Source organism: Odocoileus virginianus, chromosome 5, assembly GCF_023699985.2.
Source record: "Odocoileus virginianus isolate 20LAN1187 ecotype Illinois chromosome 5, Ovbor_1.2, whole genome shotgun sequence".
NCBI classification, from domain to species: Eukaryota; Metazoa; Chordata; class Mammalia; order Artiodactyla; family Cervidae; genus Odocoileus; species Odocoileus virginianus.
The window spans coordinates 13,651,326-13,917,228 of record NC_069678.1 but is presented as its reverse complement, the minus strand read 5'-3'; the positions used below and the strand labels follow the sequence as shown (position 1 = coordinate 13,917,228).

The following is a 265,903-nucleotide window of genomic DNA, read 5'->3' as shown; positions in this document are numbered from 1 at the left end:
CAAAAAAAAATATTGCCCTTTAGATCATCAAGCAAGGAGAGACTTTTCATAGTTCTTTCTGTAGCAGTTGATTCCCCACTAGACCCTCATGTTCCAAATCAGCCTCATTTTTGGTGAGTAACAGAACAGGCCATTCCGGCCCTCAGAATAGGAAAATCACCATTAAACTTCAAAAAGCAAATGTTTGTCCTGCTCCACCCAGCTACTGCAGCTGCCATCTTAAGTTCTTGTTGTTTTTCAGTCTTAAGAGTGGTATCCTATCTTCCTGTTTCCTGTTTCTTGGGAGTAGCGTCCACAACCTGAGGCCCTTCTCTCCACCCAGTATTTACCCCTCAACCTCCTTCCTTCTTATACTTCCAGGCTGAGAAGAACATGAAGGGTGAGTGTGAGGCCAGGACAGCCCTCCATTGCCCCATCATTCAGGGACAGCTGAGCTCTAGCGCCATCTGCAGACACAGGAGAGAAGGCTCACTGGGATCCCTGCGGCCTGTGGCTGGTGACCTCTGTGGTTTCAAGCTGTTTACACACTCTCTATGGAGGGAGGCTGGTATACTGCAGATGCTGCCTCATGTGAAACAGGCTTCAACATGGTGACCCTGTCCTGCCCTTGTCCCCAGAATTTCCTTATGGTGTAAAGAAGGACTGAACTCTGCAGTCAGACACTGGATCTCAATTTCTGGTTCTCCCATTACTGGCTAGAAAATCCTGGGCAACTCGTATATACGCTAAACAAGTGGTTTTACCTCTCTGAGCTTCAGATTCCTCTCCTGATAAATGTTACTGATTTGTGAGGGAGAACTGACTTTTTAGAAGTTCCCACAATGTTCACTATTGTAGAGGAGGTGGAAGGGGTTAGACAACATAGGAAAGTGTGTAATCTGTGTGTTACTTGTCGGGACCAGCCCAACAATGAATCGTCCTGAGGGAGCAGTGCCACAGAAGAATAAGGAAAAAACAAGACTCAGAAATATGGTGAGATAAAATTGACAAACCATTAGCCACACTCATCAAGAAACAAAGGGAGAAAAATCAAATCAACAGAATTAGAAATGAAAATGGAGAGATCACAACAGACAACACAGAAGTACAAAGGATCGTAAGAGACTACTATCAACGACTATATTCCAATAAAATGGACAACTTGGAAGAAATGGACAAATTCCTAGAAAAGTATAACCTTCCAAAACTGAACCAGGAAGAAATGGAAAATCTTAACAGACCCATCACAAACACGGAAATCGAAACTGTAATCAGAAATCTTCCAGCAAACGAAAGCCCAGGACCAGATGGCTTCACAGCTGAATTCTACCAAAAATTTAGAGAAGAGCTAACACCTATCAAACTCTTTCAGAAAACTTCAGAGGAAGGTAAACTTCCAAACTCATTCTATGAGGCCACCATCACCCTAATTCCAAAACCAGACAAAGATGCCACAAAAAAAGAAAACTACAGGCCAATATCACTGATGAACATAGATGCAAAACTCCTTAACAAAATTCTAGCAAACAGAATCCAACAACATATTAAAAAAACATGCATCATGACCAAGTGGGCTTTATCCCAGGGATGCAAGGATTCTTCAATATCCACAAATCAATCAATGTAATATACCACATTAACAAATTGAAAAATAAAAATCATGATCATCTCAATAGACGCAGAGAAGGCCTTTGAAAAACTTCAACACCCATTTATGACAAAAAACCCTCCAGAAAGCAGGCATAGAAGGAACATACCTCAACATAATAAAAAGCTATATATGACAAACCCACAACAAACATTATACTCAATGATGAAAAATTAAAAGCATTTTCCCTAAGGTCAGGAACAAGACAAGTGTGCCCACTCTCACCACTATTATTCAACATAGTTTTGGAAGTTTTGGCCACAGCAACCAGAGCAGAAAAAGAAGTAAAAGAAATCCAGATTGGAAAAGAAGAAGTAGAAGTCTCACTGTTTGCAGATGACATGATCCTCTACATAGAAAACCCTATTTAAAGACTCCACCAGAAAATCACTAGAGCTAATTAATGAATATAGTAAAGTTGCAAGATATAAAGTCAACACACAGAAATCCCTTGCATTCCTATATAATGAGAAAACAGAAAGAGAAATTAAGGAAAGAGTTCCATTCACCATTGCACCAAAAAGAATAAAATACTTAGGAATAAATCTACCCAAAGAAACAAAAGACCTATATATAGAAAACTATAAAACACCAGTGAAAGAACTCAAAGAGGACACAAATAAATGGAGAAATATACTGTGTTCATGAATCAGAAGAATCCATATAGTGAAAATGAGTATACTACCCAAAGCAATCTATAGATTCAATGCAATCCCTATCAGGCTACCAATGGTATTTTTCACAGAACTAGAACAAATACTTTCACAATTTGTATGGAAATACAAAAAAAAACTCGAATAGTCAAAGCAATCTTGAGAAAGAAGAATGGAACTGGAGGAATCAACCTGCCTGACTTCAGGCTCTACTACAAAGCCACAGTCATCAAGACAGTATGGTACTGGCACAAAGACAGAAATATAGATCAATGGAATAAAACAGAAAGCCCAGAGACAAATCCATGCACATGTGGACACCTTATCTTCGACAAAGGAGGCAAGGATATACAGTGCAGAAAAGACAATCTCTTTAACAAGTGGTGCTAGGAAAACTGGTCAACCACTTGTAAAGGAATGAAACTAGAACACTTTCTAACACCATACACAAAAATAAACTCAAAATGGATTAAAGATCTAAATGTAAGACCAGAAACTATAAAACTCCTAGAGGAAAACATAGGCAAAACATTCTCTGACATAAATCATAGCAGGATCCTCTATGATCCTGAGTATTGGTACTGAGTACTGAGTATTGGTACTGAGTATCTGGTATCTGAGTACCACCCAGAGTATTGGAAATAAAAGCAAAAATAAACAAATGGGACCTAATGAAACTTAAAAGATTTTGCACAACAAAGGAAGCTCTAAGAAAGGTGAAAAGACAGCCTTCAGAATGGGAGAAAATAATAGCAAATGAAGCAACTCACAAAGAATTAATCTCAAAAATATACAAGCAATTCCTGCAGTTCATTTCCAGAAAAATAAATGACCCAATCAAAAAATGGGCCAAGGAACTAAACAGACATTTCTCCAAAGAAGACGAACAGATGGCTAACAAATACATGAAAAGATGCTCAACATCACTCACTATCAGAGAAATACAAATCAAAACCACAGTGAGGTACCATCTCATGCCAGTCAGAATGACTGCTATCCAAAAGTCTACAAGCAATAAATGCTGGAGAGGGTGTGGAGAAAAGGGAACACTCTTCCACTGTTGGTGGGAATGCAAACTAGGACAGCCACTATGGAGAACAGTGTAGAGATTCCTTTAAAAACTGGAAATAGAACTGCCATATGGCCCAGCAATCCCACTGCTGGGCATACACACCAAGGAAACCAGAATTGAAAGAGACATGTGTACCCCAATGTTCATCGCAGCACTGTTTATAACAACCAGGACATGGACGCAACCTAGATGTCCATCAGCAGACAAATGGATAAGAAAGCCGTGGTACTATTACACAATGGAATATTACTCAACCGTTCAAAACAATACATTTCAATCAGTTCTAATGAGGTGGATGAAACTGGAGCCTCTTATACAGAGTGAAGTAAGCCAGAAAGAAAAACACCAATACAGTATACTAACGCATATATATATATATGGAATTTAGAAAGACGGTAACGATAACCCTGTATGCGAGACAGCAAAAGAGACACAGATATATAGAACTGTCTTTTGGACTCTGTTGGAGAGGGCAAGGGCAGGATGATATGGGAGAATGGCATTGAAGCATATGTATTATCATATATGAAACGGATCACCAGTCCATGTTCGATGCATGAGACAGGGTGCTCGGGGCTGATGCACTGGGATGACCCAGAGGGATGGGATGGGGAGAGAGGTGGGAGGGGGGTTCAGGATGGGAAAGACATGTGCACCTGTAGCAGATTCATGTCAATGTATGGCAAAACCAATACAATATTGTAAAATAATTAGCCTCCAAAAATAAAAATTAATTAATTTTTTTTTTAAGAAATATGGTGAGGATCAGGGCTGATGCCATTTGAAGGCAAAAGCCCAGATTCTAATCCTTGCCTTTTATTATTAACTTCTACTTCCTTGTTCATGCTCTAGAGATATCTGTTTTTTACAATCTCAGATCGAGGATAAAGACATACAATGTACAGTCCTCAATGTTAAACCTTCAGGCCTTTCATGACTTCGTTTAGCCCTTCCACTAGTGACACCCTTTCTCAACAACTCCCTCAAGCCTCTAGATACGGGAACAGTCACTAATGGTTTTCTATCAGTCACATCAGTACTTCAACATCTTGTTTTCCACTATGTACTATTTACTGTTCCCAGCCCTTCGCCTGGAAGCATTGAGCAAGTCATTCTTATTTTTCAAAGAAGCCCTGTTAATTATAGTACAGGCCTGTGCATAGCATATTACCTGTATATCCCCCTTTTTTATTTTTTGAAGCTTATTTTTGGTGATTATTGGCTATCATAGAAGCTAAAGTGGTAGTCGTTAATTGCTGCTGTTGTCCATCGACTTTCCTGGTGATTCACCACCAGACTATGTAGAAACAGGAAAAAAGACATATAACAATTAACATAAAACCAGCCATTGATCCTCCGATAGCTTTCAAGTGAGGGATGGGATTTAATTGAGAAATTCCATCTGCTGCTGCATCCAGCAGATTAGATCCTTGCAAAACTGTTGTTTCCGAGAGAAAGTTTCCATAATCTCTTATTTTAAGTTATTTATATCCAGAGATAGATTACCTTGATAAGAGGTGTTGTTTAACTTTGTCCCAATGAAATGAAGATTCATTATATTTGTTAAAAAAAAAAAAGAAGCAATATTCCAATCACACTTGAATCTATTTTTGAAGACTATTTACTTGATCACCTAGTAACATAAAAACATGTTGTAAATCAGCCATTTGTACAGCTAATTTTTCACCTATTTTCTCTGGATAGACCAAAGAGCATCAGAATCTTTATGCCATTCTTGCACAAACTGCACAGTCTGTACACTCTGATGTAATGCCACTCCTGCTACAGCTGCAGTAGTAGCTACAGCAGTAATTCCTAAAATGCCAGCAATTAACAATCCAATAAACCATTTAGTGCATTTTAACACTTTCTTAAGGATTTCTTCTACAATATAGACTGTAGGGCTATCCTGCTGAAAGTTTGTTGCTGACACATGAAAAGACGCTGGAATTCTTGGCCTCTGGAAGAGAAGAATTCAATCCGGGGCCAGAGACGAGGCCTGATAGGTCAGAGCTTTTGTGCAATAGAGTTTCATTAAGTATAAAAGGGACAGAGAAAGCTTCTGACATAGACATCAGAAGAGGGCAGAAAGAGTACCCCCTTGCTAGTGTTAGCAATGGAGTTATATACCTTTTAATTAGTTATTACAATGAATCAAAAGAATGTCTCAAGTTTGTGAAAATTTTACCAGACCTACTCCCACAATTTACATTTTAAGACAACAAGATTTGAATTTAACAATAGAAAGATCCTCCACACCCACTCCCATAATATACATTCTAAGATATCAGGATTAGTCAGAAGGTTTTCAGGAAGGAAAATCTGTCCTCCAGCCAGACACATTGTTGTTGTATAATCCCTAGTACAGCGTTTAAACTGAGTTGTGTAATTGACTGAGACTTAGGAATGCAGAGGGGGAAAAAAAAGTTTGCCCTTTTCGCCTCCTTGAGAATTCCAGACCCCCAATCTCCACTTCGAGAGCCCCAGACCCCTTTCTCCTCCTTGGGGACCCTGAACTTCTTATCAATCTGCCTAGGAGTTGACTCTCTCACTGCCTTGGTCTATTTATTTTTACAGGAAGCCATACTCCGGATCTGGTTTTTAGAGTATATAGAGAATAGTCATTCTGAAATTGGACAGAAGAATTGATACAAGTGTAAAAAGAACAATTTTGACAAGTAGCCCAGAAGAGGCATTATAAAAAGTAGGTCCTATCAAAAATACAAAAGGTAAATGAACACATGCTTTAATCCAGTGGGTTGAATTTTTATCAAAATGTAAGGAATGACCGGATACTGTAGAATTAAATTGCCTCTTTCATGCTATTATGGGTTGGAAAGCAGCTGATATTTTCCACAATTCTGAATGTAAAGGCATGTAAGGTAACTGAGGTAAGGGAGGGGAGAAATTCCTTCCATGTCAATATATAGAGCTATTAACAATGTTATTCATGGAATCTATAGTATCGTTTAACAATATGGGCAAATCCAAATTATTATTTTTATCCAGAGGATCTCCTCTGGGGACTCCAATAAATAATTTCTCCATCAGAAGTATTGGCTATAATATGTTCAGTATTGGCTTTACATAATGTCCATTGTACCCAATGTTCTATTTCAGATTTAATAGAAACAATACAATTAGGTATGTGGGGTAGAAACATAGTAGTGTTTTCTCCTGTGATATTAAAGGAAAATGCTTCTAATAAGAAAAAATGAATTTTGTTCCCTTGAGGTTCTTTAACTATAGATAGCCAACTTTGTAATCCTCTTTTAAGACAAAGAGTTTCTGCTCCCATACATATAGGGGTAAGATCTGTTCCCACAGTGTAACACTAACATTTGAAAGTTGTTGGCTCTCTTCTTCTGGTTTTAAAGGAAGACTCGGGCCAAAAGGTCCGGGTAACCAAGAAGAGTCATTTATGAAAACTAGAACAGAAGAATCCTCCCACGTAATTGGTTTTAATAGGAGAGGATTGGGCACATGTGCCCGATAAGTATGATTGGCACCTACGGTGGTAGTTACCACAGATAACATAGCCAAGAACAGGGTAGCCAAGGTCAAAGACAGTCCCTGTTCTTTGACTATTTTTTTCCTTTTCAATGGTCAATTTCTTAAATTGACTCCAAGTGGACGGTTTGGCTTTGTTGGTCCTTGGAGCCAGTTTGGGGTGATTGCTGATTGTCACTCTTGTTATCCCCATCACTGGGACTCTCTGGGAAGATCGATGTCGAACCATGTCCTCTTATTTCTTTTCTTTGACATGCCTTCCTGGTATCCAATGGTGTTATCCATCATCTGAAATGACAAGAGCATAACCTCATCCTTTCCTAAGTCTAAGGCCCTTACACCAATTGTTCATAGCATTTTTCCACCATACAGGAGTACTATCTGCAATCACTGGACCAGGAGCATAATTTTCACGAAGAATGCTGTTCTGAAAATGCAATGTTACAGCTGACTTTGTATGATCCAATCTTAAATTCAAAAAAATTAAAGTAAATAAAGCTTGGGCTAATTTCTCTTTTGGTGTCATCAATATGCCATACTTTTCTCCCCCTTTCCGTTTAAATAACATATTTTATAGAGTACAATGAGTGCATTCAATGATAGCCCGACCTTGAGAATTATGTGGAATACCTGTAGCATGAAAAATATTCCAATCAAATAAAAATTCTGCAAAACCACGACCCACATATGCAAGGCCATTATCAGTTTTAACATGTTTTGGTAGGCCCGTGTGAGAAAAGGCTTGCAAAAAAATGTGAGATGACATAAGTAGATGTTTCTACAGAATAAGCAGAAGCATAAATCATGCCCAAATAGGTATCCACAAAAACATGAACAGCTCCCAAATGTCCAAAAAAAGGGACATGAGTAACATTACTCTGCCAAATATCGTTGGGATAAAGGCCTCTGGGATTAACCCCCATAGTTGTACGAACATGGTGACTGAGTACGTGTGGGGCAGGCAGAAACAATATCTCGGGCTTCTTGTCTGGATAATTGAAATTTATTCATCAGTTCAATTCTACCACTCAGTCGTGTAGGACTCTTTGAGACCCCATGGATTGCACCACACCAGGTCTCCTTGTCCGTCACCAACTCGCGGAATTTACCCAAACTCATATCCATTGAATCAGTGATGCCATCCAACCATCTCATCCTCTGTCTTCCCCTTCTCCTCCTGCCCCCAATCCCTCCCAGCATCAGGGTCTTTTCAAACGAGTCAACTCTTCGCATCAGGTGGCCAAAGTATTGCACTTTCAGTTTCAACATCAGTCCCTCCAATGAACATCCAGGACTAATCACCTTTAGGATGGACTGGTTGGATCTCCTTGCAATCCAAGGGACTCTCAAGAATCTTCTCCAACACCACAGTTCAAAAGCATCAATTCTTCGGCACTCAGCTTTCTTTAGAGTCCAACTCTCACATCCATACATGGCTACTGGAAAAAGCATAGCCTTGACTAGACAGATCTTTGTTGGCAAAGTAATGTCCCTGTTTTTAATATGTTGTCTGGGTTGGTCATAGCTTTCCTTCCAAGGAGTAAGAGTCTTTTAATTTCATGGCTGCAGTCACCATCTGCAGTGATTTTGGAGCCCAAAAAAATAAAGTCAGCCACTGTTTCCACTGTTTCCCCAACTATTTACCATGAAGTGATAGGACAGCTGCCATGATCTTAGTTTTCGGAATGTTGAGCTTTAAGCCAACTTTTTCATTCTCCTCCTTCACTTTCACCAAGAGGCTCTTTAGTTCTTCTTCACTTCTGCCATAAGGGTGGTGTCATCTGCATATCTGAGGTTATTGATATTTCTCCCAGCAATCTTGATTCCAGCTTGTGCTTCATCCAGCCCAGCGTTTCTCATGATGTACTCTCCATATAAGTTAAAAAAGCATGATAACAATATACAGCCTTGACGTACTCCTTTTCCTATTTGGAACCAGTCTGTTGTTCCATGTCCAGTTCTAACTGCTGCTTCCTGACCTGCATACAGATTTTTCCAGAGGCAGATCAGGTGGTCGGGTATTCCCATCTCTTTCAGAATTTTCCACGGTTTGTTGTGATCCACACAGTCAAAGGCTTTGGCATAGTCAATAAAGCAGAAATGGACATTTTTCTGGAACTCTCTTGCTTTTTTGATGATCCAATGGATGTTGCCAATTTGATCTCTGGTTCCTCTGCCTTTTCTAAAACCAGCTTGAACACCTGGAAGTTCACGGTTCACATGTTACTGAAGCCACATGTATTTATATGTGTGAGTTGAGGAAATTTATAAGGAGTAAGAAAAGCAATTAACAAAGAGTCAATGGAGTCATTGCCCTTTGCCAATAGTCCAGGATAATTAGAATGAGATCTAATATGTGTAATGTAAAAAGGAGCAGAACAAAGCTTTATTATATTTTGTAATTGAGATGATATTATAATAATAGGTGATTTAGAAGGAGCCTTTTGTACAAATGTGGCTTCAATTATTTGTGTTATCTGTACGGCATATTGAGAATCCAATATAATATTTAATGCTGTAGAAACATCCTGTAATAATGTAGCAATAGCTTCTAATTCGGCTTGTTGAATAGAGGCTAGGGTAGATTGCCAAATCTTTGTTGTGGGTCCAGTACAATTGGCTTTGAGAGTTTTATTTGCATCAGTAAAATAAACGGGGACGTTAGCAAGAGGAATTGTTTTAGTAATAATAGGAATTATCCATTTGTATTTAGCAACAATAGCAATCAAAGGTGACTTTGGAAAATGGTAATGAACCTCACCTATGAAATTAGCAATGGCAATTTGCCAATCCCTACTGGTAACATAATCTATGGATCTGGTCATTAGTGAAAGGAAGAACAATTTCATATGGATCATAACCAGAAAGTTGTATACATCATGATCTCATTTTTGAAACAAGAAAGGAAATAAGCATAATGTAAGTAGTCATTATTTTCTTAGGAGTGTGGGATAAAAATCCCAATTCAAAGATACCTTGAGGTTGCCATAATATTCCTGTAGGGGAATCTAAAGTAGGAAGATTAAGTAAAGAAACTGGTACAGTCAAATCTACTTGTTTAAGTTGTCTTTGCTGGATAGCTTGATTTACAACATCCAATTCCTGTTTAGCTTATTCTGTTAGTACCCACAGGCTATTTAAATCAGAGTCTCCTTGTAGGATTTGAAATAGGTGTGTTAAGGAATGATTGGGAATTCCTAAAGATGGTCACAACCAATTTATATCTCCTAATAATTTCTGAAAATCATTTAAAGTTTTCAAGAAATCAGTTTGAATTTGTATTTTTTGTGGTTTAATAATATTTCTTTGCAATATATATCCTAAATAGGTATATGGTTCCTGCTCTTGTAATTTATCAGCAGCGATATGTAACCCATATTCTTTTTTTTATTATTAGTTGGAGACTAATTACTTCACAACATTTCAGTGGGTTTTGTCATACATTGACATGAATTAGCCATGGATTTACATGTATTACCCATTCCAATCCCCCTCCCACCTCCCTCTCCACCCGATACCTCTGGGTCTTCCCAGTGCACCAGGCCTGAGCACTTTTCTCATGCATCCCACCATTCTTTTAATTTAATCTCCGTATTTAAGAAAATACGTTGAAGTTCCTCGGCAGAAGGAGAAGCCAAAAGAATGTCATCCATATAATGGATAATATAAGCATGAGAGAATTGTTTTCTAATAAATTCAAGTGGTTGGGAGACATATAATTGACATAATGTAGGACTATTAACCATTCCTTGTGGCAATGCCTTCCAGTAATATCGAGACACTGGGTTTTTATTATTTAATTGATGGTACAGTAAAAGCTAAATGGATAGCATCAGATTCTTGTAGAGGAATAGTATAAAAACAATCTTTAAGATCAATGATTTTTATTTTCCAATTTTATGGTATCATAGAGGGTGATGGAATACCTGGTTGTAAAGCACCCTTAGGTTTGATTATAGCATTAATTTTTCTTAAATCAGTTAAAATTCTCCATTTTCCAGATTTCTTCTTAATAACAAAGACAGGAGAATTCAAAGGACAAGTAGTTGAGGCAATATGATTAAGAGATAATTGTTCCTCCACTAACTGTTCAAGAGCCTGCAACTTTTCATGTGATAGGGGCCACTGCTCTGTACAAATAGGCTCATCAGATTTCCATGTCAATTTAAGTGCTATTTTTTGTCATTCGGCAGTGCTCCCCACTAAAAAGCCTGTGTATTTTGAACAGGATTATATCCCATATTTGCCATAATTTGTTTAGCTTGAGAAGATATAGTAGGAATTGTTACATAAGCTCCCCATTGCATCAATAGATCTCATCCCCATAAATTAACAGGGATATCTGTAACTAAAGGTTGTAAAGTTGCAGGCCTGAGCAGGTCAAAATATTGTACTTTTTTAATATTCTGCATAGTTCCAATTCCAGTTAACATAATAGGAACATCTGTTAAAGGTCAAGAAACTTGCCAGTGCTTTTTAGATATTATAGAAACACCAGCTCCAGTATCTACAAGTTCTGAAAATTGCTCATTATTAATATATACAGATAATGTGGTTCTAGAATCAGATACAGAAGTTTACCATTATACCTGGTTTCCTGTACTTACAAATCCTCCAGTTCTTTTAATATGAGATTTACTAGTAGTGATATAAAGTAATAACAACAATAGAGCTATATGATCTCCTTTTATTGTTTGATAAGGATACTCTGTTTTCATCATAATAGAAATTTCGCTCTCATAATCGTCATCTATAATTCCCATTAGGACATGAACTCCCTTACTTGTTAAACTACTGCATCCTAATAATAATCCCACACTTCCTTTAGATATTGGAACTTTAACTCCAATAGAGACTTTATAAATTCCCATAGCTGGCATTAAAAGTAAATTATCAATGGTGGGGATATCTAATGCTGCACTCCCAGATGTTGCAGGAAGGAGGTAGGCAACCCGGGTGTATGGTTTGGAAGGGCTGGATGAGGTTGCTGTTCGCTGGCTAGGTACACAAAAGGAACAGTGTTCCAAGTTTGTTGAGAGCTCATATTGTTTGATGGGCACTGAGCGTGGTCCTTCTTCCACTTTCCCAACAAAAGGGATTCATTTTTATGTAATTTAGATCTACACTGATTAGCCCAATTATTGCCTTTATTACAGAGAGGGTATAATCCAGGTGTCTTTTCATTTGTGGGAGTAGGCTTATTAGGTGTATTTTTATTAGTCTTGCAATTTTTCTGCACATGTCCTCTCTTACCACAACTAAAACATTTAACCTGTTGATTTTTTGTTGTTTCACATCAGTAGTGGCTTGAGACAATAATTGCATCTTATAGGGTTCTGATCCACTATCATGACAAGCCTTAATATAATCATCTAGAGGATTTTCTTGTGCTTTGAGAGGCTACAAAACCTTTTGGTATTCTGAATTTGCATTATCATAGGCAAGCATTGGTAATAACATATCCCTTAATTCAGTTTGAGCAACAGTTCTCACCAGGTTTTGTTTTAATCGGATGATAAAATCAGTATAAGTTTCTCCATTAGATTGTTTTACATTAACAAAAGAAGGATGAGACTGTCCCAGAGGATAATCTTTTCCCATGCTCTAAGATAAATAAATCTAATTTCACTTATAATTTGGTCATCGAATTGTAGTTGTCTCTGAACCCCTTGGTACATCCCTGACCCCATTAGTTGTTCCACAGCAATATTAAGAGGAGGATTAGCACTGCATTTCTTTGAGCCTGTTGAGAGGCTTCATCTTGCCACGATGGTCAGAATTGTAAAAATTCCAAGTGGATAAGCAAGTTCTAGCAATCATTTCCCAATCGTATGGAATGAGTCGTTCAGACTGAGCCAACCCCTGAATAAGACCTGTGGTGTAAAGAGATTTATTTCCATACTGTGTGCATGCCTGTTTAATCTCCTTAATTGTTTTAAAAGGTAGAGAAATATGTTCAAATTGTACCCCGCCTTGTGGAAGTCGGGCACCTCAGTCACGATAACAGGCAAAACCAAAGCATCAAGGTCAACTTCTCACCGCGCTGCTCATACAGCTTGTTGAAAAGATGAGAGAGCAGGTGCAGACGTCTTTGGTATTGTGACTGTGGCTCTAAATACCCCATCATCCCATGGTGTATCAGGATCCTGAACTATAGTGGGCTCCGGCCAAGGAGCCAAAGACTGTGAGACTGGTGATAAAGGAAAAGCTTCAGGATGTTGTCCAGTACCATAGTTAACATGGGATTTAGGGCTCAAAAATTGAGCCTCTCTCTCCCCTTCCAAAGGTTTATATTTCCCCTTACCCAGATTTTCATAAATATGAGGTGGCAAGATAGGCAACTCCTGAGATGCAGGAGGAGCGGGAGTATCAGATTCTGAATCAGAAGAGTCAGACTATTCAGATTGTAAAGGAGCCAAAGTAGTATAAATAAGATATGGAATTTAGAAAGATGGCAACGATAACCCTATATGCAAAACAGAAAAAGAGACACAGATGTATAAAACAGACATTTGGACTCTGTGGGAGAAGGCGAGGGTTGGATGTTTCAAGAGAACAGCATCGAAACATGTATATTATCTAGGGTGAAACAGATCACCAGCCCAGGTTGGATGCATGAGACAAGTGCTCGGACCTGGTGCACTGGGAAGAGCCAAAGGGATTGGGTTGAGAGGGAGGTGGGAGGGGGGATCGGGATGGGGAATACATGTAAATCCATGGCTAATTCATGTCAATGTATGACAAAAATCACTACAATATTGTAAAGTAATTAGCCTCCAACTAATAAAAATAAATGAAAAAACAAAAAAAGATTACAAAGAGACCACACACTTATAGGAATGGGTTCCCCAGACTGATAGACTCTAAACAAACAACACATCACTTCTTTCCACTCATTAAGATGCAAAGTCCCTTTTTCTGGGTCTTACCAGTAACAATACTTATGAATTGCCTGAAATAATTCCCCAAAAGTCTCTTCTTTCACTTTCACTCCAGAGCTACGTAGTAAGGTTTTTAGAAGCACAATATACTCAGCATGCTTAGAAGGAGATTGCCCCATTGTGTCCCTGATTGACAAATCCATGCGGCTATACTCACCGAGTACTTTCACTGTCCTCCAATCCCTCGCTGGAATTCCCCGCATCTTCTGGCACTGTCAAAAAAGCCTCAAAAACTACTTGTGCCCTCCGGTCCCTGTTCAGGCGCCAAGTGTCGGGACCAGCCAAACAACAAACCAGCCTGAGGGAGCGGTGCTGCAGAAGGATAAGGAAAAATAAGACTCAGAAATAAAGTGGGGATCAGGGGGGCTGATGCCATTCGGAGGCAAAAGCCCAGATCCTAATCCATGCATGCTTTTTATTGCTAACATCTATGTCCTTGTACATGCTCTAGAGATGTGTTTTTTACAATCTCAGATAGGGATGAAGATATAGAATGTACAGTCCTCAATGTCAAGCCACCAGGCCTTTCATGACTTTGTTTAGCCCATTAGCTAGTGACGACCTTTCTTAGCAACTCCCTCAAGGCTCTGGTTACAAGAACAGTCACTAATGGTTTTCCATCAGTCACATCAGTACTTCAACATCTTGTTTTCAAGATGTTTTTCCATGATGTACTTTTTACTGCTCCCAGCCCTTTGCCCGGGGGTGATAAGAAAGTCATTCTTATTTTTCAAAGCCCTGTTAATTATAGTACATGCCTGTGCATAGCATATTCCCTACAGGAGAGGGCACGTTTTAAAATTTTACTTAGAATGACTCCATGACTCACATCATTGTTTTCCATAAACACATAATACCTTTATAATTAAAAAGCAACCCACCAGAGAAATAGAGAAGAAGCAACTTAACTATCCATGATAAGTAGGCTAGAAGTAGGGTCACATTTGGAACAGTATACAGGCATTAAATGAGTCACTTCTATATCTACAGACCTAGGGTGGGCTCCTGTGCGTTGTTAATAGAATAGGCAAGAGCAGAACAGCCCATGAGGAACATGGTCACATATGTGAGGATACAGGTATCTGTATGGTTTGAGTGCTTTTAGATACATAATTGTCTCTGTATAGATGCACAGGAAACTGGTGAGAGTGTCTGCTCATGGGAAGGGAAACAGACAGTGGGAGTTAGAAGAAGGGAGATACTCCATTTTCAGTCTCTATTTCCTTTTTTTAATCATATGAAAGCATAATCCACTTAAATTTTTAAATTAAAAAGCCACATGTTGTAATTAAAATACCATCTCCTCATCCTTGAAGTGAAGTGAAGTGTAAATTGTGTCCAACTCTTTGTGACCCCGTGGACTATACAGTGTCTGGAATTCTCCAACCAGAATACTGGAATGGGTAGCCTTTCCCTTCTCCAGCAGATCTTCCAGACCCAGGAGTCAACTCGGGGTCTCCTGCATTGCAGGCAGATTCTTCACCAACTGAGATACCAGGGAAGACACCTCATCCTTGAGTGGGGTTATAATCTGAAACTGCCACCTTTGATGGGTTGTCCTGAGGATTATGAGACACTCAGTGTTTGATGGAGCTGCTAAAATGACCAAAATCATGTTCAGGGGCTGGGCTACCTCTTTCCCTGGTGGTACAAACATCAAGTGAAATCCAGCTGACTTTGGAAATTCCTAATAACAGTAATACAGTAATGGGAACTGAACACATATTGCTGAGTTCTTTTATGTATCTTTGTACTTAATCCTCACTGGAGCCCCATGAATGCTTGCAATTATTGTCCTGTTGTTCCTATGCAGGAACTCAAGGATTACACAGTGTGGGAACTTGTTAAATATTACACCAGCAGGAAAAAGTGGATTTAGGACATGGTGCAAATATGTTTCAGTCCAGAGCTTACACCTCAGGGGTTAGCAGGACTCAAAGGGACAAAGTGTTGAAAGGTTGCTGCTGGGAGCTGTGTGCTATGCTGGGATTCCTGGCCTGCAGAGGAGAGATGAGGCTTGACCACTTGGAGCATTCATACAGCAAAGTTTTATTAAAGTATGATAGAGATAGGGAAAGCTTCTGACGTAGACATCAGAAGGAAACAGAAAGAGTTCCCTGCTTACTAGTTTTTAGCAAGTTGTTTTATGTCTGTTAGTGAGCTGTTAATCAGATAAGAGAGACACCTCAAGGCTGAGGGAGTTTCACCAGGCTCCTTTCCCACAATATGCATTTTTGAGACAGGATGGCACAAGGTGCATTAGCCCTCTGGCCATAAAACAATTGACATGAACACTGGTTGGTTAAACCATTCTCAGCCCAAGGTTTGAGAAAAGGAAAAAATGTTAGTATTAGGCAGAACCATTTTGAAAAAAGGCAGATTCCAAAGCAAATGCATAGCTTAATTAACATAACTTAAATTTTTTTTCCATAAGAAAAACACATTGGTTAGCTCAAGGCAGAATCAGATGTCCTCAACACAGAATTAAAAGAAGCCTCTTTTAATTTTGTGTAGAGAAGGGAAAAAAATTTCTGCCACCTGCTGTTTATTTCCACCTGTCCCTTGGGGACCTCTGGCCTTTATGCCTGTTACTGTCTCAGCATGGACCCTGGGTTCCACACTTCTTAGGGTCCTGTATAACTTCATGGGGTTGCCATACCAAAATATCAAACTCTGGGTGACCTAAAAACAACAAAACTTTACAGTTTTATAATTGTATTGACTAGGAGTCAAAAATCAAGGGTTTGTCAGAGTCAGGCTCTCTCTGATACCTCTAATGGCGTATTAGTCAGCTCATATGGCTTCTGCCATAGCAAGATAGCATAGACTGGGTAGGTGTTAATCAACAGACATTTATTTTCTCACACTTCTGGTGGCCAAGAAGTCCCAAGTGAAGGTGCCAGTTGAATCAATTTCTGGTAGGACTCTCTTCCTGGATGGCAGACTGCCACCTTCTAGGTTGATTCTCACATGGCCTTTCTCAGAGTGAACCTGTGGAAGGGGAGGGGAGAGAAAGCAAGAAGGGAGAGAGGAGGCTCTCTGGTATGGCATAAGGATATTAATCCTATCAGATCAGGCCTAAGACCTCATTTAACCTTAATTATTTTCTAAGAGACCCCATCTCCAAACACAGCTACACTGCTGGTTAAGACTTCAACATATGAATGCGGGGGCGGGGGGTGGGGGGTGTCACTCATTTAATCCATAACAAAAGGAATCCACCTTTGGACTTGCCTCTAGTGTTTGCTCTGACCTTTGGTATTCCTTGACTTAAAACACATCACTTCAGTATCCTCATATGGAATTCTCTCTCTCTCTCTGTCTCTTCACATCATCTTCCCTCTTTGCATGTCTGTGTCTGTGCCCAGATTTCCTCTTTTTGTAAGGACACCAATCCTATCACATTTGGGCCCAAGCTAATTACCACGTGTTAACTACATAAGCACAAACTCTCTTTCCACATAAAATGACATCCTTAGGTACTAAGGATTATGGTGTCAGCTCTGTGGGACATGACCAGAAAAGTTCTCCCTTACCTCATCCTCAAGAGCACACCTTCCTACTGGAGGACCCTGGCAATTACATCTACAACCTCAGATACCACATCATAGGGAATCCTACTGAAGACTACATCATATTTTTTCTTCTTTATTAATAAATGTTATCAGATATATATTTAAACAAAGAAACACAAATATCACCTTGAAAGCCATCACCAAACAAAATAGCCAAATTTCACCACCAGTGGATGTCCCTTGGCTATGAAAATGTAAAATGGAAAGGTCTCATAGGTGGAGGATGTAGGAACCAAATCTTAGGGTTTTGAAACATTTGAAAGTGCCTTCCTGTGGAGAATGTTGAGTGTGCACTGCGGAGGCATATTAGGTATCAGTGTTTGTGGAAGGTTCACTGCTGTGGAAGACAAGGTGACCCCAGGATCTAGGTCTATGGGGCAGGTGCCCATTGAAGAGGCCAAATGTGACCTGAAAGGGGGATCTCACCCACAGTCACTGAGGCCTCAGCCTACTTGGGGCTTAGTCTGCCATTTGGATGAGACCCTAGAGGATGGGTGGCTTTTTCTCCATAGCCTCCTGCAACATGTCAAGGACCCTCATTTCAGGGATACTTACTGTGACCTTTGTGTGGTCTTTGAGTCTCCCTTGTGGCCTCCACAAGAGAGACTTAAAGAAGGTCCTGAGCAGGCTCAGCTCACCTGTGATGCCTTCCCTCCCTCTGCCTGCACCCTGACACCAAGGCACCTCTGCCCCATAAACAGGATTTCAGAGCTCTGCAACAATGTCACCCAGTGACAATGGCCACCTTAAGTGTTGCTGCCTCACACGAACCTCTGTCCCATCACCTCTACTGTGGGAAAGCCCCAAGACCCTTGCATGACATTCATTTGGGGATCCCAGGTCATTGTTTTGGGGAGGTCCCTTCATGTAGGGTGAATTTGGGGAACAGGAAGTAGCTCCAGTGTGTGGCAGTTATCAAAGAGTGCTGTGTCTTCTTCCCTATCACAACTACAGAAACAGCGGAATTCATGTGCCTTCTGTTCTAGGGAGAAGATCCTGCAAAAGCAGCATCTACTTAGCAGTGGGTGCCACCTTCCCCTCCTCCCAGCTAGTATATTGCACTAGGACAGGATGAACTAATTCAGACACTGCTATCCCAAAATGTCCATGATCCTGTGTGTATAAAAGGAGGTGGGATTTTGGAGCTTGGGAGGAAGCAGAGTACCCCTCTGCTCCCTCCTTAAAATTGAGCACGTTTCCAATGGATGTGCTGGCCATGGAATTTGTGTTGTGATTTGTTTAGAGAGACCTGGCAGCACAGCCTCACCCAGCTCTTCTCAGTCAACCTTCTGTGGGCTTTGTTGGGGAGTCCATCCTGTCAGTAGGGTGTGTGCTCTGGAGGACAGTATGGTGTCTGCACCAAACCTCTTCCTGGGAATCAAAGAGGTGTGAGGTGTGGAAGACAGGCACAGAAGAGCTGTTAAGAAGCAGAGAGGAGGAGGATGAGCAAATATCTGTTTCTCTCCTGGACATTCCCAACTGATATAGGTTCTGAAGGTTGTGGCCTTGAACCCAAGGTGGTGTTAAGCTCAATGTGAGGGCTGTAGTCTTGTGAGGGGAACTGAAGGGACTGGGCAAAAGCCTGAGTCTGTGAATATGTCTGATTGAGTTAATGTTAACTGAATACAAATATCTGAAATACTTGTATATATGAATACTAGCACAAGCTATTATCTGCTTCTAGTGAGGCCAGGAATGGGTATAAGTACATCAGGAAGGAGGCAGGCTGGATATGAGCTCACTGATTTGGAGAGAGGACTGGGTCCCTAGCAGGCAGAGGATCCTGACCTATTGGAAAAGAGGTTTTTATGATTCTCTCCTCTTTCCTTTATTCTCGATGAAAAACCACACTTTCTGTGTCCAACCCTTTTAGGCATCTGCAGCACTAGGGTCAAGAGTTCTAGAGCACATGTTCCTGAAGGTCAGTATTCTAAAGCCCACATTACTCTGCATATAGTCTGGAGAGGTTCTGTGTTGTTTTATGTGGTAAACAAGACAGGAACTGAGCTGGAGGAGATTTCACGGGGCTTTGACCCTGATTCAAACTAGAGTCCTACTGAAAGTCCATCCTGGGGCAGATGCTCCAACCTGGGTCAGGCTCCAGGACAAGTACCACCAGAGGGTCCGTGTGCACAACATGAGGTCTCTGAAGATTGAGAACCTGACCTCTGAGGACAATGTATTATGCCAGGCTTAAACCAGCTCCACAGAAAGAATAGAATTGAACCATGTTTTCCATCTCACTGTCTATGGTAAGTGACACCCTTTTCACACCATCCCATGGCTCATCACCTTTATTTGTCCTAGGAGTGCCACATAGGCTCCATTTTGCAGAATTCCACTTACACTCTAATGTTCAGTCTCTCTTTTCTCCTCTGATGGAAAAGTAATTATGTTAGTGGCAAGGAGAGCAGAATTGAGATTAACAATAGGGGGAAATCACTTCAGTATTTGGGGAAAGAAAAATGGAAATTTAGGCAAAATGTGAGTTTTTATAATAACATTAATTGTTCCTTCCAGAACTAAGGTTACTTTTATTTTTGCATTAATTTTTTTATCATTATTGTAACTAGTTATCACAAACATAGTGCCTTAAAACAACTCAAATTTGTTTTTCTACCAATCTGCTTGTCTAAGATAGACACAATTCACACAGGGCCAAATCAAGGTGTTGGCAGGGCTACATTCCTTTCTAGTGACTCCAGGGAAGAATCTACTTCTTGCCTTTTCTCCATTGAAATGACTGCCATGTTCTTCACTGTGGTCTTCCTTCCACCATCTTCAAAACAGTGACAGTACATCAAGTCCTTCTCATATTACATCGTGGGCTGTTCTTCTGTCTCCCTCTACCACTTTTTTTAAGGTGAGATCATTTTGAGTATGCCTTTTACTATAGGTCTATGTTAAATAATCATACTCAGTATTATAGTTAACAATGACAGCAACAACATAATAACAATAACAACGACCAATAGAAAATTAAGAAAGCCCTTGACTATTTGGAGCTGCCAAAGCACATATGTATAAAATAAAGGATTTAGCAAGGAAAACAAGACACCACATGTTCATGCCATTAAGCAGTGGTGATGGAAGTAAACAATTGAGATGCTGAAAGTGATGAAGTTATTATTTTTTAAAAAATCACTTCATTGCAGTATGATTGGCTTAAAAAGAACTGTACATATTTACTGTATGCAATTTAATGAGATTTCAGTATTTATTCAGTCGCTCAGTCATGTCCGAATCTTTGCAACCCCATGGACTGCAGCATGCCAAGCTTCCCTGTCCTTCACTATTTCCCCGGAATTTACTCAAACTTATGTTCCATTGAGTCGATGATGCCATCCAATCTTCTCATCCTATGTTGCCCCCTTCTCTTCTGCCCTCAATATTTCCCAACATCAAGGTATTTCCAGTGAGTCAGCTCTTGCATCAGGTGGCCAAAGAATTGGAGCTTCATCTTTAGCATCAGTCCTTTCAATAAACATTCAGTCCTTCCAGTCCAAGAGGTTCATTTCCTTTAGGATTGACTGGTTTGAACTCTTTGCTGTCCCAGGGACTCTCAAAAATTTTCTCCAGCACCACAGTTAGAAAGCATCAATTCTTCAGTACTCAGCCTTCTTTACATCAAGCTCTCACATCCATACTTGACTACTGGAAAAACCATAGCTTTGACGAGAGGGACCTTTGTTGGTAAAGTGATGTCTCTGCTTTTTAATACTCTGCATAGGTTTGTCATGGCTTTTCTTCCAAGGAGCAAGTGTCTTTTAATTTCATGGCTGCAGTCACCATCCACAGTGATTTTGGAGCCCAAGAAAATAAAGTCTGTCACTGTTTCCATTGTTTCCCCATCTATTTGCCCTGAACTGATGGGACCAGATGCTATGATCTTCATTTTTTGAATGTTGTTTTAAGCCAGCTTTTTCACTCTTCTCTTTCACTTCCATCAAGAGGCTCTTTCTGCTTTCTGGTGTCAACTGCATATCTGAGGTTATTGATATTTCTCTTGGAAGTCTTGATTCCAGCTTGTGATTCATTCAGTCTGGCATTTCACATAATGTTCTCTGCATACAAATTAAATAAACAGGGTGACAATATACAGCCTTGAAATACTCTCTTCCCAATTTGCAATCAGTCTGTTTTTCATGTCTGGTTCTAACAGTTGCTTCTTGATCTGCATATAGGTTTCTCAGGAGGCAGGTAAGGTGGTGTAGCATTCCATTTCTTTAAGAATTTTCCAGTTTGTTGTGATCTGCACAGTAGAAGGCTTTAGTGTAGTCAATGAAACAGAAGTAGATGTTTTCCTGGAATTCTCTAGCTTTTTCTATGATCCAACAGATGTTGGCAATTTGATCTCTGGTTCCTCTGCCTTTTATAAATCCAACTTGTACATCTGGAAGTTCTTGGTTCACATATGGCTGAAGCCCAGCTTGAAAGATTTTGAGCATTACCTTCCTAATATGTGAAATGAGTGCAATTGTGCAGTAGTTTGACCTTTTTTTGACATTGCCCTTCTTTGGGATTGGAAAGAAAATTTTACCTTTCTATTCCTATGGCCACTGTTAAATTTTCCAGCTTTCTTGGCACATTAAGTGCAGCACTTTAACAGCATCATCTTTTAGGATTTGAAATCGTTCAGCTGGAATTCTATCACCTCCACTTGCTTTGTTCATAGTAATGTTTCCTAAGGCCCACTTGACTTCACATTCCAGGGATATTGGCCCACAACTCTGTTTGTATGTGTGAATGCATATGTGTTAGTGCACCTGCTCTAACTTTGTCTAGCTTTGGTATCAGAGTATTACAATGTCATTAAATGAATTTGGTGGTGTTCCCTCTCCTATTTTGTGGGAGAGTTCAACAAAAATTAGTATTAATTCTTCTTTAACTGTTAGACTTCACCTCTGACAGCATCTGGTTTTAGGCTTTTCTTTGCTGGGAGGTCTTTGATTGCTGATTCAGTCTCATTATTGGTTATTATCTGCTCAAGCTTTCTATAGTATTTCTTTTTGACTCGGCCATGAAAGTTTGTATGTTTCTAGGAAGTTATGCTTTTTTTTCAGACTGCCCAATGATTGTGTATAATTGTTCATAATAGTCCCTTATGATCTCTGGCATTCTATGGCATAAATTGTAATATCTCCATTTTCTTTTGTGAATTTAAATCTTCTTTTTTCTTCTTAGTCTTGCTAAGATTTCATCATTTTTTATATTTTCAAAAAACCTCAGTTTCATTACATTTTCCTTTTTTATCTTTTTACTTTCTATTTTATATAAAACTTTATATCTATTAAACTATTTAATTTAATAAATTAATAAATATATTAAACTATATAAAACTATTTTATATAAAACTTTTCCTAGTTTCTGTTTCATATAATTCAGCCCTAATTCTCATTGCTTCTTTCTTTCTGCTAACTTTTGATTTGTTCTTTGTTTCCTAACTTCTTTGACATATAAAGTCAGGTTGTTTATTTGAGATCTTTCTTATTTTTGATGTGTTTATTGCTGTTAGTTTCCTCTTAGTACTGTTTTTGCTACCTTCCATAAGTTTAATGGATTTTTTCCCATTTCTTTTGATTCAAGATAATTTTTTATTCTCATTTTGATTTCTTCTTTGACCCAATGATTGTTCAAGAGTCTGTTAGTTAATTTTCATGTATTTGATAATTGTTCTATTTTCTTTCATTTATTTTTCTAGTTTCATTCCATTGAGGTTGAAAAAAGACACGATATAATTTCAGTCTTGTCAGCCCTTAAGACTTGTTTTGTGGCCTAACATATGATATAGCCTGGAAAACATTCTGTGCATGCTTGAGAAGACTATGTATTCTATTCTACTCTGTTGTGTGTATGTTCTGAATACATTTGTTAGGTTCACATGATCTATAGTGTTGTTCAAGTCTGCTGTTTCTTTCTTGGTATTCTGTCTGCATGTTCTATCCATTATTGAAAATAAGATAGTCAAGTTTACTATGATATAACTGCTATTCCTTCCTTCTGTTTTCAATGTTTGCTGTATATATTTTGGTGCTCTAATGTTGGGTTGTTGTTGGTATTTAGTCGTGTCTGACTCTTTTACCACCCATGGACTGTAGCCCACCAGGCTCCTGTGTCCATGGGATTTCCTAGGCAAGCAGGCTGGAGTGGGTTGCCATCCCCTTTTCTAGATCTTCCCACCAAGAGATCAAACCCACATCTCATGTGTTGCAGATGACAGGTTTTTTTACCACTGAGTCACCTGGGAAGCCCTGATAATGTTGGGTGCATAAATTGTTATGTCATCCTGTTGAATAAACTATTCAACTTTGTCTTTTGCAACAGTTTTTGCTTTAAAGTCTATTTTCTCTGATATAAGTATAGCTACCTCTTCTCTCTTTTTGTTCTCTTTTGCATGGACTGTCCTTTCTTATCCCTCACTTTCAAGCTCTATGTATACCCTTACATCTACAATGAGTCTCTTTTAGACTCTATATAGTTCCCTCTTGCCCTTTTATCTATTGGCCACTCTGTGCTTTGATTGGGGAGTTTAATCATTTAAATTTAAAGTAATTACTTATAGGTGAAGGCTTTCAGTTATCTTTTTTTTTCCATTTTATTGGTTTCCTTATGCTGTTGTTACATCTTTTGCCCTTACTTTCATTGTAATATGATTTTTTTTTTTGCATTGATATGCTTTGTTTCCTTTCTCTTTCCTTTTGTCTTTTTGAGGTGTGTACATTTTTATTACAATGACACACATAAAACATCTTATAACAGCTCATTTGAAGCAAAGAACTTAAATTCAATTACATGCAAAATCTCTACATTTCTATAATTTACCCCAAACATAATTGATGTCACAATTTACATCTTTCATAGTGTGCACCCATTAACAATCTTGTCTTAAGCTATTCTTAATGCTTTTGTCTTTTAACTTTAATATCAGAATTAAAAGTGATTTATGTAGCACAATTATAATAATATCATTACAGTATTAGATTTTGTATTTGTCTCCTATTGATTTCAAAATTCTTTCTTTGAATAAGTAATCTGTCTTGATTTAGATTTCTTTAGATTCTACCTATTTGGGATCCTTTGGGATTCATGAATCTGGGTGTGTATTTACTTCCACAGACAGGAAATTTTCAGGCATTGTTTCTTTAAATAAGTTTTCGTCTTGTTTCTCTTCATCTTCTATTTCTTGAATCTCCATAATGTGGATATCGATTTCCTATGGTGTCCCATAAGCTTTCTTCACTCTTTTTCCTTTTCTGCTTTTCTGACTATATAATTTTAAATGAGTATCTTTGAGTTGGCCAATTTGTTTCTCCTGTTTGATCAGCACTGCTGTTGAGGCCCTCTATTGAATTGTTCAATGCAGTCTTTGTTTTCTTCAGCTCCAGAATTTTCTGTTTCTTTTTTATGCTTTCTGTCTCTGTATTGAACATCTCATTTGTTCAGGTACTGTTTTTCAAATTTCATTGCTTTGTCTGTGTTATCTTGCACCTCACTGAGCTTCTTTAAGATAATTATACTAATAGTTTTGCTAAGTAATTTAAAGATCTCTGTTTCTTTGAGGTTGGTGATTAGAGATTTATTTTGTTCCTTTGGTAGTCTCACATTTTCATGATCTTTCATGACCCTTATAGCCTTGAACTAATTTATGTACATTTATATAAGCAATATCTCTTCCATTCTTTAAGAACTGACTTTGGTAGCAAAGATCTTGATTAGAAAATCCAAAAAGACCTTCAAGGTCATCAACTTTATGAGCATTTGGGACACTGGCTTCAGGAGCATGTAGGGAGTTTACTATAGGGTAGCACTGACCAACATCAGTGGGGATGTGCAAGACATGGTCTGCAGGGGCATGTGGGCCAGTTGCTGTGAACTGCTGCCATATATGCTTGTTCCTAACTAGCCACACATCATCCATCCCAGCTGATTTACTCACTGTTCTGAGTGCAGACGCAGCTCTCCTGTGCAGTGACCCAAAAGCATGGGGAAGTTGGGCTCTCACTTCATTCTTTCTTTCACCTGTGGGAGAAGTCACAGGCCAAGGTATTTTTTGCAGCCCTGAACCATGCTGTCATGTGGTTAAGGTGTCAACATAAAGAAAAACTACTCTTACCCTTTCATTGCCACTAATTTAGGGTTTTGCACTTAACTATCATTCCAGAATGCTACATCTGGACTTTAGAGTTCTCATAAAGATATTATTGACTGTGTATAGTTTTCAAATGTCATATCCTGCCATCTTGCTGGCATAATTGCCTTTTTTCAGTTTTAAAGACCCTTGTAACTACATCACATCCATCCAGATAATCAGAAATATCTCCCTGTTTTAAGGTCAACAGGTCAGCAACCTTAATTCTATCCACCATCATAATTTCCACTTTCATACAACCTAACAAATTCACAGCTTCCAAGGATTAAACCATGGACATCTTTGAGGGCCCATTATTTTGCCTACCACAATTTGGAAATCCAAGCATAGTTAGCTTTCTCTGTTTCTGTGCTATCACTCAGAACTAACCTAGTACCAGCCTCACCCAGAAAAGACACCATAAATCCAGCTGCTAAAACCTGTACAGATATAGGAGAAAATTTACACTGCAACATTAAATAAATAAATCCATTTACCAAACTCTTTCTTTCCATAAGTTTCCTCCCTACAAAGGGAAACGTACTCTTATGGGTAAAGCAGCTTTGCAGTTGCCTCATGATTGCATGATTGCATGATTGCAAAGGCTAGATTGTACTTCTCTTCCTGTACGTACCACAAAATCACTGATATGTTCTAACTACACTGGGAGTTGTAATTCCTAGCTGCTACCACTGCACCTCACATAAATATCTCTACTTTTGGAAGCATAGAGCCTTTCTCTGGCCTCACAGAGTTATCCAGACCATTCCCCTGAGGGTTATGCTGCCTCAGACATCATCTCAACTGGAGATACTAAGAAAGGGCTTGGACCAAGACAAGACCTTCTGCCCTAGGTTCTATCACTTCTGGGACAAACTCCAGGTTTTTAGAAATAGTAGGCTTTAAGAAAATGGTATCTAGCTATTTTTTCTTCTGAATGATTTCTAAGGCTTGTTCAATACATAAAGTGCTTTACAGTTTAACTCAGTGGGTCCTTTATTTACTGTCTCTTGATGAATATTTATCTTTAGGAAATTTGTGTTTTACATATAAAATGCACCCTCTTCTCTTACAGGCTCTGTTATGAGCCTGGGCGTCAGTGAGGTAATAGATGTTTAGCTGTGACATGCTATGTTTTCCACATAAGTGAAGCTCAATAGCTTTTGTTGCCTCCAATCCCAGAGACTATGCTTTTTCCCCAGATCCTGATGAAGTCACCATCCATCACACAAGACTGGTGCAATATTACCCTGGAGTGCAGAGCCTCTGTAGCCACAGAGGACCTGAATGTGACTTGGGAAAGCAAGGGACTCCCCAGGGAGTGAGAGCAGGGAAGGACACTGAGACTAGCCTCCAACTCCTGCACCCTGACTGTGAGCCTGCCCCTAAGCCACCCCATGCCAGCTTCATTTGTGTGGTCAGCAGCCAGGTGGACTAGAAAACTGCCTCCTTAGACCTTGGGAAAATCTGTGCCACTGGTGAGTGCAACTTGCCAGAGGGGAGGAGCACTTTCAGAGCTCAGATAGCACTGAGGTCTGGGGGTTCAGAGCTTTCCTCCCCACCATGTTATTAGCACTACCTTCCATCTAGTCACTTTACACAGGAATCTAGAACACACATCCAGTGTATTTTTTGCCTTTAAATGTCTTCATACAGAAGCTTACCTCTAAATCCCTTGCCCCTGAAGTCAAGAGAGTAACTTTCTAGTAACTCTCCCCACTCTCACCCCCCTTGTTGCTTATTCATGACCTTCAGGAAAATAAATCATATTGGATCATTTCTCTGTGCTCTTTCTCTCAGTTTGACTTCTGTGATTCTCTATATGATTTGGGGCTCAGATTGTTCTCTGCACATATTTCTTGTCTCACTTACTAACTTCTTACTCACCTAAATTCCTTGCTTGTAGTTTGAGAATGTGTCCTGCTACCACAAGCTATTGTACCTCTGAAAATGCTGCTTCCCCATTGCTAGCCCTTCTTCATCATGTATCCTTGACTTCCTGTCTTATTCTCTATGAAGAATACTTCTCAATCACTGCTAGATTCATGGGGATATGAACATCCATACACATATATGACTCTGCCCTTAGAAGAGGCCAATGATTGGTTTAAAATCTGTGCTGTTGTTTTAACAAGCAGCCTATTTTTAATTTCTGTACAGAGCCCTACACTGATATATTCACCCTCCCATCCAGCATCACCTTCTTTAAGAAACGGTCATTAGCCACCCCCACAATGAGTGGTAATGTTCTGTTGTAGATTTGTCTCTTCCATAGACAAGAATACCTTGATGACAAGAGCCATGTTTTGTCCTCCTTGGAATCCATGGACCAAGTACAACTTCCGGCCAAATTTTGCTTGTAATCAGCATTTTACTGAATTAATGAATGACCTTGTAATCCTGTGTGCAGCCTCATCCTCTAAACAATCCTCAATAATCTAGTGTCCAGAGATATCTGATGTGTCAGTCTTGCTTAAAATGTCTGTTACTTAGCTTCACTTCTAAATAAAGGCAGAAGTGTCAGATAAATTTCAACAGTCCCTTGACCAGCACTAGCCCTCTCACCCACCTTGACCACATCTCCTCCCTGCCCTATAATCCTACCTGCCTCAGTTGGGTACTGGCAACTCCCAGGGGAACTGACCTTTCGACACATTTTCTAAATGTGGTACTCCTCCTATCTGGAATGCAAAGGCCTACCAGGATGGTAAACACCTACTTCTCCCTCAAGTCTCATGTTACACATTACTTTGTCTGAGAAGATTGCCAGAAAGTCCCGTGTACAAAGTATAAAGCCCTTTGCACTGCAGTTTCTCACGGACAGACTTTGGCTTGTGCCTTCTCAGTCTTCCCCATGGGTGACCACATCTTGTTCATTTCAGTATCTCTGGCATCAAGCAGCAGTTCAGGACCTGCTTGAGTGAATACCTCCCACTCAGCTTCTGAACCAGGTCCTTTGACCTCTCCACCTAACATTCTTCATTCTCTCTGTGTGAGAGAAGCAGGTTCGCATCAAGAGACCAGTGCTGTGCCCCTGTGAGGCATCCTAAGTGCTGTCGTGGTTATGCTGTTGATCCTCGGAGGTGGACTGTACCTTTGGAAGACATGAGGTAATTCAGTTCAGTTCAGTCATTCAGTCATGTCCGACGCTTTGTGACCCCACGGACTGCAGCACGCCAGGCCTCCCTGTCCATCACCAACACCGGGAGTTTACCCAAACTCATGTCCATTGCAATAGTCGGTGATGCCATCCAGCCATCCCTAACTCTGTCGTCCCCTTCTCCTCCTGCCCTCAATCTTTCCCAGCAACAGGGTCTTTTCAAATGAGTCAGCTCTTCGCATCAGGTGGTCAAAGTATTGGAGTTTCAGGTCCAGCATCAGTCCTTCCAATGAACACCCAGGACTAATCTCCTTTAGGAGGGACTGGTTGGATCTCATTGCAGCCCAAGTCACTCTCAAGAGTCTTCTCCAATACCACAGTTCAAAAGCATCAATTCTTCAGCTCTCAGCTTTCTTTACAGTCCAACTCTCACATCCATACATGACCACTGGAAAAACCATAGCCTTGACTAGATGGACCTTGTTGGCAAACCAATGTCTCTGCTTTTTAATATGCTATCCAGGTTGGTCGTAACTTTCCTTCCAAGGAGTAAGAGTCTTTTAATTTCATGGCTGCAGTCACCACCTGCAGTGATTTTGGAGCCCAAAAAAATGAAGTCTGACACTGTTTCCACTGTCTCCCCATCTATTTCCCATGAGGTGATGGGGCCAGATGCCATGATCTTAGTTTTCTGAATGTTAAGCTTTAAGCCAACTTTTTCACTCTCCTCTTTCACTTTCACTAAGAGGCTTTTCAGTTCCTCTTCACTCTCTGCCATAAGGGTGGTGTCATCTGCATATCTGAGGTTATTTATATTTCTCCCAGCAATCCTGATTCCAGCTTGTGCTTCTTCCAGCCCAGTGTTTCTCATCATGTACTCTGCATATAAGTTAAATAAGCAGGGTGACAATATACAGCCTTAATGTACTCCTTTTGCTATTTGGAACCAGTCTGTTGTTCCATGTGCAGTTCTAACTGTTGCTTCCTGACCTGCATACAGGTTTCTCAAGAGGCAGGTCAGGTGGTCTGGTATTCCCGTCTCTTTCAGAATTTTCCACAGTTTATTGTGAATCACACTGTTGAAGGCTTTGGCATAGTCAATAAAGTAGAAATAGATGTTTTTCTGGAACTCTCTTTCTTTTTCGATGATCCAGCGGATATTTTCAATTTGATCTCTGGTTCCTCTGCCTTTTCTAAAACCAGCTTGAACATCTAGAAGTTCTCGGTTCACGTATTGCTGAACTTAGGTAAGTTTATTCCTAGATACTTGATTCTTTTTGTTGCAATGGTGAAAGGGATTGATTCCTTAATTTCTCTTTCTGATTTTTCAGTTAGTATATAGAAATGCAAATGGTTTCTGTGAACTGATTTTGTATCCTGCAACTTTGCTAAATTCATTGATTATCTCTAGTAATTTTCTGATACTATCTTTAGGGATTTCTATGTATAGTATCATGTCATCTGCAAACAGTGAGAGCTTTCCTTCTTTTCCAATCTAGATTCCTTTTATTTCTTTTTTCTTCTCTGATTGCTGTAGCTAGGCCTTTCAGAACTATGTTGAATAACAGTGGTGACAGTGGACACCCTTCTCTTATTCCTGACCTTAGGGGTAATGCTTTCAATTTTTTACCATTGAGAATAATGTTTGTTGTAGGCTTATCATATATGGCCTTTACTATGTTGAGGTAGGTTCCTTCTATGCCCATGTTTTGAAGACTTTTAATCATAAATAGGTGTTGAATTTTATCAAAGGCTTTTTCTACATCTATTGAGATGATCTTATGGTTTTTATCTTTCAATTATTTAATATGGTGTATCACATTGATATATTTGTGTATATTGAAGAATCCTTGTATTCTGAGAATAAACCAAACTTGATCAAGGTGTATGAGCTTTTTGATGTGTTGCTGAATTCTGTTTGCTAAACTTCTGTTGAGGAGTTTTGCATCTATGATCATCAGTGATACTGGCCTGTCATTTTCTTTTTTTGTGTTGTCTTTGTCTGGTTTTGGTATCAGGGTGATGGTGGCCTCATAGAATGAGTTTGGAAGAGTTCCCTCTTCTGCAATTCTTTGAAAGAGTTTTAGAAGGATCGGCATTAGTTCTTCTCTAAATGTTTGATAGAATTCTCCTGTGAAGTCATCTGGTCCTGGGCTTTTGTTTTTTGGCAGATTTTTTTATCACAGCTTCAATTTCAGTGCTTGTAATTGTGTTGTTCATAATTTCTATTTCTCCTGGTTCAATCTGAATACAACTGAACCAGGAGTTTTTCTAAGAATCTGTCCACTTCTCCCAGGTTATCTGTTTTACTGCCATATTGTTGTTCATAATAGTCTCTTGTAATCCTTTGTACTTCTGCTTTCTCTATTGTAACCTCTCCTTTTTCATTTCTAAATTTGCTGATTTCATTCTTCTTTTTTCTTGAATAGTCTGGCTAAAGGTTTGTCAATTTTGTTTATCTTCTCAAAGAACCAGCTTTTATTTTTATTCATCTTTACTATTGTTTCTTTCATTTCTTTTTCATTTATGACTTCTTTCCTTCTACTAATTGTGGTGGTGTTTCTGTTCTTCTTTTTCCAGTTGTTTTATGTGTAAAGTTAGGTTGTCTAGTCGATGTTTTTCTTGTTTCTTGAGGTAGGATTACATTGTTATAAACTTCCATCTTAGAACGGCTTTGGCTGTATCCCCTAGGGTTTGAGTGTCATGTTTTCAGTGTCATTTGTTTCTAGGAAATTTTATTTCCCTTTTGATTTCTTCAGTAACCTGTTGGTTATTTAGAAATCTGCTGTATAGTCTCCATGTGTTTGTGTTTCTTACACTTTTTTCTTATAATTGATATCTAGTCTCATAGCATTGTGGTCAGAGAAGATGCTTGACACAATTTCAATTTTCTTAAATTTACTGAGATTTGATTTGTGAACCAAGATGTGGTCTATCCTGGAGAATATTACTTGTACAGTTGAGAAAGTGTATTCTTCTGCATTTTGATGGAATGTCCTGAAGATATCATGAGATCCATCTCATCTAATGTAACATTTAAGACTTGTGCTTCCTTATTAATTTTCTGTTTTGATGATCTCTCCATTGGTGTGAGTGGGAGTGTTAACATCTCCTGCTATTGTGTTACTGTCAGTTTCTCCTTTTATGTCTGTTAGTGTTTGTCTTATGTATTGAGGTGCTCCTATGTTGGGTGCATAGATATTTAAAATTGTTACATCTTCCTCTTGGGCTGATCCCTTGATCATTATGTAGTGTCCTTTTTTATCTCTTGTAAACTTCTTTATTTTAAGGTCTATTTTATCTGATATGAGGATTGCTACTCCAACTTTCTTTTGCTTCCCATTTGCATGGAGTATATTTTTCCATCCTCTCACTTTCAGCCTATATGTGTCTTTAGGTATGAAGTGGGTTTCTTGTAAACAGCATATATATGGGTCTTGTTTTTGTATCCATTCAGCCAGTCTGTGTCTTTTGGTGGGAGCATTTAATCCATTTACATTTAAAGCAATTATTGATATATATGTTCATATTGCCATTTTCTTAATTGTTTGGGGTTGATTTTGTAGATCTTTTTTCTGAACCAGGAGTTGTATTCAGTTGTATTCAGTTCAGTATTTCTTCTGTTGTATTTCTTGACCATATAAGTCCCTTTAACTTTTGTTGTAAAGCTGGTTTGGTGGTACTGAAAGCTGTTAACTTTTGCTTGTCTGAAAAGCTTTTTATTTCTCCATCAATTTTGAATGAGATCCTTGCCAGGTACAGTAATCTTGGTTGTAGATTTTTCCCTTTCAGCACTTTAAATATATCCTGCCATTCCCTTCTGGCCTGCAGAGTTTCTGCTGAAAGATAAGCTGTTAAACGTATGGGGTTTCCCTTGTATGCTACTTGTTGCTTCTCCCTTGCTGCTTTTAATATTCTTTCTTTGTGTTTAGTCTTTGTTAGTTTGATTAGTATATATCTTGGCATGTTTCTCCTTGGGTTTATCCTATATGGGACTCTTTGTGCCTCTTGGATTTGATTGACTATTTCCTTTTCCATGTTGGGGATTTTTCAACTATAATCTCTTCAAAATTTTTCTCATACCCTTTGTTTTTCTCTTCTTCCAGGACCCCTATAATTTGAATGTTGGTGTCTTTGATATGGTCCCAGAGGTCCCTGAGACTGTCCTCAGCTCTTTTCATTCTTTTTCCTTTGTTCTTCAGAAGTTATTTCCACCATTTCGTCTTCCAGCTCACTGATTCTTCTGCTTCAGATATTCTGCTACTGATTCCTTCCAGAGTATTTTTAATTTCAGTAATCATGCTGTTTGTCTCTGTATGTTTATTCTTTAATTATTCTAGCTCTTTGTTAATTGATTCTTGCATTTTCTCCATTTTGTTTTCAAGGTTTTGATCATCTTTACTAACATTATTCTGAATTCTTTTTCTGATAGTTTGCCTATTTCCTCTTCATTTATTTGGACTTCCATGTTTGTAGTTTGTTCCTTCATTTGTGCAGTATCTCTTTGCCTTTTCATTATTTTTTTTAACTTACTGTCTTTGAGGTCTCCTTTTCCCAGGCTTCAAAGAAAGTGGAATTCTTTCCTTAAAGAAGGTTTAATTCTTTCTCCCTTTTGCTTTCTGCCTTCCTAAGGTTGGTACAGTGGCTTGTGTGAGCTTCTTATAGGGTGAGATTTGTGCTGAGTTTTTGTTTGTTTGCTTTTCCTCTGATGAGCTTGGCTGAGAGAAGTAGTAATCCTGTCTGTTGATGATTGGGTTTGTATTTTTGTTTTGCGTATTTAGATGAGGCATCCTGCACAGTGTGCTACTGGTCGTTGGGTGATGCTGGGTCTTGTATTCGAGTGGCTTCCTTTGTGTGAGTTCTCAATCTGCTACTCCCTAGGGTTAGTTCTCTGGTGGTCTGGGGTGCTGGAGTCAGTGCTCCCACTCCAAAGGCTCGGGGCTCAATCTCTGCTCAGGAACGAAGATGCCGCAAGTGGTTTTCTATGCCATTAAGTGAGATTAAAACAAATATCCAAAATCAAGAAACCAAAGATGAACCCCAGAAAAATGGCAGTTACAAAATCAGGCAAATAATAATTAAAATAATGAAATATACACATATACACATACACCCATGAGCAAAGTGAACAGTCCAACAAAAATACAGTAGATTGACCTGCAAACAAAGGAAATCAAAAATTATATTTACCAGTTAAGAACAAAACTAGCTTAAGCACAAAGTGGAAAATAATACTAAAGCAAGGTGCCAAGTGGGGAATAAAGCAGTGAAAGCAAATCTAACAAATATGCTGAGAGGAAAGGAAAGAAAGAAAAGAAAGAAAGAATGGATATACAAAGTTAAATAGAGGTAGATGAAGAAGATTTATATATGTTAAAGATTAACTGAAAGGGAAAAAACAATAGGAATGGCAAACAAAGAAATAAATGTATAAAAAATAATAATAGATTTTTTTTAAAAAAATTTTTAAGAGAAAAGAAAAAAAAAGAGGAAAGCACCACAAAACGGCAAAAGCCCAACATACAGGCAGAGGTTTATGACAATATAAAATGTGACTGAGGGGGAATAAAAAACCTCAAAAGCTTAATTGGATTTCTTAGTGCCAATAAAATCGACAATAACAGTGCCGGGGGTGGGAGGGGGGGTGGAGGGAAAAAAAGAAAAAAATTAAAAATCCAAAAGAATGTACAGAATAAGTCAAAAAATAAGAATAATAAATGTTTTCTTAAGTCACTGCTGTCAGGGTACTTTCCCTCGCTGGGAGTCACAGTCCACCTCACCTCCCTAGGATGCCTTCCATCACAGTGCTGAACTCTGGACCTGTTGTGGGAGCAGCTCAGATTCTAATCTGGCCCTACTCCTGTGTGTTCTTGCCTCCAATGTCCACATCCATCAGAGTTAGTACATTTTCTTTTGTGGAAGCTCTCAGTGGACTTTCATAGCTTCCATAGACAGAGTCTGCCTAATTGATCATGTGGATTTAATCTGCAGCTTGTACAGCTGGTGGGAAGGTTTTGGGTCTTCTTCCTTAGCCACACTGCCCCTGGGTTTCAATTGTGGTTTTATTTCCACCTCTACATGTGGGTTGTCCACTGGGGTTTAGCTCCTGAGGCTGCCCTGGAGGGCTTGGGTTTGCCCTTGTGAGGGCCAGGTGTGGAAGTGGTGCAGTTGCTTGGGTTGCAGGGGTTCTGGAAGCACCAGGTACTCGGGGAGCTGGCAGCTAAGGAAGCAGAAAATATAGTGGTCTAGAAGGGTATTGCAACCAGTATTGGCCAATATGCTCCAGTATTCTTGCTTGGAGAACCCCCTCTCTGAAAGAGAAGCCTGGCAGGCCACAGTCTACAGGGTCGCAAAGATTCTGACATGACCGAAGTGACCCTGCACACATAGATGCAAGACTTTTTTTCCCTGTAGAGCTCTGCCCCAGTGAGAGTTGAGCGTGAAGGTGGCTCTGCTGCTTGACTTGCAGAGACCCTGGCAGCGCCAAGTTGCAGGGACACAGACTGCTTCTGCCGCAGGAGTTATGGCCCTATCAGAGTCGTTTTTCAAGCCTCTTGTACCTGGCAATCAGGAGACCTCTTTGGTCAGTCTTTCTCCAACGCTCCACACATTCAGGCACTTAGAGGGCTCCCTTGCCTGGGTTCTTCTCTATTGTTCGGTGCATCAGGCACATAGAGGGACCCCCTGGCTGGGGTCCTGTTCTGTAGTTTGGGTGCATCAATCACTGAAAGGAGCACCCTGGGTGGGGTCCTACAGTTCAGTGTATCATGCATTTGATGGGCCAGCTTCTCTCTCTATTGTTCAGCTGCCAGCCCTGGCAAGTGGGGAGAGAGAGGCTATGGTGACGGCTCCATCCCCTAGAGATGACTCAGCAGTATCACCTTTTTCCGTGGCTGCTTGGCTTTCCTCCACTGGTATTTCCCACCATGATCTCCTCCCTCACATCCCCTCAATCTGTCTCTCCACAGTCAACAGCAGCCCTCGCCCTGGGATTGCTCCACAATCTCTTAACTCCAGCTCCCAGCTACTGCGCCTTTCAGGAGACCAGTATCCCTGTCCAGGGTTATGTGCGGCTGTGGCAAGGACTGCCTGATTCTCATTCCATTTAGGCTGCCATAGATCAGCTGTTCCACTCTCAACCTTAAATGGTTTTCCTCTGACTCAGACAGTTGCCTCGATGTGGGAATCAGACCGTTGCTTCAGTTTCCCCACCCACTGGGGGCAGGTCCGTCCTACTAACACTCCTGCTTTTCCCCTAGTTCTTTCATCCTACAGAGTTTTGCATGGTTCTGTATATTCTTTTGCACTGGTCAGGTACTCCTGTCCACTCTCAGCTGGCGTTGTGCATGCACTTCTGTGTCTGAAGGTGTATTCTTGATGTATCCGTGGAGAGAGATGTACTCCACATCCACTACTCCACCGCCATCTTGTTCTCCCGACCAGGAGCCTTTTATAGTGTCTACTGAGAGGTCCATACACAAGCCATGCCATAAAGGAGGAAGCAGGAGAATCAAAATTCCTGGTACACTTGTAATGTAACCTGATCACTTAGACACCTGCCACTTCCAGCTCTGCTTCAGCTTCACATGCCCATGGTCTGTTCTACCTTGACCCTCATGGCCACAGCTCCCTGGGCAGTCACCGTCCTCTCACTTCCTCCCCAAACTGCCCTACCCCTCAGAACTCTCATCCTTGTAAGACAATAATTCTTCCTGTCATTGACTCGACTCCTGACCCCTCTTCTCCTGGAGCTTTTGAAGAGGACATTCCTGACTGTGCACATGTTAATCCCCACAGTCTCTGCTGCATGGCTGGAATGTTCTTTCTGAGAACATGAGACCAAGCAGTGGACTGTATATAAGTACTAACCAGGACACAGAGAAGAGAGTCAGAAATAATCTTGGATGCTGAGTTGAGAGTCCATGGAGGCGACATAAATGGATGGGAGCTCACAAGCCCAAGGTTTCCTTTGCATCTCATATAGGGCCAAGAATGTGCATCAGGCTCTGTGTGTGCATGTATCTGTGTATTGGGAAGACTGTCTAGTTCATAATGTGCACCTCCTTTCTGGCTACCTTGTTAACTTGGACCCTACTGCTTATGTGAAATCTTCATTTGGATGTCTAACATGTCTAAATTTGAACTCCCTTAACATGCTTCCCATATGCGCAGTTGCCTCTATCCTTCTTCTTCTGATTACCAAACCTTGGTGTAATTCTTGGTTTTATTCTCTGTTTTTCATATAAATATATAATATATGTGTGTGTGTGTGTGTGTGTGTGTATATATATATAATGTTGGAGAAGACTCTTGAGATTCCCCGGACTGCAAGGAGATCAAATCAGTCAATCCTAAAGGTAATTAACCCTGAATATTTATTGGAAGGACTGGTGCTGAAGCTGAAGCTCCGATACTTTGGCTACCTGATGTGAAGAGCTGACTCATTGGAAAGGACCCTAATGCTGGGAAAGATTGAGGGCAGGAGGAAAAGGGGGCAACAGAGGACGAGATAGTTGGACGTCATCACCAACTCAATGGGCATGAGTTTGGGCAAACTCCAGGAGAAGGTGAAAGACAGGAAAGCCTGGTGTGCTGTAGTCCTTAGGACTACAAGTCATACATGAATTAGCAACCTAAAAATTATAAATGCATGTATATGTATATATACACAGACATACACACAATATAACCATCTGTCACCACCTACCTGATTCAAAATGACCATCATCCCCCACATGACTATTATAATAGCCTCATAGTCTCTCTGTTTCTGTTCTTGACTCTGTAGAGTCTGTTTCCAAACATGTGTCCAGAGCAATCATTTCAAATACAGGTTGTATTTAATCACTCTTTCTCAGTGCTCCTCCCTGACTTCCACCTTCTCGGCGAGGCCCTGCACCATCTGACCTCATCTCTCATGCTCCCTTCTTGCCTTCATCCATTTAGGATACTGGGCTTTTTGCTATGCCTTTAACACAACAGACATGCTCATGCCTCAGAGCCTTTGCTTCTCCCTGTAATTCTCTTCTTCCCTGTATCTGTATGTGTCATTCCCTCACCTTCTTCAGGTGTTTGCAAATATTTTATCTTTTTCTTTCTTTTACTTAATACTGTACCCTCCTTCTGGAAACCTCCTCACTCCTCCCTGCTCTAGTTTATCCATAAAACTCAACACAAGGATGTGAAGTAAAGTGCACTTACTCTAGGCTGTTCTTTAAAGACAAACATGCAAATCAGGTCTGAAAAAATAAGTTGCAAATGCTAGTATTCAGATGTTTTTATTATTTCCAGGAAATTGTAACACTGAGAAGCCAATGAACTTTCCCAAGATCAGGTAACCAATACATGGGCAGAGTTGTAATCCAAAAGTTAAAGCCAGATTCAAAATTCACTGATCTTGACCACTACATTATACTGATTCACAATGTATAGTCTATCTACAGGGTGGGATACTATTTAGATAATTTTTTTAAAAATAATAAAGCCATTTTATATATTTAATTTGAAGATGTACATGAAATACTGAATATACTTTAGAACAATGTGTAGTATTACCCTACATTGTAAATATAAAAATAAATACATATGTTTATATGTATTTTGTGTTATAAAGAACATCTAAATGTTGATGTGTCACAAAGTTAGCAGTAGTTGTCTTCTGGGGTGTGTCTCTTTCTTTATAAGATTTTTATAACATGTATCAGATAAAACATCAGCTATCAAAAGTTTTGAGCAGAGCAGTAATATTGTTAGAGCTGTGTTTCAAATAAATAAATCTACATATATGTCCACAGGATGCTTATCATCTTGGAATCTAGTTAAAGTGCTTTTCTCAGACTCCACCTTTCACTTCCTATTGTGTTCAATACTGGTATCTTCATTAAAAGATTGTTCAAAGTAATCTCCAGTGTCTTTATTGAAATTAACCTAAATATCTCTAGACCTGTCTAGACAATACAGGAAAGGTGAACATTTGACTTAATCACTGCAAATAGAAAATTCCTTTGAATTGTTCACAATCACCAATAGAGCTTGCAAAACCCAAAGATGCCAGGACCCTTTGAGCACACTTGGCCTCATGTATCCACCATTACATAGTTTCCTGGATTACATGTAAATGTTATTGTCTCTGAGTCTTCCCACAACCAATATTGGCATCATATTTCCTGGGGTGGAGATCACTAACACACCACACCCCCAGTCTCCTAAGGGAGAAAGTATCTCATGAGCTGAACACATTCACCTCACTGAGCTCTCTCTGCATCCCAACAGACTTCTCCAAGATCTCAGGTGGCAATTTTCTATTCCATCTGGTTGCTGACTAAACAGGTGAGGTTAGAGTTGGGACAGTTTGAAGGCCAGCTCACAAGGAGATTCCAGGAGGGAGCTGGTCCCAGTGTCACTTAAGATTTACTCTCACAGCAGCTTTCAAGTATCTTGCAACTAAAAGTTTGTACCTTTGCAGTCAGGTATTGATATTTTATGGAATGTCCCACAATTGTGATTTATCTGATGGTTCTCCCACAATTAGACTTCAGTTAAGAGATTTTTGTAGGAAGACCACAGAGGGAAAGTGTTGTTTTCATTACTTCAAGGGTACTATCAACATGACATGACTTGAATTTGACCTTGATCTTCTGTATGAAGTAGTGCCTTGTAGTAATTTTTTCTTATTTCTTTGAGTTCTTATCCCCATTTCTGAGATCTTTCTCAGTTTTCACATTATTTCTTTATTGTGCTGTTGGGCAAGTGTGTGTATTTTTCTTAAGAAGGTGTTCCTCTGCTTCCATCAAACCTCCAAAAGGAAGGAGCTTGAACTAAGTCCCAAGACTGAGAAATAGGTTGTAATCAAGTCTGCTGCTATTTGGGGATCAGAGGAGGGAAGGGATGGTTCTGCAAGTCAAGAACCCCACACACAGTGCTTTCTATACATAATATTTTTGAAATTTGGATGCAAATTTAAATCAATGTTACTTAGTAGTAAATAAAAATATTGATGTGTCTTAGTTCAGTTCAGTTCAGTTCTTTCCCTCAGTCATGTCCAACTCTGCGACCCCATGAACAACAGCACACCAAGCCCCCCTGTCCATCACCAACTCCCGGAGTTCACCAAACATGTTCATCCAGTCGGTGATGCCATCCAACCATCTCATCCTCTGTCATCCCCTTCTCCTCCTGCCTTCAATCTTTCCCAGCATCAGGGTCTTTTCAAATGAGTCTGCTCTTCGCATCAGGTGGCCAAAGTATTGGAGTTTCAGCTTCAACATCAGTCCTTCCAATGAACATTCAGGACTGATCTCCTTTAGGATGGACTGGTTGGATCTCCTTGCAGTCCAAGGGACTCTCAAGACTTCTCCAACACCACAGTTGAAAAGCATCAATTCTTCTGTGCTCAGCTTTCTTTATAGTCCAACTCTCACATCCATACATGACCACTGGAAAAACCATAGCCTTGACTAGATGGACCTTTGTTGACAAAGTAATGTCTCTGCTTTTTAATATATTGATGTGTCTTAATATAGACACAATTATAGACTTGATAAAAGATAGTAATTACTATTAATTGTAAGAAACAATAGAGGCTACACTTGAAAGAATGGCTGTGGGAAACAAAGGTGATACAGATACTCTCTTCTTCTGTAAACACTGGATTGACCTTTTAATCATATGTGTATTATCACATGATCTTTGTCATCACAAAATATCTTCCAGAGAGAACATGACACAATTTGTTTTCCTGTGTCACTTTTAAAATTAAAATAATAGGCATTAGATTGTTTTAAGTAAGTATTGTGTTAGTTGCCCAGTCATGTCTGACTCTTTGCAACCCCAGGGACTATAGTCTGCCAGGCTTCTCTGTCCATGGAATTCCCCAGGCAAGAATACTGGAGTGGGCTGCCATCTCCTTCTCCATAAGTAAGTATTATTTGTTGAGGATTTATGTTAGGCACTAACTAATACATTGTTTATTTAATCCTTACAGTGATTAGGTGAAGTCTGTCATGTTAATATCCTCACTGAAATCATGAGAAATCTGAGGTGCACAGAGGCAGAGTAAGGTGCTCAGGGTCACACTGTGGGGAAGAAGCTCAGACCTCCAGCCCCAGCAGGCAGGTGCTCAGTTGTGAGTGCTCAGGATGAGAATGAGGCAGTAAACATCCCACAGGTACCAAAGCCTGAGACATCTCAAGCTGTCTCCAAACTGATCTGCGAGGCAATGGTGACTAATCTCCACTCTACAGAAAAGAAAACCAGCTCTCAGAGAGGAAGAAGTGATCACAGAAGAGGTAACAGAGATCTGATATGGGAACTGGACTTGCTGTTGATGTGGGGTCTTCTCTTAGTCTTTCAAATCAGTCAACATTCCAGGGACCAAAATAGTTTCTCCAGGGTTGGGTATCTCCCCTTGAATGAATTGTACTTCGTGGAAAACCCTGTGAAGTCTTTTCCACTTGTGTCCTCAGGCTTCCGATAGGCCCTTCAGAGAGTGGGTGCTGAATGTTTGCTGGATGTTAGGATGACTCAACTTCCACCTGAAACAGAGAATTCCTATACTACATATCACTGAAGATCAGGGCCTTCCTTGGCCTCTGAGCTAATCTTTCCCCAGAAGATATTCCAGACTCCAGTCAGTGCTCAAAGCTGCAAGGGTGATTGAACTCTGCTCCTCAGTCTGCCAAACACCCAGTTCCCAGTGGCCCTTACACACAAGGCTGCCTCCTCCCACTACCCCTGACCTAACCCAGTGAGTACCAACTTCCCCCTGAACCAGTACTGCCAAGACACAGGACTTGTGCAGGTTCAGGATGGGGCATAGAGACTGTGGGTGACATGCCAGGAGTTTCTCTCAAACATTCCATGGACTTAGTGAGCATGGGTTGACTGTTGCTCACACCTTCTAGACAGTCAGGAACAGAACTGAACAAAAATGGCCCTGGAGCTCAGTCTAGATATTCTGGACACCATCCCAAATAACATTAGATGTTTCTCCTTCTCCCAGAAGAGTCTGTAGCCAAACTCAACTTCCCATGAGATCCTTAGCTCTATCCCTGGAAGAGAGGACTTACAAATGGCCCACTTCCTCAAGTCCCTGGCCCTGGGATGCCTACAACCAGAAAACCCTTAAAAATTGCTGACACCTAACCTGGACTCTTGGAGCCTGGTGGGCTGCCATCTATGGGGTCACACAGAGTCGGACACGACTGAAGCGACTTATCAGCAGCAGAAGCAGCAACCTGGACTCTTACTGCCTGTCCCCTCACTGTCAAGACTGCTCTCACTCCTTGTCCTGCAGAGAGAGAGAATACCCCAGGAGCAGGATCCTTCTTCTGAGCACAGCCCCACTCTGTGCATCCAGCAAATGATTGAGGTCTGACCGCTCCTTTCTATGGATATTGAGATAGCCAGGATCACTTTACACTTCTCTTCTTGCCAACCTCTCTCGCTAACTTTTCTCCATAAAGCCTGTTTCTTAACCATATGAATTTTCAGGAATTCTACTTTGACTGGTATACATCATGGTAATAACAAAAGATCCACCTTGAAAACCAGTACAAGACTCTGGAATTCAGCAGTGGGACATTAAAGTGATCTTTTTTTTAAGGAATCAAAGGCACCGGGGCTGTTTCTCCAGGCCCCACACTGCCCGCAGTGCCCCTACCCAGCCAGGGAGCATCCCTGCTTTCCAACAACGACTGCTGCCCATCACCATACATTCAACTTTCAGCTTTCTTTCTCCTGCCTCACTATCTTTGGGGCGGGGGGGAATGTCCAAAAAGCCTAAGTATTCTCTTCCTCTGAAATATAGATTAAATCATTCCCGTTTGTATTGTAAAGATCCACCTACTGAAAAGTGAAGCAGCACCCTCTTGTCAATGAAGGATATTAGCAAAGAGTGAGGAGTGGGAGACAGAGGGGTGGGTTTTGCCTGGGGCAGTTCTGTCCTGTTCCTGGAGGAAAATCCTAAGGGACTCTCAGGCCGGGAGCTGTGTGAAGCAGAGGATAAAATGCCGAGACTGCTCTGGTGGCCAGGAGGGCAAACTCAATTTCAGAACGTGAAGCAGATCAGTACTGAGAATGGGAGCAAGGAGAATCCTGCTTCAACATGCAGTTTGGCGCATGTCAAAGAGGGAGGGTAAGAATGAAACTGTAGTAAGTCTCCACTGTGTTCAGGGCACTGTGCCAGGCGCTTATATACCTTCTCCCATGTTATCTCTATAACTCTAATTCTGCTCCTAACTACCCGGTCTACACAAATGCATGCCCCTGGCTCAAAGGGGCATGAGGGGAAAAAAACTCCTATAATGTTGGGTGAAGCCAGAGGAGAAAACACAAACTCTGTGTCTTCAATTTTGTGAGCCCCGCACAGGCAATATAAGTCACCATGTTCATGAATGTCAACTGAGGTGATCAAACTCTGGAGAAAAGCTTATCTCTGGGGATGGGGACCTTGTCATTGGTAAGGGACACACAAAGATTCCTGAGATGCGAGAGTATTTCATCTAGTGACCTGTCATGCTCTTTTTGGCTGTTTCTTTATCATTCATTAAGCTATACATTAATTGTTATGTTTTACCTCTGTTGTTTTCCACAATTAAGAAGATCTTTAGCAAAGAATACTATGAACAACTTTGAAGCATAAAATGTTTCCAATATTTCCCTTAGAGCTTATTCCCAGATAGGTGTAATGAAGCAAATGGCATGAAAAATTTATAGTTTTTGATACACGTTACATTTGCATTTCTACCACTGCAAGTAAGTTCAAACATATGCCAAAATGTTTATTAACTGTCTGAACTCTCTATACAACCTTGCTTATTCATTTGGGAGGTCTAGTCATGTTTGGGATGCTGACTTACAGTGATTTGAGGGCAATGAGGTGTCCATGGAGAGGAAGATCCTAAAGACATCAAGACCGGTTGTATACCTGGAGGGAACATCTGTTGTCCCTTCCCCAGGATGCAGATGCACAGCAAGGAGAATCCTTTCTGTTTAGCTCCACCCATCCTATGTCCACTGAGGCCACTCATGGGACAGGCCCTGGAGATGCAGTGTGAGCTGATTGCATACCTGCCTGGGAGGAGCAGGTCCAGAGGGATAACAGACAAGTCAAAACAAGACAACTGAGACACAGGACTGGTAGGAACACACACAGTGATGGAGGGTAGACAAAATGAACTGGCAGAGTGGGAAAATGAGCCCTTGAAATGTCTGAGGAAAGATTTTAGATATGGGGCAGTAGGGGTGGGGGAATAAGAAACACAAGCAGATACAGAACTGCAAGGAACATTCAGTATGTTTGAAACTGGCCTGGGGAGACTGGAAGAGACCATAGAGGCCCTGAATGCCATGCTCAGAGTCAGAATTTATCTTGCAAGCTTGGATTTCCACAGTAATAGTTTAGTAAAATCTTAGACATTAATTTAGTAAAAGCTCGGGAGGGTTTTTGCTTGAAAAATCAGAAGGAACATGGAATCCCATGGTCACATATGTTGTGAAATACCAGATTAAAGAATTAAAATTGATGTTCTCACTGGAATAGGAGACTGTGAAATCTCTCAGAAGGGATCAGTCTGTATATTTTGCAAAATTATCTGACCTAGATGACACCACCCTTATGGCAGAAAGTGAAAGAACTAAAGAGCCTCTTGATGAAAGTGAAAGAGGAGAGTGAAAAAAATTGGCTTAAAGCTCAACATTCAGAAAACTAACAGGATGGCATCCAGTCCCATCACTTCATGGCAAATAGATGGGGAAACAGTGAAAACAGTGGCTGACTTTCTTTTGGGGGGCTCCAAAATCACTGCTGATGGTGATTGCAGCCATGAAATTAAAAGACACTTACTCCTTGGAAGGAAAGTTATGACCAACCTAGATAGCATATTAAAAAGCAGAGACATTACTTTGTCAACAAAGGTCCATCTAGTCAAGTGGTCATGTATGGATGTGAGAGTTGGACTATAAAGAAAGCTGAGTGCTGAAGAATTGATGCTCTTGAACTGTGGTGTTGGAGAAGATTCTTGAGAGTCCCTTGGACTGCAAGGAGATCCAACCCGTCCATCCTAAAGGACATCAGTTCTGAGTGTTCATTGGAAGGACTGATATTGAAGCTGAAACTCCAATACTTTGGCCACCTGATGCGAAGAGCTGACTCATTTGAAAAGACCCTGATGCTGGGAAAGATTGAAGGCAGGAGGAGAAGGGGATGACAGAGGATGAGATGGTTGGATGGCATCATCGACTGGATGAACGTGGGTTTGAGTGAACTCTGGGAGTTGGTGATGGACAGGGAGGCCTGGCATGCTGCGGTTCATGGGGCCACAAAGAGTTAGACATGACTGAGTGACTGGACTGGACTGAACTGAAGTGCCCCACCATCTTTTTGAGGAGTATTCTTAGAACTGATGGACCATGGAGCACCTTGAAATTTTCTGATGTAGTGCCAGCCTGTGGTACAGTGTGTGCGGGAGCCAAGCTATGCTATGCTCTCTTCACCCCCTCACCTTCCTCTCCATCTCCCCCACCTATGGTAGATCATCAGCAATGTGATCCTTTTAATGAACCCCCATTTTATTGTCAGTAGCACAGCCACATCTCTGCATTAAGCATGAGCTGTTTGAGGTAGACCTGTTTGCTCCAAGCCCAATCCTCTTCAATGGTATACTTGTTTCTTCCACAAATATTACTGAGAAACTACTATGTGCCCGTCTCTGCTCCACGTGCTTAGGATACATCCATTAATGAATCCAACAAACATTCTATCTTCATCATCCTATTAGGAGGAGAAAGACATTGTACAATAATCATAATATATAAGGAAATGGAATAGTATTAATATGTTAGAAGGAAAGGTTAGGGAAAGCAAGATTCAAACCTTAGAAAATGGGTTCAATTTTACATCAGGAGGTAAGAACAGGCTTCATTAAGGTGTAACCTTTGAGAAAAGAGTGGGAAGAGGTGATGGAGTGGACACCTTAAGGAACGTTTCCCCTGGTCGAAGTGACAATTCTTGCAAAGGCCTTCAGCTGGGAGTGTGCCTGGTATGTCCCAGGAACAGGAGGTCAATGTAATTGAGGCAAATTTGAGTGTAGGCAAGAGGGAAAGAAGATTCTGAGATCAAAGGAGAAATGGGGTCAGATCACATCCTACTTGACCTGGAATCTTGGGATGGCAGAGCCAGAGTAGTTCCCAAAGACTGTGTGATAACCCACTACTTGCTGGACAGATGAGAAAATGAGGTAGATAGCGTGGGGGCTCTCCCCAAGTGATGCTAGGGTAGAATCTGGTTCCTGGACAGTTTCTCAAATCCAATTCATTCTAGAGTAGACCTCACTTGGTCCAGGAAAGATCATCAGGCAGGGACACCCAGCTCTGGGTGGCTGTCACTGCAACACTCTCCACCGGGGTTGCTGGCTCAGAGCTCAGCTTCCCCCTCCATCCCTGGAAACTCCCTGACCTTGGCTCCTGCACTACCCCAGCCTGATTCTGATCATGACACTAGCCCATCCATTGCTGCCTTCCAACTAATGCTTGCTCCCTTTGCTTCAGTATCTCTCTTTCCTTGGTTATGAGGTTAAGTAAAAGTGTTCATCACTCAGTCATGTTCAGCTCTTTGTGACCCCGTAGACTGTAGCCTGCCATTCTCCTCTGTACATGGAATTCTTCAGACAAGAATATGGGAGTGGGCTGCCATGTCCTTCTCAGGGGATCTTTCCAACCCAGGGATCAAACCCAGGTCCCCTGCATTGCAGGAAGATGTTTCATCATCTGAGCCACCAAACCCCCAAGAAAAGCCCTGAAAAATGAACCTCAACTTGGGCCTCAAGGAACAGACAAGGGAGATGAGGAAACTGAGGAGGGGGATGAGGGGAGCAAGTGTGGAAATTACAGAGTCATGCTGCCAGTCCCCACATGGACATACTCTCCAGCCCAGGTCAGCCTGCAGGACAAAATAGAAGCAGAGAGTCCGTGGCTTCAACATGAGGTCCTGAGGATTGAAAACCTGACCTATGAAGACACAAAGCAGTACTAGACTAAAACAAGCTTAACAAGAAGAAGAAATATAACCCACACTTTTTATCCACTCCCAAACCTCCCTTCCCCAGTTCTAACATGACTAGACTTTCCAGGAGTGAGTGGACCCCGGGTGGGTTCCCACTCTCGCTACTGCCTCTTCCTTTCCTTTCTCATTGTATCATGATGAGTGTGGCCAACACAGTTTCTCTCTCTCTCTCTCTCTCTCTCTCTCTCTCTCTCTCTCTCTCTCTCTCTCTCTCTCTCCCTCCCTCCCTCTCTCTCTCTCTCTCTCTCTCTCTCTTCCCTCACTCCCACATTTAGGTTTGCTGCAATATTCTCTTTTGCTATTTTTGCCTCCCAGAAGCTGATTATCCCTTTTCTTCCTCTTTGCATTTCTTCTCAACCAAATCCAACCCTTTCAAGGTACATGTTTGGTTCCAGCCTGCTAGGTAAAGGCTATGTATTCAATATATTCAGACAACCAAAATAATAAAAAAAACTATCAGCAACCTTTAAAGCATTACTTCATTAATATTAAAAATAGAAAAATTGCTGATATGTCCAAATGTACATCAACCAACTTTTAATAATTGGTGTAGTCTCTTAAGAACATGATTATCAAAGAAACAATTACTCAGTGATAAACTAATCTAACAACCATTTTAAACTGCCCATTGTGAACACTCATAAGGTATGTTAGTCGTATCATTTTTATTTTCTTTAAAAATGTCTCTGCAATTCAAGCTATTTTTATAACTAAGGATATCATATACTCAAAATCAAGCAGTTTTTAAATGTAGAGTCAACAAACAGACTCAGATCTTTTTGACGCTAAATTTGAGCACTTTCCACTGCACCTTAAAAATGTCAAACATATTTTTTTTTCACTTTCTTTTTTTTTCTTTTTTTTTTTTGCTTTTTATTTATTTTTTTTAATTTTTATTAGTTTGAGGCTAATTACTTTACATCATTACAGTAGTTTTTGTCATACATTGAAATGAATTAGCCATGGATTTACATGTATTCCCCATCCCAATCCCCCCCCCACCTCCCTCTCCACCCGATCCCTCTGGGTCTTCCCAGTGCACCAGGCTCGAGCACTTGTCTCATGTACCCAACCTGGGCTGGTTATCTGTTTCACCCTAGATAATATACATGTGTCAATGCTGTTCTCTTGAAACATCCCACCCTCGCCTTCTCCCAGAGTCCACAAGTCTGTTCTATACATCTGAGTCTCTTTTTCTGTTCTGCATATAGGGCCATCGTTACCATCTTTCTAAAGTCCATATATATGTGTTAGTATACTGTAATGGTCTTTATCTTTCTGGCTTACTTCGCTCTGTATAATGGGCTCCAGTTTCATCCATCTCATTAGAACTGATTCAAATGAATTCTTTTAAATGGCTGAGTAATATTCCATGGTGTATATGTACCACAGCTTCCTCATCCATTCGTCTGCTGATGGGCATCTGGGTTGCTTCCATGTCCTGGCTATTATAAACAGTGCTGCGATGAACATTGGGGTGCATGTGTCTCTTTCAGATCTGGTTTCCTTGGTGTGTATGCCCAGAAGTGGGATTGCTGGGTCATATGGCAGTTCTATTTCCAGCTTTTTAAGAAATCTCCACACTGTTTTCCATAGTGGCTGTACTAATTTGCATTCCCACCAACAGTGTAAGAGGGTTCCCTTTTCTCCACACCCTCTCCAGCATTTATTGCTTGTAGACTTTTGGATAGCAGCCATCCTGACTGGCATATAATGGTACCTCATTGTGGTTTTGATTAAAAATGTCAAACATATTTTAAAAGAAGGGAGAAAATCACCCATTAACATCATCTCTTAAGGAGCTGTCTATGAAATTTGTATCCTTGGTAGAAATGAAGTATAAACTAGCCAGATGTACATTTGAAACTTTAATTTAAAATTAAATAGCCACTATTTGATTCTACTCACAGCATCACTGAATGTAAAGAAACTTTTATGGGAACCCATTCCTCTCCTTAAGGAAAAACCTGGAGCTCAGGATCTTCCTGAATGGGAGAAAGGATACAGAAGTCACAAGAATAAGAGTAAAACAATAGCCAATTCTATACATTTCTCCTTGAAATCACAGGTATATTTTAACAGTTAAAAAACATACTCTTCAACCCACCCAAACTAATAGCCTCTCCTTTGGGGTAGAAAGCTATGTGACAAGTGGAGCACAGAGCTTCAACTCTCAACATTTAGATAATTAAGATGCTGTCATAAATGTGGCAAATTTCTATACATTTTTTTCTTTTAAAAATTTCATAGCATTCTCTGCTAGTAAGGTATTAATATTTCTCAGTGCTCATTTCTATTGAATAAGAAGTCATGATCTCTGGCTTAGAAGACCTGCTTTAAAATATATTTTCTACTGTCATTAGAATACCTTGAAACTACCTTCCTGTAGCATCTGTATTCTTTTACATAAGTATATTCTTTTATTCTTTATACATCCTTGTTTGGTTCCTGATTTTAAAGAAAAAGCTTAGTGTTTTAGTAAAGCATTGAGCATGATATTAGCTATGGCTTTGTGTATATGGCCTGTGTTTTATTGAGCTATGTTACCTCTTTATCAACTTTGTTGAGAGTTTTTAACCATGAATCTGTCTTGAATACTGCCAAATGCTTCTTTTTCATCTATTAAGATGATCATGTGACTTTTACCTTTCATTTTACTAAAGTGTTGGGTTATATTGATTGATTTTGGGGTATTTAAGCATCCTTGAATTCCTCAAATAAATCCCACAGAATCATTGTGTTTGATCCTTTTTTTTTTTTTTTTTTGTATGATTAAATTCAGTTTTCTAATATTTTGTTGAGAATGTTTGTATCTATGTTCATCAGGGATATAATTTTATTTTGTGTCTGGTATTTTATCTGTGCCTTTATCTGGTTTAGGCATCATGATATGTCCAAGTGTGAGTTTATTGGGGTTCATTTGTTTGAATCTTTCTGTGATTCCTGTACCTAGATTTTTGTTCCCTGCTTCAGATTCAGGAAATTTTCAGCCATAATTTCATCAAATACATTTTTGCCTCCTACCTGTCTCTCTTCTCCTTATGAGACCTATGATGAGAATGTGAGTGTGTTGAATGCTGTCCCAGGGGTCCCTTAAACTATCCCCATTTTTTTTATTTTGTCATTTTGCTGTTCTGATTGAGTGATTTCTATTATTCTATCTTCCAGATTACTTATGCATTCTTCTGTGTAACCTAATCTTCTATTAATACACCCCAGTGTAGTTTTATTTCATTATTTTATTTTCCAGGCTGACTAGTTCTTTGTTATATTTTCTTGTTGTTGTTCAGTCACTCTGTCATGTAGGACTCTGCGACACCATCGACTGCAGCACGCCAGGCTTCTCTGTCCTTCATAATCTCCCAGGAATTCTCACTGTGTTCACCTGTTATTTTTCCCAGTCCCATTAGCATTCTCTTACTATTGCTTTGAACTCTTTATCGGATAAATTGTGTCTCCTTCATTACGGTTTTTTCAAGGTTCTTTTGTTGTTGTTGTTGTTGTTTTACTTGAAACATATTCCTCTGTGTTCTTATTTTGTTTAATTTCCTCTGTCTCTATGAAATTAGGTAAAACAATTGCCTATCCCAGTCTTGAAGGCACATCCTTGTGTGGGAGTGTCCCTATGCAATCTGCCTCTAGCCATTGGCTTTGGTGGGAGAGCTGGATCTTAAGTGAGAGCAGGCTGCGTCTTTCTCTGGGGTATGCTAGCAGCCACCACTTTAGTGGGAACTAGGCTGGAGGTGTAGGAGCTAGATACAGAGCCAGGTAAAGCTAGAGTTTCTCCTATGATCTAATGGCTGCCACCACCCTACTGGGGTCAGAGAGGGGCTCAAAGGGGTAGAGCAGGAGCCCAGAGGAAGTTGAGTTTCTCTCAGTGTGGTGGCACTCTCTTCTTTGGTTTGGGACATGGTCAGGAACCCTTGGGCTCCTGACAGCTTGGGGATGTACTTCTGTGTTGGTGCCATTTTTCCCTGATGTGTGTGCCTTGGAGAGAGGTTCAGTCAGGGCCAGAGGGGTAGATGCTACATCATTGAGCTGGCCCAGCCACCTCCTAAATGTGCACAGTGACACACACTCTGATGATGGTTATCTCTTCCCTAGAGATACCTTTCTCACTCTGGAGTCTATGCAGGGATACACAAGTAGACAATGGCTGTCTCTACCCTGGTAAAGGACAAGTTCAGGGTCCATGCTGGCTCCATTCTTTCCAAGTGTGCACACTTTCATTGGCAATAACACCCTCTGAATTGGTTGGGAGCAGAACTGGAACTAGAGGGACTGAATCAGGAACCCACTGTGTGCCCGGGGGGAAGTCTGGGTAGTCCTGTCAAACTATCAAGAGCCACGGGCAGTTTTTCCATCTGCTGCCTCCAAACAGTGACTGAGAGTGAGCGTATATATGTGTATGCTCTTCGAAAGTTCAGTCTTCATTACAGCACTCTAATAAGCACATGGTTATTCAAACCAGCTAAGGGGGTTTATCTCCCCAGTGTCAGAGCCAAGGCAGCATGTTTAATATATGTCTCCTACTCCTCACCGCCAAGGGGGACTCTTGAGCCTGTGCTACCCCTTCTCCTCTCTGTGTCCCTAATAGTGCTGTGAGACATGACCAAAACACTTCTCCTTCTTTCATATCAGATCCCATGTATCCTTTCTCTACAACCTTGGTTATAGAAGAGCTATATGGAAGCTGGAGCCATGTATGTTTCAGGATCTCTGGGGGTACAGATGGGAATTTCCTTGACATGGTCCCCGTCTAGCAAGTAGTCCATGGATGGCAGTTGAGAGAGGGATAATGGCTAATATGGAACCCTTTAAGTAGCCCCAGAGATGCAGATGCAGGGTATCTGTGTCATCAAGAATATTCTTGGTCTGCGACTGGGACAGAAAGGGTGCATTTACATGGCCCTTTCAGAATCTAGTCAGACCAAGTTTGGTAGGCTTACCACAAAGTTTCCCTACCACAGAGGGGCTGCACTGCATTCACAGGCAATTTCAGGGTCCACAGCCAGGACCAAGGTCTGTATATCTATTACCTGATGCACAGGTGGACATGATTTTTCCTGGGTCTTCTGCCTGTGTTGGTGCCAGGCCCACAGCCAAAAGGGTTCTAACTGACTTCTCAGAGGTAGAGAGCTGATTCTATTTCTGAGGCCAGGACAACAGTTAATCAGTCATCTTCTTCCTTGGAAGTTTATGCTTCATTTCTATTCATTTGGAGATTTTACTTAACATTATACCATGCATACCTAACCCAAACCCTACATCAATACCTCTGTCCACCTCCTGAAACTGAAGATAATCTTAGAGCACTCTCATTCTCCTCTCTCTAGTCCTAAATGCCTTTTTTATCCAAAGTTTGTGTTCTGTATTTTCACTACAACACTTTTTTTTTCCACTAAAACACTTATAAATTCTTCACTCTCAAGCTCATTCTATGGGCCACTGTCATCCTGATACCAGAATTAGACAAAGGCCAATATCACTAATGAATATAGATGTGAAATCCTCAGTAAAATACTAAGAAACTGAATCCTAACAGAAATGGGCAAAGCGTGTGGACCGAACTCTCCTTTCTCAGTCAAACTTTTCAGTCTCTTTGACCATTTCATAACTCCTTGGAATTAGAAGTACTAACCTAATCTGTCGGATCATAGACTTTCAAGGGACTTGTGATCTATGCTGTTACTGTGTACTATGACTTAGGTCCCAAACTTGGATTGGTAGTCAGGAAGCGCCTAGCCTCGCTAGGCATGGAAAGTTTGGAAGCTAGATGGAGCTCTAGCTCCAAGAGCATCTCTGAGGTTAAAGGTTACTCAGATTGGAACTACAAGGGGGTTTTTTGTTTGTTTCCTTTGGTAACGCTGGCTCTTAGTGGACCAGAGGAGACTCTTATACTGGTATGGTGATGCTTGGAGGAACATCTCAGTTTTATGTTCGTATCGGTCTTATTGTGGTCAGGAGTATACTCAGGGTCGCGCACAGGCACTCAGGTGACAAATGTTTCCCCCAGCAGTTTAGCCTGGGAGGCATTCCGGAAGGTTACTCTGATTGCACCACGGGTGGCATCAGAGGCAAGCAAGGTTTTAAGGTTGAGGAGCTGGATGTCAGTCAGGGATGCCATCAGGTCTACCCCTGGTGCATCTCCACCCAGTCTCGGTGGTAGAACCGGGAGGGACGAGTATGTCGCCTGCATCAGTAAGGGACAGACTAAGTCCGACCAGGAAAGAAAAGCTTTGGCGTAAAGTCTGTCTACACTCCCATCTAGAGTAGGGAGGGATGCCTCCAGTAAAAAGAGGGCGCTGGTTGCTTTTTTTTCTCTCTTACAGATGGGAGCTAACATTTCCAGCCTCACTCCTTTGAACTGTATCCTGAAAAACTAGGATAGATTTGATCCCCAGGGCTTAAAGAAGACACACCTGGTCTTCCTATGTGATAGTGCATGGCCACGGGATCCGTTTGATGATGGTGAATGGTGGCCGGTTGGAGGGTCTCTTAAGTATAATACTGTTTTACAAATAGACCGGTTCTGTAGAAAACAAGTAAAATGGGTAGAAGTAACATATGTGTTACCCTTTTTCTCTCTGTGAAATATGCCAGAGTTAAGTCCTAAGGGTATAGATTTGGGTGTGAAACCTTCAGCTCCCTCCTGTCCTCCTACTTTGCTAGATGGAGGACAGGAGACAAAGAGATAAAGAAAAGCAGGTTTCTCCAATCTACCCCTGGGATCATATGTGCAGAGCAGCCAGAGAGACTGAAGAAGAGACACACAGCTGTTGCCTCTTTATGAAATACCCACTGGGAGAAACAATCAGTCTATGAGAGTTAATAAGCCTTTTTCTTATCAAGAAACACAAAAAATCAAGAAGGATTTGAGAGACTATTTAGAGCACCCAGAAAAATATATTCGAGGTTTTAAAGGTGTTAATCCGCTTTATGACCTTATTTGGTAGGATGTAATGTAAATCTCGGGTCAAACGCTGACTCCTGACTCAAAAAGTCGAGTTTTGAGGAAAGCGGTTGCTTATGAAGATGAATGGTTTGGTAATGAATCAGTAGGGAAGAGGGAGGACGAGATAACTGCTCTCCCCACTGGGAGTCAGGCAGTCCCAACTACAGAACCAGACTGGGACTACCACACAGCTAAAGGAAGATGGGATCAGAGTCATTTTGTCAGATGTATTCTTGAAGGACTCAGGCAGGCACGTGCTAAGCCTTTAAACAATGGCGAATTGGCAGACATAGAACAGGAGGAGAAGGAAGCTCCTGGTAAATGCCTAGATAGACTGAGAGAAGCCCTTCACAGATGCACTGAGATTGATCCTGAAAGTGAAGAGGGAAAAGTGATCTTAAAGGATAGATTTCTCACTCAGTCGGCTCCAGATATTCGCTGTAAGTTATCAAAATGGGCGTATGGACCAAATCAGTCTTTAGATAATCTGTTACAACTGGCTCAGACAGTATATTATGGCAGGTAATATGAGGAAACGAAAGAAAGGCAGAAAAGGACAAAGGAACGGGCGGAAACCCTCGCAATGGCTATGAAAACCATTCTTAAACAGCCTGAGAAAAATGCCCAGAGGGACCCAGGAGAAAAGGGATGGGCTTGCTGTTACTGTGGAAAGGAGGCGCACCTCAAGCGGGATTGCCCTCAGACATCTAAGCCACCCCCAGCTTCATGTCCGGTCTGCAAAAGACCACACCAGAAGAGAGACTGCCCACAGAGGCATAGGTTTCAGGGGTCGGACTCTCAAGACAATCAGGACTGAAGGTGCCTGGGGGTGCCCACACAAGCTCCTGTCCTAATTACACCTGAGGAACCCTGGGTATTAATAGCTGTGGGGGGCCAATCCGTTGATTTCCTTTCAGATACCGGGGCAAATTTCTCTGTGCTTACTGAAGCCCCTGGCCCACTTTCTTCCGGATCCGCTTCCATAGTGGGACTGTCTGGATGAGCCAAAATGTATTACTTCAGTGTATCTGTCAGTTGTGACTGGGATTAGGTGCTATTTTCACACAAGTTTCTGATTGTGCCAGAGTCTCTCTCACCCCTTTTGGGGAGGGATATACTGGGCAAGATTCTTGCCTCTGTTTCCATGAATATGGAGACTTCCCTTTCTCTCCCTTTAATTGAACAAAATGTAAACCCTAGAGTATGGGCTGATGGGAAATCTGTGGGTCGAGCACAAAATGCTATTCCTGTAGTTGTCAAGCTCAAAGACCCACACTTATTTCCACATAAGAAGCAGTATCCACTGAAACATGAGGTTAAGGAAGGGTTAAAACCCATCATTGAGAATTTAAAGGAGCAGGAATTATTAATTCCCTATAACAGTCCTTGCAGCTCCCCTATTTTGGGTATAAAGAAATCAAATGGTAAAGGGAGACTAGTTCAAGATTTACGAATAACAAACGAGGCTGTATTTCCTTTACATCCCATGGTGCCTAATCCTTATACTCTATTGTCTGAAATTCCTGAATGAGCCAAATATTTCTCAGTAATTGATTTGAAAGATGCCTTCTATTCAGTGCCCTTGGTGGAGGAAAGTCAATTTCTATTTGCCTTTGAGGACCCATGCAGCCAGCTTCTCAGTTAACCTGGACAGTTTTGCCCCAGGGATTTCGTGACAGTCCTCACTTATCTGGACAAAGTTTGTCATGGGATCTACAAAACTTTAACAGCTCCAAAGCAGTGGTGTTACAATATGTAGATGACATTTTGCTCTGTACTGAGACAGAGGAAGCTTGTTCACAAGTCTCAGAAGACTTCTTAAACTTTCTGGCAGGCTGTGGTTACAAGACATCAACAGAAAAGGCTCAGCTTTGTCAACAATCTGTTAGATATCTGGGCCTAATCATATCAGAAGGGACTAGAGCCATAGGCCCTGAGAGAGTTGAACCCATACTAAATCATCCCCTACCTATGACTTTAAGACAATTGAGAGGATTTGGGGGAATCACGGGTTACTGTCGCATTTGGATTCCAGGTTATGGGGAACTTGCCCGGCCTTTATATAAACTTATAGCTGGAAGTCAGCAGGCCCAAACCGACAAACTGGTTTGGTCTCCAGATACTCAAAAGGCTTTTAAGGTTCTTCAGACTGCTCTCCTGCAAGCTCCAGCTTTGAGTTTGCCCACAGGGTCAGAATTTAACTTGTTTGTCACTGAAAGAAAAGGTATGGCCTTGGGAGTTTTGACACAACCCCGAGGGCCTCACCAGCAATCTATTGCTTATCTAAGCAGAGAATTAGATGTAATTTCACGTGGGTGGCCCCACTGCCTAAGAGTAATTGGGGCAGCAGCTTTACTAGCACCTAAAGCTTTAATTCCAATCCCTAAAAAGGCAATCCCAAAGAATGCTCAAACTACCACACAATTGCACTCATCTCACACGCTAGTAAGGTAATGTTCAAAATTCTCCAAGCCAGGCTTCAGCAACACGTGAACCGAGAACTTCCAGATGTTCAAGCTGGTTTTAGAAAAGGCAGAGGAACCAGAGATCGAATTGAAAATATCTGCTGGATCATCAAAAAAGCAAGAGAGTTCCAGCAAAACATCTATTTCTGCTTTATTGACTACGCCAAAGCCTTTGACTATGTGGATCACAATAAACTGGAAAATTGTGAAAGAGATGGGAATACCAGACCACCTGACCTGCCTCTTGAGAAACCTATATGCAGGTCAGGAAGCAACAGTTAGAACTGGACATGGAACAACAGACTGGTTCCAAATAGCAAAAGGAGTACATCAAGGCTGTATATTGTCACCCTGCTTATTTAACTTATATGCAGAGTACACCATGAGAAACTCTGGGCTGGATGAAGCACAAGCTGGAATCAAGATTGCCTGGAGAAATATCAATAACCTCAGATATGCAGATGACACCACCCTTATGGCAGAGAGTGAAGAGGAACTGAAAACCCTCTTGATGAAAGTGAAAGAGGAGAGTGAAAAAGTTGGCTTAAAGCTTAACATTCAGAAAACTAAGATCATGGCATCTGGTCCCATCACCTCATGGGAAATAGATGGGGAGACAGTAGACACAGTGTCAGACTTCATTTTTTTGGGCTCCAAAATCACTGCAGATGGTGACTGCAGCCATGAAATTAAAAGACGCTTACTCCTTGGAAGGAAAGTTTCCACCAACCTAGATAGCATATATAAAAGCAGAGACATTACTTTGTCAACAAAGGTCGGTCTAGTCAAGGCTATGGTTTTTCCAGTGGTCATGTATGGATGTGAGAGTTGGACTGTGCAGAAACCTGAGCGCTGATGAATTGATGCTTTTGAACTGTGGTGTTGGAGAAGACTCTTGAGAGTACCTTGGACTGCAAGGAGATCCAACCAGTCCATCCTAAAGGAGATCAGTCCTGGGTGTTCATTGGAAGGACTGATGCTGAAGCTGAAACTCCAGTACTTTGGCCACCTCATGCGAAGAGTTGACTCGGTGGAAAAGACCCTGATGCTGGGAGGGATTGGGGGCAGGAGGAGAAGAGGACGACAGAGGATGAGATGGCTGGATGGCATCACCGACTCGATGGGCATGAGTTTGAGTAAACTCCGGGTGTTTGTGATGGACAGAGAGGCCTGGCGTGCTGCGATTCGTGGGGTCACAAAGAGTCGGACACGACTGAGCGACTGAACTGAACTAAAGCTTTAAAAGTAATTAATGGAAGAAACTTTACTGTACTGACTTCTCACGATGTGACTAGAATCTTAAATTCTAAGGTTAATATTTGGATGACAGACAGTAGTCTTCTTAAATGTCAGTCATTGTTGTTAGAAGGACCAGTAACTAAGCTTAAAGTTTGTGGAAATGTAAATCCTGCCACTTTCCTTCAGGAAAGTGAAACACCTGATCACGATTGTTCCCAATTCCTAACTTTAAACTATGCAGCTCAGGAAGCTCTAATGGATACCCCGTTAGACAATCCTGACATGGGAATATTTACTGATGGTAGTTCTTTTGTTTGGGATGGAAAGTGTAAAGCAGGTGACGCTGTGGTGACTGCTGCACAGGTTTTAGAAGCAAAATCTCTCCCCCAGGGAGCCAGTGCTCAGATAGCAGAGTTTGTGGCTCTGACCCGAGCTCTAGAATTAAGCAAAGGGCAGCGGGTAAATATCTACCCTGATTCTAAGTATGCTTATTTGACTTTACATGCTCATGCTGCAATATGGAAAGAAAGACAGTTTAAAACAGCAACAGGAGAACCTATTAAACATTTCAGAGAGATTGAGAGACTTTTAACTGCTATATATTGTCCTAAAGAAGTAGCTGTTATGCATTGCAAAGGACACAACAGGGATGGGAATAGCTGAAGGTAATCAGCTGGCTGACTGTCAAGCCACAAAAGTGGCACTTTACGAAACCCCTTCACTACAGATGCCTTTGATCTGGACAGGTCCTGTTGAACAGGAAAAACCACAATATACTGAGAAAGAATTAGAAAGATATGAGAAAAGAGAAGCAAAGATTACTGATAAAGGATGGTTACAGTCTGAGGATGGACAATTAATAATTCCTGAAAGTGCTCAATGGAAAATTCTTAAGGGTTTACACAGAGTTTTCATTTGGGTGCAGAGAGTACTTACCAGATGGCTTCTCATTTGTTTGAAGGGAAAAATGTAATGAAAACTTTGAAGAACTTTATCAAAAAGTGTGAGGTTTGTCAGAAAAATAACCCAAAGACTGAAAAGCTAGCAAAATCTGGATTACAATGAAGTGGAAAGTATCCTGGAGAGGATTGGGAAATTGATTTTAATCATATGCCAAAAGCTAATGGATATTCTTGCTTACAGGTTTGGGTGGGATACTTTTACTGTATGGATTGAGGATTTTCTATGTCGTAGTGAACAAGCTAAGAAGGTTATAAAGATTTTTTTTTTGAGTACGCAAATATGTAAGAGCTTTATTTGCCCTATTAATACAATTTAAGGTTCTTCTATGTCTAAATATCCAGGAATAAGGATTCTCTTTAGTTCAAAAACTAAATGAAGTCTATGTTTTACTTTTTTTTTCCCCCATTTATTTCTATTAGTTGGAGGCTAATTACTTTACAATATTGTAGTGGGTTTTGCCATACATTGACATGAATCAGCCCATGGATTTATGTGTATTCCCCATCCCGATCCTCCCTCCCACCTCCCTCCCCACCCGATCCCTCTGGGCCTTCCCAGTGCACCAACCCCGAGCACTTGTCTCATGCATCCAACCTGGGCTGGTGATCTGTTTCACCCTTGATAACATACATGGTTTGATGCTGTGCTCTCAAAACATCCCAGCCTCGCCTTCTCCCACAGAGTCCAAAAGTCTGTTCTGTACATCTGTGTCTCTTTTTCTGTTTTGCATATAGGGTTATTGTTACCATCTTTCTAAATTCCATATATATGTATTAGTATACTGTATTGGTTTTTATCTTTCTGGTTTACTTCACTCTGTATAATGGGCTCCAGTTTCATCCATCTCATTAGAACTGATTCAAATGAATTCTTTTTAATGGCTGAATAATATTCCATTGTGTATATGTACCACAGATTCTTTATCCATTCATCTGCTGATGTGCATCTAGGTTGCTTCCATGTCCTGGCTATTATAAACAGTGTTGCAATGAACATAGGGGTGCACGAGTCTCTTTCAGATCTGGTTTCCTTGGTGTGTATGCCCAGAAGTGGGACTGCTGGGTCATATGGCAGTTCTATTTCCAGTTTTTAATCCATGAAATTACCCCCAGGTTTGGACTGCCACAGAGCCTTCAGAGTGACAATGACTCCACCTTTAAAGCTGCTGTAATTCAGGTGGTGTCTAAAGCTCTAGGAATAGAGTATCACTTACACTGTTCCTGGAGACCCCAATCCTCAGGGAAGGTTGACAAAGCTAATGACATTCTCAAAAGACATCTGCACAAATTAACTCAAGAGATGCAGGACAATTGGATTAAAGTCCTACCCATAGTTTTAATGAATGCTCTAACTGTCCCAGAAAGGAGGGACTGTCCTTTGACAGCCCCCCTTTGAATGTATTTATGGAAGGACTTTCTTATACACAAACATTGTTATAGACCCTGAAGCCTTGGAATTAACTAATTATGTAACTCAACTCTCAGCTTTTCAACAGGCATTAACAGAACTCCGGGAGACGACTCCTGACCCAGCCTCTGAGTCAAGCAAGCCTCTGAGCCCAAAACCGAGGTCCTCATAAAAACACTGAGGTCTGGGGGCCCATCCCTCAAGCCCCTCTGGGAAGGCCCTTACCAGGTTATTCTTTCTTCTCTCACAGCTGTCAAAGTGCCAGGAATTGATCCGTGGGTACATCACACTCGAGTTAAGAGGTGGCACCCTGACCAGAACTAAGTGACTTCATTTTATGTCTTTACTTTCTATGCTCTGACTTTGTACTTTTCAGATGGGCCTGATAATCTATGTAAGCCTACTTATGCTGACTCCAAAAATCCTGAGTCTGTCGTTTGAACCTCAAGACAATGCTTGGGTTCACTCCTACGCAGCATTTCACAATCAGTCTAACTTCTGGGTCTGTGGAGAGCTCCCCTCTTCATCAGTGGAAGGCTTCCCGTGGTGGACATCTCCACTTCAAGGAAAGGACTTTTTCCAAGTCTGCAAATACCTTCAACAACAATCATATGTGATGCCTCTTCTTCATCTGATGACATTTAACAACCCTAAAATGGACTGGTGCAAAACTTTGTATCTTACTATGGACATAATGTGACTTTTAATTTTCATTATATATTGTCTTGGTTTAATGACTATTTTGCTACACATAAGGCAAATAGGTCTAGATCTAATGGTTTTTTACCTGATGTTTATCAAATATGGGATGAGGTTATATGGTTAACTCCTGAAAAAGGACGTCTAATATCTACTGCCCCTATATGCTGGGAACAAATAGAGCCATCCCCAGAAGTTAGTCAACAACTTAATTATAGTGATTGGAAACACTTGGGATTTTTGCCTCAGGAAATATGCAATGTAATCATTCCCGTGTTTTCCAACCCCAATCCAGGTCCTCCCTGTGTCTGGCCAGGCACTGACTGGGACTGGATATCTCAGTCATGCTGGCTTGCTCCAAACAGGCCTTATTGGATATGTGGCCCTTACCTATGGGCATTGTTTCCCCCTGGTTGGATAGGGAGATGCACCCTAGGACTAGCCTTTACTCAAGGCTTTATATTCTCAGAGTTTCCAGAAAAGTCTGCTAATTTACCCCACCTTAAAACTTGGTGGGCAAGGTCTGTATCTCACTGGTATGATTATTTGGCTGCATTGTTTGTTCCCTCTTTGGGAACTACAGATGTTATGCTACGAGTGGATGCTTTGACTAATTCTACTCAACAGGCATTACAAGATTCTCAAAAAGCTATTTCAGCTCTTAATGCTGAACAAGGACAAATTAGAAAGGTGGTTTTACAAAATAGATTAGCTTTCGATATTCTGACAGCTGCGCAAGGAGGAACTTGTGCCATTATTCATACCCAATGCTGTACTTATATACCTGATATGAGTACTAATGTTACTCATTTTACTAAGCACATAACCAAGATAACTGGGGCTATGGATACTCCTGAGGCCTCAATTGCCTCACTTTGGGAGACGTTAACTAGTTCCCCATGGTGGAAAACTATCTTAATTACAATAATTCTGATTGTTCTATTTTTGCTGTTTGCTCCTATTATATAACTGTTATATAATCCTTAGGATTATATAACAGTTTGCATCTGTAACTGTGTAATTGAATTTGTTTCTAGTTGCATGAAGGCTTTTAAGTTACAAATGATTGTCCGAGTTCCTGTGAGTGCCACAGCCTCCTCCAACTATTACTTGGGGTGCCTGGATCAGAGACCCTCATTTTTAGGGTTAGGAGAATATGTTGCCTTAACAATTTAGGGACCATGCTCCTAGACATCAGGAAGTATTTATGAAATGAAAACAATGCCCCTTTCCCTTGGCAACATAATCCTCCTTAAACAAAAGGGGGGGATGAGAAAGTCAATTCCTCGGCAGATTGATAAAAAGTCCAGGGGTTCCCAAGGAGAGAGAGGTCTGGAATTCTCAAGGAGGAAGAAAGGACAAAGTTTTTTTGTCCCTCTACATTCCTTAGGATTATATAGCAATAATGTATCCTGCTTGAGGACATTCTCTGGAAAAAAACCTTTGGGCTAATCCTGTTATCTTAAGGTGTAAATTATGGGAGTAGGTCTAGTGAGGTCTTTACAACCTCCAGACATTCTTTTGATTCACTGTAATAACTAATTAAAGAGTATATAACTCCATGGCTAACACTAGCAAGGGGGTACTCTTTCTGCCCTCTTCATATGCCTATGTCAGAAGCTTTCTCTATCTCCTTTATACTTTAGTAAAACTTTATTACACAAAAGCTCTGAGTGATCAAGCCTCGACTCTGGCCCTGGATTGAATTCTTCTCCTCTGGAGGCCAAGAATCCCAGCGTCTTTGCGTGGTTCAGCAACAACCTTTCACATGCTAATCAATCAGTGTGATAGGCCATATTGCCAAATTAAAGAATAAAAACCAGCATAACAGCTTTGACAAAGTTCAACAAAAACCATACAATCATCTACATTAATGCAGAAAATGCTTTGACAAAGTTCAACACCCATGTATGATAACAACTCTCCAGAAAGTGGGCATAGAGGGTAACTACCTCAACATAATAAAGGCCATATACAACAAACTCACATCATTCTTGGGCTTCCCTGTGGCTCAGCTGGTAAAGAAGCCACCTGTAATGCAGGAGACCTGGGTTTGATCCCTGGGTTAGGAAGATCCCCTGGAGAAAGGAAAGGCTATCCACTCCAGTATTTTGGGCTAGAGAATGCCATGGATTATGTAGTCCATGGGGTCTAAGAGTCAGACACGACTGAACGACTTTCACTTTCACATCATCCTCAACACTGGAAATCTGAAAACATTTCCTCTAAGATTACAAACAAGAAAAGGATGTCCACTCTCACCACTATTAAACATAGTTTTGAAAGTTCTTGCCATAGCAATCAGAGAAGAAAAAGAAATAAAGAATACAAATTGGAAAAGAAGTAAGAGTGTCATTATTTGCAGATGGCCTACTATACATAGAACATCCTAAAGATGCTACTAAATAAAATTACTAGACCTAATCAATGAATTCAGTAAAGTTGCAGTATAAAAAAATTAACACACAGAAATCTCTTACATTCCTAGATACCAACAATGAAAGAGCAGAAAAAGAAACCAAAGAAGCAATCTCATTTATCATTGCATCAAAAAGAATCAGTCTTCTAGAAATAAACCTACCTATGGAGGAAAAAGGTCTGTACTCAGAAAACTGTAAGATACTGAAGAAAGATAACAAAGAAACAAGCAGATGGAAAGATATATCATGTTCTTGGATTGGAAGAGTCAATATTGTGAAAATGACTATATTACCCAAAGCAATCTGCAGACACGGTGTGATTTCTTTCAAATCACCCATGGCATTTTTCATAGAATCAGAACAGAAATTTTACAATTTGTATGGAAACACAAAAGGCCTCAAATAGCCAAAACAATCTTTAGGAAGAAAAATGGAGCTGGAGGAATTAGATTTCTTGACTTTAGACCATACTACAAAGCTACAGTCATCAAGACAGTATGGTACAGGCACAAAAACAAAAATATAGATCAATAGAACAGGACAGAAAGTCCAGAGATAAACCCACACACCTTTTGTCACCTAATCTATGACAAAGGAGGCAAGAATATACAAGAAAAGACAGTTTCTTCAACAAGTGGTACTGGGGAAATTGGACAGCTACATGTAAATAAATGAAATTAGAACACTCCCTAACACCATACACAAAAATAAACTCAAAATGGATTAAAGACCTAAATGTAAGGCCAGACACTATAAAACTCTTAGGGGAAAACATAGGCAGAATACTCTTTGACATAAATTGCAGCAAGATTTTTTTTTCAATCTAACTCTTAAAGTAATGAAAATATTAATAAAAACAAAATAAACAAACATAACCAAATTAAACTGAAAAAATTTTGCACAGAACAAAATGAAAAGACGACCTTCAGAATGGGGGAAAAATATTTGCAAATGAAGTGACCAACAAGGGATTAATCTCCAAAGTATACAACAGCTCATGCATCTCAATATTAAAAAGCAAATCAAAAAATGAGCTGAGGATATAAATGAATCTATTTTCAAAGAAGACACGTGTGCCAGAAATCACATGAAAAGTGGGTTTTTTTGTGGCAGAAACCAAGACAACATTATAGAGCAATTTTCCTCCAATTAAAATATAAATTCAAATTTTTTAATCTATAAACAATAAATGCTGTTGAGGGTGTGGAAAAAATTCAACCCTTCTAAATTATTAGTGAGAATGTAAATTTGTACAGCCACTATTGAGGACAGTATGAAGGTTCCTTAAGAAACTAAAAATACAGCTACTATAGGATCCAGCATCCCCAATTCTGGTCATATATCCAGAGAAAATCATAATTTGAAAGAATATATGCATCCCAATGTTCACTGTACCATTATTTACAATGACCAGGACATGGACACAACATAAATGTCCATCAACAGAAGAATAAATAAAGAAGATGTGGTACATATATACAGTAGAATATTACTCAGCCATAAAGAAGAATGAAATATTGCCATTTGCAGCAACACGGGTGGACCTAGTGATTATACACAATGAAGTAAGTTAGACAAAGACAAATATCATAATATCACTTAAATGTATAATCATAAAAGTGGTAAAAATGAACTAATTTAGAAAACAGAAACATATATCAAGGGAAAAGTGTTGTTGCTCAGTTGCTCGGTCGTGTACAACTCTTTGTTACCCCATGAACTGCAGTATGCCAAGTTTCCCTGTTCTTCACCATCTCACCTTCACCATCTTCACCTTCACCTCACCAGATGGTGAGGAAACACCATCTGGAGTTTCCTCAAACTCATGTCCATTGAGTTGGTGATCCCATCCAACTGCCTCATCCTTTGTCATCCCCTTTGCCTCCTGCTTTCACTCTTTCCCAGCGTCAGGTTCTTCTCCGATGAGTCAGCTGTTTGCATCAGGTGGCCAAAGTATTGGAACTTCAGTTTCAGCATCAGTCCTTCCAATGAATATTCAGGACTGATTTCCATTAGGATTGACTGGTTTGATCACCAAGGGACTCTCAAGATTCTCTTCTCCAACACCAAAGTTCAAAAGCATCAGTTCTTTGGCTCTCAGCCTTTTTTATTTTCTAGTTCTAATATCCATACATGACTACTGAAAAAACCATAGCTTTGACTATTCATACTATGTAAGCAAAGCAGCGTCTCTGTTTTTTAATATGCTGTCTAGGTTTGTCATTGCTTTTCTTCCAAGGAGGAAGCATCTTTTAATTTCATGGCTAAGGTCACCATCCACAGTGATATTGGGGCCCAAGAAAATAAAGTCTGTCACTGTTTCCATTGTTTCCCCATCTATTTGCCATGAAGTCGTGGGGCCGGATGCCATGATCTTCGTTTTTTGAATTTTGAGTTTCCAGCCAGTTTTTTAATTCTCATCTTTCACTTTTTATCAAGAGACACTTAAGTTCCTCTTTGCTTTCTGCCATCATAGTGGTGTCATCTGCATATCTGAGGTTATTGTTAATTCACCCCACAATCTTGATTCCAGCTTGTGCTTCATTCAGTCTGGCATTTTGCATGATATACTCTGCATATAAATTAAATAAACAGAGTGACAATATACAGCTTTGACAGACTCCTTTCCCAACTTGGAACCAGTCCATTGTTCCATGTCCAGTTTTAACTGCTGCTTCTTGACCTGACCACAGGTTTTCCAGCAGGTAGGTAAGGTGGTCTGGTATTCCTGTCTTTTTAAGAATTTTCCAGTTTGTTGTGATCTATACAGTCAAAGACTGTAATGTAGTCAATGAAGCAGAAGTAGATGTTTTTCTGGAAATCCCTATCATTTTCTATGAACCAATGGATATTGGCAATTTGATCTCTGGCTCCTCTGCCTTTTCTAAATTCAGGTTGTACGTCTGGAAGTTCTTGGTTCACATGCTGTTGAAGCCTAGCTTGAAGAATTTTGAGCATTACTCTGCTAGCATGTGGAATCAGTGCAATTGTGCACTGGTTTGACCGTTCTTTGGCATTATCCTTCTTTTGGATTGGAATGAAAACTGACTTTTCCAGTCCTGTGGCCACTGCTGTGTTTTCCAAACTTGCTAGAATATTGATTGCAACAATTTCACAGCATCATCTTTTAGGATTTGAAACAACTCAGCTGGAATTCCATCACCTCTACTAGCTTTGTTCGTAGTGTTGCTTTCTAAGGCTCACTTGACTTCACACTTCAGAATGTTTGGCTCTAGGTTAGTGGTCACACCATCGTGGTTATCTGGGTCACTAAGATCTTTTTTGTATAGTTTATCTGTGCATTGTTGCCACCTCTTCTTAATATCTTCTGCTTCTGTTAGGTTCATACAATCTTTGTCCTTTGTTGTGCCTATCTTTGCATGAAATGTTCCCTTGGTATCTCTAATTTTCTTGAGGAGATCTCTAGTCTTTCCCACTCCATTGTTTTCCTCTATTTTTTTTGCATTCTTCACTTAAAAAGGCTTTCTTATCTCTCCTTGCTAGTCTCTGGAACTCTGCATTCAGATGGATATATATGAATGGGAAAGGGGAGGAAGAGGTAAATTGGGAACTTGGGATTGATGTGTACATTCTACTATATATAAAAATAGATAACTAATAAGAACATACTGTATAGCACAGGGAACTAAATACTCTGTAATGACCTATATAGGAAAAGAATCTTAAAAAGAGTGGAATTATGGATATTTATAACTGATTCACTGCTGTACAACAGAAACTAGCACAACATTAACACAAGATTGTCAGGAGAAATATCAATAACCTCAGATATGCAGATGACACCACCCTCATGGCAGAAAGCAAAGAGGAACTAAAGAACCTCTTGATGAAAGTGAAAGAGGAGAGTGAAAAAGCTGGCTTAAAACTCAACACTAAAAAATGAAGATCATGGCATCCAGCCCCATGACTTCATGGCAAATAGATGGGGAAACAGTGGAGAAAGTGACAGATTTTATTTTCTTGGGCTCCAACATCACTGCAGATGGTGACTGCGGCCATGATATTAACAGACACTTGCTCCTTGGAAGAAAAGCCATGACCAACCTAGACAGCATATCAAAAAGCAGAGACATTACTTTCCCAACAAATATCCATCTAGTCAAAGCTATGATTTTTCCATGTATGGATGAGAGAGTTTGACCATAAACAAAGCTGGGTGCTGAAGAATTGATGCTTTTGAACTTTGGTGTTGAAGAGGACTCTTGAGAGTCCCTTGGACTGCAAGGAGATCAAGAGAGTCAATCCTAAAGAAATACAGTCCTAAATATTCATTGGAAGGACTGATGCTGAAGCTGAATCTCCAATACTTTTTCCATGTTATGCAAAGAACTGACTCATTTGAAAGACCCTGATGTTGGGAAAGATTGAAGGCAGGAGGAGAAGGGGACAACGGAGGAAGAGATGGTTGGATGACATCACCAACTCGATGGACATGAGTTTGAGCAAGCTCCAGGAGTTGGCTATGGACAGGGAAGCCTGGTGTGCTACAGTCCATTACATCACAAAGAGTTGGACATGACTTACAATGGAACTGAACTTAACACAACATTGTAAATAACTTTATTCCAACAAAAAATAATATTTTAAGATTGTAAATTTTTGTTATTTTTATACAGTCAGTGCTAAGTTCTACTCTTTGTTTAAGTTCTCCTCACTTTTTCCACTATTTCTTAATGTTTTCAAACTTCCCTACTGGGTGGTTTTCTAATGAAGTTATGTTTTGTGATTTACTATTGGTGGTAACATTCTGTTTTAATTTGACTAAAAATATCTTTATTTTAACTTTTCTTGAATGACAGGGGCAGATCTTGTTTAGAGTAAGATATCTGGCACCCTGCTTCCACCACTTGTCAAAGAAGCACCACTGGGCCACTGGTGGAGACAGGCATACTCTTTTCCCAGTGAACTAGGGGCCATATCCTCCTGCAGTGGTCCTTAGTGTAACACTCAGTCAAGAAGGTCACTCCAAACAAGCACAAGCTCCCAAGGTTGTGACTTGGGTTGGTTTTCTCTTCAGGTCACTCCCAACAGGCACAAAATTTGAAGGTCATGTCTTGGATTGGTTTTGTCTTGGACTCCAAGAGTAATGAACCTGGATTGACTCAGAAAGACACTTCCCTGGAAAGAAGTCTGCAGATAAATGAAATCTTATAATACCATTTGATTTTACATATGTGATATCAATCTTATCAATGCAAACTTAGATTCACCAATCTCTTTTACCTGTTATTTTGCTCTAATTTTCTCCTCCTTAATTCATTTCTCTCTGTTCTTGCTTCAAACATTTTTCATTTTGTACTATAGGCTTAATTCCTTTCTATATCTTTTGAAAAGTATTAACATAGTTCTCTGAAGTTCCCTTGCAGCTTTTTTCAGTTAACTATGGTTTTTAGACTGTGGTTTCCTGTTAGTGGCCTCTGCTGACTCTGTCTCAAAGGGATATGCATTTCCTAACAAGCTAGTAATGTTCTACTGTTATCATACATACAGTAGCAATTGTTCTCTACAAAAGTCCACACATATGATCTGATATGGAAATTTCCTTACTGGTCTGTGTACTGATTGCTACTACCAAAGCCCTATAGGATCTATTTTGAGGTATTTTTTGAGTTTTAGTCCACAGTGAGAAATCACACTCACAGTTATATATAGTGCAGGCTTGAGTGTCAGTTTCTCACAAATTTCTCACAGATTCCCCCCATACAGTGCAGGTGGCAGCCTTCAAGCCAGTTTCCTGTAAGGCAGATACTTTCTCACCCTATATTTACCCCAGCTCCTTATCTGGCTTTGTGCAATACCCCTAAATGTCAAAGTCACATGTAAGGCTCTATCCCTCCTTAGGCACATATAACATTGGCCTCTAAGGGACAGATAAGTTGCTGACAACTCCATGGGATAGGAGAAGTTTAAATCTCATACACCATTTTAACCCTTAGTTCTCTCTTGTTTCTGTAACTGGAGCATCCTGAACCTAACTTACACAATTAAAACACTTAGTTTAATAAAGCACTGTAGCTACCTAATTAAACCACTTTTATTAGATAGCTATCAAGTATTACTGTATAGTCAGATTTTGAGGAGGTTCTCCTGAGTCAGTTCGTGTCTTCTTCTCTGGAAAATTCTAAAGTATTTTTCCACTCTTGTAATCCTTGCTCCCCACAGCTTCCAACACTTCGGGCTGAAGCAGCCATGCTCAAGGCAGAAGATAGAACTCAACTGAGAACAAAGGAAACTATAAGCAAGGTGAAAAGACAGCCCTCAGATTGGGAGAAAATAATAGCAAATGAAGCAACAGACAAAGGATTAATCTCAAAAATATACAAGCAACTCCTCCAGCTCAATTCCAGAAAAATAAATGACCCAATCAAAAAATGGGCCAAAGAACTCAACAGACATTTCTCCAAGGAAGACATACAGATGGCTAACAAACACATGAAAAGATGCTCAACATCACTCATTATCAGAGAAATGCAAATCAAAACCACAATTAGGTACCATTACACGCCAGTCAGGATGGCTGCTATCCAAAAGTCTACAAGCAATAAATGCTGGAGAGGGTGTGGAGAAAAGGGAACCCTCTTACACTGTTGGTCAGAATACAAATTAGTACTGCCACTATGGAAAACAGTGTGGAGATTCCTTAAAAAGCTGGAAAATGGAAATTGCCATATGACCCAGCAATACCACTTCTAGGCATACACACTGAGGAAACCATATCTGAAAGAGACACGTGCACCCCAATGTTCATCACAGCACTGTTTATAATAGCCAGGACATGGAAGCAACCTAGATGCCCATCAGCAGATGAATGGATGAGGAAGCTGTGGTACATATACACCATGGAATATTACTCAGCCATTAAAAAGAATTCATTTGAATCAGTTCTAATGAGATGGATGAAACTGGAGCCCATTATACAGAGTGAAGTAAGCCAGAAAGATAAAGACCATTACAGTATACTAACATATATATGGAATTTAGAAAGATGGTAACAATAACCCTATATGCAAAAAAAGAAAAAGAGACTCAGATATATAGAACAGACTTGTGGACTCTGTGGGAGAAGGCGAGGGTGGGATGTTTCAAGAGAACAGCATTGAAACATGTATATCTAGGGTGAAACAGATCACCAGCCCAGGTTGGATGCATGAGACAAGTGCTCGGGCCTGGTGTACTGGGAAGACCCAGAGGGATGGGGTGGAGAGAGAGGTGGGAGGGGGCACCAGGATGGGGAATACATGTAAATCCATGGCTAATTCATTTCAATGTATGACAAAAACCACTGCAATGTTGTAAAGTAATTAGCCTCCAACTAATAAAAATAAATGGAAAAAAAAAGAAAAAAATAAATAAATAAAAGAGATGATGATTCTAAGTGAGGTTAAATGGATTCAGTCAACATTGATCTCTATGCCAGCACAAAATATAAATATCAAGTTTCTTGGGGGAAAAAAAAAGAACTCAACTGAGAAGGTGCAACTTTATATTCATCTTTTAACTTCAAAATATGCTGGCTATATTTTATTGATTTTAAAAAACAGATTCATGTTTTCCAAAACCAAGGACTGTAGATTCAGAGCAAAAAAAATATTTTTCAAAAAGTACTGATATCAAGCTTAAAATTTGCCAGGAGAGCTGTAGGGCTGAGATGTGGAACAGGCCAGGTGACAGAAACTCCAAACACATTAAGAAGAGCAGCAGAGGATTCCCAGGTGGTGCTAGTGGTAAAGAACCTGCCTGCCAATGCAGGAGGCGTATGAGACATGGGTTTGATCCCTGGGTCAGGAAGATCTCCTGGAGGAGGGCATAGCAACCCACTCCAGTATTCTTGCCTGGAGAAACAGAGGAGCCTGGAAGCCTACAGTCCATGGGGTTGCAAAGATTCAGACAGGACTGAAGCAACTCAGGAAGCACACACACACACTGCAGCCAAATGAGCTTTGGTGATTCTCATAATTCATCTGGGATGTTAGATCCATCTCCCAGGAAGTCTTCATGGATAGGAGTCAAAGCATGGTGCATCTAGGCAGAAGAAAACCTCAGAAGCGTTTCAAGTTCCCATCAACCTTTACACAATGATAGGGAGATTCAGAGGTTCTTGCGGATCCTTACAGGAGGAAAAGAGTCCTGGGAGGATCATGTGGCAGAATATGCCTGAGATGAAAAAGGAAAGATGAGAGGACACAGATCTCACTCCAGGAGGCAGTGTGGGCTGTCTCAGTGGCATTACTCCCTTTGGTTTTCTCAGGTGTGAGTCAGTCACCTGTCCAGTGCATCCTCAAAGGACGAGACACCTCAAACTCTCTGAGTAGCCTCATTAATGCTCAGTCTCACCAGCTCATACCCTTCAGATAAATTCTTTTTCCTTGTGTCTAATTCTACTTTTTTATGCCTTCAGTATATGTGATGGCTTAAGAATCTCAAACCACTTTTCATACACTCATGTAAATCCGGGGCTGATTCATGTCAATGTATGGCAAAAACCACTACAATATTGTAAAGTAATTAGCCTCCAACGAATAAAAAAAAAATGCAATGGGGGGGGGAACCTATTTTCCAGAACTAAAAAAAAAAAAAAGAAGAAAGAAAATTCTGAATGTGGAGGTATTTTCCCAAGAGATTTTACTTTACTTCCCAAAGGCCATGGGTCTTCTCAAGGATCTGGTGACATGTGTGGAGGTCAGCTGGTGAATTCACCTGTTTGTGTGATATTAAAAGGTTGTTGCTGAACCACGCAAAGACGCTGGGATTCTTGGCCTCCGGAGGAGAAGAATTCAATCCAGAAACAGAGATAAAGCTTGATCGCTCAGAGCTTTTGTGTAATAAAGTGTTATTAAAGTATAAAGGAGATAGAGAAAGCTTCTGACATAGGCATCAGAAGGGGGGCAGAAAGAGTACCCCCTTGCTAGTGTTAGCCATTGAGTTATATACTCTTTAATTAGTTAATACAGTGAATCAAAAGAATGTCTGGAGGTTGTAAAGACCTTGCTAGACCTACTCCCATAATATACACCTTAAGATAACAGGATTAGCCCAAAGGTTTTTTCCCAGAGAATGTCCTCAAGCAGGATACATTGCTATATAATCCTAAGGAATGTAGAGGGACAAAAAAGTTTGTCCTTTCTTCCTCCTTGAGAATTCCAGACCTCTCTCTCCTTGGGGACCCCTGGACTTCTTATCAATCTGCCGAGGAATTGACTTTCTCAGTATGGGCAAGGGATATACATGGTGGGGGAAACTGAGAGACTTTAGCCACCTTCCGTTTTCTAAAACTGACACTCTGAACCCCTTTCACACTATAAAACTTTGGGTAAAATGTTTTCTCTCTCCAAACTTGCATTGCTTCATCTGTGAAATGTCCTGCCTTCCTAGCAGGGTTTTCTGAAACTAAATAAGATAATAGAAGAGCAACATGCTCTTCAATGCAAAAAAGTAAGTGAGATGTTGCTGATCTAAAGAGGAAATTTGGTTGCTGCAGACATTTATAGAATTGCTGGGAAAGTAGAACCAAAAAATTCTGGGACAAGGGCAATATAGAATACAGCAGTGGGGCCCGTCATGTTTCCTATTCCTTGAAAGAGAAAAGATACTAAGAAGAGATGCAGCCTTATTCCCTATTACCAATAGGCTTAAAGGCTCACAGTGCTACAGCAACAAAATTAATTTTTTTTTAAACTCAGCACACATGAAGCCTTGTCTGATGTTTTCAATTTGTTTTATGATTGCTACTGTTGTTGTTAATGATAGCAAATAACTATTATCATTTATCCAAAAAACATTTTTGAAGTGCCCACTCTGTTCTGTTTTAGACACTGTATGAAACAGCTGAAATAAATTATCTAAATCCTCAGAATCACCCTGTGAAATAGTTGTTATGGTCAATTTTTTGCTAGTTTTCTGAAAAAAGTATGCATATATTTTCATATGTATATATATGTTTTCTAATAGTTTCTTATTTATATGGACTTTGTATTATTTATTTGGTAAACTTTATTTGGGGGCACTTTTAGGTTTTTAAGGTCACAGGAAAACCCAACAGAAGATACAAACTGTTCCCATATACCTCCTGCCTCCATATGTCCATAGCCTCTCCTACTACCAAAATCCCTAATCTGAGTTGTATGCTTGTTAGAGTTGACAAACCTACGTTCATTATCACCGAAAGTCCATAGCTGACACTGCTTTTCATTCTTGGTATATATATTCTATGGGTTTAGACAAATGTAAAATGGCATGAGCTTATCATCATGTTTTTGTTGTTGCTGTTGTTCAATCCCTAAGGCATATCCAACTCTTTGCAACTCCATGGACTGCAGCACGCCATGCTTCCCTGTCCTTCACCATCTCCTGGTGTTTGTGCAAATCCATGTCCACTGAGTCAGGGATGCTACCTAAACATCTCATCCTCTGCCACCCCCTTTTCCTCCTGCCCTCTATTTTCCCAGCACCAGGGTGTTTTCTGATGAGTTGGCTGTTTACATCAGATAGCCAAAATATTGGAGCTTCAGCTTCAGCATCAGTCCTTCCAATGAATAATATCTTATTTTCACAACAGATACACCCCCAAAAAAATGTGCTCTGCCCATTCATCCACTAATATTCACTTGCTTCCTGCTACCACAGAGCCCAAATCCATTCCACAGATTTTATGGTCACAGTTCATCAAAACAAGCTGATACAAACAATGCCACAGGCCTGAACCTCACCTGGGAAAGCAAAGGCCACCACAAGGAGCTAGAGAAGAGAAGGACCTGGGACCAGCCCCCACTTTTAGGTCCTAACTGTGAGCCAGCCTAGGGACAGCCCAACACCAGCACCACCTGTTTGGTGAGAACCCAAGGGACAAGAAAACTGCCCTGTTGAATCCTAGAAATCTGTTAGGATCAAGAAATGTCCAGGCAAGTGATGTCACCCATTTCAGAGCACACTCCTTTCCCAGGAGATTATGGGAGAGGTGATGCTTACTGTCCCCAGGAAATGTGAAATCCAATCTCCCCAGGCCATGGCACAACACCAAGTGGGATCCCAAAGACAGTAAAGATTGCTGTGTGCCCCAGAAAACCATGTGGTTAGGGGTAAGTAGGGATTTTTAAAAATAAGAAACAGCTGTACTGTGCACTGATGTTTCTCTCTGCTCAAAAACCCATTTGAAGGGCCACTGAATTGACAAGGAATCATATTTGTAATGAGAGACCTCAAGACCAAAATTATTGTCAGAGGAGGAAGATAGAGGGAGGCAGGTTTTACCTTAAATATTAGAGAAAATCATTCTATAGTCAGAGTCATGCAAAAATGAAATAGATGCTTTGGGACATAGTGAGCTCCCATCACTCATAGAACACAGTCATAGGCTCAGTCAACTGATGGGTAGTTATAAGGCACAGGATGGGATAGAGCTTCGTGGTGAGATTACTTCCAATGAAATGTTATTCACTCAGTTGTGTCTGACTCTTTGCAACCCATGGATTGCAGCCCATCAGGTTCCTCTGTCCATGGAACTCTCCAGGCAAGAATAATGGAGTGGGTTGCCATTCCCTTCTCAGGGGATCTTCCCAAACCAGGGATCGAACGCAGGTCTCCCACACTGCAGGAAGATTCTTTACCATCTGAGCCACTGGGGAAGTCCAGCTTCCAATGAGACATCCTTAGATTCTAAGAAATTCTCTTTACCAAAATAACAGGATAACTCAGATCCGGAAGACCCATTTTCCCTATAACCATCAAGTGAAGCAGAGTTCCCGGCATTAAGCCAGCCCACTGAAGGGAGAGTAGCCAGTCCAGTATCCATCATCCAGAAGCCTGTTTCACCCTCTTCTTGTTTCTACCCAATAAAGACCAGAACTCTATTCTTATTCCCATTTCTATAGAAGGTAAAAGGCTTTCTGCTCCTCAGTCTCCTTGGGAAGCTGAAAGTTTAGTGCACAAGGTTTTCGTCAAAAGAAGGAAAGTAGGAGGTGCCCAAACAATCTTGAAAAATGGGTTAGGGCTTACTTATTTTGTGCTTTGTCAAGTTTTCAGAATCATAAATGAATGATTTCTATCATCTGTCAAGTTTAAAGTTCTGTTTGTTGGCATAAAAGCTAACCCCTCTTCAAAGATTTGAAGGAATTCACTGTTGATAGAATTTGACCTTTATGCTTTTAAAGAGAAATATGTATTTATAAGTTTTACAATAATTTCTGTGTTGGTTTTCTGAGGTTGTTGTACACACATAAGTAAATTTTAGTGATTTATACTTCTCAAGAAATTTCCCATCATGAGACTTTTTCTTTTTTTATATATTTTTTTCATTTATTTTTATTAGCTGGAGGCTAATTACTTTACAATATTGTAGTGGGTTTTGCCATACATTGACACGAATCACCCATGGATTTACATGTGTTCCCCATCCCGATCCCCTCTCCCACCTCCCTCCCCATCCCATCCCTCTGGGTCTTCCCAGTGCACCAGCCCTGAGCACTTGTCTCATGCATCCAACCTGGGCTGGCGAGCTGTTTCACACTTGGTAGTATACTTGTTTCAATGCTATTGTCAGAACATCCCACCCTCACCTTCTCCCACAGAGTCTAAAAGTCTGTTCTGTACATCTGTGTCTCTTTTTCTGTTCTGCATATAGGGTTATCATTATCATCTTTCTAAAGTCCATATATATGTGTTAGTATACTGTATTGGTCTTTATCTTTCTGGCTTACTTCACTCTGTATAATGGGCTCCAGTTTCATCCATCTCATTAGAACTGATTCAAATGAATTCTTTTTAATGGCTGAGTAATATTTCATTGTGTATATGTACCATAGCTTCCTTATCCATTCGTCTGCTGATGGGCATCTAGGTTGCTTCCATGTCCTGGCTATTATAAACAGTGCTGCAATGAACATTGGGGTGCACGTGTCTCTTTCAGATCTGATTTCCTTGGTGTGTATGCCCAGAAGTGGGATTGCTGGGTCATATGGCAGTTCTATTTCCAGCTTTTTAAGGAATCTCCACACTGTTCTCCATAGTGGCTGTACTAGTTTGCATTCCCACCAACAGTGTAAGAGGGTTCCCTTTTTTCCACACCCTCTCCAGAACTTATTGCTTGTAGACTTTTGGATAGCAGCCATCCTGACTGGCATGTAATGGTACCTCATTGTGATTTTGATTTGCATTTCTCTGATAATGAGTGATGTTTAGCATCTTTTTCATGTGTTTGTTGAAACAACATATAACACACAAGGGGATTCCCATTAGGATAACAGCTGATCTTTCAGTAGAAAATCTTCAGGCCGGAAGGGAATGGCAGGACATACTTAAAGTAATGAAAGAGAATAACCTACAACCCAGATTACTGTACCCAGATATGAAGAAGAATTCAAAAGCTTTACAGACAAGCAAAAGCTGAGAGAATTCAGCACCACCAAACCAGCTCTTCAACAAATGCTAAAGGATCTTCTCTAGACAGGAAACACAGAAAGGCTGTATGAATGCGAACCCAAAACCACAAAGCAAATCCAACGGGACCATTCTTATCAATAATTACCTTAAATGTAAATGGGTTGAATGCCCCAACCAAAAGACAAAGACTGGCTGAATGGATACAAAAGCAAGAGCCCTATATATGCTGTCTACAAGAGACCCACCTCAAAACAAGGGACACATACAGACTGAAAGTGAAGGGCTCAAAAAAAAAAATTTTTTTTCATGCAAACAGAGACCAAAAGAAAGCAGGAGTACAATACTCACATCAGATAAAATAGACTTTAAAATAAAGGCTGTGAAAGGAGACAAAGAAGGACACTACATAATGATCAAAGGATCAATCCAAGAAGAAGATATAACAATTATAAATATATGTGCACCCAACATAGGAGCACTGCAATATGTAAGGCAAATGCTAACAAGAAGGAAAGGGGAAATTAACAATAACACAATAATAGTGGGAGATTTTAATACCCCACTCACACCTATGGATAGATCAACTAAACAGAAAATTAACAAGGAAACACAAACTTTAAATGACACAATGGTCCAGCTAGACCTAATTGATATCTATAGGACATTTCACCCCAAAACAATCAATTTCACCTTTTTCTCAAGTGCACATGTAACTTTCTCCAGAATAGAAACTTTTTCATTTAATTATTCATTACATTCTCTTAGGGTTTTGTTGCTGTTGTGTTCTATTTTGTGGTTTTAAATATGAGAAGAACTTACTGAAAGGCTAAGGGGTAAAGTAGGTGAAGATTCCGAACTTGAGAGTTGCAGAGTTCATTAACCAGATCACCACATATTTGTGAGGTCTCTGCATAAAATCAGATTGGTTGTTCACCTGGTGCTATGTGGTATACTAAGCAGGTGTCCTCTCTCTCCTTCCATACTCTCTACTAAAACCTTGGAAATAACTAAATAGAGCTAGTTAGAGTTTTTAGGGCTTTCCGTTTGTTTTTCATGTTGTTCTTGTTTAAAAGTTAAGTAAAATACCAAATACCAGATGACAGTATTTGAAATTCTGTCAAATGAGAGTTTTAGAGATTCCCTTTCAGACCAGAGCAAGAGTTAATTTCACGTATGCACATTATCAAAGAAATAGTATATTGATCAAAGAGATGATAAATAAGAAAAGTAGCATAAGCAGAAATAAGGGACAAAGACAAATGAAGCTCACAGTTGGGCTGGCAGGAGAATCTCATGTCCTGGGCAGTTAAGTCCTTCCACAGAGATGGAAAGCTAACATAAGAAGGCCATTGGGATCCATGCCAACAGCATCTGCTCACCTGTCCTCACTCAGGGCTCCCCAGGCAGCTCTGTGGTATGTTGGTATCCCATGTGGCCTTTTTTGGGAAGAGGATGCCCTAAGAGAAATATCCAACCCAGTTGACAAGTATAATTTTTACTGTTCCTTTATAAATAAGGAAAATGATTTTATGTAGCAGCGTCTGATGACATTTGTTATCAAGATTTTTCATCTCCAAGTTAATTCATTTTCTGGGCAAATGATGAGATGGAGTTTCTGGATTCAGCCTGAGCCTTGATGAACACATGCAAATAATGCCAAGTTGAAGAGCCTCTTCATTCACTCCTTCCTCCACTCAACCAATTTTATTGCACTTTGTGCTGAGCACACATTAAGCATCATCTTGGAAGGCAAACTCTAACCTCTCTTTGTCCTTCCATTTGAACTTTCTGAAAGCACCATCTAGACCAAATGTTTTCAGTTCTTAACACCCACTATGCTTCAGAATCATCTATTTAGATTTTTAATAATTACAAATGATTTGTAGTTTTGGTAAGGGTTTCAGGCAATTGTGTTTTTGAAAGCTCTGTAGGTGATCTGAAGAATAGCCAGAGTTGTGAGCAGTTAACAAAGATTTTGTGTTGGCAACAATTAGAACAAAATGTTCATCTATAGAACAAAATGTACCATCCGCTTGTTTTCTATTGCTGCCTTTAGACAAATATAAGTATGTTTATGGATGATTTCAAAGAAAACTTATATTAGTGTTCTCTGGCTGCTTTAGTAGAATATCACAGACTGCATGACTTACCCACCATAAGTTTATTTTCTCATATTTTTGAATATTCAAGGTCCAAGATTAAGGTGCAGTGAAAGTTGGTTTCTGGTAATGCCTTGCAGAAACAGCTTGCAGACAACAGCTTCTCACGGTGACCTCATATGGCCTTTTCTCTGTCGGGGCAGAGAGAGAGCTCTTTCCTTCTCATAAGTTCTATTAAATTAGTCTTCTCCCTATTGACTTCATTGAACCTTAATTACCTCCATAAAGGCTGTATCTCAAATTCCAGTCACATTAAGGTTAGGGCTTCAACATGTGGATTTTTGAAGGGACATAATTCAGTCCATAACAACTACTTTAACAAGATGAAAAACTTCCTCTTGGTATGTATGTGGCTTTACTAAGATCAGCTCTTAGTCATGACATTAGGTCATATCAATCCAATGCTCAAAAATTTAAATAGAAGATTTTTTCTTTCTGTTAAGTTATTTTGGAAAATATGATACAGAAGACACAGACCCCAGAAGACAACCACTACCAACACCTTCACATCAATTTTTATGTTCCTTGTGGCCCAGATAAACATATGTGAATATCTATTTATAATACTAAGATAACCCAATATCTGCTGTTAATCACATCCTGCCTATATGATGTAACTTATTAGAAAGACTACTCTGAATGCTATTTGAAAAAAACAAAGGGGTACAGAAACAGAGAGAGTGTGAGGCTACTAAGATAACAGTATTTGCTGATAGAATGTGGGTTATGAGAAAATCAGTAAAATCAAGGACAACAGCAAAATTATGTGACAAAAAAAATGGAAGTATGAAGGTAGCATTTATTGGGATTGGAAAACTGTATGAGAACATGGTTAGGAAGCTTAAACATAAACATGTAAAGTTTGAGATATCTATTATACATCGAAGTGGAGATGTCAAGTAAACAGTTGGATATTTACAATGTGGACTCCTTTGGAGAAATCCAGACCAGAATTTTTGGAGCAGTCAAGTATGTTTAAAATCATGAGATGGTACATATCCATATTGGTTTTCTATTGCTACATATCCATATTGGTTTTCTATTGCTGCCACAGAAATCACTACAAATATAGTTGCTTAACACAAAATTATTATCTCACAGTTCTGAAAATCAGAAATCTGGTGTGAATCTCACTGATATTAAATTGAGGTATTCATAAGCTATGATCCTTTCTAGAGTCTCAGTAGGAGAATCCATTTTCTGCTGGTTCTTTTTATGACCTGAATTCAGTTCTTGGCAATTGTAAGACTGAAGACTTCATGTTCCCCTAGTTGTAAGCTTTCCGAGCTTCTACAAACCCCAACATGTGCTGGACTTATGTTCCTCTTACTCCATCTTCAAAGACAACAATAATATGTCAAATTCTCACCTCATATCTCTCAGACCCACTTTTCTACCTCTTATTCTTCCACTTTTTTGAACTTCCATGATTAAAATAGGACCACCTAAATAATCCAGAGTTATCTCCCAATCTCAAGGACCTTAACTTTGATTACATCTGTAAGACATTTTTACCTCGTAAGTTTACATAGACACAGGTTTGGGGATTAGTGCATGGCCATAACACCAGAAAGTAATGAGTGTAGATAGTGAAGAAAGGTGATGTGGATGGTCTATGTCTGATCCCTAGGATATTCCAGAATTGTGAGATTGAAGAGATAAGAAAGAAACTAGTCAAAGCAACAAGGAAGCTACCACTGAGTGTGAGAGAAAGAATTGTGATTGTTGAATACAAAGTGATGCAGGGATTCAAGCAAGGACAGTGCCAGTGCTGCTGAGCTTCAAGGGAGATGGAACAGACCATCTATTAGATTTAATGACATGGAGTTTCCTAGTGACTTGAACAGCAGTTCTATTGGTATGGTGGAAACAAAGCATGATGAGAGAGACTTAGAGGGAGAGACGGATTAATTCAAATAAGGTATACAAATAGTTAATACACATGAAAAAATATTCAACCTTATGCATCATCATTGTTTTTGTTCAGTCATCAAGACGTGTCCAACTCTTTGCAGCCCCATGGACTGCAGCACACCGGGCTTCCTTGTCTCTCACCATCTCCCAGATTTGCCCAAGTTCATGTCCACTGAAGCAGTGATGCCATCCAACCATCTCATCCTCTGTTGCCCTCTTCTCCTTCTGCCTTCAACCTTTCCCAGCATCAGGATCTTTTCCAATGAGTCAGATGTCCACATCAGGTAGCCAAGCTATTGGAGCTTCAGTTTCAGCATCAAGCATTCCAATGAGTATCCCAGGTGTCCATTAAGATTGACTTGTTTGCTCTCCTTGCTTTCCAAGGGATTCTCAAGAGCCTTCTATACCACCACAGTTTAAAAGCATCATTTCTTTGGCACTCAGCCTTCTTTATTGCTCAGCTCTCACAACTGTACATGACTAGTTGAAAGACCATAGCCTTGATTATATGGACCTGTGTCACCATCATGACATCTTTGCTTTTTGACACACTGTCTAGGTTTTCATAGTTTTCCTGCCAAGAAGCAATCATCTTCTAATTTCACTAATTATTAGTGAAATGCAATTCAAAATGACAATGAAATATTATATCAGACACATACTAGGAAGGTTATAATCAAAAAATTATGAGTTATGTGCAGGAATCCTCCTATATTGCTGGTGGAAATGTAAAAATGGTGAAACTGCAGGTAGAATATTTCTATAGGTAGCTAATAAGAATAAAAGAATGAGAGGAGGGTGAACTACAAAAACCATTTTGAAGGATAACTCAATGGAAGATAATGATTGGTTGGGTGTCTGGAATAATGGAGGAAAAAAGAGTCAAAATTAGTGAAACTGCGATCCTCTGTAAACCCAAATCAGGCATGTTACTTTACTTGGGAAACGTAAATGTGGTGTTTAACATCTGTAAGTTTTATTTTTCCATCTATTCAGTGGAAATTTCTGCCTCACAGAATCACTGAATGTTTAAATGAAAAACTTATGTAAAACCTATTGAGTGAACTTTTGAATAACAATGTAAGTGGAGCTGATTTGAAGACTGTGCTGCTGAAATCCAAAACACACCTTGTAAAGAGAGGAAGAACTCTTACAAGACCCAAGATTGAGAAGCATGTCCTCTCAGAATGTTTCCTCTAAACTGAGGTCAAGATCCCTCTTCCCATGTCTCCCAAATACCAAGTCCCCATTGTCCACTTAAGGGGTAATACCTCTTTAGCCACCAGATGATTCAACAATGAACTCAGTCCATATTGCAGCACCAGCATCAGAGGCTAGGTCTTTGGGAGAGGAATAAATGAAGCATATTCCCATCCAATATTTCAGGATTCAGTGCCCATGTAGAGGAAGGGTAATACGTGAAATCTGGATTCACTCTGTTAAATTTAAGGTTTTTGTCTGCCACCAACAGCTTAGGAAAAATATTTACTGTTCTATAAAATACAGAACATGATACCTATCCTAGAGGTTCCTTGTGAGAACTAGAATAAATAATATTTGTAGAGTGCCCAAGATAAAACTTGGTCCATTATTGGCTCTGAAAATTCCAGGTCCATCTCTTGTTGAGCTGAGATCATAAAGGTCAAAGTAAAAGACCAGGAGCAAGCAGAGCTGAACCAGAATTGAAGCAGGTGTCTGAAGGATGTCAGCATCAGAGTGGAGGTGTCCCAAGATTCCTTTGCTTCCTCCAATTATATTATCTTCATACCCTCGCCTGTGTTCTGGATTGCAGAGTAGACAGTGTGGAGAGGCAACTCTTGTTCCAGACGTTGTGCACTGATACTCTAGGAGTGAAAGACAATGGATTCTCAGAGCAGATAAAGTATAAACTAGACCAAATTTGGAAAACTCAGCAGTGTCCACAGGACTGGAAAGGTCAGTTTTCATTTCAGTCCCAAAGAAAAGCAATGCTAAAGAATGTTCAAATCATCATACAATTGCACTCATTTCACATGCTAGCAAAGTAAATCTCCAAATCCTTCAAGCTAGGCTTCAGCAGTACATGAACCAAGAAATTCCAGATGTACAAGCTGGATTTAGAAAAGACAGAGGAATAAGAGATCAAGTTGTCAACATGCATTGGATCATAGAAAAAACAAGGGAATTCCAGAAAACTATTTACTTCTGCTTCATTAATTACACTAAAGCCTTTGACTGTGTGGGTCACAAAAAACTGTGGAAAAATTCTTAAAGAGTTGAGTATACCAGACCACCTTACATGTCCCCTGAGAAACCTATATGCTGGTCAAGAACCCGCTTATTTAATTTATATGCAGAGCACTTCACACAAAAAACAAGGCTGTATGAATCACAAGATGGGATCAAGATTGCTGAGAGAAATATCAACAATTTCAGATATGAAGATGACAACACCCTTATGGCAGAAAGTGAAGGACTAAAGTGTCTCTTGATGAAGGTGAAAGAAGAGCATGAAAAAGCTGGCTTAAAACTCAGTATTCAAAAAACAAAGATCGTGGCATTGGTCCCATCATTTCAAGGCGAAGAGATGAGGGGAAAGTGGAAACAGTGACAGATTTTATATTCTTGGGCTCCAAAATCAGTACGGTCTATGACTGCAGTCATGAAATTAAAAGATGATTGCTTCTTGAAATAAAAGCTATGACCAACCTAGACAGCATATTTAAAAGCAGAATTACTTTGCTGAAATGTATGTATAGTCAAAGCTATGGTTTTCCCAGTAGTCATGTACAGATATGGGAGTTGACTATAAAGAAGACTGAGTGAGCACTAAAGGATTGATGCTTTAGAACTGTGGTGCTGGAGAAGACTCTTGAGAGTCCCTTGGACTGCAAGGAGCTCCAACCAGTCAATCCTAAAGGAAATCAGTCCTGAATATTCATTGGAAGGACTGATGCTGAAGTTGAAGCTCCAACACTTTGACCACCCTATGTGAACAGCCAATTCATTGGAAAAGACCCTGATGCTAGAAAAGATTGAGGGAAGGAGGAGAAGGGAGTGAAAGAGGATGAGATGGTTGTATGGCCTCACCAACTGAATAAAGATGAATTTGAACAAGCTTCATGAGATAGGAAAGGTTAGGGAAACCTGGAGTGCTACAGTCCATGGGGTTGCAAAGAGTTGGATGTGACTTAGTGACTAAACAATGGACCACAAAGGAACCCACATGGAACCAATGCTGCTGACATCCACTGTTTATGGTTCCCCCTAAGTACCCAGTACCACACAGGCCTCAGATATAAATTTTCCTAGTTAGTGCTGTTGGTTGCTCAGAAAGAACAGTAGGACCAGAAATAGCAATGACTAGGTTTGATAAGCACAAGTGCAGCTGCAGAGGACCTAGTACAGCTTAGGATGAGCTCAGCTCCCGCCTCTCACCTGGTACATGCCTTCTTGAAACTCTTCCTGGCTCTGCTCTGCCCAGTCGCCATCACCTTGGTTCCTGTGGTCCTCCTGCAATGCTGCTTCTGAGTCACACACATACACAGAGTGGAGCTTGAATCTCAGTCTCAAAAACCTGTACCCAGCTCCATAGTTATTACCCCAATGCCATGATCACAGAAACCAGCCCCTTTTCAAGGGCAATCTCTGAGCAGCAAAATGAAGAAGAAGGGGGTTTCAATGGAAGAGAGGAGTTATCTGAGGATGAAAGAGAAGTGCAACCTGCCTCTTCCAGTCTCTGTGTTCCTTTCCTTCTTATATGTCTTCCAAAAGTACAGTCCAGTTCCCAGGAAGAATAGCACAACCACGACGGCCCATAGGATACCTTCCAGGAGACCAGCAATGGTCTGTTCTTGTGAACCTGTTTCCCTCACACAGAGAGAATGGAGAATGGTTAAGGGAAGACAGAATTTTAAATATCCATTGCCATAGGGAGATAGAGAGAGAACAGGGAGAAGTCTGAAGTCCTGGTCCAGAAGTTGAAGAGTACAGCAGGTTCATTCATAAACTGAACTGAGAAAAAATCAAAGTCTCCCAGTCAGAGACATTGCAGTTCAATGGAGGTTTACATCTTGTACACATGTCTTCAGGGAGGGCCTTCCAGGGGAGGTGATGCATGAATTGAGTCTTAAGGGAGGAGTAGGAGTTTCCCAGATATTCAGGGTAGGCACAGCATTTCAGGAAGGAGGAACATAATGTTCACAGCATGTCTGTGTCAGATCATCAGCCGTGGGGATTGTCATCACCCCACTGTGGCAGGCAGGAGGACAGGGCAGGAAAGAATTGGACAAGGAGGATAAGAAGGGATAAGAGTCTCTTTCCTAAGGGTTTGCTGAGTGTTTAATTTTATCTGAGAGTCCATGATGAGGCTGAGGCAAGGGTTATAGGGGATTTAAGTGATGCTGACATATCATATTCCCCCCCACCCCAAGCAGGTCAGGTCTCCCTTGGGGAGGATGGATTAGAAAGGTGAACTACACACCAGGTCATTCATAATTCAACGAAACTCTCAGTGTGAGGAAATGTTACCAGGATCTTTGCTTGGGACATGAATTCAAAGGAGACCAGACATGGCCTCTGCCCTCAAGGTGTTCTAATCTGCGCAGGAGACAAATCCACAAACAGCATTGCTACTCAGTGTGGAGTGGCCATCAATCACTCTTTTAAAAAGATAATGTCTCTACTGGCAGATTACGGCACCTGCAAGGCCCTCTGCCAAATGAGACTGAGGTTCCTTTCCTTCAAACATTATTAAAAGCTGAACCATAACCAGCACGGGGCCCTGTGTAACCATATTGATCACTCAGTTAAGATCACTGGCCTTAACTGAGAGACATCCTTCAACAGCAGTAAGTAACGAAGTGAAGGACTCTTGACTTGGGAGGGCTGGTGGTAAAGGAAATAGCATTTCCAGAGGGTCAGAAGGGGCTCCGGCAAACAATCCAGTGTGAAACACGTGAGAAGAGAGACATTGAGCCCTGAATCCTACAGGGAGACACTGTAAGCCAGTCCCTCAGATGACACAGTTGACACAATCCAATTCGCTTTTCCTAAAGATCACTCTAGACACACAATGAATGATGAATGATGTGGGGAGAGGTACTGGAAGGCTACTGCCTGGACCAATAGGGCAAGCGGTGGAGAGGAGAGCATGGATGTGCGAGAAATTTAAAAGCAGAAGCAAATTGGTTGTGCTTCCCAGGCTCCTGTGTTGGGTGACCCGGTGGAAGGTGGTGCTAATAACACAGTGGGGACTCTCACCCCAGTACACCAGAGATCCACAAGTGTCCCTCTCCTCTGTCAGGTTGCACTCACCAGGGAAACAGACTTTCCCAAGGTCTACAGAGGCAGTTTTCTTCTCCACATGGTTGCTGACCACACAGGTGAGGATGGCACTGGGCTGAATCAGGGACAAGTTCACAGCAGTTCCCAGGAACTGGGGGCTAGTTCCGGTGTCCCACTCCACTCCAGCTCCCTGGGAAGGCCCTTGCTTTCCCAGATCACTTCCAGATCCTCTCTGTTCCCTGGGTCCCTGCACTCCAGAGTGACATTGCACCAGTCTGGTGTGATGGATGACTTGACCAGGATCTCAGGAAGAAGCATGGGCTCTGGGGTAGGTGAGACAAAAGAATGGAGCATCACATGAGTGGAAAACATTACAGTTCACATTTTCTCATCCATTATCTCACTGAAGCTCTGGCAACCTCCCTCTCAGGATGGTGAGTGCATTTTCCAGAAGAAACACTATTTTCCCAAAACTCAAATATACAGCAATGACAATAAGAAAGGAAACAATTGAGTTAAGTCCTATGTGATCTTACTAGATTAGCAAGCCTTAAAATTCTTCCATAAAAAATCTATATGATGGACTTCACCTTCCAGGACTCATTGTATGTAAGAAATTGAGATGTTTCCTTCTTTCCAGGGGAAGAAGTTGGGGAAGGAAGAACTTGACTTGGACCAGGGCCATTGCCCTGCTTCTCCTGTTCAGATGATTCCTGCGACTGCACAGCCCTTGTGGAGTACTGACATATGGCCTGTGCTAGATGCCAAAAGTAAAGACATTTCTAAGAGATTCACTGGTAGTGGTCAGGAAATACAACCCAAGTGTGGTTAGAACATGCCACTAGGGTGGGATGTTTCAAGAGAACAGCATTGAAACATGTATATTATCTAGGGTGAAACGGATAACCAGCTCAGGTTGGGTACATGAGACAAGTGCTCGGGCCTGGTGCACTGGGAAGACCCAGAGGGATCGGGTGGAGAGGGAGGTGGGAGGGGGGACTGGGATGGGGAATACATGTAAAGCCATGGCTAATTCATATCAATGTATAACAAAAACTACTGTAATGATATAAAGTAATTAGCCTCCAACTAATAAAAATTAAAAAAAAAAATAAAATAAAAATACCATAGAGTCTAACAAAAAAATAATAAATAATAAAAATACAAAAAAAAAAAAAAAAAAAAAAAGAACATGCCACTAAACTTGAAGTCCCCATAGCAGAAAAGTTGCTGATTGACAAGTCTGTTATAGATATCACATGGGGTCCTAAAGGGTTCAAAGTCATTCTCATAGTAGATATTTCCATATGCAAAAGAAACTTTAGGGAAACAAAGAGTTGACTAAATAAGTCTCTTAAGATGCAGTGTAAATTTTCTCCTACATCTATTGAGGATTTGGGAGTGAGATTTCAGGGGTCTTTGTGAGCAACTATATCTCTGGCTGGTAAAAAGAGAGAGAACAGGGAGGGCTACCTACCTATAGATTTCTGAATTGTGGTAGATGCATAATGCACTAATCCCCAGAACCTCTGTTTATTTAGGCTATTTGGTAAAGAGGAATGAAGGTAACAGATGGATTAAGGATATTTATTAACTGACCTTTAAACAGGGATTTATTCCAGAATACCTGGTTGGAACCAAGGCAATACAAGGGTCCTTAAAAATAGAAGAAGGAAGAAGAGGAGGCCATCAGAGGGATCAGTGTGAGAGAAAATCACCCCTCCATTGCTGGCTCTGAAGATGGACAAGTGTGACCATGAGTCAAAGAATGCTGGCAGTCATTTGTTCCTCTGGAACCTAAAGGAAGGAAGGCAGTTCTGACAGCATTAAGAAATGGAGCATTTCCTGCCATATCAATAAACAAGGATGTCACAGCCACCAGTGATTCCAGCCCCCAAATATGAATTTCTGAGCTCAGAAGGGGCCCGGGAAGAACAATGCCTGTTATCTTACAGCCTTCAGTCATTTCCCATGGTGATCCCTGAGGAGCTGGGGTGATGGGGGGGAGGGGGGAGGGAAGCCCCAGAGAGCTGAGATGGATATGAAAGGAATGACTTCAGTAAACCCAGATTTTTGCACCTTCCCATACATGGGAAAGTGCTAAATTCCTTGAGATATCTGGTTTTGCTTAATTACCAATAATCCTTTAATGTTCAGACTACTTGCCCCTTGTTGCAAACTTCTATATAACCTGACTCCTCCCCCTGCCTCCTCAGAGCAGTTCTCTCAGGGTTATTTGAGATACTGTCTCTCAGGCTTGAAGTCCTGAAAATGTCTACCAAATAAAATGTAACTCTCAACTTCTAGATTGTTAATAATTTTTTTAAGTCAACTTGATTAGCCTAGTGAGACTTCTGTCTGACTTCTGACCTCCAGAAAGATAAAATAATATTTTTGTGTCTTAAGCCACTAGTTTAGTTCAGTCACCCAGTCACGTCCGACTCTTTGCAACCCTGTGGATTGCAGTACACCAGGCTTCCCTGTCCATCACCAACTCCCAGAGCTTACTCAAACTCATGTCCATCGAATCAGTGATGCCATCCAACCATCTCATCCTCTGTCACCTCTTCTCCTCCCACCTTCAATGTTTCCCAACATTGGGGTATTTTCCAATGAGTAAGGTCTTCCCATCAGGTGGCCAAAGACTTTGAGTTTCAGCTTCACCAAGAGTCCTTCCAATGAATGTTCAGGATTGATTTCCATTAGGATGGACTGGTCAGATCTCCTTGCAGTTCAAGGGACTCTCCAGAGTCTTATCCAACCACAGTTCAAAAGCATCAATTCTTCAGTGCTCAACTTTATTTATAGTCTAACTCTCACATCCATACATGACTACTGGAAAAACCACAGCTTTGACTAGATGGACCTTTGTTGGCAAAGTAATGTCTCTGCTTTTTAAAGTGCTGTCTAGGTTGGTCACAGCTTTTCTTCCAAGGAGCGAGTGTCTTTTAATTTCATGGCTGCAGTCACCATATGCAGTGATTTTGGAGCCCAAAAAAATAAAGTCTTTCACTGTTTCCCCATCTATTTCTCATAAAGTGATGGGACAAGATGCCATGATCTTAGTTTTCTGAATGCTGAGTTTTAAGCCAGCTTTTTCACTCTCCTCTTTCACTTTCATCAAGAGGCTCTTTAGTTCTATTTTGCTTTCTGTCATAAGGGTGGTGTCATCTGCATATCTGAGGTTATTGATATTTCTCTTGGCAATCTTGATTTCAGCTGTGCTTTATCCAGCCCAGCATTTCTCATGATGTACTCTGCATATAAGTTAACTGAGCAGGGTGACAACATACAGCCTTGACGTACTCCTTTCCTGATTTGGTACCAGTCTGTTGTTTCATGTCCAGTAATTTGTGATTTGTGATAGAAGCAATAGAAAATTAATACACAAATCAAATAAACTGAGTCCTATAAAGAATAATAATTATTATAACAAATACTAATGAAGATCTATGGATGGAGGATTGTAACATTGTACAGGAGGTGGTGATCAAAACCACCCCTAAGAAAAAGAAATAGAAAAAGGCAAAATGGCTGTCTGAAGAAACCTTACAAATAGCTGAGAAAAGAAGACAAGCAAATGGCAAAGGAGAAAAGCAAAGGTATATCTGAATGTGAAGTTCCAAAGAATAGCAAGGAGAGATAAGAAAGCCTTTCTAAATGATCAATGCAAAGAAATAGAGAAAAACAATACAATGGGAAAGACTAGAGGTCCCTTAGAGAAAATTAGAAATACCAAGGGAACATTTCATGCAAAGATGGGCACAATAAAGGACAGAAACAGAATGGACCTAACAGAAGCAGAACTTATTAGCAAGAAGTGGAGAACTTCTTCACAGAAGAACTATACAGAAAAGATCTTAATGACCCAGATCACCACGATGGTGTGATCACTCACCTAGAGCCAGACATCGTGAAGTGCAAAATCAAGTGGGATTTAGGAAACATCACCATGAACAAAGCTAGTGGAGGTGACAGAATTCCAACTGAGATATCTCAAGTCCTAAAACATGATCCTGTGAAAGTGCTGCACTCAATATGCCAGCAAATTTGGAAAACTCAGCAGTGGCCACAGGACTGGAAAAGTCAGTTTTCATTCCAATCCCAAGAAAAGGCAATGCCAAAGAATGTTCAAACTACCACACAATTGCGCTCATCTCACATACTAGCAAAGCAATGCTCAAAATTCTCCAAGCCAGACTTCAGCAGTACATGAACTGAGAACTTCCAGATGTTCAAACTGGATTTACAAAAGGCAGAGGAACCAGAGAAAATTGCCAACATCTGTTAGATCATAGAAAAATCTAGAGAATTCCAGAAAAATATCATCTTCTGCTTCATTGACTACACTGAAGACTTTGACTATGTGGATCACAACAAATTGTGGAAAATTCCTCAAGAGATGGAAATACCAGACCACGTTACCTGCCTCCTGAGAAATCTGTATGCAGGTCAAGAAGCAACAGCTAGTACTGGTCATGGAACAACAGACTGGTTCCAAATAGGGAAAGGAGAATGTCAAAGCTATATTTCACCATGGTAGTTATTTAACTTCTACACCAAGTGTATAATGTGAAGTGCTGTGCTGGATGAAGCACAAGCCAGAAACAAGATTGCCAGGAGAAATATCAATAACCTCAGATATGCAGATGACACCACACTTATGGGAAAAGAAAAAAGGAAGTAAAGAACCCTTGATGAAAATGAAAGAAGAGAGTAAAAAGCTAGCTTAAAACTTGACAACAAAAAACTAAGATCATGGCATCCAGTACCATCACTTCATGGCAAATATATGGGGAAACAATGGAAACAGTAACAGACTTAATTTTCTAGGGCTCCAAAATCACTGCAGATGGTGATCACAGCCATGAAATTAAAAGACACTTGCTCCTTGGAAGAAAATCAATGACCAACATAGACAGCATATTAAAAACCAGAGACATTACTTTACTGACAAAAGTCCTTCTAGTCAAAGCTATGTTTTTACAAGTAGTCATGTATGGATGTGAGAGTTGGACGATAAAGAAAGCTGAGAACCAAAGAACTGATGTTTTTGAACTGTGGTGTTGGAGAAAACTCTTGAGAGTCCATTGGACTGCAAGGAGATCAAACCAGTCAATAGTAAAGGAAATCAGTCCTGAATATTCATTGCAAGGACTGATGCTGAAGCTGAAGCCCCAATACTTTGGCCACCTGATGTGAAGAACTGACTCTTCCCAGCATCAGAAAAGTCTCTGATGCTGGGAAAGACTGAAAGCAGGAGGAGAAGGGGAAGACAGAGGATGAGATGGCTGGATGGCATCATCCATTCATTGGACATGAGTCTGAGCAAGCTCTGGGAGTTGGTGATGGACAATGAGCCTGGCATGCTGCAGTCCATAGGGTCGCAAAGAGTCAGAAATGACTGAGTGACTGAACTGAACTGATTATAAATACACTTACCCAAATTTTCTTTCTCCTTTTCCCAAAACACTGAAGTGATTTTATCTCTGGTATGAATATCAGCTCTGTACACCATTTGTGGCAAACCTATCTACCCTAATTCTGAAAGAGAAAACAGGATATGAAGGCTGGTGTCTTGAAGGGATCCTGAAAAATGGGGCCTGTGTGAAACTCCTAGCACAAAAGCAGGAGGGAAGCCATAGGGTGGGGTGAGGAGATGTCACTTACCATCAACAGTGAGGTGGAAAACCTCGGTAAATTCTATTCCTCCAGCGAAGCTGGCTCGAGCCCGGTACTGCCCACTGTCCTCTAGGGTCAGGTTCTCAATCCTCAGGGACATTAAACTGGGCACGTGGACCCTCTGCTGGTACTTGTCCTGGAGGCTGACCCAGGTTGGGGTGTCTGCCCCACGGCGGACTCGCAGCAGGACTCTGTAGAGTGACTGAGGACCAAAGCCCCATGAGACCTCCTCTGGGTCAGCTTCTTGCTTCTTGATCACATGAAACAACACAGAACCTCCTCGTATCCCATACATGGGAACAAATCCAGAATCCTGAGCTTCAGAACCACGTGATCCAGAATTCCTGGCCACTGTGCTGCAGATGCCTAGGACATTGGAGATAGAAAATGTGAGTAGTTTCTCAGTTAAGAAGAAAAGAGAAAACAACAGAACTTACCTTTTTCATGAAATCCATCCAATATACTCTCCTGATTCTTGGAATGCAAGTAAAGTGAATTTGAAGTAATTCTGGAATCTAATCCTGGTTCTGGTGGTGCCTAAGCTTGAACAAGTTACTTAAACTTGCTAACCCAGATTTTCCTTGCTTGGCTGTTAATGATGTGTGTGAATTATGAAAGATCATGGTCTGAATCACATTTTCAGGTGTATATAAGTGTGAAATTGTAGAAGGAGCTCCCAAAGTGTCTCTCAAAGACCCCCCTTCTTCCTGTTCACACCCTTTTGACACCTCTTCCCCTGGAATACAGGCTGCACCTAGTGATTTGCTTCCAAGGAATAGAATACAGACACAGATGGATGTCACTCCATGATACTAGGTTACACAAGACTGTGACATCCCTCTTCCTTACACACACACTCTCTTTCTCTCCTTCACTCTCTTTCTCACTCTGAGGAATACACCTGCCATGTTGTCAGCTGCCCTAAGGAGGGGCCCACATGGCAAGGAACTGAGGGAGCCTCTGGCCAACAGCCAGGGAGGAACTGAGGCCCTCAACCCAACAGGCACAGAAACTGCCTCCCATCAGCAATCACACAAGTGAGCTTAGAAACAGATCCTTCTCAGATGACCCTAGGGCTGATGAAGCCCCAGCCAAGACTTTGATTTCACTTGGGGAGACCCTGGGCCAGAGGACCAAGCTGAAATACTCCTAGGCCCTCACTCACAGAAACTGACTGGGTGGTATTCAAGGCACTAAGTTTGAGGGTGACAAGTTATACAATAGACACCTAATCACAATAGACACCTAATACAAATATGAAGGCTGGTCTCCTTCCTGCTCTTTACAGGCAGTATAGTAGTCAGGACAAAATAAACAGCTGTGTAAAAATGGTTAGAATACCTCATGGTCTTAGAAAAAGGGGTGTTTATATCCCCCACCACAGTTCCCATGAATGAGTAACAGAGAGAGGTCCTATCACACACGGAAGAGGCTCCACCTTCTTGTAGCTGCAGACATGGAGCTCACAGCATCCTCATGGGCTCCCAGCCCCACAGCAGGGAGGGGAGAGAGGAGAGTTACACAGGGTTTTCCCTGCTTCCATCCAGAAGTAGCGAGCTCTCAGTTCTTGATTGTGGCCAGCACTGGTCATAAGGCCCTGGCTAACTGCCAGAGGCTAGAATATGAGAGGGAGCAAGTGATCACTTAGTGAGCCCTGCTGTCCCTGCCACCAAATCAACACTTCCCAGCCAGTCCCTGAGAGGTCACAGTGGGCCTTCCTCAGACACTTTCCTGCAGAGCTGTGACCATTGGGTACATTCCCTTCAGGGCCACCTGATCCAGAGCCCATCTTCCCACTTGAGGCTTAAGTTCAAGAGACCTTATGCCATCCTTTAAGGGACCAGGTTAGGACAGTATAAGACCAGGAAAGTGCCACAGAATGACTTTATCCTGAAAGCAAAAACAATCTCCTTCCTCCCTCAGGTCAAGATTCACCTGGGTAGGGCTCCAATTGCCCAGTTTTCTCTTCAAATCATTAAGCTCTCATCTTAAACCTGCCTCCCTCCTGCTGTACTAACACCCATTCCTGGTCTCACTGGAAGCAGAGAATAGCTCATGCCAGCACTCATATGCACAGGTGTTTCAGATATTTTTGTATTCATTTAATCATCACCTCATGTAATAAGGCATTTCCTCAGGATCAGGCCTTCACCACAGTCCTTTCAGCTCCTTTTGCAGAACTATGGTCCTCACACTGAGCTGAACAACATTTTAGTCCCAGGTCAAAAGCCTTCATGATCTGTATCAGTGGGGACAGTGGTCCACGAGAGTAAACGGTATCCACTCATCCATACATCATATCTGGCTCCTCGCAACCCCTCTTCTGTCCATTCATTCTACACCTCACTCCCCTCTGAGACCCTAGTGCAAGACTAGGTCTGCTGCAAAGGACATATTACCCTGTAGAGCAGCAGTCCCCAACCTTTCAGCACTAGGGACCAGTGTCATGGAAGACAATTTTTCCACAGATGGGGGCAGGGGATGGTTTCGGGATGATTCAAGCACATTATATTTATTGTGCACTTTATTTCTATTATAATACATTGTGATATATATGAAATAATTGTACAGCTCACCATAATGCAGAATCAGCAGAAGCCCTGAGCTTGTTTTCCTGAGCTTTGGCAGTAATTTGAGTGATAGGGAGTGGCTGTAAATACAGATGAAGCTTCACTCACTCACCTGCCACTTAGCTCCTGCTTTGTGGCCAGGTTCCTAACAGGCCAGGGACCAGTCTTGTCCGTGGCCCAGGAATTGGGGGCCCCCACTGTAAAGCACACACCCTGGTGTGAGAATGGACTCCCCCACACAGTTCACAGAAGGTCAATTGAGAAGAGCTGGGCAAAACTTTGCTACCAGTCCCTCTAAACAAATCAGGACACAAACACCATGGCCAGAAGGCCCCCATGACACAGTGTCCTATCCCTCTCTCACCAGAAACAGAATTGGCACAAAACCTGAGTTTAGAACATAGCCTCCTGAACTAAGGGAAAACAAATTTCTGTTGTTAAGCCACCCAGTCTGTGGCATCTTGCTTTGGCAGCCCACATGAAGTAATACACCCTACAGGTTTTAGAGAGAATATAGTCCTGCTGACACCTTGATTTTGGACTTGTGAGCACCAGAACTGAAATCATACATTTCTGCTCTTTTATGCCATCCAGATTTGGGGTTCTCATGAAGAGGTTAGTGCCTATATATGAAGAAGAAGAAGAAGATAAAGATGTCTCTCTCTCTCATTCTCTCTCACTCTCTCCCTTTCTCTGTCTCTCTGCATGTCTATTTGTCTGCCCTTCTTATGTAATATTTGGGCCTCAGGAACTACAGGAGAAAAAAAAAAAAAACTCTAACATATCTCTCCAGTTAAATAAAATTGAGAGAGAGAAGAAAAAGCTTACATTTTACTGTTGTCACAAAGGTACCTAGTTAAATGTGATGTAATGTCATGCAAAGCTCACTGTTATTTCAAGACATCTGTTTACAAATGCTTTCCAGATGGCGCTGGTGGTAAAGAACTGGCCTGCTAATGCAGGAGACATAAGAGATGTGGGTTCAATCCCTGGGTCAAGAAGATCCCCTGGAGGAGGGCATGGCAATCCACTCCAATATTACTGCCTGGAGAATCCCATGGACAGAGAAGCCTGAAGGGCTACAGTCCATAGGGTCACAAAGAGTTGGATATGACTGAAACAACTTAGAATGAACTTTTACAAATGCTCTCTAACCCACTGAATTTTATATAACTCCAACGAGTTCATATAATGACTGGGATCTGTGTGTGTCAGTCAGTCAGTTGTGTCCGACTCTTTGCAACCCCAGGGACTGTAGCCTGCCAGGTTCCTCTGTCCATGGGCATTCTCCAGGCAAGAATACTGGTCACCATGCCCTCCTCCAGAGATTCTTCCCAGCCCAGGGATCAAACCTGCACCTCTTACATCTCCTACATTGACAGGCAGGTTCTTTACCCACTAAGCCACCTGGAAAGCCTCTAAAACCAAAAATTAAAACAATGAAACCTTTCCAAACTTTCTTCAGAATTGATACTTCACTATCATTATTTTCTCATCAGTTTTTTTTTTTAGACACAATACCTGTTAGTACTATTAATTTTATTTTTTGAATCAGTATGAATTATACAAAACCAAGCACCTAAACAATTTCTTATTTTTTTTTCTCATCAGTTTTTATTTAATTTTGCTACAAACACATAGTCTCTGAGGAAGTCATAAATGAGATATGCAACTTTCTCATGATAGTCTTTCTTTAAGTTCCCTTTTTGCTTAATTCCCAGTCCTCTCTGCTTCACCCTCCTTTCTTTGTTCTTCAAGTTCACCCCCTGCTGGAACCCACTTAGCAGTTTACTGTTCCTTCCATGGTTTCTTCATTCTTATACAGCATGTGGCTATACAGGCACCCTTAAATTTTGCAGGCTGCTCCTCACTTTACAAAATTAGAATTTTACTGTATTCAACATCCTGCATCGGCCCAAGAAAACTAGACCCCATTTGCTTCCTCCAGTTCAGATACATGGTTCTAGGTCTGCCCCTTCTCCATGGGACAATGGCAAAGGCTGTTATATCCCTCTGTCCGATCAGGGGAGCCTTGTTCCTTTGGGGAGCACTCCTTTGGTCCCCAGAAGCTGCTTCTGTATCTCTCTATTCTCCCCAAGTAGCTCCAGGCTGTCTTGGCTTCCCCGTTATTGAAGCAGTAGGTCCTCATCTCCCTAGCAAAGAATCCCTTACACTAGCCAAGGCTGCCTCCCCTCAGGGTTCCCAGCCTCAACACAACCTAAGACATCAGAGAGAGAAGGGGTCCCTGAATCTTGCCCCCCACCACAAAGAGCCCAGGCGACTCACTGAGGAGGAGGCTGGTGAGTCCCAGGAGCCGGGTGGCCCAGCAGAGGTGGGGGTCTTCTGAGAAGGGCTCCATCTCAGGCTGCCTGCCAGCCTCTGCAGCTGCAGAGGAAACACAGGAGGAGCAGCAGGCGAGCGGGAAAGGCTTCACTCCTACCAGTTCTTGGGCTCTTCCCCACCCCAAGGGTGGGGCTACCAAGTTAGTTCTGGATGCCAGCTCACAGGGCTAGAATAAGCCATTCAGATGTTTCATATCATCCCCAGAACCTACAATAGGACCTCAATAAACTATTGCAGAAAAATATATAAACAACTCCACTTTATGATATACCTGTACTGTAGGCAAGGTGCCCCATTTCTGTGGTCATGCTAGTTTGGTGACCACACACTCTTTACCCCTACCCCCATTATAATCCCTTTACTAGTTTCCCCTGGTTAACAGCTCAGCCCAGGCAGCCTTGGTCACTAATATCAACCTGTGATCCAGCACAGAACTATTACACTACAGCACCACACTATTACAGCCAGGATGGGCAAGACATCTTCTTCTTTATACCATTTAGTGAGATAAATTTCCTTTTTTATTTTCTGTGAACTTCAACTATCTGTTGCTTAAGTAAGAAGCCATTACTAAAAGAAAATAAAGATTGTTGTTAAAAGTGTCGCGTTCCCACATGCCCAGTACAAATATTGGCATTTATCTATTGCTTGCACTCTTCTGGTTTTCTTAGCTGTCACTAGTACCAGTTATCCTGCCGACACACAGGACAAAGCCAGACCCCACAGTCTCTGATAGGCTCTTGTCTGCATCATACCCATAACTTCCCTTTCATCCTCTGCCAGCCCTGCTCTTGCTATCATGGAGGGGCAGGCATGGATATCTATACTCCTTCTGGCCACAGCCTCAGCTGCCTCAGACTCACTGACACCTACTGAGCCTCCCGCTCTGGTGTCTTATCCCCAGACTGAATACCTCACACCTGAGAACTGTCACACCCCACACACCACAGGAGCAGCCTCATCTACCTAACTCCTGATCCATGCCTCCTTCTCCTGCCCACTGAGGCTTTCTCCTCAGCTGCCCAGGCCTCAATGCTGCATCCACAAGACTGGCCCCACAATCATGCACTCAAGGTATTCAGGGCACAGTGCACTAAACCCATTTTCTGGATGTGAAAACTAAGATCAAGAGTGGCTGCATGACCTGCAGAAAGTCACACAGTGAATCAAAGGTAAGGTCTGGATTCTTGACAACCAACTCTAGGAAAAAATTTCCCCACATCACAGTCACTGTCCCATCCCTCTCTATGGCCTCAAACAACTCACAGGCGTCCATTTTGTGCTTGCTCCCATAAACTGCTCTGCAACATCTCAGACAAGAGAATATCCAGCACTGGCTCATTTCCTCCAACCCAATCTACTAATGAGGAAATTACTTCAAAAGATGATCCATGAGTCCTGTGGTCAGAAATTTCTGAATGCAGTCAAAATCCAGGCAGTTCATCTACTGGTCATTCTCAGGGTGAAGAGGAACGAGTCTGGTATTTCCTCCTCCCCCAAGTCCCTACCCCTGTAGTGAGCAATCTTTGTGTGAGAAATGTCTGGTTTTGAAGATCATTTGCTTAAGTGGGTTGGCGGGGGAGGAGCCTAGAGAGAGAAAACCAGCAATGTGTTACAGGCCATGGACGCTGGGAGAGAGCCAGACAGTAGACTTTATATGCTGGAAAAACACCTAGAACTTTTTAAAAGTCGAGGTATCCTATCTCACATTCAACATACTAACCATCCTGTACTAGGGCATAACACATAAACAAGCACACATACCAACTGCAGAAACTTTGTGAAGAGCTTACTAAACACAAATACTTGGTACCAGGAATCTTTGGAGAATTAAAGGAAATAAGACCTGGATCTACATAATGCGTGTGTGTGTCAGGAAGGTCAGATAAGAGGTAAGTGTAGAGTTAAGTGATATGAAGAGTCCAGGAAGTAGAGATCTGAGAGATGACTAGGAGAAAGTAAGCATCTGAGAATGCACAGAAATTGTCAGGAAATCTGGATGTCCAAGGGACTTGATGGGAGGTCATATCTATTTTATCTGAATTCCAAAAAGCAAATTATTCCAATAGAGAGCTGAGTTATATGAAGAATACACTTACTGAATATCTATTCTTTTTTTTTCTCTTTTTTTCATTTATTTATATTAGTTGGAGGCTAATTACTTTACAATATTGTAGTGGTTTTTGCCATACATTGACATGAATCAGCCATGGATTTACATGTGTTCCCCATCCCAAACCCCGTTCCCACCTCCCTCCCCATCCCATCCCTCTGGGTCGTCCCAGTGCACCAGCTCCGAACACTTGTCTCATCCATCCAACCTGGACTGGCGATCTGTTTCACACTTGATAATATACATGTTTCGATGCTGTGTTTTAAGTAACTGACAAGATGCTCACAAACTTCAACATCAGCCCAGCTATGGACTTGCTCAGGAGAATGTAGTTTCTGAGGAACTGAAGTCATGACTGTGAAAGGCCTGAGGAGATAGAGGTTGACTCTTTCCTTATGTGGGAGGAACGTGCAGCTCTGGGAGAAATGTTAGGTAGCCTAGGTAAAGGGAAATTTGGGGGAAAGGATCTAATTAGTCTTTTCCACAGTCACCCTTCCTAGGTAAAAGACAAGAGTCACCAAGCCAGCCATGCATGGTTTACCACAGAGTAGCTGAGAAGCCCCAGAGCTGGGCTGGAGGGAGAAGCAGATAGCAGCAGGTGCAGACTAGCCATCACTATTCCTCCTCTTCTCTTCCTTTATAACAGAACTAATAATTTTCCAGTTAAAAAGTGTATTTAACATTTTCATAAAAAATAAACAGCACTAAAATTTTTTAAAGTATTAAGATGATGATGGATGGTTTCAATGAATCATTGAGGGAAAAGTAGGTAAACACTGAGCAACAATAGCCATAATTAGAAAACAATAAATAATTCAACATGTATGTTAAAATATGAAAGGTATAAAATCTCAGGGTAAGAAAATTCTCTCCTTTATAAAAGAAATGAGAAAAATGGCTTCCCTTGTAGATCACTTTTTCAGAACTCTGGAAAATAACTATGACACAGTAATCTGATGGGGTACTTATTCAAGAAAAACAACAGAATCCCAATAAGAACAGGAAGTGTTGTGGTGTGTTAACTTTCTTTATGCTCTCAAGTAGCACAATTCACCTGAAAAAGAATAGCCTGTATTCTTGGTGAACACCAGAGACCTTGCAACCACCAGAGAGAGCCAATTCAGAGTTTTATTCCCAATAAATTTGTCATGATTTGACATACCTGTTGGCACTCCTGAAGATCCCACCTCAAAAACATCTGTATTTGCCCTAACAAGGGGTATTCCTTTGAGCTTCCCAAAGTATTGATAACAGTTAATGCAACCTATAGACTAATTAAAGCCTTATAAGGGAAAACTGGGAAGGGGAGGAGGGTTTGAACAGAGCCAGAGATCAAATTGCCAACATATGTTGGATCATGTAGAAAGCAAAGGAATTCAGAAAAAAAATCTGCCTTTGATTCATTGACTACACTAAAGCCTTTGACTGTGTGGATCACAACAAACTGTGGGAAAATCTTAAATTAATGGGAGTACCAGATCACCTTATTTGTCTCCTTAGAAACCTGTGTGTGAGTCAAAAAGCAACAGTTAGAACCAGACATGGAACAACTGACTGGTTCAAAATTGGGAAAGGAGTATAACAAAATTCTATATTGTCACCCTGCTCCTTTAACTTCTGAGCAGAGTATACCGTGTGAAATCCCAGGCTGGATGAATCACAAGCTGGAATCAAGATTTCCAGGAGAAATATCAACAACCTCAAATATGCAGATGATACCACTCTAATGGCAGAAGTTGAAGAGGAGCTAAAGAGCTTCTTGATGGAGATGAAAGAGGAGAGTGAAAAGGCTGGCTTAAAACTCAACATTCAAAAAGCTAAGATCTTTGCATCCGCTCCCATCTTTTCATGGCAAATAGGTGAGGAAAAAGTGGAAACAGTGGCAGATTTTATTTTCTTGGGCTTCAAAATCACTGAGACGGTGTCTGCAGCCATGAAATTAAAAGACGCTCACTCCTTGGAAGAAAAACTGTAGCAAAAATAGACACCATATTAAAAGGCAGAGACATAATTTTGCCAAGAAGGTTCATATAATCAAAGCTATTGTTTTTCCAGTAGTCATGTACAGAAGTAAGAGTTGAACCAGAAAGAAGACTGAGTGCTAAAGAATTGATGCTTTTGAACTGTGGTGCTGGAGAAGACTCTTGAAAGTCAACTGGACCCCAAAGAGATCAAACCAGTCAATTGTAAAGGAAATCAACCATAAAGAAAGAAGAGAAAAAGAAAGGAGAGGAGGCAGGACAGGATTTGCACCCCTGGGGGGGCTGCAGTGTAGGAGAGGTTCCTGCACCCAGGGAAGCCCACTCACTGATGGGGAAATCAGTTGGGATGGAAGGGGAGCATCTGAAGCTATTGAAGGAGGATGAAACAGCTGATCTGCGGCAGACAGAAGAGAGTGAGACCCACAGATGATCTGTGCCATAGTCCTGTATACCCAAGAATTGGGGGTGTATTTGCCAGTTCACAATAGGGGCTGAAAGCTGGAACATGGGGATTGGAGACCAAACTCAGGAAGAAGATTGCTATTGACTGTGAGGAGACAGCCTGAGGGGATGGGAGGGAGGACATTTACAACCAGGAATGCTTGTGGAAGAAACCCAGAAGTGCCACAGAAGCCAGGCGCCACTGCTGAGTGACATCACATGCAGGTGATGGAGCCACCATTGCAGCCCCACTCTCCCTACATGATAGCGCCTGGCCCACCAAGTGCTCGGAAAAGCTCCCACCATGTCTGGCCTTCTGGTGCTGGCTGCCAGGATCTAGGAAAGTCTTCCACTAGGACCAGATCTCTTGCACCCATGGCCGCTGGTTTTCCTGCACACCTATTGCCACTGAGGCCCCCATGACTCAAGGAGTCATGCCACCTCTGCACCTTGTCCTTACCAAAGCAGACTGCTCCAGGGCCGTCTTGGGAGCAGACTCCTACGGTTGGGCCTCATACACAGGTGGGGTTAAAACCGGAGCTGAGCCCCAGGGGTGGAGTGACTAAGGAAGAGGAACAAAAATCTCTCCGTGAAGTGGGACAAGCCACAGCTTAAATTCCCGAGATCACCTTGGTAAAGCTTACAGCCTTGGAATATCTGAATAGACAATAAGTGCTCCCACAAAGGAAACCAATCTAGCTCTAGCAGCTGTGGATTTGGGGCACTAGTACATGTGGGAGTAGGGCCAGGTCCAAGCTCGCCTCACAGTGTACATAGGGAGTCCAGAGACCTATCTAGAGGTTTTGAATGTCCTCCTGGGAAGGCAAAGCTTGGCTGTGACTCACAGTGGGGACAGAATACTGACAGCTAAAACACTAGGGAAACATAATTATTGCTTTTTTGTGTTTTGTTTTGCTCTGTTGTTGTTTATAAATATTTGTTTTTAGTTTTAGTTTTTTTTTAATTTGTAATATATTTTTTAATTTTTTATATTTCTATTTCAATGTTACTTTTCAGCTGTTCTGTGTTTTTCCTTGTTTTTTTCTCTCTTTTGTTCTACTTTGTTTCTTTGTCCCAATTGTACCTGTTATTGTTGTTTAGTTACTAAGTGGTATCTGACTCTTTAAGACCCCATAGACTGTAGCCCATTAGGCTCATCTATCCATGGGATTTCCCAGGCAAGAATACCGGAGTGAGTTGCCATTTCCCTCTCCTGGGAATCTTCCTGACTCAGGGGTCTTCTGCATTGCAGGCAGATTCTTTACTGTTGTGCCACCAGGGAGCCCCTATCTCACTTTGTTTTTCTAAATTATTTTTATGTTTGTTTTGTTTTCTTTGCTTTTTCCTTCAGTTTGCATTCTGTTTGCATTTTGTTTTTTACCTTGATTTTGTTAGATTTGTTTTTAATTGTTTGATTTCATCTTGGGATTTTCATTTTTGTTTCTCATTTTGAATGTGCATCTGTTCCTTTGGGGGTTTTTTTTTGCTTTTGTTTTTATCATTTGTCTGGGGGTATTGTTTGTCTGTTTGTTTTTAATCATTGCTGTTTGCTTGTTTTTGTCTGCTATTTCCCTCGGGTTTTGTTTGTTTGTTTTCATCCCATCCTTTTTTAATTTTCTTTTTTCCCTTTTTTGCCAAGGTGTGAAGCTTGCAGATTCTTGGTTCCCAGGCCAGGGGTCGGGCCTAAGCCTCTGGGGTGGAAGCACTGAGTCCAAAACACTGAAACACTAGAGAATTTCAAGCCACAGAGAATTTTAACTTATGAGAGCTCTTCCAGAGGTCTCCATCTCAATTCCAAGACCTGGGTCCGCTCAACTACCTGCAGGCACAATGCTAAGTGTCCCATGTTATCAACAAGCAAGACAGGAACACAAATACACAAATCAGCAGACAGACTGCTTAAAGTTGTACTAAGTCCACAGACACCCCCAAAACACACCCCTTGATGTGGCCCTGCCCATGATAGGGGAAAGATCCTATTTCAACCACCAGAACACAAGCTCCTATCCCTCTCATCAGGACCTACACAAGCCACTGAACAAACCTCACCCACTGGAGACAGATACAAGAAGCAAAAAGAATTACTATCCTGTAGCCTGTGGAAAGGAGAACTCAAATACAGTAAGTTAAACAAAATGAGAAGACAGAGGAATATGTTGCAGATGAAGGAACAAGGTAAAAACCCACAAGACCAAATAAATGAAGAGGAGCTAGGCAACTCACCTGAAAAGGAATTCAAAGTACTGATAGTAAAGATGATCCAAAATCTTGGAAATGGAATGGAGAAAATATAAAAACATTTACCAAGGATTTAGACAAACTAAAGAACAAACAATCAGAGATGAAGAACACAGTAACTGAAATTGAAAATACACTAGAAGTAATCCATAGCAGAATAACTGAGGCAGAAGAATGAATGAGATTAATAAAATGGTGGATACATAGAATGGTGAAAATAACTGCCTCAGAGCAGAATAAGGAGCAAATAACGAAAAGAATTGAAGTCAACCTCAGAGACATCTGGGATAACATTACATGCACCAACATTCAAATTATAGAGGTCCTGGAAGACAAAGTGAAAATGTCTGAGAAAATATTTCAAGAGACTATAGTAGAAAACTTCCCCAACGTGAGAAAGAGACTAACCAATCAAGTCAAGGAAGAGCAGAGAGTTCCATATAAGGTAAACCCAAGGAGAAACATGCTGAGGCACATATTAATCAAACTGTCAAAAATTAAATACAAAGGAAAAAACGTTAAAAGCAGCAAGGGAAATTAACAAATAATATACAGGAGAATCCCCATAAGGTTATCAACTTATATTTCAGCAGAAACTCTACAGGCCAAAAATAAGTGGCAGAATATATTTAAAGTGATAAAGAGGAAAGCCTACAACCAAGATTACTCCACCCAACTGAGTTCTCATCCAAATTTGACAGAAAAATCAACAGCTTTACAGACAAGCAAAAGCAAAGAGGATTCAGCACCTTTACAACAATGCTAAAAGAACTTCTCTAGTTAGGAAACACAAGAGAAGAAAAACAACAACAATAAAAAAAAAAAACCCAAGGCAATTAAGGAACATACATATTGATAGTTATGTTACATGTAAATGGATTAAATGCTCCAATCAAAATGAATCTACCTAGAGAAACAAAAGACCTATATATAGAAAACTATAAAACACTGATGAAAGAAATCAAAAAGGACACAAATAAATGGAGAAATATACCATGTTCATGGATCAGAAGAATCAATATAGTGAAAATGAGTATACTACCCAAAGGAATCTATAGATTCAATGCAATCCCTATCAAGGTACCAACGGTATTTTTCACAGAACTAGAACAAACAATTTCACAATTTGTATGGAAATACAAAAAGCCTTGAATAGCCAAGGTAATTTTGAGAAAGAAGAATGGAACTGGAGGAATCAACCTGCCTGACTTCAGACTATACTACAAAGCCACAGTCATCAAGACAGTGTGGTACTGGCACAAAGACAGAAATATAGATCAATGGAACAAAATAGAAAGCCCAGAGATAAATCCATGCACCTATGGACACCTTATCTTTGACAAAGGAGGCAAGAATATACAGTGGAGAACAGATAACCTCTTTAACCAGTGGTGCTGGGAAAACAGGTCAATCACTTGTAAAAGAATGAAACTAGAACACTTTCAAACACCATACACAAAAATAAACTCAAAATCTATTAAGATCTAAGTGTAAGACCAGAAACTATAAAACTCCTAGAGGAAAACATAGGCAAAACACTCCCTGACATAAACCACAGCAGGATCCTCTATGACCCACTTCCCAGAATATTGGAAATAAAAGCAAAAATAAGTAAATGGGACCTAATTAAAATTAAAAGCTTCTGCACAACAAAGGAAACTATAAGCAAGGTGAAAAGACAGCCTTCAGATTGGGAGAAAATAAAAACAAATGAAGCAATGGACAAAGAATTAATCTCAAAAATTTACAAGCAACTCCTGCAACTCAATTCCAGAAAAATAAAGGACCCAATAAACAACTGGGCCAAAGAACTAAACAGACATTTCTCCAAAGAAGATATGTAAAAGAGTGAAATTTGAACACTCCCTAACACCATGCATGCATGCTAAGTTACTTCAGTCATGCCAACTCTTTGCAACCCTATGGGCTGGAGCCTGTCAGGCTCCTCTGTCCATGGGATTCTCTAGGAAAGAATACTGGAGTGAGCTGCCATGCCCTCCTCCAGGGGATCTTCCCCACCCAAGAATCAAACTCGCCTCTCTTATCCCCTGCATTGGCAGATAGGCTCTTTACCACCAGCACCACCTGGGAAGCACCACTAGCACCATATAAAAAAATAAACTCAAAATGGATTAAAGACATAAATGTAAGGCCAGACACTATAATAACTCTTATAGGAAAACATAGACAGAATACTCTTTGACATAAATTGCAGCAAGATCTTTTTTGACCCACCTCCTAGAGTAATAAACAAATGGAACCAAAATAAACTTAAAAGCTTTTGCACAGCAAAGGAAACCATAAATAAGATGAAAAGACAATCCTCGGCATGGGAGAAAATGTTTGCAAATGAAGCAACTGACAACAGATTAATCTCCAAAATATACAAACAGCTCATGCAGCTCAATATCAAAAACACAAACAATCCAATCAAAAAATGAGCAGAAGACCTAAACAGACATTTCTATACAGATGGCCAACAAACACATGAAAAGATGATCAACATCACTAATTATCAGAGAAATGCAAATCAAAACTACATGAGAGATCACATCATACCAGTCAGAAAAGAAAAGGAAACCTTCCTAAATATTAAAACCGAGTGTGTGTTGTCACTGATTATGTGCTCAAGTCCCCAACTGATTAAACTCCTTCTTCGAGTTATAAGACATGTTTGATTAAATCTCCACACCAGGTCACTTGAGTGAAGAGGCTATGCCAACATCTAAGAGAAAAGAATGGCACCATTTTCTTCCCTGACAGACACTGTATTCAACGGCGCGCATGAGTCTTCTTCCACTGCGCTTGCCAGCATGTATCAGGAGACTGATGACAGCTGATCCTCCCACCTTGCACCCAGCGCCAATAGGAGGTTCCAAGCAGTTTGTCGTTGTGTGTATACTGGACTTTCACTCTTTCAATCAGAAAAGTTGTGGTTACTTTAAAAAGGGGGTGGGGTGGAAAAATGAAAAACCAGGAGTCTAAAGGCACAAAGTTTGATAGCTGCTCTAGTTGGGAGCTTGGAAACAGAGAATAGGTTGAATTTAGGTAATCCCAACCTATGAGAGTAAAGAGGCAGCCACAGTAGGCTTTTAACCAGCCAACTTCTTTGAGACCCTCCAAGGGTTTTCAAGTCTACAAAGTAGGCACTGTACTTCAAAAAGCAATAAGACAAATAGTACAGTCATTATTCTCAAAGTTGCAAAAGTGGTGTAGGCATACATGGTGTAATTTAGTTACAATGTGTGGTAATGTTTCTATTATATAATCATATTAACTGCTTTTTTCCTACATAATTATCTATTCAGCCAAGTTTTAGTTGAACATGAAACCATCCTTGTACCAGTGCTGATAGCTGGTGATAGCTCTTTGATAGCAATGCTTAATCTACTGGAAGAGTCTTTTCCAACTTCTGTGTCACTTTTGGGAAAAATTTTATTTGTTGTTGTAAGGAATGCTGCCTCTGTGATTTAAAGTCTCTTACTCCAATTCCATGAAAGTGATGAATTTCAGCCAAAGTGGCAAAAAGAAACAGTGTTAACAGTGATCCTCAAGGCCATCAGCACCTCCATCTTTCTTTCCTCCACGTGTCACCAACTCTACTTTGGTAAGAGCTCCTTTCTGAACTTAGATGATGTCGGGAAAGTTGGCCAGGTGCCTCTGATACAGTGCTAACATGTCCATGATGGGTCCACATCCTACCTGGGCTGCTCAGTGAGAGCTCACGAATGGCTTCCTGGGCATATCCAGTGAAAGCAACGGTGGGCCTGGGCCGCCGTCGCCTGCCAGGCCAGGCTGAGGGGCACGGATCACATTCACGCATGAGGCCGAGAAGAGGCCTGGGTCCCTGGGTCTGTGGTCCCCTTAAGCCAGCCCTCAGTGTCCTGCTAGCTGCACAAGCTCAGCACCTGGTGTTTCCACAACATGACTGTGCACAGGTTCTTCCACCTGAAGTCAGTCAGCTCCTGGGTGTGCAGCTGCATGGCCCTGGCGCCTCCACATGCTGCCTCCAACTCCCGGTGCCCAGAGCCTGGCGACCGCCTGAGCGGCCCACTGTGGTGCCCGCCCTAGGGTGCTGGGAGAGGAGAACCCCAAAGGCGACGCACACTACTTGGCCCCTGCCTACCAGAGGTACTCTCCGCACAGCTCTGCTTGCATTTTTTGGTTTTTAGTGAGAATAGTTTTAGAATATGGATCAACACTATTTCAAGGGCCAAAATATAGTGATATCCAGGCAGAGTAATTAGTGGTAGTTATGTTTTACACGTGGGGGTGGAGATGTTAATCAATTGCCTAGATTCTGATAGCAAGTCATCTTACATCAACCCTACAGAGAATGTGGAGTGGACTTGACTTCTCTCCTCCATATATTCCCTAGGAAGAGGCTCAGGAAAAAGAAAGGGCAAACAGTGTGACAAAATAATACATTATTAGAATGGGACGAGGCCAGCTGGCAGTACCAGGCTTGATGAGAGTCAAAGGCAGATCTAAGTATGTGAATGGTTTCATCCCATAGAAGGAGCTATTTCTGGGAAGAACATATTCTTTTTTCTCTCTCTTTTTAATTTGCTTATTTTTAATTGAAGGATAATCTCTTTACAATATTGTGTTGGTTTCTGCCATACATCAGCATGAATTAGCCATAGGCATACATACGTCACCTCCCTCCTGAACTTCCCTCCCACCTCCCACCCCCTAGGTTGTTACAAAGCTGGAATTTGAGTTCCCAGCAAATTCCCATTGGCTATCAATTTTAAATACGGTAGTGTATCTATTTCCCTGCTACTATTCATTTGTCCCACTCTCTCCTTCCTCCCACCCATCCCCCCACACCCAGGTCTCTTCTCTATGTCTCCCTCTCCATTCAGTTCAGTTTAATCACTCAGTCGTGTCAGACTCTTTGCCACCCCATGGGCTGTGGCACTCCTGGTCTCCCTGTCCATCACCAACTCCCAGAGTTTACTCAAACTCATGTCCATCGAGTCAGTGATGCCATCCAACCATCTCATCTTCTGTTGTCCCCTTCTCCTCCTGCCTTCAACCTTTCCCAGCATCAGGGTCTTTTCAAATGAGTCAACTTTTCACATGAGGTGACCAAAGTATTGGAGTTTCAGCCTCAGCATCAGTCCTTCCAATGAACACCCAGTACTGGTCTCCTTTAGGATAGACTGGTTGGATCTCCTTGCAGTGCAAGGGACCCTCAAAAGTCCTCCAACACCACAGCTCAAAAGCATCAATTCCTCGGCGCTCAGCTTTCTTTATAGTCCAACTCTCACATCTGTACATGACTATTGGAAAAACCATTCTTGACTAGATGGACCTTTGTTGGCAAAGTACTGTCACTGCTTTTTAATATACTGTCTAGGTTGGTCATAACTTTTCTTCCAAGGAGCAAGCGTCTTTTTATTTCATGGCTGCAGTTACACTCTGCAGTGATTTTGGATCCCAAAAAAATAAAATCTGCCACTGTTTCCACTGTTTCCCCATCTACTTGCCATGAAGTGATGGGACCAGATGCCATGATCTTAGTTTTCTGAATGTTGAGCTTTAAGCCAACTTTTTCACTCTCCTCTCTCACTTTCATCAAGAGGCTTTTTAGTTCTTCTTCACTTTCTGCCAAAAGGGTGGTGTCATCTGCATATCTGAGGTTATTGATATTTCTCCCAGCAGTCTTGATTCCAGCTTGTGCTTCCTCCAGCCCAGCATTTCCCATGATGTACTCTGCATGTAAGTTAAATAAGCAGGGTGGCAATATACAGCCTTGATGTACTCCTTTTCCTATTTGGAACCAGTCTGTTGTTCCATGTCGTTCTAACTGTTGCTTCCTGACCTGCATACAGGTTTCTCAAGAGGCAGGTCAGGTAGTCTGGTATTCCCATCTCTTTCAGAATTTTCTAGTTTATTGTGATCCACACAGTCGAAGGCTTGGCATAGTCAATAAAGCGGAAATAGATGTTTTTCTGGATCTCTCATGCTTTTTTGATGATCCAGCGGATGTTAGCAATTTGATCTCTGGTTCCTCTGCCTTTTCTAAAACTAGCTTGAACATCCGGAAGCTCATGGTTCACTTATTGCTAAAGCCTGACTAGGAGAATTTTGAGCCTTACTTTACTGTGTGTGAGAAGAGTACAATTGTGCTGTAGTTTGAGCATTCTTTGGCATTGACTTTCTTAGGGATTGGAATGAAAACTGACCTCTTCCAGTCCCGTGTCCTGCAAATAGATTCTTCAGTACCATTTTTCTAGATTCCATATATATGCATTAATATACAGTATCGGTTTTTCTCTTTCTGACTTATTTCACTCTGTATAATGGGCTCTAGTTTCATCCATCTCATTAGAACTGACTCAAATGCATTAATTTTTTATGGCTGAGCAATAACTCATTGTATAAATGTACCACAGCTTCTTTATCCATTCATCTGTCGATGGACATCTAGGTTGCTTCCATGTCCTTGTAAATGGAAGCTATTACAAATAGTGCTGCAGTGAATATTGGGCTACATGTGTTTTTTTTTTCAATTTTGGTTTCTTCAGGATATATGCCTAGTAGTAGGATTGCTAGGTCATATGGGATTTCTTAGGTGGCACTAGTGGTAAAGAACCCACCTGCCAATGTAGGACATGTAAGAGATGCAAGTTTGATCCCTGAGTCAGGAAGATCCCCTGGGGCAGGGCATGGCAATCCACTCTGGTATTCTTGCTTGGACAATTTCCTGAACAGAGTAGCCTGGAGGGCTAGAGTACATAGGGTCACAAAGAGTCGGACACAACTGAAGCAACTTGGCAAATTCACACATGGTAGTTTTATTCCTAATTGTTTTTTGTTTGTTTGTTTGTTTGTTTTAAGGAATCTCCATACCGTCTTCCACAGGGGCTGTATCAATTTACATTCCCACCAACAGTGCAAAAGGGTTCCTTTTTCTCCACATCCTCTCCAGCGTTTATTGATTGTGGATTTTTTTGATGGTGGCCATTCTGACCAGTGAGAGGTGATTTTGTAGTTATAGTTTTGACTTGCATTTCTCTAATAATGAGCAATGTTAATCATCTTTTCATGTGTTTAATAGCCATCTGTATGTCTACTTGATGACCTTCTTGTTTCTTGAAGTAGAATTGTATTGCTATAAATTTCCCTCTTAGAACTGCTTTTGCTGCATCCCATAGGTTTTGAGTTGTTGTGTTTTATTATCATTTGTTTCTAGGAATTTTTTATTTCCCTTTTTACTTCTTTGGTAGGCCATTTATTACTTAGAAGTGTATTGTTTAATCTCTATGTGTTTGGTTTTTTTACAGTTTTTTTCCTGTAATTTATATCTAGTCTCCTAGCATTGTGATCAGAAGAGATGCTTGATATGATTTTGATTTTCTTAAATTTACTTATACTTGATTTGTGACCCAAGATGTGGTCTGCCCTGGAGAATGTTCTATGTGCACTTGAGAAGAAAGTGTATTCTGCATTTGGATGAAATGTCCTGAGGGTATCAATTATGTCCATCTGGTCTAGTGTGTCATTTAAGGCTTGTGTTTCCTTATTTTCTGTTTTGATAATCTGTCCACGGGTGTAAGTGGGGTGTTAAATTCCCTTACTATTATTGTGTTACTGTTAAGTTCCCCTTTTGTGTCTGTTAGTCTTTGCCTTATGTATTAGGTGTTCCCATGTTGGGTGAAATACTTAAAATTGCTATGTCTTCTTGGATTGATCCCTTGATCATTATGCAATGTACTTGGGAAGGACATATTCGCCCATTACTCATGTGGTAGGTTTTGAGTTTAGTGGTAGATGCCAGTATCATTTCCAGGGCACCATGGACTCTGAAGGTCAGAAGGGAAGAAAGTGTCAACTCCTTATTGGAGCTGCTATCTCAAATGATGGGGAAATTAACAAAACTGCCCTCTCTAAATAAACTTCCAAATGATATGGAGGGTTCTCTGCCCCCATCTTATCTTTTATCTCTCTCTTAGTTGTTGAGGTAATATAGGAGCATATCATGTACTCAAATCTTCACTATAGAGGCTAGAAACCTAGGGAAAAGTTATTCAGTTCCCCATACACTGCACATGTGAAGTAATTACATTTCTTGTTGTCTGACCTGACTTTCCTCATCCTTTATCCACAAGTATATAATCCAGTTTGCTTATCCATTTGCTTGGGTTTATGACATTTCTTTCTGGTAAGTGAAACATCTCCTATGTGTGAACAAATATGTTGCATAAACACATTCACATTTTTCCTTAACTATAAACACTATAAAGCTCAAATTTTAAAATAGAGAGCTGAGTTGGATGAAGGACTTGGTATGTGCCTATATTCCTGATTTACCTTCCCCAAAGACCTTTTTTTTTAATTTATTTTTTATTGAAGGATAATTGCTTTCCAGAATTTTGTTGTTTTCTCTCAAACCTCAACATGAATCAGCCATAGGTATACATATATCCTCTCCCTTTTGAACCTCCCTCCCATCACCCCTCCCCATTCCACCCCTCCAAGCTGATGAGGAGCCCCTGGCTGAGCTTCATGAGCCACAAAGCAAATTCCCATTGGCTATCTATTTTACATATGGTAATGTAAGTTTCCATGTTACATCTCACCCTCTCTCCCCCTCTCCCCATGTTCGTAAGTCTATTCTCTGTCTATTTCTCCACTGTTGCCCTGTAAATAAATTCTTCAGTACCAATTTTCTAGATTCCAAATATGTATGTTAGAATACAATATTTATCTTTCTCTTTCTGACTCACTTCACTCTGTATAAGTTCTAGGTTCATTGACCTCATCAGAACTGACTCAAATGCATTCCTTTTTATGGTTGGGTAATATTCCATTGTGTATATGTACCACATCTTCTTTATCCATTCATCTGATGATGGACATCTAGATTGCTTTCTTGTTCTAGCTATTGTAAATAGTACTGCAATGAGCAATGGGATGCAATGAACAATGTCTTTTTCAATTTTGGTCTTCTCAAGGTGTATGCCTAGAAGTGGGATTGCTGGGTCATATTTTGGTTTATTCCTAGTTTTTAAGGAATCTACATACCGTTTTCCATAGTGGCTATATCAATTTACATTCCCACCAACAGTGCAAGAGCATTCCCTATTCTCTACACCCTTTCTATCATTTATTGTTTGTAGACATTTTGATGATTGCCAATCTAACCAGTGTGATGTGACATCTCATTGTGGTTTTGATTTGCATTTCTCTTATAATGAGTGATGTTGGGCATCTTTTTATGTGTTTGTTAGCCATCTGTATGTATTCTTTGGGTAAATGTCTGTTTAGGTCTTTTTCCTACTTTTTGATTAGATTTTTTGTTTTTCTGGCATTGAGTTGTATGAGCTGCTTGTATATTTTGGAAATTAATCCTTTGTCCGTTGTTTCATTTGCTATTATTTTCTCCCATTCTGAGGGCTGTCTTTTCATCTTGCTTATAGTTTCCTTTGCTGTCAGATGCTTCTAAGTTTAATCAGGTCCCACTTGTTTACTTTTGTTTTTATTTCTGTTACTCTAGGAGGTGGGTCATAGAGGATCTTCCTTTGATTTATGTCTTACATTTAGGTCTTCAATCCATTTTAAGTTTCTTTGTGTATGGTGTTAGGAAGTGTTCTAATTTCATTCTTTTACATGTAGCTGTCCAGTTTTCCCAGAACCATTTGTTAAAGAGGCTGTCTTTGCCCCATTGTATATTCTTAAGTCCTTTGTCAAAAATAAGGTACCCATAGGTGCATGGGTTTATTTCTGGGCTTTCTATCTTGTTCCATTGGCCTGTATTTCCATTAGTACTGTTTTTGTGCCAGTACAATACTGTCTTGATGACTGTAGCTTTGTAGTATAATCTGAAGTCAGGAAGATTGATTTCTCCTGTCCATTCCTCTTTCTCAAGACTGCTTTGACTAGTCAGGGTCTTTTGTGTTCCCATATGAATTGTGAATTTTTTTGTTCTAGTTCTGTGAAAAATGCCATTGGTAATTTGATTGGGATTACATTAAATCTGTAAATTGCATTTGGCAGCACAGTAACTTTCACAATATTCATACTTCCTATCCAGGAACATGGAATATCTCTCTATCTGTTTATGTTGTCTTTGATTTGTTTCATTAGTGTCTTATAATTTTCTGTGCACAGTTCTTTTGTCTCCTTAGGTGAGTTTATTCCTAGATATTTAATTTTTTGTTGCAGTGGTGAATGGGACTGATTCATTAATTACTCTTTCTGATTTTTCATTGTTAATATATAGAAATACAAATGATTTCTGTGTATTGATTTTGTATCATGCAACTTTGCTAAATTCACTGATTAGGTCTTGGAATTTTCTGATACTATCTTTAGGATTTTCTATGTACAGTATCATGTCATCTGCAAACAGTGAGAGCTTTACTTCTTTTCTGATCTGGATTCCTTTATTTCTTTTTCTTCTCTGATTGCTCTAGCTAGGACTTCTAGAACTATGTTGAATAACAGTGGTGAAAGTAGATACCCTTGTCTTATTCCTGATCTTAGGGGGAATGCTTTCAGTTTTTCACCATTGAGAATAATGTTTGCTGTAGACTTATCATATATGGCCTTTACTATGCTGAGGTAGGTTCCTTCTATGCCCATTTTTTGATGACTTTTAATCATAAATGGGTGCTGAATTTTGTCAAAGGCTTTTTCTGCATCTACTGAGATTATCATATGGCTTTTACCTTTCAATTTGGTAATATGGTATATCACATTGATTGATTTGTGTATATTGAAGGATCTTTGCATCCCTAGAATAAACCCAAATTGATTGTTTGAGCTTTTTGATGTGTTGCTGAATTCTATTTGCTAAAATTTTGCTGAGGATTTTTGCATGTATGTTCATCAATGATATTTGCCTGTCATTTTCTTTTTTTGTGTTGTCTTTGTCTGGTTTTGGTATCAAGGTGATGGTGGCCTTGTAGAATAAGTTTGGAAGTGTTCCTTCCTCTGAAATTTTTTGAACATTTTAGGATAGGCATTACCTCTTCTCTAAATGTTTGATAGAGTTTTCCTGTGAAGCCATCTGGACCTAGGCTTTTGTTTTTGGGAGATTTTTGATCCCAGCTTCAATTTCAGTGCTTGTGTTTGTGTTATTCATAATTTCTATTTCTTCCTGGTTCGGTCTTGTAAGATTGAGTTTTTCTAAGAATCTGTCCATTTCTTCCAGGTTATCCATTTTATTGCCTAATAGTTGTTCATAATAGTCCCTCATAATCCTTCATATTTCTACATTCTCTGTTGTAATCTCTCCTTTTTCATTTCTAATTTTGCTGATTTGATTCTTCTTTCTTCTTTTCTTGATGAGCCTGGCTAAAAATTTGTCAATTTTGTTTATCTTCTCAAAGAACCAACTTTTAGTTTATTTATCTTTACTTTTGTTTCTTTCATTTCTTTTTCATTTATGACTTCTTTCCTTCTACTAATTTTGGGGGTATTTCTGTTCTTCTTTTTCCAGTTGTTTTAAGTGTAAAGTCTATTCGATGTTTTTCTTGTTTTTTGAGGTAGGAGCATTGCTATAAACTTCCATCTTAGAATGGCTTTTGCTGCATCCCATAGGTTTTGAGATGTCGTGTTTTCATTGTCATTTTTTTCTAGAAAATTTTTTATTTCCCTTTTGATTTCTTCAGTAACCTGTTGGTTATTTAGACATGTGCTGTTTAGTCACCATGTGTTTGTGTTTCTTACATTTTTTTTTCTTGTAATTGATATCTAGTCTCATAGCATTGTGGTCAGAGAAGATGCCTGATATAATTTCAATTTTCTTAAATTTACTGAGATTTGATTTGTGACCCAAGATGTGGTGTATCCTGGAGAATATTCCATGTTCACTTGAGAAGGTGTATTCTTCTGCATTTTGGTGGAATGTCCTGAAGATATCAATGAGATCCATCTCATCTAATGTAACATTTAAGACTGTGTTTCCTTATTAATTTTCTGTTTTGATTATCTGTCCATTGGTGTGAGTGGGGTCTTAAAAATTCTCCTAGTATTATTGTGTTACTATCAATTTCCCCTTTTATGTCTGTTAGTGTTTGTCTAATGTATTGATGAGCTTCTATGTTGGGTGAATAGATATTTACGATTGTTATGTATTCTTTAAGGATTGATCCCTTGATCGTTATGTAGTGTCTCTCCTTGTCTCTTCTAATCTTCTTTATTTTAAGGTCTATTTTTTCTGATATGAGATTGCTATTCCAGCTTTCTTTTGCTTCCCATTTGCATAGAATATATTTTCCCATCCTCTCACTTTCAGTCTATATGTGTCTTTAGGTCTAAAATGGGTTTCTTGTAGACAGCATATATGTGGGTCTTGTTTTTGTATCCATTCAGCCAGTCTATGTCTTTTGGTTGAAGCACTTAATCCATTTACATTTAAAGTAATTATTGATATATATGTTCCAATTGCCATTTTCTTAATTGTTTGGAGTTGATTTTGTAGATCTTTTCTCTTCTGTTATATTTCTTGACTATATAAGTAAGTCCCTTTAACTTTTGTTGTAAAGCTGGTTTGGTGGTACTGAAAGCTGTTAACTTTTGCTTGTCTGAAAAGTTTTTTATTTCTCCATCTGTTTTGAATGAGATCCTTGCCAGGTACAGTAGTCTTGGTTGTAGTTTTTTTCCCTTTCAGTGCTTTAAACATATCCTGCCAATACCTTCTGGCCTGCAGAGTTTCTGCTGAGAGATCAGCTGTTGAGCATATAGGGTTTCCTTTGTATTTTACTTGTTGCTTCTCCCTTGCTGCTTTTAAAATTCTTTCCTTGTGTTTAGTATTCATTAGTTTGATTAGTATGTGTCTTCGCATGTTTCCTCTTGGGTTTATCTTGTATGGGACTCTTTGTGCCTCTTGGACTTGATTATTTCCTTTTCTATGTTGGGGAAATTTTTCAACTATAATCTCTTCAAAAATTTTCTCATACACTTTCTTTTTCTCTTCTTCTTCTGGGACCCCTATGATTCGAATGTTGGGGCATTTGATATTGTCCCAGAGGTCTCTGAGACTATCCTCAGTTCTTTTCATTCTCTTTACTTTATTCCGCTCTTCAGAAGTTATGTCCAGCCTTTTGTCTTCCTGCTCACTGATTCATTCTTCTGCTTCAGATACTCAGTTATTGATTCCTTCTAGAGTATTTTTACTTCAGCATTGTGTTATTTGTCTCTGTATGTTTATTCTTTAATTCTTCTAGGTTTTTGTTATTGCTTTGTTTTTGATTCTTATATTTTCTCCATTTTGTTTTCAATATTTTTGATCATCTTTACTAACATTATTCTGAATTCTTTTTCAGGGAGTTTGCCTATTTCCTCTTCATTTATTTGGACTTCTGTGTTTCTAGTTTGTTCCTTCATTTGTGTAGTATTTTTCTGCCTTTTACTTATTTTTTTTAACTTACTGCATTTGAGGTCTCCTTTTCCCAGGTGGCAAAGTTGAATTCTTTCTTCCTTTTGGCTTCTCTCTTCCTAAGGTTGGTGCAGTGATTTGTGTAAACTTCGTATAAAATAAAATTTCTGCTGAGTTTTTGTTTGTTTGTTTGTTTTTTTTCCTCTGATGGGAAAGGCTGAGTGAGGTGGTGATCCTGTCTGCTGATGATTGGGTTCTTATTTCTGTTTTGTTTGTTGTTTAGATGAGGCATCTGCACAGAGTGCTACTGGTGGTCGGATGATGCTGGGTCTTGTATTCAAGTGGTTTCCTTTTGTGAGTTCTCACTGTTTGATACTCCCCAGGGTTAGCTCTCCGGTAGTCTAGGGTCTTGGAGTCAGTGCTCCCACTCCAAAGGCTCAGGGCTCAATCTCTGGTCAGGAACAAAGATTCCACAAGTGGTTTGTTATGACATTAAGTGAGATTAAAACAAATATCCAGAAATGAGAAACCAAAGACGAACCCCAGTTCAAATGACAGTTACAAAATCAGGCAAATAATAATTAAAATAATGGAATATACAGATATACATATACACCCATGAGCAAGGTCAAAGCAGCCCAACAAAAATAAAGTACAATAGATTGACCCAGCAAAGAAAATTAGAAATTATATTTACCAGTTAAGAACAAAACTAACTAAATCACAAAGTGGAAAACAAAACTAAAGCAAGGTGTCAAGTGGGGAATAAAGCAATGAAAACAAAACTAACAAATGTGTTGAGAGGAAAGATAAGAAAGAAAGAATAGATGCACAAAGTTAAATAGAGGTAGAAGATCTATATACATTAAAGACTAACTGCAAGGGGAAAAGAACAGTAGGAAAGGCAAACAAATAAATGTAGAAAAACTATAATATGTTTTTAAAAATTAAAAGTTAAAATTATAAAAATGAGAAAAGAAAAAAATTGAAGAAGAAAGAAGGAAAAAAAAAAAAACAGGAAAACTCCATAGTACAATAAAGCCCAACATAGATGCAGAGATTTACAATAACACTAAAAAAGTGTGACTAAATATACACATATACATATACACCCATAGTCAGAATCAAAACAGTCCAACGAAAATAAAGTACAATAGATTGACCCAGCGAACAAAGGAAACCAAAAATTATGTCTACCAGAACAAAACTAACTAAAGCACAAACTGGAAAACTAAACTAAAGCCAGGTGCCAGTTGGGGAATAAAGCAATGAAACTAAAACTAACAAATATGCTGAGAGGTAAGGAAAGAAAGAAAGAATATATATGCAAAGTTAAATAGAGGTAGATAAAGAAGATTTATATACATTAAAGATTAACTGCAAGGGGAAAAGAGCAGTGGAGAAAGCAAACAAAGGAATGTGTAGAAAAAAATAATAGGTTTAAAAAATTTAAAATAAATATGATTAAAAAAAAAAAAAGAAAACTCCCCAGAACTCCAAAAGCCCAACATAAAGGCAGAGGTTTATAATAACAATTTTTTTTTAATAAATAACTGTGAATAAAAAGAAGGAAAAAAGCTCAAAAGCTTAATTAGATTGCGTAGTGCCAATAAAATTGACACCTGAGGTTGGGGGGTGGGGGAGAAAAAGAAAAAATCCAAAAGAATCTACAGAACAAGTCAAAACATAAGAATAATAAATATTGTTCTTCAGTCAGTGCTGTCAGAGTCCTTTCCCTCGCTGGGAGTCACAGTCCACCTCACCTCCCTAGAATGCCCTCCAACACTGTGCCGATCTCTGGAAGAGATCTGCCCCCTATGGTGGGGGCAGCTCAGATTGTAATCTGGTCCTGCTACTCCGTGTTTTTGTCTCCAATGTCCATAGCTATCAGAACTAGTGCATTTTCTTTTGTGGGAGCTCTCAATACCCTTTTATACATTCCATAGACACAGAGTCTGCCTAGTTGATCATGTGGATTTAACCGGCAGCTTGTAAACAGCTGGTGGGAAGGTTTTGGGTCTTCTTCCTTAGTCACACTGCCCCCTGGGTTTCAATTGTTGTTTTATTTCCACCTCTGCATGTGGGTCGTCCACTGGGGTTTGCTCCTGAGGCTGCCCTGGAGGACTTGGGTTTGCCCACATGAGGGCCAGGTGTGGAGGTGGTGCAGCTGCTTGGGTCACAGGGGTTCTGGCAGCACCAGGGACTCAGGAGGGTTGGTGGCCAGGACAGCAGGAAATACAGTGCTCTAGAAGGATAGGGCAACCAATATTGGTCAGTATGCTCCAGTATTCTTACCTGGAGAACTCCCCTCCCTGATAGAGAAGCCTGGCAGGCCAGTCTACAGGGTTGCAGAGAGTCAGACACTACCGAAGCAAACCCGCACACACAGAAGAAAGACATTTCTGCCTGTGACAGCTTTGCCCCAGTGAGAGTTGAGCATGAAGGTGGCTCAGCTGCTTGGCTTGTGGGGACCCTGGCAGCGCCAAGTGTGCAGGGACACAGACTGCCTCCACCACATGAGTTATGGCCCTGTCAGAGCCTTTTATCGAGCCTCTTGTAGCTGGCAATCAAAAGGCCTCTTTGGCCAGTCTTTCTCTGTATCTCTGCCTATTCAGGCACTTAGAGGGCTCCCTAGCCTGGGGTCCTTCTCTGTTGTTCAGTGCATCAGGCACATACAGGGGCGCCCCTGGCTGGGGTCCTACTCTGCAGTTCAGCACATCAGTCACTTAAAGGAGCACCCTGGGTGGGGTTCTACTCTGTAGTTCGGGGTGTCAGGCATTTGATGGGCCAGCCTCTCTATTGTTCAGCTGCCAGTGCTGCTGTGTGCGGGGAGAGAGGCTGTGGTGATGGCTCCACCCACTATGAGTGACTCAGCAGTATCAACTTGCTTCCATGGCTGCCCAGCTTTCCTCCACAGGCATTTCCCACCACAATCTCCTCCCTCACAACCCCTCAATCTTTCTCTTTACAGTCAACAGCAGCCCTCACACTGGGATTGCTCAACAACCCCTAAACTCCAGCTCCCAGCTGCTGCACCTTCCAGGAGACCAGTTTTCCTGTCCAGGGTATGTATGGCTGTGGCAAGGATGGTCTGATTCTCATTCAATTTAGGCTGCCACAGATCAGCTGTTTCACTCTCAGCCCTAAATGTTTTTCTTCTGACTCAAACAATTGCCCCGATGTGGGGATCAAACCCTTGCTTCTGTTCCCCCACCCACTGAGGGCAGATCCAGTCCTACTAACACTCCTGTTTTTCCCCCTATTTCCTTTATCCTACCAAGTTTTGTGTGGGTCTATACTCATTTGAAAAGACCCTGATGCTAGGAAAGATTGAGGGCAGGAAGAGAAAAGGACGACAGAGGATGAGATGGTTGGGTGGCATCACCGACTTAATGGACATGAGTTTGGGTAGACTCTGGGAGTTGGTGATGGACAGGGAGGCCTGGCATGCTGCAGTTCATGGGGTCGCAAAGAGTCGGACATGACTGAGCAACTGAGCTGAATTATTATTTTCCACTGGTCAGGTACTCCTGTCCGCTCTCAGCTGGTGTTCTCCATGCACTTCTGTATCTGAAGGCATATTCCTGATGTATCCGTGGAGAGAGATGTACCCCATGTCCACCTACTCCTCCACTATCTTGTTCTCTGTCAACCATTTTATTTTTTAAGGAAAATATAGTGCCATGAAAGGGAATCCCTGGAATTCTGGTCTACTAGCACAACTGACACAATCATAATGAAAGAAATAGCTCATAGACAAGGGATTCAAATTGAAACAGGTATTTTACTGAACATCTACAAGTGATCTGACTGGTGGCGTGAAAAAGGGCCCTACTTATCTAATCCATAAACTGCTGAAATAGATAAATACCCACCCCTCCCCACCAGCTGTGAAAAGCTCACAGGCTCAAATAAGTTCAGCAATTTCCAGGGTTATTCAGATAATAAGTGAAGATGAGACTCAGACATAATTCTGTCAAGTACCAAAGCCCTGGATTTTCCAGGACAGCAGAACATGTAAGCAGCACAAGTAAGGACAGTTTATAATGTGAAGGGCACTGGTCAGGACAGAAGCAATGCAAGTCAGCATGTGTCCCCAGAAAAAGGTCACCAGCAACCTGTACCCCAGAGCAGTGTTTCCAGTCTGGTAGGAAATTCCCAAATGTGGAACACTGAGCCAGATCAGGGCTTAGTGACTGAAGCAGACAGTGACTGGACTGGAAAGGAGGGCCTAGCTGTGCAGAGACACAACTGTGATCAATAAGTACGTGCTGGTGAAACACAGCACAAGTTGCCACTTGCAGTGTAGCTGAAAGAGGCTTGCCTTACTCAGGAACATGTGTGACACCGCAGCATTCTCACAGGAGGCCTGGAACGAAAGTGAGATGACAAGACTCCCACTCTCAGGTGCTTACCCTGGGTTTGCACCAGCCTGAGAATGGGGTCTCCTTGCCTCCTCTGTGCACAGGGCCAAGGGTCTGTATCAGAAGGGGAGGGCAAGAGCCAGTGACCAGGTCACATCACAAATGACAGACAACTTGCTGAAGTGCTGTGGGAGCCCAGCACAGAGAGCACATAATTCCATCTGGGGCAGGATGGGGAAGGCTCCCAGGGGACCATTTGAGCTTTATTTGAAAGAGGAGGGAGGGAAGGGTCTTACTCCAGGGAGTGGGAGCAGGTATGCAGACTGGAGACTGATGGGGTTTCTTTACTTAGGCCCATAAGGGCTATTAACCCTTAATATGGGAAGGTTTTCCCCAGTTAACTGCATCTTCTGGGGCTCTCCTTCTCCCCCTGTCCCCACTGTGATTCTGAGAGATCTTGGGCAAGTTCTCAGGGGCTGTGAGTGGAGATCTGCAAAGCCTGCCCTCTTCCCTATGGGGTAGAGTAGTGTGACTTGAGCCCCTGTGGTGGGTAGAAAGTTGTGTTGGGTGTTGTGATCTGTTCTCCTCACACTGGAGAGAAAAGAGATGCTCAGAACCAGTCCAGCCAAGAGCTAAGAGGGAAGTTTTATGATAAAGGAAGCCTTGCAGAAAGAGGTCTGACCAATGTGCCTGGGGAGAGTGTCACCCACACACTATGGTTGGGCAGGAGCCATGCAAGGGGTATAAGCACAATGTGGGAGCAGTATCTCTACCATGGGGGGCTTCTCCAGGTTTAAAAGGTGATGTAGTTGGTGAGACTGATCAGATGGTGGTTAGACTAAGATGAAAAGGCCCTGTGAGAGCAGGACCATGAGACTCTCTAGGAGGACAGTTCACTGCCCCAGGAAGGACAGCAGGCCCCACTAGCCTTCAGCTCCCAGACAGTGAGGGTCCCTGGGCCCTGCTGGGAGACCAGCTGAGCTTCTTGTGCTAGTGGCTTTTGCAGGTGTGGGAGAGGCTGGAGATTCTGGCCTATCTGTGACACGGTAAGCATAAAGGGAAGTGGCTGTGGTTGGCCAAATGTTGCTTTATTTCTCAGAGGCTACTGAGACACACCACAGGCCTTTGTTCCTCTCCTGGGGTGGTGTGAGGGAGGTGAGAAGCTGTGCTGGGGCAGATCTGACCTCCTCCCCCTCGTGTGGCTTCTCAAGGTTTGAAACCATCTTAGTGTGGGAGATTCACTGCAATGAAAGAGACTTGGATTCAGAAAGACCTTGGGTTGGGGTAGTGGAGACCTGGTCCGAGTCTTGACTTTGTCATGTACTGACTTTCCAGACTCTGGGCTTATCTATTAATGTCTTTGGATCCTCCATTTCCTCACCTGGAAAATAGGAGATGATCACAATTGTACCTATCTGCATCTCATGGGTGAAAGTGTTTCACATACTGAAAGGTGCTAGACAAATAATGGGCACTGATGGTGATTTAGCTAACTGACTGGAGACCATAGGAAATGTCTGTTATGTTGATTTAGCAGTAGTAAATCAAGCAGTGACCTCATTTATCCTCATCAAGCTTCCTCACATCCTTAACCCTTTAGATCTTAGCACCAGCAGTACTCCCATTTCACTGCCATGGACACAGGGGCCCATTTCATTAACCTAAGCCCAGGACCTCTTATCATACACCTTTGGGAGCCCATGTCTAAAATAGTTTCTCTTGGACGCAGTCTTACAAAATGGAGATAATTTTCACTTGTCACATGGAACAATATAGCTGTTTTTATTTTATCTTTGATACTGCAGCAAATAAGTTAAACAAAATATTCAGATCCAAATAGCCTTCAAATCCACCTGGGTCAGATATAAATTTTATACTCTTTCTTTAGATTCTCTCACCATCAACTATCTTTTATATAATTTATTGCATTTTTAAGATTTTAGTTGAGTGAAGCATACCCTTAGCTAGTTCTAAGAAAAAACTTTACTAAAAGGCAAATTTTATATCAATGATTTTTTTTTGTAAAGTCAAAGAAACAAATTCAAGTCAGAGATCCCATAAATTACATCTGGAACCACACTGTAGAACTAGGCTGCTGACAGTTGCTTCCTCTGCTGTATACAGGAATCTGCAATATCAGGAAATCTACTCTGTAACCATCCTATCTCTTCTAGCATTCCATGCCAGTAAAACAGACGTCCAACTCCTTGCCTAGACCCCAATATATTGAGGTCTCAAAAGTCTTGTGTATATAAAACCATTTGTGGAAACTTAGCTATCAAAAACCTGGAAATGAGTTTAAAACTTTTCATAAAAATTAAAATATAGTATATCAAAATTCATGAGCTGAAACTAAAGTAGTACTTAGAAGGAAATTTGTAGAATCAAAGACTTATATTAGGAAAGAAAAAATAGCTGATTAATACTTTAAGCTGTAACTTTAGAATAAGCAGAGAAAAGGAAATAAATATCAGAACAGAAACAAATAAAACTGATAAATCTAAAAACAGATATATATTTTTTAACTATGGTAGTTTAGTCACTAAGTCATGTCCGCCTCTTGTGACCCCATGGACTGTAGGCTCCTCTGTCCGTGAGATTCTCTGGGCAAGAATACTGGAGTGGGTTGCCATTTCCTTCTCCAGGGGATCTTCCCGACCCAGGAATTGAATCCGGGTTTACTGCATTGCAGGCAGATTCTTTCCCAACTGAGTTATAAGGGAAGCCCATATTATATTTTTAAACTACAGTTAAAAATCATATGTAATTGTGAAAAACTGAAATTTTTTACATGATTTTAAAAAACAAAACAGACCAAAAAATAAATAAATAAATAAAGTCCATGTAAACCACTTCTATTCAATGTCATACTGACAATTCTAACTCCACTAAGGCTATAAAAGAAGTAAAAAAGTATACAGATTTTAAAGGATGGGAGGAACCAAACATTTTTGTAGACAAAATGCTTGTCTATGGAGAAAGCTTTCTAGAACTAAGACGTTTACAAAGATTACAAGGAAAAAAGGCCAATTGGAGGGAAAAACAGACTTTTGTGTACCAATGAAAGATACCAGGTTTAAAAATTTTAATTCCATGTTGTGGGGAATCCATTGAGGTTCTTGAAGAAATCTGTAGGGACAGAGATCATCTAGCAAGCTGTGCATAGTGATTAAAAGGGTTCAGCCGGTACTGGTGGAAAAGAGCCCCGACAGATTTTGAGGGTTTATCCTGGCCTTGGGTACTCACCTCTAGTCCCTGATCCATCCCCATTACCAGTCAATCTATATTGAAAATATGAATTTTTTTTAAATTCAAGTTGAGGCACTTCTCCCACAGATTGTTTGCAGAGTACTTAATGATAATATTGCTGTATACTGTTTCTAGTGCACCTTAGCAGCAGCAGCAGCAATACACCTTGTGTCCGGTCGAATTCTTCCTTCTTATTCCCTGCCACTAGCAGTGCTGAGCTTCTGAAAAACTTTAGGGGGAGGAGTCCAGTTCAATGCATTCACAGTACAATTCAGAGAAGCAACTTTGGTCCCTATCCATTGAGAAGATTACAACATTTTCAAGTACATAGAATCCTCCTTTATATTTGTAATCTTAGTTTCGGGGGTGGCTTTAGTAATAACTGACACAGTTGCATGCCTGGGGGCCTGGTGTGTCTGTGTACATATCTGTGTGTGTATGTGTGTTTATGTGTGTGTGTGTTTGCTTGAAGAGGCTTGGATTAGCATGATAGATTCCCATGGTTCTTTCTGATCTTTGGAACTCTAACTTAGGTGGAGCATCCTGGCTAAGCTGGGAAGATTGAAGGAAAGAGAAGAAACACCATTTTGACTTGCTTGCATTTTAAAATTGAGGAAACAGTGACCTTTTTATTTGTATTTAGGGGTAAGATTGGTGGTGAAAAAAAGACAGAATTTGCTGTGTGAGAGAAAATAACTTTTCAATGATTTTTTAGACTCAGGTTAACCAGCTTAGGCTATTAATACTTTAACATCCCTTACTAAATAGAGAATGCATGTATTGCCTGAATACACATGCAGTGACTGCTTCTGCATTTATTTCTTGAAAGAGAAGAATCCTTCTTCTTTCTCACCAAGTTCAATATAATACAAAAAAAGGAACCTGGAACATTGCAATACAGTGTGATGAGAAGTAATGGAGACATAAGAGGAGTATTAGGGGTCAGGGGTCAGGGAGAAGCATGGGGATGGGCAAGCCTATTCCAGGCAACCACAACATCTAGGGGTGTGGGGTAAGCTGAGAAAAAAATGTGATGACTTAATGTAACTGTGCTTAAGTGTCCTCACCAAGGTATCAAAAACAACTAAAGTTTCACTATTTCATTCTTCCCTAAGATTCACTATTCCTTTCTTCCCAACAATGATAAAAAAATAATTGCATGTGAGGTGCTTAGCACAGGACCTGATATGTTGTTTGCACTTGATCAACTGCTCTTCAAGGTGGAAGAGAGAAAAGAGCCAAGGATAAGCTCCAGGTTTCTGAAATGAGCCACTTACTGAGAATTTTTGTTGTTGTTCAGTCACCAAGTCATGTCTGACTCTTGTGCAACCCCTAGGACTGCAACACACCAGGCCTCCCTGCCCCTCACCTTCTCTTGGAGTTTGCCCAAATCCATGTCCATTGTATAGGTGATGCCATCCCACCATCTCATCTTCTGTTGCCCTCTTCCCCTTCTGCCCTCATCATCTCCTTTCCCAGCATCAGGGTCTTTTCCAATGAGTCAGAACTGAGAATAGGGCCCCAGAAATAGGTTGGAAGTTGAAGACAACAAATGCAGCATCAGACACATTGAGACTGAGCCCCAGTGGAGACGTCTAGTAAAGTTGAATGCAGGGTCTGATGCTTAGCAGAGAATGATTTGGGGAAGGAGTTTGGGGCATCAGCAGCATGTGAATGATAACAGGAGCCAATGGAGTAGGTGTCAGTGAGAGAATGAGAACTGAGATGAAAAGGCCACTGTCCCCAAACACTTGGAAGCAGCAGCGTTTGAGGGAAGGACAGAAGTAAAGGAGGAGGAGCCAGAAGAGGAGGCTGAGCAGGATGGCAGATAGGAAGAGGAGACCTAGGGGAGGGGGATATGAAGGAAGCTGATGGAAGAGAGACTTTACAAAGGAGGGAGGAGTCAACAGCGTCAGTGCTGGAGTGGCAGTGGGTCATCCTGTGATAGCCTGAGGAGTCCTGATGAAGAAAGGCCAAGAAGTGAGCGTCTTGAAGCAAGTGTGGAGGTGTGACTGTGATGTGGAAGCGACAGAATTGGGACAGTAGTTGTGGGTGTGGGGTAAAGGATGAAGTCAAAAAAGGGGTGTGCTAAGAGCACTCAAGGGCTCCAGGAAAGGAGTGAGCAAAGTGGGATCAATTGAAAATACCAGAGAAGAAAAATGTAAGACAACAGTTTTCCCAAACAGATGAGATCAGACTTGAAGCACAGGTGAAGGTATTGTTAACCATTGAGAAGATTACACACTCTCCTCAAATATAAATGGAATGTTCTCCAAAATAGGCCATATGTTAGGCCATAAACAGCCTTGATAAACTTAAAAGGTGGAAATCATACAAATTATATCCTCTAACTCCAACAAAGTGAAAGTGGAAATCAGTAACAACAGGAAATTTGACAAATATGTGGAAATTAAGCAATACATTCTTCATCAACCAAAGGGCAAAAGAAAAATTCACAAGGAAATTGGAGAGTTTACTGAGATGAAAAAAACTGAAAACACACAACATTCCAAACTTATGGGATGCAGCAAAAACAATACTTGAGGAAAACTGTAAGTATAAAAGCCCATGTTAAAGAAGAAAGTTCTCAAAACAATAACCCAAACTTCTACCACAAGAAACTATTTTTTTTAAAAAATCCCAAACCTAAAACAAATATAAATTAAGAAATAATAAAGGTTAAATATGCCTTTGTATGGATTGATATATCACATTTTATTTATTCACTCATCAATTGTTGAATATCTGTGTTATTTTGACTTTTTGACTACTAAGAATAATGCTGATTATTTCCTGTGATTATGTTTTCAATTTTCTTGGATGTTTACCTAGAAGTGGCATTGCTGGGTCATATGATAGCTCTATGGTTAACTTGCTGAGAAACTGCCAAAATATTGTTCAAAATGGCTGGACCATTTTATATTCTTAGCATCAGTGTATGAGGGTTCCAATTTATCTACATTCTTGCCAACAGTTGTTACTGTTAGATTTTTTTATTCTAGTCATCCCAGTAGGTATGAAATGGTATCTCAATATGGGTTTAATTTTCATTTCCTAATGACTAATGATGTGCATCTTCTTTCCATATGTTTGTTTATTGGACCTTTATATATCCACTTTGGAGAAATGTATATTCAACTCCTTCATCCATCTTAAAAAATATTTGTCTTTTATTACTGAAGTAGAAGAACTCTTCACATAATAATGACACTAGACTTATCAAATATGTAATTTGCAAATCTTTTGTCCCATTCTCTGGGATGTTGTCTCAGTCTGTTCATGCTACCACAACAAAGACTGGATGACTTTAAAAACAAACTTATTTCTCTCTGTTCTAGAAACTAGGATTTCCAAGATTGAGGTACCAGAAGATTCAGTGTCTAATAAACCAGGCCTGCTTCCTAATTTATAAATGGAAATCTTCTCTCTGTGTCCTGAATGATGGAACAGGTGAGAGAGCTTAATACTTGGGCCACCTGATGCAAAGAGCCAACTCATTGGAAAAGACCCTGATGCTGGCAAAGATTGAAGCGAAAGGAGAAGGGGGCAGCAGAGGATGAGATGGTTAGATAGCATCACTGACTCAGTGGACATAGATTTGATCAAACTCCAGGAGATAGTGAAAGGCAGGGGAACCTGGCATGCTGCAGTCCATGGGGTCACAAAGAGTCAGACATGACTTAACAACTGAACAACAACAAAAGGCAGAGAGAAAAGTAGCAAAGTTGACACTATATGATTAGTCTTATAGCTTCTGGTCAAAAGTGGTACTTGTCACTTCTGCTCACGTTCTGTTGATCAAAACAAATCACCTGGATAAGTCCAAGTGATAAGATAAGTAGTGCAGAGAGATACCATCTTCACACAGGAAGGGCAGTTATTATTTGGGAATAATAATAAATTTCATTCTTTATATTACCTGTCTTGGCTAGAATCTACAACATAATGCTGAATACAAGTGGAGAGAAAAGACTCTCTTTTCTCTGATCTTAGATGGAAAACTTTCCAGTTTTTCACTACTAAGTATGAGGTTAACTGTGAATTTTCATAGATATTCTTTATCAGGTAAGGAATTTCTCCTCAATTCCTACATTAAGTTTTCTTAATGAAAGAATGTTGTATTTTGTCAAATACTTTCTGTTGTTTACCAGGTTTTATCTATGGTGTTCCCTTTAACCTACTAGCAGAATAGTCTACATTGATTGGTTTTCACATGTTCAATCACCCTTGAATTCCTAAGAAAAAATCCCACTTGGTCATGCTGTATAATCCTTTTTAAGTAATGGCGGATTTTGTTTACTTAGTTTGTGGGGACTTTACTAGGGCTTTACTAATCTTTACTAGGGCTTCCTTGGTGGCTCAGATGGTAAAGAATCTGCCTATAAGGTGGGAGACCTGGGTTCGATCCCTGAGTTAGGAAGATCCTCTGGAGAAAATCCACTCCAGTACTCTTGCCTGGAAAATCCCATGGATGGAGGAGCCTGGTAGGCTACAGTTCATATGGTCACAAGCAGTCGGACACGACTGAGCGACTTCACTCTCACTTTCACTTTCAATGAAGGATATTGGTCTGTAGTTTTCCTTTGATATTTTTGTCTGGTTTTGGATCAGAGTAATTCTGGCTTCGTAGAAAAAGTTGCAAGTGTCACAGATAAAGTTACCCTATGAATTGTTTTAGATTCTCAGTCGGTTCAGTCACTCAGTCGTGTCTGACTCTTAGCAACCCCATGGACTGCAGCATGCCAGGCTTCCCTGTCCATCACCAACTCCCAGAGCTTGCTCAAACTCACGTCCATCGAGCTGGTGATGCCATCCAACCATCTGATCCTCTGTCATCCCCTCTCCTCCTGCCTTCAATCGTTCCCAGCATCAGGGTCTTTTCCACTGAGTCATTTCTTCGCATCAGGTGGCCAAAGTATTGGAGTTTCCACTTCAGCATCAGTCCTTCCAATGAATATTCAGGACTGATTTCCTTTAGGATTTACTAGTTGGATCTCCTTGCTGTCCAAGGGACTCTCAAGAGTCTTCTCCTACACCACAGTTCAAAAGCATCAATTCTTCAGCACTCAGCTTTCTTTAGCATCCAACTCTCACATGACTACTGGAAAACTACTACATGACTACTATAACAAAATAGCAAAGCAGGGTGGCCCAAACAGCAGTCATTTATTTTCTCACAATTCTGGAAGCTGAAAGTCAAAGTTCAAGATGCTGGCAGTTTTGATTTCTCTTGAGGTCTTTCTCTCTGGCTTGCAGAAGGTCCCTTTCTTGCTGTGTCTTCACGGATTTTCTCTGTGTGTGCATATCACTCTTCATGAAAGGGCCCAGTGATACCGATGTAGTGCCCTACTTTAGGACCTTTTTAACCTAGCTGCCTTCTTAAAGACCCTATCTCCAAATACAGTCATATTGACAGTTAGGACTTCAACATTTGAAAGTGAGGGGTGAGAGGATGGGTTATAATTCAACTCAAAACTGAAGTGCTTTGAGTATTTATTCAATTTCATTTTTTGTTATAGATCTGTCTAGATTTTCTATTTCTTCTTGAGTTCATTTTGATAGTTTGTGTATTTCTGGAAATTTTTCTATTATATAGGTTATCAAATTCTGTCATACAATTATTCACATTATTTCCTCAAAACTTTTTTTTTATTTCTGGGCATTGTAATTAACATCCTAATTTATAAAGGTTTGGGAGTACGTCAAGGCTGTATATTGTCACCCTGCTTATTTAACTTATATGCAGAGTACATCATGAGAAATGCTGGGCTGGATGAAGCACAAGCTGGAATCCAGATTGCTGGGAGAAATATCAATAACCTCAGATATGTAGATGACACCACCATTATGGCAGAAAGTGAAGAAGAACTAGAGTCTCTTGATGAAAGTGAAACAGGAGAGTGAAAAAGTTGACTTAAAGCTCTACATTCAGAAAACTGAGATCATGGCATCCAGTCCCATCACCTCATGGCAAATAGATGGGGAAACAGTGGCTGACTTTATTTGGGGGGGGGCAAAATCACTGCAGATAGTGACTGCAGCCATGAAATTAAAAGACACTTACTCCTTGGAAGGAAAGTTATGACCAACCTAGATAGCATATTAAAAAGCAGAGACATTACTTTGCCAACAAAGAACAGTCTAGTCAAGGCTATGGTTTTTCCAATAGTCATGTATGGATGTGAGACTTGGACTCCAAAGAAAGCTGAGCACCAAAGAACTGATGCTTTTGAACTGTGGTGTTGGAGAAGACTCTTGAGAGTCCCTTAGGCTGCAAGGAGATCCAACCAGTCCATCCTAAAGGAGATTAGCCCGGGGTGTTCATTGGAAGGACTGATGCTGAAGCAGAAACTCCAATACTTTGGCCACCTGATGCGAAGAACTGACTCAGTGGAAAAGACCCTGATGCTGGGAAAGATTGAAGGCAGGAGGAGAAGGGGATGACAGAGGGTGAGATGGTTGGATGGTATCACCGACTCAATGGACATGAGTTTGGGTAAACTCCGTGAGTTGGTGATGGACAGCGAGGCCTGGCGTGCTGCGGTCCATGGGGTCGCAAAGAGTTGGACACGACTGAGCCACTGAACTGAACTGAACTGAACTGAACTGAACTGAACTGTTGTACTAAGTTCATCTTTTATCTAGTGTGCCCATTAACACATATTTATTTTAATTACTTTCTGCAAGTTGTCTTTTAAATAAGATTGAAGAAAAAACTGTAATAAATGACCCAAAAAAATCACATTCCTTTCTTAAAATTTTATTTATTTATTTTAATTGGAGGCTAATTGCTTTACAATATTGTGGTGGTTTTTACCGTACATAGACATGAATCAGCCATGGGTGTACCTATGTCCTCCCCTCCCACCTCTCTCCCCACCCCATCCCTCTGGATTGTCCCAGAGCACCAGCTTTGAGTGCCCTGCTTCATGCAATGAACTTCTTTTGTTTGTTTGTTTGTTTGTTTGGGGGTTTTTTTGTTCATCTGTTTTATGTATGGTAATATACATGTTTCAATGCTATTCTCTCAAGTCATCCCACCCTTGCCTTCTCCCACAGAATCCAGAAGTCTGTTCTTTACAGCTGTATCTCTTTTGCTATCTTGCATATAGGGTCGTCATTACCATCTTTCTAAATTCCATATACATGCATTAATATATTGTATTGATGTTTCTCTTTCTGACTTACTTCACATTCCTTTTGATATTTACCTTTTCTTATTTTCTCTACTGGTACTCTTCTTTAGTTTATATGATTTTATTTATTGTACAGTGTATTCTATTTTAGGCTGATAAAGCAGTTCTGAAAGTAAAAACTATTAGTTTTTGTTTATCTGAGTGTGTCTTAACTGATATTTAAAGAATAGTTTGCTGTTATCAAGATCTTTCTTGACTTTTTTCTCTCAACACCTGCATTTTTCATCCCTGGGTCTTCTCACCACATTGGTTTCTGAAATAAACTGTTAATCTTACTGGGTAATCCTTTTTAATATGATGAATCACTTCTTTATTTCTACTTTTTTTAAACCACTTGAAAGAATTTTTATTAAACCAGACACATTCTAAACGTATGACTTCTCAAAAACAAACACTACTCACACCAAAGGTCATATACCTCTAAACCAGTTTTTTTCTTGATTTTTTTACCGAATAGGACAAATAATAGTTTGAAATTCTTTTTTTTTTTCATTTATTTTTATTAGTTGGAGGCTAATTACTTTACAATATTGTAGTGGTTTTTGCCATATATTGACATGAATCAGCCATGGATTTACATGTGTTCCCCATCCCAATCCCCCCTCCCTCCCCCCTCCCCATCCTATCCCTCTGGGTCTTCCCAGTGCACCAGCCCTGAGCACTTGTCTCATGCATCTATTTCTACTTTCAAGGTTCTCTATCTTTTGGTAACTTGGTTGTGATATACATAGGCATAGAACTCTCTGAATTCATCCTGTTTTGACATGCTGAGTTTTTGACACTGCAGATTTTTTTTTAATGAACTTTGGGAAATTTACCACCATTTATTTCTTTGATCATTCTGTGTGATCCTTTTTCTATTGCCTCATTTTGTGAGAATCCATTATGTGTATGCTGATATTATCATGGTGTCCCTCGGATCTCTGATAATCTGTTTATTTTTCATTATTTTTTCTTTCCATTCTTCAGGCTGAATTATCCAAATTGACATATCTTTGATTTGTTGGGGTTTTTTTCTGCCTGTTCACAAATGTTATTGTGTTCCTCTAGAGATTTTTCTACAAGTTATCATATTTTTCAACTCCAGGATTTCTACTTGGTCCTTTATCTTAATTTCTATATCTTTGATGACACTTACTATTGATGATACTTTGATCTTATGTTTTCCTTTTGTTCTTCATATTTGATTTCCTTTAGTTCTTTGAACTTATTTAAACAGCTAATCTAGAGTCTTTACCAAGTAAGTTCCATATTTGGTTTTCCTCAGGGATATTTTCTACTGATTGTTTTTTTTTTTTCTTTGTGGATGGATCATATACACTTGCTTCCTTGTCTTGTATGTTTTATTGGAAATTATACATTTAAAATGATAAAATGCAGCAACTCTGGAGATCAGGATCTCCTCTCTAAAAGGACTTTTTAAAATTGAAATATAAAAAAATAAAAGAAAAGAAAATTGAGATATAATTGACATGTAATATTGTGTAAGTTTAAAGTGCACAATATGTCAAGTCAATATATATAGTGATTGCAATAAAATTACTATGAAAGCATTAACTAACACTTCTGTCATGATATGATTCTAATTTCTTTGTTGTTGCTGCTGCTTCTGTTCCTAAATTTTTGTCATTTTTATTTAAAAGTTGACTTTTCCTTTGACCTTTCTGGAAATATTCTGAATTTTGTTTTTTGTGTTCAGTGGAGTTTCTGATTGGTTGACTTAAAAGGCAACTAGTGTTGAAAGGAAATCTCCTTAAATGTCTGGAGCTAATACATCTTTTAGTCTTTGGTGAAGATCTCTGTGTGAATTTGGAGCTTGTCTTCAACACTCATTCATACAGTTCACAACTCTACCTTAGGCTTCAGTTTCTACTTGCGATGATGATCTCCAAGGTCAGCTGCAAGTTAGGGAATAGGACCATCTCAGGTATTTTCTGAAAATTCTACACGGTTGTATGCATTTTCTTGGGCTTATAGATTCCTGGGGTATGTCAGAACTTTTCAACGTGTCTATGAATGTATTGTTACCAAGATTTTCCTTTTAAGATATTAGTTAGTCTCTTGTTTGCATTACCAGTTATCCAATTCCTCAGGTATCCACAAAATGAAAAACTTGCTCATAATTGCTTTGATGAATGCCACTGGGTAAAGCCATTTCACAGTGGAAGGGCTCTGAGTTAGATCAAACACAGACTTCCTCGCAAACGAAGTCTTCCAATTTATCACCAAATACTTGATATCATGACAATTTATTGGCAATGCTTCTGTTTGTCTTCGTTAAAGCTCCTTGTTTGTCTTTGCCATCTTGAGATGCTATAACAAAATACAATTTAATGGTATTAAACATGACATTTATTTCTCACAGTTATGGGGCTGGTTCAAAATCAAGGTCCTCACTGAATCAGTTCCTGGTGAGGGTTCTCCTCTTGACTTGCAGATGGCCAGTTCTTGCTGTATCTCACAAGGAAGAGACAGAAAGACCTCTCTAGTATCCCTTCTTATAAAGACAATAATCCCATCATGAGGACCCCACTTTCTTGACCTCATCCACCTCATTACCTCCCAACTGCCCTGTCTCATAATAGCATTATATTGGAGGTATGTGATTCAACATAAAAATTTTGGGAAAAAACAAACATTTGGTTCATAGTACTGCTCTGAATGTGATTCAGCCATTTTTCTTGACTACATGCTCCTCAGGTTGCTGCAAACCATTGGATAATTCCAGAATTTTGAAAAAGATATCCAAAAGTGTAGTTGGTTTTCTCACTTCTTCTATGAAGGAGAGAATTTTGTATGATCCTAAATTTTCTACCCTCCACATTTTAATGCATATTAAAATATTCATTGTTTTCTAGAATCCCACTTCTGGGCATACACACCAAGGAAACCAGATCTGAAAGAGACACGTGCACCCCAATGTTCATCGCAGCACTGTTTATAATAGCCAGGACATGGAAGCAACCCAGATGCCCATCAGCAGACGAATGGATGAGGAAGCTGTGGTACATATACACCATGGAATATTACTCAGCCATTAAAAAGAATTCATTTGAATCAGTTCTAATGAGATGGATGAAACTGGAGCCCATTATACAGAGTGAAGTAAGCCAGAAAGATAAAGACCATTACAGTATACTAACACATATATATGGACTTTAGAAAGATGGTAATGATAACCCTATATGCAAAACAGAAAAAGAGACTCAGATGTATAGAACAGACTTGTGGACTCTGGGAGAAGGCGAGGGTGGGATGTTTCAAAAGAACAGCATTGAAACATGTATAATATCTAGGGTGAAACAGATCACCAGCCCAGGTTGGGTACATGAGACAACTGCTCGGGGCTGGTGCAATGGGAAGACCCAGAGGGATCGGGTGGAGAGGGAGGTGGGAGGGGGGACTGGGATGGGGAATACATGTAAATCCATGGCTAATTCATTTCAATGTATAACAAAAACTACTGTAATGATGTAAAGTAATTAGCCTCCAACTAATAAAAATAAATGGAAAAAAAAATAAAAAAATTTTAAAAAAAATTTATACACCATGACCAAGTGGGCTTTATCCCAGGAATGCAAGGATTCTTTAATATCTGCAAATCAATCAATGTAATACACCACATTAACAAATTGAAAGATAAAAACCATATGATTATCTCAATAGATGCAGAAAAAGCCTTTGACAAAATTCAACATCCATTTATGATTAAAACTCTCAAGAAAGCAGGAATAGAAGGAACATACCTCAACATAATAAAAGCTATATATGACAAAACCACAGCAAGCATTACCCTCAATGGTGAAAAATTGAAAGCATTTCCCCTGAAATCAGGAATAAGACAAGGGTGCCCACTCTCACCACTCCTATTCAACATAGTTTTGGAAGTGTTGTCCACAGCAATCAGGGCAGAAAAAGAAGTAAAAGGAATCCAGATAAGAAAAGAAGTGAAACTCTATTTGCAGATTATATGATCCTCTACATAGAAAACCCTAAAGACTCTACCAGAAAATTACTAGAGCTAATCAACGAATATAGCAAAGTTGCAGGATATAAAATTAACACACAGAAATCTCTTGCATTCCTATACACTAACAATGAGAAAACAGAAAGAGAAATTAAGGAAACAATACCATTCACCATTGCAACAAAAAGAATAAAATACTTAGGAGTATATCTACCTGAAGAAACAAAAGACTTATACATAGAAAACTATAAATCACTGATGAAAGAAATCGAAGAGGACACAAACAGATGGAGAAATACACCGTGTTCATGGATTGGAAGAATCAATATTGTCAAAATGGCCATATTACCCAAAGCAATCTATAGATTCAATGCAATCCCTATCAAGCTACCAATGGTATTTTTCACAGAACTAGAACAAATAATTTCACAATTTGTATGGAAATACAAAAAACCTCGAATAGCCAAAGCAATCTTGAGAAAGAAGAATGGAACTGGAGGAATCAACCTGCCTGACTTCAGACTATACTACAAAGCCACAGTCATCAAGACAGTATGGTACTGGCACAAAGACAGAAATATAGATCAATGGAACAGAATAGAAAGCCCAGAGATAAATCCATGAACCTATGGACACCTTATCTTTGACAAAGGAGGCAAGGATATACAATGGAAAAAAAGACAACCTCTTTAACAAGTGGTGCTGGGAAAACTGGTCAACCACTTGTAAAAGAATGAAACTAGAACACTTTCTAACACCATACACAAAAATAAACTCAAAATGGATTAAAGATCTAAATGTAAGACCAGAAACTATCAAACTCCTAGAGGAGAACATAGGCAAAACACTCTCCGACATAAATCACAGCAGGATCCTCTATGACCCACATCCCAGAATTTTAGAAACAAAAGCAAAAATAAACAAATGGGACCTAATGAAACTTAAAAGCTTGTGCACAACAAAGGAAACTATAAGCAAGGTGAAAAGACAGCCCTCAGATTGGGAGAAAATAATAGCAAACGAAGCAACAGACAAAGGATTAATCTCAAAAATATACAAGCAACTCCTCCAGCTCAACTCCAGAAAAATAAATGACCCAATCAAAAAATGGGCCAAAGAACTAAACAGACATTTCTCCAAGGAAGACATACAGATGGCACAAAAACACATGAAAAGATGCTCAACATCACTCATTATCAGAGAAATGCAAATCAAAACCACAATGAGGTACCATTACACGCCAGTCAGGATGGCTGCTATCCAAAAGTCTACAAGCAATAAATGCTGGAGAGGGTGTGGAGAAAAGGGAACCCTCTTACACTGTTGGTGGGAATGCAAATTAGTACAGCCACTATGGAGAACAGTGTGGAGATTCCTTTAGAAACTGGAAATAGAACTGCCATATGACCCAGCAATCCCACTTCTGGGCATACACACTGACGAAACCAGATCTGAAAGAGACACGTGCACCCCAATGTTCATCGCAGCACTGTTTATAATAGCCAGGACATGGAAGCAACCTAGATGCCCATCAGCAGACGAATGGATGAGGAAGCTGTGGTACATATACACTATGGAATATTACTCAGCCATTAAAAAGAATTCATTTGAATCAGTTCTAATGAGATGGATGAAACTGGAGACCATTATACAGAGTGAAGTAAGCCAGAAAGATAAAGACCATTACAATATACTAACACATATATATGGAATTTAGAAAGATGGTAACTATAACCCTATATGCAAAACAGAAAAAGAGACACAGATGTACAGAACAGACTTTTGGACTCTGTGGGAGAAGGCGAGGCTGGGATGTTTCAAGAGAACAGCATCGAAACATGTATATTATCTAGGGTGAAACAGATCACCAGCCCAGGTTGGATACATGAGACAAGTGCTCGGACCTGGTGCACTGGGAAGACCCAGAGGGATCGGGTGGAGAGGGAAGTGGGAGTGGGGACCGGGATGGGGAATACATGTAAATCCATGGCTGATTCATGTCAATGTATGACAAAACCCACTACAATATTGTAAAATAATTAGCCTCCAACTAATAAAAATAAATGAAAAAAAAGAAAAAAATATTCATTGTTTTCTAATCACATCTAAAGTTTTTCAGTGTGTGCTGTGTTTATTTGTGTTCAGTCGCTAAATCATGTCTGACTCTTTACAACTCCATGAAATGAAGCATACCAGTCTTTTCTGTCCGCCACCATCTCCTAGAGTTTGCTCAAATTCATGTGCATTGAGTTGGTGATGCTATCTAAGCATCTTATCTTCTTCATCCCCTTTTCCTTTTGTCTTCAGTCTTTCCTGACATCAGGGTTTTTCCTGAGTCAGCTCTTCACATCAGGTAGCCAGAGTATTAGAGCTTCAGCTTGAACATCAATCCTTCCAATGAATATTCAGGGTTGATTTCCCTTAGGATTGACTGATTTGATCTCCAAGCTGTCCAAGGGACTCTCAAGAGTCTTCTCAAGCACCACAGTCTGAAAGCATCAATTCATCAGTGCTCAGCCTTCTTTATGGTCCAACTTTCACACCCATACATGACTACTGAAAAAAAAAAACATAGTTTTGACTAGACGGGCTTTTGTCGGCAAAGTGATGTCTCTGCTTTTTAATATGCTGTCTAGGTCCTTCAAGAAGCAAGCACCTTCAAATTTCATGGCTGCAGTCACCATCTGCAGTGATTTTGGAGCCCAAGAAAATGAAGTCTGTCACTGCTTCCACTATTTCCCCATCTATTTGCTGTGAAGTGATGGGACCAGATGCCATGATCTCAGTTTTTTGAATGTTGAATTTTAAGCCAGATTTTTCACTGTCCTCTTTCACCCTCATCAAGAGACTCTTTTGATTCCTCTTCACTTACTCCCATCAGAGTGGTGTCACCAGCATATCTGAGGCTGTTGATATTTCTCCCAGCAATCTTGATTCCAGCTTGTAATTCATCCATCCAGCATTTCTCGTGATGTACTCTGCATATAAGTTAAATAAACAGGGATTTGACGATAGACAGCCTTATCATACTCATTTCCCAACTTTGAACCAGTCAGTTGTTCCAAGTCTGGTTCTAACTGTTGCTTCTTAACCTGCATACAAGTTTCTCAGGAGACAGGTAAGGCAGTCTAGTACTCCCATAAATGGAAGAATTTTCCAGTTTGTTGTGATCCACACAATCAAAGGCTTTAGTATAGTCAATGAAGCATAAGTATATGTTTTTCTGGAACTCCCTTGCTTTCTCCATGATCCAATGACTATTTGACCCATTGAAACCATCCTTCATCCTGTTTATGATTTTTATTATAATTTTTATTGATGTATAGTTGATATACAGTGTTATGTTGGTTTCAGGTGTACAGCATAGTGAGTCAATATATTGATAGCTTATACTCCTTTAAAAGTTATTACAGGACTTCCCTGTTAATCCAGTGGTTAGGAATCTGCCTGCCAGTGCAGGGGTCATGGGTTAGATTCCTGGCCAGGGAAGATTCCACATGCTGCAGGGCAACTAAGCTGATGTGCCACAAACTACTGAAGCCTGCACACTCTAGAGCCCAGGCTCTACAACAAGAGAATTGAGAAGCCTCCACACCGCAACTAAAGAGTAGGCCCCACTCACCACAACTAGAGAGAAAGCCCATGCACAGCCAAAACAAAAAAGTTATTGCAAAATAAAGGCTATAATTTCCTGTACTGTGCAATATATTCTTGCTGCTTACCTCTTTTATATAGTAGTTTGTGTCTGTTAGTCCCATTCCCCTAGTTTGCCCCCCTCTTCCCTCACCCCTCTGGTAACCACCAGTTTGTTTTCTATATCTGTGAGTCTGTTTCTGCTTTGCTATATATATTCATTTGCTTTATTTGATAAGTTTTAGCAGCAAATAGATACCTGGATTATAGAATAGGAGGTAAGGAGGAAAGAATGGACAATGAAGGCAAGCTGTCACCCTGCAACTGCTGCCATCTGCTCCCCTCCCCAGCCCAGCTCTGAAATGCCCTGGTGCTCTGCTGCAAACGCTGCAGGCTAGAGTGGTGGCTTTTCTCTCTCAAGTCAGGCAGAATGGTCAGTGAGAATATCGTAACTCAGATCCTCTCTACCAACATCTCTTATCTAAGCACCTAGCCCTTCTTACTCCTGGGGCTGAAGTTTCCTTCTACACCAGGAAGCAAACATCCTTTCTAATCTGAGGTCCTTTCTCTCTCAATTAAAACTTGAGTTTCTCAAAATCTACAGTCTTCTCTCCCTCCTGGTCATGTCCATGGCTCAGCTGATGTCGACTGTGTAAACACCTTGCTGCTTACTTAAAATATAACCTTGGACAAGTTATGTAATAGCTTTGGACATTCTGGATACTCTTCTATAAGATGCATGTAATGATCAGGTAATAGGGTTGTTTTGAGGATTTAATTCAGCAAATAATTTTGATTAGCCAAAATGACACATATAAATCTTCTAAATAGTAGATATTGGATCAACATTTTGGTCGCCTGATGTGAAGAGCCGACCCATTGGAAAAGACCCTGATGCTGGGAAAAACTGAGGAGAAGGGGACAACAGAGGACAAGATGGTTGGATGGCATCACAGACTCAATGGACAGGAGCTTGAGCAAACTCTGGGAGATAGTGAAGGTCAGGGAAGCCTGCTGTTGTCCATGAGATCACAAAGAGTTGGCCATGATTTAGAGACTGAACAACAAGTTCCTCATGCAATACAGTCCTTAGGTGGGGTGTCCTGTCCTGTGCAATTCAAATAAGATAGACATGACCACTGGTGGTGTTTTCTAGAAGTCCAGAGCCTTCCTATAATTTCTGGCATTTCCTAGGAATTTTCACTCTCATGGTCACTTCCCTGACTGGTTTTCCAGGGCTCCCCATCTCACTCAGTTCTACATTTCTTTATTATCCTCTACCCCATATTTACACATGTATATACTTAGCTGCAGCAGAGCCAAGTGTGCCTTCCTTTAATTCCCCAACTCATTACCAGTACCAAGTAGTTTCATGTAATAAACTCTTACCAAAGTTTCTGTTGGGGAATGTGTGCATGTGTACGTGCTATGCCTTAGCACAGGATGGCTGGGATGCTGAAAGTGAGATAAGACCTCTGGATAATTTTAAAGTCGCTGACATTTTACCAACATGGATTATCTGTTGGCTGACTCTCCTCCCAGTGTCCCTGGTCTCCAGTGACATTTCAGGTTTCCCCTCTCCAGGGTCCTCCTTCCCACTGCCCATCACCCACATAGTTTTCATAACTAAAATGTTCCCACACTAGGTTTCTCTCATGAGAATCATGAAGACCAGTGGAGGAGGGGATTGTGACTTGCTCTCCATTGCCCTAAAGGCAACCAGTGAATGAGCAGCCTATATTTTCAATCAATATAAAAAGTTTCTGACCACAGGATGCATGAACCACATTTTAAGCTGATTTGTCTGCTATTAGGTGGAGTAGGGGAAAAATAAAACTAGTTTTGAACATTCTCTTGTCTGGAATACTGCACAGCAAGTTTTAGAAAGGAGCACAGACTAGACTTCAGAAGATTTGCTTGGAATGGGAAAGGGGCTGTGATTGGGGGGATGTGTCTTCAGCTCATTGTCAAGAGTCCAGGTCTTGCCGTTTGATTAGCTCTGTGACCTTTTACAGGTAATAAGATCCCTCTTGGAGGAGGGGTTTACATACATAAAGGATTTAATATGCAGTACCTGACTACCTTAAGTGTATGGTCATAGGGCCAGTCCTGTGGACCCAACTTTGGGGCTTTCTGCCTGAGCAGCTGAGGGAGAAGCCTCAACAGGAAGGAGAAGGAGGTAAGTTAAGAGGATGGTGTTGCTCCTCCAGAACATGGGAGATGAGAGCCTCAGATAATGTAGGGTATCCAGCATGGGGAGAAGAAGCCAGGGCCTGACCCTCAGCCAGTTGTGTGGAGGCTGACGTAGCTGAGGCTGTGGCCAGGAGGAGGGTGTAGATGTCTATCTCTTCCCCTCTGTGAGAGCAGGAACGGAGCTGGCGGAGACTAAAGGGAAATGCTTGGCTGTGGCACAATTTCTATGAGGGGTCTGGCTTTGCCTTGTGTATATAGGGAGCCCTGGTGACAGCTGGGAAGGCCATACAGATGCAAGTAACAGGTAAATGCCAATATTTGTGTTGGGACTTGAGAAGTTTACGCTTCCCCCGAAGAACTTTGTTCCTTGCCACAGTTTCGTATATAGGAAACTGAGAGTTGAAGTTTCTTAAAAATTAGAAAGAAAATTTGACTCATTAAATGGAAAAGAGACAGAGCAGCCACCAAACCAAGATGGGGCTTTGTTGTTGTTTAGTCTCTAAATCATCTGTAACTCTTTTTCAACCCCATGGACTGTAAACTGCCAGCCTCCTCTGTCCATGGAATTCTCCAGGCAAGAATACTGGAGTGGCCTTCCATTTGCTTCTCCAGGAGATTTTCCCAACCCAAGAATTGAACCCATATCTCCTACATCTCCTGCATTGGTAGGCGGATTCTTTACACGTGAGCACCTAGGAAGCTTGAGATGCGGCTTAGCCTAGCCTTTTTGCAGAGCATGGCTTCTGTGCCTGACCATAGCCTGGCACTGGTGAGCTGGGCTGCCTGGGGCAGAGCTGTTACCCCAGGGAATCACGGAAAAGTATATGAGAACTCCAAGCTGGCTGTGACTTCACTGAGTGGGGTCTGTCAAACAGTATGCCAGGCACATCAAAGAGTGAAATTATTTATACATTCATTTTAAAATGTCTTATTGAGTGCATAGTGTATATGCTGGTGATAAGATTAAAGGAGTTTCTCTAGACTGACAGAGCTCGGGCTTCCCAGGTGGCGCTAGTGGTAAAGAACCCACCTGCCAATGCATGAGACAGAGACTGACAGAGAACTAATGCTGGCCAGTGGTCCACTAGAAACAAATTTGTTAGCTCCACCCTGAGGGTGGGAAGCTGGGGCCCAAGCTTTTCTCTTCTCTTGAAGCTACCTTCCTCAATATTTCCTCTGCAGCTGAACAGGGTGGCAGGCAACCTGCAATGAGGCTCTGCTCAGAAGACCCCCACCTCTGCCGGACCTCCTGGCTCCTGGGATTCATCAGTCTCCTTCCCAGTGAGTGACCGGGGCTCCTGGGGAGGGAGGGATATCGGATAAAGCCAGCAAAGCAGGACCCTACCACTTGGAGTGCTCTCTAGGTTTTGACGTCTTTGTTGGACAAAAAGGGAAAACAACTCTAAGTTTTCAAAAGCAGTGTACTTTGTTTAGAGCCCCAGAGTGCAAGGAAAGAATAATATGGCCTTTTTGGTTGTGGCAAGTCTGGGACCCCTGAGCTCAGGCAGCCTTGTCTGCATTAAGAGAACCATTTCGAGGGAGGTGAGGTTGCTTCTGCTGCAGTAACAGGGAAGCCAAGAGAGCCTGCCCAGGGTCCTGGGGAGAGGGAGGGAGACAAAGAACATGGCTCCTTAGGGCAGAGGGCAAGGGATTGAGGTTCTCCTGGTCTAGACTCAGAGGGGCCCTGGAAGCTTATACAAGACATCGTGGAGGAGGAGGCCGACAAGAGCCCCAGGTCTGGGCCAGAGGAAGCAACTCTAGTCAGGCTCCTTGGGCTTCTCTACTAGAAAGGATAGTGAACACACACTCTCCACTAGGGTTTGGGGTGCAGATCCTAGCAGATCATCACAAAGGAGAGGGTCCTTGAAGTCTCCAGTTTATGTCAAAAGAATTTATATATTTTGCATTCTACCTCAGTGTTAGTTTTCATTTTGAAAAGTTGAAAAATTATCTTCCAGTAAAATGAATTCTCTGGGAGGATGCCCTCTAAAATGCAAATCACTGTTTTAGGGCAAAATCCTAGAAACAATGAATCTTTACATCAATTTGGAAATGATTGAACAAGATGGGAAGTTTCTGTACAGTGGAGTATTATGAAGCTAGGGAAAAAAACAGTTTACCAATTGTCTGGGAGGTGTTTCTAATTTTTGATAGCATCAGATGTATGGATTTCCATCAGTAAGATGCAGAAAACTGTATATAATAAAATCCTAGTCTTGTAAATAAGACAGTAATCTGTGATATTTAAAATCTATACACCCACATATTTATGAGAGTAGGAGAAAATGCAGAAGAAAATGTAATAGATTACTAACAAGGGATTAAAATGGGGGGAAAGTTTGGAGGTGGGAGAAGAAAAAGTGGAGAGAATAAAGAGTTGAGCAAAAAAGAGGAACTGAAAGAAAAAGAGAATGTCCTAAAGAAGGATGCGTACCAAGCAAGTATCCTTCAATTAAAAATAAACAAATCTAGAAAATTCACAGGAATGATGTGGATACATCTATAAATTTATGAAAGATTAGACATTTGTATATATAAAAATTAAATACAAACAAATGAAGAAAAGTAGAAAATATAGTGGATTCTGAATTCTGGATAAAACTAAACAAATTAGAGAGCATTTGTAAAAATGGGCCAACATATTAATAAAGGGCATTGAAATAAGGACTATATCCCATTTAACTAGATTACTTCTGTCTACAGTAAAATGTAGGCTTTCTTCATGTTTCCAGTGTTATTTAACTGCAAAAATATGTTCAAAATTATAGTTTTATCTAAAGTCTGGGACTAGAAATTCACAAATTAAAAATAAAGAGATGGAGACAAAGTGAGATAAAGGGAGAAAAAAAGAGAGAGAAGTGGTTTGAATTTCTCATGTTAGAGATGAGATGATCTACACACAGAGAAGGAAAATGACTTTCTCAAGGTCACCCAGGATCTGGGAAGGGGTGGAATTTGTTGCCCTCTTAGCCCCAGCCTCCATGATACTGAATAAGATGGACACTTTCCAGTGGAGGTCGGGCACCCTGGGTGAACAAGAAGAGGCATCATTGGAAGGAACATTAAATTGCTTTGTACATTTGGAGGAGTAGGTGGTGAGGAGTGATGCTGTGGGTGAAGTATCTTTGTCTTTACCATTCTTAACATCTTTAACCCTTTTCTGGACATGAGTTTGGAAGTAGTGGGAAAGGAAACTTGAACGTGAGTTCAGTTCACACTGGAATTTCCCAGAGACACAGAAGCTACTGGTAGGTCCTGGGAAGATGCACTCATCATAGCAATAGTCTCCTTCATGCCCTCAGAGTGTCCCTGTGTCTACTGGCAGAACACAAAGAAGAAAGGGCCCCTACCATCACTGACATCTAGAGAGAGTCATGGAGACGGAGGAGACAGTGCAAAGGTACAGGTGGGTTTGATTATGAGTTGAGAAAAAATGGCTATTGATTTCCTGGTGTGATGACGAAGGAAGAGTCAGAAATGTGAACAAAATTTTATGTTGATTTTTATATTTTATATTATTTAAATAAACTTTACTCTCTTGTTTATAACCACAGCCTTTCTGGCTTAATTTTCTTCTTCAGGATTAGACCTTTTGTAGTTCACAATGCTCTTACTGTCTGCCTTCTTTTTCTATGTCTCTTTCATCTTCCTCACAGCTGGTGCTCACCGCCAGCTTCTGAGTCCATCCTCCCTGCAGCCTGAGGGCTGAGCCTCCTCTCTCCCTGGTTCCCTCATTTCCAGCAAGTGTAGGGTCTGGTAGGTCTGCCGTTTAACTCTCCACTTGCCAGAAGTCCCTGCTCTGCTGTGTGTGCACGCTAAGTCGCTTCAGTCGGGTCTGACTCCACAACTCCAAGGACTGTAGCCCACCAGGCTCCCTTGTCCATGAGATTCTCCGGGCAAGAATACTAGAGCAGGTTACCATGCCCTCCTCCAGGGAATCTTCCTGATCCAGGGATCAAAGCTGCATCTCTTATGTCTCCTGCATTGAAAGGCAGGTTCTTTATGACTAGTGCCACCTGGAAAGCTACTCCCTGCTCTGCTAAACCCCTGTAATTACTTGCTTCCCCTTTCCCAGGAGAGAAAGTTGGAGGATTAGCCTCCAGGAGCTGCTCAGATCCTGGTGATAAGACAGCAGTGCTGGGAGAGAAGCCCCTGGGAAGGACAGGGACAGGGTGGGGAGCTGGTGGAGCTCCTGCAGGGGAGAAGCACTGGGCTGGGAGAGGGGAGCCCTGGTGCCAGGAGTGGCTCTGCCCTGTGTGACCCAGGACAGGTTCACCCTCTGGGGGGGCCTTCCTCTGTGACAGGAGGGGCCTGGGCAGATGCCCCCCTAAGGGCTCTCCCAGCTTCTGTCCAGAGAGGACTCTCGTGTGTGTATGTCAGGCCTCTGCTCTGTCTCCTCATCCCATGTATCCTAGTCCTGTGTCACGACAGGGACTGACAGCAGTGAGCCTGTTCAGGGCACCTGAAAAGAGGAGACCCCTGACCATTACTGTGGTCACTTCTCAGCCCTGCATGGAATGAGGGATGCTCTTCTTCAAGCATCCCCTTGGGAATCCAGTCTGGCCCTCTGTTTTCTCTGCCTCTGCTCCTGAGGGGGACGTTTAGATCACCTCCTGAAGGACAACATCGTTCACAGTCTATGGAAACTTTGTTTGCAAACCATTCTCTGGAAATATAGTAAAGCAGTATAAAGCCTAATGTAAGGCTCCAGGCCTATGAGGGGAGCTGAAGGGACGGGGATGGGGGCCTGACCCCGAGGAGATGCCTAATTCAGTGAATAAGTGATTAAATAAATACAAAGAAATATCTGAAATACACATATATATGAATACTGGACTGAGCCATTCTCTGCCTCTAGTGAGAGCCAGGAATGGGTATAAGTACAATAGAGGAAGGCAGGCTTGATATGAGGAGAACTTACTCAGGTGGAGAGAGAACGTTTTTCCCTGGCAGGCAGAGGCCAACTCAGGTGGATCATGACCCTCTGGGAAAAGCAAATTATTGTTCCCTTCAGGATAAGAGTGTTCTGCATTACTTTCTCTGGTTCTGTTCTGTCCTACCCTGTCCCCAAAAAGGACAGAGGGTAGCCAGTCCCTGGGGCCTGTGTCTGACAAGGGAGGGTGGGCTCAGGATGGGGTGGCCCTGAGGGGAATGTGCCCACTGGTCTCAGCTCTGCAAGAAAGTGATCGAGGAAGGCCCACTGCAACCTCTCGGGGACTGGATAGGGAAGTGCTGACTCGGTGGCCGGGACAGCAGAGCTCACTAAATGATCACTTGCTCACTCTCATATTCTAGTCCCTGGCAGTTAGCCAGGGCCTTGTGACCAGTGCTGGCCAGAAAGCAAGAGCTGAGAGCACGCTACTTCTGGACAGAAGTGTGATTCTCCTGTTTCCCCTCCCTGCTGTGGGGCTGGGAGCCTGTGAGGACCCTGTGGGCTCCATGCAGATGGTGGAGCCTCCACTCCGTGTGACGGGATCCCTCCCTCGCTCCCTCATGGGGACTGTGGTGGGGGATATAAACTCCTCTTGTTCTAAGACCTTGAGGTATTTTAACTGCTTGTTACACAGCACAGCCTAGCCTATCCTGACTACCACACTGCTTAGAAGCAAAAAGGAGAACAGCATTCATATTTGTATTAGGTATTTACTGTTGTGTAACCTGTCACCCCAAAAGTTAATGCCTTAAACACCATCAAGTAGAGTGTCACATTTGCTCTAGGTCAGGGTCCAGGGGCGGGTCAGCTGGGTCCTCTGGCTCAGGGTCTCTCAGACTGAAATCAAGGTCTTGACTGAGGCTACATCAGCTCAGGGTCATCTGGGAAAGACCTGCTAGCAGGAAGCTCCTGTTGGACTGAGGGCCTCAGCTCCTCCCTGGATGTTGACCAGAGGCTCCCTCAGTTCCTTGTTACATGGGTCTCCCCAGTAGGGCAACTGACAGCATGGCAGCTGGATTCCTCAGGGCAAGCAAGGGAGAGAGTGAAAGAGAGTGTGTGAGAGTGTAAGCAAGAGGGAAGTCACAGTCCTGTGTACTCTAAAACCACTGAGTGACATCCACCGTGTCTGCTGCAGTCCATTCCTGACAGCAAGTCACTAGGTGCAGTCCACACTCCAGAGAAACAAGTGTGTGAACACAAGGAGGCAGGGATGTAAGGAGACATTTTAGAAGTGCCTTCTACAGTTATGCACCTAATTTGTGCCTGAAAATGTGCTGGGTGCTTTTCACTTGTGATGTCATTTAACTTATACTGACCTTATGAGGTCAGTAAGGAAATGTCAGGTTAGCAAATTTATGTAACCTATTCAATGTTACACTTCATTAGAAAGAAGACTTGATTCCAAAAGTTGTTTCAATTAATTGTACTTGGCTGTCTTATTAGAATCAAGGAATTATACCGGGTAGATTTCTTTAAAAAGAGGTTTGTGTGAGTTCTTTCCTTTATTATTGATGAAAAAAAAATATTTCCAGTTTCCAATCCTTTAGGCATCTGCAGCACTGGGGCTAAGAGTCCTGGTGCACGTGGTTCTGAAATTCAGGATTCTGGAGCCCGTGTTCCCCTGCAGGGGATCCGAGGAGGTTCTGTGTTGTTTAATGTGACCAAGAAGCAAGAAGCTGAACCAGAGAAGGTCTCATGGGCTTTTGGCCCTGATTCAAACTACAGAGTCCTGCTGCAAGTCCATCGTGGGGCAGACACTCCAACCTGGGTCAGCCTCCAGGACAAGTACCAGCAGAGGGTCCATGTGCCCAACATCTTGTCCCTGAAGATTGAGAACTTGACCTATGAGGACAGTGGACACTACCGGGCTCGAGTCAGCTTTACTGGAGGATTAGAACTTACCCAGGTTTTCCTCCTCACCGTCTATGGTAAGTGACACCTTCTCACCCCACTCCATGGCTTCCCTCCTTCTTTTGTCCTAGGAGGCTCACAGAGACCCCATTTCATAAGATTTTATTTAGACCCCAACCTTCAGAGTTTGTTTTCTCACCCAACAATAAGGTGTGCATGTTAGCCACAAAAGGAGAGCAGACTTGAGATTCACAAAAGGGAGAAAATCACTTCAGTATTTTGAGGGAGGAAAACAGGAATTTATATGGTAACATTAATTGTTCTTTCTAAAACTGAGTTGCTTAATTTCTCTATTTGTTTTCTATTACTACTGTAACAAACTACCAGAAAAACTTATGGCCTTAAAACCTCTCAAATTGATTATCTTACCATTTTGTAGGTCATAAGTCAGACTTGGGTCTCATGGGGCAAAATCAAGGTGTTGGCAGGCCTATATTCCTACCTGGTGACTCAGGGAAGAATCCATTTCTTGCCTTTCCCACCTTCAAGTGGATACCTGATTTCCTTGGCTGGTGTCCCCCCTTCATTCATCTTCAAATCATCAAATTCATCTCACATTGCATCCATCTGATCTGTCATTCTGCCTGTCTTTTTCACTTTATTTTTGATGAGAAGTATTTAATTTTTTTTACAGTATGCCTTTTAAAGTGATCTGTGACAAATAAACTTGATTCAGCATTGTAGTTAACAATGACAGCATCAACAACAGCCCGATAGCAACAAGCAAATTTTTATAAAGAAATTAAGAAGTCCTTGAACATAGCAGTTGCCAAAATACACAGATACTAAGCAAGCGGCCACTTGAGAAAGGAAAATTAAGATACCAAATGTTTAGGCCAATAAACAATGGTAACAGGGTCAAACAATTCAAACTATGTAAAAAGTTAATATTTTTTTAAGAAAATACTTTATTGAGGTTTGATTGACATACAAAGAGCTGTGCATATTTAATGTATCTAACCTGGAATAGGGTTTCTCAGTGAATTATTTTGCACTTGAATATCTTATAGTTGCACATGAAATAGGTCTTGAGATCTGTTTGGCTAGAAAAAAGAAATAGCTGAGAAAAGAAATAATAGGTGGCCGTGGGTGAGTCATTTAACATCATGCAACTTGATCTAAAAAGTGACAGTAATTCTTTATTTTTCTTAAGGTATTCACTGAACCAGGCGATTGCTTAAAATTCCTTCCAGTTCTAAGAGAGATTGAATCTGTGAATTATTTTAGAGGGATGTCTCAAGAAGATATTTCCTCAAAAAATTTTAAGGCATTATCAGATATATCAGATGGGCTCTTAAATTATAATAAAGTTTATATTAACTATATATTATTATTTTTCAAAAGAACTATAGGCAATTTTCATATGTGTGTGTGTGTGTGTGTGTGTGTGTGTGTGTATGGACTTCCTCAGAGGCTCAGCAGGGAAAAATCCGCCTGCAGTGCAGGATCCACAGAAGACATAGGTTCGATCCCTGGGTTGTGAAGATCCCCTGGAGGAGGGTGGTAACCCACTTCAATATTCTTACCTGGAGAATTCCATGGACAGAGGAGCCTGGCAGACTATGGTCCATAGGGTTATGAAGAGTCAGACATGACTGAAGTGACTGAGCACATATACTAGTGAAACTGCCACCATAACTTATGCCAAAAAATCAGATTCATCCCCTCCAAAGGTTTCCTCCTGCCTTCTTCATTTGATTGTTGTTGTTGCTTATGTAACAGCACAAAATTTAAGTGTAGTCTACAGTGTTATTAATTATAGGCATTAAAATTACTTTACATATATTATGTAGTATTGTTAACTTTAGGCACTATGCCATACAGTAGATCTCTAGGATGTATTCATCTTGTGTAACTGAAACTTTGAACCTTTTGACTAATACCTACCCATTTCACCGTCCTCCCAGATCTGTGCAAGAACCCTTCAACTCTGCTTCTGTAAGATTGAAAATATAAGACTCATCATATAAGTGGTTTCATGTAGTATTTATTTGTTCTTCTCTCTCTGGCTTATTTTACTTAGTGTAATGTCCTACTGCTTCATCTATGTTTGTCACAAAAGGCAAAATTTCCTTCTTCTTTAAGTTTGAATAATATTCCTCTAGATGAAAGTGAAAAAGGAGAGTGAAAAAGCTGGCTTAAAACTCAATATTCAAAAAACTAAGATCATGGCATCTGGTTCCATCACTTCATCACAAATGGACAGGTAAAAGTGGAAACAGTGACAGGCTTTATTTGTTTGGTTTCCAAAATCACGGCACACAGTAACTGCAGCCATGAAATTAAAAGATGCTTGCTCCTAGAAAGAGAAGCTATGACAAACCTAGACAGCATATTAAAAAGCAGAGACATCACTTTGCCAACAAACATCCATCTAGTCAAAGCTATGGTTTTTATAGTAGTCATGTACAGATGTGAGAGTAGTTGGACCATAAAGAAGGCTGAACATAGAAGAATTGATGCTTTCAAATAGTGGTGGAGAAAAGTCTTGAAAGTCTTCTGGACTGTGAGGAGATCAAACCAGTCAATCCTAAAGGAAATCAACCCTGAATAGTCACTGGAAGGACTGATGCTGAAGCTGAAGCTCCAATACTTTGGTCACCTGATACAAAGAGCCAGTTGTTTGGAAATGATCCTGATGCTGGGAAAGATTGAGGGCAGGAGGAGAAGGGGGATACAGAGGATGAGATTGTTGGATGGCATCACCAAGTCAGTGGATGTGCATTTGAGCAAATTCCAGAAGACAGTGAAGGACAGGGAAGCCTGGCATGCTGCAATCCTGGGGGTTGCAAAGAGTTGGACATGACTTAGTGATTGACCAACAAAAATATTCCTTTGTATGTATATACCACATGTTTATCAACTCATCTGGCAATGGATATTTAGGTTGGTTCCATGCCTTGTATATTGTAGAAATTTTGCAGTGAACATGGAATTGCAGATATATTTTTTTTTAATTTTTATTAGTTGGAGGCTAATTACTTTACATCATTACAGTAGTTTTTGTTATACATTGATATGAATTAGCCATGGATTTACATGTACTCCCCATCCCAGTCCCCCCTCCCACCTCCCTCTCCACCCGATCCCTCTGGGTCTTCCCAGTGCACCAGGCCCGAGCACTTGTCTCATGTACCCAACCTGAGCTGGTTATCCATTTCACCCTAGATAATATACATGTTTCAGTGCTGTTCTCCTGAAACATCCCACCCTCGCCTTCTCCCAGAGTCCAACTGCCATATGACCCAGCAATTCCACTTCTGGGCATACACATCAAGGAAACAAGATCTGAAAGAGACACATGCACCCCAATGTTCATCGCAGCACTGTTTATAATAGCCAGGACATGGAAGCAACCCAGATGCCCATCAGCAGACGAATGGATGAGGAAGCTGTGGTACATATACACCATGGAATATTACTCAGCCATTAAAAAGAATTCATTTGAATCAGTTCTAATGAGATGGATGAAACTGGAGCCCATTATACAGAGCGAAGTAAGCCAGAAAGATAAAGACCATTGCAGATATATTTTTGAAATCCTGATTTCTGTTCTTTTAGATACATACCCAAAGTATAATTGCTAAATCATAGAGTAGTTATAAGTCATAAACAAAGCTATGGTTTTTCCAGTAGTCATCAGGTATGGATGTGAGAGTAGGCCCATAAAGATGGCTAAGCGTCGAAAAATTGATGCTTTTGAACTGTGGTGTTGGAGAAGACTCTTGAGAGTCCCTTGGACTGCAAGGAGATCCAACAGTCAATCCTAAAGAAAATCAGTCCTAAATATACTTTGGAAGGGCTGATGCTGAAGCTGAAACTCCAGCACTTTGGACACCTGATGCGAAGAACTGACTCAGTGAAAAAGACCCTGATGCTGGGAAAGATTGAAGGCAGGAGGGAAAGAGGGTGACAGAGGATGAGACGGTTGGATGGAATCACCGACTCGATGGACATGAGTTTGAGCAAGTTCTGGGAGTTGACGGACAGGTAAGCCTAATGTTCTTCAGTCCATGGGATCACAATGAGTTGGACCTGACTGAGTGACTGAACTGATCTGAGGACAAGATGGTTGGGTGGCATCACCAACTCAATGGGCATGAGTTTGAGCTAGCTCCAGGAGTTGGTGAAGGACAGGGGAGCCTGGCATGCTGCAGTCCATGGGGTTGCAAAGAGTTGGACACACAACTGAGCAACAGAACAACAGTGAGTAGTTATATTTTTAATTTTTGAGAAACTGTACTATTTTCCAAAATGGCTGCACCAATTTACAATCCCACCAACAGTGTATGAATATCCCTTTTTCTCCAGCCCATCAGCAACACATCTTTTTTTCTTTTTGGTAGTAGCCATTACAACTGGTATAAGAGTATACTCACTGTGGTTTTGGACTTCCCCTGTGGCTCAGCAGTAAATAATCTGCCTGCAGTGCAGGAAACACAGGAGATGCAGATTTGATCCCAGGGCCAGGAATATCCCCTGGAGGAGGAAATGACAACCTGCTCCAGGATTCTTGCACACACTGTGGTTTTGATTTTCACTTTTCTGGTGATTAATAATGTTGAGTGATTTTTTCATATACCTGTTGGCCATTTTTATATCTTCCATTGACAAATGTCTATTCAGTTCATTTCCCCATTTTTAACTGGATTATTTAGGTTTTTTCCTATTGAGTTGTATGGGTCCCTTATAAAATTTGGATACTAACCATTTATCAGATACATAGTTTGCAGCTATTTTCTCCCATTTCTGTAGGTTTCCTTTTCACTCTGTTGATGTTTCCTGTGCTGTGCAAAAACTTTTCAGTTTATCATAATCCCAACTGTCTATTTTGCTTTATTGTCTATGCTTTGTTGTCATATTCAAACAATTATTGTCAAGGCCAGTGTCAGGAAGATTTTTCCTTTTGCTTTCTTCTTAGGGTTTTACAGTCTCTGGTATTACTTTTAAGTTATTAACCATTTTTAGTTTATTTTTTATATGGTGTAAGTGTCCAATTTCATTCTTTTGCATGTGGATATCTGGTTTCCCTAGCATCATTTTTTGGGAAGACTTCCCTTTCCCCATTGGGTACTCCTGGTTTCCTTGTCAAAGATCAGTTGACCATATATGGATGGGCTTATTTCTGGGATTTTTATTCTGTTCTATTAGTTTATATGTCTGTTTTTAATGTCTATTTAAAGTAGCATTGTAATATACTTTGAAATAAGGAAATGTGATGCCTCCAGTTTAGTACTTCTTGCTCTAAGCTGCTTCTGCTATTTGGGATCTTTTGTGGTTCCATATGAATTTCAAGATTTTTTTCTCTTTTTGTAAAAACTCCCTAATTATATTTACACAGTTTCGACAGAATCTGTGGATTACCTTGGCACTGTGACCATTTCAGCAATATTAATTCCTCAAATTAATGAACATGCAATGTCTTTCTATATATTTGTGTGTATATATCTATCATCAATATTTATAGTTTTTGGTGCACAGATCTTTCAATCCTTAGTTAAGATTATTCCTAGATATTTTATTCATTTTGATTGTAATGTAAGTGTGATTATTTTCTTGATTTCCTTTTCTGATAGTTCATTGTTAGTGTATAGAAGTGCAAAAGATTTTCATATGTTGATTTTGTGTCTTGCAATTTTGTTGAAATCACTAATTAGTTCTAAAAGAATTTTTCTGTGGAATGTTTAGATTTCTCTACATACAAGATCATGTCATTTGCAATAAAAATAATTTTACTTCTTCCTTTCCAATTTGGGTGCCTTTTATTTCCTTTCCTTGCCTGATTGCTGTTGCTAGAAATTCCAGTCCTAATTTGAATAGAAACAGCAAGCAGACACACTTGCCTTGTTCCTAGAGGAAAAGCTTTCAATCATTCACCACTGAGTTTATTGTTAGTTGTGGGCTTTCATATGTGGCCTTTATTGTGTTAAAATAGCTTCCTTCTATTCTTAATTTGAGAGTTTTAAATCATGAAAGAGTATTGTTTTTGTCATATGCTTTTTCCACCTCTATTGAATTATTGTGTGATTTTTATCCTTCATTGTTTTAGTGTGGTATATCACATTATTGATTTGCATATTCTGAAACATCCTTGCATCTTTAGATTAAATCCCAGTTGGTCATGGTGTTTGATCCTTTTAATATTTTGTTGAGTTCCATTTGCTAGTACTTTGGTGGAGATTTTGCATTTATGTTCATCAGGGTCATTGGCCTATAATTTTTTGTGTGGTGTGTTAGTTTGGCTTAGGATATGCCAACATCTTTAAATGTGTTCCCTATACTACTACTTTTTTAGGAAGAGTTTAAGAGGGATTAGATTAATTCTTTGGTATGTGATTTGATAAAATTCACCTGTGACTCCATTCAGTCATGGAATTTTCTTTGTTGGGAAGTTTTTGATTGCTAATTAAAACTCCTTATTTATTATTATTGATCTGTTCGAGTTGTATATTTTCTATTGATTCAAACTGTATAGGCTGTATGTTTCTAAGAATTTATTCTTTTTTTTCAGGATTTTGTAGTTTGATGGTCTATAATTGTTCATAATGGTTTCTTATGATCTCTTTATTTCTGTGCACCAGTAATCTCATTTTCTGATATTAATTGACTCTTCCTTGTTTTTTTCTTGTCTTGCTAAGTCAATTTTGCTTATCTTTCCAACACACTCTTAGGTCCACTGAGATTTTTTCTGTCTTTCTAGTCTCCATTTCATTCATTTCTGCTGAAACGCTTATGACTTCCTTGCTTCTGCCAACTTCTGGCTTAGGTTTTTCTTTGTTTTCTCAGTTCCTTGAGATGTAAACTTAAGTAGTTTGAGAACTTTATTTTTTAATGTGTTTATCACTATAACATTCTTTCTTGTACTGCTTTTTTTATTTATTTTTTAATTGGAGGATAATTGCCTAACAATATTGTGTTGGCTTCTACCTTACAACAGCATGAGTCAGCCATAAGTGCAAATATGTTCCCACCTTCTTAATCCTCCCTCCCACTCTATCTATCCCACCCCTCTAGGTCATCACAGAATACCGGGCTGAGCTTGCTGTGCTAACTTCCCACTAGCTATCTATTTCACACATAATAATGTATATATTGCAAAGTTACTCTCTTAATTCATCCCACCCTCCTCTTTCTCGACTGTGTCCACAAGTTTTTCTCTACTCCCAAATCTCTATTCCCACCCTGGAATTAGGTTCATCAGTGCCATTTTTCTAGATTCCATATATATGTGTTAATACATGATATTTGTTTTTCTCCTTCTGACTTACTTCACTCTGCATAACAGGTTCTAGGTTCATCCACCTCACTACAACTGACTCAAATTTGTTCCTTTTCATGGATGAGTAATATTCCATTGTATATGTAACAATTTATCCATTCATCTGCTTATAGACATCTAGGTTGCTTCCATGTCCTGGCTATTATAAATAGTGCTGTAGTGAACACTGGGGTATGTGTCTTTTTGAACTATGGTTTTCTCCAAGTATATGCCCAGTAGTGGAATTGCTGGGTCATGTGGTAGCTTTTGAGAAAGGAGTATGACAAGTCTGCCTGTTGTCACCCTGTTTGTTTAGCCTATACACTGAGTACATCATGAGAAATGCCAGGCTGGATGAGATACAACTGGAATCAAAATAAGTTGGAGAAATATCAATAACCTCAGTTATGTGGATGATACCACTCTAATGGCAGAAAGTGAAGAGGAACTAAAGAGCCTCTTGATGAGGGTGAGGAGGAGAGTGAAAGATCCAACTTAAAACTAAACATTAAAAAATTAAGATCATGACATCTGGCCCCATTACTTCGTGGCAAATAGAAAGGGACAATGTGGAAGTAGTGACAGGTTTGCTCTTCCTGGGCTCTAAAATCACTGTGGATAGTTATTGCAGCCATGAAATCAGAAGACAATTGCTTCTTGGCAGGAAAACTAGGGGAAGGCAATGGCACCCCACTCCAGTACTCTTGCCTGGAAAATCCCAAGGATGGAGGAACCTGGTAGGCTGCAGTCCTTGGGGTCGCTAGGAGTTGGACACGACTGAGCGACTTCACTTTCACTTTTCACTTTCATGCATTAGAGAAAGAAATGGCAACCCATTCCAGTGTTCTTGCCCGGAGAATCCCAGGGACGGCAAAGCCTGGTGGGCTGCCATCTATGGGGTCCCACAGAATCGGACACGACTGAAGTGACTTAGCAGCAGGAAAGTTAGGACAAACCTAGACAGTGTGTTGAAAAGCAGAGACACTACCTTGCCGACAAAGGTCCATATAGTAAAGGCTATGGTCTTCCCAGTGGTCATGTATGGTTGTGAAAGCTGGACCGTAAAGAAGGCAGAATGCAAAATAATTGGTTCCTTCGAACTGTGGTGCTGGAGAAGACTCTTGAAAGTCGCTTGGACAGCAAGGAGATCAAAGCAGTCCATCCTAAAGGATATCAACCCTGAATACTCATTGGAATGACTGATGCTGAAGCTGAAGCTCCAGTATTTTGGTCATCTGATGTGAACAGCCAACTAATTGGAAAAGTCCCTGATCCTGGGAAAGATTGAGGGCAGAAGGAGAAGAGGGCATCAGAGGATGAGATGGCTGGATGGCATCACTGATACAATGGACATGAATTTGGGCAAACTTTGGGAAAAGATGAGGAACAGGGAGGACTGGCATGCTGCTGTCCATGGGGTTGCAAAGAGTTGGACATGACTGAGAGACTGAACTGAACTGAACTGATTCTGATCTGTGTGAGGTGATACTTCATTGTAGCTTTGATTTGCATTTCTCTAATAATGAGCAATGCTGAACATCTTTTCATGTGTTTGTTGGTTTAGTACTGCTTTTGCTTCCTTCTGTAGGTTTTATGGGCTTCCCTTGTGGCTCAGCTGGTAAAAAATCCACCTGCAATATGGGAGACCTGAGTTCGATCCCTGGGTTGGATATTTTTTTCCTTTTCTTCTACTCAAGATATTTTCTTATCTCCCTTAAGATTTCTACTTTGACTCAATGGTTGTTCAAAAATGTGCTGGTAATTTCCATGTGTTTGTAAATTTTCCCATTTTTCTTCATTTATTGTTTTCTAATTTCATTCCATTATGATGGAAAAGATATTTGATATAATTTCTTAAATCTTAAGTATTGTTTCATGGCCTAACATGTGATGTATCCTGGAGAAAGTACTGTGTTCACTTGAGAAGAATATGAATTCTACTGCTTTGGGTATAATATTCTGTTTGTTAGATCTATTTGGTTCTAATAATAGAGTAGGTAAAGAATCGCCTTCAATGTAGGAAACCCCAGTTCGATTCCTGAGTCAGGAAGATCTGCTGGACAAGGGATAGACTACCCACTCCAGTATTCTTGGGCTTACCTTGTGGCTCAGCTGGTAAAGAACCTGCCTGCAATGGGGGGCACCTGGGTTCAGTCCCTGGGTTGGGAAGATCCCATGGAGAAGGGAAAGGCTACCCTCTCCAGAATTCTGGCCTGGAAAATTCCATGGAATGTATAGTCAATCGGGTCGCAAAGCATCAGATGCAACTGAGTGACTTTCATACAAAATACATACATACATACAATATATGTTTATTAGGTCCATTTGGTCTATGGTATTGTTCAAGTCTGCAGTTTCCTTCTTGATTTCCTGTCTGAATTTTCTATCCATTCTTGAAAGCAGGGTATTCAAGTCCACAATCATTTGATTGCTATCTATTTCTTCTGTCACTGTATGCTCTATATATTATAGGTGCTCTGATGTTGGATACATAAATATTTATCATTGTTATATCTTCCTATTGAATTGACCCTCTATCATCATGTAAGGACTTCCTTTGTCTTCCTGACAGCTTTTGATTTAATGTCTATTTTGTTTGCTATCAGTGTAGCCACCCACACTCTCTTTTGGTTCCCATTTGCATGGAATCTTTTCCCATCCCTCACCTTTAGCCTATGTGTGCCCTTAAAACTAAAGTGAGTCTCTTGTAGATATCATATATTGATATTGTATATCATATATATATAAAGTTAAGTCTTGTTTTATTCATTCAGTTACTCTATATCTTTTATTGGGGAGTTTAATCTATATTTAAAGTAAATGTTAAGCATAAGAATTTACAATTAATTTTTGGTTTGGGGGGATTTTTTTGACTGGAGTATAATTTCTTTACAATATTTGGTTGGTATCTGCCATTAAAAAATGTGAATCAGCTACAAGTATACATATATTCCCTCCATCTTGATCCTCCCTCCCACCCCACCCCCTATCCCAGCGCAGCAGGACATCAGTGACGTACAGCTGAGTTCCCTGTGTTCTACAGCTGCTTCTCTCTAGCTATCTATCTTACACATTGCAGTGTATGTATATCAATGCTACTCTTTCAATTCATCCCACCCTCTCCTTCACTGACTGTTTCCATAAGTTCATCCTTTACATTCTTTATCTCTATTCCTGCCCTGCAAATAAGTTCATCAGTACCATTTTTCTAGATTCCATATATATGTGTTAATATAAAATATTTGTTTTTCTCTTTCTGGCTTACTTCACTCTGTATAACAGGCTCTCGGTTCATCCACCTCACTATAACTCAGGTTCATTTACTTTTATGGCTGAGTAGTATTCTGTTGTATAAATGTACCACAACTTCTTTATCCATTCATCTGTTAATGGACAGCTAGATTGCTTCCATGTCCTGGCTATTGTAAATAGTGCTACTATGAACATTGGGGTACAAGTGTCTTTTTTTAAAGTTTAATTATTTAATAATGTTTCAGTTCAGTTCAGTTCAGTCGCTCAGTCGTGTTCAACTCTTTGCGACCCCATGAATCGCACCATGCCAGGCCTCCCTGCCCATCACCAACTCCCGGAGTTTACACAAACTCATGCCCATTGAGTCAGTGATGCCATCCAGTCATCTCATCCTCTGTTGTCCCCTTCTCCTCCCACCCCCAATCCCTCCCAGCAGGGTCTTTTCCAACAAGTCAACTCTTCGCATGAGGTGGCCAAAGTATTGGAGTTTCAGCTTCAGCCTTCAAACTGAAACATCAGTCCTTCCAATGAACACCCAGGACTGATCTCCTTTAGGATGGACTGGTTGGATCTCCTTGCAGTCCAAGGCACTCTCAAGAGTCTTCTCCAACACCATAGTTCAAAAGCATCAATTTTTCAGCGCTCAGCTTTCTTCACAGTCCAATTCTCACATCCATACATGACCACTGGAAAAACCATAGCCTTGATCAGATGGACCTTTGTTGGCAAAGTAATAACTGTGCTTTTTAATATGCTATCTGGGTTGGTCATAACTTTCCTTCCAAGGAGTAAGCGTCTTTTAATTTCGTGGCTGCAGTCACTATCTGCAGTGATTTTGCCCCCCCCCAAATAAAGTCAGCCACTGTTTCCCCATCTATTTGCCATGAGGTGATGGGACCAGATGCCATGATCTTAGTTTTCTGAATGTTAAGGTTTAAGCCAACTTTTTCACTCTCCTTTTTCACTTTCATCAAGAGGCTTTTTAGTTCCTCTTCACTCTCTGCCATAAGGATGGTGTCATCTGCATATCTGAGGTTATTGACATTTCTCCCAGAAATCTTGATTCCAGCTTGTGCTTCATCCAGCCCAGCATTTCTCATGATGTACTCTGCATATAAGTTAAATAAGCAGGGTGACAGTATACAGCCTTGACGTACTGCTTTTCCTATTTGGAACCAGTCTGTTATTCCATGTCCAGTTCTAACTATTGCTTCCTGACCTGCATACAGGTTTCTCAAGAGGCAGATCAGGTGGTCTGGTATTACCATCTCTTTCAGAATTTTCCACAGTTTATTGTGATCCACACAGTCGAAGGCTTTGGTGTAGTCAATAAAGCAGAAATAGATGTTTTTCTGGAACTCTCCTGCTTTTTCGATGATCCAGCGGATATTGGCAATTTGATCTCTGGTTCCTCGGCCTTTTCTAAAACCAGCTTGAACATCTGGAAGTTTTTGGTTCACATATTGCTGAAGCCTGGCTTGGAGAATTTTGAGCATTACTTTACTAGCGTGTGAGGAGTGCAATTGTGCGGTAGTTTGAGCATTCTTTGGGGTTGCCTTTCTTTGGGACTGGAGTGAAAACTGACCTTTTCCAGTCCTGTGGCCACTGCTGAGTGTTCCAAATTTGCTGGCACATTGAGTGCAGCACTTTCACAGCATCATCCTTCAGGATTTGAAATAGCTCAACTGGAATTCCATCACATCCACTAGCTTTGTTCATAGTGATGCTTTCTAAGGCCCACTTGACTTCACATTCCAGGATGTCTGGCTCTAGGTGAGTGATCACACCATTGTGATTATCTGGGTTTAGGGTAGCTTTATTCATAATCACTCCAAACTAGCAACAACCAAGATGTTTTGCTAAAAGACAACTATCAAAAACAAATGAAATTTTAAAAGCTATGTTATATCTATACAATGGAATTCTAGTTGGCAATTAAAGTAACATACTTGATGCATGCAACAGGTGGATGAATCATAAATGTGGTTTTTTTTTTTTTCATAAATGTATTTTTACAAGTGAAAAAAGCCACATCCAAAAGACATGGGTCTTTTTGAATTATGGTTTTCTCGGGTGTGTGCCCAGTAGTGGGATTGCTGGGTCATATGATAGTTGTATTTATAGTTTTTAGGGAATCTCCATACTGTTCTCCATAGTGGTTGTGTCAATTTACATTCCCACCAACCGTGCAAGTTCTCCACACCCTCTCCAGAATTTATTTTCTGTAGATTTTTTATGTTGGTCCTTCTGACATGTGTGAGGTGATACCTCATGACAGTTTTAAGTTGCATTTCTCTAGTAATAAGCAAAGTTCAGCATCTTTTCATGTGTTTCTTGGTCATGCATATGTCTTCTTTGCAGAAACATCTATTTAGGTCTTCGGCCATTTTTTGATTGATTTTTTTTTTTTGCAGCTGCATGAGCTGCTTGTATATTTTGAAGATTAGTCTTTTCTTGCTTCATTTGCAAATATTTTCTCCCATTCTGAGGGCTTTTTTCTTCTTGATTATGGTTTCCTTTGCTGTGCAAAAGCTTTTAATTGTTTATTTATAATTGTCATTTTGTTTAATTGTTTTCTATTTTGTAGTTATTTTGTACCATTCTTCCTCCCTTACTGTCTTCCCTTGCAATTTGATGATTTTTCTATATTAATGTGCTTTGATTTCTTTCTCTTTTTCTTGCATGTATCTTTTTTAGGTATACTTTTTCTGGTTACCATGCAGCTTAGATAAAACATATTTATAATAGCCTATTTTGAACAACTAATTTAATTAAAATCACATACAAAAACTCTGCCCTTTTACTTCTACCCACACACACATATATTTTATGTTATTATGTCACAATTTAAATTTTTTTATATTTTGTACTCATTAACATATGTTTCTATGATAGTTATTCTGAATGCTTTTGTCTTTAACTATTATATCAAAGTTAAAAAGTGACTATGTACCACAATTACATATCATTGCAACATTGCATATAATATTTATCTATACTGTCAGTGAGACTTATGCATTTATATTTTATATGTTTTCAGCATTTTTTTGTTTCAACATTAAGAGCTCCCTTTGGCATATCTTATAAGGCAGGTTTAATGGTGAAAAACTCTCTCAATTTTTGATTGTCTTGGAGAGTCTTTATCTCTTCTTCTTTTTTAAAGGACATTCTTACCAGGTGTAATAATCTTGGTTGCCAGTGGGGTTTTTTCAGTACTTTGAATACATCATTCCATTCTTTCTTGGTCTATAAGGTTTCTGCTGAGAAATCTGGTGATTTTTTTTTTTATGAGTGAACAGTCTAGAGTGTCACTAACAGGAAACAGACAGTAGCACTATTAAAATCATAACTTGTAGCAATTTGTGATTCATTCACATTTCACAGTAGATGTCCCCCCCCCTTTCAGCCTATGTTGACTATTACCAGTGAAATACGCTACAGCAACCATTAATTGAGCATTTCCAGTATGCCATGAGCTTTAAAAGCATTCTATGACTGAACATTTAAACAACTTCCTATATGCCAGACACTGTTCTCAGCACTTCATGTGTATTAACTTAGTCCTCACAAAAACCCCATGAGGTAAGTACTATTATTATCACATTTTTCAGATGAGAAAACTGAGATGCAGTGAGTTTAGACAATTTCTCCAGGATCATATATCTAATTAAGAGACAGGGCAAAAGTTCAAAATCCTTGCAAGTCTGTTCCACAGTTCATACTCTCAATTCTTACCTCATAATTGCATCTTCAAAATATCTCCAAGAAATATATGCTGTAATTCTCTCTTTCTATAAGTAAGGAAATTGAGGTTTAGAATGCTTAAGTGATTTCTGTAATCACCCAGCCAGGAGGTGGCAGAGCCTGGACCCAGAGCACTAGCCTTTCTGATCCCCGAAGCCTAGAGGCCAGAGGTTTATGTGGTTTATTGGCTCTTAATAATCATTCTTCCTAAATGAATATTAGGTCATATATCTAAATGACTGCTGAGTTCTAGACACTGTGCAGGCAAAGATTAAATGGCCCCACCCTTCCAAGAGCTTGCACTATAGCTACAGAAGTTCTGATGTTGAAGCTGTCATTCAGGTATATAGAGAGGCTGAACAAATGACATCTTCCCCATGCTTTTTTGTCACCTGCAAAGACTTCTGGTGGCTGGTGGCTGTAACTATGAATGTAGAAAAGAGCACTGACCATATGCCTTACTCAGTCAAAAGTATCTCTCATAATAAAGGGATACTTTTGTTGATGCTAATTACCAAATTCTCCAAGCCATGTCATGTTGCTTAAAGCAATTGTCAACATATTTTTATGGTCGTCTCACTTTCTTCTGCCCATTCTGAGTGAAGGTCCTTCTGCATCTCCCCACTCTGGCCTTAATGGTTATGGCCATTGCATTGCTGTGAGTAAGGCACCACTTAGAGGTGACCATGCTCGAGAACTCAATAATAGTACCAAGAGACATTAACAAAACATCTAAGGACATGAACACTGTCTTGTTGGTAACCTCAAGAATAACCTTCCTGACACTGCTGCTTATTGGCCATGGGATCTCTGTTTACTCAATTTGGGTGTGCCTAAGTGTCCTCTTTCACTAGAGTATCTTTCACTAGAGTTTTTGTAATAAGCTAATACATGTAAAGCACTTAAAACAACCCTGGAGGATTGATGACCATAGATGTTAGCTGGTGCTGCTATTTCTTCTCTTCGCCCTTCTCCCTCCTCCTCCTTCTTTTCCTCCTCTTCCTTTGATGATATTCTTATAGAGATTCCCTTGTATATGATGCTTTTCTCTTGCTATATTCAAAAGTCTGTCTTTCTCTTTGACTTTTGAATATTCAATTATTACATGTCTTGACTTACACTTCTTTGATTAAACCATCATGGAACCTTTGGGCTTCATGAATCTGAATGTACATTTACTTGCCCAGACTTAGGAATTTTTCAGCCATAATTTCTTTAAATAAGCTTTCTACTTTTTTTCTTTGTCTTCTCTTTGGAACTCCCATAATGTGTGTATTGATTTTCCTGTGGTATCCCATAAACTTTTTTCACTCTTTTTACTTTTCCTGCCCTGACCATATAATTTCAAATGCTCTATCTTTGACTTTGCTGGTTGTTTCTTATGCTTGATCAAGTCTGCTGATGAGACCCTTTATTGAATTTTTAATGCACAGTCGTATTTTTAGTTCCAGAATTTCTGTTTGGTTCTTCTGAATGGTTCCCATCTCTGTGTTGGACTTCTCATTTTGGTCACAAATTGTTTTCCAAATTTTACTTAGTGGTCTGTCTGTGTTATTTGGTAGCTTGATGAGCTTATTTAACATTATTATATTGAATTCTTTGTTAGGCATTTTCTAGATCTCTATTTCTTTGAGGTTTGTTATTGGAGTTAGTTTTGCTCCTTTGGTATTGCCATGTTTCCCTGATCCTCCATTCTAGTAGCCTTGCACTGGTGTCTGTGTATTTGAATAAGCAGTCTCTTCTTCCAGTATTTTAGAGCTGGCTTTGGGGGTGGGGGGAGACACTCACTGTAAAGCTCAACAAAATGTGAGGCTTCAGCTGTAGAGGCATGTGGGATGCTGGCTGCAGGAGTATGTGAGGTTTTGGGTATAGGGTTGCATTGACCACCATCTGTGGGTATATGTGAGAAATGGTTTTCAGGGCCATGTGTCCCAGCTGTTGCAATCCCCTTCCAGTTACATTTGCTTGGTAAAGAATCCACCTGCCAATGCAGGAGACATAAGAGATGTGGGTTCGATCCCTGGGTTGGGAAGATCCCCTGGAGAAGGGCATGGCAGTCCAGTCCAGTATTCTTGCCTGGAGAATCCCATGGAGAGAGGAGCCTGGTGGGCTACAGTCCATAGGTTTGCAAAGAGTTGGACACAACTGAAGTGACTTAGCACACATGCATGCACCTTTGAATAATGTCCTCACTGTTCTGGGTGCAGTGAGACAGAAGCAGCTTCCCAGGCAGTGTCTCATAAATTATGGGGAAGCTAGACTGTCACTTCATTCCCTCTTTCTCCTGTGGGAAAAGTCACAGTCTAGAGGCATCTCTCTCAGCAGTGAGTCATCCTGGGGTGGGATCAAAGTGATGAGGTAAAGTGAAACTGTTCTTCTTACACTTGCCCTGTGGCTGAACTAGGATTTTTGGTTCATCAAAGTGCTGGAATCCCCCAACTGAACTCTGAAGATCTCATAGAGGTATTTCTGACCATGGATAGTTGTTAAATCATATGCCTTGGCATCTTGCTGTCATCCGTGCCTTCTTTCTCTTTCAAGGAAACTTATGGTTGCATTTTGCCCATCCAGATATTTCAGAATAATCTCACTATTTTAAGGTCAACTGATTAGCAGCCTTAATTCTATCTGCTACCTTAATTCCCCTTTTTCATGTAATGTAACATAGCCACAGGTTCCAGGGATTAAGACACGGCATCTTTGAGGGGCTATTATTCTATCATGATTTGGAAATCCAAGTGTAGTTATCCCCTGTACACTGTCTTCTTGCTCAGAGCCAATCCATTAATGGCCTCACTCAGAAAAGACACCACAATTTAGCTCCTAAATGCTACATAAAGCATAGAGAAAGTTTACACTGCAATGCTTCTTAAGGAACCCATTTAGTGAACACTGTCTTTTTCTAAAGATCCTCCTTGCATAGGGAAATATCCTTCTATGGAGAAGACAACTCATAAGTCCCCACGGGATTTCTAAGGCAGCTTGTAAACCTATCACTTTTCTTCCTGTCTATACCACAAGTTCAGTGGCATGTTCTAACCACATATGGAATTGTCATTCCTAGTTGCTACCACTGCATCTCCCAAAAATGTCTCTCTACTTTTGGAAGCCTAGTGCCTTTCTCTGGCCTTCTAGAACTAACCGGATATCTTTCCCAATAAGAGCTGTGCTGCCCCATGCTTCATCTCAGCTGGAGACACGGGTCATGAACCAGAACAAGCCTTTCTGTCCCAAGCTCACAAGCTTCTTTCTCTTCTGGGAAAAATCCAATTTTTAAAAAATAATAGGCCCTAAGAAAATGGAATCCAAATTTTATTTTCTTGTGGATGATTCTTAAGGCTTGTTAAACCTAGTGAAATTACATAGGGCCTAACCCAATGGCCCCATTCCAAGCTCTTGGTGAATATTTAGCTTTAGGAAAATTATGTTTTAAGTATAAAATGCACCCACTTTCTTTATAGGAGAAGGAAATGGCAACCCACTCCAATGTTCTTGCCTGGAAAATTCCATGGACAGAGGTGACTGGCAGGCTACAGTCCATGGGATCGCAGAGAGTCAGACATGACTGAGCGACTATCACTTGCTCACTCACTTTCTTTATAAGGCTTCCTTATACGCTTTGGCTACAATGAGGTAATAGATATTAAACTGTGGCATGTAATGTTTTCCACATCTGTGAAGTTTTATTCTTTTGTTGCCTCCTACCGCAGAGCCTGTGCCCTTTCCCCAGATTCTGATGAGGTCAGCATCCATCACACCAGACTGGTGCAACGTCACCCTGGAGTGCAGAGCCTCTGGGGCCACAGAAGACCTGAATGTGACCTGGGAGAACAAGGGCCTCCCCGAAGAATGGGAGCAGAGAAGGACATTAGAATCAGCCTCCAACTCACGCATCCTGGCTGTGAGCTTGCTTAAAGACCAGTCCAATGTCAGCCTTGTCTGTGTGGTCAGCAACCCGGTGGGATATAAAACTGCCTCCTTCGACCTTGGGAGAGTCTGCGTCCATGGTGAGTGCAATCTGCCAGAGGGGAGGAGCACTTTCAGAATCAGATAGCACTGAGGTCTGGGGGTTCAGAGCTTTTCTTCCCACCATTTTGTTAGCGCTGCTTTCTATCTGGCCACTTCATACAGGAGTCTAGGAAAAACAGCCAGCTTAGTTTTGCTTTTCATCCATGACCTACTCTAAACTGCTTGTCCCTGCTAGTCCAGGTAGTAGTTTTGAATACCTCTCTCCACCACTATCCAACATTCATTGTGCATTCAGCATGGTCTTTAGGAAAGCAATCACACTGGGTCATTTGTGGCTTTTCTTCAAGTCTGACCTCCATGACTTCCTGTGGGATGTCCTAGAGGGACTCAGACGCTCCTCTGTCCACATTTCTGATCTTATTTATACACTTACCACTGAATTTCTTGTTTGTTGTTCCAGAATGTGCCTTGCTTTTACAAGTTTTTGCACCTCTGGACATGTTGTTTCCTTGACCATCCGCCCTTCTTCACCCTGTGTCCTCAACTTCCTGTCTTACTCTTCATGGAGGATTCTCCTCAGCCACTGCAGATATGTGGGCATGTGAAAATGCATTCACATCCTACGATAGGCCCCATGATTGGTCTAAAAATCTGCTAATTTGTCTAAAAATCTACTGAGGTCTTGAAATTTTAATAATTTTTTAACAAGGAGTCTGCCTTTTCATTTTGCACAGAGCCATGCAATAATGTAGCCATCCTGCCTTCAGACATCGACTCCCTCAGGGTGTCTGTGGCCACCCCCATACTGAGTGGTGATTATCTGTTTATGGATTTGTCTCCTCCATGGTGAGGAACACTATGAAGGCAGGAGCCACGTTTTGTTCTCCTTTGAATCCCTGTGCAAGCACAAGCTTCTGGCCAAAGTTTATGTAATCAAAGTTGCATTGAATGAATGAATAACCTCATCCTGTGTGCGGTCTCACTGTCTGTAAACCATCCTTCATGATCTGGTGCGGGGGTCTTAAATTTCAGGATCACTTAAAACATCTGTTAATTGGACCTCTCTACCACAAGGCTAGAGTGTCAGGTAATTTTCAATACTCAGCATTACCCACAAACCCTCACTAATCCCCCTCACCAACATCTCATTACCTGCCCAGTCCTGCCTGCTGCAATAAGGTGCTGGCAACTCCTAGGGGCTGCCATTTCCCAAATGTGGTATCCCTCCTTCCTGGAATACTGTGCCCACCTTGAATATCTGGGAAACTGCTACTCATCACTCAAGTGATGCATCAGCTCCTCTGGGAGACCTTCCCTGAGGACCTCTGTGCAATGGGTAAAGCTCTGTTCTACTGAAATCCCTCTGTCTAGCAGACTGATATTTTCTCAGTCCTCTCCACCCCATCTTACTCATCTCAGTGCCCCTGTCACCAAGCAGGAGCTTAGGACCTGGTTGAAGGAATGAAACTGCTATACTGCTCCCTCTTCAGCTTCTGAATCAGGACTCTTTAGACTTCTCCACCTGTTGTCTATCTTCCTTTGGCAATGAATATCTCAAGTTCTCTCTTGACTTTAACTTATTTGCCCCCTCTGTGTTTGAGGAAAACAGATTCAGCCAAACAGGTCAATGCTGACCTCCTGCCAGGCATCCTTGGGGCAGTCGCAGCTGTGTTATTGATCCTCGGAGGCGGACTATACCTTTGGAAGACACGTAGGAAGAAGATGGAGACTGGAAGAGGCAGGTTTCCCTTCTTCCATGCCCACATACCTCTCTTTCTCACTGTGTTCTTGATATCCTTTCTCCTACAGTTTGTTGCCTGGGAATGTCCCTGCAGAGGGTTTAGTAGGTCTGGCCATGGTCTGTGTCCATAGAAGTGAGTGAGGGTACAAATTTCCAAGGCTCAGATTCAAGCTCCACTCTACCTGTCTCTCAGGTGCAAGATCACAAGATGATGATGATGATAGCATCCAGTATGCAGAGCTGAGCCCCCAGGAATCTCAACAGAGCTCAAACAAGGTGAGAGCTGGGCACTGTGCTCTCCCAGGTCTCTCACTGCCTGGCCTGGGTTTGTCAAATCTTGTCACTGATGTTTCTGTTCCTACTGCCTCTTTAACACTTTCCAGACAATCAACAGTGTTAACTAAGAAAATTTGCGCTTGGGATCAACATAATGCTGGGCACTTAGGGGAATTCATAAGCATTGCATGTCATCCACTGGTTCTATTCTATTCTAGGGCTCCTCTATCCCTCAGCTGTTTCAGGAACTCTTTGTCTTGCATTCCCAGGTTATCAGAGAACAGCATCTGAAAGAAAGGATAACTCTCACTACTATCTACAGTGAGGTCTGTAAGCCAGGTCATGCTGTGAAGATAATTTAATTGGAGGAAACAGAAGAACTGACCTTCCTAGGACACCTCCACCAGGAGCTTGTTCCCTGCAGACACCTGCCTCTTCCACCTCTGGTCCGGTGCCAACTGCCTTTGGTTTGCTGTACTCTGATCCTCCTGGCCACCGTTACCTGGACCTATGTGGTCCTACCACTTCCTCTGATGCCCCTCCAAGCTGCCTCCCACTCAGGATCCTCACAGCTGCAGAACAAGCACTCCTCTGCCATTGACTCAACTTCTGACCCCTCTCCTCCTGCAGCTTCCCAAAGAGGACCTTCTTGACTGTGTTAATCCCCACAGCCTCTGATGTGTGGTTGGTGTGTGTCTTTTTGAGAACATGATTCCAGGCATGGGGTCTGTGTGGAGATGGTCCACACCACAGAGGAAGGAATTAGGACCTTGGTGTTGGATGCTGAGTTGGGGGATCCATGGAGGCAGCACATATAGGTGGGAGCCCACAGAGGACTGGCCTGAGGCTTTCTCTGTGCCTCACATGGGGCGAAGTCTTTGTGTCCCACAGTACACTTGTATTGGGAAGAGTGTGTAGTGTACATTATATACCTTATTCTTGGCCACTTGTGTTCACCTGGACTTTGGCCTCAACTTGGCCCAAGGGCCCCAAACCCACCTTCCTTTAAAGTTGAAAGAGGAATCTGTACCACTTCACCCCCTTCCAAGACTTATGTTTCTCAGAAAAGAATCCTAGGACCTCAAAGTCAGGAGTTGCATTCTTAGAAAAATAGCTCCAGCCTGTCCCTTTCTGGGATAGGAGTACTTGGTCATGAAGATGGATGTCAGTATCCTCCGACCATCCTTGATGAGGCTTCCAGGGGATAGGAAGAGTGAATTTTGTGGGACGATCTGAACCAGACCTCTCCAGTTGCTTCTATTGAAAAGTCCTGCTGGCCTCAGTCTCTAGGTCAGCCTCTTTTTTACTCACTCACATCCCTCTGTCGGGAATGATGGTTCTCTTTCCCTGCTCCTTGCTCCCATCCCTGACTACTGGAACCCTACCATCCTGCCCAAAGCCCTCTTCCTAACCACATGTTCCATGATGCCTGTCTGGTTCACAGAGGTTTAGACATGGTCTCTCCTATACTGACCTTTTCAAACACATAACAGAGGCCCTGCCACAGTCTGCCATGAGATTGGTCATGAGTCTTCCCTGATAGACTCACCTAGGGCTTCCTCAGAAGGGTGGAAACCAGTGCCAAGGACAAGGACATGCCTCTCTGTCTGTGAAAGGTCTGAGCAACACTTCTTCCCAACTCCCAGGGGGACACAGCAGACTGAGGCCCAAAGAAGAGATTGCTTAAGATTTTTCTGGTAGTGAATCTACAAGAAACCAAAGATGGACACGATGAGCTCCAGCAACCCCACCTGTCCCAGAAGTTGGAGGCAGGGATATCCCCACTCCATCAACAGCCTCACACTGCCCAAAGACTTATTTCAGCTGCACTTTGGTGTAGGGGAGCTTTTACTTTCTCTGGAGGTCCTCACCTCTTTGAAGCCCCTGCTTCCTGCCTTGGGCCCCAGCTCTTGGGTCAGAAGTGAGCTCAATCTAGTACTGTGAGCTTCTGTGGCTTCTCAGCTGGCCCAGATTCCTGGGTCACTTGGTTCTCCTCCTTGCTCAGCTCAGTTCAGCTGCCTCATATCTGCCTTCAGACTGTCTAAACGTGGTCCCTGCTGAGGGCTTGGGCATTATGAGCAATACTAAGAGCCTGCTGGATGGTGAACAGGTGAGGGAGGAGGCAGGAGATCTGTTATAGGACACCATTTCTGATCTCCTGTCCCTCAGGTGGAGCAGAAAGCTGAGGGAGAGATAGGCTCCATCTCCTCATGGACTTCTCAGGTAATTGATCATGGCTGGGCATCAGTGCCCATAAGCCCAAGAGCATTGTAAGATGGGACAATCCAGTAGCCATTCCCACCCCACCAAAATTAGAAAAACATAAAATGAAGGGACCTGGTTTTTTCTGAACCTGTAATGAACCAGGGTTTGTTCTGTGCATTTTAGAAACATTATTATTCTAATTCTTACAATGACACTCTAAGTTTGGTATTATTATTCCTATTGTGCAGGACAGAAAACCAATATCTCAAACTAGTTGGTGGTACAGCAAAACCTTAATCTAAAAAAGTTCATAGCTTACCCCTTCAACATTAGTCACTGAAGACCTTGGAATTCTCAAGTATTCAGGTGGGAATGTCCTCCAATTTTTTTCTTTCCCAAGGATCCCAGACTCTGACTGAGGTGCCTTAGTATCCTCATTGATATGGAGCAGCTAGTAGTTAGAAAGGAATTACTCCTGAAGTGGACAATGTGGCCTTGGTGGGTGGGAAACCAAAGAATGAGAGACTTTGACTTCTGATGCAGATGAGACATTTTAACAGAAGACGTTTCTGCCCCTTGGGTCTCTGTCTTTCCTTGGAAAATATGTATGGGTATCATCACCTCATCTTCAGACCAGCTTCCCTTTTGCAATGTTATTCATAAAATCATTCAACATTCAATAAACTTTCCATAAGTCTCTCATTTATGCCTTTAAAACTTCTGTGAGCCATACATTTTTGGATAGCAGCCAACAATATTGTAAAGTAATTAGCCTCCAACTAATAAAAATAAATGAAAAAAATAAAGTGTGAAAAAAATTCTGTGAGCAAAGATCTCTATCATACAGATGAAGACATATAATCTACAGATATTAAGTACTTCCACAAAGTCTCCTGAGTGTAAATAGTTTGTGCCACAGGGAATCATAATTTCATTCATTTTGACTCCTTTTCCCTCATCCCAGACACCCAACCAATCACCATGTGCCTTTGAGATAATCTTCATTAAGTTTCTTGTATTCCATTCTCTTATTCTTTTAACCACATTGTCTACCTAAAATATCTGTTACTTACATGATATCTTCATTTGGATGTCTAGAATGCTTAAATTTGAACTCGCTAAATGTACTTTCCAAATACATCCAGTCAGTAAATATTACCTCTCTCCTTCCTTTTGTTCTGGATACCAAACCTTGGTGTCACCCTTGACTTCATTCTTTTTTTATACTCCAAACTCTCTCAGCAAATACTGATTATCTTTTCATTGTATATATAAACATATACACATAATATAACTACCTGTCACTACCTACTTGATCCAATATGACAATCAACTCTCGTCTGCACTACTGCAATAGTCTCACAGTCTCTCTGTTTCTGTTCTTGGTCCCTTAAAGACTATTCACAAAATACCATCAAGAGTGACCCCTTCAATACATAATGATCAAAGGATCAATCCAAGAAGAAGATGTAACAATTATAAATATATATGCACCCAACATAGGAGCACCGCAATATGTAAGGCAAACGCTAACGAGTATGAAAGAGGAAATTAATAGTAACACAATAATAGTAGGAGACTTTAACACCCCCCTCACAACTATCGATACATCAACTAAACAGAAAATGAACAAGGAAACACAAACTTAAAAGGACACAATGGACCAGCTAGACCTTATTGACATCTATAGGACGTTTCACCCCAAAACAATCAATTTCACCTTTTTCTCAAGTGCACACGGAACCTTCTCCAGAATAGATCACATCCTGGGCCATAAATCTAGTCTTGGTAAATTCAAAAAAATTGAAATCATTCCAGTCATCTTTTCTGACCACAGTGCAGTAAGATTAGATCTCAATTACAGGAAAAAAAATTATTACAAATTCAAACATATGGAGGCTAAACAACACGCTTCTGAATAACCAACAAATCATAGAAGAAATAAAAAAAGAAGTCAAAACATGCATAGAAATGAATGAAAATGAAAACACAACAACCCAAAACCTATGGGACACTGTAAAAGCAGTGCTAAGGGGAAGATTCGTAGCATTACAGGCCTACCTCAAGAAACAAGAAAAAAGTCAAATAAATAACCTAACTCTACACCTAAAGCAACTAGAGAAGGAAGAAATGAAGAACCCCAGGGTTAGTAGAAGGAAAGAAATCTTAAAAATTAGGGCAGAAGTAAATGCAAAAGAAACTAAAGAGACCATAGCAAAAATCAACAAAGCTAAAAGCTGGTTTTTTGAAAAAATTAACAAAATTGACAAACCATTAGCAAGACTCATTAAGAAACAAAGGGAGAAGAACCAAATTAACAAAATTAGAAACGAAAATGGAGAGATCACAACAGACAACACTGAAATACAAAGGATCATAAGAGACTACTACCAGCAGCTCTATGCCAATAAAATGGACAACTTGGAAGAAATGGACAAGTTCTTAAAGAAGTATAACTTTCCAAAACTGAACCAGGAAGAAATAGAAGATCTTAACAAACCCATTACAAGCAAGGAAATCGAAACTGTAATCACAAATCTTCCAGCAAACAAAAGCCCAGGACCAGATGGCTTCACAGCTGAATTCTACCAATAATTTAGGCAAGAGCTAACACCTATCTTCCTCAAACTCTTCTAGAAAATTGCAGAAGAAGGTAAACTTCCAAACTCATTCTATGAGGCCACCATCATCCTAATTCCAAAACCAGACAAAGATGCCACAAAAAAAGAGAACTACAGGCCAATATCACTGATGAACATAGATGCAAAAATCCTTAACAAAATTCTAGCAAACAGAATCCAACAACATATTAAAAAAGTCATACACCATGACCAAGTGGGCTTTATCCCAGGAATGCAAGGATTCTTTAATATCCATAAATCAATCAATGTAATACACCACATTAACAAATTGAAAGATAAAAACCATATGATTATCTCAATAGAGGCAGAAAAAGCCTTTGACAAAATTCAACATCCATTTATGATTAAAACTCTCCAGAAAGCAGGAATAGAAGGAACATACCTCAACATAATAAAAGCTATATATGACAAACCCACAGCAAGCATCTCCCTCAATGGTGAAAAATTGAAAGCATTTCCCCTGAAATCAGGAACAAGACAAGGGTGCCCACTCTCACCACTCCTATTCAACATAGTTTTGGAAGTGTTGGCCACAGAAATCAGGGCAGAAGAAGAAGTAAAAGGAATCCAGATAGGAAAAGAAGAAGTGAAACTCTCTCTGTTTGCAGATGACATGATCCTCTACATAGAAAACCCTAAAGACTCCACCAGAAAATTACTAGAGCTAATCAATGAATACAGTAAAGTTGCAGGATATAAAATTAACACACAGAAATCTCTTGCATTCCTATACACTAACAATGAGAAAACAGAAAGAGAAATTAAGGAAACGATACCATTCACCATTGCAACAAAAAGAATAAAATACTTAGGAGTATATCTACCTAAAGAAACAAAAGACCTATACATAGAAAACTATAAAACACTGCTGAAGGAAGTCAAAGAGGACACAAACAGATGGAGAAATATACCGTGTTCATGGATTGGAACAATCAATATTGTCAAAATGGCTATTCTACCCAAAGCAATCTATAGATTCAATGCAATCCCTATCAAACTACCAACGGTATATTTCACAGAACTAGAACAAATAATTTCACAATTTGTATGGAAATACAAAAAACCTCGAATAGCCACAGTAACCTTGAGAAAGAAGAATGGAACTGGAGGAATCAACCTGCCTGACTTCAGACTATACTACAAAGCCACAGTCATCAAGACAGTATGGTACTCGCACAAAGACAGAAATATAGATCAATGGAACAGAATAGAAAGCCCAGAGATAAATCTGCGAACCTATGGTCACCTTATCTTTGACAAAGGAGGCAAGGATATACAATGGAAAAAAGACAACCTCTTTAACAAGTGGTGCTGGGAAAACTGGTCAACCACTTGTAAAAGAATGAAACTAGAACACTTTCTAACACCATACACAAAAATAAACTCAAAATGGATTAAAGATCTAAACGTAAGACCAGAAACTATAAAACTCCTAGAGGAGAACATAGGCAAAACACTCTCTGACATAAATCACAGCAGGATCCTCTATGACACACATCCCAGAATTTTAGAAACAAAAGCAAAAATAAACAAATGGGACCTAATGAAACTTAAAAGCTTTTGCACAACAAAGGAAACTACAAGCAAGGTGAAAAGACAGCTCTCAGATTGGGAGAAAATAATAGCAAATGAAGCAACAGACAAAGGATTAATCTCAAAAATATACAAGCAACTCCTGCAGCTCAATTCCAGAAAAATAAATGACCCAATCAAAAAATGGGCCAAAGAACTAAACAGACATTTCTCCAAGGAAGACATACGGATGGCAAAAAAACACATAAAAAGATGCTCAACATCACTCATTATCAGAGAAATGCAAATCAAAACCACAATGAGGTACCATTACACGCCAGTCAGGATGGCTGCTATCCAAAAGTCTACAAGCAATAAATGCTGGAGAGGGTGTGGAGAAAAGGGAACCCTCTTACACTGTTGGTCGGAAAGCAAATTAGTACAGCCACTATGGAAAACAGTGTGGAGATTCCTTAAAAAGCTGGAAATAGATCTGCCATATGACCCAGCAATACCACTTCTAGGCATACACACTGAGGAAACCAGATCCGAAAGAGACACGTGCACCCCAATGTTCATCGCAGCACTGTTTATAATAGCCAGGTCATGGAAGCAACCTAGATGCCCATCAGCAGACGAATGGATGAGGAAGCTGTGGTACATATACACCATGGGATATTACTCAGCCATTAAAAAGAATTCATTTGAATCAGTTCTAATGAGATGGGTGAAACTGGAGCCCATTATACAGAGCGAAGTAAGCCAGAAAGATAAAGACCATTACAGTATACTAACACATATATATGGAATTTAGAAAGATGGTAACGATAACCTTATATGCAAAAAAAGAAAAAGAGACTCAGATGTATAGAACAGACTTGTGGACTCTGTGGGAGAAGGCGAGGGCGGGATGTTTCAAGAGACCAGCATCGAAATATGTATATCTAGGGTGAAACAGATCACCAGCCCAGGTTGGATGCATGAGACAAGTGCTCAGGCCTGGTGCACTGGGAAGACCCAGAGGGATGGGGTGGAGAGGGAGGTGGGAGGGGGGACCGGGATGGGGAATACATGTAAATCCATGGCTAATTCATTTCAATGTATGACAAAAACCACTGCAATGTTGTAAAGTAATTAGCCTCCAACTAATAAAAATAAATGGAAAAAAAATTTAAAAAAAAAAGAGTCTTCTCCAACACCACAGTTCAAAAGCATCAATTCTCTGTAGGTACACTGTATTTTAATTGGGAATCAGACTTGCTCAAATATTTAATTTGATTAGCTGACTGAAATGTGTTAGAATAAAGGACAAAATCTAATAACAAAAAAAAATTTGATTGTATAAAGGTTTATCTACAATTGTTTACATGGGCCACAAAAAATACTGTTTGAGATATACCTATTGGTGTTTCAAGTATGTTCTGTTATTTTAACTTGCTAAAGTTCCTTACTAAATAAAGAAATGAAGACAAAAAAAAAAAAAGAGTGACCCCTTCAAACATGTTTCATTTCATTACTCCTTAGCTGAGTATTCTTCTTTCACTCCCACTTTTCCTGTAAGGCCCTACACCACCTGACCCCATCTCCCACACTCCCTTCTTTCATTAATCCACTCAAGGACAATTGGGCTTTTTGCTATACCTTTAATACAACAGTCATGCTCCTGCCTCAGAGTCTTTGTTTCTGCCTATATTTCTCTTATTCCAGCATCTATACGTCTCATCCCCTTACCTTCTTCAGGTCTTTGCACAAATTTTGTCTTCCTATCCCCCCTATTTAATACTGCGCCCTTCTTCTGGCACCTCCTCACTCCTCCCTGATCTGTTTTATCTATAGCACTCATCATAAGATTGAGGCAAGATGTACCTAATCTAGGCTGTCCTCTAAAACAAGTATGCAAGTCAAGTCTCAAAAATTAACCTGCAAATGCTAGTATACAAATATCATTATTATTCCCAGGAAACTGCAACACTGATAAGTTAATAAACTTGCCCCAGGTCACATAGCTATTAAGTGGGCAAAGCTATGATTCAAATGTTGGAGTCAGATTCTAAGGTCCCTGATCTTGACCACTATATTATATTGACTAAATAAATTATAGTCTATCTACATGAAGGGATACTATTTAGGAATAAAAATAGTAAAGTACATCTTTATATGTTTAAACTGAACAGGGTCTATGAACATTAAATATTCTAACCTATTGTTGATTCCTTATAGTATAATTTTTAGTTCAGAAGAAAAAATGTATGAACGCAGTGAGATATTGAACAAATAATTTTTTTAAAAAAGAATCAAACAGAACTGAAAAGCATAATACTAAACTAAAAATTACACTATAAGGAGTCAATAATAGATTAGATGCTACAAAAAAAAAAAAACTTAGCAAACAAGGAAAGAGAAGAGTGGAAATCACTCAAGCTTAATAGACAAAAGAAAAATATTTAAATTAAGATTATTTAAGAGACTTCTGAGACAACATCAAGCATACTAGCATTCACATTACAGGGGGTCCCAAAAGAATAAAAGAAAGAGAAAGGGTTGTAGAATATACTTGAAGACGTAATAGCTGAAAAGTTCCCTAATCTGAAAAATGTCACATGCATACAGTTCCAGAAAAAACAGAGCACCAAGGATGATAACCCAAAGAAACTTACACCAAGACATACAGTAATTAAAACAGAAAAAATTAAAGATAAAAAGAGACTATTAAAAGCAACAAGGAAAAGGCCACAAGTTATGTGCAGAGGAAATCACATAAGACTATCAGTTGATTTTTCAGCAGAAATTGTTGGTCAGAGGGTGTGGCATGACAAAGTGATGAAAGGGGAAATCCTACAACCAAGAACATGTTACCTGGTAAGGCTCTCACTCAGATTTGATGGAGAAATCAAAAGTTTTGTTGGCAAGCAAGTTCTAAAAGAGTTCAGCACCAACAAAGCAGCTTTACAACAAATGTTAAAGGAACTTCTCTAAGCAAAATAAGAAAAGACCACAACTAGAAATATAAAAACTACAAAAGGAAAAATCTAATCAGCAAAGGCAGATATATAGAAAAGATAGGATATCATCCATACACAAAGCCAGGAAGAAAGGTAAAATACAAAAGTAGTAAAAAAAAAAATTATCTATATTCACAATAAGTAGTTAGTTCAGTTCAGTTCAGTTGCTCAGTCAGGTCTGACTCTGCAGCACGCCAGGCCTCCCTGTCCATCACCAACTCCCAGAGTTTACTCAAACTCAAGTCCACTGAGTCAGTGATACCATCCAATCATCTCATCCTCTGTTGTCCCCTTCTCCTCTCGCCTTCAATCTTTCCCAGCATCAGGGCCTTTTCAATGAGTCAGCTCTTTGCATCAGGTGACCAAAGTATTGAATTTCAGCTTGAACATCAGTCCTTCCAATGAACATTCAGGACTGATTTCCTTTAAGATGGACTGGTTGGATCTCCTTGCAGTCCAAGGGACTCTCAAGAATCTTCTCCAACACCACAGTTCAAGAGCATCAATTCTTCAGCACTCAGCTTTCTTTAGAGTCCAACTGTCACATCCATACTTGACTACTGGAAAAACTGTAGCTTTGACGAGACGAACCTCTGTTGGCAAAGTAATGTCTCTGCTTTTTAATATGCTATCTAAGTTGGTCATCACTTTCCTTCCAAGGAGTAAGCGTCTTTTAATTTCATGGCTGCAGTCACCATCTGTAGTGATTTTGGAGCCCCCCAAAATAAGGTCAGCCACTGTTTCCACTGTTTCCTCATCTATTTGCCATGAAGTGATGGGACCAGATGCCATGATCTTAATTTTCTGAATGTTGAGCTTTAAGCCAACTTTTTCACTCTCCTCTTTCACTTTCATCAAGAGGCTCTTTAGTTCTTCCTCACTTTCTGCCAAAAGGGTGGTGTCATCTGCATATCTGAGGTTATTAATATTTCTCTCAGCAATCTTGATTCTTGCTTGTGATTCACCAAGCCCAGCGTTTCTCATGATGTACTCTGCATATAAGTTAAATAAGCAGGGTGACGATATACAGCCTTGACATACTCCTTTTCCTATTTGGAACCAGTCTGTTGTTCCATTATCCAGTTCTGACTGTTGCTTCCTGACCTGCATACAGATTTCTCAAGAGGCAGGTCAGGTGGTCTGGCATTCCCATCTCTTTCAGAATTTTCCACAGTTTATCGTGATCCACACAATCAAAGGAGTGGCGAGCAGCCGAGAGGAGATACCCCACGTCCAAGGTCAGAGAAACCCCAGTAAGACAGTAGGCACTGGAGCATCTGTGAGGAGATACCCCAGGTCCAAGGGCAAAGGAGAAGCCCCAGCAAGACAGTAGGAGGGGCGAATTCGCATTTAGAATCAAACCCCATTCCCACCAGAGATGCTCAGAGGGCTCAAACAAACCTTGTGTGCACCAGGACCCAGGGACCCCACAGAGACTGAGACAGAACTGTGTTTGAGTGTCTCCTGTGGAGGTACGGGTTGGCAGTGATCTGCCACAGGGACGGGGCTCTGGGTGTTGGTATGGCATAAGTCCTCTTGGAGGCAGTCGCCATTAACTCCACCATAGACCTGCCAGAATTTACATAGGACTGGGAAATAAACTCATGGAGGGCACAACGAAACCTTGTGCACCAGGACCCAGGAGAAAGGAACAGTGACCACACAGGAGACTTGCCTGTGAGTGCCCAGGAGTCTCCAGCAAAGGCATGGGTGGGTGGTGGCCTGCTGCAGGGTTGGGAGCATGGACTGTGGGAGTACATGCATGGGGTATTTTGAGGGATGTCAGCATTATCTTCATCACCTCCACCATAGTTTGGCCCCAGGTAAATAACAGGGAGGGAACCCAACTCCATCCATCAACAGAAAATTGGATTAAAGATTTACTGAGCATGGCTCCGCCCATCAGAACAAGACCCAATATCCCCCTCAGTCAGTCTATCCCATCGGGAAGCTTTCATAACCTTCTTATCCTTCCCCATCAGAGGGCAGACAGACTGAAAATCACAATCACAGAAAACTAATCTGATCACATGAACCACAGCCTTGTCTAACTCAATGAAATTATGAGCCTTGTCGTGTAGGGCCATCCAAGATGGACGGGTCATTGTGGAGAGTTCTGACAAAATGTGGTCCACTGGAGAAGGGAATGGAAAACCACTTCAGTATTCCTGCCTTAAGAACCCCATGAACAATATGAAAAGGCAGAAAGATAGGACACTGAAGGATGAACTCCCTAGGTCAGTAGATGCCCAGTATGCTACTGGAGATCAGTGGAGAAGTAACTCAAGAAAGAATGAAGAGACAGAGCCAAAGAAAAAAAAACACCCAGTCGTGGATGTGTCTGGTGATGGAAGTAAAGTCCAGTGCTGTAAATAACAATATTGCATAGGAACCTGGAATGTTAGGTCCATGAGTCAAGGCAAATTGGAAATGATCAAACAGGAGATGGCAAGAGTGAACATCGACATTTTAGGAATCAGCGAACTAAGATGAACTGGAATGGTTCAATCTCAGATGATCATTATATCCACTACTGTGGGTAAGAATCCCTTAGAAGAAATGGAGTAGCCATCATAGTCAACAAAAGAGTCTGAAATGCAGTACTTGGATGCAATCTCAAAAATGAAGAATGATCTCTGTTCATTTCCAAGGCAAACCATTCAATATCATAGTAATCTGAGTCTATGCCCCGACCAGTAATGCTGAAGTAGCTGCAGTTGAACGGTTCTGTGAAGACCTACAAGACCTTCTAGAATTAACACCCAAAAAAGATGTCCTTTTCATTATGGGGGACTGGAATGCAAAAGTAGGAAGTCAAGAAACACCTGGAGTAACAGGTAAATTTGGCCTTGGAGTGAAGAATGAAGCAGGGCAAAGACTTATAGAGTTTCAAACCCCTTATGATTATACTGTTGAAGTGAGAAATAGATTTAAGGGACTAGATTTGATAGACAGAGTGCCTGATGAACTATGGATGGAGGTTCGTAACATTGTACAGGAGACAGGGATCAAGACAATCCCCAAGAAAATAAATGCAAAACAGCAAAACGGCTGTCTGAAGAGGACTTACAAATAGCTGTGAAAAGAAGAGAAGCCAAAAGCAAAGGAGAAAAGGAAATATATACTCATTTGAATGCAGAGTTTCAAAGAATAGCAAGGAGAGATAAGAAAGCCTTCTTCAGTGATCAGTGCAAAGAAATAGAGGAAAACAATAGAATGGGAAAGACTAGAGATCTCTTCAAGAAAATTAGAGGTATCAAGGGAACATTTCATGCAAAGATGGGCTCAATAAAGGACAGAAATGGTATGGACCTAACAGAAGCAGAAGATATTAAGAAGAGGTGGCAAGAATACACAGAAGAACTGTACAAAAATGATTTTCATGACCCAGATAATCACAATGGTGTGTTCACTCACCTAGAGCCAGACACCCTGAAGCATGAAGTCAAGTGGGCCTTAGGAAGCATCACTATGAACAAAGCTAGTGAAGGTATACACAAATCAGATGTAAAATATTATATCAAAAACAGTAATAATGAGGGGCAGCTGCTGCTGCTAAGTCACTTCAGTCGTGTCCGACTCTGTGCGACCCCATAGACGGAAGCCCACCAGGTTCCCCCATCCCTGGGATTCTCCAGGCAAGAACATTGGAGTGGGTTGCCATTTCCTTCTCCAATAATGAGGGGAGGAGAATACAAATGCAGGATTGCTAAAATGCATTTGAACCTAGAGATAAGCAACTTAAAATTTTATATATATATATATATGTATATATATATATATATACACACACACACACATACACAAATGCCAATATATATGTCTCATACACATATAAGCCTCATGGTAATCACATGACAAAAATCCATAATAGATTTACACACAGAAAGAGAAAATAATCCAATCATAATACTAAAGATAGTCTCAAACAAGACAAGAGAGCTAAAAAACAAAAAGTAAGTAAAAAAGAACTACAAAAACAACCAACAAAACAATTAACAATATGGCAATGAGTATATAACTATAAATACTTACTATAATTATATATGCACTAAAAGCTCCAATCAAAAGACATAGAGTGACTGGATGGATATCCCCAAAAGAAGGATCCATATATATGATGTCTGCAAGAGGTTCACTTAGGCTCTAAATACCACAGAATCAAAATGAGGAGAAGGGAAAAGGTATTGCATGCAAATGAAAACAAAAAGAAGCTAGGGTAGCAATACTTGTATAAGACAAAATATAGTTTAAAATGAAGACTGTAAGAAGAGACAAAGAAGGACATTATATAATAATAAAAGTGTCAATTTTAGGAAGAGATATAGCAACCATATTAATAAATGCATTTGTCCCAAAAAAGGAGAACCTAAAACAAATATTAACGCACATGAAAGGAGAGACTGACAGTAATACAATAATAGGAGGGGACTCTAACACCAAACTTACATCAATGAAAAAATCATCCAAATAGACAGGCTTACCTCAAAAAACAAGAAAAAAGTCAAATAAATAACCTATCTCTACACCTAAAGCAATTAGAGAAGGAAGAGATGAAGAACCCCAGGGTCAGTAGAAGGAAAGAAATCTTAAAAATTAGGGCAGAAATAAATGCAAAAGAAACTAAAGAGACCATAGCAAAAACCAACAAAGCTAAAAGCTGGTTTTTTTGGAAATCAATAAGGATACTCTGACCTTAAATAACACATTAAATCAGATGGATGTATAGATCTAGAGAGAACATTCCATCCCAAAGTAGCAGAATACACATTCTTTTCAACTGTGCATGAAGCATTCTCCAGGACAGATAATATTCTAGCCACAAAACCAGTCTCAGTAAATTTAAGGAAACTGAAATCATATCAAGCATCTTTTTCTGACTACAATGCTATGAGACTAGAAATCAACTACAAGAAAAAAACTACAAAAAAAAAAAAGAACACACAAACATGTGGAGACTAAACAACATGCTACTAATCAACAAGAGTCACTGAAGAAATTTAAAAAGAAATCAAAAACTACTTGGAGACAAGTGAAAATACAATGATTCATAATTTATGGGATGCAGCAAAACCAGTTCTAAGAAGGAACTTTATAGCACTACAAGCCTACTACAGGAAACAAGGAAAAGTTCAAATAAACAACCTAACTTTATACCTGAAGAAACTAAAAAAAAGTACATACAAAACCCAAAGTTAGAAGGAAAGAATAATAAAGAGCAGAGCAGAAAATAGAGACTAAAAAACAATATAAAAGATCGATGAAATAACAGCTTGGTCTTTAAAAAGAAACCAAATGGGTAAACTTTTAGCCAGACTCATCAAGAAAAGAATGTAGGCACAAATAAGAAATGAAAAAGAAGTTACAACTGACACCACAGAAATAGCAAGGATTATAAGAGCATAATGCAAACAACTATACACTAATAGAATGGACAGTCTAGAAGAAATGAACAAATTCCTACAAATGTGCAATCTCCAAAGAATGTATCAGGAAGAAATATAAAGTATGAACAGAACAATTACCAGTAATAAAATTGTATCAGTAATGAAACAAAACCCCAAAAAGCAAAAGTCCAAGACCAAAATACCTCACAAGTGACTTCTACCAAACATTTAAAGACGAGTTAACAACTATCCTTCTCAAACTATTCCAAAAAATCAAAGTGGGAGAAAAGCTTCTGAACTCATTCTGCAGGGTAAGCAGCACCCTGACACCAAAATCAGACAAAGATATTACAGAAAAAAAAAGTTGTGAGTTAATATCACTGATGAACATAGATGCAAAAATCCTCAACAAAATATTAGCAAACTGAATTCAGCAATACATTAAAAGTAGAATTTATCAAGTAGAATTTATCCCAAGATATCAAAGATGGTTCAATACTCACAAATCAATCAATGTGATATACCACTTCACCAAATTGAAGAATAATGTTTATAGGATCATCTCAGTAGATACATAAGAAGCTTCTGATAAAAGTTAATATTCACTTATGACTTTTAAAACTCTTGGCAAATTAACTATAGATGGAATGTACCTCAACATAATAAAGGCCATATATATATGACAAGCACACAGCTGACATTATACTTAACAGTGAAAAGCTGAAAGTTTTCAGTCTAAAGTCAAGAAAAAAACAAGGATGCCCACTGTCATCACTTTTATTCAACATAGTATTGGAAGTTCTGGCTAGAGCAGTTAGGAAATAAAGAGAAGTAAAAGTCATCAAAATTAGAAAAGAAGAAGTAAAAATGTCACTATTTGCAGATGACAAAATATTATATATAGAAAACTCTAATGACTCCATCAAGAAACTGTTAGAAATGATAAACAAATTCAGTAAAGTTGCAGAATTAAAAATCAGTACACAAAAATGCTGTGTTTGTATACATTAATAACACTTATCAAAAAGAGAAATTAAGAAAACAGTCCCTCATATAACTGCATCTGGAGAAGGAAGTGGCAACCTACTTCAGTATTCTTGCCTGGAGAATCCCTTGGACAGAGGAGCCTGACAAGCTACAGTCCATGTGGTCACAAAAAGTTGGACACAACTGAGCGACTAACACACACACACATAACTCTACCAAAAAGAATAAAACACCTAGGGATAAATTTAACCAAAGAGGTGAAAGACCTGTATATTGCAAACTATAATACATTAATGAAAGACATTGAAGAAGACACAAATAAATGAAAAAAATTACATCACTCTGATAATGAGTGATGTTGAGCATGTTTTCATGTGTTTGTTAGCCATGAAACTAGTATGTCTTCCTTGGAGAAATGTCTGTTGAGTTCTTTGGCCCATTTTTTGATTGGGTCATTTATTTTTCTGGAGTTGAGCTGGAGGAGTTGCTTGTATATTTTTGAGATTAATCCTTTGTCTGTTGCTTCGTTTGCTATTATTTTCTCCCAATCTGAGGGCTGTCTTTTCACCTTGCTTATAGTTTCCTTTGTTGTGCAAAAGCTTTTAAGTTTCATTAGGTCCCATTTGTTTATTTTTGCTTTTATTTCTGAAATTCTGGGATGTGGGTCATAGAGGATCCTGCTGTGATTTATGTCAGAGAGTGTTTTGCCTATGTTCTCCTCTAGGAGTTTGATAGTTTCTGGTCTTACATTTAGATCTTTAATCCATTTTGAGTTTATTTTTGTGTATGGTGTTAGAAAGTGTTCTAGTTTCATTCTTTTACAAGTGGTTGACCAGTTTTCCCAGCACCACTTGTTAAAGAGGTTATCTTTTTTCCATTGTATATCCTTGCCTCCTTTGTCGAAGATAAGGTGACCATAGGTTCGTGGACTTATCTCTGGGCTTTCTATTCTGTTCCACTGATCTATATTTCTGTCTTTGTGCCAGTACCATACTGTCTTGATGACTGTGGCTTTGTAGTAGAGTCTGAAGTCAGGCAGATTGATTCCTCCAGTTCCATTCTTCTTTCTCAGGATTACTTTGGCTATTCGAGGTTTTTTGTATTTCCATACAAATTGTGAAATTATTTGTTCTAGTTCTGTGAAAAATACTGTTGGTAGTTTGATAGGGATTGCATTGAATCTATAGATTACTTTGGGTAGTATAGCCATTTTGACAATATTGATTCTTCCAATCCATGAACACGGTATATTTCTCCATCTGCTTGTGTCCTCTTTGATTTCTTTCATCAGTGTTTTATAGTTTTCTATGTATAGGTCTTTTGTTTCTTTAGGTAGATATACTCCTAAGTATTTTATTCTTTTTGTTGCAATGGTGAATGGTATTGTTTCCTTAATTTCTCTTTCTGTTTTCTCATTGTTAGTGTATAGGAATGCAGGAGATTTCTGTGTGTTAATTTTATATCCTGCAACTTGACTGTATTCGTTGATTAGCTCTAGTAATTTTCTGGTAGTCTTTAGACTCATTATCAGAGAAATGCAAATCAAAACCACAATGAGGTACCATTATACGCCAGTCAGGATGGCTGCTATCCAAAAGTCTACAAGCAATAAATGCTGGAGAGGGTGTGGAGAAAAGGGAACCCTCTTACACTGTTGGTGGGAATGCAAATTAGTACAGCCACTATGGAAAACAGTGTGGAGATTTCTTAAAAAGCTGGAAATAGAACTGCCATATGACCCAGCAATCCTACTTCTGGGCATACACACCAAGGAAACCAGATCTGAAAGAGCCACATGCACCCCAATGTTCATCGCAGCACTGTTTATAATAGCCAGGACATGGAAGCAACCCAGATGCCCATCAGCAGACGAATGGATGAGGAAGCTGTGGTACATATACACCATGGAATATTACTCAGCCATTAGAAAGAATTCATTTGAATCAGTTCTAATGAGATGGATGAAACTGGAGCCCATTATACAGAGCGAAGTAAGCCAGAAAGATAAAGACCATTACAGTATACTAACACATATATATGGACTTTAGAAAGATGGTAACGATAACCCTATATGCAAAACAGAAAAAGAGACTCAGATGTATGGAACAGACTTGTGGACTCTGGGAGAAGGCGAGGGTGGGATGTTTCAGGAGAACAGCATTGAAACATGTATATTATCTAGGGTGAAATGGATAACCAGCCCAGGTTGGGTACATGAGACAAGTGCTCGGGCCTGGTGCACTGGGAAGACCCAGAGGGATCGGGTGGAGAGGGAGGTGGGCGGGGGGCCTGGGATGGGGAGTACATGTAAATCCATGGCTAATTCATATCAATGTATAACAAAAACTACTGTAATGATGTAAAGTAATTAGCCTCCAACTAATAAAAATTAAAAAAAAAAATTACATCACTCATATAATGGGTGAATCAATATTGCTAAATTGTCTACACTACCCAAAACAATCTATAGATTCAGTGCAATCTCTACCAAAATTCCTGTGATTTTTTTCAAAGAAATAGAACAGGTAATACTGACATTTATGGAAACACACACCCAAAGAGCAAAAGCAGTATTGAGAAAGAAGGACAAGCCAGGAGACACCACACTGCCTGATTTCATAATATATTACAAAGCTATAGGAACTAAAACAGTATGATGTTAACATAAAGAAAGGCACAGATCAATAATCAGAACTGAGAGCCAAAAAATAAATGCATGCATATACAGTTAATTAATTATTAAAAAGGGACCCAAGAATATACAGTGGGGAAAGGACAATCTCTTCAATAAATGGTGTTGGGAAAACTGCACAGCCACATGTGAAATGACCATTATTTCATACCATACACAAAAATTAGCTTAAAATGGGCTAAAGACTTAAACACAAGGCCTGAAACCATAAAATTTCTAGAAGAGAACATAAGCAGTAATCCCATTGATATAGATCTTGGTGATGATTTCTTTAATCTGATGCTAAAGGCAAAAGCAATAAAAGAAAAAATAAATAAGTGGGACCACATAATACCTAAAAGCTTGTGTACAGCAAAGGAGATCACCATCAAGATGAAAACCTAACCTACTGAATGGTATTGTTTTTTAAAAAATTCAAAATATATCTGATAAAGGGTTAATATACAACCTTTATAAATAACTCATACAACTCAATGGCAAAAAACTAACAATATAATTAAAAATAATTGAATATCTGAATAGACATTTTTACAAAGAAGACATACAAATGACCCTCACACCTGTTAGAATGGCTATTATCAAAAAGACAAGAGACAACAACTATTGATGAGTTTATAGCTACAGAAAAAAAGGAACCATTATGTAGAGTTGATAAAAGTAAATTGGTACAGCCACCACAAAAAAACTATGAATGCTCTTCAAAAAAAATAAACAAAAAAACAGCTTTTAGCTTTGTTGATTTTTGCTATGGTCTCTTTTGTTTCTTTTGCATTTATTTCTGCCCTAATTTTTAAAATTTCTTTCCTTCTACTAACCCTGGGGTTCTTCATTTCTTCCTTCTCTAGTTGCTTTAGATGTAGAGTTAGGTTATTTATTTGACTTTTTTCTTGCTTCTTGAGTTAAGCCTGTAATGCTATGAACCTTCCCCTTAGCACTGCTTTTACAGTGTCCCATAGGTTTTGGGTTGTTGTGTTTTCATTTTCATTCATTTCTATGCATATAAATATACACACAACTCCTGCAGCTCAGTTCCAGAAAAATAAATGACCCGATCAAAAAATGGGCCAAAGAACTAAACAGACATTTCTCCAAAGAAGAAATACAGATGGCTAACAAACACATGACAAGATGCTCAACATCACTCATTATTAGAGAAATACAAATCAAAACCACAGTGAGGTACCACTACACGCCAGTCAGAATGGCTTCTATCCAAAAGTCTACAAGCAATAAATGCTGGAGAGGGTGTGGAGAAAAGGGAACCCTGTTCCATTGTTGGTGGGAATGCAAACTAGTACAGCCACTATGGAGAACAATGTGGAGATTCCTTAAAAAACTGGAAATAGAACTGCTATATGACCCAGCAATCCCACTCCTGGGCATACACACTGAGGAAACCAGATCTGAAAGAGACACATGCACCCCAATGTTCATCCCAGCACTGTTTATAATAGCCAGGACATGGAAGCAACCTAGATGCCCATCAGCAGATGAATGGATAAGAAAGCTGTGGTACATATACACAATGGAATATTACTCAGCCATTAAAAAAAAACACATTTGAATCAGTTCTCATGAGGTGGATGAAACTGGAGCCCATTATACAGAGTGAAGTAAGCCAGAAAGAAAAACATCAATACCGTATACTCACGCATATATATGGAATTTAGAAAGATGGTAACGATAACCCTATATGCAAAACAGAAAAAGAGACACAGATGTACAGAACAGACTTTTGGACTCTGTGGGAGAAGGCGAGGGTGGGATTTTCTGAGAGAATAGCATTGAAACAAGTATACTATCCAGGGTGAAACAGACCACCAGCCCAGGTTGGATGCATGAGACAAGTGCTCGGGGCTGGTGCACTGGGAAGATCCAGAGGGATGGGATGGGGAGGGATGTGGGAGGGGGGATCGGGATGGGGAACACATGTAAATCCATGGCTGATTCATGTCAGTGTATGACAAAAACCACTACAATATTGTAAAGTAATTAGCCTCCAACTAATAAAAATAAATGAAAAAAATAAAATTTAAAAAAAAAGATCCTGCAAGCCTTGCAGCCAAAAAAAAAATTTTTTAATGAATAAAATTGTAGATTAAAAAAGAAAACATAATAATAAGTAAATAAAACTACCATGTGCTAAGCTACTTTGGCTGTGTCTGACTCTTTGCAACACTATGGACTGTAGCCCTTCAGATTCCTCTGTCTATGGGATTCTCCAGACAAGCACACTGGAGTGGGATGCCATGCTCTTCTCCAGGGGTTCTTCCCGACCCAGGGATCAAATCTGAGTCTCTTAAGTCTCCTGCACCGGCAAGCGGGTTCTTTACCACTAGCGCCACCTGGGAAGCCCTAAAACTATCACATGATCTATCAAATGTATTTCTGCGTGTATAGCCAAAGGAAATGATATCACTACCTGGAGGAGATATCCACCTCCCCATGTTCATTGCAGCCTTATTTGCACAAACCACAAGAAGGAAACCTAAATGTCCACCAACAGAACAATGGATGAAGAAAAATGTAGTATACATAAGGAAAAGTTGTTCAGCCATAAATAAGAAGAAAATCCTGCTATTTGTAACAAGATAGATGGACCTTGAAGGCATTATACTAGCAAGTCAGGCAGAGAAAAACAGATACTATATGTTCTTGCTTATATGTGAAATTTTAAAAAGCCAAACTCATAGAAACATGGTAGAATGATGCTTACCAGGAGTCAGGATGGAGGAGATTGGGGAGATGTTGGTCAAAATGTACAAATTTCCACTTACAAAATGAATAAGTCCTTTGGATCTAATGTACAGCATGGTGACAATAATTAACAATTATATATGGGCCTACCTGGTAGCAAAGCTGGTAAAGAAACTGCCCATAGTGTAGGAAGATCCATGTTCAATCCCTGGGTTGGGAAGATCTCCTGGAGAAGGGAATGGCTACCCTTTCCAGTATTCTTGGGATTTCCCTGATGGCTCAGACAGTAAAGAACCTGGAGAAGGAAAGGCTTTATATATACTTGCAAGCTGTTAAAAGGATACCTTTTACTTCTTATTTCCAAAAAAAAAAAAAAAAAAGAGTAATTATGTGGGGATGGAAGTTTGACTAACCTCATTGTACTAATTATTTCACAATATTATGTGTTTCATAATCACATAAACACTAGCTTACATGTCCTATAAATCAACAATATCTCAATAGGACTGGGAAAAATGGAATATTTTGATAGCTAGCTTTGTGATGTGTGATAACAAGTGATTTTTATTCTTCTATATAATTTTTCAATGTTTTTCAAATTTCATATAATCAAACTAGATTATTGATTACCATGGATTCTTATCAGGAAAAAATTCACATTTAAAAATTTGTTTCTGTGCATATTTTGATTTCTTTTTTGATTTCTTCTGTGATTTGTTGGTTATTCAGAAGCGTGTTGTTCAGCCTCCATATGTTGGAATTTTTAATAGTTTTTCTCCTGTAATTGACATCTAATATTACTGCGTTGTGGTCAGAAAAGATGCTTGGAATTATTTCACTTTTTTTAAATTTACCAAGGCTAAATTTAGGGGCCCAGGGTGTGATCTATCCTGGAGAAGGTTCCGTGTGCACTTGAGAAAAAGGTGAAATTCATTGTTTTGGGGCGAAATGTCCTATAGATATCAATTAGGTCTAACTGGTCCATTGTATCATTTAAAGTTTCTATTTCCTAGTTAATTTTCTGTTTAGTTGGTCTATCCATGGGTGTGAGTGGGGTAGTAAAGTCTCCCACTATTATTGTGTTATTGTTAATTTCCCCTTTCATACTTAGCATTTGCCTTACATATTGTGGTGCTCCTATGTTAGGTGCATATATATTTATAATTGTTATATCTTCTTGGATTGATCCTTTGATCATTAAGTAGTGTCCTTCTTTGTCTCTTTTTACAGCCTTTATTTTAAAGTCTATTTTATCTGATATGAGTATTGCTACTCCTGCTTTCTTCTGGTCTCCATTTGCGTGGAATATCTTTTTCCAGCCCTTCACTTTGTCCGTATGTGTCCCTTGCTTTGAGGTGGGTCTCTTGTAGACAGCATATATAGGGGTCTTGTTTTTGTATCCATTCAGCCAGGATTTGTCTTTTGGTTGGAGCATTCAATCCATTTACATTTAAGGTAATTATTGATAAGTATGATTCCATTGCCATTTATTTTGTTGTTTTGGGTTCGAGTTTATACACTCTTTCTGTGTTTCCTGTCTAGAGAAGATCCTTTAACATTTGTTGAAGAGCTGGTTTGGTGGTGCTGAATTCTCTCAGCTTTTGCTTGTCTGTAAAGCTTTTGAATTCTCCTTCATAATTGAATGAGCTCCTTGCTTGGTACAAGTAATCTGGGTTGTAGGTTTTTCTCTTTCATCACTTTAAGTATGTCCTGCCATTCCCTTCTGGCCTGAAGAGTTTCTATTGAAAGATCAGCTGTTACCCTTATGGGAATCCCCTTGTGTATTATTTGTTGTTTTTCCCTTGCTGCTTTTAATATTTATTCTTTGTGTTTGATCTTTGTTAATTTGATTAATAAGTGTCTTGGGGTGTTTCACCTTAGGTTTATCCTGTTTGGGGCTCTCTGGGTTTCTTGAACTTAGGTGACTATTTCCTTCCCCATTTTAGGGAAGTTTTCAACTATTATCTCCTCAAGTATTTTCTCATGGCCTTTCTTTTGTTCTTCTTCTGGGACTCCTATGATTCGAATATTGGGGCATTTAACATCGTCCCAGAGATCCCTGAGGTCGTGCTCATTTCTTTTACTTTATTATTATTTTTTTAACTTTGCAGAATTTTTTAATAGTACTATGAAGTCTTTATTTTTTTGTTTTTTCCATTTATTTTTATTAGTAATTAGTAATTTTATTAGTAATTAGGAGGCTAATTACTTTACAATATTGTAGTGGCTTTTGCCATACATTGACAAGAATCAGCCATGGATTTACATGTATTCCCCATCCCGATCCCCCCTCCCACCTCCCTCTCCACCCGATTCCTCTGGGTCTTCCCAGTGCACCAGGCCCGAGCTATCTTTTTTCCTCTCTGCTTCATTTATTTCTACCATTCTATCTTCTACCTCACTTATCCTATCTTCTGCCTCCATTATTCTGTGTTGGCTCCCTCCAGAGTGTTTTTTATCTCACTTATTGCATTATTTATTATATAGTGACTCTTTTTTATTTCTTCTAAGTCCTTGTTAAACATTTCTTGCATCTTCTCAATCCTTGTCTCCAGGCTATTTACCTATAACTCCATTTTGTTTTCAAGATTTTGGATCATTTTTACTATCATTATTCTGTATTTTTTTTTTTCAGGTAGACTCCCTATCCCCTCTGTGTTTGGGGTGACCTTTCTGTATTCTGGCAGTTGGTTGTTCCTCTTTATTGTGGAGGTTCTTCCCTGTGGCTGGGGTTGACCGAGTGTCTTGTCAAGTTTTCCTGGATAGGGAAGCCTGCGTTGGTGTTCTGGTGGGTGGAGCCGGGTTTCTTCTCTCTGGAGTGCAATGAAGTGTCCAGTAGTGAGTTTTGAGATGTCTATGGGTTTGGTGTGACTAAGCTCAGGGCTATGTTCCTGCGTTGCTGGAGAATTTGCATGGTATGTCTTGCTCTGAAACTTGTTGGCTCTTGGGTGATGCTTGGCTTCAGTGTAGGTGTGGAGACTTTTAGATGAGCTCTTATCAATTGATGTTTCCTGGAGTCAGGAGTTCTCTGGTGTTCTCAGGTTTTGGACTTAAGACTCCTGTCTCTGGTTTTCCATCTTATTCTTACAGTAGCCTCAAGACTTCTCCATCTATACAGCACTGATGATAATGGTGAAAAGATTAATGGTGAAAAGATTCTCCACAGTGAGGGACACCTGGAGAGGTTCACAGAGTTACATGGAGAAGAGAACAGGGAGGAAGAAGATAGAGGTGACCAGAAGGAGAAGACGGGGAATCAAAAGAGGAGAGAGCAATTAAGCCAGTAATCAACTCCCTATGTGCTCTCCACAGTCTGGAACCCTCAGAGAGGTTCACGGAGTTCCAGAGAAGAGAAGAGGGAGGAAAGAGATAGAAGTGATCAGGAGGAGAAAAGGGGGAATCAAAAGGAGAGAGATAGATATAGGCAGTAATCAGTTCCCTAAGTGTTCTCCACAGCCCAGAACACATAAAGAAATTCACAGAGTTGGGTAGAGAATAGAAGGGGGAAGGGAGGAGATAGAGGTGACCAGGGGGAGAAAAAGGAGAGTCAAAAGGGGGAGAGAGTAATCAAGCCAGTAATCACACTCCTAAGTAAAAATGAGTATTGAAGATTGGATTCTTAAAGGTACAAAATTGATAACAAATACCAAAAAGCAAAGATTAAAAATCTAGAGTAGAGGTTAGATTCTCAAAAATACAATATTAAAAAGACAAAACAAAATGACAAAAATTATAAAAAATATATATGAAGTTTGCTTTAAAAATAGAACCTTTTTTTTTGCAAGGTAATAGTAGGTTATAAAAATGAAAATTAAAGGAGTGATAAAGGACTTAAAATTTTTTTTAACGTTTTAAAACTTTAAAAATGACAATAGTAAAAATATATCTAGGAATTTCTCTGGAGCTGTTGTGGGCAATGTGGGGTCAGTTCAGATTCAGATAGTTCCTTGTTCCAGCTTATACTTCTCAAGATCTACAGGCCCCTTCCAGTGTAGTCGGTGCTAAATACAGGGTTTTGATCTGTTGCACCTGTCACTTCCAAATCGGTTCCCTCTGTTTATTTTAGGTTATTCTGTGTGCAGGTCTCTTCAGTGTCTAATTTCTGCCCTGACACAAGGGGACGAAGGTGGTCACTTATTTAGGCTCACATGTTCAGTCGTGCTGTGGGGAGGGAGACACACTGCGAACAAATATCACTGGCGTGTGTGGCGTGCTCGCAGTGTCTCAGCCACCCTGGGTTTGCCCCCGCTCACGGTGTGTGTGCTTTCCCGGTCTACACTGCTCAGGCTCCAGGTTGCTCTGCAGGGGAACTGTCTAAAGCAGGCCCTGGGTTGTGTGCACTTCTCGGGTCTAAGCCACTCAGGTTAGGGTTCTCGGGTACTCCACAAAGGCACAAAAATGTTTGGGTCTGCATTTTGTGCCCTTGCCAGGTCCGAGCAGCTCAGGCGACCAGGTGCTTGGCCAGCGCACTCTCTCCTGGTGGGGGAGGGGGGTGTCTTTTTGCCTCCCCCGTCCCAGCCACTCGGTTTCCTGGGTGCGCAGCGGGTACGCTGTCTCAGGTGTACGGCATCTCTCTTCTGGGGAGCTGATCTCTGGCTGTGACCCTCCCGGCGGATGTCATCCGTCCAGAATCCCAGGAAGTCTTGGTTAGCAACTGGGAGCCTGCTCACAGTTTTGTAGAGGATGCCGTCTCTGGGGCCGAGATTGCCCCTTTCCGGCTCTGTCTGCCACCCGCCTGCCTCCCCGCCTCCCTGCCTCCAGTGGGCGATGGGCCAGTCCGCTGCCAGCTAGCTCTCCTCTGGTGTTGGCTCAGTCCTTTGTTCTGTGAGTGGCCCAGCAGTGCCTTAGGTTAGGGATTTTTGCGGGGTAGTTCTCTCTCTCTCTTTTTTCTCTCTCTCTCTCTTTTTTCTCTCTCTCTGGCTATCCCACAGTTTGGGTTGCTATCTCATGTTAGCTCCCTCAGATTGCCCTCAGGGCATTCAGGCTGGGTCCTTACCCTAGGCAATGCAGCCCGCCTTCCAAGTTCAGCCCCCGCTTGCTGGTGGAGGATGCAAGCGTCTGGGCTACTTTTCTGCTGGGAGTTGCCATTAGGCATGTAACCTGTGGGTTTTATTTATTTATATAATTATTTTTCCTCCCAGTTATGTTGCCCTCTGAGATTCCAGAACTCCCCACAGACCCGCCAGTGAGAGGGTTTGCTGGTGTTTGGAAACTTCTCCTCTTTTAAGACTCCCTTCCTGGGACGGGTCTCCATCCCTAACTCTTTTGTCTCTCTTTTTATCTTTTATATTTTGTTCTAACTCCTTTCGAAGACAATGGGCTGCCTTTCTGGGTGCCTGATGTCCTCTGCCAGCATTCAGAAGTTGTTTTGTGGAATTTGCTCAGTGTTCAAATGTTCTTTCAATGAATTTGTAGGGAAGAGATTGGTCTCCCCATCCTATTCCTCTGCCATCTTAGGACTGCCTCCCCTGTCCTGGCACTATTTGTGAAGACTGTCATTGCTCTACTGTGTTACCTTTGCTGCCTTGTCAAAGATAAGCTGACTATTTCTGGGCTCTCTAGTCTATTTTCATTGATGCATTTGTGTATTGTTTTGCCATTGCTGTGTTGTCTAGATTACTATAGCTTTGTTTAAGTCACGAAGTTGAGTAGTGTTAGTCCTTCAACTTTGTTCACTTTCAATATTGTGTTGGTTATTCTGGGTTTTTATTTTTCCAAATAAACTTTAGAATTTGTTTATCAATATTCACAAGGTATTTTTCTGGGGTTTTAATTGGAATTGCAATGAATCTATAGATCAAGATGTGAAGAACTGACATCCTGGGGTGTTGAATCCTATCCATGAACATGGAATATCTCTCTATTTAGTTCTTCTTTAACTTATAAAATTTCTATAATTTTCCTCATATAGATCTGGTACCTACTTTGTTAGATTTATACCTAAATTTTTTATCTTTTAAGGATACTAAGGTAAATTAGATGAAAATGAGGCCTTAAAGCTTGTGCTAATCCAATATGACTGCGTACTTAAAAGAAGAGGAAATTTGGATACTCAAAGAGACACATATGCCTAAAAGACCATATGAGAAATTAGCAAGAATTTGGCCATCTGCAAGCCAAGAGGAGAGTTCTCAGAAGAAACCAAACCTGCCAACATCATGCTCTTGAACTTCTAACCTCCAGAACTATGAAAAATAGTGTCGCAGGGCTCCTCCTTGAAAGTGAAAATCACTCAGTCATGTCCAACTCTTCACGACCCCATGGACTGTAGCCTGTCAGGCTCCTCTGTCCATGAAAATTAAATCTCTGTCAAATCATCAAAAATGTGTATGTATATATGTATATATGTGTGTGTGTGTATAGATATATATATGTTTGTCCTTTAGCCCGTCAAGCAAGGAGAGACTTTTCATAGTTCTTTTTGCAGTGGCTGATTCTCCACCTAGACCCTCATGTTCCAAATCAGCCTCGTTTTTGGTAACAGGTCAGGCCATCCCAGCCCTCAGAATAGGAAAATCACTATTAAACTTCAAAAGGCAAATATCTGTCCTGCTCTACTCAGCTACTGCAGCTGCCATCTTAAGTTCTTGTTGTTTTTCAGTCTTAAGAGTGGTATCTTATCTTCCTGTTTCCTGTTTCTTGGGAGTAGCGTCCACAACCTGAGGCCCTTCTCTCCACCCAGTATTTACCCCTCAACCTCCTTCCTTCTTCTACTCCCAGGCTGAGAAGAACATGAAGGGTGAGTGTGAGGCCAGGACAGCCCTCCATTGCCCCATCATTCAGGGACAGCTGAGCTCTAGCGCCATCTGCAGACACAGGAGAGGAGGCTCACTGGGATCCCTGCGGCCTGCGGCCGGTGACCTCTGTGGTTTCAAGCTGTTTACACACTCTGTATGGAGGGAGGCTGGTATACTGCAGATGCTGCCTCATGTGAAACAGGCTTCAACATGGTGACCCTGCCCTGCCCTTGTCCCCAGAATTTCCTTATGGTGTAAAGAAGGACTGAACTCTGCAGTCAGACAGCGGGTCTCAATTTCTGGTTCTCCCATTATTGGCTAGAGAATCCTGGGCAACTCGTATATACGCTAAACAAGTGGCTTTACCTCTCTGAGCTTCAGATTCCTCTCCTGATAAATGTTACTGATTTGTGAGGGAGAACTGACTTTTTAGAAGTTCCCACAATGTTCACTATTGTAGAGGAGGTGGAAGGGGTTAGAGAACATAGTAAAGTGTGTAATCTGTGTGTTACTGATATCCATTCTATTCCCAGAGGAAAGCCTTTTCTGTTTTTAAACTGTGAATCATGATAAAAGTATCAGTTATGAAACAAGAAAACACCATTTTTCATCTTTCACTTGCAAATTTTTTATCAAAACAGAAAAGTATAACACATACATAAGTAATTTGTGTCCCTATATAAGACATCAGAATGTGCATTATTTTATTTAGTTTCTCTCACAAATTTTGGCCTTCCCTTTCCACCCCATTATTTTTTTTTCTATGAAAATCATCTCAATAGGGAACAGCTGCTCCCTGAGTATTTTTCCTACCTGTACTCCTGTTCCTTTTTCTGCTCAACAAATGCTATCATTTTCTGGTCAGTGTCATGTAGTTCAAAGGATCAGTGAGTAGTCCCAGGAAACCTGCATGGCTTTGTTTGTTTGTTTGTTTTTCTTGAGTTGTTGTTTACATTTAAGCTGGCTCTCCTCTGTGCTACCAGAGCGCTTCCACAGTACTGCTATTATATCATTTGTCATCATTCTCTGAGAGCTTTGTAGGTGACAGGGCAAAGGTTGCCCAGGAAACCATCTCTGATTTCAGCAGCTCTCTGTGTGCTATTGGTGACCCAACAACCAGTGATAGCCAGAAGTCCTTCAGAGAAGGAGATGAAACTGTCTTTTATAAAAGAACAAGTTTGAAAACATTAAAGCATACTGCATTAAATCATTATATTTACTCTTAGTTCCTTAAAAGTTTACAAGGAAAAAATGTTATGGACACATATTTGCATGTGTCTTCAAAGCAGGGTACACAGGATGTGTTGGTATACGTGAGAGGCGGAAATGACCTTACCTATTACCCAGACTTTCAGTCATTCCCAGATTTGACCCTCTTCCTGTATCTTTTGTGGGTTCCAGAAGTGCAGTGAGAAAAAAAAATGGAAACAACCTGGATCTTACACAGATTCCAGCATCAAATGTTTTCTCATTTGGCTATAAATTAGAACTCCATCTCCCTGTCATGGTAAAGAATTGTTTCTGTAGCTTATGAGAAATAGCTTAATAAGTTTCTTTATATGAGAGAGAGAGGAAGAGCAGGCTTCAAGAAGCTCACAGACCACACAGACATACAGATGTAGGTTCCCTGTTCAAAAAACCACACATTGCTTTGGGTTAAATAAAAGGTCTTCTCTGAAATATCCTATCTGAAAGAGATCAAGCCCCTGAATCATTGCCACTGACAAGTATGACTTAATGTCTCCAATCTTTCAAAAACTTTCATTTTAAAGCCTAAATAACCAAAGAAAGAAATAAAAAATCAGAAAATAATCACATACAAAGGAAGTTAAACAAAATATTTTGCCTAATAGCATACAAATTTATTGAAAATCTCGATAAAAAGAATAATTTTCTGGGGAGAAATAATTTGCCAATAGTAACTCCACAAGAGGGCTTCCCTGATACTCAGCAGTAAAGAACCCAGCTGCCAATGCAGGAGATGCAAGTTCAACCCCTGCATTAGAAAGATCCCCTGGAGAAGGAAATGGCAACCCAATCCAGTATTCTTGCCTGGGAAAGCCCATGGACAGAGAAGCCAAGTGGGCCACAGTCCATTGTGTTGCAAGGAGTTGGACACAACTTAGTGACTAAACAACAACAAACTCCAAAATAGAAAGAAAATATGGACAAATAAATCACCTTATTTTTAGAATTTTTACCACCAAATAGTACTCCTAAGAAAATAGCTGACCTAGGCAATTTCACAGGTTAATTATAACCAAAGTTTAGAGAACAGATAATTCTACCATTCTATCACTATAATTTTACAGTGTTAGACATACTAGTTAACATAGTTAACACAATTAGGCCAGGGAAAGAAATGAAGTATAAAATTTTTAAAGATGGAGTTTGTTATTTATAGATTAACTTTTTTACTTGAAAACTCCAAAAGAACCCATATGAAAATTATTGCATGTGATATTAATAACTCAGGAAAAGAGTTGGATGCAAAATTAATGTAGCAAAATAAATAGATTTGTTATTAATGTTGTTATTGTTCAGTTGCTAGGTCATGTTCAATTCTTTGAGATCCCATGGACTGCAACATACCAAGCTTCCCTGTCCTTCACTATCTCCCAGAGTTCATTCAAATTCAAGTCCATTGAATCGGTGATGCTATCTAATCATCTCATCCTCCACTGCCCTCGCCCATGATACTAATAAACAGAATGGGGTGTTTTGGCACCACATAAATAAACTGCCTGTGTAAAAATGTAACAGAAAAATATGGAAAAGATTTATGACAAAAAATATAAAATTCAAATGATGTTGTTCAGTCACTCAGTAATGGCTGACTTTGCAACCCCATGGACTGCAGCATGCCAGGCTTCCCTGTCCTTCACTATCTCCCAGAGTTTGCTCACGTTCATGTCCACTGAGTCGGTGATACTATCTAACCATCTCATTCCCTGCAGCTCCTTTCTCCTTTTGCCTTCAGTCTTTCCCAGCATCAGTCTTTTCCATTGGATCAGCTCTTCACATTAGATGGCCAAAGTATCATTATCAGTATCAACTTCAGTATCAGTCCTTCCAATGAAAATTCAAGGTTGATTTCCTTTTGGATTGATTGGTTTGATCTCCTTGCAGTCCAAAGGACTCTCAAGAGTCTTCTCCACAATTCAAAAGCATCAGGTTTTTTTGGCCCTCAGCCTTCTTTATGTTCCAGTGAAGATTACAAAATAATTCCTGAACAAAGGGGGAAAAAAGCATGTTCTTCAACAGGAAAATTAAAATATAAATAATCAGTTCTCTTGAATTAATCTATAAATTTAATATGATCTTAATTTTTAAAAAACACCAACAGGATTTTTGTTTAAATCCAGACAAGCAGGGTTTTTTATATGAAAATATAAGAAGCAAGAACATTCAAAGACATTCTAAAAAATAAGCACAAAAAAGAGACTACTCCAAAGAAATTAAAACATACCTTGGAACTATCATTATTAAAGCAGCATGGTATCAGCACCTAAATAGGCATAAAAATTCAGGATAAGACACAAAAATGTTTTGAGACAATTGGCTAGCCATTAGGAAAAAATACTGAAGTCACACAACATGCTTCATACAAAAATCAATTTCACAAAGACTTGAATGTGTCTGGAAATGGATAATGCTAATGACTGCACAACACTATGAGTATACTTAATGACACTGAACTTTACACCTAAATTGCTTAAGATGATAAATTTTATGTTACATTTATTTTTCCACAATAAAAAATACACCACAGAAGAAAATTTAATGTAAAAAAAAAAGAGATATTGGAATGATTTTTTTAATATCCAAGAGTATGAAAAACTTAAGTATGACAAAAACACAAATAATCAAAAACCTCTGAAACCAAAAAAGGTTTATATAGTCAACAACATAAAAATAAAAAGTTTTTTTGTAGTAAAACTAGCTGTACATTTTTAAAAATCAGAAATTAGGACAGATATTGAAACTCATAGAAAAATACCAAAAAAATATGAAAAGTACTTAAATGTTCATTATTTGGAGACAAAGGAGGATCAATATGTTATTGATATATGGTAGAATTCTATGTAACCATACAAAATATTAAGGCAGTTCTTTATGTGATGTTATGAAATAACTGAAATCTTGAAAGCAGCAAGAACTGACTTGTCACATACATATACAAGGCTGCTCAATAAGATGAACAGCTTATTTGCCATAAAAAAAAACATGTAGGGCAAAAGATAGTGGGATCATATAGTTAAAGTTCTGAAAGTAAAAAAAATAGTCAAATGAGAATTCTGTTATTTAAAAAACTACCCAAAAATGAAGCAGAAATTAAGAAATTCCCAGAAAAACAAAAGCTAAGAGAATTCAATGCTAATAGATCTGCCTTCAGATAGTCCTTCAGGCTGAAACGAAAGGGCACTAGAATCAGGCTGAAACAATAGGACGCTAGAAGCCATAGGAGGAAATAAAGATCACCAGTAAAAGTAGCATTGTTAAATATAGAAGATAGAGGTATTGTATTTTTGATAGGTAGTTCCTCTTTTTGCTTCCTATGCAATATAAAAGAAAAACACTTAAACAATAACTATACCTATGTTAATGAACACACAGTGTATAAAGCTGTAATTCATGACAGTAACAAAATAAAGTAGCTGATGAAACTGGACAAGAACAGAGTTAAAGCAGGCTATTGAAGCTAAAATGGTATCAATCTAGCAAGCTGTATTTTTTAAATTAAGGATGTTAATATTTAAAATGTTCACTTTTTCCCTGTAGCAAGCACTTGGAGAATAACTGAAACTATACAAAAAAGGCAGTTAAATGAAATCAAAGTGGTACACTAGAGAAAAATTAGCCAAACATGAAAGAAACCTATATTGAAGTAACTGACAGAGGGGAAAAAAATATAAGACTTAGAAAACAAATAAAACAAAGGTACAAGATTCCTACATCTTATTGGCCTGTTTTCACTATTGCCACTACTGCAATCATTTTGCTGACATTTTTCTAGTATATATATTTTTTAAGTTGAATCATCAACATTTGTTGATGCAAATACAGATGCCAGGCTCAAGCAAAAACAGTGTTATCTTTCTATTACAGACATAGACGCTCCAAACTACTGGCATAAATTCAATTGTTCTACAAACCTGAAAGTTGTGTCTGAAGAGAAATTGGAACATTACCTCTAAAACAAAATTTAAACCTATGATTTTTATAAGCCCACCGTTGAGATTTTTATATCAAGACAGTAAAGGGAAAAAATGTACTGTACTTTTGATATGGTGAAATGTATTACACTGTGAAGGTGATTTAATTATTTTAGACAACATGTATCATTCCTACACTTTCTCGTTTATAAACAAAATGTCATGTAAGACTAGGTTCATTCACTGCACTCATTAAGGTCTATTGACTATTGATTTTTATATTTATCCAATAGCTTTAGCTTCAAGGGTTTTATGTTCATTTCAAAAATTTAGCGGAAACCCTGCTTTCAGTCTGTTGCAAATGACTTGTGCAGAGTCTCTGTTACAAGTGACTGGGGCTTTTAACTAAAGCTTGCCCTTCAAGTGAGTGAGAACTCAAGGTGCAAAAACCTCTCTCAAAAAACAGTTCAAAGTCCACCTCAAGGCCCTAACCCTAACCCCTTCCCAATATGAATTAGTAAAATAGTGTTACATTGCTTCTTTTTGTCTCATGTACCTGTGTGTAGACGAATGACCTTAGAACCCTCCAGAGGCAGAAAAGGTCTTTATTTAGCTGTTCATTCAAATTTTAATTTTGCCAATCACTAAGAGGCTAACTTCAGCTCAATTCAGTCACTCAATTGTGTCTGACTCTTTGCAACCCCATGGACTGCAGCACACCACTCTTCCCTGTCCATCACCAACTCCCAGAGCTTACTCAAACTCATGCCCCTCAAGTCGGTGATGCCATCCAACTATCTCATCCTCTGTCAGTCCCTTCTCCTCCTGCCTTCAATCTTTCCCAGCATCAGGATCTTTTCCAATGAGTCAGTTCTCTGCATCAAGTGGCCAATGTATTGGAGCTTCAGCTTTCAGCATCAGTCCTTCCAAAGAATATTCAGGACTGGTTTGCTTTAGAATTGACTGATTGGATCTGCTTGCAGCCCAAGAGACTCTCAAGAGCCTTCTCCAGCACCACAGTTCAAAAGCACCAATTCTTCGAGGCTCAGCTTTCTTTATAGTCCAACTCTCACATCCATTCATAACTACTGGAGAAACCATAGCTTTGACTAGATGGACCTTTGCTGACAAAGTAATGTCTCTGCTTTATCATATGCTCTCTAGGTTAGTCATAGCTTTTCTTCCAAGGAGCAAGCGTCTTTTAATTTCATGGCTGCAGTCACCATTTGCAGTGATTTTGGAACCCCCAAAATCACTCTTTCCATTGTTTCCCCATCTACTTGCCATGAAGTGTTGGGACCAGATGCCATGATCTTAACTTTCTGACTGTTGAGTTTTAAGCTAACTTTTTCACTCTCCTCTTTCATTTTCATCAAGGGGCTCTTTAGTTCTTCTTTACTTTCTGCCATAAGGGTGGTGTCATCTGCATATCTGAGGTTATTAATATTTCTCCCAGCAGTCTTGAGTCCAGGTTGATTCCAGCTCAGCATTTACACATAACGTACTCTGCATATAAGTTTAAAAGGCAGGGTGACAATACACAGCCTTGATGTACTCCTTTCCTGATTTGGAACAGTCTGTTGTTCCTTGTCCAGTTCTAACTGTTGCTTCTTGACCTGCATACAGATTTCCCAGAAGGCAGGTCAGGTGGTCTGGTATTCCCATCTCTTTCAGAATTTTCCACAGTTTGTGACTATGATCCACACAGTCAAAGGCTTTGGTCTAGTCAATAAAGCAGAGATAGATGTTTGTCTGAAACTCTCCTGCTTTTTCAATGATCCAACAGATGTTGGCAATTTGATCTCTGATTCTTCTGCCTTTTCTAAAACCAGCTTGAACATCTGGAAGTTCATGGTTCACATACTGTTGAAGCCTAGCTTGGAGGATTTTGAGCTTTACTTTGCTAGCATGTGAGATGAGTGCAATTGTGCAGTAGTTTGAGCATTCTTTGGGATCGCCTTTCTTTTGGGGTGGACTGAAAACTGAACTTCTCCAGTCCTGTGGCCACTGCCGAGTTTTCCAAATTTGCTGGCATTTGAGGGCAGCACTTTCACAGCATCATCTTTTAGGATTTGAAATAGCTCAACTGGAATTCCATCACCTCCACTAGCTTTGTTAATAGTGATGCTTCCTAAGGCCCACTTGACTTCACACTCCAGGATGTCTGGTTCTAGATGAGTGATCACACCATCATGGTTATCTGGGTCATGAAGATTTTTTTTTTTTTGTATAGTTCTTCTGTGTATTCTTGCAACCTCTTCTTAATATCTTCTGCTTCTGTTAGGTCCATACCATTTCTGTCCTTTATTGTGCCCATCTCTGCATGAAATGTTCCCTTGGTATCTCTAATTTTCTTGAAGAGATCTCTAGTCTTTTCCATTCTGTTATATTCCTCTATTTCTTTGAACTGATCACTGAAGAAGGCTTTCTTGTCTCTGCTTGCTATTCTTCAGAACTGTGCATTCAAATGGGTATATCTTTTTCAATATGCTACAGGAGAACAGTGTAGAAATGACTCCAGAATAAATGAAGAGAGAAAGCCAAAGCAAAAAACACATCCAGTTGTGGATGTGACTGGTGATGGAAGTAAAGTCTGATGCTGTGAATAACAATATTGCATAGGAACCTGAAATGTTAGGTCCATGAATCAAGGCAAATTGGAAGTGGTCAAACAGGAGATGGCAAGAGTGAACATCGACACTTTAGGAATCAGCGAACTAAAATGGACTGGAATGGGTGAATTTAACTCAGATGACCATTATATCTACTACTGTGGGCAAGAATTCCTTAGTAGAAATGGAGTAGCCATTATAGTCAACAAAAGAGTCCATAATGCAGTACTTCGATGAAATCTCAAAAATGGCAGAATGATTTCTGTTCATTTCCAAGGCAAGCCATTCAATATCACAGTAATCTGAGTCTATGCTCCAACCAGTAATGCTGAAGAAGCTGAAGTTGAACGGTTCTGTGAAGACCTACAAGACCTTCTAGAATTAACACCCAAAAAAGATGTCAATTTCTTTAAGGGGACTGAAATGCAAAAGTAGAAAGTCAAGAAACACCTGGAATAACAGGCAAATTTGACCTTGGAGTACAAAATGAAGTGGGTCAAAGGCTAACAGAATTTTGTCAAGAGAACACACTGGTCATAGCAAACACCCTCTTCCAAAAACACAAGAGAAGACTCTACACATGGATATCCCCAGCTGGTCAATACCGAAATCAGATTGATTGTATTCTTTGCAGCCAAAGATGGAGAAGCTCTGCACAGTCAACAAAAACAAGACCGGGAGCTGACTGTGGCTCAGATCATGAACTCCTTATTGCCAGATTCAAACTTAAATTGAAGAAAGTAGGGGAAGCCACTAGGTCATTCAGGTATGACCTAAATCAAATCCCTTATGATTATACAGTGGAAGTGGCAAATAGGTATAAGAGATTAGATCTGATAGAGTGCCTAAAGAACTATGGATAGAGGTTCATGACATTGTACAGGAGACAGTGATCTAGACCATCTCCAAGAAAAATAAATGCCAAAAAGCAAAATGGTTGTCTGAGGAGGCCTCACAAATATCTGAGAAAAGAGGAGAAGCTGAAGGCAAAGGAGAAAAAGAAGCTAACTAGGAGAATTGTATTTTTCTGAGATGGGTATCCAAATCAAGGATAAGGGGTATAACAGATAATTTTCCAGTCTATCTTTTCCCCTTTCTCTTTCTTTTAACCTTTCTGTGTCATTAGATCATGTAAATAGCATAGAGCTGACTTTACCTAATCTAGAATCTTGGCCTTTTAATAGGGGGATGTAATCCATTCAAATGTATTCCCTTTTTTACATGTAGGTACCTACTAGAGGAATCACAAGCTGAAATTAAGATTGCTGGGAGAAATATCAACAACCTCAGGTAAGCAGATTGCACCTCTCTAGTGGCAGAAAGTGAAAAGGAACTAAAGAGTCTATTGATGAGAGTGAAAGGAAATGAAAAACTGGATTGAAATTCAACATTCAAAAACTAACATCACGGCATCCAGTTCTACCACTTCATGGTAAAAGAAGGAGAAAAAGTGGAAACAGTGACAGATTTTATTATCTTGGGCTCCAAAATCACAGTGGATGGTGACTACAGTCATGACATTAAAAGATACTTGCTCCTTTGAGGGAAAGCTATGACAAACCTAAACAACATATTAAAAAGGAGAGACATCACTTTGCCAACAATAGTCCATAGAGTCAAAGCTATGATTTTTCCAGGAGTCAGGTAGAGATGTGAGTTGAACCATAAAGAAGGCTGAGTGATGAAGAATTGGTGCTTCCAAATTGTGGTGCCAGAGAAGACTCTTGAGAGTCCCTTGGGCTGCAAGGAGATCAAACCAGTCAACCCTAAAGGAAATCAACCCTGAATATTCATTGGAAAGACTGATGCTGAATCTGAAGCTCCAAAGCCACCTGCTGCAAAGAGCTGACTCATTGGAAAAGACCCTGATGCTAGGAAAGATTGAAGTCAAAAGGAGAAAGGGGTGGGAGAATGAGATGGCTGGATAGCATCACCAACTCAATGTACATGAATTTGGGCAAACATCAGGAGATACTGAAGGACAGGGAATCCTGGTGTACTGCGGCTCATGGGGTCACAAAAAGTCAGACAAAAAACTGTGTGACTGAACGGAACGGAACTGATTCTGACCAGCATGAGATGATAGCTCATTGTGGTTTTGTTTTGCATTTCTCTAATAATGAGTGATTGAGCATCTTTTCATGTGTTTATTAGCTATCTGTATGTCTTATTTGGAGAAATGTCTGTTTAGTTCTTTGGCCCAGTTTTTGATGGGATTGTTCATTTTTCTCGTATTGAGCTGCATGAGCTGCTTATATATTTTGGAGATTAATCCCTTGTCAGTTGTTTCATTTGCTATTATTTTCTCCCATTCTGAAGGCTGCCTCTTCACCTCACTTAGTTTCCTTCGTTGTGCAAAAGATGTTAAGCTTAATTAGGTCCCATTTGTTTATTTTTGTTTTTATTTCCATTACTCTGGGAAGTGGGTCATAGAAGATCTTGCTGTGATTTATGTCAGCTAGTGTTCTGCCTATGTTCTTCTCTAAGAGTTTTATAATTTCTGGTCTTACTTTTAGATCTTTAATCCATTTGAGTTTACTTTGTGTATGGTGTTAGAAAGCGTTCTAGTTTCATTCTTTTACATGTGATTGACCCATTTTCCCAGCACTACTTGTAAAAAGATTGTCTTTTCTCCACTGTATATTTTTGTCACTTTTGTCCAAGATAAGGTGTCCATAGGTGCATGGATTTATCTCTGGGTTTTCTATTTTGCTCCATTGATCTATATTTCTGTCTTTGTGCCAGTACCACACTGTCTTGATGACTGTGGCTTTGTAGTAGAGTCTGAAGTCAGGCAGGTTGATTCCTCCAGTTCCATTCTTCTTTCTCAAGATTGTTTTGGCCCTTCAAGGTTATGTGTTTCCACACAAATTGTGAAATTATTTGTTCTAGTTCTGTGAAAAATACCATTGGTAGCTTGATAAGGATTGCATTGAATCTATCTTTGACACAGACTTCTTTAGTAGTTTATAAATTATACCACCTTGTATTTTTATCCTACTGGTTACTAAAGTTCAATTTTTACTTCAACAGTTAAAGATAATCAGTATTATGCTTTCCCTTTGTACAAAACAAGAACTTAAACATATTTTTCCACTATAATCTCAACCCATCCCATGTCATGGTTATTATATACATCATATTATATACATTATGTAATTGTCATATATAATTTTCATGTATATGTAAAATTATAAAATTTTATATAAATCATGATTATTTAATTATCTAGGCTTCACTAAGCACAGAAAGAAGTCAACCATTTACCCCAGGGCTGGGAGTCAGAACCAGTAATTAGGCCAGGGGGAGTAGATTTCTTCCCCAGGTCTGTAGTTAGAAAACTCCCATAGCTGCATCACATGGGTGAAAGTGGCAGTATGTAACTTAATACTTGGATGTGCCTCCAACCCTGAAACCCAGTTTCTCTTTTGTCCCCTCTCACCCAAGAGCCCATCCCCAGATCCAGATTCATTCATCTACTAACACAGTAGGCTGGTGCAATGTCAGTCTAGGATGTGAGACTCCAGGGAACACAAGAAGCCTGACAGTGACCTGGCTGAGCCAGGGTCTCCCCAGGGAGCTGGAGCAGAGAACACTGGGGCCAGCCCCCAGCTCCAAGAATCTAAGCCTGAGGGACAGCCACCTCACCTGTGTGGACAGTATAACCCTGCAGGTGAGAAGAAAGCAACCTTATGCCAGGAGGTCATCTGTCCACGGAGGTGTGAGTGTGATCTGCTAGAAAGGTGATGAAAGTGAGCCAGCAAAGACTAGGGTAAGGCAAGGCTGGGAAGTCTCAGGGAAAATAGGGGAACTGAGAAATATTTTTAAATAGTTTCTGTGATGTAACCAAAAGGTCACCACCTCAGTGAATGTGAACAGCCTCATTATAGACTATAGTCTTCAAACCTGCAAGTCCAGAAATTGGAGCAATATATGGAGGTTAATGGATCACCCAGGGTATCAATGTAGGACTGGCAGGCAGACACCCATTTCGCAACATCACTGAGCCTAGTAGGCTGAATTAGACAACAGAGCCAAGCAGGAGAGGAGAAGGATCTGAGGAATAAGGACTAAGGAACTCAGGGTACCTTGCCCCCAGTCCTGGAAAGCTCGTGCCCTCCAGACTCTGGCCCTCACCCTGGATGGATGGTACTTAATCACTTGTTCAAGCTGATAGATGCCCATTTTTTGCTGCATTCCAGACTTGCCCTTTCAAAAGCTGGTTACCACCTCTGAGTACATAAACAGTTCAACCCTCCTCTGAGCAGTGTGAGAACCTGCGGTCAGCACAACCCATCACCACCCTTCCCCCATCAGCGTAGAGAATCACCTTGATTACACAGAGGAAATAAACAGGGTAGGTCAGGGGATGGGAGGCCCTACAGGAGCTTTAAGCCATGGCATCATAAAATACCAAGTCCCCTACTTTCCTGAGGGCTACAGACTAGAAACAACTAATGTTAAAAAGGAGGTCTCTGTCTGACAGAGAAAGACATCATATGATAGTGCTTATATGTGGAATCTAAAAGCATGGTACAAATGAACTTATTTTCAAAACAGAAATAGAGATACAGAAATAGAAATTTTCAAAACAAAATAGAAATAGAGGAAGAAGACAAACTGACGCTTGCTATTTGAGGAGGAGAGAAGGTGGGATTAGTCGGGAGATCAGGATTAACATATGCACACTACTATACTTTAAATTGTTGTTTTGTCACTAGGTCATATCCAACTCTTTTAGTGACCCCATGGACTGTAACTTACCAGGCTCCTCTGTCCATGGGATTTTCCAGGCAAGAATACTGGAGTGGTTGCCATTTCCTTTTCAAGGGGATCTTCCCAACCCAGGGATTGAACCCACATCTCCTGCATTGGCAGGTGGATTCTTTACCACTAAGCTGCCTGGGAAGCTCCATGATATATAAAACACGTAACTAACAAGGACCTATTGTGTAGCACAGAGAGCTCTATTCAACACTCTGTAATGGCCTATGTGGAAATAATCTTAAAAAGAGTGGATATATGTATATGTATAACTAATCCACTTTGCTATACACCTGAAACTAATAAACACTGTAAATCAAATATATTCCAATAAAAATTTAAAATAAAAAAGGAGATGTAATATCAATTCAGCTGCCCCATTCCACCAATGCCCTCTTGACCTCTGCTTGCATACATGGGGCTCTCTTCTGAACAGTCTCTTCCTTTTCATTTCCTCACTCACTCCTCACATTCAGGCAGAGTGCCCACTAGGTGCTGGTAAGGGGAAAGTTCAATGAAAACTAAGGTAGAACCCTGTCCTCAAGGAACTTACAGTGCAGTGGGGGCTTCACCACACACTGGTTGTGTGACCCTGGACAGGTTATGTAATTTTTGTAGCCTTTCTGTAGTATGGATAAGGATTGTATCTACTTCATAGGGCATGAACATGCTCTGAAGTCTGGTGATCCCAGAGTCTTCTGTACCTTCTCCGTCTTGGAATGTATTTCTCTTACGGGAGTCTGAGGGAGAAAAGACAAGCACAACTTTAGTGTAATGAGATGGGTGGTGAAATTAAATCATTCATGCTAGGATCAGGAGGGAAAAACTGTAGCTTCACATCAGGTTATATGTTTAATTTACTTTTTAACTTTAACACAAAGAATGCCACTTCATGTGCATTTGTTGTACAACATTTGGTTAAAGTTTTTCTTCACTAATTCAAGATAGACAACTTCATCTTAAACAAAATTCAACCAGGTAGCAATTGATATACCTGTAAATTGTTTTATTGGCCTGAAAAAAATAGCAATGCACCATTATTAAAATCTCTATTGAATAAATATTGACCTACTTATTACTGGAATTATAGAACAAGAAAGTTGTTCATTGGGTATTTGCACCCATAGTGGATATTTACTACATTATCACTAATGAACTTTTATAAGTTGCTGCCAGAAAGATAGAGTACCATACTTCTGCATACAAGTCAGACATGTCCCTGACAGCTCCAGAGCAGGAATTTTTGAACATAATGTGCCGATTGGAGAGGTGCTCAGGGGCTGAAGAAGGCCAGTTTGCCAGATGCCAATTTGGTGAATGATTCATAAAGTCATCGAAATTATCAAGGTATCCATTTATAAGAAACTTTTTTATTTTTAAACTATATGTTAAACTTAAAGCAATTCATATTGGATGAAATGGTTAACAGCCTTCAAAGATTTCTGCTATTTTACCTGGCAGGTTTCATTATTTCTTCCTAAGAGTACCTAAAGCAATGTTTCATGTCTCTCTACCCAGCTCCCTGCAGGAGACAGAAAGAGAAGTCAGTTCACAGGACAGCCTGAGAGGGAAGATAGCAGGGCAGAGAGACGAGGAGACTGACAGGCAGAGAGACTGGGAGTCTGAGGCCAGGGAGGCAATCTGAAGCCAGATCCCTGGGGTCTTTGCTCCCCAAAGTTCTCATGGGCTCTGGTAATCCATCTGATTCAAATCATTGTAAATATATCAATAATTGATAGAAATAAATATTTTATAAATTTGTCAAGTTCATCAAACTGCTCATCCTGTGATTTGCCCATTTAGAAAATGGATTTTTCTATAAACTGTTTTTCAGCAAACTGGTTGTTGCTGAATTAACCCTTGAGCAAATGTACTTGAGTCTTGCAGCATAATGGGTAAGAAATTAGGCTTTGGGGCCCAGCTGCCTGGGCCACACCCTCACAACACTCACCGGCTGCAGTCTTGAGCAGGGCCTTGACCTCTCAGTGCCTCCATCGCCTCAGCTGTGAGAGGAGAGTCATCAGGCTTCCCTCATAGAGCTGTTGGCAGAGTCACTGAGTCAACACACTCACAGCAGAAAGAGCGGTGCTGGCAGCAAAACCGCAGGTTATTATTGTCACTCTGCCCTGCCCCACCTCAGGACCGGTCCTCCCACCTGTCTCCTCCACGTGAACCATGCATCAGGTGGTCCCCATCAGGATGATGCTCTGTGCCATTATCTGGCCCCCCCATGAAGATGCCTTAACACAAAAGCAGATGCAGCCCTGAAAATGCCTTTGTTATAAGGTGGGCACCTGCAGGACCCAAATATACACATAATAATCACCAGATTATTATTGAAATGAAAGCATAAAATATAAACACTCTAACACAGCTCTTGCAGGATCCCAAGACTATAAAACACCCCAGTTTGAGAAACACCATTCCAGGAGCAATAGACCCAGATGGGAAAGGCAACAGACACAGGGGCAGAGGGGTGAGGAGACAGAAAGCCTGTGAACCACAAGGATGCCACATCACCCAGCCGGCCCAGTCTGATGGGGAGGGGAAAGGGAACAGAATCACACAGGCACTCCTCCTGAAACAGGAAGACCCCACCCAGAGGAGACTGCTTCTCTGTGGTTTTCATAGAACTGGAGCAAGTGGAGGAGGCAGGGTTCTCCACCTCCCATGGCCCAGAGCCCATGCTCTCCTCCCACCTTCACCAGGAAGCTGTAGACCAAACAAAGAATACCAGCCCTCACATACAGATCTCTAACTCATGTGCTCAGACTTCAGGGCCCTGACAGAAGGCAAAATCAAAAGGAATCCAAATACACAGGTTTGCCAAGGCAAACAGCAGAACAAACAGAAAGTCTCCAATCAAAGATGAAAATGCAGGGGGGGAAAAAAAGCTAACAGAGACCTACACAAATATTTGATCCTACAAAGTAAAAGAAAGAAACAAGAGTTTGCAAAAGACTGATGAAACAAGAGATGAAAGATGAACTAAAATATCAAAATATGAAGAGGGATGGAGGATCCAGCAGGTCAGAAAATAATTGAGGAGAGAATTAATTCTTTTGTAGAATCTAAAAATACAAACACGACAGAAAACTCTATCAGTGATGTGAAAAACAGGATGAGAACATAACATGGAAAACAAGAGGAAAACAATTGAGCAAAATGGACTGACAATGGGAATCAAACATGTAGATAACTAGTTCCCTAAGGAAGACACAGAAGGAATAGAGAAATAAAATACTGTGATCAACACCATCCACGTCCTCCCTCAGAGCCTCCCCTCTTCTTACTAACAGAGCCCTGACTGGTCCTACTGCCAAGATGAGATATCTGGTATCTGGGATAGAGGTGGGGTATTCACCTGATTTTGTGAGTGATGGGCAGGTGACCCTGTTCTGGCCAATGATAGGTAAGAAAAGTTTTCTGGGAGCTTCTGCAAATGACTTTCATTCTGACAAGAGGAAGGAGGGACAGGAGAAACTCCTGCCCCAAGTTGCCAACTGACTTTTGCCTCTGACTCTGGCTGTGTGAGAGCGAGGAGCTTGAATCTGTTGGAGCCGTTTCAGAGCAGAAGGAAGGTCAGGAGATGCAGAGGCTGAGCCACAGCTCTTCTCTGGGCTTAGAAGTTACCAAGGGAGCGGCAAGAGTGATGCCACAGATGTGGGGAAAGAGCTATGTGAAGATGGGTGAAAGGAAACAGTTTTGGAGTTTATACTTGCTAAATTACAGAGCATAAAGGAGTGGTTGGAGATGGTGTTGGGCATGTAGACTGAAATTAGGTTTTGGACTTCTTGTTCAAGATATTCATGAATCAAGTAAATGTATGTGTGTTCTCTCCTTTCCTGGAACTGTAAAACTATAGTAAATGTATTTTAGGAGTATCAGTCACACAGAGAGAGACAGGGAAGCAACTACTCAGCAGACCAGAGATGCCTGGAATCTGAGAGATGAGGAAAATTGTTGCCTAGTAAGGAAGAGCCAGACCCAGGACATCAGATTCTCTGGGATCGTGCCCAGGGGACAAGGCTTTGTTAATGACTCAGATGAGCCCAGTGTGCAGCCACGTTTGAGAACCACTAACCTAGAATCACATGTATGGACACAGCAGAGGATGGAGCCATCTGCCCAGAGGAACCACAAGGACTCCAAGCTCAGAGGGCCAGGTAGGAAGGAGGGTGGGGTGAGAATGGGGCTGAAACAGGGGACCAACCTACTGGGTGGTCTGGGAATGAAATAGTCACCCGGCAACCCTCCCCCAACCCAGGCATGACTATCCAGGAGCCAGGCATTAGCTTCTCATGCAACAGCAACAACAAAAAGACTCTTCTAAAACAAAAATAAAACCCAAAAACCCGGAATGCATGGCATGGAGAGAACTGTGGGTACTGGATCTCAGGAAAGCCTCCTCATTCTATCATTTATGGGTTCCCCAGCATAAAAGCCAGTCCCTGTCCCTACCCTAAGGTGGAGTCTGACTGCCCACAGAGCTGCCTGGTTCCTTTTCAAACTTAAGAGGAAAACAAAGAATCCACCAGACACGTGACAAAAGCTGGCAGCACGAAGATCAATTCCAACCTCTGATGGGCAGAACAGGAGGCAGGTTGGAGAGGAGGGGGAATCAGTGAGTACATCTCCCATAGATTAACAAGAAGTCATTAGGCAATACTTCAGTTTGAAAATCCCAGAAATACCCTTAGAAGTATTACCTAGAGACACAGAGGTAATCAGAGGAAAAGATCGGGTGGAGAGGGAGGTGGGAGGGGGGACTGGGATGGGGCGTACATGTAAATCCATGGCTAATTCATATCAATGTATAACAAAAACTACTGTAATGATGTAAAGTAATTAGCCTCCAACTAATAAAAATTTAGAAAAAAAAAAAACAGGAATAATAGAATCGGTTGCCTCTGGGGAGAGGAATTGGGGCCAGCATGGTGCTAAGACTTTTCAGTATGCTTTTTAAAACCATATGCATGAGTAACTTGATCACACATATATGTATGCTATGTGTGTGTGTGTGTGTGTGTGTGTACACATTATATATATATTATATCTGATTATATATACTAGGTTGGCCAAAAAGTAAGATGGCATGGAAAAACCCAAATGAACATTGTAATAAACCCAGTATTAAAAAGAAAATAATCAAACTATAAAACAGCACTATCCAACTTGAATGTGCACACAATTCACCTGGCAATCTTGTTAAAGAGCGGATTCTGACTTAGTAACTCTAGGGGGCCTGAGACTCTGCATTTCTTATAAGATCCTGGGTGATGCTGAAGCTGCAGGTCTGAGAACCACAGGTAGTAGGGCTGCAGATGATGAAAGCCAGGCTGAGGCATCCGAAATAAATTCTGTGGATAAGTGGAAATCAGCGAAGATCTTTGAGCAGAGGTGAGATAGGGTCAGAGAATGCTTTAGGAGGACTGATCAGGGCAGCATCACCTACTGGGAGACACTGGGAGCACAGGGCCAGACAGGAATTCAGGCAAGAGAGGGGGGCTAGGGCAGGGCAGTGATGGAGGGCAGAGATGACAGGATAGAGAGACACGGCTGCAGTAGAATCGCTCAGCAAAGGACTGGGTGTGAGGGGTTAAGGCAAGGAGCTACCCAGTGTCCAAGGAGAGTGTTCTGGGCCTCAGAGACTCTGGGCAGGAAGGGGAGTGCAGTGTGGGGACCTGAGCATAAGGGACATACAGGACCACCAGGGGTTGGTAATGCAGACCAGGAGCTCGGGAGAGGCAGAAATTAGTGAGAAAGTGACCCAAAAGTAGGAATACTCATCACTCACAAACACTAAGGATTGTCCTGTGTCAGGAGCACAGCCACAGCCGCATGTGACATAGGTTCTGGCGTTGGGGTCACACTCAGGCCATTCAGGGAGCCTCTTTCCCGCACCCTCTCCACTCTCCAGCTCCATCTCTGATGTTAAGAGCATCAGGTCCTAGGCTCAAAGCTGACCTGAAGACTCAGGACAACTCTGGCCTTTCCAAAGAAAGACCCCAGGACAAAGCTCATTCTCAAGGAAACATGATCTCTCTCTGTGGCCTGGGCTCAGAGCTTCCCTTCACAGACCCCCAAAAGGGTCAGGGTGATGTGGAGCAGCTGGGAAGATGGGGACTCTCCTTATAGAGACTTCTGTCTCTTCACCTCCACACACACTCATGGAGTGGAGATAAAACGCTAAATATAAGCGTGGTCTCAGGATAGTCACTGAAGAATCCACTATATATGGTACTTTAACTTTTTACATGTCTTGCTTGTAAGGTACTTTTTAAAGTAAATCTGAAAAAAAAATAATAAAGTAAATCTGGAATATGGTTTACTGTGCTACCAAACGAAGTGAAATAGTTGCTTGGCTCTGTGTGAGACAGTTAAGAAGTATCTCTCTTCTGGGTGAAGTAAGTCAGACACAGAAGGAGAAATACCGTAGGACATTCCTTATATGTGGATTCTTAAAAATAAAATGATACAGATGAACTTACAAAATGGAAAGAGACTCACAGAGAACAAACTTATGACTGCCAATGGGAGGGATAGCAGGAAGGAATAGTTAGGGAGTTTGGGATGGAATTATACACTCTGCTATGCTTAAAATGGATAACCAACAAGGACCTGCTGTAGAACACAGGGAACTCTGCTCACTGTTATGTGGCAGCCTGGATGGGAGGGGAGTTTGTGGGAGAATGGATCCATGTATATGTATGACTGAGTCCCTTTGCTATTCACCTGAAACTATCACAACATTATTAAAAGGTTATACCCAAGTACAAAATTAAAAGATTTTAAAAATTAAAAATAAAATAAGTTAGTTCCAGTCAAAAAAAAAAAGAAGAAGAAGAAATATCTCTCTTTGAAAGGCTGAGCAGCCTACCAGAAGCCATTCTAGTGCATGAAAGGTCCGTGTGCCCATGGCAATGACATTGGACCCCTGGCCTGCATTAATTTTAAAGAATTCAGGAAGGGAGAAGTGTGACCCTTGATAAATGGGGCACGGCTTCACCTGTTCTTGCTGAATCTACAGGACAGTCCATCAGAGGCACCCAGACATCATCAACGCCCCCCACTTGTCTAGTAGTTTCCAGTGCAAAAGCATTTTCACCTGCGAGAGGCCAGTATGTACCATGATTACCTTCCCATTAAACATATGAGGAAACTAAGGATGCATATAGCTTATTTGTTAACCCAAGGTGTAGAAAGTCAGCATGTGTCAAAACCAGGCCTCAGACCAGATCCCCGCCCTTTCAGACCAACAGCCTTTTCAGATTCAGGTCCCTCTCAGCGCAGTGAAGCTCCCACACAAGAGGGTTTCAGACCCTGAGAAGCCACACGAGGGGGAGGAAGGCCAGGCCGGTCCCAGGCAGCCTCTCACCTCCCTCACACCACCACAGGCGGAAACGCTAAGGCCTCTGGCTGCATGTGAGCATTCTCTGGGTCCCCAGCGCAGCCCTCGTCCAACCACAGTCACCTGCCTGTGCACTCCGTGGGTCACACACAGGCCAGCACCTCCAGCCACAGCCCAGACCTGCAAAGCCTGCTGGCCTGAGAAGCCTCAGCTGGTTGGTGTCCCAGCGGGGCCTGGAGATTCCCACTGTCTGTGAGAAGCAAGCTAGTGGACCTGCCCTACGCCCTGGGGCAGTGAACTGTCCTCCTAGAGTGTCTCATGGTCCAGCTTTCACAGGGCCTTTTCATCTTAGTCTTAACATCCATCCCATCAGTCACACCAAGTACTTTACCTTCTAAGCCTGGAGAAGGCCCCCCACCCTCATGGAGAAACTGCACTCACCCCATGCATGTGTCCAGCTCCCATGCACCACTCCCATCTAACCTCATCCCGAACACAAACTTGGGCCCCTACTTTTGGACCTCCTTTATTACAAGATTTTCCTCCTGATTCTTGGCGAGACATGTTCTCAGCATTCTCTCTTCCATTCAGCGAGGAGAGGGCAGACCACGACAGCCAGCACAATCTTCCTCCCACCCCAGGGGCTCATGTAACACCAAGCATCCCACAGGGAGGCAGGTGGGCTCTGCAGATCCCTGAAACTGTGCCCTCAGACCTTTGAGACCCTCCCATTGGGGGCAGAGAGAGGAGGGAGGGCCCCAGCATGAGCTGGTAATGGGAAAACCTCCCCATTTTCGAGGTCACACCACATTTCTTATGGCCCTAAGAAAGAACCCCCATCATCAGCCTCCAGCCTGCAGACCTGCTCTCCCTCCCTGGAGTAAGATCCTTCCCTCCCACCCCTGCCAATCTCCCACCAACCCTTCCAGATGCAGCTCAGATGGACCCCCAGAACCCTGGCCCATCCTGCCCCAGATGAATTAGGTGCTCTCTGCGCTGGGCTCCCACAGCACCTGAGCAAGCTGTTGGTCATTTGTGATATAACCAAGCATCAGTGGATCTTGTCCACCCACCCTCTTCTTATGTCTGGGCCTGTGAACAGGAGGGGCAAGCAGGCCCCACTCTAAGTATAATCATTTTCTAGGACTTCCCTAACAAAGTACTCAGGCTGGGAGGCTTCCCTAGCAGCAGTTATCTTCTCACACAGTTCTGGATTCTGGGAGTCTGAGATGAGGTGTCAGCAGGGTTCATGTCTTCTGAGGACTCTTTCCTTATCTGGTTGATGGACTTCTTCTCCATATGTCTTTCCATAGTCTTCCCATTGTAAATGTCTGTGTCCAATGTCTTTTCCCTGTAAGGACCTCAGTCATATTGTATTAGGGCCCATTCTTATGACCTCAGTTCAGTTCAGTTCAGTTCAGTCACTCAGTCATGTCCAACTCTTTGCAACCCCATGGACTGCAGCACGCCAGGCTTCCCTATCCATCACCAACTTCTGGGTTTTAATCAAACTCATCTCCATTGAGTCGGTGATGCCATCCAACCATCTTATCCTCTGTTGTCCCCTTCTTCCACCTTCAATCTTCCCCATCATCAGGGTCTTTTCCAATAAGTCAGTTCTTCGCATCAGGTGGCCAAAGTATTGGAGTTTCAGCTTCAGCATCAGTCCTTTCAATGAACACCCAGGACTGATTTCCTTTAGGATGGACTGGCTGGATCTCCTCACAGTGCAAGGGACTCTCAAGAGTCTTTTCCAACACCACAGTTCAAAAGCATCAATTCTTCGGCACTCAGCTTTCTTTATAGTCTAACTCTCACATCCATACCTCATTTTATCTTAATTGCTCTGCTGAAGGCCCTGTCTCCAAATGCAGTCACATTCTGAGGAACTGGGGCTGGGGGTGGGGGAAGGAGTTCATGTGAACTACAGGAGCGAAAAAGTCAGCCAACTCTCAGGCTGGTGTGAGTCAAGGCTAGCACTGAGAGCAGGTCCCCTGTTGACTCACCCTTGTCCCATCCCTCCTGTGAAGATGCTGGGGTATCACACATGCTCTTAAATAAGACAAGCAGCTTTCAGCTAAGCAGCACACGATAGCCATGATCGGTTTCCACTCAGCAAATGTTTACAGTCCATGTCCACCATCTTGCTTCCAGTGGAGACACAGTTTATGCATGTTTCATACTCAGTTATTTGCCCTCAGTAACAGTAAAACAGAGACAGGAGAATAGCAATTTCAATTGTGCAGAAATTCCACTCTAGGAGAATCCACTCTGTTCACAATCTGAAGGCTTGGCGTGAGCTTGAGATGGAAACTGTAAATCCACAGGTTCCCATGGGTCCAGTGGCCCATCTCTCTGCTTCCACCCATCTTCCCCAGCATCAGGGCTGTGCCAGGAACTGTTTAACAGCTGGCTCTTCAGGAGGAGAAGGCCCTGGTCTCTAGCATTTGCCAATCCCAGTGGTGTGGATACCCCCCTCTGTGGCTCATTCCAAACCACCAGCATGCTGACACTGAGCACAGACTTGGGAAAAAATGCATAAAACCAGCTCTCACAAGCCAGCTCCAGGTGTTTCTAGCACATCACTGTCTGGGGGGGATCTAATATTTCAGTCTACAGACACATTTTCATGCAGCATTGCCCGAAAATACAGACAACTGTTTACCAGGAGGAAAAGGCAGTCTCTCCCAAGGCAGGAGGATGACTTCTGGAGGGTGGTCCATGGGTCTGCACCATAGCAGCATCCTAGGGATCCACAGAAGAGGTTTTCTCTTGCTTTTTTTTTTAATTTTTAATTTTTTTAGCACCAAAAACATTTTGTATTGGGGTGTAGCTGATTAACAATGTTGTGGTAGTTTCAGCAAAGTTTGGTGCTAGAACAGCAAAGAGACTCAGTCATATACATATATGTATCCATTCTCCCCCAAACCCCCCTTCCATCCAGGCTGGCACATAATATTGAGCAGAGTTCCCTGTGCTATACAATAGGTCTTTGCTAATTATCCATTTAAAATATAGCAGTGTGTACATGACCTTCCCAAAGTCCCTAACTATCCCTTCCCCCTGGCTTGCCTATTGTAAACAGTGCTGCAATGAACATTTGGTGCATGTATTTTTTACAGGAGTGATTTTAACTCTACTTCACCTAACTTTTCCGTCAGTGACCAAAGTGAAGGCCTGGATAACCCTCATCCACTCTTCTCCTTCACAAGACAACCCTAGTGCATGCTCAAGTGGGGTAGCCCTCCTTGTCTACCTGCCCTTGGCCTCATCTTTTCAATACTGTTCAGGGTTCTCTTCACTCCGAGAGGAAGGAGCTCAAAGTCCACAGTCATCCATAGTACTTCAAGGTACCCAAGCTCTAAATCTTTACAGTAGTTCAATAATAGGCAGACTTTTGGTGATACATGCTTACTGGCAAAAATATATCAAGGATGAAAGGTAAAATAAAACCTAAGTGATTTATTTGTTTAAAAAGAAGGAGGAAGAGAAGAGGAAAAAGAAAGAAAAGACAGACTCCCCAGAAAATATTTGAAAAAATGTGACTGACAATAGGTTAATTTCCCAACTATACAAAAGCTCATATATCTAAATATCAGGAAAAAAATTTTTTTAATGGGCAGAAGACCTAACTTGACATTACTCCAAATAAGACATACAGATGGCCAACAGGTACATGAAAAGATATTCAACATTGCTAATATTTAGAGAAATGCAAGTGAAAACTTCAATGAGGCATCACATCTGACCAGTCAGAATGACCATCATCAAAATGGCTACAAATAACAAATGCTGGAGAGGAGGTAGAGAAAAGGGAGCCCTCTTACACTGTTAGTGGAGATGTAAACTGGTAACGCCACTACAGAGAATAGTATGCAGGTTTCTCTAAAAACTAAAAATAGAGTTACCGTATGATCGAGCAATCCTACTCCTGGGCAGAAAGTATTAAACTCTAATCTGAAAAGAAACATGTGCCCCAGTGTTCACAGCAGCACTATTTACAATAGCCAAGATGTGGAAACAGCCCAAATGCCCAGAAAGAGATGATTTAGGAAGATGTTATAGATATACACAATGAAATATTACTCAGTCATAAAAAGAATAAAATATTGTCATTTGCGGCAACATGAATGGACCTACAGAATATCATACTAAGTGAAGTAAGTCATACAAAGGCAAATATCATATGATATCATTTATATGTGGAATCTAAAAAATAATACAAATGCATCTGTATACAAAGCAGAAACAGACTCACAAAGAGAAACCAAATGTACAGTTACCAAAGGAGAAAGAGAGTGGGGAGGGATAAATTAGAAGTATGGGATTAACAGACATACACTTCTACACATAAATTAGACAAGCAACAAGGATTTACTGTGCAATACAGGGAATAATATTCAATATCTTGCAATAATCTACAATGGAAAATAATCTGAAAAAGAAGAGAGAGAGAGATAACTGAATCATTGATAATTGATAATTATCAGTTGATAATTGATAATTATCAATCATCAATAATTATCAATTAATTATCAATTGATAATTTGTTGTATACCTGAAACTAACACAACATTGTAAGTCAGCTACACTTCACTTAAAAAGATTCCTCAGTCTGGGGAGAGGTATCAAACTAGGAACCCCACACACCCCCTTCCCATCATCAAGGACTCTCCCCAATGGGGCTTTTAGGGCACAGACTCCACGATGGTCAGTGTGGGGACTATTTGTCCCACACTAGGGAACTTTCTGTAGCTTTCTGACCCAAATGGTAACACCTGGCTGGCGACTCTGATTTCAAGGACACACTGTGACCAGCATTGTTTCAGTGCTGACCGGTGTCCTTGAAGTTATAAATCCTCCCTGATAGTCCAGTGCCACACCTTATTTACTCATTAGGTCTGAATCTCATCTTGTTTACCCGAGTGACTCTAGACAAACATCTGAACTTCTCTGAGCCTGCGAGCTGTCACAGCATTGGGGATGTGTTCCCACTTCAGGAGTCTCTGGGTTTAGTAAGTGGGGCTCTGCGCGTGTGTCCAGTGAGGCCACAAATGCTCCACAAACACACCTGCTCTCCAGAACCCATTCTCCAGGAGATGCTTGTTTTATGAACGGTTGCTCTACCACTAGAGCAGGTTTTCAGCAGCGCCCCCTTGTGGCACCACGTTTTCCTAATTTCCTTTTAAAAAGTAAGACCGTCCTCAGGTAGATAAAGCAGTTGGGGATGGATACTCACTAATTCCTTTACCAATTCATTTCTGGATTTTAAACCTCAGCCACTTTGGACAGAGGAGTCTGGCAGGCTACAATCCACAGGGTCGCACAGAGTCGAACACAACGGAAGCAACGTAGCACGCACGCACGGAAGCTTGTTTACAGTGAAACAAAAATGTGAACATTCACCAATAGTACACTTGCCTGAACAAATGCTGGATTCTTTACTCACCAGAAAGAAATGCCATTAAACGTAAGCAAATGCATAAATGGGGTACAGTTTATCATGTGGCTAGAGTACAGGAAAAACCAGGTCACAAAGCAAGAAGAGAAATTATTTCACACATGCAATAGGAAAAAACATGAGGTTTATTAGTCAGCTCAGACTGCTATTAAAAAATACCACAGACAGGGTGGTTAAAACAACAGAAATCTATTTTCTCACACTGAGGAGGCCAGAATTTCAAAATAAAGGTACCGTCAGGGTTGGTTTCTGATAAGTCCTCTCTTCCCAGTTTCTAGATGGACACCTTCTTAATGCATCCTCACATAACTTCTTCCCCATTCATGCACAGAGCAAGGGGGAGACAGGGACAGAGAGACAGATGGACAGAAACAGCGATCTCTACTTTTGTTCCCTTGGGGACTCTGCTTCTACATGAAAATTCAGTAGTTTCTTTCATAATAATGTTATTTGACTTTTATGGAGATACACATGCTCAGTCGCTCAGTCATGTCCAACTCTCTGCAACCCCTTGGACTGTAGCCTGCCAGGCTCGTCTGTCCATGGGATTCTGCAGGCAAGAATACTGGAGTGGGTTGCCATTTCCTACTTCAGGGAATCTTTCCGACCCAGGGATCAAACTCGTGTCTCCTGTCTCCAGCATTGTAGGCAGATTCTTTACCACTGGCTCACCTGGGAAGCCCTTTATGGAGGTATAGTTGATGTGTAATATTATATAAGTTTCAGGTATACAAAATACAATTATTAAAAGTTATATTCCATCTATTGTTATTATAAAATACTGGCTGGCACTGATAACCACTAGCTTGTTCTCAATATCTATGAGTCTGTTTCATTTGGCTCTTTTGACTTCAGATAACCTGAATTATCTCCCCAAAGCTCCTTGCTCTACATGCAGTTACATTGGGGATCAAGGCTTCAATATATAAATTTGGGGGAGACTGTTCACCCCATAACATGAGGCAATCAAGAAATGTTTGCTCCTGGGGTTGCTGTCCCTGGGGTAGAATGTTGAGTGTATGCTATCCTCACTAGTGACCTCACCAACCCAAATAGCAATCAGAGATAAGGCTTCTGTAATAATGAGATGGAGGCCACTCCATCCCATTGGGCAATTCATTGAGAGAGAGCAGCTCTGTTCTTACCATGACCTTTATCTAAGATACCATCTCCATCAAGAAGTGCCTGGTGCTTCCCCCACAGGCATCACAGTCCTTGGGACCCCACAAGTGACTCTGATATCTGTTGCCAAACTCTTCATAACTTCCCAGCAAGGGTGGCAGAACAAGCTTTCCCTCCCAGAGACGGCTCTCCCAGGGGCTAAACCTATCCATCTATTTAGATCTGCTTCTGATCCAAATCAAGGTCTGGAGAGAGGGCTGGCCTCTGGCCATCAGAATAATGCAACCATTCCACTGCTCTGTCCACCTTTTCTTTCCCCTGGGCCATCTGCCTAGGGAAGCTGTGGAAGAGAGGAGGCAAGTCCATGCCCCACTCTCTGTAGGGTTGGAAGATCAAGGAAAACTAACCAGAATCTCAGCAACAGAGCAGTGCCTCCACCCCTACATGGAAAAAATATCTACCACTAACGGCTCTGTCTGGGTGTTGCTATCCTTTGGGCCTTGAAATCGTTTTGACCCATTCCTAAAGCTGGCCACACCGAAGGTCAAAATCTGCTGTTCTAATAAAATTTATTTTCAGGTGTCTGAATAGGTCTTTTATACCCTGACATCTGCTCTACATGTTTTCCCCTAATCCAGGTGCTCCCTGGCATATTTCAGGAAGTTTTGCATTTATGGAGTGTTTGCTATACAGACACTGAGACTAAGCACTTGATATGCAATATCTCATTAATCCTCAAACAACTCCATGAAACAGGTATGATCATTATATTCCTTTTGTAGAAGAGAAAAATGAGGCTTAGAGGAGTAGATCCAAGATCGAAGGCTGATCTATAACAAAAGATTCAAATCCACATCAGTCCAACCCCAAAGCATCATTTTTATCCTGTATTTCCAGTAAAAGCTTGATTTCTTTGATCAACAGACCTTTACAATAACATCTGTGCTATGATAACTGTTAGTGAGACATCTAGTAACAAAACAACAGACCCTTTTATGTTTTCCTTGCCTGATACTTCAGCTGTTTTCATATTTGAGGGGTGGCCAAATGATACTCCTTTAGTGACCATTATTTTAGCCAACCTCATTCCCTTCCAAAGATGTCAGTGATTCATTTCTGTCACATCTATGTCCTCAAAGTCTACTCATCTAACAAAACAGGAAAATAATAAGGTCTTACAGACTCAGGTAGAATCTATACCTGTAGAGAAGAAACACCCCTCTGAATCCCCAATGCTTGAGAAAGTTCTATCACCTCCCATTACAAGAAGCATACCTAGTATCCATATGCAATATCATTCCCCAAGGGAACTAGAGACCCTTGGAGAAAAGGTTGGTTCTAGGACTGAAGCAATAAATATATAAGATGAGTCTGAAGTTCTTATAGTGCCACAAAGGAAGGAAATTCTTGAAAAAGAAATGACAGAGGCATGTCAGATGATCACATGAGCCAGCAAAAGAGCATCCAATGGCCAAAATAAAGAATAATTTGACCACATTAACAAATTGAAAGATAAAAACCATATGATTATCTCAATAGACGCAGAAAAAGCCTTTGACAAAATTCAACATCCATTTATGATTAAAACTCTCCAGAAAGCAGGAATAGAAGGAACATACCTCAACATAATAAAAGCTATATATGACAAACCCACAGCAAGCATTACCCTCAATGGTCAAAAATTGAAAGCATTTCCCCTAAAATCAGGAACAAGACAAGGGTGCCCACTCTCACCACTCCTATTCAACATAGTTTTGGAAGTGTTGGCCACAGCAATCAGGGCAGAAAAAGAAGTTAAAGGAATCCAGATAGGAAAAGAAGAAGTGAAACTCTCTCTGTTTGCAGATGACATGATCCTCTACATAGAAAACCCTAAAGACTCTACCAGAAAATTACTAGAGCTAATCAACGAATATAGCAAAGTTGCAGGATATAAAATTAACACACATAAATCTTTTGCATTCCTATACACTAACAATGAGAAAACAGTAAGAGAAATTAAGGAAAGAATACCATTCACCATTGCAACAAAAAGAATAAAATACTTAGGAGTATATCTACCTAAAGAAACAAAAGACCTATACATAGAAAACTATAAAACACTGATGAAAGAAATCAAAGAGGACACAAACAGATGGAGAAATATACCGTGTTCATGGATTGGAAGATTCAATATTGTCAAAATGGCCATACTACCCAAAGCAATCTATAGATTCAATGCAATCCCTATCAAGCTACCAACAGTATTTTTCACAGAACTAGAACAAATAATTTCACAATTTGTATGGAAATACAAAAAACCTCGAATAGCCAAAGTAACCTTGAGAAAGAAGAATGGAACTGGAGGAATCAACCTGCCTGACTTCAGGCTCTACTACAAAGCCACAGTCATCAAGACAGTATTGTACTGGCACAAAGACAGAAATATAGATCAATGGAACAGAATAGAAAGCCCAGAGATAAATCCACGAACCTATGGTCACCTTATCTTCGATAAAGGAGGCAAGAATATACAATGGAAAAAAGACAACCTCTTTAACAAATGGTGCTGGGAAAACTGGTCAACCACTTGTAAAAGAATGAAACTAGAACACCTTCTAACACCATACACAAAAATAAACTCAAAATGGATTAAAGATCTAAACGTAAGACCAGAAACTATAAAACTCCTAGAGGAGAACATAGGCAAAACACTCTCTGACATAAATCACAGCAGGATCCTCTATGACCCACATCCCAGAATATTAGAAACAAAAGCAAAAATAAACAAATGGGACCTAATGAAACTTAAAAGCTTTTGCACAACAAAGGAAACTATAAGCAAGGTGAAAAGACAGCCCTCCGATTGGGAGAAAATAATAGCAAATGAAGCAACAAACGATTAATCTCAAAAATATACAAGCAACTCCTCCAGCTCAACTCCAGAAAAATAAATGACCCAATCAAAAAATGGGCCAAAGAACTAAACAGACATTTCTCCAAGCCAGACATATAGATGGCTAACAAACACATGAAAAGATGCTCAACATCACTCATTATCAGAGAAATGCAAATCAAAACCACAATGAGGTACCATTACACGCCAGTCAGGATGGCTGCTATCCAAAAGTCTACGAGCAATAAATGCTGGAGAGGGTGTGGAGAAAAGGGAACCCTCTTACACTGTTGGTGGGAATGCAAACTAGTTCAGTCGCTATGGAAAACAGTGTGGAGATTTCTTACAAAACTGGAAATAGAACTGCCGTATGACCCAGCAATCCCACTTCTGGGCATACACACCGAGGAAACCAGATCTGAAAGAGACACATGCACCCCAATGTTCATTGCAGCACTGTTTATCATAGCCAGGACATGGAAGCAACCTAGATGCCCATCAGCAGATGAATGGATAAGGAAGCTGTGGTACATATACACCATGGAATATTACTCAGCCATTAAAAAGAATTCATTTGAATCAGTTCTAATGAGATGGATGAAACTGGAGCCCATTATACAGAGTGAAGCAAACCAGAAAGATAAAGACCATTACAGTATACTAACACATATATATGGAATTTAGAAAGATGGTAACTATAACCCTATATGCAAAACAGAAAAAGAGACTCAGATGTATAGAACAGACTTTTGGACTCTGTGGGAGAAGGCGAGGGTGGGATGTTTCGAGAGAACAGCATCGAAACATGTATATTATCTAGGGTGAAACAGATCACCAGCCCAGGTAGGATGCATGAGACAAGTGCTTGGACCTGGTGCACTGGGAAGACCCAGAGGGATCGGGTGGAGAGTGAGGTGGGAGGGGGGATCGGGATGGGGAATACGTGTATATCCATGACTGATTCATGTCAGTGTATGACAAAAACCACTACAATATTGTAAAGTAATTAGCCTCCAACTAATAAAATAAATAAATAAATAAAAAATTAAAATGCAAAAAAAAAAAAAAAGAAAGACATTTCTGCCATTTGGTAAACGACTGGGAGTGTGCAGCTATTATAATCTGCTGGTTTCATTTGTATATAATATAACCATTACTATATTGGCAATGACTGATAATTAGAGATGAAGGAACTGAAATTCAAAAAAAAAAAATAATCTGTGCAACAAGATTAAAGTAAATTTAGACCATAACGTAAAGTATAAAGTAAATGTCAGTGATTGTTTGCTGATACAAATTAACAATTATGTAAATAAATAAATGGAGATGAGACAGACTCCCATGCAGAAGAATTCTAACAGTGTATGTAAATACTCCACCCTAAAGGAGTGAAGTATAATCCCCCACTTAAGTGGGAACTGCACATAATGACCTCCTTCCAATGAGGATGGTATGGAAAGCAGAGGGAAGAGTAACTTCACAGTGGATGAGCCTGATAAACACTGCCTTTGTTCAGGTGATGAAACTCAAGCTCAACAGAGGTAAATCATGTTGACAGTATATACCTTTGACATGTGATAAAAACGGTACTTTATCTCTGTGGTCTTCTTTGCAAAAACCCAGTCTAATCATGAAAGAGATATCAGCCAAAACTCAATTGAAGGACATTTTACAAACTATCTGGCCACTGTTTAAAATGATCATCAAAAAAAAAAAAAAAAAAAAACAAATAGAAACCTGAGACATGGTCCCAGCCTAGAACAGTGGAAAGAGACAGAACTCTACAAGTAAGTTTATGTCCTGGGTAGGATCCTGGAACAGAAAGGGCAGATAAAGACAAACTAAGGACATCTGAATAAGTATGAACTATAAATGTGTCAATAATAGTTCATTAATGGTGACAAATGTTAATTGGTATAAATATTGCTAATAGGAGAAGCTATGAGAAAAGTATTTGTAAGCTCTTCTATTTTCCCAATTTTCTGTACATCTAAAACTGTTGCAAAAAATAAATTTTATTAAAACAAAACATGCTGACCTCCCTGAACTCATATCCCTTATGTTATAGCAGCTCATGAAAGATATTCAGGCATGAATATCACCATTTCCACAAAAGTCAACAAGATCTGTGTGTGACTCTCTTCCCCTACATACCCAGGAACATTTGTTCTCAAATTAAACCCTGTTCCCACTGGCAACCCCGTGAAAGCAGACTTGAAAACTGGAGACTACTGTCAGCATAATGACGGCATGAGGTGCTCCCTTTGTCTCTCCTCTTCCATCTGCAACCAGTAAAATACCCACGACTCAACAAAGGTGACTCTGCCCAGCACACCAGGATGCCGGAGAATTCCACAAGTCTGTACACTTGAAGGCGGGTGGACTGAGCCACACAGAGGAGGCAGGTGAGGGGACAGAGGAGGAGGCGCCTGCCATCCCAGACCTTCAGTCGTGGCAGATGTACCCAGAGCCCCAAGAGCTCCAGTAGCTTCAGGGGAGGCAGCCCACACAGCACAAGCCTCCCAGCTTCAGTGGTGTCCTTGGCCTCAGAAACTGAATAGCATCATCATGACCTGTGGCCTTGTCCCTCCAGCCATGAAGACACCCAAAATCCAGGCCCCCAACTGCAGCACCCGTGAACCTGACAAACCAGCAGCAGCAGAGACACCAGAGCCCGGTTCCCCACCTCACTGTTTCCATTCTGCAAAGTCAGAGCCTGCCATCCAAGAGATCTTGGATGGGGTGAAGGCTCACACCATCCCAGTGACGCAGGCAGCAATGCCAGGGACACCCTCAGCAGCAAAGCACCAAGGACTCCAGAGGCACAAGCAGAGACCACAAGGGCAGCAGGCATCACCTCTAAGGGAGGTGGTGGAGGGTGGAAAGTGCCAAATCTCAAATATAACCAGAGTAGGAGAAACTAAAGTAATGCTCAAAATTCTCCAAGCTAGGCTTCAATGGTATGTGAACCGAGAACCTCCAGATGTTCAAGCTGGATTTAGAAAAGGCAGAGGAGCCAGAGATCAAAATGCCAAAATCCATTGGATCATAGAAAAAGCAAGAGAGTTCCAGAAAAAACATCTACTTCTGCTTCATTGACTATGCCAAAGCCTTTGACTGTGTGGATCACAACAAACTGTGGAAAATTCTTCAAGAGATGGGAATACCACAACACCTTACCTGCCTCCTAAGAAATCTGTATGCAGGTCAAGAAGCAACAGTTAGAACCATATACAGAACAGCAGACTGGTTTCAAACTGGGAAAGGAGTATGTCAAGGCTGTATATTGTCATCCTGCTTATTTAACTATATGCAGAGTACATCATGAGAAATGCTGGGCTGGATGAAGCACAAGCTGGAATCAAGATTGCCAGGAGAAATATCAGTAACCTCGGATATGCAGATGACACTACCGTTATGGCAGAAATCAAAGAGGACCTAAAAGCCTCTTGATGAAAGTGAAAGAGGAGACTGAAAAGGCTGGCTTAAAATTCAACATTCAAAAAACAAAGATCATGGCATTTTGTGCCATCACTTCATGGCAAATATATGGGGAACAAGGGAAACAGTGAGAAACTTTATTTTGGGGGGCTCCAAAATCACTTCAGATGGTGACTGCAGCCATGAAATTAAAAAACGCTTGCTCCTTGAAAGAAAAGCTATGTCCAACTTAGCATATTAAAAAGCAGAGACATTACTTTGTCAGCAAAGGTCCATATAGTCAAAGCTATAGCTTTTCCAGTAGTTATGTATGGTTGTGAGAGTTGGACCATAAAGAAGGCTGAACACCAAAGAATTGATGCTTTTGAATTGTGGTGTGAGAGAAGACTCTTGAGAGTCCCTTGGAATGCAAGGAAATCAAACCAGTCAATCCTAAAGGAATTCAATCCTGAATATTGATTGGAAGGACTGATGCTGAAGCTGAAGCTCCAATACTTTAGCCACCTGATGTGAAGGGCTGACTCATTAGAAAAGACCCTGATGCTAGGAAAGATTGAAAGCAGAAGAAGAAGGGGACAACAGAGGACGAGATGGTTGGATGGCATCACTGACTCAATAGACCTGAGATGGAGCAAACTCTGGGAGATAGTGAAGGACAGGGAAGCCTGGCATGCCTCAGTCCATGGGGTCGCAAAGAGTGGGACTGGACTGAGTGAACAAGGAGAAACCAAAAACATGCAACAGCACCACCTACTGGGGAAAAAGAGAAAGGCCTCTAGTTACTAACGGTGAATTGAAACAGAAACAAGAGGGGAAAACAATGAAAAAGCGTTTCCGAAGGAGGAGAGTGTTCTCCTCTGCTGGTTAAATGCACCAGCAGAGCAACAACAGATAAAACCCCATAAAGAACTACAGTAACACAGTATCACAAAAATAAAATGACAATTCCCCAGAAACCAAACTTAAAGTTACAGAATATTAACCTCTCTCATGGAGATACTCAACAAGCTACAAGAAAATTGAGAAAGGCAATAGATTAAGCTGAGAAAAAAATTAATGAAAAAAGAAGGTATACTTTATCAAAGAGGCTGATATTCTAAAAAGGAATCAAATTCCAGAGCTGAATAACTCAATAGACAAGATAAAGAATTCATTAGAAAGCTCACTGGAAACAGAGCAAACCATATGGGAGAGAGAATTAAGAAGCTCAAAGATATAAATCATTCAGGTAGAAGAGGAGAGAGAATTAAAACCTAAAAACGGGAAGAAATTCTGCAAGAACTATTTGACTCTATTAGGAAGGGCAACACTAGGATAGTTTTCCAGAAGGAGAAGAGAGGAAGAAAGGAGCAAAGAACTTACTTGAGGAAATAACCACTGAAAACTTCCCAACCTGAGGAAGGAACTGGATTTTCAAGTCCATGTGGCTTAGAGAACTTATCAGTTCAGTTCAGTCGCTCAGTCATGTCCGACTCTTTGCGACCCCATGAATCGCAGCACGCCAGGCCTCCCTGTCCATCACCAACTCCCGGAGTTTACTCAAACTCATGCCCATCGAGTCAGTGATGCCATCCAGCAATCTCATCCTCTGTCGTCCCCTTCTCCTCCTGCCCCCAATCCCTCCCAGCATCAGGGTCTTTTCCAATGAGTCAACTCTTCGCCTGAGGTGGCCAAAGTATTGGAGTTTCAGCATCAGCATCAGTCCTTCCAATGAACACCCAGGACTGATCTCTTTAGGATGGACTGGTTGGATCTCCTTGCAGTCCAAGGGACTCTCAAGAGTCTTCTCCAACACCACAGTTCAAAAGCAGCAATTCGGTGCTCAGTTTGCTTTATAGTCCAACTCTCACATCCATACATGACCACTGGAAAAACCACAGCTTTGACTAGACGGAACTTTGTTGGCAAAGTAATGTTTCTGCTTTTTAATATGATATCTAGGTTGGTCATAACTTTCCTTCCAAGGAGTACGCGTCTTTTAACTTCATGGCTGCAATCACCATCTGCAGTGATTTCACCTCAATGCAAAAAGACCTTCTCCAAGGCACATTATACTAAATTGTCAAAAGTCCATGACAAAGAAACAATTTTAAAGTCAACAAGGAAAAAAGGATTGTAACCTACAAAGAAACCTCAATTAGACTATCAGCAGATTTCTCAGCAGACATTCTATAGGCCAGGAGAGAATGAAATAACATAGTCAAAATATTGAAAACTAAAAACTCTCAGCCAAGAATAATCTGTCAGCTATTTATCCTTCAGACATGAAGATATAAAGACTTTCCCAGACAAACAAAAGCTGATGGTGCTCACCAATTCTAGACCTGTATTATAACAAGTGTTTAAAGGTACTCTTTTACCTTAAATGAAAAAATTAAAGTACACAAAACTTTAAGAAGGTTATAAATAGAAAGACAGACTCAGGAAATTGCCACTCCATGTCAGAATGGATTGTTGTTAAACAATTACAGCATAAAGGTTAAATGAGGATAAGCAGTAAAAATAATTATAGCTACTTAAATTTGGTAACAAACTCACAAAAGGATAATTTGAAACAACAAAAAATAGAAGGGGAAGAGGAAAAGAATGAAATCCACACAAGGAAATGAAGCTAAGATGATATCATCACAAAAGGGACCAATTTATCTATGAGACGTTTCATACAAACCTCATGGTACCCATAAAGTATAAATTGAGAGCAGAGACATGAAACATTTAAAAAGAGGAAACTGAATAAAGCCTAATAATAGAGCACCAAACTAAAATGGTAGGCAGAAACACAGGTAAAAAAGAACCTATAAAGATATAGAACAACCAGAAAACAGAAGACAAAAAGGCAGCACTAAGTTCTCAGATATTAGTAATAACTCTAAATGTAAATGTGGAATTGGCCAATCAAAGACATAGAGTGGCTGGGATGATTTTGAAAAGAAGACTCAACTATATGCTGCTGCCAGGAGACTCATCTCAAAAGACAAATGTACGCTCAAAGTGAAGATATGAAAAATGATACTCCAAACAAATGGCAACCAAATCAAAGCAGGTGTAGCCATATTCATACCACACAGAAGAAAATTCAGGCCATGAAAGGTCACAAAGGTGGACACTCTATAATGATAAAGGGAACAACTTATCAAGAAAACATACAGTTATTATTATATATACACTTAACATAGAAAGACAAAATATATAAAGCAATTATTAACAGACCTAAAGGGAGAAATTGACAGAACACAATAGTAGTAGGGGGCTGTAATGACCATTCACATCAGTGGATAAATCATCAGACAGCTTATTTAAGAGTACATCATGTGAAATGCCTGGCTGGATAAATCACAGGCTGGAATCAAGATTGCCAGGAGAAATATCAGCGACCTCCGATATGCAGACAATACCACCTTAATGGCAGAAAGTGAAAAGAAACTAAAGAAATTTCATCACTTGATGAAAGTGAAAGAGCAGAGAGAAAAAGCTGGCTTAAAACTCAACATTCAAAAAACTAAGATCATGGCATCCAGTCCCATCAGTTCATGGCAAATAGATGGGGTAAAAATGGAAACAGTAACAGATTTTATTTTCTTGGGCTCCAAAATCAAAGCAGACAATGACTGTAGCCATGAAATTATAAGATGCTTGCTCTTTGGAAGGAAAGCTATGACTAACATAGACAGCATATTAAAAAGCAGAGACATTACTTTGCTGACAAAAGTCTATACAGTCAAAGCTACGGTTTTTCCAGTAGTCATGTGTGGGTGTGAGAGTTGGGCCGTACAGAAGACTGAGAGCCAAAGAATTGATGCTTTCAAACTGTGGTGTTGGAGAAGAGTCTTGAGAGTCCCTTGGAATGTGAGGAAATCAAACCAGTCAATCCTAAAGAAAATCAACCCTGAATATTCATTAGAAGGGCTGATAGTGAAGCTGAAGCTTCAATATTTTGGCCACCTGATGCAAACAGCCAACTCACTGGAGAAGATCCTGATGCTGGGAAAGATTAAGGGCAGGAGGAGAAGAGGGCAAGAGAGGAAAAGATAGTTGAATGGCATGACCGACTCAGTGGACATGAGTTTGAGAAAACCCTGGGAGATAGTGAAAGACAGGGAAGCCTGGCACGCTGCAGTCCACGGGGTCGCAAAGTGTTGGACATGACTTAGTGACTGAGCAATAACAACAAAGGGAGAAACTGGCAGCAACACATTAACAGTAGAGGACGGTAACACTCCCCTCACATCAGTGGATAGGTCATCAAACAGAAAGTCAACACGGAACAGCAGCTTAAATGAAACATTAGATCAGATGGACTTCATAGGCTTATATGGAACATTCCATTCAAATACAGCAGGTTACACATTCTTTGCATGTGCACATTAAACATTCTCAAGGATAGACCATATTTTGGAACACAAAACAATTCTCAATAAATTTAAGAAAACTGAATTCATATCAAACTTTTTTTCTGATCACAATGGTAAGAAACTAGAAGTCAACTGTAAGAAGAAAGGTGGAAAACCACAAATATGTGGAGAAAAACATGCTACTGAATAACTATTGAATCAAAAAGGAAATAAAAATGAAAATATAATATACACATGAAATAATGTTGTATTTTCATTTTTAATTTCCTTTTTTATTTCTTTACTGATTCACCAAAATCTGATTTTTTTATTTTTGATTCACCAAAATCTGTGTGATTCAGCAAAAAATAGTACTAAGAAATTCATAGCAATACAGACCTACCTTAAGGAACAGAAAACTCTCAAACAATTTAAACTTACACCTAAAAAAAATTAGAAAAAGAACAAATGAATCCCAAAGTTAATAGAAGGAAGATCAGAGAGGACAAATGAGATAAATACCAAAAAGACAATAAAAAAAGATCAGTGGAATTAAAGCTGGTTCTTTGAAAAGATAAACAAAATTTTAAACTGTTAGGCTGACGCTTTAAGAAGAATAGAAGATTCTATTGAATGAAATCAGAATATTGCAATAATCTTGCAATAACTTTCTATGATGTCAGATGGTTACTAGATTTATTGGGGTGATCAATTTCATAAGGTAAAAATATAAAATCACTATGTTGCACACTTGAAATTAATATAAACTGTATGTCAACTACATTTCAATTTAAAGATTAAAAGAAAAAATATATTTTCACAATACTAAAAATTGATTAGTGGTTAATGCAAAGTGAAAATAGTGGTTTAAACAAGGATAGGCCAATTGCTGCTGAAATTCAAGGGTAATGACAACTAAGAATTTGTCATTGGATTTAACAACATAGAGTTCCCTGGTGACGTGGACTTTAGCAGTTTCAATGAATGGTGAGGACAATTTATGATGACAGAGAATTAGAGAAATCCATTAATCCATATAAGATATATTCAGTATGCCCATGAAATAATGTTTAACCTCATTACTCATTAGGGAAATGCAACTCAAAACCACAATATGATACCACCCTACAAGTAAAATACTAGGATGGCTGTAATGAAAAAGTGAACAGTATAAGAGTGGGAGGGTGTGGAGGTACATACATTGCTAGGGGGAATGTAACATCAGCTTAGGTGGAGCTGGAAAACAGGAATAAAAATAAATGAGAAAAGGATGGAATATCAGAAGCTTTACGAAGGATAACCCAGTGGACCATGGTAGCTAATTGGGTGTCTTGCATGAGGAAGAAGAAGGAGTCAAAATGAGTGAAATTATGATCCCTGTAGATCCAAATCATGCTTCCACCACTTATATTTTGGAGAAATTGCATGACATATTTTAACATCTCTGAATTTTATTTCTCCATCTGTACAATATAGATCTCTACTTCAGAGTATTCTTAAAAGTCTAAATGAAAGGCTTCTGTTAAACCTATTAAATAAATTTATGAATAGTAATGCAAAGAGGGAACTAATTTGATGGCAGGATGCTGGTACTTACACATTCCTTTCATAAGAGTAATGAACTCAAATACGATCCTAGAGGGAGAAGCATCTCATCTCTGAATGTCTTGTCTGCACCAGAACGCAAGATTCCTCATTCCCCACCTCCTGAGCACCATGCCCCCATTGTCCACTGAAGAGAAAATTCCTCTTTCAACCACCAGCTGCTCAAGCTGTCATTAGGATGAGCTCATTTTGAGTCAGAGCACCCGAGTCAGAAAACCAGGGTCCTTGGCGGGAAACAAATGGAAGGTTTCTAAATATTCCAGAACTCCAAGGTCTTCAGTGACCATGTGCTGTGCTGTGCTCAATCATGGCCGACACTTTGCGACCATGAACTGTAGAACACCAGATTCTCTGTCCATGGAATTTTCCAGGCAAGAACACTGGAGTGGATCTTTCCAATCAAGGGATCAACCCGTATCTCTTGCATCTCTTGCAATGGCAGATGGATTCTTTACTACTGAGCCACCTCAGTTCAGTTCAGTTCAGTCGCTCAGTCATGTCTGACTCTTTGGGACCCAATGAATCACAGCACGCCAGACCTCCCTGTCCATCACCAACTCCCGGAGTTTACTCAAACTCATGCCCATCAAGTCGGTGATGCCATCCAGCAATCTCATCCTCTGTCGTCCCCTTCTCCTCCTGCCCCCAATCCCTCCCAGCATCAGGGTCTTTTCCAATGAGTCAACTCTTCGCATGAGGTGGCCAAAGTATTGGCGTTTCAGCTTCAGCATCAGTCCTTCCAATGAACACCTAGGACTGATCTCCTTTAGGATGGACTGGTTGGATCTCCTTGCAGTCCAAGGGACTCTCAAGAGTCTTCTCCAACACCACAGTTCAAAAGCATCAATTTTTCAGTACTCAGCTTTCTTCACAGTCCAACTCTCACATCCATACATGACCACTGGAAAAACCACAGCTTTGACCAGACGGACCTTTGTTGGCAAAGTAATGTCTCTGCTTTTTAATATGCTATCTAGGCTGGTCATAACTTTCCTTCCAAGGAGTAAGTGTCTTTTAATTTCATGGCTGCAGTCACCATCTGCAGTGATTTTTGAGCCCAAAAAAATAAAGTCTGACACTGTTTCCACTGTCTCCATATCTATTTCCCATGAGGTGATGGGACCAGATGCCATTATCTTAGTTTTCTGAATGTTAAGCTTTAAGCCAACTTTTTCACTCTCCTCTTTCACTTTCATTAAGAGGCTTTTCAGTTCCTCTTCACTCTCTGCCATAAGGGTGGTGTCATCTGCATATCTGAGGTTATTGATATTTCTCCCGGCAATCTTGATTCCAGTTTTTGCTTCTTCCAGCCCAGCATTTCTCATGATGTACTCTGCATATAAGTTAAATAAGCAGGGTAACAGTATACAGCCTTGATATACTCCTTTTCCTATTTGGAACCAGTCTGTTGTTCCATGTCCAGTTCTAACTGTTGCTTCCTGACCTGCATACAGGTTTCTCAAGAGGCAGGTCAGGTGGTCTGGTATTCCCATCTCTTTCAGAATTTTCCACAGTTTATTGTGATCCACACAGTCGAAGGCTTTGGCGTAGTCAATAAAGCAGAAATAGATGTTTTTCTGGAACTCTCTTGCTTTTTCAATGATCCAGGGGATATTGGCAATTTGATCTCTGGTTCCTCTGCCTTTTCTAAAACCTGGGAAGCACTTTAATGATTATGGTGAAGTGATAAATATGAATATGGAATTATCCAGTGTTGGATTTAAGGCTCTTCTCTGTCACCAATTGGCTTGGGATGCCAATTACCTGTCCTGCAAAAATGGGGGTAATAATACCTACCCTAGAGGATTCGTGTAAGAATTAGAAGAAAATATTTCTAAAGTGCCCAGGACAAAACCTGGTCCAATATAGGTTTGGAAGCCCAGTTTCCTTCCCTTGTTTTTGTTGTTGTTGTTGTTGTTGTTGTTGTTGTTTGTTTGTTTTTTGTTTCCTGCTTCAGGTGAAGTGAGAAGAGACACTGGGTGGTAGAATCTTACCCTGCCCCTGGGCTTATGGGCATTGATGTCCAGCCATGACCAGTCACCTGGGAAGCCAGTGTGAGGATGATATCTCTCACGCCCTCTGCTTTATGCTCAGCCAGTGGGGGAAGATGCCATCCCTCCTGTTCCTCTCTCACCCAGCCAGCCACCCAACAGTCTCCTGGCACTGATTCGTAATGCTCAATCCTCACGGGAACTCTGCCAGCCCTTCACTATCTGAGGTCAGAGGTAAGGTGGCTTAACTGAGCTGTGACGGGAACAAGCCAAGGCACCTCATGGCAGTAGAGTGAGTCCACCTCTGACACAAAATCTGAGAGCTAAGGCAGGAGGCCGCGGCTTCCAGAAGGTAAGGACCCGCAAGGAAGGGAAAAGCTCCCACACACCACAGTGCAGGCTGCCTCGGGACCTCAGACAGTGTGAGGCTGAAGGTGGGGTGGGGAGCCCCCACCTCAGACCTCTGAACCAGGCAAGGTCATGGGAGGTCATCTGATCCACCCTTCCTGCTACGTGGACTCACCCCCAGGAACCTTCAGCAGCCTCGGTGCTGAGTCTTCAGCCTGCTGAGCCCCCAAAGGAGTGGGAGGAAGAGTAGCTCATACCCTGGGTGCTTATCTCCTTGTCCCCGGCTCCCACAGCCCATCAGCCTCCTAAGGGAGCCCCAGGTGAGCCCAGCAGGAAAGACTCATGACCAGCCCAGGGCAGACTGTGGCAGGGGATTTAGTTAGGTCCAAGGTGTTTGGTAGAGTCAGATGTGGGAGAGACCATTTCCAAACATTTGAGATCCAGACATACTTTGTGAACAAGTAGTAGGATTTCAACAAGCAGGGTTGGAGGCAAGTGACAAGGGGAGGAAGCCATCATTCCAGGCAGAGGGGTGTGAGTGAGTAAAGAGGAGGCTGACCTAGGAACTGGGCCGGCAGGACTGACAGGTCAATGAAACAGGCAGGTTCAGACCATCCCATAGCTCCATCTCTCACACCCCTCACACCCCACGATAGGAGGGTGAGAGGACATCACACTTCATTCTAACTTCCAGTGCCCCTGTCCCAGACAGGAAGGCTGAGGCTTCTTTTCTAAGACAATTCGCAACTTTGCCCAACCAAGCTCATTCTCTGGCCTGAAGTAATATCAATTCCTCTACCATTCTGCAGGAAGGTGGTATGGGGGCCCGTAGGCTAAAGCTGGGGTCCAGGTTATCACAGGTGGCCTGGAATAAAGGCCCCTACCCAGTGTACAACATGCAATAAATTCTCACACACATGGTCACCCACACATAAACACACAAACACACACACACTCACACACACTGCCCAACACCTGCAAGGAAGCCCTACACAAGGTACAATGGAAGCCTCAGTCCAGTCCTTTATGGGTTCCCACCTACCTATGCTTCCTCCATGGACTCCCAACTCTGCATCCAGGCCCTACCTCCCTTCGCTGGGGTGTAGTCAACACCTCTACACAGTCCCCACACCTGGGCCCGTGTTCTCAGAAAGGCACACATCAGTCACACAGCAGATGCTATGGGGATTAACACAGTCAGGAAGGTCCCCTTTGGGAAGCTTCAGGAATAGAAGGGTCAGGAGTTGAGTCGACGGCAGAAGAGAGCTCATCCCTCACGTGTGAGGATCCTAGGTAGGAGGGCAGCATAGTGAAACTTCCTCTGACTCGCCCACATGTGTCCAGCGAGTTGAGGGCATGAAGGTCAGAGGAACACAGACCAGGGGCAGCTGGAGCTGGACTAGAGCTGGGAGAGGCAGAACCAGAAGAGCTGGACCAGAGCTGCAGGCCTCGGGAGCCGAAGAGAGAGATCCTAGGGGTGCTGATTCCTCTGCTTCTTCCAGTGATGTTATCTTCATGGTCTGCATGGCTTATGGACCTCACTGTAGATAGGAGTCAGATGCCCCTTTTATTTCAGATGTTGCTCACTGATACCCTGGGAATGCAAGGCAAAAGGTTCCTGGAACAGCTGAAGGACAGAAGGGCCCAGAGGAACCAGCGTAGACCCAGTGCTACTGAATGCAATGCACCCAGCACATTGATCCCAGTTTTAACCTTTCCCAGTTAACACTGCATTGTCCAGAAAGAGAAGCAGTGGGGCCAGAGTTTGACAAACCCAAGCCCGGACAGTGAGGGACCCAGGAAAGCACAGGATGGACACGGCTCCCAGCTCTCACCTCGTGCGTGTCCTCTCGAGACTCTGGCTGGCTCGGCCGTGCACAGTGGACCCCACCGCCATGGTCCCTGTCGTCCTCCTGCAGTCCTGTTCCTGAGTCATGGACAGAGTGGAGCCTGAATCTCAGCCTTGAAAACCTATACCCTCCCCCGCTGCCAGGAACTCCAGTGATATGACGGCACCTATCATCCCCTCTGCAGAGAAATTCATTGAGCAGCAAAAGGCAGAAGGAAGGGAAGGGCTCAGTGGGGGAGGGAGGGATCTGGGCCACGAGCGAGAAGTGCAACCTGCCTCTTCCAGTCTCCATTTTCTCCTTCTTCTCACATGTCTTCCAAACATATAGTCCACCTGTGAGGATCAACAGTATAACCATGACAGCACCTAGGATGCCTCCCACTGGAGTGATGTACAAACCTGTTTCCATCACACAGAGGGAGTGAAGAACGTTAAGGTAAGAGAAAACATGAGATACCCACTGCCAAGGGGAGGCAGAGAGCCGGTGGAGAGGTCTGCAGGGTCCTAGTTCAGAAACTAAAGAGGAAGAAGCCTGGCAATATCATTCATTCAACTCCTGCCTTGTGCAAGGGATACTGAGATGAACAAGACAGGGGAAAGACTAAAGGACACCAAAGTCTGCCAGCCAGAGGGACTACAGTGCAATGGAGGTTTACACCTTGGACACAGGTCTTCATGAAGGGCATCCCAGAAGAGGTGATGCATAAACTGAGTCTTGAGGGAGGAGTAGGAGTTTGTTAGTTATTCAGAGTGGGCACAGCATCCCAGGAAGGAGGAGCATCATGTTCTGGGAATGTCTGTCAGATCATCAGCCCTGGGGGGTTGCCATCACCCCAGTGCTGCCGGCAAGAGAGGGACAGGGCAGGGAGGAGTCAAGCAAGGAGGTCAGAGGGAGAAAGAGTCTCTTTGCAGAGGGTCTTGTGAGTCATGCTGAGTTGAACTTTACCTGACTCCAGGATGGGACTGAGTGTAGGCTAACAGGGGGTTTTAAGTGATGCTGACACATCGCCTCCCCCTCCCAGCAGCTCATGGAGGATAGGTTGGAGGAGCAAGACTGCACACAGGATACCAGGTCATTCATTCATTCAGTGAAATACTGTAAACCAATTTGTCACATGCTCTTCTTGGGACAGGGATTCAAAAGAAAACTATGCATGGCCTGTGCATAGTTCTGGGCTATGGAGGAGACAAATCTATAAACAGAGCGCTGATACTCAGTGTGGGGTGGCCATGGAACATTCTTTATAAAAAAGGGAATGCCTTAAATCTGTATCACCTCTCTGGGTGGGTGAACCATGGGAGATGAAGCTGCTGGAAAGAAAGCTGTGGTATTTAGGAAATCAAGGACATGTACACAAACTGAGTTCAGAAAATAATTTGATTGATGGAGAAGAATCACTCTGTTGTATCTTTGATTCAAGAGGAGTTTTAGGAAAAGATTGCTTTAGTTCCCAGGCAGTTTTGTTTGTAGATGCTAAAGGGGTCCAGAGAGAGAGAGCCCACTCACTCACAGACTCGTGAACAGTCAGCTAAAGTGGTTGAAAAAGCAGGATAAGGCTGGGTGAAGGTCAGGTGAATAACATGGGAAAGAGGGTGGGACAACCAGAGACCGAACCTTTGAAGTGAAGCAATGACTCACTCTCTCATGTGGGCAATAAACCCTCTCAAGGGAATTCCAAAAATGGTCTATTATTTGAGCAAATACAATGCCCACTTTGAGGATAGATGCATTTATCATTAATGATTATTAAAAACCAATTCAATGACTTAAGTCATATATTTCTCTAATCATAAACAACAGCAGAATCAAAACAACAGGAAAAACAACTCTAATGACAACTGTGCTTTTACGAAGGTACAATACTGGCCTTTGAGTTGGACAGAAAGCCTTGCTTTAGAGACGTTCAGGGCTCATGTTCAAGGCTGTGTACCTTAAAGTCAGTGAGTGTTTAAGTAGAAGGGAAATTTTGACTTCTGAAAGAAACAACTACCTAAGGAGAGATCAAAAGTTAAACAACTCTGTGGAGATAACAGATATGCTTTGTATGACATCAGGTGAAAGCTAACAGAGGTGGCAATGTCAATAAAACAAAGACACCTGAGAAATTTTTTAAAAGGGGTGAGGGGGAACGCCTGAGAGCAGAAGTGGCTCAGACAGTAAAGAATCTGCCCACAATGCAGGACACCCAAGTACAATCCCTGGGTCAGGAAGATCACCAGGAGAAGGGAATGGCAACCCACTCCAGTATTCTTGCCTGGAGAATTCTAAGGACAGAGGAGCCTGGAGGGCTACAGCCCACGGGGTCGAAAAGAGTCAGACAGGACTGAGTGACAAACACTTTCACTTTCTGAGACCAGAATGGTCACACCACCTGCAGGCTCCTGTGAAAATGAAAATGCAGGGCCTCTGGCTTAAAAATTACTTAAAAATTTTATGATGACAGCTTTAAAACAAAGAGCGACCCAAGTCCAAGATCTTAAGTGACAACACAGGTCACATGCCCAGGAGATAGCAGTGCCTGTGGGAGATCTTTCAATGGGAATAAGTTAGGAGGTGAAGGACAAGGGTAGAAGAGCTAATGGAAAAGGAAACAGCATTTCTAGAGCTCAGAAGCTGGCAATAGCAGAACACATTTCAGAACTCCAAGCAAGCCGCTCAGTGTGAAGTGTGTAAGTGAGACCAGAAACATGGGCAGAGGAGCTTCTGAGCCCTGAATCCAACAGGCAGGCACTGGGTCAGATCACAAAGACAACACAGAACAATGGCAGTCTGATTTCTCTTCCAAAAGACCACTCCAGGCACACAGCAGATGATGCACAGGGTGAGGGGAAGTTCTGGAAGGCTGCTGCCTGGACAACAGGGGTAAGGGGTGGAGAGCATGGGTGTGAGGGACGGTTAAAAGCAGAAGCAAATTGGTGTGCTTCCCCGGCTCCTGTATGGGAAGTAGTGCTAATAACACAGTGGGGGCAAAAGCCCAGAGCCCTCACCCCCATGCACCTGAGCTCTCAGGTGCCCTTCCCCTCTGGGAGGTGCACTCACCGTGGGAACAGACTTCTCCCAGGTCTAAGGTGGCAGTTTTCTGGTCCACCTGGTTGCTGACCACACAGGTGAGGCTGGCACTGGGCTGGCTCAGGGACAAGTTCATATGCAGGCCCCAGGAGCTGGGGGCTGGTCCTGGTGCCCCACCCCACTCCAGCTCCCTGGGAAGACCCTGGCTCTCCCAGGTCACATTCAGGTCCTCTGTGTTCCCTGGGACCCTGCACTCCAGGGTGACATTGCACCAGCCTGGTGTGATGGATGGTGACTCCAGCAGGACGTGGGGAAGGGGCGCAGATTCTGGGACAGGAGGAACAAAAGAATGGAGCTCACATGCGTGGAAAATATTCCAGTTCTCTCTTTCTCATCCATTATCTCATTGAAGTGCCGCAATCTTCCCTGTCAAAATGATGAGTGCATTTTCCAGATAAAACACAGTTTGTTCACACCCCAAATACGTAGCAATGACCATAGGAAGGGAGCCCTATGAGACCTCACTGGACTAAAGAAACCTTAAATTCTTCCATAAGAAAACTAAATGCTGGACCTCACCTTCCAGAACCCATTACTTACAGAAGCTGGGATGTTTCCTAGAAAGGAAAGGTTTGGGAACAAAGGGTTTGTCCCAGTCCAGGACCATTGCCCTGCTTCTCCTGCTCAGATGATGCTGCACAGCCCTTGTGGAGCACTGACACCTGTGCTGGGATGCCGGAAGTAGAGACTTTTCTGAGAGATGAAGTGGTGGTGACCACGAATGACAACTCCAACTGTGGTCAGAACATGCCATTAAATGTGAGGTCCACACAGGCAGAGAAGTCATTGATTGACAAGTCAGCCTTAGAAATCAAATGAGGGGACCTCCCCGGGGGTCCAGCGGCTAAGTCTCCACGCTCTCAATGCAAGGGGCCCAGGTTCCATCCCTGGTCAGGAAACTAGACCCCACATGCAGCAACTAAGAGTTCACGTACTACAACTAAAGATCTCACGTGCTGCAATGAAGATAAAAGATCCTGCGCAACAAGTAAGACCCACCACAGCCAAATAAATAAATATTAAAATTAAAAAAAAGAAATTACATAATGACCTAAAGCTGCAAAAGGCCCTTTCATAACAGATATTTCCCTATGCAATAGGAACTTTAAACAAAGTCTTGATCAACTGAATTTAAGTAAACTTAAATAAGCTTTATCCTCTATCTATTAAGGCTTTTGGAGCTGGACTTGTGGCATCTTTGTGGGTGAAGCTGGCCTCAGGCTGGTGCTCAATAGGAGAGAGGGCAGGAAGCTCTAGGTACACATGAATTTCCAAACTGTGGTCAGCAAAATAGTGTCCTCGCCCTTCCATCAAACATCTCAAAATCTGTGAGGATGGCAGAAAGGGAATGAGATAACAGAATTTAGGTTGTTAATCAGCTGACCTTCAAATAGAGATTATTCCAAATTATCTGGATGGGCCCAGTGTAATCACAAAAATCCTTAAAAATGGAAGATGGAAAGAGAGTAGCTCAGAGCAATACAATGTGAGAAGAATTGGTCCCACTATTGCCAGCTTTGAAGGTGGAGGAAGGTTGTCTCAAGCCAAGGAATGTAGGCAACCACTAGAAAGTGGAAAAAACAAGAAAACATTTCTGCCCTGAAGCCTCCAGGAAGGAACACCTTGTCTTTAAAAGCTCTGTGAGACTGTGTCCAACTTCTGACCTACAGCCAGGTAAAATAGAATATTAAATTTTAAAAAATTTTTTGTTGTTTTATGCCACTCTTTGCGACCCCATGAGCTGTAGCCTCCCAGTCTCCTCTGTCCATGGGATTTCCCAGGCAAAAGTACTGGAATGGGTTGCCATTTCCTTCTCCAGGGGATCTTCCCAACCCAGGGATCAAACGGGGTCTCCTGCATTGCAGACAGATTCTTTACCATCTGAGCCACCAGGGAAGCCCTACATTTGTGTTATTTTATACCACTAGTTTATAGTAATTTATGATAGCGGCAATAGAAAATTAATATACAAATCAAGTAAACTAAGTCCTAACAAACAATGATAATTGTTATGAAAAATACATTTCCCCCAAATTTTCATTCTCCTTTCCCAAGACACTGAAGTGATTTTATCCCTGGTATGCATTTCAGTTCTGCTCACCATTTGTGGTGAACCTACTTACCCTAATTCTGAATAGAAAATAGAATATGAAAGCTAGTGTCTAGAAGGCATCCTGAAAAATGGGGTCTATGTGATCCTCCTAGGACAAAAGAAGGAGGGAAGCCATGGTGAGGAGGTGTCGCTTACCATAGACAGTGAGGTGGAAAACCTGGCTACATTCTCTTCCTCCAGTGAAGCCGGCTTGAGCCTGGTACTCCCCACTGTCCCCTGGGGTCAGGTTCTCAATCCTCAGGGATGTCACATTGGGCACATGGACCCTGTGCTGGTACTTGTCCTGGAGGCTGACCCAGGTTGGGATGTCTGCCCTATGGCGGACTCGCAGCAGGACTCTGTAGTTTGACTCAGGACCAAAGCCCCATGAGACCTCCTCTGGGTCAGCTTCTTGCTCCTTGATCACATGAAACAACACAGAACCTCCTCAGATCCCCTGCAGAGGAAAGTGGGCTCCAGAACTCTTTGCCACAGTACTGAAGATACCTAGGGCATTTGGAACAGGAAACGTGAGTATTTCCAAATCAAGAACAAATGAGAAAGCCACAGAAAGCCATCTTTCTAATGAAATCTACCCAATATTCTCTCTTGATTCTTGGAAATCAGTTAGTAAAATTAATTTAAAGAAATTCTGGAATCAAGTCCTGATTCTAGAGAATTGTAACTTTGAAAACGTTACTTAAACTTACTAACCTTCTGTTTCTTTATCTGCCTCATCATAATGGTATGAATTAAGTAACAGATCAAATATCACTCAGCACATTTCCAAGCACATACAGTATATAATCATAAGAGGCAGCTTCTAAAGTCCCTCCTTCCTCCTGTGTACATCCTTGTGTAACCCTCTCCCCCTGGACTGTGGGATGCACCTAGTGACTGGCTTCTAAGAAACAGAACGCAGACGATGTGATGATGTCACTCCATGATATAGGTTGTATAAAACGGTGACTTCCAACGCAAGAGTGATAGTATCCGTGAAGAGTTGGTCTTGAGGGTGGCAGTCGAAATTGTAGAGAAAAAGTCATCCTTAGCAAAACCGAAGTGACTATAGAAGAAACCCCCCTTTCTCTTCACACTTGGCCTCTTCCTTGGGCATCAGATCACAGACCCTGAACCTTGGACCAGCCCATCTTCCTCAACAGGAAACTCCTAAACTGCTCCCCAAGGCTCAGGACAGGCACCATCCATGATTGTACTCGCCAAGAAGGCACACTTCTGTGTCTCAAAATGCTAAAGACCTATTTCTTTCTTCTCCTAAAAAATGGAAACTACTCACACAACATCTTTGTAACTAAGGGAGAACTCATAAGGAAATCTTTCTTCAATGCCCTCTTTCACAGGTGATTCACAGTGATTTGTGCTAGTTTATTTAAAGATGTATCTGAAAATATTTATTAATTTAAAAAGAAGAAGAAAACACAAATGTTGTATTAATTTAAAAAGAAGAAGAAAACACAACTGTTGTCTCTAGCAGGGCACCCTAGCTACGTGGGGGTGAGTTTACAGACATATTAAATGGAATCTAGTGTCCCTCAGTCAGGAGAGCAACTTTTCATGGGACAAATGGGGAAATTTTTCATGCATTGAATTCTGTCCCCCAGAAATGATATACTTAGGTCCTAACCTCCAGAACCTCAGAATGTGATCTTATTTAGAAATAGGGTACTGGTACATAAGGGCTTCCCAAGTGGCTCAGTGACAAAGAATCCATCTGCTATGCAGACGATGTGGGTTCGACTCTAGGGTCAGGAAGATCCCCTGGAAGGAAATGGCAACCGATTCCAGTATTCTTGCCTGGGAAATCCCATGGACAGAGGAGTCTGGCAAGCTATAGTCCATAGGGTCGCAAAAGGGTCAGACATGATCTACCAATTAAACAACGACAACAACCTGTACATGTAGTCAAGTTTAATTGAAGTCATTACAGTGGGCCCTTATCTAATATAGTTGGCGTCCTTATTTTAAAAAAAGAAAAAAGGAAATCTGGACACAGATACAAACAGTTTTAGAAGGAAGACAAAGCGAAGAGACTTGGGGAAAATGCCACGTGAAGATGGACAATTGCTGTGGTGTGTCTACAAACCAAGGAATGCCAAAGATTGCCAGCAAACGCTATAAGCTAGAGGCAGCCAGAAAACCAGTTCCCTTTGTTATGAACTAAATGTTTGCGTGCCCTCCACAAATTCATATGTTGAAACCCTAACCACCAGCATAACTGTACTTGGAGCTGGAAACTCTGAGGAAGTAATTAAGGTTAAATATGATCGTAAGAGTGGGGCCCTGATCTGATAGGAAAAGTGCATTTATCAGAAGAGACGCCAAAGGGCTGTCTCCCTCTGTGTGTGTGTGTGTGTGTGTGTGTGTGTGTCTCCACACTAAGCAAAGATCACATCAGCACAGCAAGAAGGCATCTATCTACAAGCTGAAAAGACGGCTCTCATCGTAAATCAGACTGGCCAAAAAGGAGAGTTAGCCTCAAGGACATCTTAGCCTCCAGAATTGTGAGACAATATGTCTCTGTTGTTTGTCACCCAGTGTTTGATATTCTGTTATTGCAGACCCTTGGAAAGGTGGCACCCAGGTGGCATCCAGGTGACACATGTTGACACTATGAGGGCTTCCTGGGAGCCAGGGCTGGGCTTTTGACCAGCAAATCAGGAGTGAAACAGACCTGGGTTCAAGTCCCAGACCCACCCATTACTGCTGAGTGATTTCGGCAATTTCCTAAACTATCTAAGCCTTGAGTTCCTACATCTGAACTCAAGATGGGGTGAGAATCATGAGTATTCTTGGAGTTCCTGGAAGGTTAAGTAAGATGATACATAAAAAGCACCCAGGAGTAAGTATTTAGTTGTTGTTATCATTACATCAGGATTTTGACGTTTAAACTACTTGGAACAAGAGGCAGCCCATTCCCCCATGAACATGATTCCAGTCCCCACGTTTCCGGAGCCCTGTCAGGTACTAAGTATCAAGTTATCCACAAGACAACCATCAAAACCGGCAGTTACAGATGATTATCCCCATTGGAAGGATAAGGAAATTTCATTTCAGATACACTGAGTGGTTTTTTAATCTTCTTTTATTTTAAAAGGATTATAACTTCACATGGTCAGAAAAGGAGAAGATGTAGAGATTGAAAATGAAGTTTCTCCCCCATCTCTGATTCTTACTGCCCAGTTCTCTTTCCCACAGTTTGGCACTATTGCCTATTTTTTGTGTACCAACCAAAGACAATCTATGCATGTACAAACATGTATGTGTATCTGCACATACATGAACACACTCAGCACATGCTGATCTGCTCCTCACCTTTTCTCATAATAGCACATGCAAGAGCCCACTCTGGGCCTCTACACTTAGAAGTGGCTCATTCAATGGCTGCAGATGTTCTGGACTGCTTCTCATGGATAAAGTTCTTTCTTTCCACTGCAAACCGTGCTGCAGTGAATATCCTTGGCTTTGAGTCTTTGCCCACATGGTGTGTGTTATTTTGGTGTTACTAATCTTTTAGTTATTACTAAAAGATTTTGGTGTTACTAATAGGTCAAAGCGTGTACATCTGAACTTTTGATGAATACTGTTAAATCAGCCTCCAAAGAGTGTTCCTATCTACCCTTCTACCAATAATGTTTAGGTTTCCCACCAACAGGCAATGTACAATGATGAAACATGTTGCCATTTGCCATGAATAAGGAAAGTTATATGTCATTACAGTTTTAATGAGCATTTCTTATATAAATGGTATAGTTCATTATTTCAGATGTTTAAGTCATTTTATGCCCTTTTCTGTGAACCGTAAACAGTCTGCTAATGTTCATTAACCACACTTATTTTTCTTCTATTAGTTTGTAGAAGTCAGATATATTTTAAGAAAATTAGTTCATTGCTAACATAAATGGTACAATTTTTTTTCCAGTTTTTTTTTTCAGCTTTCTCTATGGCTATTTGTCATGTGAATTGTTATTTTCATAAAATCAAATATATCAATATTTTATGGCTTATTGTTTTAATATCTTGCATAAGAATATTGCAAAAATTTGTTCTTAATTCTCTCTTCTTTTCTTCTAGTACTTTTATTATTCAATATTTATGTTTACATCTTTGATCCACTGGAAATTTATTTGGGTGTGAGACTAGGTGACTAGAATATCAGAGCAGCCAAAGCGTGAACGTTAAAGTCATCAAGGCTTGAGTCAAGATCATCCTGTGTAGCCTTGAACAGAAATATGACCTATCTGCCTTCAGCTTTCCCATCTGTGAAATGGGAATAGTAACAACACTTCAGTCATAGAATTATTATTAGAATTTAAGAAGAGAAAAATTTTTTAAGTATAGTTTTGTCCAAGATACATGCACCCCTATATTCATAGCAGCACTATTCACAATAGCCAAAACGTGGAAACAACATAAATGTCCATCAATAGAGGAATGGATAAAGAATCTTCAGTAAGTATATACAATGGAGTACTACTCAGCCACAAAAAGAATGAATTTGCAGCTACATAGATGGACACAGAGATTATGTTACTAATTACTTAATTATTAATTAGTTAATTAGTAATTAAGTTAGAGAAAGATAAATACCATATGATATCACTTATAAGTGGAACCTAAAATATGACACAAATGAACTCATCTACAAACAAAAACACACACAGGACACAGAGAACAGACCTGTGGTTGCTAAGGGGGAGAATGAGGAAAGACGAAGTGGGAGTTTGGCATTAGCAGATGTAAACTATTACATTGAATGGATATATATATATAGAACTGATGTCTATAGAATGGATAAACAGCAAGGTCCTATTGTATAACACAGGGAACCATATTCAATATCCTGTGATAAACCATAATGGAAAAAAATACAAAAAAGAATGTATATGTGTATATATATATGTGAAGAGTGAAAGTCACTCAGTCATGTCCAACTCTTTGAGACCCCATGGAATTCTCCAGGCCAGACTACTGGAGTGGGTAGCCTTTTCCTTCTCCAGGGGATCTTCCCAACCCAGGGATTGAAACCAGGTCTCCCGCATTGCAGGCAGATTCTTTACCAGCTGAGCCACAGGGATATGTATTTATAAAACATAATCTCTTTGCTGTACAGCAGAAATTAATACAATGTAAATCAACAGTACTTCAATTTAGAAAGAAAAGAAAAAACAAAACAAGAGGAAAGCTTACACCATAGTGTTTGATAACTGCTCCGTACGTGTGAGCTGCTCCCATTATTATGACGATGACTCCTGAGCAAGCACATCTGGGGTCAGAACCAGACGTTCCCACTTACCAGGGTGAAGCCCTTCCCTCTCCATCAGCTGACCCTCTCAGGGGTCTCCTCCTGGATACAGGGATGGGCTCCACATAGTTAGAAACCCATGGGTGAGTCCCATTGGAAGCCATAGGGAGACAACGTCCAGCCAGGGCCTCCTTCTTTACCAAAGCCCCAAGACTTAAAGGAAATTCATTCTGAGTCCACAGCAGCTGGAATCCACAGCCGCTGTCAACTCCCAAGGCACCAAGTACCTCAGTATATCTGCTTCCAGGGACAGTGGGAAAGATGGAGAGAAGGACAAGCTACATGCTACTCCAAGCTTGGGCTGAAAATTTTTATATTATTGACTCTATTTGGTTTGGGCATTATCCCTTCCTTTCCTTTGTACTTATAAAAACTTCATGTGTTCATAAAAACCTATTACATGGAATATGGAGCTGAGTAAAAGTTCTAAGTGTGCCTCTTCCCAAAAGTAAGCACTGTTAATAATATGTATCCTTCCAGACCTTTATGTTGCCATGAATACTGTAAACCCATGTAAAAACAGGATGTCTGTTTTTAAATTCATTTCAGCATTCCTGATGTGACTTTTGATTCTACTCTTCTTTAATAAGAGAAATAGAAGTATTCTTTAATAACACAGTCAGTCAGACATTTAGAATTAATCTCCTATTTAAAATACACAATTTTGGTACAACCATGTGCTCTAACCATAAGTATTCGCTTAATCTGGAGCTCAAAGAAACAGTCCTTGTTCTATAAGCATATGTGCATTAGGACTTGGATGTAGCATTTAAGTCTCCAGTGTGCCTCCTTCCTAAGGGATTTTCACCAGTAACTCTAGCCAAGCAGTGTTTGTCTACTTCCCCTCAAGCATTAGTAAGTGGGAGTCAGCACCAGGGAAACAAGGGGAAAGAAGTTGGCATTTTCTGCTGAACAGACAGGAACGGAAAGAGTCTGGCCAAGGCCATTAATTAGCGGTTTCAAAGAGCACAGCTGTAGCTTGCTTTCCTGAGGGTGGTTTGTAGACCAAGTTTTCGCACACTGTCAAGAAGGAGGTGATGTCCTTCAGCAGGTGGTCTGAGCGCGCTGGGTCCTGAGACACCTCCCAGGAGCAGAGGCAGAGAAGACAGAGGGCCAGGCCGGATTCCCAAGAGGGGCTTGAAGAGGAGCACCCCGCACTCCTTGAAAGGCTGAGAAGTGACCACAGGACCGCTGGGGGCCTACTCTTTGGAGGCGCCCTAAACAGGCTCACCTGTCCTCTGTCCCTGTCAGGACACGGGGATAGGACAGGACAGGATGAAGAGCAGAGCAGAGGCCTTGAAGTCCCCACGGGAGAGGCCTGTCTGGGGGAGGCACTGGATCCCAGAACATCACCGTTAGAGGGACTTTAGAAAGGATTTGCCCAGGCCCCTCCTGTCACAGAGCAGGAGACTCCCCAGCAGGAGACCTGTCCTGGGTCACACAGGGCAGAGCCGCTCCTGGCACCAGGGCTCCCCGCTCCCAGCCCAGTGCTTCTCCCCTGCAGGGGCTCCCACCAGCTCCCCACCCTGTCCCTGTCCTTCCCAGGGGCTCCGCTCCCAGCACTGCTGTCTCATCACAGGATCCGAGCAGCTCCTGGAGGCTCACCCTCCAACTTTCCTCTCCTGGGAAAGGGGAAGCAAGAACTTAGAAGCGGTTAGCAGGGCAGGGACTTCTGGCCAGTGGAGGGTTAAACAGCAGTCCAGCCAGAAAAGAAGGGAACCAGGGAGAGAGGAGGCTCAGCCCGCAGGCTACAGGAAGGAGTCACCCAGAAGCTGTTTATGAGCAGCAGTTGTGGTAAAGATGGAAGAAGACTTAGAAAGAGAAGGAAGGCAGCAAGAGCTCTGTCGTTTACAAAAGATCTAATCCTACAGAAGGAAATAAAGCCAGAGAGGATGTGGTTGTAAGTAAGGTGAGTTTAAAAATATATTTCAATAATATAAATTTAAAACTCAACAATCAACATAAAATTGTCTACATTTTCTGACTCTTCCCACATCATCACATTAAGAAACAAACAATGGTTCCCTCTCAACTAGTGATCAAATCCAACTGCATTTCTGTACTGTCTACTCTGTCAAGAGCACATGATGGCACGGGCAGACACAGGACATTGAGTAAATGCTCCAATTGCTATGATGAGCGGGTCCCATAGTACAAGGACTGACTTAACCAGGAGCTGCGGTATCTCTGGGAAATTACAGCATGAATTGAACACACATTCAAGCTTCCTCTCCCAGCTCTACTTCCAAACCTCTGCCCACAAAAGGGTTAAAGACTTTAAGAGTGATAAAGACAAATACTTCACCCACAGAATCACTCCCTCCCCACCCACCCCAACGGATGTTGAAATGGAACAGAACCCTATGGTCCTTGACCCCCTGCCCCCATCATGTCCTCTGCCTGCCTTTTGTCTGTGGGAAACTTTAGCCAAAAGAATGTTTAATCAGAGAAATGAGAAATGCAGAAACAAAGGGACACAGTCAAAGGAGACCAAGTAATAATAATGTAGTCATTAAACATAGTCAAGGATCTTTAGTTCCTTCTCAAGGTAATATTTTAAGCCATATCCTGTGAGCTGTCTTATAGATACTGAAACCCCAGGTGGAGAAGTTAACTATATGATGACCAGACTGTGCCCAGGACAGGAGCTGCCACACTTCTGAGAACTGGCCTCAAAGAAATGGAAACAACCTGGACCCTGGAACTGAAGATTAACTGCACCTAAAACCATCAAGATGATGGCTGGTCAGCCCACCAATGACTGATTTGAAGACAACTGTCAGACCTCACTGTGCTGTTTCTGCATGTAGCCCCCTCTTTCTGTCTGTAAAAGCTCTTGCCCCACTGGTTGCCAGGCAAGGTGGAGAGTCAGCCTTTGGGCAGATGTCCGCCTCCACCCCAGTTACCGGCGTCTGAAGTAAAGCAAACTTTCCTTTCCACCAACCTGGCCTGTTCTGTTGGCTTTGGGGCAACAAGTGAGCCGCCAGTCCCCACACACCTTTTGGTAATAATGTGTAAAGCAATTCAGCAAGGACATTCCTTCCAGTGATGCCCCTTCCAGTCCACCCAGGCTGCCCAACCTCCAATGGGAGGTGTCCATCTCACGTCCATCTCACTAGGTACCAAGAAGGCTGGGGCTAAGGTGGCAACGAATTCCACTCCTCCCCGGATCCTGTGTGACTTTGAGAAAACCACTTTCCTTCTCTGGGTGCAAATAGTCTCATCTTTAAAATGAAAAATTAAAACTGTTTCTCTCTCTCTCTCTCTCTCTCCTCTCTCTTTCTCTCCCTTTGTCTCACTTTCTGTTTCCCTCTCTTTCTAATTTGTGAATCTTCCAGGGCCTATGGAGAAAACTGTAATATTGAATATAAATATTTTTCCAGTTAAATAACATTGGAGAAGAAAGCTACATTTTATTCATTAAAAGGAATCCAGTCTTTACTACAAGTCTCAGTGTTGAATCAAATAGTCATTTAATTTCCTGATAGTTCATTTTAATGGCAAGAATTAATGAAACAAAGAATTATAACAATAAATACTTTCAAAACTTTCATCAGAATTCTTAATTTACTATGTGTGTGTGTTAGTCTCTCAGTCGTGTCTGACTCTTTGCGACAACATGGACTGTAGCCCGCCAGGCTCCTCTGTCCATGGGATTCTCCAGGCAAGAATACTGGAGTGGGTTGCCATAACCTTCTCCAGAGGGCCTTCCCAACTCAGGGATCGAACCTTGGTCTTCTGCATTGCAGGCAGATTCTTTACCATTTGAGCTACAGGGAAGTACTTTAATTTACTATACCTCCTTATTTTCTTTGTTAATTTTTGCTTAATTTCTTTATCTGTTACAAACATATAATTTTTCATAAATTCACAGGTATTTACACGTTCTTTTGGGGGGACATTCTTTGTTTTTCTTTCAGTTCCCTTTTTGCTTATTCCTCATCATCTCTAATTTCTATCCTCCACCTCCAATCTTTTTCTCCATTTTAACCCCCATTAGCAACCTATGATGTCTCCTTCTACATTTTCTTCACACTCTTATAAACATGTGGGTGTATAGACACCCTTAAATATTGAGGACTGCTGTTTCCTTTATAAGATTAGGATTTTATTAAATACAGCTCTCTGTATCTTACTGATGTAGATACATGCATCTGACCTTATGGAAATTGGAAATACCTTCCAACCAATTGGTACATGCATTTTTTAAGGTTTTATAATGCTCCGTGATACGGATACTGTCCATCTTGTTCAGTCATTTCTGAATGATAGGCATGTGTTTTATTTTCAGTTTTGTCCTAAAACAGTGTTTTACATCTATAGAGGGCATCTTCCTAGAGTATTTGTTTTTCCTAAAGGTAATTTTTTTTAATTTTCGTGAAAGCTGACACTGAGGTGGAAGGCAAATTTCATAAGCTCTTTTAAGATAAAAGAGAGACCTTCAAGGACCCTCTACTTTGTGAAGATCTAAGAGCTGAGTGGGGAGTGTGTGGTCACCCTCCTTTTTTAATGGAAAAGTCCCAAGAAACTTGGACTAGGATTGCTTCCTCCAGCTCAGACTGGGGGCCCTAGTCAGCCCCCTCCTCCATAGGACAGCTGTACAGGCTGTCAGTTCCCCTGAGCCCAAACCAGGAAGATCCTTTTCCCTTGCCCTCTGCCCAAAGGAGTCATGCTCTTTATCTCCGTCCCTCTCCCCAGGACCCCAGGGAAGCTCTCCTGGCTTCCAGGTTACTGCAGCAGGAGCAGCCTCACCTCCCTGGAAATGGTTCCCTGATGCAGTCAAGGCTGGTTGAGCTCAGTGGTCCCAGGCTCACCAGTCTCACCTGAGACTCTAAATCAAATGCACTGCATTTGCTAAATAATTACAGAGCTCTTTTGTCTTTATGTTCACCTGCCTCATGCTCCACCCAGAGGCCCTCCCTTCCCAGAGCCCTGACCACTCACTGAGGAGGAGGCTGGTGAATCCCAGGAGTCTGCAGGCCCAGCATAGGTGGGTGTCTTCTGAGCAGGGCAGGCTGCCTGCCAGCCTGTGCAGTTGCAGGGTAAATATCTAGAAGGAGCAGAAAGAGAAGAAAAGCCCTAGGAGCCCTTTATACAACTCTTCTCACCCCAGGGTGGGGCTTACAAAGTACTTCCTCCTTGACCACTGCTCAGCAGGTTAGTTCTGGGAAGACAGGCCTGTTGGTCTAGAGAGAACCCTTTAATCTTATCCCCAGCACAAACAGTTACACAGTCAATAAATAATTTTCGGATGGATGTATAAACATGTGCCTGACAAGGTGCTGTGCAGACCCCACTCCACGGAGTCACAGTCAGTTTGGAGTTCTCACATACCCTTCCTTTCTTCCCTGGAGTAACAACAGCCCAGACAGTCCTGCTCATCAATGTCAGCTTGTGGTCAAACACAGAAGTCACCCGATGACAGCCAGGGTGGGCTAGTCCTCTCCTGCTTTGGGCACCCCTCTGTCTACACAATTTAATGAGTCAATTTCCTTTTGGATTTTCCATGAACTTCAACTCTCAGTGGTATATGACAGAAGCTCTGAACAAAAGAGCAAAGCTCTTTGGGAGAAGTGCCAACTCTCTACATCCCCAGTGCAAATGTAAGCATTTACCTATTCTTGCACCCCTATGGCTTTCCTGATGCCACTGGTGCTAGACATGCTCCCTACACACAGGACAAAGCCAGACCCCACAGGATCTAACGGGTTCTTGTCTGCATCACACCCACCATTTCTGCTTCAGGCTCTGCCTGACCTGCTTCTGCTATCACAGAGAGACAGGGAGAGATGTCTACATTCCCCTTGTGGGCACAACCTCGGCTGCCTCAGACTCACTCCCACTTACTGAGGCTCAGGCTCCAGTTTCTTCTTCCCAGACTGAATACCCCACAACATCTGAGAACTATCACATCCCATACCCTACGTGGACTGTAGCCCACCAGGCTCCTCTGTCCATGGAATTCTCCAGGAAAGAACATCGGAGTGCGTTGCCATTCCCTACTCAGGGGAGCTTCCTGACCCAGGGATCGAACCCTTGTCTCCCACATTGCATCTTTACCATCTGAGCCACCAGGAAAGCCCGAGAGGAGCAGCACCATCCATCTAACTTTCAGACAGTGTCTTCTCCTGCTTATTGAGGCTTCCCCCTTAGCTACCCTGACCCAAAAGCTGGTTCTGCAGGACTGACTCCAAGACCATACACTCAATGTAGTCAGGGCACTGCCTATAAAATGCATTTTTCAGATGTGAAACCTAGAGTGAATGTGAATCTAGAGTCATTAAGTGACCTATAAAGGTCACACAGCCAACCAAGGTCCAGAGTCTGAATTCCTGACAACAAGCTCTGAAGAAACCTCCCAACACCATGGCCCCTCTCCCCATGTAGCTTCAAGCAAGGCATCTGGACTCCAGTCTGTGCTCCCTCAAAGCAGACAGCAGCACATGCAAAGTGACAGTCCACTGGCCCTCACCACCCATTCTTTCCTCCATCCCTCCTCCTCTACCCCCAAACAACTATTCGCTTTTTTTTAAGTTATACTTGTTAGACAGAAAACAACAAAATTCTGTAAAGCAATTATCCTTCAATTAAAAAATAATTTTTTTAATTTTTTTAAGTTATATTTACTTTTTATTAAAGCAGATAGAGCTAAAGCTTTAGAAAATAACAGAATGAAGGGTGGTTTCAGGGGGTCATTCAAGAAGTACACAAATATTTTAAAACTTTAGCTGTAATTAGGAAATAATTAATAATTCAACATGTACAATTTATTCAGCCACTATAGAAAACAGTATGAAGGCACCTCAAAAAAGTATTTTAATTAAAAATTCAGCAACTATATACTACTACTAATACTATATGGTCCAGCAATCCTATTTGCAAGCCAACGGAAACCAAAATCAGATATCAAAAAGGTACCTGTACTCCCATGTGTATTGCAGCATTATTCATAGTAGCAAGATATGGAAACAATTTGAGTATCCACGAATAGATGAATAAGTAAAGAAGATATTACTTATATATACACAGTGAAATATTACTGAGTCACGAGAAAAAAAATTTTGCTGCCCTTTTTGACATCGATGGACCTTGAGGACATTATACTTAGTAAAATAAGCCCACAGAGAAAGACAAATATTGTATGATATCATTTATATCACTTATGTGAAATCTTAAAAAGTCAAACTCATAGAAACAGATAGTGGAATGGTGATTATCAGAGGCTGGAGGGGGTGGGATATTGTTAATGGGTATGATATTGCAACTGGAAGATGAATAAATTCTGGAGATCTAATGCACAGCATAGTGATTATAGTCAGCAATGCTGCATTATATACTTCAAAAATGCTAAGAGACTAGATCTTGCATATTCTCACCATAAAAAAGAAATGATTAAAACTCAACATTCAGAAAACTAAGATAATGGCATCTGGTCCCATCTCTTCATGGAAAATAGATGGGGAAAAAATGGAAACAGTGAGAGACTTTATTTTTCTGGGCTCCAAAATCACTGCAGATGGTGACTGCAGTCATGAAATTAAAAGATGCTTGCTCCTTGGAAGAAAAGCTATGACCAACCTAGACAGCATATTAAAAAGTAGAGACATTACTTTGCCAACAAAGGTCCATCCAGTCAAAGCTGTGGGGAAAAAAGTAGTCATGTATGGATGTGAGAGTTGGACTATAAAGAAAGCTGAGCGCAGAAGAATTGATGCTTTTGAACTGTGGTGTTGCAGAAGACTCTTGAGAGTCCCTTGGACTGCAAGGAGATCCAACCAGTCCATCCTAAAGGAGATCAGTCCTGGGTGTTCATTGGAAGGACTGATATTGAAGCTAAAACTTCAATACTTTGGCCACCTGATGCAAAGAGCTGACTCACTGGAAAAGACCCTGATGCTGGGAAAGATTGAAGGCAGGAGAAAGGGATGACAGAGGATGAGATGGTTGAATGGCATCACCGACCCAATGGACATGAGTTTAGGTAAACTCTGAGAGCTGGTGATGGACAGGGAGGCCTGGCATGCTGCAGTCCATGGGGTCACACAGAATCAGACCCGACTGAGCGACTGAACTGAGCTGTTCATAATAGTCTCTTAAAATCCTTTGTATTTCTGCATTGTCTACTGTAACTTCTCCTTTTTCATTTCTAATTTTGTTGATTTGATTCTTCTCTCTTTCTTTCTTGATGAGTCTGGCTAAAGGTTTGTCAATTTTGTTTATCATCTCAAAGAACCAGCTTTTGGTTTTATTCTTCACTATTGTTTCTTTTTTTTTTTTTTTTTTTCATTTATTTTTATTAGTTGGAGGCTAATTACTTTACAGTATTGTAGTGGTTTTTGTCATACATTGACATGAACCAGCCATGGATTTACATGTATTCCCCATCCCGATCCCCACTCCCACCTCCCTCTCCACCCAATCCCTCTGGGTCTTCTCAGTGCACCAGCCCTGAGCACTTGTCTCATGCATCCAACCTGGGCTGATGATCTGTTTCACCCTAGATAATATACATGTTTCGATGCTGTTCTCTCGAAACATCCCACCCTCGCCTTCTCCCACAGAGTCCAAAAGTCTGTACTGTTCTGTGTCTCTTTTTCTGTTTTGCATATAGGGTTGTCATTACCATCTTTCTAAATTCCATATATATGTGTTAGTATACTGTAATGGTCTATACAGAGTGAAGTAAGCCAGAAAGATGAAGATCACTATTGTTTCTTTCATCTCTTTTTCATTTATTTCTGCTTGGATATTTATGATTTCTTTCCTTCTACTAATTTTGGTGGGTTTTTTGTTCTTCTCTTTCCTGCTGTTTTAGGTGTAAAGTTAGGTTGTCAATACGATGTTTTTCTTGTTTCTTGAGGTAGAATTGTATTGCTATAAACGTCCCTCTTAGAACGACTTTTGCTGCATCCCATAGGTTTTGAGTTGTCGTGTTTTCGTTGTCATTTGTTTCTAGAATTTTTTTTATTTCCCTTTTGATTTCTTCAGTAACCTATTGGTTATTTAGAAACGTGTTTTTTAATCTCCACGTCTTTGTGTTTCTTACAGCTTTTTTCTTGTAATTGATGTCTAGTCTCATAGCGTTGTGGTCAGAAAAGATGCTTGATACAATTTCAATTTTCTTAAATTTACTGAGGCTTGATTTGTGACCCAAGATATGGTCTATCCTGGAGAATGTTCCATGTGCACTTGAGAAGAAGGTGTATCCTTCTGCATTTGGATGGAATGTCCTGAAGATATCAATGAGATCTATCATATCTAATATGTAATTTAAGACTTCCTTATTAATTTTCTGTTTTGATGATCTGCCCATTGGTGTGAGTGAGGTGTTAAAAATTCTCCTAGTATTATTGTGTTACAATCAATTTCCCCTTTTATGTCTGTTAGTGTTTGTCTTATGTATTGAGATGCATGTTGGGTGTATGTTGGGTGCATAGATATTTACAATTGTTATGTCTTCTTCTTGGATTGATCGCTTGATCATTATGTAGTGTCTCTCCTTGTTTCTTCTAATCTTCTTTATTTTAAGGTATATTTTGTCTGATATGAGGATTGCTACTCCAGCTTTCTTTTGCTTCCCATTTGCAAGGAATATATTTTTCCATCCTCTCACTTTCAGTCTATATGTGTCTTTAGATCTAAATTGGGTTTCTTGTAGAGAGCATATATGTGGGTCTTGTTTTTGTATCCATTCAGCCAGTCTATGTCTTTCGGTTGAAGCATTTAAGCCACTTACATTTAAAGTAATTATTTATATATATGTTTCAATTGCCATTTTCTTAATTGTTTGGGGTTGATTTTGTAGATCTTTTTTCTTCTGTTATATTTCTTGACTATATAAGTAAGTCCCTTTAACTTTTGTTGTAAAGCTGGTTTGGTGGTACTGAAAGCTGTTAACTTTTGCTTGTCTGAAAAGCTTTTTATTTCTCCATCAATTTTGAATGAGATCTTTGTGAGGTACAGTAATCTTGGTTGTAGATTTTTCCCTTTCAGTACTTTAAATATATCCTGCCATTCCCTTCCAGCCTGCAGAGTTTCTGCTGAGAGATCAGCTGTTAAGCCTGTGGGGTTTCCCATGTATGTTACTTGTGGCTTCTCCTTTGGTGCTTTTAATATTCTTTCCTTGTGTTTAGTCTTTGTTAGTTTGATTCATATGTATCTTAGCATGTTTCTCCTTGGGTTTATCCTGTATGGGACTCTTCGTGCCTCTTGGACTTGATTGACTATTTCCTTTTCCATATTGGGGAAATTTTCAACTATAATCTCTTCAAAAATTTTCTCATACCCTTTCTTTTTCTCTTCTTCTTCTGGGACCCCTATAATTCAAATGTTGGTGCATTTTATATGGTCCCAGAGGTCTCTGAGACTATCCTCAGTTCTTTTCATTCTTTTTACTTTATTCTGCTCTCCAGAAGTTATGTCCATCCGATCCCTCTGGGTCTTCCCAGTGCACCAGCCCTGAGCACTTGTCTTATGCACCCAACCTGGGCTGGTGATCTGTTTCACCCTTGACAGTATAATTATTTCAATGTTATTCTCTATGTAAATCCATGGCTGATTCATGTCAATGTATGGCAACAACCACTACAATACTGTAAAGTAATTAGCCTCCAACTAATAAAAATAAATGAAAAAAAGAAGAAGTTATGTCCATCATTTTATCTTCCAGCTTACTGATTCATTCTTCTGCTTCAGATATTCTGCTATTGATTCCTTCTAGAGTATTTTTCATTTCAGTAGTTGTGTTGTTTGTCTCTGTATATTTATCTTTTAATCCTTCTAGATCTTTGTTAATTGACTCTTGCATTTTCTCCATTTTGTTTTCAAGGTTTTTGATCATCTTTACTAACATTCTGAATTCTTTTTCAGGTAATTTTCTTATTTCCTCTTCATTTATTTAGACTTCTGTGTTTCAATTAACACACAGAAATCCCTTGTATTCCTATACACTAACAATGAGAAAACAGAAAGAGAAATTAAGGAAACAATACCATTCACCATTGCAACAAAAAGAATAAACTACTTAGGAGTATATCTACCTAAAGAAACAAAAGACCTACACATAGAAAACTATAAAACACTGATGAAAGAAATCAAAGAGGACACAAATAGATGGAGAAATATACCGTGTTCATGGATTGGAAGATTCTATATTGTCAAAATGAGTATACTACCCAAAGCAATCTATAGATTCAATGCAATCCCTATCAAACTACCAACGGTATATTTCACAGAACTAGAACAAATAATTTCACAATTTGTATGGAAATACAAAAAACCTCGAATAGCCAAAGCAATCTTGAGAAAGAAGAATGGAACTGGAGGAATCAACCTGCCTGACTTCAGGCTCTACTACAAAGCCACAGTCATCAAGACAGGATGGTACTGGCACAAAGACAGAAATATAGATCAATGGAACAGAATAGAAAGCCCAGAGATAAATCCACGTACCTATGGACACCTTATCTTCGACAAAGGAGGCAAGGATATACAATGGAAAAAAGACAACCTCTTTAACAAGTGGTGCTGGGAAAACTGGTCAACCACTTGTAAGAGAATGAAACTAGAACACTTTCTAACACCATACACAAAAATAAACTCCAAGTGGATTAAAGATCTAAATGTAAGACCAGAAACTATAAAACTCCTAGAGGAGAACATAGGCAAAACACTCTCCGACGTAAATCACAGCAGGATCCTCTATAACCCACCTCCCAGAATATTGGAAATAAAAGCAAAAATAAATAAATGGGACCTAATTAAATTTAAAAGCTTCTGCACAACAAAGGAAACTCTAAACAAGGTGAAAAGACAGCCCTCAGAATGGGAGAAAATAATAGCAAACGAAGCAACAGACAAAGGATTAATCTGAAAAATATACAAGCAACTCCTGCAGCTTAATTCCAGAAAAATAAATGACCCAATCAAAAAATGGGCCAAAGATCTAAACAGACATTTCTCCAAAGAAGACATACAGATGGCTAAAAACACATGAAAAGATGCTCAACATCACTCATTATCAGAGAAATGCAAATCAAAACCTCAATGCGGTACCATTACACGCCAGTCAGAATGGCTGCTATCCAAAAGTCTACAAGCAATAAATGTTGGAGAGGGTGTGGAGAAAAGGGAACCCTCTTATACTGTTGGTGGGAATGCAAACTAGTACAGCCACTATGGAGAACAGTGTGGAGATTTCTTTAAAAACTGGAAATAGAACTGCCATATGACCCAGCAATCCCACTTCTGGGCATACACACTGAGGAAACCAGATCTGAAAGAGACACATGCACCCCAATGTTCATCACAGCACTGTTCATAATAGCCAGGACATGGAAGCAACCTAGATGCCCATGAGCAGACGAATGGATGAGAAAGCTGTGGTACATATACACAATGGAATATTACTCGGCCATTAAAAATAATTCATTTGAATCAGTTCTAATGAGATGGACGAAACTGGAGCCCATTATACAGAGTGAAGTAAGCCAGAAAGATAAACACCAATACAGTATACTAACCCATGTATATGGAACTTAGAAAGATGGTAACAGATAACCCTATATGCAAGACAGAAAAAGAGACACAGTTGTATGGAACAGATTTTTGGATTCTATGGGAGAAGGCGAGGGTGGGATTATCTAAGAGAACAGCATCGAAACATGTATATTATCAAGTGTGAAACCAGTCCAGATTGGATGCATGAGACAAGTGCTCGTGGCTGGTGCACTGGGATGACCCAGAGGGATGGGATGGGGAGGGAGGTGGGAGGAGGGTTCAGGATGGGGAGCACATGTAAATCCATGGCTGATTCATGTCAATGTATGGCAAAAACCACTACAATATTGTAAAGTAATTAGCCTCCAACTAATAAAAATAATTGGGAAAAAAATGAACTTCTGTGTTTCTAGTTTGTTCCTTCATTTGTATAGTATTTCTCTGCCTTTTCATTATTTTTTTTTTAACTTATTGTGTTTGAGGTCTCCTTTTTCCAGTCTTCAAGGTTGAATTCTTTCTTCCTTTTGGTTTCTGCCCTCCTAAGGTTGTTCCAGTGGCTTGTGTGAGCTTCATATAGAATTAGATATGTGCTGAGTTTTTGTTTGTTTGTTTGCTTGTTTGTTTTTCCTCTGATGGGTAGGGTTGAGTGTGGTGATAATCCTGTCTGCTGATGACCGGTTTGTATTTTTGTTTTGTTTGTTGTTTAGATGAGGAATCCTGCACAGGATGCTACTGGTGGTTGGGTGATGCCGGGTCTTGTATTCAAGTGGTTTCCTTTGTGTGAGTTCTCACTATTTGATACTCCCTAGGGTTAGTTCTCTGGTAGTCTAGGGTCTTGGAGTCAGTGCTCCTACTCCGAAGTCTCAGGGCTCAATCTCTGGTCAAGAACAAAGATGCCACAAGGTGTTTGTTATGGCATTAAGTGAGATTAAAACAAATATCCAAAAACAAGAAACCAAAGATGAACCCCAGACAAATGGCAGTTACAAACCAGGCAAATAATAATTAAAATAATGGAATATACACACATACATATACACCCATGAGCAAAGTTAAAACAGCCTAACAAAAATAAGGTATAGTAGATTGACCCGGTGAACAAAGGAAATTAAAAAAATTTTTTACCAGTTAATAACAAAACTGACTAAAGTACAAACAGGAAAACAAAACTAAAGCGAGGTGCGAAATGGGGAATAAAGCAATGAAAACAAGACTAACAAATATGTTGAGAGGAAAAAAAGAAGGAATAGATATACAAAGCTAAATAGAGGTAGATGAAGATTTGTATACATTAAAGATTAACTGCAAGGGGAAAAAAAAAGTAGGAAAGGCAAATAAAGGAATAAATGTAGAAAAAATATATTAAGTTTTTAAAAATTAAAATTTAAAAAAAGAGAAAAGAAAAAACAGAAGAAGAAAGGAAAAAGGAGAAAAAAATAAAAGGAAAACCCCACAGAACTGCAAAAGCCCAATGTAGAGGCAGAGGTTTATAACAACAATAAAAAGTGGGACTGATATACATGTACAACCATAAGCAAAAGCAAAACAGTCCAACAAAAATAAAGTACAATAGAGCCCCAGTGAACAAAGGAAATCAAAATTTGTATCTACCAGAACAAAATTAAGTAAATCACAAACTGGAAAGCAAAGCTAAAGCAAGATGCCAATTGTGAATAAAGCAATGAAAATAAAACTAACAAATATGTTGAGAGGAAAGGAAAGAAAGAAGAAAGAAAGAATAGATATGCAAAGTTAAATAGACATAGATAAAGAAGATTTATGTGTTAAAGATTTACTGCAAGGGGAAAAGAACAATAGGAAAAGCAAACAAAGGAATAAATGAAGAAAAATAATAATAGCTTTAAAAAATTAAAGAAAGGTGGGTGGGGAGAGAAGGAAAACTCCACAGAACTACAAAAGCCCAATGTAGAGGCAGAGGTTTATAACAACAATAAAAATTGTGACTGAGGAAAAAAGCTGAAAAGCTTAATTGGATTTCTCAGCACCAATAAAATCGACAACTACAACAGGGGCAGGAAAATAGGGGGGAAAAATCCAAAAGAATCGACAGAACAACTCAAAAAATAAGAATAATAAATGTTTTTCTTGAGTCACTGCTGTCAGAGTCCTTTCCCTCTGGGAGTCACAGTCCACCTCAACCCCCTAGGATGCCGTCTAACACTGTGCTGAACTCTGGACCTGCTGTGGGGGCAGCTCAGATTCTAATCTGGTCCTACTCCTGTGTGTTCTCGCCTCCAGTGTCCGCATCTATCAGAACTAGTGTGTTTTCTTTTGTGGGAGCTCTCAATGTCCTTTTATATATTCCATAGACACAGAGTCTGCTTAGTTGATCGTGTGGATTCAATCTGCAGCTTGTACAGCTGGTGGGAGGGTTTTGGGTCTTCTTCCTTAGCCACACTTCCCCTGGGTTTCAACTGTGGTTTTATTTCCACTTCTACATGTGGGTCGTCCACTGGGGTTTGCTCCTGAGGCTGCCCTGGAGGACTTGGGTTTGCCCCTGTGAGGGCCAGGTGTGGAGGTGCTGCAGCTGCTTGGGTTGGAGGGGTTCTGGCAGCACCAGGTACTCAGGAGGGTTGGTGGCCAGGGCAGCAGGAAATGCAGTGCTCTAGAATAGTAGGGCAACCAGTATTGGCCAATATGCTCCAGTATTCTTGCCTGGAGAATCCCCCTCCCTGATAGAGAAGCCTGGCAGGCCACAGTCTACAGGGGTGCAGAGAGTCAGACACTATCGAAGCAAACCTGCATGCATAGAAGCATGACTTTCATTGCCTGTGGCAGCTCTGCCTCAGTGAGTGTTGATCATGAAGGTGGCACAGCTGCTTGGCTTGTGGGGACCCTGGTGGTGCCAAGTGTTCAGGGACACAGAATGCCTCAGCCGCAGGAGTTATGGCCCTATCAGAGTCTTTTTTCAAGCCTCTTGTAGCTGGTGATCAAAAGGCCTCTTTGGCCAGCCTTTCTCCATAGCTCTGCCATTCAGGCACATAGAGGGGCCTCCTGGCTGAGGTCCCACTCTGTAGATCAGCATGTCAGGCACTTAAAGGGGCACACTGGGTGGGGTTCTACTCTGTAGCTCAGAGCGTCAGGCCTTTGATGGGCCAGCCTCTCTACTGTTCAGCTGCCAGTACTGGGGTGGGGAGAGAGAGGCTATGGTGATGGCTCCTCCCCCCACACATGACTCAGCAGTATCACCTTGCTTCCATGGCTGCCTGGCTTTCCTCCACCGGCATTTCCCACCATGATCTCCTCCCTCACATCCCCTCAATCCATCTCTCCGCAGTCAACAGCCCTTGCCCCAGGATTGCTCAACAATCCCTAAACTCCAGCTCCCAGCCGCTGCGCCTTCCAGGGGAGGAGCATTCCTGTCCAGGGTATATATGGCTGAGGCAAGAACTGTCTGATTCTCACTCCATTTAGGCTGCCACAGATCAGCTGTTTCACTCTCAGTCTTAAATATTTTTCCTCTGACTCAGACAAATGTCCCGATGTGGGGATTGGACCCCTGCTTCAGTTCCCCGACTGGTCAAGGGCAGGTCCAGTATTACTAACACTCCTGTTTTTCCACCTAGTTCCTTTGTCCTACCGAGTTTTGTGTGGTTCTATATATTCTTTTCCACTGGTCAAGTACTCTTGTCCACTCTCAGTTGGTGTTCTGCATGTACTTCTGGGTCTGAAGGTGTATTCCTGATGTATCCATGAAGAGAGATGTACCCCACGTCCACCTACTCCTCCACCATCTTATTCTCCCATCCTTGTTCTTTAGAATCATGCCAATGGTTATAAGAATGAGCGAGGTCTTCCATCTTTTCTCCTCACTCCACTCTCTCAATTATTTTCACTTTTGTTTCCATCATTCTTGCTTGGTGCTTCTTAGCATTGCCAGCTACATCACCACTGCTTTTACACTCGCTTCCAGAAATCCTGGGCTTGAAACAGAGATACTGTACTATTATACTCTACACAGCACTGTACAATAAAGTACACAGAATCACAACCACTTGTAGAGGATGAATGCACATGGCAATATATGCCAAACATGTCAATTAACTTACATGATTGGACACGTGAACACACGTTCACATCTTTGAAAGTTCGAAACTTGAAGGTTCATATGTAGAAGACTTACATGTTTAAATATGTTCAAAAGCAAATCAAGTATGAAGAAGAAAAGGAAAGCATAAGATCAATGTATCACC

The 265,903-nt window shown here is 40.8% G+C and overlaps 1 protein-coding gene and 2 long non-coding RNA genes across 7 annotated transcripts; 1 reads left to right on the top strand and 2 right to left on the bottom strand.

Moving 5' to 3' along the window:
- Positions 1–81,213: 81,213 nt before the first annotated feature.
- LOC110142058 (uncharacterized) lies at positions 81,214–244,361 on the bottom strand. 2 transcript variants are annotated; one of them, XR_011487710.1, is made up of 4 exons: positions 244,025–244,361; positions 85,579–85,871; positions 83,701–84,124; positions 81,214–82,127 (listed from the first exon to the last, which is right to left on the bottom strand). It is a non-coding gene; the product is annotated as an uncharacterized lncRNA (long non-coding RNA). The 2 variants fall into 2 exon arrangements; XR_011487711.1 differs by having other exon boundaries at positions 83,701–83,789; positions 244,025–244,357.
- Positions 142,026–170,846, top strand: LOC139035153 (SLAM family member 7-like). Of its 4 annotated transcripts, XM_070467541.1 has the most exons (7): positions 142,026–142,136; positions 144,181–144,261; positions 147,321–147,716; positions 165,664–165,960; positions 167,532–167,660; positions 167,857–167,939; positions 168,209–170,846. In XM_070467541.1, exons 4-7 carry the CDS (start codon positions 165,690–165,692, stop codon positions 168,299–168,301), a joined length of 576 nt encoding a protein of 191 aa, XP_070323642.1. In that variant the 5' UTR covers positions 142,026–142,136; positions 144,181–144,261; positions 147,321–147,716; positions 165,664–165,689; the 3' UTR covers positions 168,302–170,846. The 4 variants fall into 4 exon arrangements, with proteins under 4 accessions (XP_070323642.1, XP_070323643.1, XP_070323641.1 ...); XM_070467542.1 differs by lacking the exon at positions 142,026–142,136 and having other exon boundaries at positions 142,157–144,255; XM_070467540.1 differs by lacking the exon at positions 142,026–142,136 and having other exon boundaries at positions 142,157–144,261.
- On the bottom strand, positions 197,339–210,390 carry LOC139035152 (uncharacterized). Its single transcript, XR_011487709.1, has 4 exons — positions 210,284–210,390; positions 208,886–209,072; positions 199,270–199,308; positions 197,339–199,028 (listed from the first exon to the last, which is right to left on the bottom strand). It is a non-coding gene; the product is annotated as an uncharacterized lncRNA (long non-coding RNA).
- Positions 244,362–265,903: the final 21,542 nt, after the last annotated feature.

Excerpts from the sequence above, each read along its gene's own strand:
- LOC139035153 (XM_070467541.1), top strand. The coding sequence starts at position 165,690 with ATGAGGTCAGCATCCATCACACCAGACTGGTGCAACGTCACCCTGGAG. Across the intron at positions 167,661-167,856 it reads GAAGATGGAGACTGGAAGAG|GTGCAAGATCACAAGATGAT; the intron begins GCAGGTTTCCCT and ends CCTGTCTCTCAG. Across the intron at positions 167,940-168,208 it reads CTCAACAGAGCTCAAACAAG|GTTATCAGAGAACAGCATCT; the intron begins GTGAGAGCTGGG and ends TTGCATTCCCAG.